The sequence below is a fragment of the Falco punctatus genome, assembly GCF_963210335.1.
Source record: "Falco punctatus genome assembly, chromosome: 1".
NCBI lineage: Eukaryota > Metazoa > Chordata > Aves > Falconiformes > Falconidae > Falco > Falco punctatus.
The window spans coordinates 54,718,327-54,921,563 of NC_137580.1; the positions used below are offsets into that span (position 1 = coordinate 54,718,327).

A 203,237-nucleotide genomic window follows, 5' to 3' on the forward strand; every position below is an offset into this window, starting at 1 on the left:
AAGTTAGGCGCGCAAGTCTCTGCAGGATGAGTTTGTTTTCTTCCTCCGCAAGAGGAGGATAAAGGGACGCGCGTCCCCGCGCGGTACCTGTTAAGCACACCTTGATGCTGTGCTTCTGAGGGAAGAAACGCGCTGCCAGGCGCCGTGCTGGCACCCACACGTTTTTGCAAGGCCGCTCTCAGCCCTCGGCAGGACGAGGAGATGTGCTGAGCCGCCAGAGGCACCTGCCGGCGCTCCGCTCCCGCGGCAGCAGCCCCCGGCCCCTGGGTGGGTGGGTGAGGGTCTGGGCGAGGGGGCACAGCCTCGTCCCGCCGCGGGGGGCCGGAGGCTCTCAGGTGCTTCATGCAGCAGCAACATTAATTAATCAGGTGTTTAATACAACAGCAGCGACCGGTAGCTCGCCACGTGTAAGGGCGGCTCGGAGCCCTCCAGCAGCTGCGAGGTGGGGGGGATCGGCTGCCCGCCCCCCAAGCCGGGGGTGCCTTGCTATCGCGTCGCCTCCCGTTCCCCACCCCCACCCCCCCCCGCACCCCAGTGGCGGCGCCGCCTGCGATGCGGTGCTCGCGGCGGGGGGGCGGCGGCGCGGGCATTTGCATGGGCTGAAGGCAAAGCGGCTTCGCCCGTCTGTTTTATTTTTAGCTGGCAGCTCAGGGCAGCGCAGCTCGGCTCCGCTCCGCCGGCGGGGCGGGCGGGGCGGCAGGCGAGGGAGGACCGAGCCGGCAGGGCGGGCGGACGGGCACCGGCAGAGAGGTTACCGCAGGCGAGCCGCAGCCAGCCGGGCTGCAGAGCGCCGCCGCCCCCGGCCCCCGCCCCGGCGGCTGCGAGGCAGGGAGAGGCCGGCAGCGGCCTCCGCCGTCCCCCCGCCGCGGCCGCGGCTCACCTCGGGCTGGCGGCTCGGTGCCTGGCTGCTCCCCCGCCGCATCCGCGGCGCGCCGGGGCCCTGCAGATGGCCAGTCCCGGGCTGGAGCTGGGGGAGGTCCAGCCTCCTCCCGACGCCCCCCAGCCGGAGCTGGCCTTCACCGAGGCTCAGAAGTGGATCGAGGTAAGACCGCTTACTGCGGTAGCCGGCGGGGTGGCAGGGGTGCGGGCGCCTGGCGCTGGCCCCCATCGGGGACATGCCGCAGGACGACCCGGTGTCCTTGCCCCCCGCCTCCCGGGGATCGCAGGCATTTTATTCCACGCCGAGCTCCGTCCCGGCACCCCCCGCCCCTTCGCTTTGCTCGCTGCGGGGAAGCAGCCGGGGCCGCCCGAACTGGGGCTCAGCCCCTGCGCAGCCTGCGCGCCTTTTGGTGGGCCTTGCCCCCCCCCCCCCGCGCATCTCTGCCAAACTTAATCTCTTAATCGCATTTCCCCTCCCCGCCCGCGGGGTCGGGATGAACAGGGCGGCGGTAAACAAGACCCGCGCAGGTGCGCGGAGCCGCGGAGAGGGAGCGTCCCCCCGCGGGGTTCCCCACCGCAGCGCCGGGCGCGCCTCCCCCGCCCCGGCCCGCGGGTGGCGGCCGCGCAGGTAGCGCTCCGCAGTGCGCGGAGGGGCGGGCCGGGGGCGCCAGCACCGGCGGGGGCAGCGCGTCCGGCGGGGGACCCCCCGCAGCCCCCTCCGCCGCCTCCTCGCCCGGCCCAAGAGGGGCTCCGGGCTCGCTCCTCCGGCAGGGCCGGGGCGCAGCTCTGCCCGTGGTGCGCGCTGGCCCCGAAGCACGAAGACGGGCAGGTGGCGCGTGAAATTTAATAGTTAAATATTTTGGCACGTAACAATAGAGGCACTTTAAATAGCTCTTCGTCTGATTGCCGGTACGGAACACGCTTGAAGGTGGTGGTATAAACCCAGATGCCAGGGTAGCAGCTCCCTTCAGCTGTGAGCTTTGAATTTAATCTGTAGCTTTTAGTAAGCCTCAGTGGATTCTGTTTTCCGACAGTGGTTAGGCAAATTGTTGTTAAAATCGTTGTGACTTTAAGATTCCCTGAAGCCCTGGAATTTCAGGCTGTAATGGTTCACTCCAGCATCAGCCAGAAAGGTAGTGCTGTGTCAGACTTCAGGGAATTGGCACTGACACAGTAAGCTGGCTGGTGTGGGACCAGAGGAACAATGAGGAACGTGAAAAGAAGGGCTTTTGTGTCAAGGAAAGGTGAGTATGCAGCCTAGAAGAGGAAAGGTGAAGAGTGTTTAAACACTGGTTGTCTTGGGAAGATGAATACGGTGGTTTCTATACAGCCCTCTTTTTAATAGAGGAGCAAGAGAGAAGAGGCACGTGATTCCATCGTACGTATGGCACATAAAACGCCTTGTGACCGTGAGTTCTGCTGACTGCTAATGAAGCCAAGACCTCAACAGAAAAAATTAATCTCCATAGGTAGCAATCACTCCAGGCATGATAATAATTAAGGGTCTGTAAGTCTTCCTGTATAAGAGCAGGAACTTGTGGGTCAGGCAGAAGCTTCCTTCTTGGGCAGTTTATTCCACAGTTCACTGTGACAGGAGGTTTCATGCCTGTTCTCATGCGGCCCAGGGCCTGGTGAGCAGAGCAGAAGGGCTCCTAATTCCTTGTGTCCTCCATGCAGGCCCAGGGGGTCCGTGTGTACAGAGAAAGCTGTCTATAACTTCTTGTGCTTCCCTCACTTTTTTTAATCTGCTTGATGCATGAATGACAAAGCTGTAATGGGCTGTTACTGTTGCCACCATCCTCTTGCCTGAGGGAGTGTGTCAGGAGCCTGGAGCATTGCCATGGCTGTGGTGCAAGGCAAGCATCTGCCTTTCCAGCAATGCCGAGTTGATGCTCCCAATAAGAGAAAGGAGGAAGAAGCTTCCAGTGAAGTAAAGGTGGCTTAATTTGCCTAACACATTATATTTCCTTGCTCTGGAGCATGAGGATTATTATCTCTTCCAAAAATCTGCTCACTGTTCAGAATTTGGGTGATTTGGATGACTGAATTAGGCAGAACTTGACACATTAGTCCAAAGTTATTGAAAAGCAATGTCAATCTGAAAAATACATAAAAACTAAAAAATGAGGAATATTACAGGTATCAATGTTCTGTGTGCCAAGCCCTATTGATCTGGGTGAAAACTAGAAAATGGGGGTCACACTGTGTCTGACTACTAAGCCCATCTGCTTCACCTGGCTCTGTAATTGTCTCTCACCAGTTTATTCTTTGGCTTAGAGGTGTTAGCAAATGTCCAGTGTGCTCTGTCTTCCAGCTCGCTTCTGACCATTTAAAATGACACCTCTCAAACGAAAATAAAAAATTCCATTGTGGTTGCAATCAGGGCTGGCGGACCTCCCTAATATGGAGAAGACAGGCTAGTGAGGATGTTAGCAGTGTGAGACAGCTTAAAACCTGTCTTAGGCTGTAAAATAGTGCCATGGAAGGAAATTAAAGCAGAAATGGACAGATTGAAAACTCTGGGCTTGCTGTGCATTTTTATTCTTAACGATTAAGTTGTGTGACTTGCTATTTGGATTCTCATCTGGTTTAAATCCTCATGTGAATGCTGTCACTATTGTATAGCGCTGACAGGAATCCACCCTGTGGTCTGCAGTGCATTTCTCCCCTGGTGGGGCTGGAAATGGAGGCTGTCCTATTTGTACAGATGGGGAAGCTAAGACATGAAGTGGTGAATGTCTAGATCTGCAAGGATTGAGGTGCTTCCCTTCCTCTGCTCCAGAGGTCTTAGGGGTCTTGTCTTTAATCCTTGGGTCTGTGACCTTTCACCAGAGCAGGTCTTCTGAGTGCCAGAAGTCTTCCTTTTCAGCTGACAGCATTTCTTTAATCTGGACCCCGAAGGACAGGGGAGTCTTAAATTGCACTGAAATTTGGGTGGATCCTCATAATCTCGTCTCTCCTTTTATCCGTAATCCTCCTCTTGTCTCTCCTGGGAGCTCTGAACCAGTAGTGTTAAGGTGTTCACCTGAGCAGGGAAAAGGGCCAGAGCTCTGATTCTTACTGCTGAGGCTGCTTATATATTTAACAATTTGTGTTTTCTAAGAGAGTATTTCAAGTGGTGATGGAATTGGTGTCATCTGTGTGTTACAGAAGGTGGGGGTTTTGAATTGGGTGAACTTTCCACTTTGATTGCCAGTCACTTTGGGTAGGAAACTGGAGTTCAGCCTTGCTTAATTTTGCGTAAATACCAACCATGCATCCCTCTGTGTAACAGCAAACCAGTCCTGTTTCTTTTTAGTTTAGCTTGGCATGTGCTGCTTAAGTGAAGAATGCCCTCTGAATGATAAAATGAACCATATTAGTAGCACTCAGAGGAATTAAAATAAAGGCACCAAATGAAAAAACCCGTGAGTGAGCTACGTCAATCTGCATTATTAAAGGTGTGGTATCTCATTTCAATTAATGCATCTCAGTTTCACTGAAAGAATACATCAGCCTTGTAAAGTCTGGTAGGTTACTACAGCAAAATAACAGATCTAATTTAATCTAATGGCCTGTAATCTTAAAATGTCAAGGTTTCCTGTATGTGTGTTTAAACTAGAATAACTGGTGGTTGAAAGAACATCTGTATAAACAGAGTTATTCTTGCTGTAAAGATTCATAAGAGAGTAATACAGTAATAAAGTTGCATTTAATACCAGTGTAACTCCTATGGGTATTGTTATCTCCTCATCACACTGCCTAGCCTTGCCTCATTAATATGCTCTCCATTGTTGAGACTTGGTTCAATTAGGGATGGCTTTTCCATAGACTTATATTCCTTACACACTTTGCCAGCTGATAAGAATGCTTCCTTTACAGTGGTATGGTAATAATAAACAAGTCATATTTTTCAGTCCCCTATGGTCAGTGCTTGACTATGCTGTTCCCTCTAGATGTGTGTAGGCTAAACCTTGTCAACTTCTAATAAGTCTGGTACTTTTCTCCTGTATATGTTCCCCTTGAGAATTCTCTTAAGGAGAAATTTGCCAGTCGGAGGGTTTTTTTGAGTGTTGATGAGTAATATTCTTTTTTTCCTTCTAGCAGAACACTTACCTGTGCTCAACTTCCATATTGAAGGTGGCAGTTTTAAGTTTGTATCAGTGGTGCTGCTTCTAGGAGAAGCCATGGTGTATTCCTTAGTGCTTCTGGATGTGTTGCATCCTACAGCAGAATAGGCATACCACAGCTGCACCACCATCTCTGTGAAAGAGCGTGAGAGGCATAAAACCAGGGAAATGAGTCAGGCAGGTAAACATCGGGACCGTCTTGTGCCAGGAGCCTGGAAACAAGGTTTCTTCAGGGTGTCTCTAATTCCTGTGGATGAAGTGCAAGAGCTGAGGCTTACGGCTCCTGTTGCAAAAATGTAATTTAAAAGGAGGTGAAGGTAGTTCATTGACAAAATCTTTTTTTACTTAGTGAAGGGACTTGTTCAGAGTATCTGTGTAGGGACCTGGAACTCGGGTAATATACAGGTTTGTTTATGTGACCTTCAAAATGTGGTGTGGCATTTGAGGAACATCAGGGATGAAATTCTTTTGATGAAAAGTATTGGGTAAGCTAACTGATTCACTGAGTATACCAGTAACCTGCGTCCCACAGGAGTGTTTCTGTTTCCAAATATGTGTAGACCTCTACTCTTCCTTTGCTGTGAAGCTGATTTTAAGATCCTTGAATAGAGATTCTAGTTCCTTTGAACGTTGATACGGTTCCTAGAATGGTGGTGCCCCTGGCCAGACTGGGACCTTCGGCTGCAGTCTTGCCATTATTTGGATAGGAATGGATCAAATCCAACAAACACTTTCTCCAGCAAGCAGTTCCAGAGCAGCCAGTCCCACTGCCTTGTGAGAGTATTTGAATATAACCATTTAAGTATAGAACGATGCACCAAGCTTTAGGACTGTGGTTTTATTAATTAAGTATTGTAGGAAATTGTTGAATGAGTCTCCAAGCCGTGCCTACAATTTTTTCAGTGTTTAGCCTTTCTTTCATTTTTTTCCCCTCTTTTTCTTCCACTGGAAGAGTCTTACCTTTATACATTACAGATGTATTGGAGGGAATGAATTTATTAAAGTGAGCAAATATATTCTCAGACCAGAATAAACCTACGCAAATGGATTAGACAAGTTGCCTGATTTGTAGACAACCTAAAGTTAGGCCAGATGTGTCTATAAGGCAACCGTGAAGAGTCTAAAGGTGTGTGGTCCTAGATCTACGTGAATGCAGAATAACTTTACTGTTGTTATAGTGTCTGGACTTGGAGAGGAATTCTTCACTGCTATCTGCATCTTGTCCTGGGCAGCATTCAGGGATTGCATAGAGGGCAGTTGGGATGCTCATCATTCTGGCTAAGTTAGTCATTCAGTGGAATGAAAACTAAATTGATTTAAAGGGCGTAGAAGAATCTGCCCAAAGTTTCTGACCCTGTCAGGCTACTACCTTCTAGAAATTTTTTCCTTTTCCAGTGGCCTGGCAGCTGACCTCCTGTCCTGTATACATGGACCCAGTTCCCTTATGAGATGCATTTAAGCCATGTTACAAGTAGCACTTGGCACAGGGGTGAGGATAATCAGAAGAATAATACTATTGATAAAAGGCTAATGTCAGGAAATGCAGGACCGAGCTGTTAAATGTCTGAAAACTGAATTAATTTCTCCTTCGAGTACTAAAATCTTAAAATAGGTAAAAGATCTGCCCGTAACACCAGAGTCTGGAATGCTGTTATGCAATAGGTGGTGAAGGTCAGTTAACGCAGCTATGTAACCTCATTGCACTTGTTCCACTAGTGTTAATGACGTGGGGTTTTGGTTACCTTTTTATTTTTTTTAAAGGCAAATATTGGTCCTCTAGAAAGAAAGGTGGAATCTTTCCCAAGTATGGAGGATAAACAGCAGGTTGATCAGCAGAATTGTTTTCTAGCTTGTAAAATGTGTTTGCTGATCTGCAAAGTGTTGTTTCATGACAGGTTATAAAAACTGCGTTATGTTTTGTTTGGAAAATCTACCAGTCTAGAAGCTTTTTGTCCATGGGTGAATACTTCGTTACACTGGTTCTCTGCAAACATCCCCACAAGAACAGTTTTGGAACGATGTTACTGAAGAAGCAGGATTTGTAGGGGTGAAAGTGCTGTTTAAAAGGGCAGCTGCACAGGGGGAAAGTATGAGTGTTTTGGCATGTGGGCCCTGAAGATGTAAGCTTTCTCTCCTCCTTCCAATATATCATTTGAAGAAGAAAGTGCTCTGTTTCCTTGCCCCTTCAGTCCCTTAGATAGCAAATGACTACAACAGCTACTGTGTGGGGCTTAGTTGCTGTCTGGGGTTAAACCATGACAGGCACTAATAACATAAGGTCAAAATTGATAGCTGAAACTTCTCCCAGCTGTGCTGATTGCTGCCTCAGGTGAAAGGGTGGCAGAACGCCTCCTCAAGACAGCCTTGTAAGAATGTGAAGAACTATAATGTGCCTCAGCTTAAAATGAACGAAACCTCTGCCTGTCACTGCCTTTTATAAGTGGCATAACTGTGCTCCCTGTCCCTGGGACAGGGTGGGGAGTGGCCGCTGGGGCAGCGGCTCTACTGGGAAGGGCCTGGGAAGCCTGGTGGGACCCCAGGCTCGGAGGAGCCTGCAGTGTCCTCCTGGCAGCAGGGGCGGTTAGCCCTTCGTGGTTGTTCTGGAGCTGGCAGATTGGTGGAAGCAGTAGTTCACTTTTGCTGGGCGCTTGCTAGGCCACACCTGAAATACTGCACCCAGCTTTGGGGCCCAGAGTGCGGGAGGGACGTCGGCAAGCTGGGGGAGCTGAGCAGGGTCCCCAGGCTGGCTGGGGCTGGAGGACTTGCCCTGAGAGGGAAGGTGTTGGAGCTGGGCTGCTTCAGGAGAGGTGGCTTTGTGCAGGGACATGGCAGCAGCCCCCTAGTACCTGCGGGCAGGTTCTTGAGGAAGCAGGCAGGCACTTCGCAGAGGTACATGACAGGAGGGTGAGATACTTGTCGTAAACTAAAATAGGGAGGGTTGTGACTTGGCAGAGGGAAAAGTTGCCTCACCAGGAGGCCAGTCCAGCATTGGTGCAGGTTGCCCAGAGAGGCTGGGAGCTCGCCATCCCTGGAATGTTTCACTCCTGGCTGGACAAAGTTGGAAGCGGCCTGGTCGAACCTGGGAGCTGCCCTTGCAGGGAGCCGGAGGTGGGACTCGAGGCCCTCCGAGGCCCCTGCCGACTCCATCACCCTGTGCATCTATCGCTTGTTGGCAAGGGGTGAGTGAACATCACTTGATTTTATTTTCAGTGCTACTTTGGTTGCTTGTATTATTGTAGTGCTTAGGAGCCTGTTTACGTGAACAAGGTCCTTCTTGATACAAAAGCAAAACCCCTATGACTTACGGCAGGCATTTTCAGGGTATGCTACTGAGTTTCCTTTGTAGAAACTCCTCGGGGCAGTGCAAAATGTGTTTGGTATCCAATATAACTATTTTCACTAAGCCTGTTTTATTTTAGAAAACTAAACACAACTGATTTCCTTGGCTTGGTGGGATTTTTTTGTTATTTAATTCATTGTGCACTGCTATAGTAGACCAATAAGGAACTGAAATTATTTTCCCTTCCTTTTCAGATCTTGAAAAGATGATGTGCAGGCTAAATTCTTGAGAATTTAGATGCTAAATCCTTAAGAAGTTTTTTATTTGTGACATTAGTTGGTTGTAAGAGTCCTCTACCTTGATAGTCACTCTGCAAGTTCTAGTATAACTTGCTACTGTTAGCTAGGGGTTTTTTTTTGTGTATATGTATAATGATTATTGCTAGTAATTTTTATCTGAGCAGAATGGCTTGCTTAACAACAGAGTTAATAGCAGAACTTGCATCTGATGTTAATGACTTAAAATATTCTAGTGACCTCTTGGTGAGGAGAGGAGAGCATATGGTTCATTTGCCCTTTTGAAGAGGAGACACATTTTGCTGGTTTCTGCTGTTCTGAGGTCTTATGCCTAGTATCAAAAACGGCTTGATTTTCAAATCAACTTTGACAAGCTTAGATTTTGAAAAATAATACTGCTGTGGCTTTTTGGCTCTGGTGTTATTGTCAGTGATTCACAGAGCACTTCACAGGCTAGGGAGCAGCATGGTGGAGGCAGGGCAAGCAATTCTTTAATTCTGCTTTGTGCGGCTGAATGAGTAAGGTAAGGGGGAAATGATCTTCATTAATCTCTCCTTTGCAGGGTTTTCTCCGTGATCCTGGTTGATGCTGGAAATAAGACAGGGATTTTTGTACTATGTGATCCCACAGTGAGTTTCAGGAACAGCATGAAAGGAAAAACTCTCCATGATGTCTTTTCCCTATACTGTTCCAACCTCCAAAATCTCCCTATCTTCATCTGAAGAATCCCAGCCCTCTCGTTATCTACAAGCTGTAGAGAAAGTGGCTGCACATACTCTATGTAATGCAAAAAACCCAAAGTCCTCATCCTGAGACTGTAAATACATTTCCTATTTTTTCCTTTCCCGTAGGCAGTGGTAGACCTCAGTACAGTATTGCAATTGTGAGCGATCAATTCTCTGGCTGGATTACAGTGTCATTGAAAAGATCAATTAGGCTGTTACCTGCCTTGTATTTCTCAGTTCATACATTTCTGTGATTCAGGTTTTTCTTGCCAACAGTGGGGAGCTGAAATCTGTAAAACGCAAGTTCCCAAAATTTTTTTTAGATCTGATACATTCAGCAAAACTTCAGGAAAAGGGCTTTAATATACGGTATTAATAATGCGTGACACCACTGCGTCATGTCAAGTACCTGACACAGGATGGGACTCTTGGAAGGAGAGGTGAACTGAAGATGGAGAAAAGTGGATCTTCTAGTATTGGAACTTTCCCGTTCCAGAGCAGGAGAAAAAAAAACACCTGCAAGTGACCTTTCCACTAAAACCAGAAGGCCAAGAAGCTCAGGTGAATTTGTACTTCAGGAGCAGGCCACAGACTGGCACAAAGAGTTGTAACCTTTGCTCTGGCTTAAGAAGCGCAGTCTTGCTTTTACATAAGCAGAGGCTGATGCCCATAAATAGCTGATTTCAAGTGGGAGCAGAATAGTTACATGGCTACAGAGGACAGGGGGTTGAGGTTAAAAAATCTCTTTGTGGTTCTTTGCAAGTGCTGTTTTCCATGCAATGCACAGGTTACATTGTGCTGGTGTATCACAGCAGAAGACACTGGCCCTGGTGGAATTTAGAGGTCTTGCTATGATCTCTTAAAACAAATGTAACCCCCAAATCCATACCTATCACTTTAGTCCTCAATTGCCTATAAATATTCTAGGAAATTATGGAACTCATAATGATTTAATTTCTTGAATATCAGTGGTGCATGTTTTATACCTGATACAGGTGTATTGGACAGTCCCTTCCTGTTCCCCCCAAATGGACTCTGAAAATCCTTCATCCAAATGTCTACTAATCTAGAAAATTCTTAAAAATTTTTCTCCAGTCTGCTGTCAGAGAAAGGAAGTTTGAATGTCTGAGGAAAAGCACTAATATTCCCCCTCTCCTATTTTGTTTTGCGTCATTCCTTGTTTTAAGTATTATTAACTGCTTGCCTTTGTTAACAGCTTGTCTTGTATCCCTCCCCCCTGTTTAAAAAAGGAGCCATGGTGTGTTAGCTAGAGTGCTATTTGGTGGTGGGCATTTTCCAGCTGGTTTGGGGAAGGGGAGGGTGGAACGAAGAGACAGAAGTGACCACCTCACCTCTGTCAGACTGGTGTGGGTAGGGGTTGCCCACTGTGCCAAGGCGTTTGGTGTTGAATCCCTTGGCTTTGTTTCTGTGACTGTTGTGATTCATTTCAGTGGGCTAACTCACATATATTGTTGCAACAAAAACAACTCTGGAAATTTTCTTTTAGTCCAGAAGCATAGCTGTAGGTATGCAATCTAAATGGGGGGGGGGGGGGGGGGGGAACAGCAACTACAGAAGTGTGTTTTCTGTTTGTAATTTTCTTGATTCTGATAAGTTGTTTTTTAAAGTTGTGGTTTGGAAAAAGAAAGTCCTGATTTGGGATCATGCATGTGTGGTGTCTGTCTTCTGCCAGTGTTTGGATCAATTAAAGGCAGACAAGAAAATAAACTGTTTTCACAGAAGAAATTATGCTGGCAAGAAAAAGGAGGTGTCAGAATCACCGAGTCATAAAGGTGACTCTCGCCTGAGTTGAAAGAAATTGTATCAAAGTTTAGCCTAACATCCTACCCCTCCCAAAACCAATTTTTATTTCGACAAGGGAGCCTTCAGTTTTGGAATAACATGAAAAAACATCATAAATCAACAAAGTTCAAGCGACTCAAATAATCCTTTATTAGAAACAGCTTGCCTCCTCTGAAGAGAAGCAAAAGCACCCTCTAAACATTTTAATTATGAACATGCAGTTTTCAGTCTTGCGGCGGCCTTATTTTCTCCTTCCCTGAGGTCACTGCTGCTCTGCCAGTGTTGCTCCTCTGCTAGGAGTGATGATTCGGTCAAGGTAGGTACCTGTGCCCACTGGAGGTATGGGCTGCAGGCAGTGTTATGCTGTTCTCTCAGGATGGCCCAGGCATGTGGCCACTTCTGAGGGTAGAGGTGGTGGCTGTTGCATGGTGGTTCTAGCACAGGCGGCCGTTGCGTTGCAGTTCCTGGCATCCAGAGCCTCTTAGATTGGCACAGCACAGCTGAGGGGTTAGATACTCCCTGTGAGGAGAATGAGCATAAAGGGAACAGGGTGTTAAAAATAAAGCTGGTGAAGCAGCAAAGTAATTTTACCTCCCTCGCTTATCTTTCGATGATTATTTCCTCAGGGGAAGCAGTCCTCAGTTAGATTTGCAGACGTTTACTTGGTATGGGTAGTCTTCAAAGACACACATCAAACTGGATTTATTCCAGTCTCATGTATGAAGGATGCACTGCAGTTGGTGGAAGAGGCTTCTTGGAGTATCCTAAACAAAAAGATCTGTGTTTTCATTTAAAAATGTATCTCAAATGCTTTGCTACTTCATTCCTTTCCCTCATTTTGCTTCTTGTTAGTAGCTTCAGGGGAGAAAGTAAGCAAAGCTGTTGTAGATAGCTGTGGGATAAATTAATGATAATTCACAGGGCTAGCTCTGAGGTGACATTCCAGTAAGATTTAATAGAAAACTTTTCTACCAGTGCTTGTGGGATTTTATCCATTAATTTCCATTTGTTGTAGTTTGCTAGTAGTGTCTCTGATGTAGCACTGCTGAATAATAGCTTTAATTCTTTCCTTTTTTTTTTTTTTAATTTTTTTTTTTGGATTTCAACCAGTACTTTTAAGTGAATATTCTGGTTATAGGCAGATCTGATTATTTGTGGTTTTTCCACCCCTGTCAATATTTGTTAGTTTTTCAGTGCAGTGCTTAATTCTGCAGTGCCATACTGGCTTTTCTTTTTCATTTTAGAATTGTGTGGAGAAAACTTGCATTTCAGCTTCCCACATTAAGGGCCTTGAAATCAATAGATCAAAGCCAGAGCAGGCTTCTTGGAAGTGGTGCAATCTCAAACTGTGTTGAAAGCTTTTGTTTTCTGCCTCTTTCCTGTCTTTTGGTATCTCCCAAGAGAAGGAAGTAAGGGGGAATCTCTGTATAGGGAAAGGGGAGTATCCCGTTGCTGTATGCTTGGGGTACAGGGCTATGTGACTAGGAGGAGTTGACTTCCAGAAGTAGCAACGGGTGGCAGCCTTTGTACAGGATGGGGAGCTCCAGTATGAAGCATCAAAGTGTCAGTTTCCCATGGCTTGAACTGGGCTCCAGTACACCCAGGAAATTGGTGCTGTTGGAAAACGTGCTGGTGTAGAAAGAGCTGTCAGTGTTAGTTATAGGCAGTGAATATTTTTCCAGTGCATGCAACCTCAGCCAAGCTGAAGTTTTCTTTTAGGATTGAGAAGGAAGAGATGGGCATCTTATATGCAAAAAAAAGTACGGAGAGAGCAAAACATAAGTTCCTGTTTCTGTGTTTGGTGGGGAGGGAGAGTGCTTTAGACTTAGAACTGCAAGGGCATGCAGGGTGTGAGTAGTTGCTGGAGGAGATCTGATAGAGTCAACACAGCTGAGATGCCTGTGCATGTCAAAATCTCTTGTTGGTACTCTCTGTTGAGGAAAAGCTTTAATTTTTTCAACAAAAATCAGTTTAGAAAAATGTCTCTTCTACAATGTAGAAAGGGGAAAAGGTTGCTCCAAATGTGTACAGTCATTTTTCATGTTGTCTGGAGGGGTATCATAGCAGATTTCCTTAGGACAACAGCATGAGACAAAAGGAGCTGCTGTCTGGTAGTTCCCTCACACCCAGTTGCATTTATGGATTGCTATGAAAGTGTCTTTTAAACGAGTGAGGTCAAAGCTGTGTGTGTTGGCCTGCTCCTTGGAGCTCTGATTTTTCCCTGCCAGAAGTCTAATGAGGCTGTTGGAGGGAAAGAGCACCTTTGGGAATTTCTAGAGTGTGGTAATGATACAGCTCTTTCACTCCCAGTGCAGTGACAGATTATTTGGACTAATACAAGTAGGATAATTACAACTTTGTTCTTGCTAATAAAGCAGGATGCGTCTTTCTTGTTTATCAACAGCCCATGTGACTTCACATCTGACTTTTGACTGGAGGACTCTGGACTATTTACTTGCTGTTTGTGTGGGCAAGGTTGGGGGATTTTGTTGTCTGTAAATGACTGCTCAGTAATCTGTCTGTTGATGCAGAGCAGTATATAGGTGGCAAAAGCCACTGGCTTGATTGATCTGTCACACAGATGCTGCCAGCTGTCTGCATCCTATAGGTCCTAAGTGCTTTAAATATCTTTATGTAGGATAATGGTTATCACAAGCTCCTTTTAATAATTTTGTGTAATTGGTCATCCATCCTCCTTGTATCTTTGTATTCTGGTGCCTATAGCTTCAAAGTGTTTTTTTTTTCCCTGAACTTGTAGAGAAAAAAAAAAAGGTTTAGGAAGTTTAGTTGTGAGAAGGGAAGACATGGGGAGGAACAAAGTCTGGATAAAGAGCTTCAAGAGAATGCATTCTGTAACAGGTGCTTCAGAGAATATAAACTGGATCAGGCATATCTAATCCACTGTAAAATCTTTTTTTCCTCTGGAGAGTCCTGGTTGGAGTGAGGACTTCAGACCTGATCATGTTGCAGGGAAGATGCATCTCTTTCTACCGGAAATATATGGTAGCAATCCTGACTAGAGTAAGCCGCTTAGCGGAGCTCAATAGACCTTCTCTGGTACATCGCTTCTGTGAAGTTGTTTCTTCAACAGTTCTTCTGTGCAAGGATTTAGTATTCCTTTCCAGCTCAGTGGAAAGTGAGAAGCACCGAGTACAGGCAGGTACTGATTTCCCAGATCTTCTCTCTGGAAGAGTCTTGGACTCAACTCTTAAATTAATTCCAGAGTTATGCTGCTCTGTTTCTGAAGAGAACAGTTTCTGCTTTCCTTTGCTGCTTCTGTCCTCCTCCTTCATAAGCCTAACTTTTAAGGTAGAAGATGGTGGTGGCAGATTTTAAACTGTGGTGTCAGCTCCTGCTCTTTGCTTTGAGGTTGTGCTGAACATACTGCTTTCCAGCTTTAGGCAGTTGTTCCTCCAGTCAACTTGAACAGCATTTCATCCTGATAGCTGTTTTGCTGACATTATTCCCAGTTAGTTATTCATTGGGATTAAGGGCTTTCTGCAGCCAGAACTCTTTGCAGGGAGTGTGCTGTCATTTGGCAGGCCCATCAAACCAGTAATTCTACAGTGCTTAAAATTTTTAATTTGCCCTGCATCCTTCATATTTGGAGTTCCAGCTTATTTGCCCTGTGGGCAAATAAGACTTATAATAAATATTAATAAGACTTATCATAAATACTCTTCTTTTTCTATCTTTTCCCCTTTCCTGCAATATTTTCAAACCAAAACCTTAACAGCCAGACTTTGCTCAGCTTTGTTTGTTCTTGAGGTGTCACGGATACCATGTGTGTGCTTAAGGCTCTGTATACAACTGTTCTTGAACACTTAGTGAAGTCCATAAGCAACAAGAAGGTCAGTCTTAGCATGTGTTTGTGTTCTTCACTCCTGGGAGATGATTACTTTAGTTTCCACATTTGGTCACATAGGTAGAATGGTCCTGGGAAGAGTTCTTGTAATGGTGGTGATGATGGCACTCGTGCTTGTGCCTTCTGCCAGTGCTGATGGCACAGGTAGCGTCCCTCCAATCTGATGTCCTGCTTTCTTGTGGAGGTGGCAACAGGCAGTTCTTGCCAGCACCGTTGGGCTGGGTGTAGCTAGACGAGAGTACTTTGTGGTTTTGGGACACTTGGTGCTTGAATGGCCCGTTCCTCTCAATTCTCTGTTGTTTGGTAGTCACCTGAAAGTAACTTGTGTCATGTTTGGGAGCTCCTGTTTTAAGCTAATGTGCAAGCATTCCTCCTGTAATTAAAATAATCAGTTCTATTTTGAATCTGCAGCTTAGTTTGTCCTGGCACTGGTCCCAGCTTGATGGAGAAACTTTGTTTCCTTGTGCAGGTTGTTTTGCTTGGGATAAGCAGGTAAAAGGAAGGACTGTGGGGTGTGTGCTCTTGTAGCATCTGTTTCTCACTGGCCTTGGATCTCTTGCCTGATGAAGAGAATGTTAAGCATATGTATTGGTCTCTCATGGTCTGCGTCTGCCTTTAGCTCTAGTGACACCTATTCACATGTGTCTATAATGTTTGGTGCAGTTCTAGAAAGAATTGTGATAACCTCTTCATTTTTTTCATAACCAATACCTTTGCCTAGGCTCATCAATTTGTTCTGATTTATTCTGCTGCCAGAGTGCAGTGAATGAATTTGATATACTTCCGGTGAGCAGTTCTCGTGTGAGCTAAGTATGGGTGCAAAAGGAGAAAAACAAAGGTGGTTTTCATTATTAGAAAGAACAAAGCCATGAATAAAAGGGCAAAAGAACTGATGTCCCTTTCAACAGGAGATAAATTTCCAACACTCTGTTCAGCTGATGTGTGTTGTATTTTTAGACATAACTGACTTTGGTTTAAGACACTATTAATTTCAAATACCAGCCCATTTTATATTTGGAAAAGCAGGTGTGTGTTCATGAGTATGATCTGACACAACAGAATTCTGTCTCTGGAAGAACAGAATAATGTATCCTATTTAAATTATTTTTAAAAAGTTTTTTAAATTTATTTTTAAACATGTCACATGTCTGTAATCAAATGGTTAATCTTGAAACTGCAGACTATAAAACCTGACTTGCTTACTTAAATGTCATCAGCAGAAAGACATACTTGGTAACTACTGAGAAATAGATACTTTTTTTTTTTAAATGGGAGACTCAATTTATATGTCCAGTTTTCTCTCAAAGATGAAGATTTTTAAATCCCATGCCTTCTGTTTGTACTGTCTTGTACTTGCCTATCCCAAGGATAGATGTAGAACTACATTGCAGACCAAGCAGATGATCCAGCTAAGCTTGGTGGAAGTGGGAGTGGAATGTGGCTTTCTGGGCCTTTGTTTTTTGCCATTAAAATAAAAACTGCCAGCCCTGCCCTACAAACCCAAAGCCCGTCAGTGCCCAAAAGCTCACCAGCTTGCTTCTATTTTCATTTTTATAAAGTAGCCTATACAGATTCCTATGTAGTACTTCTATTACCAGTATTGCTTGGAGTTTGACAGCCTTTGAAAGTGGTCCAGGCTGGAGTCAAATTTGTAGCTCAAGGTGACCTCTTTATTTAGTCCCTGATTGGGAGAATTCGTACGTGTGTGTCTTAAAAGACCATATTTTGTGTATTTCTGTCATTGGTGATGGCATCTAATTTCCTTATTCAGTCTAGATGTCTACTAGTTTTGTTCTCTAGCACTCTGATTTTAGGGTACGTTTTGTAACTTTAGATGAAATGACTCCTCCTGATTTCTGTGTGGTTGTTGTTACCATAAGATTATATACTTAAATTTTTACAGGAGACTTGTAATTTTGCCTTAAAATGTTAGCATGCTAAGAGTAACTTGGCCTTAGTCAGTTTGCTGTCTTTTGTTGTGGCTTTAAGTTAGGGTAGCAGAAGTAAATTCCATAAGCCAAATGGGAAAAGAAATTATTTGCATTTCAGTACGTTGATGATTATTTTTAAAAATCTATTATGATTGCTTCTAATACCATAGAGATTGGTTGGTATAATATCGCAGAAAGCTGAGGAAGGCTCAGTGTATTCCTTTAAGAATACCTGATTCACTACACCAATAGAGCTTTCATGTATACAGTACAAGAAAATCTAGCTTCACACCCTCATAAGCAGCAGAGCTTATAAGAAGACAGGTGAGTGCTAATACAAATGATGGTTCCCTGTATATATATGTAGGATATCTCTGGGCTAATGCTGGAGTTCTAGCATCCACTAAAGCTCGGCCAAGCTGTCTGACTTCAGGACAGCACAAGAAAGCTTCTTCCATTGGACTTAATGTTTTTCCCCTTATTATTTTTCATTTGAGTATATCCTTTGACTGTTCACTCTTTTGGCACTTTATCTCCTGGCCTGTGCTTGCAGCATTTGTTAGACTGAATTGAATGTACAAAACTTAAAAATGTTAAATTACCAAAAGGTGTGCTGTATTCTCTCTTTACTTACACAGTATCCAGCTTCCTAGAACCTAATCTCACTAAAGACTGCTAGATGCAAGTGAAGTAATTATTCAGAAAATTCTTATATGTGTTTCTGTCTTCTGTCTTGGAGAACGTGATGAAATTTGCAAGGTCAGGCCTGCTAACATAATACAATAGTGTTGTATTTGCAAGCTCAATTCTCCTTCATGGGCATGCATATTAAATACATGGTCACTGCTGTGTTTCTTCTGAGTATCTCTTTAGTGTGCAGATTGAATAGCGCAGCTCTTAATGAACAGCTATTCAGTGTTTCACTTTCTCCTTACTGTTCAACATGCAGTCCTGTGCCATGTTTATTATGTGCTATTCAAACCAAATCCCAAGGACAGAATTACTTTCTCAGACTTTTGTGGTGCTCATCACTAAAGTGTCTTTGCAAAAAAGTTCTTTGCAAACATGATTCTTATTTCATGCCATCAGAGTAAGTACCAGGACTGTGGTACGGAGAAAATAGATTCAAGGCTATATGCTAATTTGAGACTTTCAAGGCCTTGTATTCTTTGCCATGTACTTAGCATTCTGTAGCATTATAGAGGCGCAGCTATGGCGCGCTTCCATGCACTGGGATGCCAGGCACTCATAGCAAATGAGCAACGTGTGACTAGTAATCAGCTATCAAAAGCCTGATATAAATGACTTGACTAGTAACACAACTGAGTACAGTGGCACAAGCCAAGAGAGTATTCAAATCTTAGAGCAAGCCATATAGTTGGCTGAAATATAAGGTCATCTTTTCAACTCCCTGCAATTCTTTCCTACTTCTGCTGCCTACGTGCAAATTATACAGGCAAGGAAACATAATTGTCCTTGCCTGAACTGTTTCTCTCTAAGGCTTTCAATCTTAGTCTCTTGTGATGTGAGTGACCTAATGAATTTTTCTTGTTTTAATACCAGTTCTTTGTTCTTTATCATTCTCAGGCAGTTTCCTTTTCTCCTGTCTTCTCGCTGCCGTTGCTCTCATACCTCCCTGGGCTGTCTGCTTTGAAGTTGGCACCAACCTAAGTGAGAGAGCAGCGTGGGTGCTGTTGAATCGCAAGGTTTGGCATTGTGTGCCACCTTTCACTTGTTCTAGGAGGCAAGAAAGAGGGCTGAAATGCCCTTAGCCAGACAGCTTTTTTTATCTTACCAGGATACAGTCCTAGTGACATTTCCTTGCTAATAGATAATAAACTGCTGTAATTATTAGTACTCTTCTGACTAGCAGTGAAGACCTTCTGTGTTCACCTGCCTAGATGAAGCTGATTGGAAACCTTTTCCAGCTGGAATATAACAGTTTTTTTCATGCTTATAATCACTTTTTGGAAATAATATCTCATGATGAATTAGGAGTCCATACATTAGGAGTTTTGAAATGACCTGTGGTAGGAGAGAGGGCTGGGCAGGCTAGTTGGTAACATCTGTCCTGTTGTGTGGAGTCATCTGTTCCTTGGTATTCAGGTTGTCTGAATTCTTTGGCTGAAATTCAGCATGTGAAGGTTAATAGATCAAAATTTGTCTGTTGTGAAGACTGTGGAAGCTTACTCTGTCAGTTTGTCTTGGTAGTAGATCTGCTTGCTATCACGATGCTATTCTAAATATGCTTTATGTTAATAACATCTTCACTAACTCCTGTAATTAGAATGAAAAGTCAAACTGAAATTATTCATTTAATACCCATAACACTCATTATTATCATACAACGGTATTTGTTTGGAATTCTCTAAAAATCTAGAATGTCTTGTGGTAGTTTTGAAGTAGGGATCTATTTTTTAGATTAAAAAAAATCTACAAATTTCACTTTCCTCTTTTGAACAAACTACAAGGTATAAAAACTGCCTAAGGCTGTTAGGTAAATTTAAGAAGAATAGATGCCTGTCATTTTTTTGTAATGGTTAAAGAATTTCTCTGTAATAAAGGAAATTTCTCTGTGATGAAGGATCCATAATTTTACTTCATGATCTTTAAGGTCCCTTCTAACCCAAATCATTCTATGATCCTTGGTAACTGGTAAATCAATTCAGTGTTTTGGAAATAGGACGACTTAGAGTCTAACCAGAATATCTGGTGACACCCATGGTACACCAGTGTTTTGAACTTAGTGTGGTAAATGTTCACAGGTAGTGGGCATTTGATGCAATAAAGGATCTGTACAGGAATGTTATGCAAGACGTAGGATATTCTAAACAAGTATAGTTTGCTTTTTTACTTTGCTGTCCCCGTAGGCCTTTGGGCCTGTATGAGTCCTGTCACAACCTAGAACATCCATTGCAGTTGTAGGGACAGCACTGTCTCAACATATAACCCTTCAGTTGTAAAATACACCAACTATTTTTGAGGCAAATTGTTGATAAGATCAGGTTCTGCTAGCTGGTGATTCTTTGTGATGCTGGGAGGCTTAAAGAGAAGGTGCACACAGGCATATCAACCATGCATTTAAAGTGATGTTACGTTTCCCTGTAGCTAATTCTTGGAAGGCTCTGGGGACAGTAGAATGATAATATCACATCCAGGTAGAAGGGAAATTTCTGGTTCATCTCAGAGAATCTTTTGTGCCTTGGAGATCCTTCGGTTTCGAAAAATTTCAAGTTATTTCCAAAGTACATGGTGACCCTTTAAATGTTACTACAGAAGCTTGGGTTTTGTGTCTGGTTTTGTGCTGCAACTGTAATGTGAACTGGCTTATCTCAAATAAAAGCTTCAGGGAATTGGAAAACTATATATTTAAGTTGAGTTAAGTTTTAGGATGCCATTGTAAGCCTTCTATTACCGCTTTCATAAGATAAGCGTTGCTCAGAAAGGAAACATTATCTGTCTGGCTTTGAAGCATGAGGTCTACAGCATATGAGTCTCTTTTGGTGTGTTGGCCTGAGATCGTCTCTCGGAACAATAGCTGCACTATGACAGTGGGTAGAAGTAGGAGATAGGCTCCCAAATGGGGACACAGGTAAGCAGAATAAAAGTTTTGGCTGGAACCCTGGGAAAATGCTTGCAGCTAGTGTCTCTTGTGGAAGAGAGGAGAAATTTGAGATTTTAGCACAAGGTAGCTTTGTGCAGGTTTCTGTTGATGGCAAAGAGAATGTGGAAAGTTGCATGGCAGACACTTGATAACCAGGCACCAAGAAAAATACCTTTTTATGTTAAATCCTGTAGGTCCAGGTGGTTTCTGAAAAACTTAGAATACACCCTTTTTCCCAAAGTAGCTGACCTTGACGTAAGGGGAGGAGCTGGCAGAATGAAGCTGCCCGAAAGGATTTTTGAATGCTGGCATGTGCCTGTTGCACTTACTTGATCTAGACGTTACGTCGTGCAGGCTCTAGAAAAAGTCCCAAATACTGCAAGGAAGGTAGTTGTATCCTGCTGGCAAGAGTGTGGTCAGCATATCTGGGGCTTGTTTATTTTTCTCATTCTTTCATATGTGTGAGCTCCATCAGTTTCCTGATTTCCTCTGAAAATCATTCGCTTCTGTAAATGGTGGAAGAAGGGGGCCAGCTAACTACTCTGGGCTTTCTTGGGTGCTCTTGCAGAAAGCCTTACAGAAGACAGGCACAATGTACCAGTCTTCATCTAGTTACCCTAAAATTTGAGAGTTGAGGTTATGGGCAGTAGGATATGTTGTTGTAGGCTCATCAATAGCTTTTTTCCTGTGATTTCTCTGACTGGGGTTTCACAGCATTTGCCTGAAAGTGTTATGACTCTAAGTCCTTTGTGGTTTTGTTTAATGTGGTATTAAAACAACATCAAGTACGTTGAGTAAAAGGCTGAGCTTTATTGATATCTCCTACTGTATGGCCATTCAGTTCACCCATTAGATATTACAGAGGACTCAATTTCTGAAGACAAATATAGAATAGGGAGGAAATAAACAAGCAGGCAAATGAAGAAAAGACTTGCAAAGTAACTCTTGGTGACACATTTGAATAAATTTGATTCAGGACATAGTCGGATCTTGCTACCTCTTCGAGAGCTTGATGTTTTTTCTTCTAGTACCTAAGTAAATATAGTGAAGTAAATTCTAAAGCTAGAATTCTTCTTAATTGGTTTTGTCAAAAAGTAGATTATTGGCTCACATTAATTAAATAGCCGAGCTTTATGTAAACTGTTTGCTTGGCATATTAATTTTTGACTGGGGAAAGGTTGTAAAAGCTTCAACTAACTTTTATTCCATCTAGCTATATATGCAATGTTGAATGTGTGTAGGTACAGGACACCTGACCTTTTCATCCCTCCCTCTTAGATTCAGGTAAGAGACCAAGGTTACAGGAGGAGGTGGAGGCAGCTCATGCCACCTGCTCTAGGCTGGCCCTCGGCTCTAGCCAAAAGACCACCCATCTCTCTGAGGGCTGACCTCAGAGCTGGACTTTGCTACGAGGTGGGGCTAAGCACAGCATTCTTTTCCATTGTGCTTGGCTAGTATGCTGGGAAATAGCTTGTTTGTGGATTTTCTTTTTTAATTGTGAGGATTTAACTCTCTGTAGCCCAGGTCTGCTCATCATTAATGAACCTGGGAACAGGCTGCCAGATTTCTAATCTAACTCTTGGCTTTCAAATGATCCTCAGGTGCTGTTGTTGCATGGCATGTTTAAAAGCCTTGGTGCCTCAGTAAGGTTAAGGGTCTGCTGTTCACAGCTCTTCCACCCAAGCTACTGAGCAGTATTTTCCCCTTACTTTTCTCTTGCTGTTATTTTCATTCTGTTGGTTTCTTGGCCTTGCAGCTGTGACCCCTGAGAGTGTTATTAGGCAGGTTCCCCTGGGAGGTAATTCTCCCTAGTGTGACAGTCACCCCTCTTTCCCTTCTTTTCTCTGTCTCTTGCTGTGTAGGTGTTTTATCTCATATTAGAGAAAAATGACCTAGTGCACAGCAAAGTAGATTAGTCATTTGATTACTTAACAACTATTATCCTATGGTACATACATACGCAGAATCTTAACAGCTGATCAGTGTGAAACACTTCTACCTAATTGACACTCTCCAGTCAGCTCTAATAGCATTGTATATGGGAACAACTGTAGTCCTCCAACATTTGGGTGCAAAATCTGCCGCTGTCTGGGCAGCTGTGCAGGTAAATGGGCGCTGTCTTCAGCTGGACTTAGGAATGGGCCTTTTGAACTTGGAGGTCTGAAAAGAGAGATTATTGTTAGTCAGCTCTGCTGCCTGGAAAATGTTCTGTAATAAATGGTGATATGAGTGCCTTCACTGAAGCACCTTGCCTGTCAGTTTGGTGACAGGACTCATCCAGCTTGTATCACTGATGCAACTTGATAGGGAATACTCCAGAAGGGGAAGGCTGTATCAAGAGCACAGCTTGACTGATGCCTGTGGCCATCTTTATGCGTGCCATTCCTTTTCTAAAACACCAGTGAAACCAAATATCGCTGACATGTTCAACTGCTCTGGGAATTCCCTCCTTCTCCCTCCCCTTGTGTCTCACCCAAATGGTTTGCTGGCCTCAAAGACTACTCCTAACCTAGTGTCAGCCACTCTTCCTGGCCATGAGGCTTGCAGTGTTTCCCCTCTGTTTTTAAGTGCTTTCTCTACTCTGCCAGCAAAAGAGATGCCATGGAGATGGCTTGCTGTGTTAGGTACCTATCTAGCCCAGTCAAGACCCATTCTAGCGGTGGGCTGACCAACTCAAATGCTGAGCAGGCCCTGTGACAGCCTTTAGGCAGGGCTTTATTAGGGAAAAAGTGTCAACTGGAAATGTAATAGATCAAAATACACCAGAATGTGGATTTAATGTCTGATTTCAATGCAGCTAGTACATGGGTAGACTGTTACATCTGCCATAGCTCCATCCATCAAGGAGGAAATATGGTGGACATGAGCATTGTCCAAGCCTCTAACTTTCTCAGGGGCAGTGGGCTCAAAGAAAGGATGTATAAATTTGGTATTTTAAAAGTAGTGTTGTGTTCAAGTTATGTCAGAAAAATGGCATGTCGTTGCTGTTCTAAGCTATGAGGGGAATGTTGTGCCGCAGTGGCTGGCTGGTTAAAAGCAGGGTGGCTGCTCTTAAACGTGCCATCAAGCAATGCTTCACCCCAGCCTCCCAGTGCCTCAGGTCAACTTCAGACCACAGCTGCAGTGCTCAGCTCTGGTGCAGGACTTCCCAGCTGCTCCCAGGGCCAGAAGTGGGCTCTCATGGTTTTTCTGTTTAGTTCAAAGATGAGAAAAAAAATTAGCTAGCTGAGGAAAAACAAACAAAACCAGAACTGAAGGGACTGCAGGATGATATTGATATACACAGATTTTAAGGAAAACCTGGTTTGTAGGCTACAGCTTTGTCTTCACAAACATTTCTTTTAGAGAAGCTAAAGACAGCTCTGTTCTTTTCTTCTGTACATGAGTACAGGTGATACATGTTCAGGGAATAAAATTTTGCAATGAAGTGAGCCCCTGTAATGGGTTTGGCAGATGCTCTGCAGGGTCAGAGCATTTTGAAATTCTCAGGTTTGGTTGTGGGTGGTTTTTTTCCCCTCATTTTCTTAATTCTTCTCCCCACCCCCCTTCTAGAAACTGTGTGTGTGTGTGGCTTTTTCTTTTCCTTTTTTCATTTTTCCTCCTTTAAGGGGCAGTTATGAAACCCTCAGTGTTTCTGGGTGTTCTTATTGCAGTTGATGTGTGGCTTATTTTCATCACCAAAAGGGAAAGAAAAGGATTAAGGCTCCCATAGCAGTCTGCGTAAACTTACTGCAGGGAAAAAAACAAACAGCTTTGCTTGTCTTTGAATTTATATGGGTAAAATAAAAGTATCTTAGATTTCTTTTGATTGCCTGTTGCTTGCTGGAATATATGTTCATTAAACTATCTTGGCAGTCCTGGGGAGGGCAGCTGAGGTAGTCCTGCCTTGTGCGACTCCAGTGGTGTGTTCTTGTTGTGACATTGCTTACAGCTGCTGGGCTGAGCTGTCTCAATTAGTTGTGGAATTAATCTGGTAGCAAAGAGCATTGTCTGCCTTTTGCTAGGGAGGTCTTTGAAATAGTTCAGGGTTTTTTCTGTCCTCTATCCTTAAGCTTTTGCATCAAGTCCAAATGGCTTCTTCCTTTTGGACAAATTTAGGAACTGCTATCATGTTGCTTGTAGCTTGTGGCATGCAGTAGGACTGGAAACAAATGTCTGTACAATGATATATTTGATGCCATTTGATCTATGGAATGCCACACTCCACCCCCATCCCACAATTTTTTTTCTCTTCTTTCTAAACGCCCTCACTCCTGTGGAGCTGCCTGGTGGTTTAAAATTCTGCCAGTTCTTAAGAACAACAAAATCATACACATGTTGTACCAAAAGATTGAGATAATGAAAATTTTCTATTTGCAGAGCATGAGACTGAAACCTTTATTTAAAAAAAAAAAACAAAAAAAAACAACTCCTTCAAAAATTCAAAAAGCCTGGTTATAAATCGGGCTTTTGGAGCAAAGTGGCATTCTTGGTGGGCATCTGTGTTGAGTCTGTGATGTGAAAAACCACTATAGAACTGTAGTTACTTAAACCTTTCTGCACTATACTGGCTTGCTGCTTGTAGGATATTGAAAGCTTTCCTTGCTATGCGGTTTCTCCCTCTGTGGCTGATGCTATGATCCTTCTGCTTTCTAACTCTTGTTACTTAAGCAAGGGGGAAATGAAAGCTCTTGTTCACAGATTTACTGTACCAAGATCTCATTTTAGCGAGGGGTGTCTCTGGGTGGTGTTTGGTTGGTTTTTTTGTTTGGTTTGTTTTTTCCTCTTGTTCCCGTTTTCCCTGGCTGTTCAGTATTAGCAATATTTTGGAAGAGTGTTTCTAACTTACAGTTGCAGGCAACACAGGTGTCAGCAGTCTCACACAAGAGCTGTCACTGATTAATGTAGGAATTAGTAGTAACCTGATTTCAAAAGTGTGGTTTTCCCACTAAGCTTTACATGACTTATCAATAAAGGGATATTCCTAGTGACAAAATCATACTATAGATTTTTTTCAAACCATAGTGTTAGTGCATTTGCATTGTTAATGAAGTTTGGGTGGGCTTTGGGACAGCCTCGTTGCTGCTGAAGTTTCTCCTTTTTTAAAGCTGAAGGTTATTTGATTTATTAAACAGATGCTACCTGGCAACCTTGCTCTTGGCGTTGACCTGCATTTGCAGCAGTGAGAAGGTGATCCAGCTCATGCATGGCACCTGTAGGCAGTGCTGTGTCCCTCTCATTGTCCGTTACCTCATGGTGACTTCTGTTCTGCATTACAGTGATCAAAGATGCAGCAGTAAACCAGCAGCAGGTAGAGGGTGGTTGCATTTGAAAAGTGAGTGTGTGTGCTAACTCAGGGGAAGGTTTGACTCAGAACAAAGACTGCTCACAGGTCTCCAAGGGAAGCAGACCTTGGGAACTGCATGGAAAGTAACAGTTCTTCTTCAGAGACATGTCCTCTGTGAAATGCGGAGAGAAGACATGGTTTGGGAATGGATGTTCTGCAAATAGTTCCTGAGAACCCTTCTGGATTATTTGGTTGGTTTTTTATTTTTTAATGCTCAGCTGCTCTTCATGTTTCAGTCTGGTCCTACCATGAATGGTCTCTTGCAGTGCACTGTGCAATCTCTCACTGGGGAAATGGCAGCCAAACAATAAACAGTGGATTTATGTTTGGTCTCTGACTGTAAATTAAAACAAATCTTTTAAGTTGGAGTAGTGCTGAGGTTTGACTTTCCATAAGTCATATCTTTTGCCAGTATTTCTGGCCAGATACAATACAATGGTTTAAAACCTCTGGAACAGAATTTGGAGGCCTTATGTACTTGGACACTTCAGTTGTTAGTGGCTGCTATGAAATGCCATCATCAGATTTATGCTGGTGTATTAGTTTTTGCTCAGCCCTACAGGTCAGAGCACACATGGGCAGGAAGGGTCCCAGGTTTAGAGGACAGGAAATTACACGGGACAGGAAAAATGGCACTGCTGATAAAGGTGCGATTTCAGCCTTTATCTCGGTGATCAGGAGGTCATGGTTGTCAAGCATCAGGATTGGGAAGGTAGCTTTTGGTTTGCATTGAATGATATTATGATAAAGGACCTGGACAAGAATATTCCATTTAGACTAGTCAAGCGAAATGGCTTCTGTGCGGAGTTGAATTGAGCACTTTGTGTGAGAACTTTTCAAGTGGAGGGTGAAAATTGCCACTTCTTTATCCTTATTATAAAAACAACCTTATTTACACACTTCTAAAATATCTGTAGTACCGTAAGTACATACAAATACATAGATTTTTTGTTCCTGTTCCCTGTTTGTAATATTGATTAGCATCTTCAAACAATAAACGGTAATAAAGGTCAAAGGCATTATTTCTATTGTGCTAAAGAGAATACTGTTACATGGATAAAACCTCCCTGTAACAGCAAGTAACATTTCTGTGTTAGATGATCTCTGTCTGAAGATAAATTACTAACGGTGTGTAAAGAGGTCAGTATTAGGAATTATTATTCAGTTTCCAGCAGCTTTACAAAGTTTCTCCTTCTGTACAGTATTTTAAGTATTCTGTATGAAATTATATCTGTACGTGATATTGTGAAATGTTTGGGAAAATACAAAAGAAAACACCGTGGCAAATGACTAGAATAATCACCTGGTGCTCAGAATTTCACATACACTGATGATTTGTGGTAGTTTTAGTTATTGTCCTAAAAGACTTACAAGGCATGAAAAGATCTAGAAGAGGAGTGTTGTTCTGCCAGGAAAATTATTTTAATAATTAAAGCTGTTTCACAAGAGCAAATGACTGAGGAAATGTTTGTATGAAGATTGTTTTGTGCCTGTAGAATTCTAGTAGCTTTGAAAATGTCTGCCATTCCTTATTTTGTTTCATTTATAAATTCCCTCCCAAGTAGTTTATGGTGTTCATTAAAATCAGTCTTGGGTTTGACCTGGCATAGAAGCTCTTTATGAAGAACTGCAGATGTGGAATACACAGTTAATGTAAGAAACAACTAGCAAAGATGCGCATAGACATCCAGAAATACAGGGTACTGGTTTTGTAGAATAGTATTATTTGTCTTTTAAATCATCCCCCACCCCACCCAACTCCCAACAAAATTATGTTAAATACCACTTGTATACATCGTTTAAACCCTCCTTCAGACCTGTGAGTGCTGCTTCAAAACCAGAACTGAGTCAGAAATGCAAAAGTCTGTTAAGTGTATGTAGAGCTAGGTGAGCTCTCTGACCTTCTACTCACTATTAAATTACATCATGTAGAGGCTGACTGTTAAGGAGGAGTCCTCCCTTTTATATGACCTGTGAAGAAATGATACTGGCTGTATTTTTTAGTTAATCTACCAAAACTCTTTTGTAAGGTTGTAGATAGGATGCTTTCACCACCAAGGTTGGGATGGAAGTTAAAGATGGTCTCCAATTTGCAGGTTGCCTGTGATGAAAATAGTTATTTCTTTTGAAGTCTGATGTTAAAGACAATGTTTATAGGCAATGTTTTGATTTAACAGCTCCTTGAGTTAGCATGACTTAATGTCTCTGGTGGAGCTTTGCGTAGAGCAGAGTCCTGCAAGGTGGATTGGAGCTGGGAACTACTGTCTTCATCAGGTCCTTGAGGTACCTACCACTTGAATTGGCCCATTACATGACAGAGAATTCAGGGAATGGAGAATGCAGAGAGTACTTTGGAGCTTTTTCTGGACCTTAACATTCAAAAGTATATAGCTGGCTTCCTTCACTCCCCACACCTGTTTGCTTATTATAGTCACAGCTCTATGTAGAGAACCAAATCTCCTTGCTTATTGCATCTAATTAATTAAACTGAACATAGTGTCACACTTGTCTTCACTGAAGGCTTGGATAATAGACCTGAGCTTCCTTTAAGTTGTTTCTCAACGAGCTGGTATGATATCAGTTGGTAATTCCTACTACAAACACCTGTCTTCTGTATACTTCATACCTAACTGGTTTCAGTCTCTAAACCAGACCTCTACCAACACATCAGTTGAAGTGTGACAGTCTTTGTATGTAGTAACTCATTTTTGCAGCTTGGGTCCTCCTTTTGGGAGGAAAAATTCTCTCTCAGATTCTTTCTGTCTCTTTCACACTTTGGTACAGGTTGTAAAGACATTTGATGTGTCTACTGTGTAGGATTTCCTCAGTGTAGCTATTGAAAACAGATGTCTGAATATGCACACGGACACTCTCCCATACTTGCATGCAGGCATGTGGAGCCAATGAATTTTGACTGAGCCACAGATGATGCAGTAAATCTATATGGCAGGTTTGGGAGTATTGCCACTTGTAGATACATGCATATGGTATGTCCACTTTCCTTTCTGCTTTCTCCTTCTCCAATATTGCTTGTATTGAAACAAAAGGCATATCAGAATGACCCTTGGGAATGCTAGTATGAACGTCATTTTTTTAGTTTTGTGACTTTTTAAAAAAAGATTAGAATTATGCTAGCTGTATTTATTTTTTTTATTACTATTTTTTCCCTCCAAAATTATGAAAGGTGCTGGCTGATATTCTTCCCATTAACACTGCCTTTCCATTGCATTTCATTATGGTATAGAATGAGACCAATGTATCAGTTCTGGTGTGTGTCACTTTTGTTTCTGATGCGGAGGACTTCAGGAGAGAAATGCTTGGAATTGATGTTCTGAAAAAGTGGAATGATCAGAGTTCTGTACAGAAACAAAATCAGCCTTCCTAGAAGTAAAGCTTAAAAATTATATATTCTGTATCGTTAATTCCCGTCAGGTTCATTCTTTATGCAATACTTTCACTACAGACAAAATAATTAGTGTCTGTGTTTGAATAGCAAATTATGCTCTCCAGTTGAGCAAGGAGAGGAAAACCAAGCTTCTTTGTTTACTTTCAAGGCATTTGATTTATAACTTGCTTAGACAGTTCTTCCTAAGCTCGAGTCCATGTCAGTTGGAAAGAAGGCGGCTTCATTACAAACACACACCCACACCTCCAGAGGAACCTTCATCCTTTAGAAAGCAAGCTGTGTTTATATCCCAGGCCCCTTGCCATGTTTAAGTGCATGGTATCTGTGCTACTCCCACGCTGTGCGAGTTGTACTCTTCTTTGCCATTAGCACTGCCTCTGGGAGCAGAGGAAGGAAACTGCATCCAAGAAAATACTGATTGAAAATTGACTTGGAACTTAGTTGTGGGTGATGACCGTGATGAATGGTTTTGCTATTTGGATATCTTTTAAATTAATTACTCATACCATATAGGGTCTCTTCTCTAACTCCTGCCCACTGCATTTATGTATGAAAAATCCAGCAATACTCATCCCATTAACAAAGTTGTGTTGTTTGAGGTTGCTGAAGTCCTCTAACAGGCAAAGAACAAGTGGGGAATTTAAAGTGGGTGTTTGAGCATGAGAGACCACTCTAAGTTCTGCACCTCCACCTTATAAGCTGCAAAATGAACTGGGGTTGTTTAGTCTGGAGGAAAGAAGACTCAGGGGAGACCTTACTGCTCTCTACAACTACCTGAAAGGAGGCTGTAGGCAGATGGGAATAGGTCTCTTCTCCCAGGTAACAAGCAATGGGACCAGAGGAAACAGCCTCATGTTACACCAGGGGAGGTTTAGATTGGATATTAGGAAGAATTTCTTCAAAGGGTGATGAAGCATTGGAATAGGGTGCCCAGGGAGGTGGTAGAATCACCATCCCTGGAAATGTTCAAAAAACACATAGATGTGGTGCTTAGGGACATGGTGGGCTTGGCAGTCCTTGGTTAGTGGTTGGGCTTGATGATCTTAAAGCTCTTTTCCAACCTAAATGATTCTATGATTCTAGAAATTGCTCTCTTACTGTGAAGATAGCCTTGATGTAATACTGGAGTTTGGTGCTAACTGGAAGTTTTAAATGGTTTGTATGTAGGAGTGAATGATCTGTAGCTGTTGGAATATTAGTTAGAGAGTATTTTTAACATGGTTTTCTGATCAATTGGAGTTTTTTTTCCTCCTGTACCCCGAATCTGATAGTCTATGTCAAGTTTTGAATAAACAGTTTTTCAGAGTTGATTTTTTTTAAATGGTTATTTCAAACTAAGACTTTGTGTTATTTATAGTTTGTTGGACTTGAGTCATATTGCATAAAACTGGCTGTCTTTTTAGCCTCTAATAAAACACAGTTGGTGATGTTTGGAGTAATGAACATGGTTGAGAAGCTTTAGCATTATAATAAGCCTATATAGAACACCCCGCGGTGCAAATTTGGTCTTTAGCTGACTGAGCAAAACCCTGTTAAATGAATGATTTAGCCACAAAGCCAAAAATATCATAATGTGAACTTTACTCTCTAAAATTGTTTCACCTTTCCCGCTTCCTAGATCATGACTGTTGACATACATTCATGATGACTTCTGGAGAAGGTGTTTGTGGCAACAGGTTTAAATAAGTAGGTGAATAAGTGGTTTCAAGTCACCCGATACATCAGGAGGGTAATATGAACAAATTAATATGCTTTTTGTGAAATTAATATGAGCAAATTAAGAAAGATTTAAATAACTCTATCCAGATTTGCTGTCATGGTTGATGGCAGGAAAAAAAATCTGGCTTGTTGAAAGGCTGACTAACAGCAAACTTTCTGTTGGGGAATATAGAAGACAGGTATACTGGAAAATGGTGCAGGAATCGCTTTGACTGTAGGTGAGAACTTTTTTAAGCTAAGTTTTTTAACTGAGAAAACTGGGTAGGTCTTATGAATTCTTTTAATGTCAGTGCGGTGTCTGCTTAGGGTCTAGTGCTAACTGGTAAAGTTTACAAAGGACAAAAACTTCAGTAGGAATTACTCTCGGGGCTGTTACAGCCAGTGTTTGCTGATTATAGCATGTGTAATACTGTAATCATGCTTTGAAAAATGCCTTTTCTAGTGATACAGTAAGGTAGCCCCCTGCTCCCCAAGAACCCTGCCCGCACACTGCGTGCTCTAGTTTTTCTTGTGTTGCTACTGACCTGCAATACTAAAACAAAGACACCCTAAGCTTAATAAGAACAGGGCTAGTCAGTAGTGAGAACAGTGCAAAAAGTCTTGCTAAACTGTTTCAACCTTAAATCTCATTAATAGCGTTGGCTGCAACATGACCAACAAATACCTGTCCATTGCTGAAGCTTCATTATTGATTGCTGTGCCTTCTGTGGTGGTTTTGTAGTTAGAGAAAGGAGAAAACCTGAATCCCATTGAATTTCAAGAAGACTTACATATGTATCTATGGCTTGGAGCCTGCACCTGTGGTTTTGGAGCCTGTTTGGACATTCAGATATGGCCAAGTTTTCTCCAGAACAGCTGTTCTTATAAGATTTAGAACAAGAAGAGGAAATCTCCCAAGAACTGCTGATTGTTGTGAAACTCCTTGCCATTTTGGCAGAAAACTTGGTTTAAAAATTAAGGACAGATCCTAAAGTGCTTAAGCACGTAAGTAACTTTACACACTTGCGTAGCCCTACTGCACTCGGAGGACTTCCATCTCTATGCAGAAAACTGCTGCTGCACTTGAGTGCTTGCAGGTTCAGGCTTGAGTAGTATTCTGTTGATGAGCCTCATGTTCTTGAAACTTGAGTCCACAGATGGGAGACTTGCAGGCAGGAGTTTTGAAGTCATGGGAAAGGCAGAGGCTGAAATACAACATAAAACTTTTGATTTATAATAAATTAAAAGATTTTATTATAAATAAAAATAGTAATAATAAAATTTTATAATTATAAATATTTATAATAAAAGATTTTGAGTGTATTTATGCATATAGAAATGTGGGCATCAGTAGTGTTAATGTCTTAAAATTGGGGATGGAAAAATGAAAGCTGAGTAATGTTAGATGCCTTAAGTTATACAGAGCATCAAGAAAGGCAGGGAATTAGTTTTCTTAGGTGCCTGTAAGTCAATGGAATTGAGCCCCTTAAGGTGAGTTCCTGGTGGAAAAACCTTTAAACTTGGGTGACAAAGTTGGTTGGTAGGAATCGCCTTCCTTGCCAAGTGTCAAAACACAGCCAAGGTAGTCAATACTAAGAAGATGCAACTCCCAGGGATGGCAAAACCCAAGTTCATTATTTTAAATGGCCAGATGACAAAGTAACCAGTAATTGTCCATAAAAATGAGAAAAAGTGGGGAAGTGACTTATTATGCCAGATGATCATACTCAAATAAGTGTAAAAAGTAGAAGTTTTTAATGGGAGCTGAAATGCAATGGGAAGGGCAGTTAGGATGAGGAATCTATGGTGGTGCTGAGAAATTCTTTTGAAATTGAAAGAGCTAGCCTTTTTCTATGTAATGTATGCATAACTGCATGCAGGGAGAGCTGTCCATACTTGTGTCGGGCTAAATACAGATCCCAAGGAAAAGCAAATCAAGTCAATGATATGCTGAAGGCATATAATACATACTCTTTGTTCAGGAGATAGGCTGCACATGAATCGAGTTGTAATTGCACTACTAGTTACTCTGGTGCTTAAGATCATGTAAAAGCTCATAAGGGGACGTTCTGTGATAATTTTTACTGGTGCTGAAATGCTAGGATAGACCAGCTTGGGGTAATTTCTCTCTTTCTCTCTTTTAATGAAAGATCCTTCCTCTTCCCCACATAATGCATAGGCATATTTCCAAAACACTGTACTAATGAATGCACTAATTTAACAGCATGCAGTCTGTAGTGCTGGATTTGGGAACTTTCTATGCACAGATGGAGTTTTCTCCCCTACAATGAACAGATGAAGTGAGAGACAAGACAGGCTTCTTTGATTTCCCAAGAGTTTTCACTGGTAAGATGCTGAAGCTTTTCTTTTGTAGGGGTAGCCTGTGCTTTTCTGTCAAGCTTCCATGTTTCAGTTCAGAGAAGTCTGTGGTCAAGTCAAGTCTATGACATGCTTTCAGAGTTCACTTTCTGAATATGTGTGTCTTCCTATTGTTGGCGTTAAAAGAAATCCAACACTTCTTAAAATGTGGAATACTTGCAGCTAAAGCCAGCTTGGAGAATTGCTTTGAAATGAGACAGCTTAAGTGCTTAGAGCTGGGAGATGGAGTCAATACTTCAGTGCAACTCCTTGAAGTTATTGCAGGGTTGCTTTAGTCCAAGATATTTAACTTTCCAAGCCAGTGAAATTTACTGCAAGAGTTACAGGTTATTGCTTTGTTTGGCTGCCCCAGTCACATCTGAGTGAGTTAATTTTGTAGAGGTGTCAGCAGAGAATCTCATAGGATGAGGACACTAAATTGATGGATGGAGTAGGAATGCTTAACTGGTTTTAATAAGGTGGGGGCTAACCTAATTAGATGGTAGCCAAGGCAGGAAGAGCCTTTTTCAGGGACAGTGCTATGTTAAAACAAAGGGATAAACTTTTACATTAGTACACAGGAACTAGGAACTAGTGGGAATTGCTGTATATCATTGCTGCAGTTACTCTGCAGATGTGGTTCGTTGGGATTTTGCAAGCTTCTTTCCAACATGAATCTGGCTGCTTTGGCTTTTAAAGAATTTTTTCTTTTGTCTGTGAAAACATGTGGTATCAACTCATTTAAAAAAAAAAAAGGGTGGGGGGGAAGAAAAACCCAACAAAACCCCCTTTACTGCATATTGCCTTTAATAAATGGTTACCAACTGTATAAACAATGAAAAATTATATGAAAGTCTCAGTTTGCATATATCTTGGTGTCTTCAAGTCACTGAGCTTTGAGTTGCCCACGTAATGGTCTCAGTTCATGCTATCAGGAAGTCTTGGTCAAACTGAAATTTCATTTTGTTACCTGAGTTAATTTTGTAAAGGTTACAACATAACTGATTCAAACAGATTTTCTCTGAAACTTGTTCAGTGCTTTTGCATTGTGATAGGGGCAAAACTTTGTCCACACTTGAATCCTGTGTTTTGACCTCAGATGTTTTTTTGGAAGGCATGGCTTGTTATTTGTAAATAAAGTCTTAAGGTTGACATAGCAGATGTGCTGTGTGCCAATTTTGAATTCGGTAGGACATTGCATTTTTGGGGCACTGTGTGATCTTGGAAGTTATTAGAACCGTCTTGGGCTTTTTTAATCTGTAATGCACACTTGGTGATTCTTGGTTATATTTTACCTGCAATGAAGTGGAAGAAAAACAGGAACCAGACATCTTCTCATCTGGGTGCAGGCTGGGTTGCTGGGCCAGTGAGACTTATTGTAGTGTTGGATCTGCTGGATGGAGCAAAAAGAGCAGGTGTTCTCTGGACTTGTGGGCCAAACGAGTTTTTGTTAGGTAGGGAGAGCTGATCAAGACAAGGTAAATATCGCTAGCATGCCAAAACCCTTTCCTGGAAAAATTTTACAAAGAGATTACTTTTTTGGGATCCATCAGGTTGCATGCATGTTGTTGGGAAAGATTTGTGCTTTGGCCGTAGGGGGAGCAGAAAGGACACAGAGGCAAAGACCTCATTGATAGCACTCTTGGGTTTGGGATTTTTTTTTTTTTTGAGTCACCTTACATTTTCACAGGCGGCAAACCCGAGGAACTGTGTTTTACAGTAAAAGTGGATATTTTAGTCTTGTCCTATTAAATCCAAATTAATATGTTCTATTTTGACTTTCCATTGATTTGACCTTAGGCTGTTTGAAGTTGGACAGATGTTGGCATAGTTTTTTTCTGCCATTTTATAGAAGCCATTGTGTCTATGAGACAGTTATGTTGTTTGCATTGGTAGCTAGCCATGAAAATATTTAACAAAAAAGTTGTTAAAATATCATACATAATTTAATAAACAGAGCTCAGATAGTTCTAAAGTGCTATATTCAGTGACTTAGAGTATTTGAGCTTCAGTGTTTTATTTTTGTCCCTTAAACTGGTGACTTAGTGACTAGGAGATTATTAGCCTTGTTTTCTTCTGAGACCAATTTAGATTTGTCATTTCTGAATGGTATTATACAAATTCCTTAACTATTAATTATTTTAATTTTTCTTGCAGTCTTAATGCACGCGCATGAAGCCTTCTCTTGTGCCATGTGTGCATTTTGGTAATGTAACAAACTCAGGACTTTTTCTTTTTGGTTGAAGTAAATGAAAATAAACAGGCAGCTGGCTATGTAATGACATCAGACAGCCCACATAAGCCAGGAAAATGTTACGGTCATAGCTAAATTGAAAAGATGGTCTCAAAGTTCTATTCTGATGGAAAACGCAATCTTTCCACCTAGAAAACTGCAGCACCGCTGTTTCTTTTTTCTATCTCAAGCCCTAATAGGCTTAAACTGTAGTGGAGAGAGTTTTCAATATCATGTAGCTTAAATAGAGGTTCTCTTTCTCTGTCTGGGTGTGGACGCTTACTTTGGTCCAAAGGTACAACTGGTTTAATACAACAGAGTGAATGTAGATGATTTTGAGTGGATAAAACATAATTTGTGAGATGGAGTATCATTAAATCTGTTATTTATCTGTCAGTAATTAGTGATAACAGCTGTTGATTACCTCTTCCAAAAATCCTCCATGTGTTTGCACAAGCAGAAACTTTATTCTTGAGTTTATTTCTTTTTGGTAGCCTTTACACTAATTTTGATGCCTTTGCATCAATCCCTTCGTACCATATTTTCTGGAAGTTTTATGACTGCACATTTATAACTATTTATTATGACTATTTATGCTTGTAAATGGGTCTGGAAAGTTTCATAAACTGTTTGCTAATACTGCATGCTAGAGGTAGTTGTGTGAGACAAGGGATGAGGAACCTCCTTGTGCAGAGATGCTATTGAGGAAGAAATGTGTGTGAGGGGTGTTACATGTGTTTTTAATAGAATCATGTCCGCATTAAGTGTAGGTGGACCTCCATAGATGTACAGAGCTTTATCCCTTGTAACCTATGACCTTAATGACCAACTACTCCTGCACGTGCAGGACTGGAAGGGGAAGGGTAGTATAAATCACAAACTTACTCTGTCCTTAGTGAAAGTATTATTTGTTTCACAAAACAGAGCAAGAACATGTACAACTTCTATCATGTGCTGAGGGGTGTGTAAGGTGTCTGTATTAAAAATATTGCCAGCTCTGCACAATAATTATGTCAGTGCTGGGCTCTGTTGGAATCTAGCCGAATTATCTGGCATCTTACTGATGAGGAGCTTTCCAGAATTTCCTTCTGTTCTTTCAGTGTTGTTTTTTCCCCTGTTACATTTCTTTTCCTGAGCTGCACCCAAACTGTAGCATTTCTGTGGGCCTGATAGGACTCTTAACAATGTATGCGTCGTGGGGATAGAAAACAGGGACAATCATGTTATTCCCACAACAATTTTACAAATGCACATCAGATGACTAAAGTTCCTTATTTATTTATTTTTAAGCCTCTTTGGCAAGGATTTATAGGTCTTAGCACTAACAACTATTTTGCCAGGTGTCAGTACAGATTATGTGTTCTTGACATTCTCAGAATTTTTCACAGCTGTCTGTGCAGTCTGCTTTGAACTTTCAGTTGGACCTTAGGTGTGGAGTGACTTTTAGTGGCAGGAAGGTAGCTTGGAAAATAGTGAAACGTTACTTTACTACTAAAGATCGTTCCTGTGTGTAGCTGCTCTAGAAGCCCTCTTGGAGGGGTGCATGTGTGTGTTGGGTCCACTTCTTCAAGCTGGAGGACTCAGTGTTTTCATACTGTGTTTCATACGGAGTATTGTATGCAGTTTCATTTCTCCACTTTGACTCTTACAGCTCTCTTGCTTGGAGAGTAAGCTCTAAGTATGGCTAGGATTGCCAGCATTTAGTTGGGAAGGGTATTGATTGAAAAACAATATGGGCAAACATCTCTTCAGCTGAATGGTCTATACTGTAGACTAGCAGAAGAGCAAACATGAAGCTAATATGGAAAAGGATGTAGTGTACATGTCTTCTGACAGTCTGCTCCTAGTTAGGAATAAGATGGCTTTGCAGGAAGCAGAAGCCTAGGAAACTGACGTGTTGTCTACAAAGGCCAAAACTGAAGCAAATCTACAGCCAACTATCTAAAATGCTGCAGCCTTCTGCAGGCTCTTTGAACCATGACTGTGTAACCCATGGCAGTATGAGTGTCCAAGCAGAGGAGACTGCCTACTAGGTGATTTCAGAACTCTGCCACTTGAAAAGCCTGAGGAAAGGATTCCTGATAAAAGTCTTCTCACAGAAAATGGCCTACATATTTTACCCTTCAGGAAAAAAAAAGAAAGTACTTGAACATTAGTCTAGACTTAGTGTGGTTTATTAATGATCTCCAGTTTTTCAGAGACCTTCTTTCTGTTGTGAAAATCCAAACATTCATTCAGTTTCTCATCAGACAATCATATATTAATGCTCAAACAGAACACAAATATACCAGACTTCTTTCACTCTGGCTCCCCAAGAGCTATACACTGGCTCTGTTATTTGAGTATTGGACATCTGGACTCTGTTTCCCTTCGTGACAGTCAAATCCTTCTGAAAATTCCATGTATGCCGGAGATTGAGATCCTCAAAATGATAAACAAAGACTGTGTTGTCAAATTCCATGACTGCCTCTTTCATTTCTTCCTTTTCCATTTTCTTAGAATACTGAAAAGCTAGACTGACATCAGTGCATGTTCCTGATGCACTTATTCTAAGCTTTTCAGCCTCCAAAGAACTCAGATGGTTGCTAAAGGTACGTTGGATCTCTGTGGACATAACCCCTGAAGTTGTGCCTGAGAAATACCCAGTGTGGGATCCTCTGTATTTCAAACAACTGGTTCTTCTCTGCATCATGAAAGAAGAGCAAAGGCAGAGTACTGCTTTTTGGCTGCAGTTTTTGACTGTTAGCTCACCAAATCTTATGTAAAATAAACGTAATGATACAGTTTCCTATATGATGAAACTGTGCATTGCCTGGAATCTGCAGCCTGTACCCCAGGTAGTTGTTCCCGAGTCTTTTGGCACAGGTGCTGGACAAGCTGACTAGCAGAGCAGTTCTGTCAAACCTACTACTTTTGAACAAGGAAGAATGCATTTGAGGTTGATTATAGCTTTGGCAGCAGCAACTGTGAAATTATTACATTAAAAATTGTCATTGAAGAGAAAGCTGATGATAGAACTACCACCTTGGTCTTCAAGAGAGCAGACTTGGGGTTGTTCAGGGAACTGGTAGGAGAGATCTTGTAGGAGGCTGATCTGAAGGAGAAGGATGCAGGGGAACTAACTGGTCTTCAAGGACAATCTCAACTCCATTCCTCAGTTTCTTCCGCTCTGATGCACAGGAAGTTGGGCAGATGACAGTGAGGAGGGAATGCAAACAGGCTGTATGGAAGGTGAAAACAAGAATGAGCAGGCTGTCTAGGAGGAGTATAGAAACTTTACCTGGACGTGCAGGAAGTGATTTGGGGAGGCCAAAATTCAGCTGGAGCTGAGATGTATGGGGATGTGAATAGCAACAAAAGGGTCTTCCATGGTATGTTGGCAGTGAAAGGAAGACTAAGGAAAATTGGACCTTCTACTGAATGGAGCAGAGGATGCAGTGATCAAGGACACAGGAAGCACTGAGGTGTTCACTGCTTTCTTTGCTTCAGGTAAGGTCTTCTCTCGGGTCTGGACTCAGTTCCCTGTGCCTAGTGACAGTGTTTGAGGGAGTGAAATACTGTCTGTGACAGGATCGAGTAATTGTTATGTAAAGCTGTATATGCACAAGCCTAGGGAATGTGATGGGGTGCATCCAAGGTCCTAAGAAAAATGGCTGATGTCACTGCAGTGCTGTTGTCTGTCACTGAAAGGTCATGGTGATTGGGAGAGTTCCACCATGGCTGGAACTGAGCAAACATCAGGCTTGTCTTCACAAAGGGCCAACAGGAGCCTTGGGGAGTCAGCCTTGCCTGAGTCCACAGGCAAATTATGGCAGAAGTAGATTCTCCTGGAAGCTTTTGCAGGTATATGAAGAACAAGGAGGTGACTTGGAATAGTCAGCTTGAATTTTCTAAGGGCAAATTGTGGCTGACGAACTCGATTGCCTTTTGTGGTGAGACAAGTGGTTCAGAGGCTGAGTGCAGCAGATGTCCTTTGCCTTGATTTTTGACATTGTCTCCCATAGTGTTCTTCAAGACAAATTGGAAGGCAGTCACTTGAGGTCTGCCAGATAGGTGGAAACAGGCTGGACACAAGGACCAGTGATTAGTAATTATTCAGTCCAGCTGGTGGCCGTTTACTACTGGTGTTCTTCTGGAGATCCATAGTGTGACCAAGGCTGGCCCTTCGATTCTTTGTATCTTTCTGTAGGCATCTGCCTAATGAAATTCTGGCTGTGTAGATTTCTGTAAGGAAGCTTGTAGACTTTAAGGCTGATTCATCATTATCCACCTAGCTACATACAAGTACACTTAACACTTTCTTCTGAGATCCCATGCTTGTTCTTTCATTACTACTGTTGGCAGTTATCTAGCTTCTTCTACATGAGCCATGCTAGTGCTTTGGATTTTGCTTTCTATTCCACTACAACCTGCAGGTGTCCACAGCCCTTTGCTTGGCAGTGTCCTTACGTCGCATGTTAGTTCTTATGCACAGTGACAGAACCAAGTGTGTTTTGCTGAGCTCAGTTTGGTTGTGTGGTGTGATCTAGGGTATTTGGGGGGGGGGGGGGTGTGTTTGGGTTTTTTTGAGGGATGTGTGGTGTTTGGGGTTTTTGCAGGGGTTTGGTTTTGGTTTTTTGGGGAGCTTGGTGGTGTGTTTTTATTTTTTGGGGTGGTTTTTTGTTTGGTTTTGGGTTTTGGTTGCTATGTTTTTTGGGTTTTTTTTTTTGGGGGGGGTGTTAATGCAGGGCTAGATGAGCATAATGGATCTAATAGATTGTGCCATGCTATACAGAAAGCTGAGAATTGAATCTTGACTCATTTAGGTCATTGCCTTTATGCTCTGAGCATTATTATCATTAGCTGGGCTTGTATAGCTTCACAGCTACTTTGCACATCTTTGTTCTGTTAGGGGCACTTGGTTCGCGATGCAGAAGGGGACAATAAGAAAGACCATAGAGACCAGAAAACCATGGTTCGTCTGGCTTCTGTCCACAAGCAGCCTTTAGGAGGAGGAGGAACTGAGAGTGAGCTAGCTGAAGATGTCAAGTACCCGTAATTGTCAAGTATTTAATAGGACCCCAGAAAAAAGGAAATGGGAAGAGAACGCTTTCCTTTTAAGGAGGGTTATTGCTTCCTCATGGGGAAAAAAAAAACACCTCTCTGTTTAGGGCTAATATTATTTTTGGATCATGTTTTAGTCAGGTCTGCAACACAGGTATGAGAAGTCTTACATGTGGAAAAGTGGGAAGTATTTCTGTGTTCAATATGTGTCTTAAAAGAGGCATAAATGAACCATCCAGAGCTCAGGCTGGATTCCATGCTTAGACCCCTTTGATGCCTAACGTTTAAAAGTATTATTGGTTTCATGACAGGTGAGCTGTGATGGCCAGTAATGGTTTTCATTACAAATCAAAAGAAATCTTTATGTTCGGTGCAAACCTCTGTTTATCCAGCTGCTGCACGTGTTAGATGACTTGTGCATGAGTGTGAACTAGTGAGAGATGGAAGATTTTCTTAGCAGTATTCAAACAGAGCAGGGCATTTGGTCTGTCAGCTGCAGTGTCTGAGAGATGAGGCAGAGTCCTTGTGTGAGCTGGATTGTGGAGCTTTGCAACAGAGACTATGGATCACCCAACTACACTGGCCTTTTTTGCCAGGAGCTATTGGTCTGTCTAACAATCTTTATGTAAAAATTCCTGGAGGCTAAGAATACTCCACCCTCTTCATCTCTCTCCTGTTGATAAGGACCAAAGCATTTCAAAGTAGAGGGAATGTGGTGCCTACTGTAATCTGATTCTATAATGCATAAAAGTGATTTCATATACTAAGTGATCTGCGAAGTGGTTTATTTGTTACAGAAAGGGACATAAAGTGCATTGAAGGTATGTACTTCCTCAGCTGTTCTTTCTACTGCTGCTTGCTGGAAGCACAACTTTGTTTTTTCCAACTAGTAAAGCTGTGTTGAGGTTCATCGTGGACATAATTTCTGATCCTTTTACCTAAAGCTTAAAATTAACTCCTTAGGGTTGCCTGGAGCAGGATTCTTCTGAACAACCTGTTCTATAAAACTTCAGATATCCAAGATCTGGCAATTTAGACTGTGTTTACATGTACTCTTCCAAATAACACTTTTGTCCTTCATGAAGCAAAACAAATGTAGAATTGATGACATCTCTGGTAGCTCATATATACTTGTCTAAATATCTAAACTATCTGTTCTAGTTGAGGGCTGTCCACTTGGTATTTCAGAGCAAACCTTGGGAATGTGTGCTTACCTCTGAAGGTTTTTCTTAGAATTAGAAGTACTTCATACTGAAATAGCTTAAGTGGCTATGTGTTTAGGAGCTGCTCTCAAAGGCAGTACAAAGAATTAATCATTTGCCTAATTTAGCTTGGAGTTTTTAGGGCTTACCAAATTTCTTGTAGTTATTAGGACTTATTGAATACTTTAGATTTCTTTGTGCAAATTCTACCATGGTTCAAACAAGATCTAGCAATATTCACTTGTGGGCATTCTAATAAGATGTTACAGCTATTAAATTCCTCAGAGTTTTAATTTTTATTCAATATTTGTATATGAATTGCATTACAGTAATAAAAAGAGTAGAGTAAATTTGAAAGTAGGCACTCAAAAGTTGGTGTTAGTATTTAGGCTGCCTGTCTAGTCTTAATTCTAAGGTGCAGCATAGGTTGTGACCTTTTCTTGCATGATCATAGGCTCCCTCTGTCCAGCAGTCTTTTTTTCCTTCTTTCCGTGTATAAAATGCAGAGAGCTAGGGCAGCTGTTTAGTATTGATCATCTTTATTTGGTGTGTGGCTTTATTCCAGGCTTAGTGCACAATATCGAAACATGGTACCAAAACCAGCTTTATTAATTCATTGTTTAGAGTTTTCATCCTTGCCTTTTACCAATAGTTCAGTGCCCCTGACTAGTTATGTAAGCTCACAGGTAGGAGAAGAAAAATAACTATTTGCTTGTCCTCTTGGTCCTATTCCTAGCTTAACTAACCTGTTAGGCCTTATTTCTTCTACAGCGGGGTTGACTGTGCTTCATGACCTGATTCTAGCAGAAGTGTGTCTTCATTCACTTATGGAGAACCTAATCCTAGCACAAGTGTGTTTCAGCCTTGAAATACCACCAACAGAAAACAGCATATTGCAATTCAGAGTTTGCATGTTTGTAGCAGAAAGATGAGGAAGATATTAAAAAAAGCTGCGTTCAGCTGACATGATTTTGCACAGTGCTCTTCTGTGTACCTATGGGTCTGCAGTAGTTGTGAGAGGAAACTTGGTACTTATGGATGTGGCCAAAATCTCGGCTGCTGTCAGGACTAGGATTGCTCTGGAAAAGAGACCCCAGAATGCAAGACTAGAGCAGATGACGTCACACAGAAAGCCTTGCTATTACAGGCAACTGGAGCATGTAATTCCATAAAACTGTAAGATGGCCAAGCTTCATCTTAAAAGTACGAAGGAAAGCAAAGCGATACACCTATGATATTCTGAATAACCCTTGGGTCTTTCCATGGCTGGGAAGTGTCTAATTTTCAACATACATCGGTCACAACTGCATCAAGCTCTGCTTATTCCTGTGCCAGTGTTGTCTTTTGACTTAAAATAACTCTCCTGGTTTCAAATGCACCTCGTTCTTTAACATTATCATATAGCTCAACAGCCTGAACAACAGGAGGTTGAATGAGTTAAGAGTGGAAATAACTTCTCTGAGTGAGGTGGTAGTTTGAAAGCTAGCTCTGCCTTGGGAATCTTTTGATAAAGAATGAAGAAAAAAAATTGAGTACAAAACAGAAGTCATGAGTACATGTGCAGGTTATTACCATGCAATGTATTCCACGTAAGAAGAGGTGATGTCTCAGCCCCAGGCTCACTGGAGCATTATCAATACAAGTTGTAATGGGAAACCAGAAATAGGCCATCTCTGAAATATAATTGAAAATAGGCTGCTGTGAAAGACTTTACATTAAAAGTTGATTACATACTATTCCAATTCAGAATATAATTTTATTTTCTTATTAAATTATATTTCAAGGAGGGTTGCTTTTCAGTTTATCTTGCTTGTGGATAACAGCATTGCAACCCCTTCCCTTCCTTACTCTTCATACAGCAAGACTTTTCAACAGCTAGTGAACTGGCTTTTGAATTGTTGAGGGGTGAAGTTATCTTTCCCTTTGTTTACTCATAATCAACGTTAATTTTAAAAAACTGTATTTATTGCCTTCCAGCTGTGCTTTTGTCTACTAAGAGCATGATGGTCTTGTGTGTGGTAGGCAACAGGGACCATTCTTCCCTTTTGTTTCCCTGGTAGGCAGGCTGCTTTGTTAGGTGATGAGCCAATTTGCTCTTAGTGTGGATAAGAAAGACCTGTCTGAAGCTAGGTCCAGGGGGGCTGTGTGGAAGACTTGCTTCTTAAGGGGTTAATGATCTGGAATTTCACACATAATGCAAAATGATTATGCTGTATGCATTCTCTGCGAATTTTCTCACTGATCACAAAAGACTTTTGTTTGGTGTGCTAGAATAGTCTGTAGATGAAACATACCCTGTTCTTTTAATTGGATGGAAAATAACTCTGCTAATTGGAGAAAACTGAATAAAGCAGTTGGTGCTACTTGCCAAATGACAAATCTTTTACAAGAAGTATACCTTGTCCTTTGTATGCATCAACAGAGTTCGAGTACAAATGTGTAACACAAAATGAAGCTGACTTACTCAGAATCAGTTCTATCATTTTAGAAACTTACAAGTTTTAGATGGCATCCTTACCCAAGACGTACTAGTATTTATTTTGCAAGCTAAGGCAGGTGGAGAAAATTGACCTTGCCTGAGAGAAAGATGTGACTGAGTGCTTCATGAGAATGGTAGTTTATTTAGCATTCCTCCAGTAGAACAGTCTCTAATGCAGAAGAAAAGAGCAACACATTCCTCTCCGCCCCTGGTCTGTGTGGCGAAGGGAAGAGTCGGATGCCCTTTTAATAATGACTAAATACTTGGTGTGGAGGAGTACAGATTTTTAAGATCAAGATCCTAGCTTTTCCCGTGTCAACAAGAGCAGCTTGCATTCACTAGTAACTTACTATTAGAAATGATTAATTTTGTTAATAAAGGAGGCTTAGAAGGATGAAAACACTCCCCCCAGCATAGCTTTAAACCTTTTATACTGCTGGTGATGATTCCTAGGTAAACATCTCTGCATCCTGGTAAAATCCCCTAATCCTTTTAGTGTTCCTCTGTAGTATAAAAAGCAGGTTGATGGTGCCACCGTACACTTTGCAATGCTGCCTTCTAAATAAAATGCTTTGGAGAAGACAAGGTGTGCCTAGCCAGGCTGAGACTATGCTGGATGATTTGAAATTCTGAAACCTTTTGTACTGTTGCTCAAGTAACAGAACAAAAGAATGGTGGTGACAAATCATGTAAAGTTGTTTGCGAAATGTACCATCTACTAACCTGATAATCTGATAAAAGGTTGCAAAGGTACTTCTTTTTGGCTTGGCGTTGTAAATTACCCTATGCCTTCTGTGGTCTACAGCTGAATGCTTGGTGTGTCTCTGTAAGGAGCACTGTTTGTTTTATCAAACAGCCACGTTCATGAGTTTGAGAACTAGTGTTAAATGGGTGTGAGTGGAATAAATGCTGGTTTAACTTCAGGCGATATTTATGGTATCGTAACAAAGTGAAATGATATTTGTAAGAAAAAGTAGAATAAAAATTGGAAACCACATTTTTAAGATAGAGAGGATAGGATAGGGATGAACAAAATGAGACTTCGCAAATGTAGGCAATAAAACTGTAGATATTAGTCTTTACATGGTTGGGTTTTGTCTGATACAGAATAAACAGAATGCACTGGTGGACATTTTCTAAAGGGTAAGTAAAAGGGAAAAGTGCATAGGCTTGTTTGTTTTTTTTATAAACTACTTTGGATCAAGGTTGTAGTGAAAAACACTGCGCTCTGATGCATTTGAATGTTAAACAGATAGGCTTTCATTCTCATTTGTACTGCATGGAACAACTCCTGGTATATTACCATCCTTTCCTTGGGACAAACAAGCGAGTCATTCAAATATACGTGGTAAACAGGCTTCACAACCCCCAAAATTAATTATAATTGCTTTGGTAAATTGCAAGTTAATAGTCTTGAATAGAGTGGTAGAGTAGCCACCAGAACTTTTTGTAGAGTTTGCTGGTCATTGGAGGAATTGAGGGAGAAATAAGAATTATATAAGAAAAGAAGAGTGACTTCACAGGTTTTTTTACCTTTTATTGTATGTCTTTTACAAATAAGCTGGCAAAGTCCATTCAGCTGTAAGGACTGTTCTCCTTTACTATGGAGTTTGCAGCTGCAAGGTTTTTATGACTCCACTTGGAAGCACAGACTAGCTGAATTCAACTCCTGAAGGCATATCAAAGGCTAGGCAGAAAGGGACAGCAGCTTATATATACCTCAGTTTTTAAAATCTACTTTCAGACCTTTTTCAATGAGACTTACTTTTTTAGAAGTAGCAAAGTTAAACAGCTCCAGTCCAGACTCCAAGGACAACACCCATGCACACTCCTGTCTGTGGTCCTGGATGGTTGGTGAACTGGCCATGGGTCCTTGGTGAGTCAGGGCTGGCTGGAGGAGAAGCTGACCTTCTCTGAGTGCGCAGGTGCAGAGGCAGGTCCTTGGAGCCAGTGGGTAGAGCAGGGGCTGGTGTATAGCTCCAGCAGTCCCATGGTGACTTTTTCATGACAGAGTCAATAATAAACCATATCTAACGTTATTTCAGAAAGAGGCTGTTTATTGACTTCCATGTCAATCGACACGCAGGGAATCGTGGTCTTCAATGATCTGTGCTTCTGTCCTCCCCATGATCTCCTTCAAAGACAGTGTAAAAAGCAATTTCAGGCTATTCTGCATCAGTATATTTGCTTATGTGGGTTTTTTAGATTGCTAAAACAAAGCATCAATATATGTCAGAATTGGTTCCCTGAGAGTACTGGAGCAGAATTATAAAACAATGTGTATAACTAAACCAAATAAGTTTAAAAACAAAGAAATCAGAGTGCTTTCCTCTGGATTTACTAAGAAAAGAATAACTGCTGGTGTGGAGGGGTTTTCTTGGTAATGTTTAATGTCAAAATATTTTTTTATTGAATTTGATTATAACAACTTCAAATATTTTGAGTTTGAAATACTTGATTCAGCTTTGAGACAGAGATGACTTGGCCTTTAAGGGCCTTTCTGAACATCAGGTTGTTTTTATTTCCAGCAGAACCTCTAAATGAAGCAAGTGGCCACCTGGGGATGGTGCAAGATAAAGCAATATTGCTGTCATAGTGGAGGAGGAAACGCTTATATTTATGTTCCTACTCCTTGGGAGGGCATTTACTTCAAAGGGCAATGTGCAGACTGCCATTACATCTCTTAGTTTCAGCTTACTGCATTTTGTGTGGCAGGTTAACCAGAATATTCTCTGTATTCAGGCATATTAGGATAAGTAAGATGCTGTAGTCAACTCTGACTTGGCCCAAGTATCTGCTGAACTGAATTCTGTATAGCTTCATGAGGGCTGAAAGGTGCTTTTGCAGAAGGTGAGAATTAATCTGAGAAGGGAGAGGAAGAAAAATGTGAGAACATGTAGCTGGTCGTTGTTGTCTCTTTGATCTGAGAAGCGGAGAAAAGCTCATCTCCACAGAGAGTCATTGAGATAGCAAATGCAAATTGGTACATCAAATGTATTTCATGCTCTTTATATGCCTTTTTCTTTTTTTTTTTTTTCCTTCCCCCCCCCCCGCATGACTAGCAGGAGCCTCAGGAATGAGAGTAGTTTGTTTTGAATCGTATATGATTTTCTTGTAACAAAATGACCATTGTATTCTATAAAGGGCAAGAAATTTTAGCTCTTAACTGTGGAGAAAGCTATTTGTTTCTGTAGTTGTAGGGAACTTATCTCCAAGTACTCTGCATTTTCAGAAGGAAGTTACTCATGATGAAGAGCACATTTGAGGAGGTTTAGCATCTGTTTTTACAGAACTGTTAGTCCAAGATCCTTGCATTCCTTTCTCTGTATGTCCTTAATCTGATGGTTGTGAAGAGGTTTTGAGTTTTTCTTATTTATTGTAGAGTGCGCCTCCATAAGTGCTTGTACCTGCAAATCAAATGGCCTGATTTGTGCAGAGTAACTGTATTATGTGAGAGACTGGTCCAGAAAAATAATTAGAAGTTAAAAGCTGGGGTATGCATTGTTTTGTAGAACACTAAACTAATTAAATAGCTAACCTCAAAGATAACATTAAAAAAATACTCAAATGTCCCCATGCAAAGAGAGGTTGAAAACCCTGGCCATGTGGCTGGGTTTGTATAAGGCAATTGGTATGTTCAGATTTTTGTTTATGCCAAGTAGCTCATAGCTGAGCTGCAAACTGGGCCCAGATGCCTGTGTCTTAGGTGTCGTAACTCCAGGAGGACTTGTTTTGGCAGTAATGTTTGTCCTTCTGCTGACTTCCAGATTTCTTTAGGATTTGCTGATGACCCTCACAGTCAGCCTGGGAGTGGCAGTGAAGTTTTTCCCACCATCTGGTTGTGGCCTTGGGAAAGGGGAACATCAGTGGGAAGCTGGTGGTGGGAGGTGGCATGACAGGAGCCTCGGGAGGTCTTCAGCAGGGCTCAGGGAGGTGCTGGGCTGGTCCAGTGGTGGCTGAGGGAGCTGCTGGGATGCAGGTGCGGGCATCTGGTTTGGGCTTAGAGTGTAAGAGGGAATTCAGTTTTCTGACTTCTGGATCAGATAGCTGCTTTTTTCTCATGCCTTAGTCCTATGAGTGAGTAGGGTATTGGAAGGGGGATAATCTCTCCAAAGCATACGTATACTTGGTATTTGAGAAGTTGCACAGCTGGATGTTTCTAAACTCTTAGTTTTAGAAAAGAGCTCATTTTTGCCCTCTGTCCCAGTAGCAAAAAGACTGAATTTTGAGCCCAGTGGGAGATGTGGACGTTTTCATTGCAGGAAGCACTGTTTTAATCTGTATTTCATAGATATGTGTGTTTAACAGGCCTGGCCTTTGGCTGGGTTTTTTTTCTGGGCTTTTTCTTGAAGAAGAGTTAGATATTTAAAACGTATTGGCTCCTTTCAAAAATAAATTCAGCTCTTAAACAGAGTTTTGACATGAAGCTTTCGCATCTGTTCATTGAATTAAATGAATATTAAAAAATTCCTAGCTAAACCACAGATAGTTACATGTGAAATACTAAAAAGAAAAGCAGCTGAAATGTTTCCAAACACATCTTTAAAATTTAAATTCTACTTTGCAGCTTCCTTCAGAAGCCTTCAGTATAGGTTATGCCTAATGTTCAAAACCAATTAAGTTCTTCATATTTCTTCTATTTGCTACTTGATTTTTTTTTAAGGATTTAATGAAGATAAAAATAGTATTGAACTATTTGAATAGTTTGTCATACTATTATTTAACACAGCTTAGATGTGGCAACTACTGATCCCGACAAGACTGAAGTTTCTGATTTGAGTCAGCTGCCTGCTTTCGTGCATCAGGACCTGTTTAGTCACACAAACGTCGCAGACATGGACGCAAGCTGCAAACAGTTTGTCAGCAGTTGTAACCTCATGGTTTCACTAATGTGTATAGATACTTTGCAGACGAAAGTCTTGGAAGGGGCTAGGGAACTGTTGCCCTTTTGCTTTCCACTTCCTCCCCTTTCTCGCACCCTTCAGCCTTTATGCTGGGAGGCTCTGCCAGTATTTCTCAGCTCCCTCCTACTCTCTGCGGTTGCAGTCAGCATAAGAGCTGGCAGGTTTAGTGCTGATGTTTGGGTTTTGGTCTTTTTTTCTTTTTTTTTTTTTTTTTTTTTTCCTTGAGCTAATTACGAACAGCCTCATTACTATCTTGTTCTGCATCTATATCAAATGTGTTTGTGGGTTTTTTTATTCAGAAAGGTAGTTTCAGAGTCCCTTTCTAAGTGCCGCTCTCCCAGCATTAAGGTGACTGAGCAGAGATTCAGTTGTGCTGTATTCCTGAGAATTTGGAAATAGTCCTGACTTCTAAAGTATGGGAAAATTATTTTAGTGGTATTTGTTTATGCTAATACTGTAGTCAGCACACGCCTTGTTTTGTTTACTAAGTATCTTCTGAGGACTGCAGACTCTGTTTGTTTTGATTGTGAGACATGTAAGTGTTGGTCCCTGGGAGACTGCTCTGTGAATTTGCAAACTGATAAAACCTGTAAAATGTATTAGCTGGAGAGATCATCTCATCTGTTAAATTGTTGGTTGTATTTAGCTGTTGAATGAATGCAAATCAACAATATGAAGATGTTAAAGCCTTTTATGCAGATGGATATAAAAATTCTAGATTGTAGATAGATTTAAAAGTGATTTTTATGCATAAGGCCATGAAGTTGTGCAAGATCTAGGAATGACTTGGAGAAAACCAGCTGTTTATAATAGAATTGATATAATCAGGAAAACCTTTGATTTTTTTTCCCATCTGGTCACTCCTGTTACTACAAGGGGAAGGAACAAAGTGGTTTGTTTATTTTAGGGCACTTGAAAGAAGCAGCAAATCTCAACCTTCTTGCCCTGCGTGGGAATTACTAGCTGCAGATGGTCGCACCTTCTTTAATTCTCTTACAGAAATGGTCTGCAAATAGCTGAAACGGTTAAGACACAGTTAGTTCCCTGTTGGGAACTGAATGCCTTAGTTTTCACTAATCTTAATAGAAATTGGGATGATTGTTACTACACTGGGATCAAATACCACATGCCTAACTGAAAATGAATGAGAAACAAAACTGGAAGGTCAAGGGATATTGAAGTAGACATTAGTTTCCTCTTCTGAGTGGAAATATGTATTTTCTATTCTTAGCTTAGAAAACTGGATAAACTAGAGGAAATGTGCTACTGTGACTATAACAGCAAGAGTGAGATGATCAAAAATTGTAAGATGGGTAGTACTTGGGTGGCAGTAGCAAACCAGAGAGGTTTGAAGAGGGTCACAGCAATGTCAGTGAAGATAAAAGGATCATGAGCTAGTATTAGGAATAGACTGACATAAACTTAGCATGTTCACTTTTAGTTTTATCTCCTCCACACAGTATTGTGACAGCTCACCTAAATGCATCAGCTTGGATTTCTGTTGTTTCTGTTAGTTGCGTTTTTCCTTATTATCCACATGTGGTTTGTTTCATTAAAATAAAGAGTTATGAATGTTGTGTGATCATGTGGGTCACCAACTTCCCCTGGACAAGTCTTTAAAAAGACCTTGCCTTTCATCTTAGCAAGCACTTGCTCAGCTTCGCAAGGGTTATCTTGCAAATTGTTATAGAAGACACAAATGGCAGATTTGGGCATCTAGATGTAGTGGCCTGCTTCTGCTTATGAGGTCTGCAGAAGACATCACCATCTGTTGGTGGTGTAGCAAGAGACAGCGTATTAGTATCAAACATGCAAATTAAATAACTACTTTTTAATTTTGGCTTTAGACAGGGCCATTCCATCTTCCCCTGCTATTCAAAGCCAAGAAGAATGCCACTAAAATGCAAAACTGTGTGGTAATTTAATCTGAGCTTGTATCTACAGAATCCTGCTTCAATTCCTCTAATAAGTGGCCAAAAGTGGTCCTATTGTACAGAGTTAAGCTGGAGAGAAGCGGGGAGAAAATGGCATGCCTGAATCATGGAGAGGATGTGGTTTTGTGGAGCAGCTCAAGAGGCAGTTCAGACCTAGGCGGAAGGGTACTAAACTGTATTCAAAACCCAGCTTCAATTGTCTAAGTGTTCATTTGCATTTGCTGTCTGGTTTAAATTGTAAACCCTGCTATGTAAAAACTTTGTTTTTAAGCAACGTATCTGGTTTTAACCCAGTAACCAAAGACCACAAAGTAACTTAACTTTTATTAGTCTTGGAGAAAATTCTAGTGCTTGCTGGCTTGTGGTTTGGATGCAAACCATAAAAAATAGTATTATTTTTTCTGATGTTGGATGTTTTTTCAATAGGCATCCAATTTTGTTCCATTATATAATGATTCTTCAGACAGGCAGTAAGAAGGTACAATTAACTCTTGAGACATGGTTTATTTAACTTGATAATTTTGTACTAATGCAAAGGCATTTGCATTAGTACGGTGTCAGCTCATCAAGATAAAAATGAAGTAACTAGAACGAGTGTTTGTGAGGCCTCCTCCTGTGATCCTAGAGTTTGGATGAACTTGGGGTTTCTAATTTTTGGAGACTGCAGCTGTGCTTTTCCATAGGAGTTAACCTGCATCAAAAGGACTTTCGTGTAGCTGCTAACGGATGAAGTACTTTCAGTCTGCAACTTCATTTTTATCCTCATTTGTCTTCTCTTATTTTTACCCAAGTCAAACTTTGAGGAAGCAGAGAAAATTCATGTACAGACTTAATCTGAAAGTGATATGCACAAAATGTATGGGATGCAACACTATGCAATTAAGGCACCTAGCACTGCTTGCCTTTCACTTCCTTCTGCCCCCTTGCCTCCACCATCCACCAGGTGTTGAGGCAATATCTCTTTTAACATCCCTTTATTAAATTCCTTTGTTCCCACAGAAGTGTTTGTCGTACTAAACATTTGTATGTCTAGTCATGTGTGACTTAATAAAAATAAAATTTTGTTGCTGAGGGGTAAGAATCACTGGTTTTGAAAGGTAGAGTGTGATGAGTATCACTTCAAGCTAATTGGGAGAAAATTTCTAGCATTTTTTTAAAATCTGGAGTCAGAGTGCAGAGTATGCAAAACTACAGAAGTGCTGGACTTAAAATTATTTAGCCAATCTTTGCAGTTGTATGGTAAAAACAGATGGTTAGAGGGTGTGCTTTTATTCCTGGTTTGGCTAAAACCAGGCAGCTCATACTCAGATACCTGCTGCCTCTCGTCATGTACAAAACCAGCAGCGGTAGGATTGATACTAGAAGAAAAATAAGCTTTAACACAGATTAACTGGCATAGCTAAATCAGGTGGTGGTTGCAAATGTATCGGCAGATCAGTCTTGCCAAAATAGTATTGGTTTTCCAGCAGCCTCTCCAACTCCCTATAAACCTCTTCATACTCTGCTGAGCAGCCTGCCCTTAGTCACAGAGTGAAATATTAGGAAGCATATTCAGCAACTGGACTGACTGTTAAGATGCAACTGTCCAAATTTCTGTGAGGTGTCAGCTGATGCTTTTGTAGCCAATAAACCTGTGTTGGTTGCTCTCTTGTGTTTTTCCTTTTGCCCTCTCATGGGAAGTCTTAAAAAATTGCCCTTAATTCCAGACAACAGATTGTTATCACACAGCTGCTCCTCGTAGCTTGCCATAGGTAACTGCTTCTTCCAGCCTAAGCTGGGCAATATTTAGCATGAGAGGTTTAGAATTTGCACCTATTAGAGTCAGCTGATTGCAAGAGACACTTCTAATTTTAGCCAGGGAGAAAGCAGCTTTGGGTTCTTCCTGAGCTTTCCCTTTTAAAAGATCAAAGAGGTTATCATCTTAAGTTTTAATATGGCTTTGATGCACTTGCAGTCAGTCAGGATTGAAAAACACTATGAGAATGTGAACCTGGCACAAAGCTCCTGCTGTTATGCAGACACCTTTTCACATTAAAAAACAAGAGGGGAGAAATACAGTTTCCTATCAGTGAATGCCTTCTCAAAAGATTGTTGTGTGGTGTTGTCTAAAAAATTTTGGTTGATACACAGAATATCTGTGTATTTAAATAGGTTGTAGTGGGGTTTTGTGGGGGATGGGGGGGTTGTTGTGTTTGGGTTTTTTGAGTTTTTCCCGCTCCATGTTGTCTATACTTCTGCTTGTAGCTTTGACAGGTATTCCTTTTCTGATAGTTCTGGTTAATTTTCCTATTTGTAAGACAGTAGTGCTCTTCCACGGTTGCAAGTATAATATTGATGAGCACCACGTAACATTGTCAATACTATGTGCTATTTAATAGGAAGGGAGAAAGTTGTTGATGATATTTGCCTTTAATTTCTCATCTACCATTTGAATAATGTGTAAAATTTGAAAACTTTTAAAAGTAATTTAAAGAAACTTTCCCTTTTTATGTAGTTGTATATTTAACTAATGACTAGTTTCAAGATCTCTGGAATTTTTTATTGATTTCAGATTTGAAGAAGGTTGCTTAATGTACACGAGTGTCAGGAAGTACATGGAAAACCAATGTGCTGACAGAGAACTTCAATCAATTATGCTTTTTCCTCTCACTTTGACAACTGAAAGTTGTGAATTGAACAGCTAATTCTGAAAAGCGCTTTGCAATCTAATGCTGGTAACCTTGAAAATAATATTTAAATATATTGAGTCCTGCCAGTGCTTCATGTTTAATGTAGCATTTCAGTTGTCCTGTTGGCATGAGTGAGGTACTCTGGATTGGTCATTGTGAGGGAAGCATGAAACTGTTCGTGGGACAGGTCTGATTCTGCTGGGGAAGCGGCCAGCTCAAAAGATTTCTTGGAATTGTAGAAATGTAGCAAATGTTTTGAAGCTTGCAGTTCTTATTGTTTAGATTGGAAATGATAAGCGTGTTTTTAATAGGCTCCTTTTCCACTATTAAAGCATTACAGTGAAATAATTACATTCCTTTCAGTCCATTTTAGACCTTACATGGTTTCCACTAACACTAAAAATAAAAGCAACAGCAATTAAAATAGTTGTTGGGTTTTCGTCTCTCTTCAGGTATTTATTTACTTCAAGGCTAAATTGACAAATTTTGTTGAAGGCAGATTTCTTATATTCATCTGTCTGGATTTGAAACAGATAGTTAATCTAATTGTCACCAGTATTATTCACACAGAAATAGACACGGAGGAGAATGAGTGCTAGTGCAGCTTATCGATTCGATAATGAGTGGTGATTCATTCTGTGCCTTGGTCCTTGGTCAGGTCTGTCATGGCTTCAGAGCTGGTGCTTTTGGAGCTGTTGCTGCTGGTGTGCTGCATAATGGATGAGCCTGAGCTGATGGAGGCAGCAGGTGCTCTAGCAACAGAAAAGAGCAGTGTTTGTTATTGTTGTAAGCACCATCAATCCTCCTCCCTTTCTCCCTGTTCTCTGTCCTCCAAACAAAGGCTCCCTGTATCTGCAGCAGCAGGGGAGAAGATAGCAACAACTTACACTGTGAAACATTGCTGTTTTCTGTCTCAAGGGCGACCTTGTAAATAAGTTTTGATTTGATGTTCTGGATCTGTAAGTGGTGTGTTTATCATTGCAGGGGACAAAATACTGATTAATGAATTCCTTTTAGCAGAAGACTCTATTGGTACCTATGTGTAACTGCCCTATTCCAGCTAAATTGGGTGAATGAAAAATGGCTTTCAGTACTAGTACCGATGATGCACTCCACGATCCCTAGTTCCTATGGGAGCAATCTGCTGAAAGATAGATCTAAACATTCTTTAGTTAGGAGAAAATGTGATTTTGGGAGATTGGGAGGAAGAGGGGAGAGAAGTAAATAGTGAAGAAGGTGGAAAAAAGAATAGGAGGTTCTTTTTCTTAGTTTTGTTTAAGCTGGTGGCTGTTCTTGGAAGTGCCTTTTCAAGAGCAGCCTGTGATTTGAAACCTTAAGAGAAGTACTTTCTGTTTAAAGGCAGTCAAATCTAGCGACATATCACATTCATTGCTCCAAAAAGTCAGTTGATTTTTAGCTATTCTGAAATGTTTCTATTGTCTGGAGCATTAATGGCAGCCACTGTTTCCTTCTGTGGAGTTACTTCCTATCCTTCAGGCTTTGGGACACTGGAGGCATGGAGCAGAGTGGGAGAGAACAGAAAACCAGTTCGTTCCAGTAAAGGCTGCAGTAGGCTTTCTATCTGCTTGTAAAGTTGTCATGATTTGGAGAGAAATAGCTGTTCTGTTTCATCATACCTTCCTATTTCTCTTCTATTTTTGTTTCTTCCCTTATGGCAGCTTTGTCTTTGTGGATGTGTCATGGTTTAACCCCAGCCAGCAGCCAAGCACCACGCAGCCGCTGGCTCACTCCACCCTCCCACCCCAGCAGGATGGGCAGAAGAGAATTGGAAGGGAAAAAATGAGAAGATTCATGGGTTGAGATAAGAACAGGTTGCTAATTGAAATAAATTTAATAATAATTTCCTTTTCATTACAATCTATTAACGGAGAGAGGAATAAAAGCCATGAAAGAAACTAAACCAGTTGCTCGCTGCTAACAGACCAATAGCCAACCAGTCCCTGAGCAGTGGCCCCCTGGCCAGCCTTCTCCCAGCTGAGCATGACATCATATGGCATGGAATATCCTTTTGGTCAGCTGTGCCCCCTCGCAGCTTTTTGTGCACCCCTAGCCTGCTCCGTGGTGGGGTGGGGTGAGAAACAGAAAAGGCCTTGACTCTGTGTAAGCACCGCTCAGCAATAATGAAAACATCCCTGTGTTATCAACACTGTTCCCAGCACAAGTCCAAAACAGCCCCATACCAGCTACTGTGAAGAGAATTAACTCTACCCCAGCCAAAACCAGCACATTCTCCATCCCTTATTCCATATAATTTACGCAATGCTCGGGTCCCACACTATCCAATACAACCTCGTTAACCGCCACTCCCCCTTCCCATTCTTTGATACAGTACACAGGTATCATTCCCTTAGTCTATGGACCACCCCTGTAAAATGTCCACAAACTGTCCATTGAGTTCACTGGGCTCTATCTGTTGTGGTGGTCACTCAGGACAGGAGAGGTGGCGTGTCATGTGGAGTTACTGGGCACCAAAGCCAGCTCAGGTCTGGTTACTGCTGCACTTCTTATAATTATACTGCTTCTTACAAGGCCTGTCCTCCATTGATTCAGGTGGTTCCTGCTATAGTAACTCCTGTAACATGCAGCTCAAATCATGGGTTACAACAATTTAATGGTATATGCATTGCAATCTCCACCTCTGGTCCCTTTGGGCCAGGTTATAGGGTTTAACATTCCAATGGACTCCTCCCCTTGCTTCTAGCTCTGCTAGCAACAAGAGGTTCCTGCCATAGTAATTTCCATAACATGCAACTCAAATAATGGATTATTTACCCCCAGGATTAAATTCCCTTGAGGTACTCATTGGACTCCCCCATCCATCTGCATTACCCACCAAATGCACCCAGGTCCTTGAGCAAAAACAATCCCACAAATAGGTTTACCCTTTCCTGAGGAAGGAGTGACCCAGGCTGGTTTTCCCAACAAATTCCTTATACATACTATGGGGATATTACCTCCTTCCACAGTGTGCAGGGGTTTTGGTTGAACAGGGCCAGGTCAGCTGCTAGATATAACATATCCCCACACCAGCTTCTCCTGAAAAGAATTAACTCTACCCCAGCCAAAACCAGCACAGTCTGTTAATCCTCTCTAGTTCTCATGCAAGATGTGAGAAGAAATGGGCTTTTCCATTGCCTTGAGATGGGTAAAGTGAATCAGTGCTGTTGAGAACCAGTAACTGTTGTGGATTGCAGGGGTGTTACCATTTCTACTGGTATCTGGAGGTCTGGAGTACCTGGTGGCAGAGATGGTGTTTGCAGAGCAAGCTTTCTGTTTGCTTGTTCTGTTTCTTGCTCCTTGGTCAGGTTTGTCATGACTTCAGAACTTCTGGAGCTACTGCTGTGAGTGTGCAGCATAATGCTGTAGGTACCTTGTCTCCTGGAGGGACCCCTTGCACATACGTCGTAGGTTACGTCCGCTCATTGCCTTTCATCATGGATGAATTTTGGACCCACGTTGTGGCCTGTTGTTTCCAGTCCTGTCTCCGGCTGTGTCTCCTCTTGCTCCTGAGTGGACTCCCTAGACAGGCCCCAGCCATACCTGATGCCCTGGATGGCCTTGTTACCAGTATCAGACTTCACCTGTCAGTTCGTGCCCTGTGCAAGTGTGTCCCATTGCTGAGGACACAGCCTGTGCTGGGGCTACCCCCATCTCCTGGCTCGCCTGCCCTTAGGGAGCAGATTGTCCTTGCTGCTCCCTGACAGTGCTTACAGATACTGCTCCACCCTTGTTTGGTGGCCAAATGGTGTTTAAAAACGAGTTTAGCTGAAAAGCATTCAGAGTGAATGCTTTTCCTTAACTGTCTCCTTAGAGGCAGGAACAAAATAGATCCCCTTCCAAAGAGTTATTAATGAAGACTTCAAAAATATGACTGAATTAAGGTTAGCCACCTTTCTGCAGGAAAGTGGATCATTTTTCTTCATTCTGTGATTTTTGAAATGCACTTTTTTTCCTGTTTAGGAGCTGGTAGTTGTGCAAAGCTGTGGCACGCGACTCTGTTCCAGCTGGAGGAAGTGCCAAATGATGGTCCAAAGTTAAAGGGAACATCCAAGGAGCTCAGATTGCTCTCAGAAGTGTTGGGTTTTTACCTCTTTCCTTTTTATTTGAATAGAACAAAGTTTTGCAGGGCTATATTGACAGTAGATAGAATTATGCTTTTCAGTGGTGTCTGTATGAAGTGACTTACTCCCCACAGTCAGTCTCCTGCTTTGCTTGCTCTGGGCTTCCAGGCTTATTGCCTGGAGAGCCAAGTCTTAAAATGCCTTGCTGAGATATACTTTTATATATATATATTATATATTTAAATTCTACAAACTGTAAATGGGATACCTTACATATGGACTTGTCTCGATATGACTTGATGACATTACATTTAAAAGCTTCAAGGTAGACTGGTGCCTAGTGATGCTCATCATTGGCATTTCAGAGGCTCCACTGAGACCTAAAGACAGTGTCATCTTTAAATGGCTGGTTAAATTCAGTAATGGTTAGCTCAGGTGAACACCTAATTTCTTCAAAAAGGGAAGCTGATGTCTCCTAGCAGACATGTTTCATTACAAAAGCTCAGTAACAGTACTGAGCTTTGGTAGTCTCTCTGTTGACAAGCTGAAGTGCTTCTAGTGTTGGGCCTCTCTGACTTGGAGCTGCTTCTGTGTTTGTATTCCTCTCTTTGTCCAGCTTTAAATGTGTGCAGTTTTAAAGTTGTCTGCCAAGATGCACGTTCCTGGTAAAAAACAATGCGCTGGTGTCAAAAATTTGCTTGTCCAAGAAGTAGCGCAGTGGTCTTGTAAAACACAAATGCAGCAATAATGTAAAAGCGGTTAGAGCAGTGTAAAGTGGGGATTAACAAATCTAGATACTACAGTGATCCCATCATCTCCTGCAGAGCTGTTGATCTCTTCATTGCTTTGAGGGTGAGACAAGATGTGAGGCTCAATGAGGAAGGAGTCAGCTGCCGGTGTTCTGCTCTGCCTTTGCAGCTGTAATTAGTTGACAGAGGTTTAAACACTTTTGATTAAGGACTGTCTAAACTTTCTAAATCTGGAAGAGAGAAAATAGAGGGGTTTATTAGCAGATGCTTCAGTTTCAACATGTAGATGATGCAATGCAGCATATATTTTGGAGGAGCAGTTTTTCAAGACCGTGGAATACTGCAACTAGAAAAAGGAGTTAAAGGGTAAAACAATGTCTATTCTAATTCTTGGCTCTTTTAGAGATGGCCAGAAACCCAACGTCCTGTTTTACTCAGTAGTTGCTAGTGTAATCAACCTCAGGCAAAGGAAAAAATTTCTCCTGGCCTTTGCTAAAAAATCTTTGGCTTGGTGATAAAATCTGTTGGTCTGACAGCTCCTCCGAGTTCAGTACCCAGAACTTGAGTTAATGCCCTCCATCAGCACTGATTCCAGCTTCAAGAAGGATCACATTAGAGAAATAATAAGGGCTAAATCAATAGTTACTACTTTTGAGGGTAGTTCCCTGTATATGCTTTTTATTCTGCATACAACTGAAAAGGAAGAATAGAAGTCAGTGCAGGTGCTTGTCTGTCCATGGCAAGCCCTGGGGAATCACACTAAAGAGGTTGGAAAATCCATAATAACTTTAATCAGCCTTTCATTTTTCAATGAGCAGGCTGCTTGTGTAGCTTGGTTGGGTAAGAAAATAAGACCTTGGGAAAAGGTGTTCATGATAGCTAGTAGTATTAATCATCCGCTCCTCTTCCCTTCAAAAGTGCAGGAACTGCCATTAAGTACTGGTTAACCCTGAACTGGGATAGGTTGTGCAGTAGTAAAAAGGGTATCTGAACAGGATGCTTTCTCCAGATGGCATAGAGGAGTGAGACCAGGCTCTCCAGATGGCCAGGACTGGACTGAATGAGGGCCTCAGACAGAAGAGTTGCATTGTGCACTCTTGTCTTCTGGTGTGTTATACTTGTTGGCTCCACATCGTACATGCTGATCGTGATCTTTGCTCCTCTGACCATCTGCATGGGGTCTTGTTTTTACAGAAAAGAGTACAGAGCTAAAGAATGTATCATTATGATAAGGTGTAGCTTCCATCAAATAAAAGTTATTTTCCTGAAATAATGCTTCATTCCTTCTCTTTAGTCAAGAAGGAGGATGAACACTTGACTGATAAATCTATGGCAGGAGCCTACAAACCCCCCACCCCCTTAAATTCACATTAAAATTAACAAAGAGATGATGGATCCCACAGTACAGGAAAGTTTTTCTTATAGAGACCTTATTTTTTCTTTCCTTTTTTTTCTTGTTTTAAAAATAAAAAGACCCCCAAACTGAACCACTGATTAAAACCAGATATCCTAGGGTGTTCTGTCATGTCTGTCATCTGGTATCTAATTTTGATAATACTGCTTGAAGTGCAGATAAGAATCTAGTTACCCATAGAACAATGATGCAGTACCAATTTACTGACTGTCAAATACAAATCTGATGTAACAGATGACCTGCTGCTAGGTGAAGCTTTCAGGGCTTGTGCTGCAGCCAAGAGAAGTCTAATGACGGAAGTTGCTTTCAAGTTCTCTCTTGCTGCTCTTTGCTCCTTCTCCACAAAACGTTTTCTGCCCCACCCCACCCCAAAGGGAAGGCTGTAACGTTTGGCAATGCAACTGGGAATGTATACAAACAGCATTAGGGAGGGGAGATGAAAAAGGAGACTGATTTTACTCTATCATGAAATTTTAACACTCCTTAGCAGCTTGCCAGCCAAGTGGGATTATACTACCAGATGTCCTGGCAGAAATTTGCACAGCTCTGCAAGATCATAAATCCAAACAACGTATGGCAGCCCTGCATGTATGATACTACTGTTAGCAATGCAGAATTTCAGCCTGGAAAGCTCTGGTGATGGGCAGGATTAGTAAGGACAAACTCTTCCCAGATTTAGCTTTAAAGCCTTAGGTAGGTAATAGCTGCTGATGGCAGTGGTATGTTGACGGGGAAAGGAGGAATATAGTGATGTCTGTGCTTTATCAGCAGCAATAAGCCTCATTTGCTTGCAGTTGTCTTCTCTCATCATAACTTGGCCTTTCAGCAGGCAGAATTGTAGTGCAGCTGCTCAGAGGCTGATCTCTTCTCTCTGTTGGTATATACAAAAACATGGAGGAGGTGTTGTCAAAGACCTGCTAAACTCAAGGCCTGAATCTAGTGTTGCTCTGTAGCAGTTCAGAGTTGGCTTGTGGTCTTGGGTCTAAGTGCAGCTCTGTTGTCTTCATCTTGGTAAATTCTTGTTTTATAGGAAGAACAAGGATGGTCAAGAGAGCTGAAGTGGAAATTTCTGTCAGGTGGTGCATTTGTTTTACTCTTCTTTCTGCATTTCTTCTGTCATGTTTCCGAAACGGAGTACTTACTGAACCTGTTATTTTAGTTTACACATAAATCATAAATGCATGGGTCCATTCATAGGTTTGTGTCCTCATTAGACTATGCAAAGGACCTGAAAAAAACACCAGGTGCTGTGGTTTTTTAGTTGTTGCTCCCTTCATGGAAAAGAAAAGGCACTGACTAGCATCCTGTAGTAAAGAAATCATTGCTTTAGTGAGGATTTAGAATTGGATCTACCCAAAGGGGTTGGGAGTATGCTTTTATTAGTGGGTATGATTCTTCCATGCTGTATTTTGACACCAAACTGTCAGCTAACCCAGTGTGAAAGAAGAGAATTCAAAGCAAATGGAAGAGAATATGCTATCCCCTATTTTATTCAGTTGTTGCTAGAAAAAATTCCTATGATGTTATACTTGTTGGCTATGAAGTGTGAAAAAATGTTTAGCCTGGTTGGGTAAGAAAATAAGACCTTGGGAAAAGGTGTTAATGATAGCTAGTAGTATTAGTCATCTGCTCCTCTTCCCTTCAAAGGTTGGCTATGAAGTGTAAAAAAAGAGGAAGTCAACTCTCTGGCTCTTTAAAGAATAATATAAGGGTGAATAGCCAAAGGAAGAGAACAGAGAGGACTTCAGCACAGCTAGTTATCTTTGCAAATTGCAGTTAAGTGACCAGAAAGTGAAAGATCTAAAAATAAATAATGTTAAGTTCTTTCTTTGCAGATTAATCTTGCTACCCAAGTGTGAAATCTCCTCCTTCCTCCCATGCATTCTTTAAATTTTCAAATTCCATACCACAGAATTTCAGATGGTTCATTGCTGGCCACTTTAGTCATTGTGAGCTCACGCTCCTTTTGTCCTTGAAAGCAGAAATACACACTAAAGATAGTTGTTTGCCCTTTTACTGATTTCAGTAGTAAATTGCCTCAATACGATAATGCCTTGGAAAGCTTTGTTGCCATCATTCAGCTTTCCTGGGAGGCAGGTATGATTCATCCAGTTTTCGGATTTGTCTACTAAATGAACAAGCTTCCTAATATTAGTAATAAAGCTGTTCAGGACTGGCATATGTTGCTGTGATTTTAGCAATTTAAATCCCTCTGCTGTGGAGGAAGAGAGATGATACATTGTGTCTACTTTGCAGACAGAGCAAAGCATTGCATGTACAATACATGGCAGAACCAGGAACCGGTGAAGGGTCCCCAAGTCCTGTTGGGCTGCCTTGGCAGTGTGGTGCAATGCTGGTCTGCAAATGTAAAGCTGGCTTTAAATGTGTCAGCGTTGTTTAGTTCAGAAGTCTTGGTTGCCTTTGCTACATGAAAAAGAAGTTGAACTTGCATATTCATATTATTAGCTCAAATATGTCAGAAATGGGGAATTAGGAATTAATTACTCTAGAGGTGCCCAGTCCTGATGCCCTGAAAACTGTCCTGCTGCTTTTGGTGGTTTGTGTTCCTAGCTGCTTATATGATCCAATGCTTTCTATTTACATTCCTGTGATTATGACAGTTTAAGCCTTACTTTTACACCTCCCTGAAGTAAAAGCAGTATGCTTTCTACTTAACTAGCATGATGGGCTTTTTCTCATTTAAGTAAAAAATTACATAGGGGAAAATAGTGGTTGCACAAAATGGAAATGCAGCATACACATGTACAAAGAAATGAACAGCCTACTAAACTTTTTGAAAATCTTTCTTTCCTTGCTGTCATGCTTCAAAAGCTCTCCAAAATGCGTAATGAGTAACAAAGACCTCTCCCTGCTGTGTTTATATTTTTTTTTCACTACTTTACATGCTATTTTCAGATGTGCACATAGAAAATTAAGCTAACCATTTGCAAAGTGTTATCCCTGATGACCTAGTGTTTATTCAACTACTTATATCTTGTTGGCTGAGATAAATTTCACCTGAGGCCAGCATCTGCTCCCTAATTTGTCACCTTTTCTTTTTCAAGCCCTTAAGCTGTTTTGACACCAGAGGCTTTGCAAGCTCCATCTCAGGAAGCACCAGCAGCAATACAAAATGCAAGGAAAACAATGTGAACTGAAGCTTAGTGAAAATAGAGTTGTGTAATATGGCACTGGTTAGTAGCTGGATGACAGCCATCCTTGATGACATAAATTTAGTGGCATGCATAACTGCACAGAACAAAGGAGTTAATCAGCAACAATACTGTATACAAGAAGTGTTACTGTGTGCAAATACATATTAAAGTTTTTGCCATAAGTTTGTGATAGAGAGGCAGTGTGCTGTGGTTTAGTCTCCTAATATTCCTTTTGGAAAAACTTTTATTATTCATTTTAGGTTCATTTTCTGGGTTGTTAAGTGGCAATGAAACCGAGAAACACGTCAGGCAGTCAAATGATTGCCGTGGTTGAAGATGCTTGCAGCTTTTTACAGAGAAGAAAACATCATCCAGATGATGAATAAAACCAACTCCTCCTCACATAAATGAAGCACGAGAATAAATTATATTGTTTCACTTAGCTATTTTTAATTTACAGTATGATATGGAAAGGCAACTCAGCTTTATAGAACTTACTAAAGAAGCAGGAGGCTTTTTTAGTAATCATTAGCAGGATACAGCTTGTGTTTTGGCTTTAAGGTGCTTCATTCTAACTTCGGTATGCCTGCACTGCAGAGTTGCAGAAGTGAATAGGGAGCTCTTCCATGTATTCTACTTCCTCCCGTACTGCCTACGCGTGCTGCTGGTCTGTACCAGTGGCGTGGGGGTGACACTGGGTATTGAAAGCATGTAAGACGTGGTGGTCTAGAGAGGGCCTTGCAAAGAAAGGCCAGGCCTCAATGTTCCCTCAGTTAGCATCTTCATTGGGTTTTGGTGTTGCTTCTTTTTTTTTCCTTCCTGTAGGCAGTAGTCCAAGATTCAGACTACCTTGCATTTGTCCATGACTGTTTTTGTGCAAGTTGAGTTCTGAACACCAGTTCTCTGTAGTGTGAAACCTGATGGGCTAAAACATCTGTTCCCCCATTTCCCAGTTTTCTGTACCTGGATGCAGATGTATAGTTTTTTGTTGTCCAGTAAAGTCCAGTAGAAGCACTGTAAATGCTGCCCTCTAGTTCTTGTACGTCAGTGTTTTCAGAGTTTCATCCAGCAGTCAAACTGGAAGATTTTTCCAGAGATGGAAGAGGATAAGCTAGGAGGAAGAGACCAGTGCTTAGGTTAATAATGTGAACACAGCCCTGTAATGCATGCAACCATTTGGTGACACTATGGCTAATGCACGTGTTTTCCTTTTTAAGTGGGTTTGGGCAAACTTTAGTCTGCACTTGACTATGTGAGACTGTCTGCAAATATGAGAGTGCCGATCCTTTTGCTTCAAGTCACTTTAAATCTTTGCTCCTCCTGCTCTCCCACGTGCTGAGCAAAGGTTATCTCAGCAGTGTGTAGGAGGCTGGCCTGTGGGCCTGCAGTAGTTGTTCCTGAGGGTACAGCCCAAAGTGGCCTCCTCAGAGCAGGGGTGTATGTTGGTGTGTGCACGCATATGAGTATGTGTGTGCATATGCCAAGAAACTGAGCTCTTAATATCCTCTGGAAAAGGTGGACCCATCTTCTTGCTCCTCTCACTCCCCTTTTGGTTTTATCTTTGTCATTTATAATGTCATCTTCATGCTTATTTTTAGTTTCTAGCCTTTCTCTGTTGAACTCTTCTTAGATTTTAATTGGCTAAATCAGGAGACTTGTAGCTGATTAACGTTTCCCCTCTGCAGCTGGATCATCTAGAATACGCATAAACCTTTCCATGCCTCATTTACTTCCAGTTCCTTTTCAAACAGACATGCACTGTTCCTGCACCTTCCTGCCTTTCCTCATCTGCTGTCAGTTTCTGTTGTACCTCTCGCTGGATGAATTGTTGTTCCAGCTGTGCTTTGGCATTTCATGATTTTATTCGTGCAACCAGAAATTACGTGTAAAGCTTCCTTACATCAGCAGTAATGACAGCGATACTCAGGTGACAGCTGTTGCCAGGTAGATTCTTACCTGAATTGTGTTAACAGTTTCTACTGTTGAATTGGTGAATTGAAGGTGTTCAACAATCACATAAAAAGATTGACTTCCATACCTGGAACATTTGATGTTGAGGAGTGAAATAAGATAACTATCTTTTATTTTCTTTTTTTTTCCTCCCCTGCATAGATGAAAAAGCCACTACCAGTCAGGCTGTTACAAAGTAGCTCCTCTTACTTTCTGTACTATACTTTACTCTATGGATGAAATAAAGCTCAGTTTTGATGTGCTTCGTCTGTTGTTCATCCCAAATGCTAATGATTTTATTGTTATGATTTCCCTCTCTCCCTGCAGATCAAGATTAGAGATGATTTACTATGGTGAGAGATAGTTTAAATGATTAGAGGTCATCTACTACTGGCAAATTGCACCTGCTTTCTTCTCAAGTGTGAGAGCAACACAGTGCCTTGTTCTTCTTTATGCATATGCATAAAATCTGATTGTCAACTGATGTCTTTATGATACACTTTTCAGAGTATGGGGGTGTTAAAGTTTGCACACTGTCATACCAGTTCTCTGGGAGAAGTTCCTTCACACTGAAAAAAAAGGTTATAGTTAAGTGGAGGATTAGGTTTTAGGCTTTGCATTTGCACTTCAATTCAAAAAAAGTGTTCTGTAAGACTGTGCATAGCTATAACCGGCATTTGTGAAGCTGGTGCATTCGCTAATCCCGTGGGAAAGTGCCAAACTTGTCAGTTTTTATAAATTGCTGTCTTTATGACAGGAAACTGGGAGGGGAAGGCTCTTGTATCTGAATGGAACAGCAAGGAGAAAATGGGGACATAAGGACAGATGTGTCCCCAAGTCACTGTTCTCTATGGTGGAAGCAACGCCCAGAGCAAGGGGTCTTGCTGAAAGATTGGATTCAAGCCATGAGAACTCTATAAGCATCCGGTAAATGTTTTGGCTGGGTGAGGAGAAGACCTCCTGGAGGACAATTAAAAACTAGGCAGGCTTTTTTTGCATTGTTTTGTTTCTGTTCAGTGCTGTCTAAACATAGCAACTATTTTTATGTATTCGTTGATGGTAATAAAAAGTATTCTTTTCTTTTAACTGAACACGTCATCAGTTAAGAATGATTTGAGGATGAATGGCAAGCTATTGTCAACATGGTAGTGAGTCATAAACAGGGGTTCAGTCATGCTTCTAGCGTCCGGCACCCTCAGGCGAAATTGGGATTCCTAGACAGTTCCTAGATAACCCATCCCTAAGCAGCACAGACTGGCTTAAGAGCTTGTGATGCAGAATGTACCTCCTGGTTCAAGCATCCCTGACAGGACTGTGAGTAGGTCTCTAAACCTTAGCTTCCACTGAGTTTGTATTCACGCTCACAGTTGACTTCATGATCTGAAATATCATTTAATATGACCAGTATTGTGGCATGTGTCTGAAGGGCTATAACTCATGGGAGGGTTTCCAATTGCCTTTGCTTGTTCTAGAAAGGTGATAAAGGCCAAAAGTTCAACCCCAAAAGTACAATATTTTTAACATGGTGGAGAAAAAACAGTAAAAATATATAGTTTGTCTAAATACAGTTGTTTTAAAAATCAAAACACTGAATGATAAAATTTAAAAAAATACTCTGAAGATTACATTATAGTTTTTGGTTTGTCATTTTTGTTCTTTACTTCTAGACGACAGCTGTGTTATAACCTGTAATGGCACTGGCCAGAGCAAATACTTTATTCTGTGTGTTAAATAGTTCAATGAAATGAGCTATGAGGGAGGAGGAGACTGGTTGATGAACATGACTTAGTCCTTTGGCAAGGCCTGTAAAGCTCAGATGTTTCCTATGCAGCAGATGCTTTAACTGAATGTTATGAATTGCTCTTGTAAAGCACATTTTCTAATAGATGTCACTCTTTCCCCCCCCCCCTACTGTTTTGCAGCAAGTGACAGGCAGAAGTTTTGGTGAGAAAGATTTTCGTTCTGGATTAGAAAATGGCATTCTTCTGTGTGAGTAAGTAACGCAGTTTTGAGCATTGAATACAATCTTGACTAAAGCTGAAATGCACTTTAGCTAGTATGTCAAATTGTTGGTTTCCTTTTGCGAGTTTTGACATTGTGCACACTGGTGTTTCACTACAGCATCGTTTCAGTGCCAAAGCTATTGTTATGGTGAGGATTGAAATGTGGCTTAAAGAAAACAGGTTTTGCAAAGTGTTTCCCTCACTCCACCCCAGCTCCTTAGTTGAGCTATGTAAAGTAAAAATGATGTTTGCTTTTTGGTTTCCTTTTATTTAAAGATGTTAACCGCAGATTGGCAAATGGTGTTCCACACCTGCCTACAGGCGTCTCTGCTACAGTGAGGTGTTTTGGACCAACTCCAGGTCTGAGCACTGTCAAGAGTTAGCCATCTGAATACCATCAATACTCAGCTGCTTTTATAGTTTCTGGAAAGGTTAGGCATCTTCTAAATTTTGCCTAAAGGTGCATTTGAATGATGTGTTTTGTAATTTTTGGAGAAGAGATGCAAGTTAGCTTTTGCATGTTTCTCTCTGTGGTTTTAATAGCTAGTTTTCAGGCAAGTCTTCCAAAAGCATATTGTGGGTTTAGATGCCAAAGCTGGTGACTTTTAAGAGCAATTTGGAAGTGTGCCCATTTGCCCATAGTTCTTTGAAAATCCCATGCAGGTTGTCAGGAGTTTGGGAGAATCCACTGATCTGAATCATCTGTATAGACTGAATTCTTTCCCTGGGTGTGGAGGGTTGTTGCTGAAGTTGATAAAAGTTGTCTTTGCACACCAGAAGGACAAAGCTTGTGCAGAACTGAATGCATATTGAAATTTATACATGAGGTCTTCTGAGATGTTGAGCTTGACCATTGCAGCTATTGGTTAAGTTTTATGCTGTGGAAGGTACTGGAAGTTGGAAGCTTTTTCAGCAGCAGAGTTGAGCTAATATCCTGTAACTCAGCTCTAGGTAGCTTACGACAGCTTTGAAACCTGCTTGTGTAAATACTGTTGTATATCTCACTGGTGTCATTAATCAGGCAGCTTGAACTTTAGCTGTTAAAGGGGGAAAAATATAAAGGAAATGATATGATCTAGTTTGATTGTAGTTTCATGTCTTTGCTGAGGAGTGGCTTTGGGAGGAGGGAAGTAGTTGTTATTGTTGATCAGAAGTTGTGTAACTCGGAAGGAGTGTGTAGTTTACCTCTTTGTATTTAAGGGTTGCCTCTTGCACAGGATCTCTCTCCTCTGTGTGTTCAAGGGAAGTGCTGTATGCTGAATTGCTTCAGAGTGCTCTTTAAATGTTATTTAAAACAATTAATTAAAAAAACGTTTAATTGTGTTGCATGAAAAGTAAGGGATGTGTATCTCAAGATTAGATTGTAATCTTATCTGCAAGTAAGCAGAGGTAGTCTTATTTAAATGCTGTAAATTGTTAAGATGGAAAGCTTAACTAACTGATGTTTTATTAATGAAACAAATAAGTATGTATTTCTTAGGAGGCTGTGAGCTCCAATAATAAGCAGGTCAAGGAACAACACTTGGTTATGCTACTAAATTTTTCTGTGATGTTGGGAAAATTGCTTGTCCTCGTTTACCACCTGGGGATCAGTGCAAAAACTGAAGGGATCAGTCTCCTTAACCTTAAATCTGAGAGGCTTTGATGTTTGCATTGCATCCCGCTCCTGCCAGCTCCGGTTAGTAGGTAGAACTCTATTAGGGTACAGAGCATTAACCGGAGAGCCACCAATTTTGCCTTCAAGTTTGGCTTTCTGATGATGAACAAATTATGATGCCAACAATAAAAGTGTGCTCCTCACTGTTTCCTAGTCCACTGTAAAATAAAGAACCCAACAGAAATTTGGGATGTAACACTGAGAACTCTTAAGGTATCTTCAAGAAGTACAGGCTTTGGCAATGTAGCACCAGTAGTTAATTTTTTACCTGTTGCTCAGTGAAGAAATGCTAGTAAAGCTGCCACAGGCAATATTGTCTTTCTAGACTGGACTTCTCTGGTTCATTAGAGACCTACTTGGGTACTTCATGAACAAAATCTAGCGCTATTCAAGCTTTCTCTTAACCTCCTTCCAATGTGCTGTGCTTTCATTGCAGCTGACATCAACAAGTAGATGAAAACCTGATCTCAAAGTCTCTAAGCTTCAGAGGACAAGAAAGAAATTATAGCTATCTTACGTTTCCAAAGATGGAAGAATTAATTGCTTTTGGTCTGGTTTATCCAATTTGTTGAAATTTTAGGGAAAAGCCTTACCTGTTGTATTTTGTGATAAGGACTGAAAGTGTGCTTGCGTTCTGAGGGATCGGAGCAGCAAGAGGACTGGAAACTGATGTCAGGAGAGAGGACACAGCCAGTGTACTTCGAATGTCTCAAACATGTCTTAAGCTACCTTCTGACTTTGCAGGTGTTTTGCAGAAGCGAGGCGGGATAGCCACCACCCCAGAGTCCATTCCCTAAACAGTCAGACTAGCCATGTGCAAAATAGCACAGGGGGAGTCTGTCTATGTCTAGAGCAGGACTGTCGGAGCCTTATGCACAGTAATTCCAGGCCTCCCTCCAGTTGATCCCGATGTCTATGGCCTACATAGCCCACAAACTCAGACAGGCCTCTCTACACTGCTTATAAATGATTCATTCACATCTAGCAATTACCTGCATATTTTAATATATGAAAACTAATACAACTGTGTGATGCCAAAATCTTGGACTCTTGGGATGTACGTGTTACGGACCACAGCCTAACTAGCGGAGCAGCCCTACATGTGTGTGTGAGCCACAGGCACCCACAAGCCTTGTGTACCTGCCTCTCTGGTAGTGTTTACGCTGTGGCTGGTATCTTGATCTGGCCTCATTATGACACTTACATAGCTTGATGCACTCAGGAGCTTAGGAGCATATTTAAACAACGCAGAATGCCATAAAGCGGCAAGCTGACAGATGAGAGTAACACAAGCCCTTCCTTCTTTCTGGATATTTGAAAACTCACTTCTGCAGTTGCCCTGATAATGCCAGCTCTAATTGTTCACCCAGCTGTGCTGAGAAGCCAGTGACTATGACTTCGTTTGAAATGAGTTCATGGCTTCTTAACATAGCTGTTTGAGAGCAATGCAGATGGTGATTTCAGCAAGGGACATCTTAGCTAGGCAGAGGCAATGCTTGCTCTGTTCTTGCTTTGTGTATTAAATTCTCATATGCAAAGACTGAGGAGTTCCCTGGCTACACTTCTGCATGGGTGGGCAAATATGCCCTCCTGGGGGCATGGTGGAAAGCTATATGAGGCAGGAATACAACACCAGTAGCAGGAAATACCGCTAGAGATCCCCAGTTTCCACTCCAGCACGTTTGGTGTTTTTTCTTGTTACATAGCTTTAACATTCACGTTTGACCCAGATATCGTAAGAAGCTAGAGGATTAGTCAGGAATGAATTAGATCTGGTTGTTGCAATGCGTAGGTGTTCCTATTCTACAGATTCAGGCATCTGAATGAAGGTTGATTGCAAAAGAAAAAGTAAATGCTGTCTCCATCCACCTCCCCCACTGATTTGGGTAGTTCTGTTGCTTTTCTGAAACAGCAGATAAGGAAGTTGAAGTTGATTTTATTTCTAACCATGCAACAACTGCTATTAATAAGTTGAAAAATTACTACATGAAGACAAAAATGCATGCATCTTCCTGCAACCCTGCCCAGTTGTTGCTGCTCTGGTATTTTTGCAAGTGTGTTTTTAAGGTGAGCAGTTCCTTTCTGGTCTCCTTGCTGTCCACCTCCCCTTGCCCAGCTCTTACTGTGGGATTCCTTCTTTCACATTGGGCATTCAGCAATTAGAGACGTCTTTGTGGGGATGTGACACCTGGAAAATGCAAGTTAGTTAGTTGCTTTGATATGACTATCTAAGGGCGTTACATGTCCAATATATCTGTAAGCATTTCTGACATGCAATGGGGATCATATTTTCTCTCAAGTTTTCTCTGGAACCAACCAGTACTAGGAGTCCAGCCACCCTGAAAGTTTGTATTAGTTGTAATGAGATTCTAATGTCAGGAATAGGACCAAACCATAAAGAAGAGTAACAACAACCATTGGGACATAGAACCTGGGCAAAGGACCTTAAACAACAAACTCGAACTAAATCCAAATGTAGATATCCGCAGAAATTATTTGGCTTTGTGGTGGAGTTCAACAGCATCATTATTTTGTGTAATAGTTTGGGTTCTGTATGTAGAACAGTTTGGCTCCATGTCTGTTTTACATATGTAAATGCAGGCATAATCAATCTTTGATTTTTCTCAACCATTGAAGTTCTAACAACTATACCTTGAGTCATGGCATAAACATATACAAGAGGAATAACCATATGTGGTGGAAGATAGATGTCACTCGTGTGTGAATTCTGGATACCAACTTATGAGCATTTTCCCAAACTCTTCTTTGTTTCTTAGAGACACTTACTTTGTATATTAGCATATGGTGTTATGTAGCTTAGTAAGATGTACAGAAACTATACTTATTATATGAGACCAGGATTCTTTGATTGTAACTTTTTTGTTATTGTTTTGAAAGAGCAGATGTGAAGGTATTTTATTGCTTTTAAGTAATTTTGTTAAAATTGGGTATGTACAGTCAATTAAGGAAAAGTTTTATACTTTTTACCATGTAGGACAATATCTAGGAAAGGCGGTTCCCTTCAGCTGTGCATATTAGGAATGTATGATCTCAAAAAGTACAAGAAAGTTTTCAGGTTTTACTTTTAAATAAAAAAAAAGTGAGAAGGTAGTCATGCACATAGATTACTGAAATCGTATTTAAAGAAAAAGTGAAGTGTGGCTATAAATCTCAGTGAGCTGAAAGTGATTGTGATCAAGAATTACTTAATGAAATTTGTCATTTACTCTGTTAGGAGAATAATTTTCTTCTGTAAATAAGAAATCTTCTTAGCTTGTGTCCTTCATGCCACTGGTGATGAAAGAGCTGCTTTTTCTGAGAGAGCTGAGTTTCTTTGCGCTTGCATTATGGTTCTAGTGCATCTGACCAAGCTTTGGGCAGACATGAATGCTGTTTTCAGCTAGAGCTGGCTATGTGCCAGATCAGTGCAAGTGTAATGCTATGGAATAGTAGAACTTTGTCTTCTGAGTGAGTGGTACCATTAGGTATAGAAAACGACCTTCACTGTATATATGGTGTTTCAGTTTTGGCTGTTTAAAAGTCAAGTTCTTCTTGCAAGTTAATGCCACTTATGGAGACCTGGTAGGGGAAAACAAATACTGCGTCATCTGTGTAGATTGTAGGATTTTGCAGATACATTACGCTACTTGTCTGTCAGTGGCATAGGCTTGGCATCTGCTCAGCACCTGGCTGTGTAGTGTACAGTGCAGAGACTTTTTGTCTTGCCAGATACCTCACTGGAGAAGTTAGTGGGTGCCCAGCTCCTACACTTTATTAAGCTTTTGTTCAAATTTTCTGTTCCTGGAAACTAACAAGGTATTTGAGTTTCATAGGCATACTTGAAGTTTTGAATGTGACCCGTGCCTTGAGGTAAGAAGGGATTGGTATTCTGCAGTTTTCAGGCTCTGTGTTGTAAAGCCAAAACATTATCAGCATCATGGATTTGGCATGTCTCCAATTTAGAGAGACGGGCCCTGAGGCTCATTAAGCATTAAGATTTAGGTTCATGTGAGGACACTTGAAATAGTTTTATATGAATCCAGAGTTTTTAATCTTGTAAGTTTTATTGCCATGTAATAATGAAGAGCTATTTATTAGTACAGTTTAGGTGAGGGGTCAAAGGTAACGTAAACCATAATGCTCAGCTTTGTGCATGAAAAGAGGAGAATAGCCATTGAGGGGCATGCTTGAGTACAGCCAGAATGGCCTGTCTTTGTATTGTTGTTAAAAAAAATATGCATCTCAGCAGACTAAGTAGTTTTTTTCAGTGGAGCTTTGTAATTGACAGGGCAGGAGACTGTGGAACACTGACCTATTCAAATGGAGCGTTCCTCACATGCAAAGCAAGGTAATCCTGTGAGAGGCTTCAGCGTTCCAAGAGGGTATGTTTAAGAAATTATATTGGACATGTACTTCAGGCAATTATCCATGGCCGTTGCTACTCAGTGTAAAACTTAAGTGTGAATTGTAAATCTATAGGTGCATGGGACCCTCTTCATGTCAGTTGTTGTGGTGGTAGGTTTTGTATAAATAGCCTGTGAAGCTATTTATACAGAACCTTCCCTGTTGCCTTTCTTGAGCTGTTCTGCAAGGCCTCTATCTTGTTAATATTTTTAGTCTTTGGCATAGCTAGGCCCATGCTGTCCTGTGTTTGGCATACTTGTTTTCCCAGTGCTACATATTTACTTGGTTCCTGATTAACCTTTTACTTATCAGACTGGACTGTGAGCCCTTTATAGGCCACAGTCAGTTCTTTCCTGCTTGTTAAAACAGCACCTTGTTCATCTGATCCTACATAAATAATATCGGGCATCGTTAGCAATCACTCAAGAATGTTTTCCCAAAAGTATTTTTGTGACCTCAAGAACATCTCTGTATTTTGAAACTTCTTTGCCACTTCCTTTGCAACAAAATATTTTGACTTTTCAATGTGATTTGTTCATCTTTAAGACTGTTAGTGGATTTTTTTCTCTCTTTTCCAACTATTTGGGGCCATTTTGGACCTGCTGCTAGAGCATGAGTTTGAAATATGTGGATACTGAAGCTGTCTGGCCTAATAATTATCAAGTGCTGAAAGGCTGCTTGTTAGGATGTAAATCTGTAAAACTTAAGAACAGAAATGTCTCCGTGAAGGTTTAGTGTGGATAGAATTTCCTGAACTCTAAAATATGAAATTCCTTTTTATTTTAAAATCAGGTCCTTAGTCAGCTCTTCTTTTTAGGAATATGATCTGTTATTTGAGCAAAGAACTCTGTTGGATACCTGTCCCTCCAGACTGGATTGATCTGTGAACATATATCGCTTCAACCTTTCTTTTTTTCAGTTTCTGAAGCTTATTCTCTGAAAGTGCTTCTCTTCCTGTTTCTCTTAGAAACAACTTCTTGTTTCTTTTTGGAGGCTGGGTTTTGGCAGCCATCCTCTGAATATTTTCTTAACTGACGCTTTCTTGCAAGAATTTCATGGGCAGTTGTCTTGGTGCTTTTCATTAGATCTTTTATCAGCTGTTGCCTGAAACGCCTTCTCTTCCTGGCAGAAGTTTTTCAAATTCTTAACTGGTGATAAACAACCCCAGGAGGGTCTAGTAGGTTAGTGGCTAGTACTGATTTCAGCCTGTCTGTCCTGCTGTGGAGATACCTTATCTCCCGGAATGCCAAGCCTTGGGGACAGCACCAAATAGAGCAATTGATTCTTCCCATACCTATCAGAGCTGGTTTTTATCGGGGGAAGGAAATGACCTAGCTTCTCCCTGAGTGAGGCTGGAGTAGCTTTCCACTTCCATCATGCCCTGTTTCCATAAGGTAAGGCAGCTCTAAGGTTTTTGCTTCTGTGTAGTGTCTTCATTTAAGAGCTAACTATAGAAGAGTCCAAGCCAGCACCTGGCACAGGGGAAAGGGAGGATGGGTGTGTGGATGTTGTACTGAAAAGGGAAGGAGGACTCTGAGAAGTGAAGAACAGAGAATTGTCATGACTCAGGTGGGCAGAAATCCCAGCTGAGAGCCTGAAGGGTCTGGAGAACAGGTCAGGTGTGTGCATAGACTCAAGTTTTGTGGTTGCCGCCTAAGGAGGCTTGGGTTTACCCTGTTTTGGGTTATTGTCTTTTGGGTGTTTGGTGGGATTGTTGGGGGTTGTTGCCTTCATCATACTTTGTTTGAATTCTTTCAAGAACTATTCTATCTGTAAGTCTCGTTGCCATGTCTTTGCTCCTTTTACAGTTAAAAAGTTCCTTGAGATTTCATTATCATCTTCCCTCTGGTCATGTCTCAGAAACACTGGTCATATCAGGTACCAGAAAGCCTCAACAGAAGGATTATTAGTCTTTATTTTTCTGTTCTTTATTTTTTTCTCCCCATATCATTTAACTTCCTGCATAAAGAGCTGTTAATAGTCCAGAATGATTTCTGTGAGAAACAAGTTGGCTGAAAGTTAGTTTTAAAAAATCCTCCCTCAACTTGCTTTGCCAGTAATCTCCAAAATGTCTGCTGGTCACCAAAATCCAGTTAGCAAAAAGGTCATGCTTGGGAAATGTACCTACATTCTCCTTTTGAAAACAGTACAGAAGGACATTGTTTTGTGGTTTGTTTCAACCACTATTCCCTCACTGCATAGTATCAGACCTTAAATTATCAGTATCTTACTGGGAGGGGAAGGAAAAAGGAGAAAATAATGCAAGATTTAAAATCATCCTGTTTTGTTATCTCTCATGACTGCTTAGTTGGACTCATCCCATTGACATCTGTTTTCCTAGATGCAGGAGTATGATAAATAGTAGCAATATCTTAAAAACAAAAACGAAAAACCCCACCAAAAAATCCAAACAACCAAACCCAACAAAATCAACCTTCTATTCCAACAGATAGTTCCACTCTCTGACCATTTTACAGTCGCTTACCAACCTTGGCATAGCAGAATGTGATACACATTGATAGCAAGGTTTTGCTTTTTTCTTTAGAAGATGCACATTTGTTTGAGGATTTTCTATGTTTGAAGAACACAGCTGTACAAAAACCTGAACTAAATTTGTGCTTGGGAAAATCTGGGCTTGCAACTCGTGGTAGTCTGGGGCAAGACTGGAGACTGACATTTACATTAGGAGTGAGCTGTGTGTCTGCCCTTGATGCCATCGCAAGGATGAATGTATTTGAGCCCTGATGATTTTTAGTGCACAAGAAAAAGGACTGCTTCCTAGGAGGAAGGAGTTAGTATCAGACAGGGTCAGTAGGAGCTGGGAGGTACTCGGAGGCGAGTCATGAATCAAGGTCTCAGTACAACTCAGGACCTGTAGGGCTTCAACCCTCTGTCTGAACCTGCCACTAGTGACCTTAGTGTCTTCCTTAGGCTGTTCAGTATTGCTAAGCTGGCCAGACAGATCAGATGTCTGAGGCAGAGGATCTTCATGTGCCATCAGCTAGGTGTGTTTTTTCAGCAAGTGCCTTCAAGTGTCTTCCTGATGCAAGAATGGCTGATGGAAGTAACTTGTCTAACATGATCTGGGGATAGGGCCTTAAATGTACATTGTAGCAAGGGTTATGTTCATTGCCTGCCCTCTGCGACTTGGTATGAAGGTGATAGGCTTAACTTCTGTAATGGAAATAAATGTTGTAAAAATAAAGCACTGTGTATGTTTCAGCTGATGTAGAAGCTGATGGGTTCTACATTGTTCCCATAACACTTGTCCTGCCGCTGTGTTTTCCATACCTTTCTCAGGGATTGCTACAATACAAATATACTTCTAAAGATTTAATTTAATGTCCTAGAAAGATCCATTCAGCAGGTTTTCAGATGCTTTTTTAGTTTACCAAATTTATGATTCCAAAAGAATATGAAGTTGTCTTTTTTTGGGGGGGTGGGAGGGGATGGGGTGGAGGGGAGGACTAATGTGATGCCATACAAAATTTTCAGAGATAACCGTGAGGTTGGACAACAAATGCTGGAAATGCTCACCTGTCCATAGATGCCTACAATGCAGGTGCCTAGCCTTGCTGTGCAGCTATGTGCAGAAAAATAGCTGTTTCTGGTTTTGGCCATGTTGAGGACTCCCTGATGTCTGACTTCTCTGCTGTCTGCAGTGCAGTAGGCAGGACAGTGCTGTGCCATGTGCTAGTTGCCAGTGTTTCTGAATGGTAACTGGTGGGGGTTTTATACAAATTTTTTTTTGGAGTGGCACAGAAAAATAACAACAAATATTTATTAACAGGTCAACACACACTATTATGGTCAGCTTTAGGGCTGGGAGAATGACAAAGCCCAGAGCTATAGCTGCAGTGGGGCTGCAAATGGGGCCACCGTAATGGGGCTGGAGGAAGGTTTAGACTGCAGATGTTTTCTCCTCTGTGAAACTGGTCACTGGGGTCTTACCTGAGTGTCTTTGCCTCAGAAACAGACAAGGGTTAGGATTAGGGTTAGTGTTAGGATTAGTTTTGGAGGAGGGACAAAGGCTAGAGAGCTGCCGATCCTGTGGGTTTGCCAGAGGAACGTGTGTGCTGCAAGAGGCTCAGGGCAGCCAAGTCCTTTGGTTAGGGTCAGCAGGTCAAGAAAGCGTAGGACTGCATTTGTAGGGGGCTGCTGGTGGAAGGTGTGAGTTAGCGTTTTCTCCCCTGCAGACTCTTCTCCCTGTGCCAGGTCCCCAGTGCAAAATGGCCAGGGTTTTTATTTGCCCCAAATAACAACAGTAACCTAGTGGAGCTGATAAAAACTTTGTATGTCACGGCAGATGCTCCATATGAGTCTCAGCCAGCACAGAAAGTGTGGTTTGAGAGTACTGACCTATGTAGGCAGAGGTGTATTCAGTGTCTTCTGTGTATTCAGCAGGGACAGATAGTAACTGTGTGAGTGAAGGCGACCATTGAGAGACTGCATAAACAGTACAGCTTTTCAGCCAGGTTGGTGGCAGAGCAAGCTTAAGCCACTCAATATTTTGGCATCTGGACTGTTGCTCTAGATGAGGCAATAATTCAGAAGCAGCCAGTCTGCTTTGGAAGAAATCTCCCTTTGGCACATTCTGCAGTGAGCAATTCCTGGGGGTTTTGGTGCCAGACTGTTTAGAGATGTTTCCAACAGGAGGTAAACATTTTAATAATAGAGACCTTTCTTCCTCAGGCTTTTCCATCTTGTTCCATCCCGTTTCCTCCCTCTTCAGACTCCAAACGGTGATCTAAAATGTTGTTTATTCCCTGCTCCTTTCCTTCCTTGCATTTTATCCTTCTCCCATATTTCACAGGAAAGCCTGTACAAGCCATTTGGAAGATTTATATAGAATGGGCTTTGGCATTTGAGGTTTCCATTAAGACCTCTTTATTTTACTTTCTATTGCTGTTTATGGCTCTTGATCTGCACCTGCAATATTGGTTATGGTGCCTGATGTGTTCACATTTGAGTAGTAAAGAAAGTGGGATGCTTCAGCTAATCTGTCTTTTTTTTTTCCTTCCTGAGACAGAATAGGCAGATTGATGATTGAAATCACAGTGGAGCTACGGTATTTGGGAAGAAGCGCTCTGACAAAAAAAAAATTAAATCTTAAATTGCCTGTTGCAGAGCTAAATAGAAAGTAATAGTTTTATAATGTTGCTGCTGTGCAAGGCTAAAAGATTGGTTAGTGCCTTTTTGGGAAAAATAAAGTAATGTTTGATTTCCATCTGTGAAATAAAATTATGGTTATAGGAAGGGAGATGCGTGGTTTGTTTCTTGCTATTCTGTGCATCTAGAGGGAAAGAGTCAAGTACTTATGTATAAAAGTATATTCTTTCATCATTTGCTTTTAGGACATAATGGTGTTAGATTCTACCTTAAGTAGGCAGCAGGAATAGTACAGCAGTTTGTATGAGCTTGGGTTACAGAGTTTTTAACTGTAAGAAGATCAAGAAAATACCCCCAACTCCCAAAAATGTCACTCACATTGGGTTTGTTGCCACTCCTGATTATGGTGGTGTGGAGATGTGGGGACTCCCAGGTGTGTAATAACACAAGTACAATTTAGGACACGTCAGGCAGAAGCTTTATTAACCATGATCATAGAGAACATTCAGAACGGCATCTCCCCCTATGTTCCTCTGTTCTCTTCAAATGATTGCAGAGACCCAGCCTATGTACTATTTCAGGGGGAAAAAGTGAGGAAAAAACCAATCATTTCAATGTTAACGAAGCCAGGTGTCCGCCGCTGGGAGGGATGGGCTCCTTAATGAGCTTGCTGTGACTGCCACAGTCCTAAGAAGGAATCAAACAGTAAATAACACGTGACACTATGGAGAGGTGGCTCTTGGTGGAACCTGTAGGAGTGGCACACCCCATGTTATCTTAGCTCAGAAGTAGGGAGTTGGAAACAATCACAGACTGTTAGCTTTTGGCTGGAAGGAATATTCTTTCAGTTAGGATAAATGTCTTAGCTAGACCTCTTAAATATTAATAATTAATAATTTTACCACCATAATAAGCTGCCAGAAGTGACAGTTCTTGAATGGAGACAGTGTCAGCACAAAGCGAGATTCCTCTTTTCCATAGTGGCTGTTCTCGTTTTTTTGAGAGTTTTAAACAATCACAGACATATTTGTTTGTCTTCAAAGATCTTGAATTTGAAGCGAGTGTCTTGACCTGATGATTTTTGTCTCAATGGATGGGATTGGTTGAATTTGCCTTTGAATAATAGGCATAAGTATTTTCTCTTGGGGGAAGGGTGCTAAAGAAACAGGGTTTTGTTGCAACAGGATTTTATAATTAAAATTCCCCACTTTTAGAGGCTTGGTCATTTTTTTTGGAACATTCTAACAATAAGCAATGTCAGCACTTCTCATAGCTTGTTCATGGGTGGTGGGGAACTTTGTCTGGGGGGGTTGCTAGTCTTTGGACACCGAACAGTGTTCAACTGTGGTACCACTGGCCTAATGATGTTTTCATGACAAGGTGGGTTTTTTTGGACTCCCTTTTTATTTGTTTTCTCACATGTATGTTTTATGGGGACCTCAGTTCTCCACAACATATGCAAGGATGGAATTTAATTTGGAGTACGTATGCAAAAGTATAAACAGGCCACCTGTCAAGTGTATGTCCTTTCTTATTTTCCTGCAGTGCAGAAACTGCCGGACTGTTCTTCCCAAGCTATTATGATACCCTGATACCTTCAGGGTTTCTGTTCTCAGGCCCTTCCAGGCATGACCTGGAGGCAATGGAGGCAGACTGATGTGACAAAATTCACCCAGAGCCTGTCGAGACTGATGTGATCTAGATCAATTTAGGATATAAAATAAATATTGTTGAAGTACGGTGATGTGGGTATTTTTCCTCCTGTCTTTCTTCATTTCAGTGGTGGAACTTTGGGTACACGCATGTGTTTTCAGGAGGGGAGAAAGAGAGGACTCTACCTTTCCGGCCATACTGAAATCCTTGTGTGCTGGGGACAAGTGTTTAGTGATTTGGATTTTGTGACTTACCACTCATAACCACTCCTTTCTCCTAACAGGTTGCTGAATGCAATAAAGCCGGGCTTGGTAAAAAAGATCAATAGACTACCGACCCCCATTGCAGGTTTGGTGAGTACATCAAATGGAGAAAAATCTTTCACTGCTGCTTTTTGCTCCTTGATTTTATGACTCTGTGATTCAGATAGCAATTATTTTTGTAATTTGAACTCTTCTAACCTACTAAACTCAGACAGTCCCTCTGAAATCTGAGCTGTCTGTATAGTCACCTTAAGACTTTCCAGCCTTTTTTTCAGAAGTGGGCAGTATTCAAGAGGCAGAGTATATTTTTGGAGGAAGAATATCTTCTTGGTTATACATCATCTTCCAGTTGTAGCGCTATCTTTAGAAAGACTGGAACGTATGCGTTAAAGTCATCACCACAAAAATTATTTTATAAAGAAAGAAAACTGTACTTGTATATTTTGTCTCATATTCTCTTTCCCCAAAATACCACAGTCTGCAGATAACATTCATTGTGGGATTATCCAGGGAACTGTTTCATGTTGTCTTTAAGGGCAGAGTAAAAGTATACCATAATCTGTTATAAGCAAGGAAGACCACAGAGGATGTGCTGACAGCCCATGGGCTCTCAGGAGCACCAGGTGCTCAGGAGGTCACCTCAAGGGGTGGCACAGTCCTGTGCCTGCTGTTGGGGAAGAAGGTGGGAGTATGAATGTGTTGTTGGGTCTAACAGGATTAGCAACGTAGGAATATGGCTGTATTGATTTTACCTTGAGATGCGGCTGGGCATAAAAGGCCCCTGAGCCTGTGGAAGGTGGCCCTCCAATATACTTATATATGCGGTTCCTTTCTGTTCTGGTACTACTCACGTTGCAGTTTAGTTATGCAAATTTCAGAACATATTAGTTGTTGATAGCTGAGGTTAATGTTACTTTATATAAACTGCATTTGAAAGTTCCAGTGTATTAGAAACCATCTTACATTCATTTTTCAGTTGGTTCTATAATGTTATTACGTAGCCTTTGAGGCTGGGTCCTTCAGTCTGTAGATTGACAGGCATATTTCTGCATAAGTACTGCATAGTTTTAGGATTTGATTTGTGATCCCCATCACCCTTTCTCTAAAGTTTCCTTGTATGCCTTTTGCTTCTAAAACCAATCTAGTTTTATTCCTACCCAGTTCTATTTGAACAAAATATTTGAAATAAACAGCTGCAAAAGATACCGGTAGTGCAGTTTTCTTTTCCTTGGCTCCCTTTCAGGAAAGACTCAATTTTTGTTATGACTGTTTTAAGAGGATAATATTGAATTACATTGGGTTTTTTCTTATTCATATGTAAAATCCCAAAGGTAAGGTGGTTGTAGTAGGAGCAACATAGAAAAAGTCATTATGTGTGTGCATTTTTCTCATTCCTTGAGATAAATCTCTCTAGATGTATATCTTCAAAGCATTACCAAAAGAGCCATTTTCAGGCTATTAATGATACAGCAGACCTTTTTTTTTGTGTTGGAAAGTGACTTTTTTTACCTCTGTACCTGTGTCTTCTACTTACCTTTAGTAATAACTTCTCTAAATATTTTTCCTAATAAGTAATTAGGTTATTAAAAAAGTTCACTGGTGCTTCTAGCTTCTTGAACTTTACCAGTGGGTTTTCTTATCTACTGTTCCGTGAGTAAATTGCTCCAAACAAGGCAAGCCATCTAGATGTCCCCTTGGGTTTCAAAGGTGTCTAGTTCCATACCTGCTGAATTTTGTTGACATTTTTACTTACAGTGGTAAGTGGCTTTTTTAAGGATTCTATGTGGATTTAAATGATCAGATGTTCTAGTCTGTTATGTGTATTTATGATGTATTAAAGTACAGACATCAGGAGTATGTTTGAGCACAGGGTGTATCTTTTTCTCTTTTCTTACCTGTACCATGTCTGTGTGTCTGGAAAAAAATAAAACTGACAGTATAGTCCAGAAGCAGTTATACCTCATAGCTAGTTGACCACGTATATTCCTTTATATTTTGCATTTTTTTCTTTATTATCTTAGCTTTGGTTCATGTGACATAGTATATAGTTACTTTCTTTTTAGTTATTTCACCTCAGTGAGTGTGATTTCTTCCAGTACACATAGAAATACTGTGAAAACTTCAGTACCTTTTCTGCATGAGATAGCAGATACATGAGATACATGCTTTTGAACTCCTAGATACTGCTTCTGCCTAAAAAGTGTAACTTAATCATTCTAACAGAATTAATTAATTAATTTCTTCCCAATAGTTGACAGAATAAGTATTTAGTTCACTAGTAGAGACAACAGGTAGGTTTTCTTTCTTACAGAGTTGGAGCTAAAACTTACGATTAATTGTGAAGTACTCAAAGTGCCTTTTGTTTCATCTTTAACCTCCAGAGACACAAACAGGCATATATTATGTAGCTCTACAAAATGTCTACTGGAGTCTGATTCTCCAGATTATAGTCTGTTTTTCTCCTTTGTTATTGTAAGGACAAATGAAGAAATATGCTTTACTGAAAGAGAGTAACAGTAAACTTGAAGCCTGTATCAAAGATATGCTGAGATGTTCATCTGGGACATCTGTTTATCAGGTGTAAAATTTTGCCTATATTTCATGTTTGAGTGACTTCTCATAACACTGCTGTGAAGTATTATGTATAACTGGTCTACTGTTACCAGACTGAATGCTTGAAACTTCTCCTGGCATTTAAAGCTAGATGAATCTGCAGTTACTCTGAAATTCTTACCAGTGACTTCCTCATGTGGTTTAAGAGGGAATGGTTTATTTGCAGACCTTTTGTATACCAATGATGTAAGCAAAATTTATGGGTTATAGTGTTGTAGTGTTAAAGTAAGGACATGAGGATCTGCATGCCACCATACTAAGCACAGGCCATATAAATACACAAAGATGATCTTTGTCTAGTTGCAGGTCTAAGTCAGGATGTGGATTGTATGCAGCATTGCCTATAGAATTACATATGTTCAGCTTGGCAGGCTTGTTTGTAATTTGCTTTGATCTCCAGAAGTGCTGACTGTTTCTGTTATCACAGCAGAAATGATACATTGCTTTAACGAAGTAAAACGTAGGACCAATGGTTTGGTATTCAGACTTAGATTTGATGAAATGCTTTCTTATTACTGTTCAGTATTCATTAATCCAGAAAGCTAATGCTCCCACCAAAAAGCAAATTCACAAAAGGTCCAAAGAACAAATTAAACCTAGCTAGGAATAACAGGCTTTGCTGAAAGAGCCTTGTTACCAGAAGAAATTTCCTCATGTGAGAAATTGATACTGAATATCTTGGTTTTAAGATTGTCAGCTTTCCAGAGGCATCATTTCGTGTATTTAATTGTGCAAGACTGGAAAACTGTTTTGGCTGAGGTATTAATTAAAAGACCATCTGAAGCTGCAGAAGTCTTGCAAAGATGGATTATTAGAGTACAGTGAATATAATTAATGTATAAGTGATTTTTACAAAACCAGCATTTTTTTCACAGAGTTGCTGTTGGCTTGTTTCATTTTGTATGACATTCACAGTGAGCAGAACTCATTTCTAAGGTTTCTACTAATTGCAGTTTTGTACAACTATGCTTTATTATGTATTTTATTCTACAGAAATAAAATTTTTCCAGCATCATTGTAGATAAGCTTTGCTCTATAATGTTAACCACTGTGTGTTGACTATCTTTTTGCCTTAAACAATTTCTAGTTTTTACTTCCTCTCCATGAATAATGTCACCCGGTGAGAAAAGAAAAGGTTTCTGCCTTATCTTTTGTTTGACGGGGTTTAGGAGAGTTTATAGCATTACTTCAGTTCCTTGAACAATCCCCACAGGAGCTCAGACACTTACTTCAGAGGCTGTGTGAAAGAATCTCACATATAATAGTAGGAAGTAGTCAAGACAAAGTTGGAGGTCTGAACTTTAGCTTGGATCTTGGCTCATGTTTCAGCACTACTGAATAAAAATCTGTTTACTGTGGCATCCAGTTTTCAGTTTGCGTACGGTCCTCAAATTTGTGACATTTGAATGATTTAGCAATGGAAAAAAAATAGCTCTGCAAAAGTCACCTGGTTGCATGGATGTTGCACCAAAATGGATAGAACTGTAACTTGCTGTTTTAAAAAAGCTTGTTCCTTTGAAAATAAGTTGGAGTTTTTTCTGTGATTATTTTCCTAGGAGGTTTCTCTTGGCAACATGTTCTCTGGGAACTTGCTGTGAACCTTCTTAAGAATAGCTACCTGTCTGCTGGTGCTGGTAATTCGCTCTTATGCTGTACTGTTGCATAAATTCCAGTATTTTTTTAATGTCATATGATGTCCCAAAGAAATTTCAGCATTGTATTAGCTTTCAGGAGTTTATGCTTCTAATTAAGTTCAGCAAATGAGATCTTTTTTTCTTCATGCAGTTGTGAACCGGAAAATAAAATTACAAGACCCAATATAGTGCAGTGTTTTTCACAGAACTGAAAATAATTAGAGAAGGTAAATAGATGGAACTTTAATGTGCATTATTTTTATCAGTCTTTCCACTCATACTTCAGTGTTACTTTTTCTTTCCCCTTAAAAAATCACCTTCTCATTCTTTTAATTTCTCATTTTCCTTTTAATTCTTTGTAGTACTTTCTGGAAAGAGCCTGTTCCTATTGCAATATATAGTTTCATAATACATGATAATTTCTGTTTCCTTATTTTGTACTACTTCTTGCTGCTTGCTGTGCAAGTTGTGATACATGTGCAGTAAACGGAAGCAAAATTTCCTGTCTAAAAACAGTAAGTTCTTGGCACTCCCGTCACAAAAGCATTTTTGTGGATGTTGATGGAAGGCAAGGTGTCAACATCATAGCAAAATGCTGTGCAAACTATTCTGCCGTGGTTTCTGTGGATCTTCTTTGCTAAATGGTAATTGGCTTCTCTATACCTCCTGTGCCTCCCTTCAGTTCTGATATCTGAATATTTGACTAAAACAATACTTAGGGTCTGGCCTGTGGTTCACAGCAGCACTGTGTGCTTTGGCTCATTACATACTGCAATACATATTGAATCCCTTCACTAAAACGATAGCATCCTTAAAAAAACAAAAATCCGTACAAAAAATGTGTGCTTGCGCTGTTTAGCTTTTTTATCCCTCAAGTTTTCTGGACTCTGTCTTTGAGTTCATTACTCTGCTTTCAAATTAATTTTTAATTTAGGTTTTCCTGCCTGTTTGTTTTGGTGTCATCTGAGCTGGACATAGCTACCTTACAAGACTTCTGTTTAATGAATTTAGCTGTATGCTGTACTCACAAACACATCTTAAGTTTCATGAAGAATACAAAAGTAAACCAACAGGTGTTTCTTAACCAGGCTGTTTGTAAACAGAGTCTGTGTGGAAGAATCTACAGTGATGCTGTAGTTAATTCATTGCAGAAGAGGAAAGCAGCCGTCAGTTTGAATTTGGCAGGAAGCCGAGAGGAAGCAGCATTGGTGGGGAAAAAATTAGATGCAAACGAGTACAAACTAAAACTTTACACTGAAATTCAGCTGGTTTTTTTTAGACTGGATTGAAGGTTTTATTTGCTTCCAATTAACCATGCAAATGCTGTCCAGAAAGCATTGCTCTCCTCCCATTTAGCGAAAAAACAGTGACTCAAATGCAAAACACAATGCTAGCATCTTGGTTAGTATTTTATTAGTTGAAATGGATGTGCTCGCTCTGATGTTGCGTTTGGCTCCAAAACTCTTGTACTTTTGAAACTGAAAACTAATCATTGATCTGACAGTAGCATAGGTACCGGAAACATATTTCACTGCTGCACTTGGGTTCAGCCTGTGTTGCCCAGGCTTCCAAGTTTGAACTTTAACCTGATGTATGGATGTAAGAGAGGCTGAAATATTGGGAAATTAATAAAAGATGTGAACTGTCAACCAAAAGGGGGTGAAGGACCTCACATTGTTTATTTGCTTTTGATGGTCTGAGCTGCATTTAGCTATAAAGCACACCCTCAGAGAACTGAGTTCAGCCAGCTCCTAGTAGTTTTCATGTTCATCACCCCACTCTGGCTCATGAGCGGTCCCTTCTGTCCTCAACTACCAGCTGGAGTGTTGCGTTTGTGATTGCTGGAGGTGAAACTTGAAGTGACACCTTGTTTGCTTCTGAATGGGCCATTATTGATCCCTCCCAGGTTTCTGTGTGCTTCCTGTACCACTGGCCCCAGCCAGCATTCAGCCAGGGCTTCTGCAGACCAACCTCACTGCTGGCCTTAAAGTCCCTTCTTCTTCTGGATTCTTCCTTGGCTGCAGTGCTTACAGTGCACTCAATAAGCTAAGCTGCTTGTTGGCTGGGACCACTACTTGTCATGCTAAGGATACTGTCCCGTTCTGCCAGTGTCCAGGGATTTGTCCCTTGCTATAAGCTGAAGTCTCTTGTTTAGCGCCCAGAGCACCCCGAACAGTTTTCTTGTTGGGTCAGGATGGCACCAGCCAAGATGGGTAAAGGTTTGTAGGACACACCTGAAGGATGGCTGTGAACCCTAGCTGCTGTGAACAGATGCAAACTTTGTCATGTTGTTGAGACCTGTTGCCAAACTAGACTGGTTAGGATTCAAAGATGCATCAGTTTCACAGGCAGCTTAAGCCATGCCCTGTGCCTACCGAGCTCTGCCGCCGAGAATATTGTGACTTGGTTTGGCCAAATGCTAATAATACGTGTAAGCTCTTTGTGGCAAGGATCATCTGCTAGTCTGTTTTTGTCTAACACCTCACCCCATGAGTCCTGTTCCATGGCCAGGACGCCTAGACAGTATGTTAATACAAATAATAAATAACACTTACAAAAATATCACAGGCATTCCTGTATCATTCACAGTCTGTTTTTAGACTGCTGTCCCATCTTCAGTCACCAACCATGGCTTTAATCAATAGGTTTATAATTAGCTTTATTCACATTGAATAATTTAAAATGTTAATTGCAGATTCAGAGGTAAGGGGAACCTTTTATGTGTTAAAGCCAAGAGAGTATGGTCACTGCAGAGGATCTCCTTTTTGTTTGTTTTACACAGACACCGTTTTACTGCCCAGCCTTGAGAAGGGAAAGCCATGGTAGTACCATGCTTTAGAACAAAGTGCTTGATTGAAAGCAGAGAGTCTACCTGTTTGGGGGCTGTCAAGCCACCTCACAAAGATGTTATTTGTAAAACTATATACATAAAGGCTTAGTATAATGATTGTTTACTTTTTTTTTTGGACATAGAAGGTTTGATGAAGTGAAGGGTTCCAGAGATAACATTTGAAAATGGCAAGAAGAAAAACATTGCTGCTGCGGAAGCCCTAATGCTAGGCGGCTGAAATGTGAACTTGCCCTTATCATGGCATTAACCTTTACTGTAAATGACAGTCTTTCCTCACATTGGGGAGGGCAGCTGGCTTCCAGGAGGAGCTCATTTTGTACCATGGAAAATGCAGGTTGCCCACTGGATTAATTTTTAGATTTGCTTTCAGCTCCTAAAGCATCCTTCTGCAAGTTCAGCCATGACTCGCATTACATTTGTTTATGACTCTGGTTGAGCAAGTATTGCAGAAATGGCAAGCTTTTGAAGAATAATCTCTAAGTATCTGTAAGTATCAGAAAAAACGATAGTTTAACAAACAAAATGCCATTCACTATTTAGCTTAGGGCTGCACTAAATGAAGAATCCAGTGCCTTCCTTGAGCTGTTGTCTTAGAAACAAAAGGCTCCAGAGCAGAATGACTTAAACTCTTCAGGACAAACCCCGCTGTTGAAGCTTATGACTTCTGCTAATAGTTGGGCAAATATCATGTGCTCTGGAGACGTGGACTGTCCTCAGGTGTTTTCAGAGGAAAAGTTGGATGCCCTGAATCTGTGAATGTGTCGCCCATGCCCTGTGGTGAATGCGGCAGCGCTGGAGTTGTATCCAAGCACCTGCAATCTTTGGGTAACTTCTGTTGCAAAATCAATTAGTTTGCCAATGAAGATATCAAAAGCAGCACTGAGCTGGTGTGCTACACATGTTTAGGCCAGCACACATAAAATAAGTAGAGCTATGAATATCCATGCCTTAAGACTAAACAAATTATCAGCATTTGTCCTTAACAAGAAAAACTAGACCTCAGGCTATGGTTGGTTTCAGCTGCTCAGAATTTGACTTTCCTACACCTTCTACTGTGACAGCACTAGCACTCGTATAGTTATTACATGGAGTGGGCAACTGATCTGGCTGAAAAATACCCTTCTTCATCTTACAGAATGTTAGCTGCATGAGCAGGAGTGTGGGCAGGAGGGAAGGAAGGGGCTCACAAAGTCAGGGTAGGAGATGTCATTTGATCAGTTTAAAGTAGTTCTGAAACTGCAGCTAGGGAGTTTAGACTTAGATGGCATCCTTAAGTTATTGGCCAAAATCAAAGGACATGAGAACCTGGGAAAGTCTCATCCTAAATCCCCAGTTTAAAGGTTGTCTGTGTTTAAAACTATACTTAGTAGTACTCTCACTCCCTAATTCTGGAAAGGCTCTCACAGGTTGGAGTCTGTAGGTCTGCACTATAAATACCATCTCTGATCCTCAACTGTCTTTTTCAGTGACATGTAGCCTCTGCTGCAGGGAACAGCTAGATGCCAGTATTTATTTGAAGAGAGTGAGAGCTAAATTCAGTGTAAGTGGGGCTGACCAAAGTAAAAATATTTGCTGTGTTTGCTGCTACCCTACATTCTCACAGCATCCAAGACACGGGTGCTGCTGCCCATAAAATCCACATGGTACGATCTGGAGAATGTTGATAACCAGATGGCAGTAACACTGGAGATGTGAGAGGGGAAGATGCCTTCCCAGTAGCTCTTAACCTGACCAGTCCCCAGGAGGCAAGCGGGTATAAAAGGTTCCACAGTGTGGTCAGACCAACAGATCTGCCACCTCAAAATGGGCCAGGGAGGCTCAGGCTTCCTTTTGCCTTCTGCTTTTGTGAAAAGGGAGCAAGCACGAGTTAGTAACGGTCTGTTGTGACCCCAGCCCTTAGGCTGAAGATAGTGGCCGAAGAATGCTGTCTCTAATCCCCTTCCTGGCTGTGAATCAGCTCAGTGAAGTCTGTTGCAGTTTACGTCTGCTAGCAACTGTTCGTACTGTTTCTATGCTGAAAACCTTTCCGGGCACTGTAAGTGGATTTCTGTCAGATGATGTGCATGTTGCTAGCAGGAGCCTACGTGCTGAATGCAGATGATGGAACGTGTCTTGCTCCAAAGATCATGTTGCAGTTGTTGCCCTGGCTTAAGGCAAGCAAGCAAAAAGGCAAACTAGTGGAAAACTAATGCCTTAAAGATCCATTTGTAGTGATTTCTTTGGTGTAAGAGCCCAGTAAAATTCTGCAGTCTGGTGCTGTGGTCAGGTGTTCCTAGAAGCTGAAATATCCGACACTGAAGTCTCCTTTCCTTCTGCATTCCTCAGTGCTCCTGGATTAAAGCTGCTTGCTTCCTGCTTGGCACGGTACTTTCCAATTGTAATGCACTTCCCCTTAAATGTCCAGAGGTCTAATGATACTATTGTAAAGCTGTTAAAATTAATGCTGCAGAGGAAGCAGCTTAGTTAATTGCTTGTGCAAAAATACGGTGGTAGGCTGAACTAGCTGACTGAGGGACATCAAAGCCATTAACTGTTAACCTTTTGAAAGCTGAATAGCCTTGTGATACTATGTGTAAATCTGTTCCACAGCTTAGTAGGAGAATTACACGTTCGTTTCTGGACAAGCAATGTAACTAAATCTACAAAATTAATATGGCAGTACAGAGGCAATCCTCAGCTGTTTGGAGTGGTGTCCTTCTGTTAAAGTCCTAGCTGTTACCACATCTTTGTGTACTTCTGCCTCCTCATCTTCATGTGGGAAGCACTGTTACTTAGATGGCAAATGTCTGCTTCTGTTTGGGGCAATAGTGTGCACTGATTTATCACTGTGCGATGTGTGAAAAGGAGTTTTCTTTTCAGGCTTTTCAATAAGGGGGAGAGTATTGAACTTGCTAAAGGCGTGCATGAATCCAAGTGTGTACTGAGTTCAGCTCAGCTTTTTTCAGGCCATTCTGTATGCTCCTTCATCACCTCAGCTTTTCTCTTTGAATTGTACTAGTTCTCACACACAATTTAGAATCAAGCTTGTGTTTCCCCGTAAGGCCAATGGTAAAAATGCTGCTTTTCTCCCCTTCCTCCTCCTTTTCCTTTTTGGTCATAATGTTGGTGTTGACTTGGTCTCCTTTTACTGCAACAGCTAGAGAAATGTTACGTGACTTAGCATGTTGCAGTCCCGTTGGGAGGCACGTTGGACTGAGTGCCAGATGTGAATCTCACCCTTGCACCTGTTGTGGGCAGAAAACTTCAGGCATTAAACTGATAGCCTGGGCTGCAGGTGCTCTTGCTTCTTGCCTTTTATAACTGTTGGGTTGGTTGGGTGCTGCGTGGCTTGGCTGCACAGCCAACAAATCCCACGGGTGTTACCAAGCGTTCCTGGATATTTCTAATGCCTTGTTGCTGTTACCCTTTGAATACCATTTCTAGTTTGGTTGGAAGGAGGCTTGCTGTTTTTCCAAAACCAATCCTAACTTTACCACTCCTGCCTAGCAACAAACAACATTGGGGATCTTGGAGCCAATGCCTGCTGTTAGCTGAACGTGTGAGTTGCCAGTAGGTCTTTGCATCCTCACTTTGCTTCCAAGCCCTGATCGTGCAGTTGTAGAGGTTCCTGCGAAGCTGCTTGGTGAGTGCCCTCAGGGGGAAGCTGCAGGCCCGACTGCTTGGTGATGGGCACGAGGAGATGGAGCCCCGTAGCCACAACTGTAAAAGCTCAAGTGTCAGTGGGACATACGCGTACCATGCAGGCAGCAGCTAGTCTTTGGCTGACTACGGGGGAGATCCAAGGTCATTTGGCAACTAGGGAGGGCTGGGCTGTGGAGCGGCTCTGTTTCCTTGGCCAGCAGTGCGTGGATCAGGAATGCTGGTCAGTGGTTTTTGATTCTAACCTTCCTGCCCTTCCTCGTGCCCCACAGCCCACAGCAGGGAGTAGGACCATGCTATAAATGCTCTCTGCTTCTTGAGACTGTTTTTCAGACCAAAGCCGACAGACCTGCTAGATAAGAAGTGTGAAATTTATACATTAATTTCTGGAGTTACAGAGATCAGCCACAAAGTATTAGCACCACTATACAGTATGTCCTCTGTTATTTAAAAGGGAGGACGGTGAATAGGTTCAGTTATTTGAGGTTTCAAGTAATCCAGGGCAATTTTCAGTGTAATTAATACATGTCAGGAATTTGACCCTTGTGGGGATAACAAGAAGTTCTGGATAACTGAGGTGATACTGTAAACAAGTCATGAAAAACGTGCCAGAAAACTGTCTGCACAGGTCAGTAGTACAAGCTAATAAAATCTCTCAGCTTCTGATCTAGAAAAATAATTTATACAGCTTTTACTTGACATATGCAGAAGCAGAAGAAACCCTTTCTTTTTGTACAATTCTCGGATGTTTTCTTTTATTAAGTTTCTTGTGTTACCCCTAAAGAGTTCAGACAGCGGTTGCCTCTTCCACCATAATAACTGCATGAAAAGCACAACTTGGAAAGTCCTGAGTGCTGTGTGCATCAGACACAGACACAATGTTTTGCTGTGCTGTTTAGTTTCAAAGAAAATACAAGCAAGTTAAAAAAGCGCCTAAAATTACTACTACAGGCTTGATACTGTGTATTGAAACAAATTATGAACAAATGCAGGAAATGCATCAATCATTGGCAAAACTAGTTGCAAAGTGGTAAATAAAATGGAATGGTCCCCAGAGAGTTCTGTTAGAGCTTTTATAAAAGCCTATTAAGAGGCAAAGAGAAGTAAGTAAATAAATAAAGAAATGTTGTGCACCAAAAGAACACATAAAATTCATTACTAAAGTCATTGTTTAGTAACAGACTTATGTAAAAAAGAAACAACATAAAGTTTGTCATAGGGGGACGGATTTGGTTTTCTTTTGGGTGCCTTGAGAAGCAGTCAAGCTAGTTTGATCTTCCTTCTTCGTGTGCATACCTGCATTTTTATGGTGCTGAATAGTGACTGGGTGGAATCTGGTATGTCAGTGGACTTGAATTTTAGATAAGAAAGAAGCAAGATAATTACATCCTCTTGGAGATGTGTTGCAGTCAAACAAAAATTTGAGTAAGCAAGGTATTAGCCAAATTATATTAGAATGGGTGATACTTCAGCAATATCACACCAGTAGTTGTTTTTTCATTCTGTCTAAAACAACCAAAAGAGCAAAATTCAATCCAATATGGATTAGTTTGAAGGGAGTTCAGGAGCTGTATCTTCAGATATGCCTGGCTCACTTTCTGAGTGTCTCAGATCTTTGAATGATGCAGGCAGCAGTGATGAAAACCTGCTTTCCTGCAAAGTACCAATTTACTGGTATCGGTCTCCTTATCCCTTTTATGCTAGATGCTGTATGGCGTCTGAGGTCTCCACCTTCAGAAGTTTGTAATTAAGAAACAATACATAGATGGAGCTGGAAAGAAAACAGAGAAACAAGGTATTTGGTACTTGTCAGCACAGTGTTGTTGGCAATCCTAGGGACCTAACTTCCATTAGCTCTTCATAGACACAACTGTAATGCAGAATTTTGGGGATAATGGAGTAGTTCTAGTGAAACTCAGAAGAGGCTACTTATAAGCATGAGGACTGTGCGTGAGAAAATACAAAATCCAAAATCTGCCTAGGGTCAGCACCCACACTATTAAGACTCAGTTGGCTAGTTCCCAGGAGCGTTTGAGACCTTAAATGCTCTTTAGTCCTTACCCTGTGGTTGATCAGAGATTAATCACTTGCTTTTTTAAATACTATTACCCAATCTCTTGAGCCACCCAATCCTGATTAAAATTTACTTTCTAAAACATGATCTTAGAGAACTGAAACTCCTTGGATTTCAGATGTCTACATATTTTTGAAGACCTGTGAGTTTTTGGTGTTCACATACTTGCATCAAAAATTCTTGCAGATGGTTTATCTTCCCAAGACTAGTTCACCTTGCTATTCTGTTTTGTTTGGCTGAAATTTGGTGAGCAATATTAGAAATCCAGCACTTAAGCCTGCGTACAAACTATTATGTAAGCAAACTGCAGACCAAGAACTTCAAAGATTGTGGTTAGTATTCTCCATCACAGCTTCCAGTATAACTTACTGTCATTGTGTAACAGTGCGCAAATATGCTTGTCCTTTATGCTTACCATACAAGTTGGAGGAATAAAAGTGCCAGACTGAGGTTAAGAAGCAGATGGGAAGTAAACAAGAGGAAAAACGGTCAACTGCTTTATTCAGGATAACGGAAGGTGGAGTTTGGGATATTCCAGAGAATGGAAAACCCTGGATAACGTCTGTGGTGTGGGTGTGAGCAACCTCAACAGCCTGCTTGGGTTTGGCAGCAGCATCTATCACCCTGGACCCAGGATGGCTCTTGTGGGGGAGCTGCTTGACACCAGCGCCTTTCCCGTTCGAGGGCAGGTGGCCCAAAGGCATGAGATCAGCTTAGCAGTGCAGCATAGCACATTTAAGGATTTCCGGGTAACCAAAAGCCCCAGAAAGTGGGCGCTGCTCATGTGCTAGCTGCAGGCTCTCTACGCCATGTACTGACACTCGGTCACATGCTGAAGCCCTGGTACAACTCTGGGCTGGCTGGCATGTAGCTGCAACAGGTACGAAGGGCATGTGTGCATGCCCAGGGTCTCGTACCTCCTGGGTGCTTGGGCTTCCTGTGCTGCAGTTTGGGCAGTGTCTCCACATCACCCAAGGTGGTTGCATAGCTCTCTAGCCCCTGTATTTCGCTGGGGCTACATCTGTTGGCCTTGTAAACCCCAGGTAGCTCATAGTAAGGTCTCTAGATTAAGGGCTGATAGCTTCAGCGCAGTGCTGAGCCTCAGCTGGGTGCATGCATTCAAGCAAGGCAGTACTGTCTCTGATGAATGTTCCCCACTTGCTAGGAAGGGCAGTGTAGAGGTGCTTGCCAAAGCCAGTAAGTCCCGCTGGCCGTGAGATCATGTTGGGTAGCCATGTGTAACGTTTGCGCTCTCCAGAAATCTGTGCCCGCGGGAGTCGTTTGGAGACATGTGAGCTGGCCGGAGACTGGGGCTCTGCAGTGCTTTAAATCAGCTAAATTGCTGGCAGCTTCTTGTTGGCTCTGGAGCTAGTACAGCTGCTTTCATAGCCCATGAAGTGTGGCCTAATAATCTTACTGGACTCTACTGGTTCTGCTGTCTGGATATACCTCTCTGATCAACAAACTGAACTCCGAGTCCCATCCCTCTGTTGAGGAAAGGAAAAAATCATATTTACTTTTAAATTTACCCTTTTCCTTTATACACTCTCATCAGCCAAGCTTTACCTCGATCTGTGTAACATGGCTTTAAATTGCAAAAGTTTTCAGAAGTGGCAGGTGTGTAGTTGGAAGCTTGTTTGAGGGTGTATGAACATCTCTGCTAGCCTTATTTGTGACTGTTCTGAGCAGGAGCCACTGGTTATATGCAAGTAAGCTGAATTATAAGCATGGTTGGCTGTTTTCCTCCACAAACAGAAGGTGATCTCAAGTCTGGTTAGGACAGAGGGTAGGGTAGAGGCTGAAGTTTTAGGAATAATCAGTGATAGATGATAGGTTTCCCCTTTCTTTTTCCTCCACCAACAAATGTGACAAGCTATTTCTGCCATCTCCACTTCTTAGTTCTTGTTCCTGAAGACTTGGCGTGATGCTTGTATTCATCTTCCTAACCTTGGGGTTTTGTGCATTCCTAGGGGAGGGAGGATGTTGCAGTAGTATGTCTCATGTACATCTTTGGTGTGTAGACAGAAAACTGAGCAACAGGAATATCTGTCCTGTAGGAGGAGAGATCCTTTTCTGTCCTCTGTTGTGCTGTCCGGAGGAACCAGAACCAAGACACTGGAAGAGCTGGGCAAAAGCCTTGCAATAGGAATACGCTGTATTACAGAAGAGTTCCTTCCTTTTTTTCCCTTTTGTTTCAATAATTTATTTTAAGCCCATTAATTCAAGGAAATTCTGCTTCTTAAATACAGTATGTTATTGTACTACTTTTTATTCCTCCTGAAAGCTTAGTCTTCACAACTGCAAATGACTCTGGCATCCAGATGTAACCCATGAATCCTGCTTTCTGAATAGCCTTTCAAAGGCCTGTTTGCATGACCTCTGTAGACTTAATGAACAGTAGTAATTTAAGTTGGCTATTCTGGATAGTCTCTCTAGGTTTGCAGGTACCATAGCTTCATGAATAATTGTGCCAGTTCTTGAAGTACACCTAGGGAATGCTTTACAGATGGTTGAAAAGGGATGGAAAAGAAATCACTGCCAGACTGTTGGGTAGCTCATCTTGCCTTGAATATCTACCACAAAAAGACTCCAAAACTGGAGATATTCAAGATGACTGACAGTTATGACCATGATACCTAGACACCAAACGTACGTTTTAAAATCTGAAAAAGAAACAACAGATAATGGATTGAGTACTGTGGTATTCAGCAGTTTAGGCATTTACACTGTATATGGTCAAAGTTAAGAATGGGCACTGATTTACTTAGCATAATTTTGCATGGATATTTTGGGTTTCTGTAAAATGCACTTCTAGCAAACTGAAAATTATTGATTTCCTTCCGCTTCCTTTTTCTCACTGAAGTAATTCTAGACATCTAAAAGACATTAAAGCTTTCTAATTATTTTTTTACTGGAAGTAAAAATAATAACATAGGTTTTCCAAGCGGAACATACTGGAAATTCATTCATTACAAAAAAGCAAATAATACAAAAAAGCCCAACAAAACAGTGGTTTTTGGACTTGAACAGCTTTCAGAAGTATTTGCAAGGAGACCCCAACCTGTACATTAAAGAAGTCCAGTATGTTTTATGTAATGTTGGCATGAAACTGCAAAGCTATGAGTGAGGGGAAGATGAATATCAGGTATCATGTAACAGCAGCAAAGAGATTTCTGATGTTTATCAAACCTTGAACACCAGAGATTATTAAAACATATTCGTTGGCAATAAAGAGTAGATGTTTAGTTTGAAAGGAGAAATGGAATTTGTTGCTTTTCTTGCAGAGGTCACAAATCTATCAGGAATGAGTCCTCCTTGGCAGTTTCACTATTTTGCTGTTTGCCTTGGGGAACAGAGATTTGGTCTGATTTTAACAGCTACTGCCAGGCCCCTGGCCCCCACAGGCAGCTTTCTTGCATCTTTTTGAGGCCCACCTACAGCAGTTGTACTTGGACATTGGAATGGAGAGACCCTCCAGCCACCACAGCCGCAGGGTGTCCTGATCCTTGCATGGTAGATTGCTGTCTTTGATGGGTGAAGTCCGAGTGTTGGCCAACTGTTGCTATTTTTTGCCTTTAAATGGAAGATAGCTTTGCTTAATATACCAAGCAAACAAGAACATACCACGTAAGAGAAAGGGGCAAGAAAGTAAAGTCATGTTAGTAGCTGGTAGTTGCTGCAATTAGAAAAAGCATTATGAGGCTGCCAGGCAGTGGTTATACATTCATATTTAGAGGTTTCACGTCAATTTGATTTTAATTTTAGGTACCAATTTCTTTTGTACCTTTACAGTTGCAAACCTTGAAAATAAACTACAAAATTGCAGCTGTTCTCTGGCCCTGGATGTTCAAAGTGTTGTGGTCAGCTAGTTCAACACAGCTGGATGAAGCAAAACTTCAGATGAGATTCATCATGCATATATTTTCATAAAAATCCTGTATTTTAGTATCATAGAATCACAGAATCATTTATGTTGGAAAAGACCTTTAAGATCATAGAGTCCAACCGTTAATCTAGCACTGCCAAGTCCACCACTAAACCATGTTCCTAAGCGCCACATCTGCATGTCTTTTAAACACCTCCAGGGACGGTGACTCAACCACTTCCCTGGGCAGCCTGTTCCAAAGCTTGACAACCCTTTCAGTGAGGAAATTTTTCCTAATACCCAACCTAAACCTCCCCTGGCACAACTTGAGGCCATTTCCTCAGGTTCAATGAAATCTGCTTCTGTGTCTGAGTAGGAAGACAGCTGATAAATGACATGGGGAAGGTAAGAATTGAGGCTGTAACTCCAGTACAACTTTGTGTCTCTAGATTCTTGTGTATCAGAAAAGCATTGGATCCAAGTCTCACTATTGCTCATTTCCAGTTACTTCTTTTTGTCCTTGCCATCTGCTTTAGATGCAGTGAGAGAAGAAAACTAGAAACAGTCAGCAGTTATCACAGTTTGAGAAGTATTTTTTCAGATAGTCATCTCTGAACGTGCGTGCAGGTACACTGATTATGCTTTAAGTTACCTATACTGGTTTATACTAGATTATGCTGGCCAGGTAATTGACCCTCAGACATGCCTTTTTAGGTGGACTGGCACATGATGCACACAGGTTTCCCTCATTTTCTTCTCTGCTACCCTCACTCCATCCCAAAGGTCCTGTGGCACGTTGCATCAGACAGTTCCCTGGAGCTGGGTCCCTTGAATAGCCAACACTGCTATTCCTGAAAAACAAGGTTATTTTCTCTACAGTCAAGTCAAAATATAGAAAGCTGGCACTGGGTAACAGTGCCCTGAGATATCAAATGTGATCAAAGGGATCCCATGAAGCTTAGAATCTGCAGGCAGAGAAAGGAAGGCAGGATATGTGAAAAAAGGTAGTGTCTTTTAGTAGACCATAGTACAATATCTTAGCAGGAACACATAAATAGCTGTTTAAAAGCATTTGTTGTGCCATGGCTTAACACACAATTGCCCTGACAGCACTCAGGAAGGGCAAAGGTTTATTCAGCAGTGTTCGGTTGTAGCTGATGGCTGTACATAACACATTAAGGGCTTATTTCTCTTGGAGCTTAAGCTATTTGCAGTGTTCCTTTAAATTACCCCAGGGTACTTTTTGGGTATACTGCTCAGGAGATAATTCACCTTTATTCATCTACAAATTTCCTGGGTGGTTGTTTGTTTTTGTTTTTTGTATGCAGGGTGATAAGCTTTAACAGTATGTCTAGTGAATAAATATACTCTCCCATATTAAATGCTCAGGTTAGTTTCTTTGGTGGTCCCATTGCTTGGGCCCCTCTGACCACAATATCTGGTGTAGTAGTCCTTATGACTTATGAATTAAAGTTTATGTATTTCTTGGTTTACTTTAAGCAGTTTATTTGGGATGGCTGCCTTTGAGATCTTCAAAATCTGTAGTCAGACCGTGTACTTTCCTTAATGCTTTATCATGTCCTGATAATCACACACAAATAAACCAAACTTAGAAAACAGCATGTTCTCTTTAGTTGTGAATTCTTGACCGTTTTTGTATTTTGCTGTAGAGCTCAGTTGTGGGGCAGCAGCCGCTGGGGTGTGCTGAGAATGGAGTGTCCAGTTTCCCCATGAGGATGTCCTGAGGGAAGTGCTGTGGCAGTAGCTGTGGTTTCAGGGTTCCTTAAAATCTGTGTTTATTTTAAGTCATGCTCTCAGAATTCATCATGTGAGTGCAAATAAAGGTCAAACTTGCCTTTGTGATCTTCATGACCCGCCCTCAGTTAGACAGCACAACTATTGCCAGGAGGCTCTGTAAGAAGGGGTAGATGCCATGGATGCAGAGCTCGGGTTGCAGTGAGAACACTGCTGCTGTGATGTTTCTTTCCTTCTTGTCTTTTTTGTATCTCTTTCCCCAACCCACTCTGTGGCAACTTTTATATTGACCAACTTCATAGCCCAACCAACAAGGCAGAACAAGGTAAATAACAGTCCTTTCCATCACAGCAGAAGGAACCATGCTTGGCTTCTTTTCATGGTGTCTTTCCCGTCCTTGTGTTTTTACCCATCTGACTTCAGATTTCAAGGTGAATTCCCAGCAGTTTCTAGGTGTGCTTGGCTGCACTTCACTGTACGTGAGCCTTGCTTTTAACCCTGCTCTGGGTGAGCTTTATTAATCAAAAACGTAAAAAGTGGGTAGCAGAAGAAATCATGAAACTGAGGCCCAAACCCTCACAAGCCAAGTGCTGTCATCTGGTAATAAAAAGCTGTGGAGACAGGAGGGAAAGGAAATGTCCTCTTCCTTGGCCATAGCATGGCTGTTACCATAGAATATGGCATCGGATAGGCACTCTCTCTCCAAGATGGGGTGAAATATGACATCTGGCTGACATCTGGCTGTGATTTCATCAGCATTGGAGCCACTGAATAGCCTGCAAATGCTTTGGGCTTTTTTCCCTCCCTATGTTCTGTCTTCATTGCTGTAAACAAAGCCATCTTACTCGGGGTGTATCTTGAATCTGAGAGAAAGCACATAGTCTGATTGCTCTCTCCCCCAAAGACAAGGATGTTGACTGAGCCCCCATTCATTTAAATGTTTTATTTGTGCCTTCAGGGATAATGACCTGATGCAGCAAGGAGAAATATCAGAACCTACTTAACTAGTGAAGTCATAGGGTTAGCCTTGTGCTCATGCTGCCTGCACCCCTCCCACCCCCCCGTGGTTTGCTTTTGCCTGTTGGTTTGAAGGCTGCTCTAGCTCATGTTCTTTTGTGTGGTCCCCTCCCGTTATTTTCTTCTCTTTCCCTGTTATCATTCTTCTTTCCTGTTTACAGTGTCTCTTCCCTCCTTTTACATCATACCATGTTGCAGGAATTTTAAGCTCATTTTAAAAATTTGCAGAAATAAGATACATCGTCCATTCTGTACCCAGCATGAAATTTCACTACCTGCCGAGGACCTGCAGTGCCATTTTATATTCTGAGCTCCTTGCATTTGTCTTTCATTATAGACAATATGGCCATTCCTGTTCGGGGGTTTTAGTTATATCCATCATACAAATGGTAGTAATACACTGCATTGCATAAGAAGCTTATAAATGTGGTTGGAATTTGTTACAGGGCAAAGATCTTAAAAAGCAAATAATCTGATGGTGAAAGACAGGTTTAAGAAAATGTCAAAGACAATTTCTTGAGTAGGGCTCCTGTACTTTGGTTTTCTCAAAGAACTGCAAGCTTTTAATTTTAAACATTGTGGGGTTTTGTATCTGGAGGATAAATGTACTCACAATTTGATTTGCTTAACACATTTCATTTATTTTGGGCTTGTTTTTTACAGTCCCAACCCCACCCCCAAATTTCATGGTGTGATTTTGAGGTTTCTTTTATTGTTGCTTGTTTTCAGTGTATTAATGTAGATTGAATGTGCTCGTGTTTTGTATGAGACTAATGATTGTAACTATTAAACTAGTAGCAAAAGATTTTGCTGGATGCCAAAAATGCTGAGAGCAGCTCTCTGAAAAGATAAATGGAGTATGTTCTTTCCTGTGCCCAGCTTTCCCTCCACACTGTCAAAGGAAGGTCAGTTTTATCGTACCAAAGTGGTGTAAGGTAGCGGTATCAAAGTTGTGCCCTATCCTCTTGCTCTAGGCACCTGCAGTTTTCCAGCCTAGTAAGCCTGGCTGGAAGCAGCGGGATCTAAGCACCTTGGCAGGGACTGGGCACTTCCAGCTAGATCTTCGGGGTCGGGTACCGAACATCTTCTGGCAGGCTTAGGTATTACCTGAAGATGGCTCAGAGCCACGTTTGGGGTTCCTGGTCTGTTTTGTGTAGTCACAGTGTGCTCCCAACAGACCCCTTTCCTTCACAACGGTTTTAGGGTGGGTTTTGCCTCTTTGTTGAGGGAGCAGAGCTGTTGTTGGGGGAGATGCATCTCTTGCTTGTTGATTGCCCAGAAAAGAAGCAGGTAGAGGCTTGGCTTTCTTTGCAGAGACAGTCTTTGCCCTCTCTGCTGAGCTTTTCAAGGTACTGCCTGTCAGGCGTTCCGGGCTGCTGCTGCTGCTCCCGGCAGGCCTGGCCCTTCTCCCGGCGCATCCCTGCAGCCCTGCCTTCGCAGCGGCACGGCTTCACCTCCTGCCCGCCTGCGGGGTTCCCGCCGGTTCCATCTCATCTTCTCCGCGGCCCCGTGTTGTGCCTCGGGGCTCGCACCGCGCCACCGGCCGTGCCCACCGCCCACCCCGCCGCTGCCGGCCGCCCGGGGGGGGCGGGGGTCGCGGCTCCCGGCCGGCGGGCGGGGCTGCCGCTCCGCAGCCTCCCTGCGCGGGGGCGGCCAGGAGCCGTCGGGCCGTCGGGCGGGTAAGTCCTGCTTTCCCCCCCCTCCTCCCAGGGTCGCTCGCTGCCCTCGTTTCCCCGTCTGGCGTTACATTTTCCTTGGGTGAGGCTGTTGCGTGCCAGAATCCTGCTGGGGGCTGTATGCAGCCTTGTCTCCCCGGACTGGGGCGGGGGGCTTGCGTGCAGTGCTGGTGTGTGGGCATCCTTCACCTTCCAGAGATTAAGCATCCTCAGTTTCGGAGTGAATATGTCCTTCCAAATCTACTGATTTGGAATCTGCCATGGAAAACAATGTTCTCTGTCGTTCTGCTGGATATACAGTACAGTATATTGTGTAAACAGTTAAACATAAATATACAGCAAACCTATACATATATAGTAAAATATACACAGTAAGGCACATCGGATAAAGAGTAAAACATAATATACATGTCTGTGTGTGTATATGCATGTATGTATATATAGATACATACACATATATGGAAAGTTCGCAGCCTTTCTCGTGTAAGTTCTTTCCTGGTGGACTTGAGCTGAATATTTTAATGTTTCCAGCTGCTTGTGAATCAGTCAAGATCCATTGCTTATATATGAATAAATTATCGCCACTAATGATTTATATAAAATGGAAAAATGAGGGAGTTAGGAAGAAATGTTGAGATTAAACAAAAGGCTTCTAGGAGTCTGTATTGGAAAGTGCTCAGAAAAGCTGTTGGGAAATATATATGTATTTTTTTAGAAATCTTGCAATTGATTCTGGAGCAGAGAAAATTTAAACATTCCAGAAAGGAAAAAGGCCACCTGTTTGTCTGCAGCTGTTCTGCAAAACAGTGCCGTCCTGCTGGCAACTAATAATATCTCCAGCTCGCAGAAGTGGCGTGCACTTGGCATTTGATTCAGCGTTCTGTGCAGACATACAGCTTGGCTTGCTTTTGTTTTCCCCAAGTTTATCTGTGTATCTCATCTAGGCCACGCAGCAGCACATCTGACAAACGATGGTTCCACAGTGATAAGCTGTGGGTCCGATCTGCAGCATGAATACAGTGAGAGTATTTTGTATACTATTGTGGCAGATGAAAGGAATGGAAGTGGGCCAAATTCAAGCTGTTTGCCATTGCATCTGATCAGCAGATCCTATGGAGAGAATTTGCCTGCTGTGGATATTTGATTCTCACTAGCTTGAACTGTCTTGTGTGTTGGCAGTGCTACCGTGTGAATTTGCAGTGGCTTTCCTGGGTGTCTGTCCTGCACAACTGCCAGCGTCTGTGGGTATTTTTTACAGGGTTCAGGATTTTGTGCTCCACTTTGTGTGTGAGGAAGATGACTTAATGCTGTACAGTGAACATTCTTTCATAACACACAAGTTATCAGCTTCTAAAAAAAGCAAAACGCCATGATTGCAAGTGAGCAGTATCTTATTTCTTCCTCGCTTCCTCCACCCTCATGGATGTGTAACCCTTCTGCCTTCCATTCTCTCAGCATCACCTGCAGGTGGTCGTGGCAAAGTGATTTTGTAGAGGTGTCTTGTCAGGTTACACACCAGAAAGGGTGAAAAGCTGACGGTGTTGAAATGCAGTTGTGAGAGCAGGAGCAGGTTTCCCTTCCTTCCCGTGCATCCTTCTGACTCAGTTTTCAGGGGGTCAGTGCCCTGCACCCCTGTTGGTCTGTCCCTGCTCCTCCCTGGCCCTTCTTGCTGGTTTGTGGCTGGCTTTGCCCGAGCGTATGTAATGTTTTGTGCGATGGTTAATTTTTCGGTTCTGAAATACAGTATAGCAAAAAAGTTACATTAATAACTTCTGCATCTAATAATTACAGGTAAATGACATTGCCTATAGCGCTGATCTAACAGTAACTGTCAGGACTCTGCTTAGGCAAGCAGAAAAGGGTTGGGGTTTAACCTAGCAGTGTAGCTGTCCTGTGCTTGTGTCCTCTGTCACCACGCTGAAGCATTTGTCTTCTCTAAGCAGACTGTTTAGAGTTTGTAATTTTATAGATAAATCATAGATAAAATTTTATAGATATCTATAGATTATATAGATATAAAATTTTATAGAAAAAAATAGATAAAATTTGCAAAAGAAGTTTAGACTGTAACCTGTGAGCTTGCTGTGCTTCTGGGCATATGAAGGACAAAAGCCAGAAGAGGATTTTTGATTAGTGATGTGGACTAAAACCAAGAGGAGCCAGCATGAGACAGCAGCAGGTCCTCTGGGGCTGTAGGAGGTGATGTGCTGACCAAGTGACCAGTCCTCCATCTGCTCCAGCTGTGCACCTGCAGCAAGTAACGGCTGAAAGACAGTATCGTCTCCATTTAATGTATTGAGGGAGTTGTGCATTAGTGCCTTGTAGGGGCTGACAGAGGGACTGAATTCTGGTCCTGTGTCTGCTGAGACCACTGTAAAAGATACCGCCCTGTTAGCTGAGGCACAGCAGCTGGCCACGCTGCGATCCTTGCTATTGCAGTGTGACCTATTTGCATGACCTATTTAACTCTGCCAAGTTGTAAGGAGCTGGGCATGCACGTTAGGTGCATGTTTTCAGTCACTTATTTAAAGTAAGGATGTTTTATATGTGTTCCTGCTTGTAAACTTTTTTTTTCTTTTTTAGTTTCCTCAACAGCAACAAAGAGTGACACTTTAGGATAGGTGACTACAAAAATTGTGTAGTTACAGCTAACAGATGTGGAACTGTAATTTCTCTCAAAAAACATAAGCAAAATTTTCTGAGAACTGAAGAAAGCAGGACTTGGCCAATGCAAGGTGTAGTAATCCTCAAAGAAAGCTTTGTTGGGAGCTCGGTCTTAGTGGTAAGACTCCTTTCCCTTTTTAATGGCTTAGCAGTGTTTTCTGCAGTGTCTCACTAGAACTAACAAATAGGAATTTCAGCTATACTGGAGCTAACTAGGAAAAGTTCAGTTTTGCAGTAGTGTGAGATACATTTTTGGCTTGGAGATAGCCAGCCTAGGCAGGTTTACCTGAGTATCTGTCGCTTGAAAACAGTTTTTTTGTTGTTTGTTTTTTTTTAATCCTTTTAAACAAGCTACATTTTTAGGACCATTGGGAAATAAAAACTATGAGATTGTTAACAAAAGCAAAAACCTCTTTCATTGCTCACTGGTTGCATTTTCTTGTCATGCATGGGTTTTTGTGCCCATACAAGATACCAGCTTTCTGAGGATGATGGTGTTAATGGTTGTTGGCAAATGTTGTTCTTATGATGACCATCAAAATAAAATCATGTATGAAAACAGGCATGGGGTGATGACACTGTTGTTGTTTTTTTTTGAGAAGTGGGCATTTGTCCATCAACAGAAGAACTGAGTTTCCAAACTACATGGCTGCCAAATGGCTGATATTTTTGTTACTGTTTATCATAACTTGGACATGAACTTTTGGCATAAAGATGGGTGCAATTAGTTCCCCCGCCTTTGATTGTTTTCTAAACCTATTAGGTTACTGTGTCCTGTATGTCCTGTGTATTTTTGTTAGGAAATTTTGTTAGGAACCTTTTTTTTGGAATGCTTTTACATTTTTATTAGATTTATACATCGCTCCACCCACCGTTTGGAAGTGACCAGAACTGTCCTTCATGAAAGACTAAACACGAGAGTTATTCACGATGCAGTTGGAAAAATTATAATGCAAACAGTGGACCAGATGGAGAATTTTACAAGCATCTTTTCATGTCATGAACGATGCTGTCTCTCTTGGTTATGGGCTCTCTGCTCTCTTGACTGCTGTTCCTTTCCCCCTGGCTCCCCTCCAGAGCTGTTAAGTTTCAGCCAGGGAAGAAAGGGAGATTTGGAGTCCTCTAAATTTCCATGTCCGTGTTTTTTTGCCTTGTGGCTGGTGACGGCGAGCTTTGTGTGTGAGAGCGTTGGCATGCAGAGGGCTGCAGCGATTAGCATGCCGATTGCCGCGTCCCGACAGAATAAACAGGGCTGCTCTTGCCGAGCTGCGGCTGTGCCACCCAAACAAAGGCCTGAGAGCAGATGTGGGGAGAGCCCTGCTCGTGAATCCTGCTGTCACACAGGGTGGGCAAGAGCTGAACACTGCCCAGGCTCCTCTGCTTCCCAGTTATTACAAAAATGGAGGTCTTTGCCACACACTGTGGCTTGCTTCACATGGCAGCTTACCTCCACTTGGAGTTTTGAGAGACCCTGGAGGATATCAAACTGTATATTATATCTTTATTTGTCCACATATGTACCATTGCAGTTGCTGATCTAGCAACATACGTTTCCATAAACTTGTTGTCTGCTGGCCTTCAAGATTTAACTGCATAAGAGTCACTGGTTCTAAAAAAGGGGGGCAGTGCACATGCATATGTGTAAGCAGGTTTAAAACATATATTAAATGTATATGCCTACAAACAGATTTAATCCCTATGGTGCAAACCCGTGTGTCATTACTCGTATTTGGTTTGAAAGAGGCTTATATCAGTTTGTGCTTAATCTCTTAGTTATTGATTTTTATTTTCTGTACTCTGAAAAATGTAAATCCTCCATAAAAATTGTTACAGAATTAGTGTTGTTTCTTCTCACGGCGGTCATGTAAAGTGTAGCTTCAAGCATTTTATCTGGGGAGAAGGCACCTACCTCTTTTCCCAGTGGCTTTTGGCTGGATAAGGTTGGAGAGGCAAGAGACCAGTTGTGTTAATTAGGAATAACTGGCTTGTTTATGTCAAAATACAAAATATTTTCTGAACAAACTGCTTGCTTAAATGGTGGTGGTGTGGGCTGTTTCATATTTAACCTTCCAGCTCCCTTCAGAAATCCAGCCATTGCTTTTCTGCCCCGTAACACACAGAAGTTGTGTTGGCAGGCTGCAGCAGTAGGTGGGGAAATTAGCAGGGCTTTTTCAGTTAAAGAAGTTGACAACATCTGGGTTTGGAAAGAGAAAAGTCAACAAGCTTGTTGCAGTTACAGATCTTAAAAAAAAAAAAAGTTTTATATTTATCTGGTTTTCAAACAAAACATATACTGACTTGTTCAATTATGTGATTGGAAATGCCTTTGGTTCTTCATGTAGCTAACGCTATGACTGTGAGCTGCTAGTGAGTCAGGGCAAGATTGGTTCGGTAGGGTTATTTTTTTCAATGAAGAAGAGTTAAAAGTTCTTTTGTTTTGGGGGGGTTTTTTGATCTCTTTTCAGGATAATATCATCTTATTCTTAAGAGGCTGCAAAGAGCTGGGACTTAAAGAATCTCAGCTTTTTGATCCTGGTGATCTGCAGGACACATCAAACAGAGTAACCATCAAGTAAGTACAATAGCAGTTTGCAATTACAACCTCAGATGCATGTGATGCAATAGCAAAAATGTTATAGAACTGCCATTTGTATAAAACAAATAGGAAGCTGAGGTTTGGGAAACCTTCAGCACTGAGAAGAATACATTGTTCCCTTCAGCAGGCTTTGTCTAAGGGCTGTTACTTTTCCCAGAGAGATGAACCACAGCTCTTTTAAAATACTGTTTTAGTTAAGCAGTGAGATTCTGTGGGACTTAGGGTTTTCGTGAATCTAAATTGATGGCATTCTTTTTTGTCTGTCCAACTAATGAACTATGTAGGCTGGGGAAAAAGGTCACAGCTCTGTTATTTCAGATTAAACTGTTTTGAAGGTGCATTATAGGGCATTTATAGGCCTTTCAGACTTTACAAGGTGCAGACATGAGCACAGTCTGTTTATTTTCTAACAAGAGCTATAGCTTGGGACATGATATTTGGGCTGAGGGTGTCTGCCTTAACTGTGTGGACTGGAAATGCCCCAGTTTAGATACAAAGCCACACACCTACTACCATAGAGATTACCACATGCATATTGAGAGGTTTTCCTTCCTAATAACTAATTTGTGGGGTTTTTGGGGGTGAGGTGATTTTTTTAAAATCTCCTTTTAATCATCAGCTTTTTAGCCATGGTATGTGCACATCCCTCACTGCAAAGAGTACTAGGTGCTCATATTCTAATGCTTGTATTTTCAGCATTTCAGCCACAAAGTGATTTAAAATACAGATGTGAAACTGGCATAGAAAGTATTACTGACTTGCCTAAGGTCACACAGAGCAGGCTTGAATCAAAGTCCATATAGTCATAGACCGAGGTCTTAAATAGGAACTGTTGTCCCTTTCAGGGAAGACTTTGTCATCATGGACTAGAAGAACAGAAGCAGTCAAACTGTGTTTTTCTCTCATTTATATTAATGTCAATCAAGCTCACCACCCCCCAAAAGCCAGAGCACTCCACACTTTCACAAAATTAGCAAAATTGGAATTGGTGTTGTTTAGAAGTTTTCCTGAAATTTTTGGGTCTGTTGTGTAATATTAAAAAAACCTGTTGCTCTCCAGACAAGCAAATACTGATGAGTTGATTGAATGGCCTTGTTTCATTTGGCCAAAAGGATGTGGCCAAAAAGATCTCTGATGAATTCCTGGTCAGACATACTCATTTTAGAAAAGTATGTGGAAACACTTTACTAAATTTCAGCAGCATTCTATTCTTTTTCCCTTCTGGCAGTGGGAGCTGGGCAAGTTTTCATGCTATTCAAGCACTGTCTGGGAAAATTCAAAGATTCTGAAAATCGAATTGGCCACTTTCCTTGTTTTAAGGAATGGTCTCCCACTTTTTGCTCTTTTACAAGTTTCTGGCTCTGATATGAGGTTCTTCTCACCTGTGAGAGGGGGCTATGTAAAGCCTTTTTTCTAAATCTGGTAATATTGCAACGAGAGAGGTTCTTCAAGACGTCCTGTAAAAATCATGACAATGAGTGGCTGGGGAGAGTCACAAAACAATCCCTAATCTCCATATGAAACAAGGAAGAAGGGGTCTTTCTGATAAGAAGCTTGATCTTTTGGGGTTGAGGATGATGGAGTACCTCAGAGGAGGCAGGCTGGGAGGCTGGGACTGGCATGGAGCTCCAGGGAGAGCTGTCCAGCACGTAAGCAAGTTAAACCAGGAGTAATAAATTCTGTGGATCTGGCTTGGCCCTCTGCTGAATATGATGCTAGATAGACGTGAAGTGTCTCACTGGCATGGATTATTTTTTTCCCCATCAACTCTTCAGAGAAAGCAGCTGTGGAGATGAGCCAAATGTTTTCCTAGCACTGTCCAAGTTCACGCTGAGTAACTGAGTTGAGGTGTACAAGCCAAGTCCATGACTGTTGTAGAGAAATATTTTCAAGACTGTCTTCTGCTAGCTAGTTCCCAAAGCATGAAGGTGATTTTTTTTTTTCCCTCTTTGAAGACTTTTGGGTTATTTTTTAAACTGGTAGAAATGGTATTTGTTCTGTGGTAAAGGATGAATATGCATTATTGCGCATGATTAAGATAATGACATTTTAAACAATTTTTTTCATATAGATGTTGATTGAGGTATGCATTAGATCTATTTTTTTTGGATCATTCAGCTTATAAAAGTTATGAGCTAATGCTGTAAAGAATTTCTTCCTGACTTGTTAAACAAGACTCTTTTCCACTGCTATTTTATTAAGGAAAAAAATAGGACTTTTGTTTTTCTAAGTATGTGGTATTGGTGGATAAAATTTTGGCTTAAAAAAGATGTTATCAAAAATGCTTTGTTTTAGCATTGCCTATATTCAGGCTTTTGTTGTTCTCACAGATGTAAGTACATTTATTTTGAGTTTTGCTAGGTAAACTTTAATGCTGGAGTGAATTTACTGTTATAGTAGAAGGCAATTCCATTATAAATAATCAAGAGATGATCATTACTGAATCTGAAGTAGTCTTGATTATTTTTCAGCACCTAAATGTGATCTGCATTTCCTCCATTCTTCAATGATTTCTATGCTGAATTTTGAAATGTTGTTTGCACAAACTTTGTGCTTTGTTGTTTGTAACATAAAATTTCCCCATTTTGATGAACGGTGAAAAAATAAATTGAGAAGGACACCAATGTGCAGTCTGAGTGCTTAAGTGTACATTAAAAAAAAAAATAAAACATTTCCCACAGCAGGTTCTGTTGTAAGTGGCAGGATCTTTGTTGCTTCCCTCATCTACTTTCTTCTTTGTGATGCTTGTTTCCACAGAAGTGTCTGCTCTATTTCATTAATGTTTGGTGATGAGTCCCTCAGTCTCCTATGCATGTTCAGTTGCTTCCAGAATCTGTACGGGTTGCACAATTTATCACAGAGAAGAATCTGACTGTTGGATTACTGCAGAACACATTCTAGCAGTGGAGAATTTTGTCTTCTTTTTTGAAGAAATCAGCAACTCTGTTTAAAGGAAATATTTTTGGCGCTGTCCTACTTTACTGTGGGACCATTATAAACACATTTTCTTTTTGTACTTCCAGAATTCTAATTTAATGATTGAAGTAATGGTGACAAAATACTCCCATGTTATGAATAAATTAATGTGTGAACTAGATCTTCTTAGCTTTCATGTGTTTCCAGCCAGCAGAAGCATTCTGCAGGCTTTTGTTAGGGAAAATGTGATCTGTTGCATACATGCTCTTGGAAAGCGTGTCTGATATCTGATTATTTTTTTTCTCTCTCTTTTTTTTTTTTTTTTTTGTGTGTGTGTGTATGTGTGTGCAACCAGGAACACTGACTGTAGTAGGAAGCTGAAAAACGTAAGTACATCACTTGGAGTATTTTTTTTCCCTCTGGTTAATCCTATATTTAGCCTGGGCAAGAATTGTGTCAGTAAAAACAGCACAGATGAGTATTGGTTAAAAGTTCTGAATACAAACCTAACCAAGTTCTACTGGAAATTAGGTAGAGCTGCTGTGGCAAAGCAGCCTTAGAATAGAAATAAAATGGAGGATATTTGTCTCTTCTTAGGTAAGGGATGAATAATGTGATCTCTGTGCTGTTGATCATGGTTTCACTGGGAATGGTCTGAGTCGCCCACGAAGCTATGCTTTTTAGCCTTTCATGAATATATAGGCATAAAATCTATTTGCACAGAGCATTTAAAATGAAGCAAAATGATCATTACATCTGGATGCAAGTCTTTACTTTTAGATTTGCTAGCTTTCTTGTTCTTCCAAATTGTGTTTCATCAGAAAGGCTAGTTCCATTTAACTTCAATTTATTGTTAATTTAAACTAATGGTAATGGATCCTATAATTGTTAAGCGGAAAAGAAAATCGCTAAACTTTGCTGGTCTCAGAGTTGATTATTCTTCCAAAGCCTAGCAAGCTGTCTGTCCTTAGCTGTATGCTGCTGTAAATTCAATTTTGTACTTGGCTCACATCCCTATAAACTGCTAGGAAATGCCAAGACCTTCTCCTAATAACTTTGCAAGCCAGTACTCATGACTGCAGGTAAAAAATATTAAAAAAAAAAACAAAACCACTGACACCCCCTCCCCCCCCAAAAAAAAAATAATAATTACTTCATCCTATCTTTCCCCTCATCATTAGAGTAGTATCTTCTGTATCCAGCACAGAAAGTTGGAGAGGAGGAGTTCAGCTTTAGCATTTTAGGACTCTTGTGGGCACTAGCCTAATATGTTTGTACAGATTTATTGTTTTAAAGGTAAAGGTTCAAAAGTATCCTCCACAAAGTGCTTGTAGGCAATACATGCTTTCCAGGTGCATGATCCTGCAACCTCAGCTGGCAGCCAGTCCAAATTGCTTGCAAACGTAACATTATTTGGAAAAAAGTTAAAAAAAAAAAAGGGATAAAGAAAGGAAGAAGCGAGAAAGTGGTCAAATGCTAGCAGAAATAAATAAAAATACCACAACCTTCATCAGAGCACTGAATGGCAAAATGAATTCGATAGTTTCCTGGTTGCTAGGAATACTGTATTTGCAAGTGTTTTCACTTAACTTGAGAACATGTATTGTAAGAATTTTTTACATAAATTTGTTGAGTGGTGCTGGTTGAAGGAAAACAGCTCAGATAAAGGTTGTTTCAAGGCAAAAAAAAAAACCAACTATTGGCAAAAATACCTCCTTTCCCTCAGCACAGTAGTATCAGTTTGGATGTAATTTTAAAAACAAGGGGGAAATTTCTGAACTTTATTAAAAATGTTATTCAGTTATTTCATGGCATGTATGTTATTTGTAAACTAAAGGGAAATATAAACTATTTATATATAAAATATATTTTACATGATGCACCACAGTTGTTTTTAAGCAGGGGATCTGTATGAGATGCCGTATCCTTTTCTGGCAGCTGGAGTGCTGTGTGTGGTTTTAGGCATCACACTTAAATGAAAAATGGGGATATTAGAGCAAGTTGATGAGAAAAGGCTAATCAAAAGTCTAGCCTATGTGACTGAGAAGAAAGCACTGAAGGAATGTGGCTGCGTATTTCAGGGAACAAAAGTCTGACAGATGTCTGTCCCCAATGTCCTCTTGGGACTTCTCCTTGTCCTATTTCTTTAGTTCATAATAGGGTATGAATTATATGGCCCTGTCCCATCAAAACGTAAAATACTATATTTCAGTTTATTTAACTTTTTTTGAGACAGTTAATGGCAACTATTATTTATTATTGCTTGCACATCTCTCCCACATCAAAATATTCCCTGTTTGTTCTGCAATTAAATACTTCGCAATGTCATGGAATATGCCTACATAATGAACATTAAATGAGAAAAAGCTGTAATTTCTAGATGATGGTTTGGCATTTTCAAGCAGTTCAAAACAGTGAACTGAATTGCCTTTGATGATCAGTTTCCAGTCCAAATTGCTGCTGCACAGGTACCATTAAAGACATTGCTTTAAGTGGAGACATATGTGGTGCAGAGAAGGACTGTTTGCTTCCATTGCATGTTATAAAGATCAGCGGTTTTGGAGGTGTTGGATTTGACCATCCTGAGCATGTTAATTTCTCCTTTCCTAAAACAAGTGCAACGCCAGAAGTGTCAGATCAGATTTCTTTGCTAACTAAAGGAGTGAGAGGGTATGTAAACATTTGCAAGAGCAATTCTTGGCTCTTTTTCCACACTAGTTTTGAAGTGATTTATGAGTTATTGGAGAGACATCAAGTCAGAACTTGAATGAAACCACTAAGTCTTTCTTCTTTAGTCTGATAGAAACAACCAGATGCTCATGGCTTTTGATTAATCTTGAGCTAAGCATTTCTTAAGCTAGCAGAAGCCTTGGAAGTAGATGTTCCCGTGTCATCTGGTTAATTACATTAAGATGATTAAAAATGGTACTACCTTTTCTGTCCTTGAAATAGGCAGGCACACATTTCAGATGTTTTATTTATTCCATTAGTCTTAATGGTTTTAATTAATGACCACTAGTATTCGTACTCTTCAGGGACTTGTTTCCTCTTGGATTTACAAACATTTATTTATAAATAAGTGTGTCTTCTAGGCAGTTTCAAATATTTTGCGTAGAGTTTTTCTTCAGATTTATTTTTGCTGTTTATTTTCAAGACAGACGTGACAGTTTCATTTTTTCCTAAAACTGTGAGGAAGATAATTTGTTAAGTTATATATTCTGTAGGACTGTTTAAATTTGCATAGTCACCTGATGTATTGGTATTTAACTACTGACAGACACTTCTCTTTCAATTCTGATTTATAACGAAATCTTGTGCTGCTGTGCAGTGTTGAATAAATGAAAGAAGTTGAAGGGAAGTAAATTTAGCTAAGTGACTGTATAGATGGCTTCACTTAATTCTTATTAACTTCTGCAGGTATTAGTCACCATATATTGGCTAGGGAAAGCTGCAAACAGCTGCACGTCATATAGTGGATCAACCCTGAACCTGAAGGAGTTTGAAGGTTTGCTGGCACAAATGAGAAAGGTATCTTTTTGTTGTGTTTTGGGAATGGAAATTTAATTCTAATTATTACTCCCATAAATCACCTGTTTGTTGCTAAATATGAGAGAAGTGGCGGGCTAGAGTACAAATTACTTAGTAGACCCCTACCTCCTTCAAAAATGTTTCTGACTCTACCAAACCATGAACACAGCTTTCTTTGGCAGCCAGCTTCGTGGTGGTATCAGTGATGCAGCATGTGATGTCAAACGGGGCTTTATAATTGTCATGTGGCTCTGTCATCTTCATTTCCATATGTTTTGGATTTAATTATTTTCATTTATGACACAGAGTCTCAGCTAGAAGAGCTGAGACTCAAAAGTAAGGTGACAGGACTCTCAGGAGCAGAGATTTTTCTTCTTTAAAACATTCAGTCTCCCGGGCAGCCTTTTTTTTTTTTTTTTTTTTTTGAAGTTGCAACATAAGCCATCAAACCAAAGTATCTAAATGAAGCTGAAGGGTAGAAGGAAGTTACGTTTCACCAAGGGCACAGTTACCACGATTCTGTGTTTTGCCAAGCTCTGAATTCTGGCTGAAATCATATTTGGTGTTTTACAATGAGCTTTCTGTTGGAAAGGAGAAGTTGTGATTGCTGTAGAGTGCTTTGGGGACTCTTAGTTGAGTGCTCCAGTGCCCCAAACCTTGACATGAGACACTTCACCTGAGCAATGGTTGGCGTGGGTATCCAAGTATGCGTTTACTGAGGATGGAAGGGGCAAGGGACAGGCATGTCAGAAGATGGCAGCACCCAGTGCTAGCATTGCACATGTTGGACATACTGCTCATGAAAGGCCATGCAGATATGTTCTCCAGCCTACAGAAAGCTTCATGCCTGCTGCTCCCTCCCCATCTCACGTAACAGCCAAGTCACCACAGGCAGTAGGGTTTGGGGACCATGGGAGACTCCTTGCTCATACTGTCCTTGAGCTCTGCTACTGCATGTGCACCAGCTGCAGCTCTTCATTGTGGGATCTCAGAAGGCCAGCACCAGATTGCCACTGGAGAGGAAGAAATACTTGGCTGTCTGACAGCAGTTCCTACACGCTAGTGTGACCAGTGTGCCTTAAACTAGGCAGGTAAGATCCCTGTTTGTGAGCCCAGATCCTGTGAACAAGCAGGTGGAAATGGAGAGGAGAAGAGAACACCCTGCTTCTCTGTAGAGCTTTATTTTGGTCTTCATTTGAAATGGTCTGCACTAATCATTTGGGACTTCATCACTCATGAGTGATAGGACTGAGCCTAGGCAATAAAGAAATGAAGTTAATACTTGAGTTGTTTCCAAATAGAAGATGTGGGGAAGGTCCCCCGCTCCAAAGAGTCTGTAAGGTGAAACAGAGATGGACAAGGGAGCTAGCCCAGAAAAATTGCCAAAGTGCAGGTTGTTCTGACATTAGTGCTGCATGGTATCATGGTTTGTTTTTTAATGTTTAATCTCACAGCATGAAGCTCCTCTTTTTCCAGGTGGTGCTTGCCTGCGAAACTAGTCATCAGAGCATTTTGGAGGTCCTATCTTGAGCGCTTTTGAGGGATGAAGTAGGCTGGGGTGGAAAGGCAGTGTTCTCCAGGAGCTGATGGTAATGGAGCACCTGGCTGGGCGTTGCAGAGCGCTGCATGCAGGTCAAGGACAAAAGCAAGAGTCTGAGACTTGATTTGTTGCAGATGTTGGAGCTGGGAGCAGAGTAGAGATCTCATAAAAGCTGAACGCTATATATTCCTTTAATGTAAAAACAGAGCACTTTGCAGTCCTGAAAAGTCTTGTTTAGGTGGTGCTGTTACAAGGGACGTTGGTGACGTACTTTAAGATCACGTCCCTACTCCTGTACCCCTGCAGTATTTCCCACTGGCAATTGTGGGCTTGTCTGTTACTGCATTTGAAGAGGATTTGGTTGTAAAATAGAACATGTTAATCATGCTGTGCAATGCTCTGATGTTCTTTATAGCTGAGCTCGAGTGATGAAAAGACACTTTATCATATTCTCTACTGGCAGTTTTTCCACAGAATTTAATAATTAAATTGACAATAAATTCAGTCTGGTTTAGTTTTTCTGTTACAAATCCTCTCTGTCTTCCTTTTTTAATAAGCAAATCAAAAGGCACCTTGGATGTAACTTTTCTCGGACTCATCTTTTTATGCTTCTCATACTGAAAGGGATATAATTTCTAATTTTTCATAATTCATGCTACTCTGTTTTTAATTTCATTAATTATTTAGTTACGCATTCTTCTTTACTTTTAAACTGGAAATTCCCAATGACAAAACTTCCATGGCTTTTTGATTATATGCAGTGGGTGGAACTTCCTGGAGAAATACATCTTACATTTGGCAATCACACTTTTACTACACTCGGTGACATACTGTGTTTTTAATTAGATGATATGAAAGACTAATGCGCTATTGTCTGTCATGTTATGGTGTTATCAGTCTCACAGATAACCACTTTCCCATTGATAACATTTGGGAGATGACGTTTGTTGAAGGCAGGACAAGTACCGCTCTGTGAGACAGCGCAGGGCTGGGAGAGTAGCTTTGCCAAGGGGAACGCTGTAAAGAACTTGTTTACAGAGGTCTAGGATCCCATCCTGGTGCGTGCCTCCTAACTCCTGGTGAGCGGCATGCAAAATTAACATCAACAGGCCTCTGAAAGTAGGGTCTGCAGAACTCATTAGTTCACAATTGGACTGTTTTCAAACTCTGGGAGATAGTGAACGCAGGATGGGGCGCTTTGCCTGAGTTTAAGTCCCTGTAGTTGCTGAGCAGTTCAGTGTCATTCAAACACAGTAATTTAGGAAAATGGAGGTGTGCCTGAGGATTGAGAATAGCTGATTGGTATGAAGGGATGAGAGGATTAGGGAATTTGGATTTTTAAAAAGATTTTTGGATCATGTCACAAACAGGATTTTGATAGGATTTTTAGATTTGTTCTTGGATGTGTGTAACTCATGCGGTTTTCAGGGAGACAGATCTCTGTTGTCTAATGTTTCTATCAGTGTTTTAGTTCACTAAGCAGGATTGGGGAAGGAAATTACATAGGATTCACTTACAACTTTGTTAGATGTGTTTTGTTTTTAGAAAATACTTCCACTTCAATTTGCAGTGAGGTTACTTAATGACATTACCACAGTTTAGCTTGGCCTTAGGCGACCTTTGCCGCTGCCCTTAATGTGGTATTTTGGCAGAGTAATAGTGAGTGGCACTAATTAAAACTTCTTCCTGAAAAGTCTACAGGACGATGGGTCTGATCTCTGTTGGCTTTGAGCCTCCCTCTTCTCCAGCACAGAGGCTTTGCTGCGTTACTGCAGGGCTCTCCTCCCTCTATCACTTCTCTAGCGAACCCGCTTTCTTGTGCATACGGTGTTGTTCTTGATTGATCTTCTCATTGGCAGTATTAGTAACGGGTAAAACCTTAGCAGTCAGGGACAGTGGGAGCTGTGTTCAACACAGCCGTTGAGCTGTTGTGCTCCAGCTAGTGGTAAGCAGGGGGTGCTTCTTAATTAGAAATTAATATTCAAATGCTTCTGGGGAAAAAAAGAAAGGAAAAAAAAATCACATTCCAGCCTCTTGGGTCGCAAAATGTCAGTCTGATAATGGCACTCACATTTCTGACTTTACTTACTGTTGGTGGAGAAAAAAACAGATTTATCTTTAAATAAACGTAGTTATTTGTGTTTTTTCTCAGCCTGTACAATTGTAATTAATGTTAAGACACTCTCTAAAACAAGGGATTTATTATAATGCAAGGGTGAGGATGGCTTCTATTGACCTTTTCCTCTGCTGGAGTTTCAGTGTTTTAGTATGTGCTGCTTGCACTGGAAAGAATTTATAATCACAGGGCTGTCAAAGACAACCATTGTTCTCCCTGCTCTGAACATGTGGGTCAGCTACAAGTGCTTTCATATCCCCCAGAGCCAGGAGCTGGCAAAGAGTAAAGAGCACAACTGAATTCTTCTGAGGCATCAGGAAAAGCATTTTGCATATTTTTCATTGCTGATTGCTTCAGAAAGACATCCCTCTTTCATAACAGGAATTTCTCTTCAAGGTAGAGGGAGGCTGGGGCACACTGCTTCATTATTTTGCCGAGCTGAAGCAGCAACAACAAATGCTGTCTGCTGGTATCCTGGCCAGATACAATAGATGGGCAAGAGGAGGGGGGGGGTGTCTTTTGGAAAGCAGCAGACTTAAACCTGATGCAGGCACGATGTTAAAATTCTAGTGCCTTTGCCTGTGCTATGGACTATGGACAACAAGTCAAGTTTCAGGTTACTTTCAGTTTTGATCGGTTTATTGCTTGCCTGTTGCAACTTTTTCTGTTTATTGTAGTAATGGATTGAGCGGGGTTTCCTCTTAATCATTATAAAATTGGGGTTTATTGCAAGCTTGCACTTTTCTTTTGAAGGAGAGAAGCAAGGAAACCCTTTTTTGGGGAGGAGATTTTTAGCATTTGGGAAGACGTGTTGTTGTTTGATGTGTAGCGGATCTCACGGGTATGCCAGTGGCTTCTTTACGAAGAGGTACCTGCTGTACTTCTGTGTAGGAAACGGAGGATATTGAGAGCCCAAAGCGCAGCATTCGTGACAGCGGCTATATAGACTGCTGGGACTCTGAACGCAGCGATTCCCTCTCCCCACCTCGCCACGGCAGAGATGATTCCTTTGACAGTCTGGACTCCTTTGGCTCCCGCTCGCAGCAGACACCATCTCCAGATGTAGTTCTCAGAGGGAGCAGTGATGGTAAGTACTGGTCACAGTGCAGCACATGTAGAATGTTGTGACGCATAAGTAACGTTGCTGGAGCAAATGTCCATTTGGAAACTGGACACAGCCTCTGAATCATGCTAATCCAGTGGGAGAACTTCTCTGTGAATGCTGATTTGTGCTCCCTGAGGTTTAGATGACTTTGCCAACAACTTACTTGAAGTCTGTTGCAGTTAGCTTAGCGCAGCATTGGAAAATGAGTTACATTGTTGCCATGTAATTTTATGATGGGAAGGGTGCTTTTCTGGGTTCTAGTGTATGAGGATGTTATGCAGACTCATTTTAACTTAGAAACTAGGATGGAGCAAGAAATAAAAGTGCAGGAACAAGGGAAATACTGAAGTGAATAAAATGTTTGCCTAAGTAAACCTTGGGCAGATAGATCACAGAAATATCTTGGAAATGTCTGATACCTGACAGTGTTTGAAGTCTTATGTACAATATTTTGCCAAATGTCATATCTGTTTTCATGGTATTTAGAAAATTGGGTAAATTAATAGCTCCGGGCATCAAAGCTGTGCCCGTCTTTGTACAGCTTTATGTGAGGACATGCAGTGCTAGGTTTACAGAAGGGGTGCTGCTTCTCTGCCTTTCTTACCCGATTCCCAGAGGCTTCCAGGGGCTTGTAGGCACAGCATGCTGTCTGAGGAGCTAGATGTGGAGGGTGGAGGTGTGGAGCATGCAGTTAGGTTACCTGTTGTGAGCAGGATTCTGGTTCAGAACAAAGGGATGCTTGATTGAGGCTCCCACTGTGTGGTTACATTCCTGATGAATGGATGAATCAGTCAGACTTCATCATCAGATGAAGTTATGTTCCACACATGAATCAGTTCTCCTTAGTAATGTTACTTATTTAATAAAAAAAGGAAGGGCAGAAAGACTTCTTGGTAGGAACCAGATGTTCATACTGCTTTTGGCAGTGTGAAAGAAACTGGTGATAATCACAACCGGACACATGAGAGATTTCCTGAGGTGATGGGGAACTCCTTAAAACTGAAAAGCTGGCAGGGAGAGCTGGTATTACAGCTGAATTGTGAAAAAGCTGTGGGGAAAGCAGGGCTAAAATCTGCTCTGCTGTTTTGAGTGGCCTGTGGTACTGGGGCTGTTGCTCTTTGACCATCCAGAACCAGTTACTGGGACTGATTCCCTCAAACAGGCTCATATCCCCTCAGACACTAAACAGAGCACAGTCTCCACATTATAAAACATTTTTCTGCCTTCCCAAGTGAGACAAAAGTGTGGTGCTGGCAAATAGGAACACCTCACATGTCTTAATCAAGCAGTATTGCTCCATCCTGAGTACTCAAGGAGAGTCCAAGTGTTCCTGCCTACTTGGAGCTGGTTACATATAACCTGTAGTGGCTTCCTATCAACTTCTGCTGTATCAGCAGGTTTTTGTAAGGTTTTGTGATTCGTTGTTTGCCACAGCTAAGACATACTGTCGTGTCACATTCTCGAGTCCATAACAAACACAAAATAAGATGCAAAAATACAAAGCCTGTTCTTAAAAAATTAGTCTTAGCCATATATCCAGACTCGGGGTGCATGCAGATGCTGTGTGCACACATATGACTTGTCCAGCCAGCCCTGTCTAATACATCCCATTTTCCCTGTTTGCTGCTGGCCATAATTTCACAGCTGCCTGCTCCAAGAGTTGCAGGTGAGGTGTAGCTTGGCTGACCTCTTTTCTGTCAAACCTATTCCTGTGGCCCCAGCAGTGTTTTCTCTCAGCTGTGTGTAGTTTTTGATAGAAATAATGTATATGCAAAGCTGGATGGAGGAAAAGGTTCTGCTTACATTCTCTCTCTCCATTCAGATAGGAGCTTTATAAACCAAATAATACAATACCGAAATAAAACTATGATTGCTTCCACACCTAGAAAAAGAAAAAAATGAATATACATGATTTAAGTGATCCCAAGGTGATGGTTAGTTTAGGGGGAAGCAGTAAGTAATACTGTCTTCACAAATGCCATCTGTGATTAGCCCCACTGTTAGGAGCTGGTCTGGTGTCCTGTGAGGACCCTGTCCCTTGGCAAAAAACCAAACAGAACCAGTGGCAGAGCAGAACAGTTTGTTTAAAACACAGTAGAATTGCAGACTGACCTGCCTGTAGAGTTGCTAATGTGCTCAGGAATTAATAACATCCTCTGCTTGGCCAACAGTTGTGCATGTATCTTTGTTTGAAGGATCTGTGCATGTCTGTGGTGCATAACTGCTGTTACGGGTTGTGGAAACTAGCTGCTGCTTCTTCTACTTGGAAATGCAGAATAACTAAGTTAAACTTATAAACATAGAGCACAGCTGCATCTTCCGTTCAGTGCTTTGGCTTCAAGTGCTTTTTTTCGCATATCTGAGCTGAAAATAATTTCACAAGCAAAATATGAATAATTAAAGAAGCTGTTTGTCTTTGAAGTACTCATCTTGGGGATGCTGGTAGGCACATCAGTAATGAGGGAGAGGAATCTGTCCTAATTCCTTTGCTACTGCGGTTATCTATTCCACCATTTCTGTCTGCCAGTTCAAGACTGGTTTTCATGCAGTACAAAAATAAACACCAGAACAAAGTCAAGAGCAAACAGAATAGCAAATAACAGTAAGCGATCTTCTCATTTTCTTTTAGCTACTCTGTGGCCCTGCCTAGTCTAACGATGCTACAGCTCTTCAAACCTCAACTATCCTCAGACACCTGTGATTCTGTGGTCGTGTCTCCACTTTTTGTGTAGACATAGACTCAGATTACCAATCATGGTGCCAGTTATCATATGCTCTTAACCAAAATTGTTCAAGCAAAAGATTACTGGCAAAAAGTGCTTTGTGCTAGCTCATTTCCATTATGTCTTGTCTTTTCTTACTGTTCCCTTTCACTCTTCTTTGTCTCTCTCCAAGCAAACATTGAATAGCTCAGTCTGCTGCAAAAGCTCTTTGCAAATAACATTCCTAGCATATTTAGACCTCTTTTCCTTCCCCCACTTTGAATTATACACAAGCTACTTGTGATTTTTATGACTTCATTGTTTTTAGTTGTTCATTAGGTAGCTCAGTGAATTAGCAAATAACTTACTAGTATGGTGAATTAGCAAGAGGACACAACCTGGGTGGCTTCCCCTCACCCCAAAAAGGGGAATAGCTATTGCATGTGCAAGTGTTGCAAAGGGGCTGAGGGCCAGAGACATCCAACGCTCCAAAGCTGGGAGAAGGTTTGAGTCCTGTAGGGAGAAATGGCTGAATATGCTCCATTTCAAACCAGGGCCTGTGGTAATGTTGCACTGCTGGGAGAGAACTATTTACATAGCTTCAAAAGGCTCATGATGGTACAGGGAATCTAGTGAATGTCTGTGAAGTGGCTTCAAAAATGGCTATGAGGGCAGTTCCACTGCAAATGGTCTTTAAGGTATTTGTCCTACCACTTGGGAGTTTTGTTTTCAAGCTGGAAAGGTCTTGCCTAAATTTCTGTGTTTTAAATGAGTTGTAAATATCAGAAAGCTTAGTTCATTTGAACAAAATAGCCACTCAGCTCTTTGATCTCCCGTCTTATTCTGTGTGACTCTTGATTTTTCTCTCTCACCTTATTTATTACCTTTGCCAGACTATTCTTCAGTCTTTGCTGTAATGATCTAACCTCTAAATCCTGAGATCCCTTCCTTCCCTCCTTGCACCGTTCCATCTGAGGATCAAGTCTGTCTGTTTTGCAGTGTGCTAGACTGATTGACCAGGCAGTGGGTGAGACTGGAGGGAGACCATCCAAGTCTTCTGGTTTATAGCAGCTAATGCTTATTCTCAGGTTTTGATCAAAGCTGATGCCGAGTGCATTAAAATTGCCGTTAATATGTGTTTGTAGAAACATCTAGAGATTCCTGCCATTTTGTAAACATACAGCATGTAGCCCTTTTTGCTTGAGACTGCAATGCTTATGAAAGTCTATGTTGAGGAGTCTGAATCAGGTCAAACAAATCCATGTGTTAAACTAAGAGTCATTTGAGCTTTAGTCAGGTAAGCCTCTGTAGCTGCTCAGTGTGATTGACAAGTCTGGCTTAATCTGACACAAAGTTTTTTGACGTGACCTTGGACTGAAGATGTGTTTTTTAGGGGTAGAAAATAAGGCTTGATAGAAAAAAATGTTTACTGTCTGTGTAGATACTACGGCTACTACCTTTGGTGATTAATTTTAAAAACCAAACACAGGTAAAAGTGACTTCATTTTTTGGTGCATTAGATGGTACATGCTGTGTGACCTCATTTTTTGGTGCATTTTTGGTACCATTAGATGATACATGCTAAATGTAATCTTTGGTGGTGTTTTCTCTGATTTATAATTAAAAAACAAAAAAAAAAAAAAAAAAAAAGAAAAAAAACAAACCAAAACCAGAACTGGATGAAAGTGAAAAGAAGAGGGATTTTTTTTCTTTTTCACTAGGGAGAGGAAGTGACTCAGAAACTGACCTGCCACACAGAAAGATGCCAGATGTGAAAAAAGATGATATGTTGGCAAGGCGGACCTCACACGGTGAACCTAAATCAGCTGTGCCTTTTAACCAGTACCTCCCGAACAAGAGTAATCAGACTTTCTATGTACCTGCTCCACTTCGGAAAAAGAAAGCTGAACAAGAAGAGTACCGAAAGAGCTGGAGCACAGCAACTTCACCACTGGGAGACAGACCTTTCAGGTAAGACTGGCATGTCCAACTTCTCCCTTCCTCACTGATGATGCTTTAACACTTGCCTAATTTTCATTCTTTACATAAGGCATATGAAGCTGTAATAAAACTCTTGCTGAGATGGTACTGATAAATTGTTTGTAGCAATTGGCAAAGGTGGTAGAAGAGCCATGGGTGGAAAGTCATTGTTTTGATGTCATTGTTTACTGTATAATGGAATGTATAGCTTGTGTTTGGCAAAGTGTTGGTTAGTATTATTACCATGGATGTTGACTCGAATACAAGGCTGGACAAAAATGTTCTTGATGATCTGTCTCAGTTCTCAAGACAGTTACTCACTGAGAAATTATACTTACAAGGTACGTTTTATGTATTCAATCAATATAGGTAATATTTTTGCTGTGTTTTTTTTCAAAATAAATTTATTTCTGTGTTGTATTCTATACACCAGTACAGTTTATATAGCTGTGACTATGTGTTTCTGCATGGGTTTGGCAACTGATATTTCACTTTTGATTTGGCCTAAGCAGCATCTTCCATTAAAGAGCATAATTATCTTCCTGGATCATTCATCAGAATATAATTTGGCGTCTTTATTATCGACAAAATGTGCTTATAATAAATAAGTGTATATGTTTCAGGCACAGCATACATTAAACTACCTTGTATAATTCAATAGCAAACCCCACCCTGAAACCATAGAAGAAGAACAGAATGAAACATCAGAACTGTGTGAACAGGAGAAAGTGGGCTCCACGGCTCCTGAGGCAAGCTCCCTTAAAAATCCAGTATGTTTGAATCAAAATGAAGGAAGCTCCATAGAGCAGTCTCCTTCATGTAGTGCAAAAGAGACGTCGGCACCCAAGGGGAAGGATGCAGAAGAGATCAGAAAGTTAAGAAGACTCAAACAAGCTGGCATTAAGGTCATGTCAGCAGCCCAGCGCTATGGCAGGTTAGCCCAACGGTGTGGGAGATTGTGCACGCTTCACATTTTTAGGATTGGCTGAAGTGTGGGTTTCCTCAGTCCACTGTGATTTCACTTCTCCTAACAAAAATCCAGACTGCTAAGCACTCACAATTGCTAGTGAAGGTCTTGGTCTAAAAAGGCTTGTGAGGTGGCAGCTGTGGATTGCAGAATTGTGATGCTAACTGCATTTGTGTTGAGAAATTGTATCGCCTTACAGTGTGATGTAAACAGACTCCAAGAAAACTACTACACAGGCTACTTGTCACCTTCCACCTAATGCTGTCTTGCAATTAATAAAAAATACATGTAAGTGCACACTAAAAATGCCTTGTTTAGGCAGAAGTTTTAGAAACTTACTTTCCTTGTTGCCAATGGGATGGTTTCATTTACTGAACCACACTTTTTAGTTGGCTAATATTTTTAGCTGTGTTAATACATGATGCATTTATTTTTAATGGCCGGAACTATAGAAGTACAGTGCTTGTTAACACATGTACCAGTTAAAGCATGGAGGCATAGTTCAGCAATCATAATTTGACTGACTTTGGCATGGAGTATCAGTAGTTATTCACTAACTACTTGTGTTACTTGGTTTTGGATGTTGTTCAATTTGGTTATTTCCTGTTCTTTAAATCAAGAGCTGAATGATGGCTAGGCTCACTGCCCACACCTTTCTATCGTCTGATACCAGATCCTCATGAAAAATCTCTTTTTCTCATGGGGTTAGCCTGCAAAGTAGATTTTTAACCAACATTTCAGAAGACTAAACTCTTATAAATTATCAAAATGGTTTGGCTAAAGGGTAAACGTACAAATGTCCTTCTGTCCAAAACATTTTATTTAGGATTGTGGGGTGAAATCCTGACAGTGAGTAGTTTAGCAGATGCTGATCTACAGTCTGGGATTTGAAATGTAGTAGTAAAAAGTACAGTTCTTACATGATGCAACTCGTTTATAGATACAGCAAAGCTTGTCTGTGGCCATAGACAGATGTGCCATATGCAGATAAAACAGTCACAGTACATATGCTGTCATATGTCCTCTTCTCAGGTTCACTTCAGTGTTGTCACACTGTAATGAACCAGTGTGTGAGTGTGATTGAGGAATACTACTTTAATAAAGCCAGATACTAGTGAAGAGGAACTATCTGTCATAAATTAATCCTTCAGGCTCAGTTAGTGTGCTAGTCAATCTGGAATCCATAAACTGGTAGGACGCTAGCGGAGTCCAGGGCTGTAGTATTAATGATGATGATGTAGTAGCATCTAGTAATAGCTTGTGTTTATCAGTGCAGTGCAGCGCACAACAAATAGCACTGTTTGCATTTGGAGGATGCTCACCACACTGTGAGTCCCTTTTCCAACCCTGTGCTTGATCTACTGGCTTGGTGTCTGTGGAAGAAGCACATGTGACCAAATGTGTGGTTCTTCGGCAGGAAATTGGGTCTCCTCTTTCCTTGGACAATCTGTTGTCCTGACAGGGCTGAAAGAGAAGGGAGGAGAAATAAAAAGCCATTTTCCTTCCTTGCTCTCAGTGGAAGTGACTCGTGGAATTCGGCAGCTGGAGGAAGGAGGAGCTGCTGGTTTTCTGCCCCAGCTGAGGGTCAAAGAACAGAGCTTTGTAGCCCAGGCTTCACCATAGCAAAATGGGAGCCTGGACTCGAGGACTGTAGGAAGAGACAGCAGAAAAGGCATTGGGGTCAGAGGTCTGTAAGGAAAATTATTTGTATGTGGAAGTGGAAGAATTTAGCAGTGGCACTTTAGGATACAGGGCAGCTTTTAATCATCTTTCTTAATGTCTCATGATCATTCCCTATTTGAACCTCTGATTTTTCTCTCACTTCTTGGCATCAAATTCCAATTTACAGTCACTAATGGCACTGAACAATTCTCAGTCCCTCTTGTTTCTGTATTCTGATTTTTTTTTCCTTCACCCCTCTTATTCCCTCATCTTTCTATAATGCCAGCCTCTCTTGTTTTTTCACCTGGGGGTGTAGTTTTCTTCCAGTTCCTCTGAGTTGTTTACAGACTGTTTCCTCTCAACGTATTGACTTCTGGAGGACGCCCACTGTGACTTTGAGTTCTACAAGGCATCTAATTGTTCCTAAAGCTGAAACTCAGTAGGGGACCTTTCTGGGTCCAGCACAGGAAGGATTTGAACTTGTATGCAAATCTATTTTTTGCTTTGGATCCAAGTACTTATCTCCATTGCTGTAGCATGTTGTAGGAAAAGGCTCCATTGAACTGGATGCTATACAAATGCATGCCAAAAAGCATTCCCCCTTCCAGAAGGAGTGTATTTATTGTCTCTTTATAGCATGTTGTTTTGTTGATGTGTGATCCTCTTTGCTTGTCTGCATCTGTTTCTTATTTACACTATTGTATCTGAAAGGTAAGGATCAGGTGCATGGAGACTCCCTAAAAAGAGGAGAATGAAGTGTGGATGTAAGGGGGAATTTTGAGCAAACATTTTTGGCATGTTCATTGCAAAAGGGACACAGATTCTTGACAGTGCATAAGCATGCAAAACCCTTTTGTTGCGGAAATGCAATATAAGGATCCACAAGCCTGTTTGAGACCCTGCTTCAGGGAGTGCAGAGGCCCACAGTCTGATACTTTGGAAGCACCTGCCATACCATCATAGACCCACGCGGTGTTTCGCAAGGGCTGGGGCTGGGCACGCAAGAGCAATTTGCAGATCTGCTGGGAAATTGGTCCATTGCAAGTTTCAAATCTGTAGTCTTCATTCTCTCTATGGTAAACTGTCCTTTAAAAGCACTTTTGAGGCCATCGCAAACTGATTCAGGAGACCCCAAAATGTCACAGCTGATCTCTGATTCCATTAAAAACAGAATGCAAATGAATGGAAAATATTCTTAACCTGTAAACTGGTTGCTGAAGTCTAGTTGCATACTAAAAGCTGTAAGTTCTTCAGTAATTCATTGCAGTGACTCATAGTTGCTCATAGTCATTTGAAAATTATAACTCTATATTTCCAAAGTTGCCAAAATCACCCTTCTCAGAAATGCCATGTTTGATGCTCTCAAGCTTCAATAGCATTGGTGGACATTAGACTGAAAAATCCAGCAGTTTTTACTGAATAATCACTTGTTTATACATAGCTTTTAAAAACTAAAACCATAAACCAATGTGCCCAACCTAACCAGCTGAATAAATACTCATCTTATTGATTTTAATTTAAGAAGTAAATATAAACAAGATTTAATGGAGTATTATGTGATTTTATTCATGCTCTTTATGTCCAATGTTCTGAAAATTGCTTCCAAATTAATTGATTTCAGAAAAGGATAATGGTACTGGTTAAAAAATCTGATTAAAAAATTGAATTTAATCATATGTACCCTGGCTTACTTGGCTGAACAAGTCCCAGCATATATGACTTCTAGATAACTATTTTCCTTTGTGCCTAAAACATTAAGCATCTACGTTAGATCAATGTATTTTCTTTAAAGCTTTCATATTCTTCTGCTGGAGGAAAAAAAGATGTCTTAAGTAACTATAAATGGAAAATGAGACTCTTTCCTTGGTGGTCATCTTGTACTTACTGTATTACATATGTAAAAAGCAAATTTGATTCGGGCAAGTTATGCTTGTGCATTGACAGCCTGTGATGTAGAATTGAGCATAGATGTAGAATGTACCTGTTCAGCAGTGAAATTTGAACCCAAAGGTGACCTTGTAAGGGTATACACAAGAGTCAACGTATTTAATGTAACTAATGACTGTATTCTTTTATGGAAGAAAGAGTAGTTGAAGACTCTTCTGGAGTATCATTCTAAGTGGAAGCTAAGGTATTGTACCACTCTTGGTGATGGAGGGGGTATGCAAAGCGTACAGCAGCTCGGAGCCATCTGTTCCAGCTGTTTCTGAAGCTGTTGTGAACAGAGATGCTCATGAGGGAGAGGGACAGCAGTTCACTTTGGAGCAAGCACAATTCCCCAGTGTTGTGTGCTGCCTTAAATGAAATCTTGATCCTTCAGAGAGATCTAAGAAAATTGTTGCCTTTGGCTAATTTGAGAGCATGCTCTCCACATCACTGATGGGAGGTCCTGTATGTTGCAGCATAACAAGACGAAGGCAGGCAGTTTTGTGTTGCTTCTCTGTGCTCCAAACCTGAGCCAGGCTGACCCATCAGGGATGCTTTATGGCTTCCTCATAACTTTCTCTGGCAACTTTGTTGAGCACTACTTTGAAAGGGCAGTTGGGGCTGTAAAATAAATGGTATATATATAGTGGGCTTGCAGGGCTTTCAATGTTTAAAAACCCAGCTAATTGTTACACTTTTTTTCAAAAAAATAGTAGAGAAACTTGAAGCAATGACTGAGCCGTTCAGATTTGCTTTCTTAATTTCAGTCTGTTTAATCCTTTGTGATACCCTCTTTTGCCCTTTGTGTAGCAAGGTGTGCTGTATGAAAAGGAAATGCAAGAACATTTGCAGCCTACAAAAGTACCTCACAGGACAGTCTTCTGCTTGATACCCAGCTTCCTAAAATATCAATAAATACAATTTGATTTTTAAATGGGAGAGTCACCTAGCTCTTGCCATCTGTCTTTTCAGTTTGCTTAAGAGTATTGACTGTTTACAAGTTAAAATGAGCTTAATCTTTCTGAGCAGCAGCTGTCAAGGATCTTTATTGTTGTAATCTTCAGCAACAATAAGGCTGTGTTGGTATCAGTCACGTTTCTGACCAAGGCAGATGGCAGTGTGTTCCAGCACGTCCATGTCATTGGCATACTGGTGCTACCATTGTAACTACTGTATGTCAGCACTGGCATGGAGGGCTTGTTCTGGGGGAAAGGAAGGTTAGTTAGGGAAAGAATCAAGTGTGGGTGTGTGTGCGAAGAAAAGCAGTTAAGAATATTGGGACAGGCAGCCTCAGTGATTACTCGGGCCTTTTAAAAAAGTAGAGCCATTCAGAAGAGAAAGTGCCAAATATTTGATATTTCAGGATTCAGCAATGTTGGCCAGGGATCATGTCGCTTTCTTTGTATGAAGTGTTCGAGAAGTTTGATACTGCCATTTACAGTACTACATTCACTGCATCTTGTATGTTAAACTAGTTCTTACTGGTTCTTCTAGCTATAGCTAGAATAAATAAAGATCCAACATGCTGATTTTCTGTGTGAAGTCCTTGAGGATTTGTTACGTGTATGTGGTAAGTTTTACTTGTTGCAAGGCTTTGAAGAATCTAACAGCAGCCTGGAGCATATTTCATTAATTGTGCTTGTTTTATAACCTGGAGATGAGTGCTGCCACTGCCCTCTCCTCCCCTGATGCCTCAAGAGCTTTACTTAATTTTGCTCTGTGTTAGTAAAAAGCCAACATGTGAAGACAACGGAAGCACCCCAGACATCATCCTTCGCAAGGACAACCCCTTCATGACATATTATCAAGGGAAAGATTCTGGTTCAGAAGATGAAGCAGCCAGCAGAGTTCCTGATTTAGAAAAGGATGACTTTGCCACCCGGAGAGCCAGAATGAATCAACCCAAACACACAGTTCCATTTAACTCCTTTTTAATTGGACCCTATACAAGTAAAGATAAAGGTAAACTGGAAGATGTTAAAAAGCCATTGCAGATGGAACAGCAGGAACATGCAAGGTGTGCATTCATGGTCTTTTTCTTTCTATGCTAATGCTTAATTTCACATGGCTTATTGCTCTGCAGGACTAAAGCTGTCTTGGCTACAAAAAAAATTTGCAGGGTAAAATAAATACAAATGCTTTATCATGAAACGAACAAAAAACAAAAACACCCCACCATAGATTACCAACTGTAATTTTTTGTTAGTGTATCAGGACCAGGAGCTTAATTCGGGTGAGTGTAAATAACATAAAGACTAGACACTTATGTTGTCTAAGCTCATGAGACAGTTCATGAATGTGAGTAGTGGAGAATAAACTTAGAAGGTATGTTTTGCATCTCAGCTCTTTTGTTGAGCATTTCCAATGCACATTTTGAATGCATTTGTTTCACCTAATGCCCTTTTAATACCCTGCATAAAACATTGACTCAGATAACTCTTTAGTTAAGGCACTGAACACACATGCCTACTGTAATGCACCAAATGGTGTTGCACATAGTCCTAGTGTTTCTTAATACAGCATTTGTTTTGGAAACTGAGTACAGATTACAAAGTTTCAGCCTAGAAAATCTCTTCTTTCTTCAGTTCAGTGATGCAGACCTCTTAAGAAGTTGCTGAATACAAATATCTGGTAGGCACAGACCTTCTTCAGGAAACAAGTATTTTTTTTTATTTGTGCAAAGAGAAGTGATCCTAGATAAAACCACTATATACACATTACGATAGACCTTGACTGTAATAACTGATACATTCAGAAAACTTCTCTTAATACTTAGTAGCTCTTTTCAGTAATGCAAAATGCCTTTCAGTTGCTGGTAATTTGATTATAGTAACATTTTATAATTACTAGTTTGGCAGGGCATCTGAAGAGCACATAACCAAATTTTAATATTCCAATGCTATTGACATGACTCTAAGATCAAAGAAATTCTGTAGTATGTTTGTGAGCAAAACTTGAGTTCACTTTGCTAATAATATGAAAATTACGTATTTGTAACTATTTAAGAGAAAGCTTATTGCAGAAATGCATAATACAGTAATAACTTAAAGATTTTTCTTGCTTGAGCTAGGAATAGAAGTCATGCAAAGAAGTAGTCTCAATAGTGCATGAGCAGGATAGCGTAGATGGAGAGACTTCAACTTCAAATGATTCATTCCATGTTTACTTCCTAAAATTAATGTAAAATGGATCTTATAAATTCACTTTTATCTTCTTGTGCTCTGAACCTCTTCTGTTGACACTGATTTATCATTGCACCCTCAAAATATCTTTTCTTGCTGAACTGGAATGTGTGTTAAATTAGAAGAAGACAGGTGCACATGGCATCAGCAAAGCAAATAGTGACACGCAAAGAGAGCCCACTTCTGCAAACTGGGAAGACTGAGTCAGAGGAGGAACAGCAAGTGAAAGGGCCTGATACTGAGAGAGATGATTTAGCTAAACGGAAATCTCAAAGCACCCTTCCTCAGCTACGAGAAGATGCGATTTTTGTGAATGCCTCTATAACAAAAGCAGATCTGGAGACCTGGAAGAGATTGAAACTGTCAGGGGAGCCCAGGTATGGTTTCTGCCTGTGGACAGGATTGGCACCCTGGGAAGCATGTTTAGTTTGTCACAATCCGCTGTGTGTGCTTGTGGTTTTAAACTCGAAGAATGCCTTGATGACAACCAGTCCTTACCTCTTTCAGTTTTCAGGAGTCCAGAATCTGTAAAGGGATGTATCTATCCTGAAGTGACAATGGGCCCATCATTTAGAGCACTATAGTAGTTTCATGGTTGCTTCCCTGGTGGACACTCTTAATATCATATCAGAAAGGTCCCTCTTGTCTTGTGGCTCAGTCTGCTTTGAAGCTGCTCAAAGCTGAACAGCACAAAGGTCCAGGTGGCACCACTCACTCGGTAGCACTACGCTGCTGCTAACCAACTATCTTCAGGACTTGAGGCATTATACCTTGGAGGTATTACCTGAGGAACAGCATCTTTTTGCATCAATGTGGCTACACTGCTTTTGAGACCTGAGCTAATACATGTGTGTGGCTGTACTCCAGTGCTGAGTAAATACACCAGCACTGTTTGTTACTGCAGCAGGGGTTTCAGGAGCTTCACTGTATGGTATAAATGTGCTCTTACTGTAAACTAAACCTCCACAAAGGGAGGTGGTATAAAGCAGTTATTCTAAGCTGTTTCCCTATGGAAATAGGCTATAATATGCGCAGGTGATTTGTGACTCCAGTAGGAAAGGCTAACAACTCCTAGCCTTCCTGTTTAGGCTCATGTCATTTTCCAATTAAAGGTTGCCATCTGTTCAGGCATTCTTCTAACAATGTGTTACTGTATGTAATTTTAGCTCTAATAGAAATCTTTTGAGGTGATTTCCTAAAATTAAAACGGTTTAGGATAAGCAAATTGCCCTTGCTAGTGCCGTTGTGCCACTGGAACTCCCCCATGTGTACTGGTGCTGTGCAGTCCCACATAGCACGTGGCCCAGGTCTACATAGTCAGGTAAGGGAACTGTGGCTTTGTTAAGGTGAAGAACTGTGTCTGGAATGGGCCATATGCTGCATTCCTTCCCCTAAGGAAGAGCTTCCATGGATGTGCTCCCAGAGTTTCCCCAACAGGTCTGCAGTATCTTCAGATTTTATCTGTCATTTGGGCCTCAGTATGCCATAGCTTTTTGTACCCATGTCTTCGAATTTTAAAATAAAAACCCTTCAAAAACCTTAGGAACATTTAATCTGCTTTATTCTGGGGTCTCATGTTGGGGGGATTCTTTTATTCCTCATTCTGACTAGTGAAGAAGATCTCAAATGTCGCAGTGACACTCTGCCACCAGCTGAAATCACAGTGAAAGCAGCATCCCATGATGATTTTGCTGTCCGCAAAGCCAGAGCAAACAGAAAAGCTGGTAGCCCCAAGCAGAAGTTTGTGCATTTTGGGCCAGTAACTGAGATTGATCAACAGAAATGGGACAAGCTCGTTATTGGCAGAGCTTCATCCAAGAGTGGAACAGAAGAGGAAAGCAAGAAAGATGGTGTGGAGAGTCACTCTGGTGTTGAAAGCTCTCCTTCAACCACTGTTGGCAGTCTTGGGTTTGCTGAACACAGTGATGAAGTACCTAAGCCACAGAACGACTCCAGGTATTTGGTGTGGCTTAGGAAGCGCTGCTGAGCTGGAAATGAGATCTGTTCTTGCCAGATGCTGATGTGCATGGGGGTGGACTGCGGCGTAGACCAAAGAGCTGTTTATGCACATGGCCTTGTTCAGGCATGTGATGCCTTCACAGTATCTTAACATGTTTAGGGTTACACAAAACAGCACTGTGTGAATGTCTTCCGAGAGCTTGCCTCGAATTTTCTAATGGGCACTGAAATCGCTGGTATCTCAGCCTAAGCTGTCGTTCAAGCTTTTTCTGCTTCTCAAATTCCAGTGGCGTTGCTCTGCCTGCTTTCAGCACATTAGGAATTTGTCGTTCAGCTTGCTGGCCTCACTGATGTTCAAAAAATGCTTTCTTCAAACTTGATGGATTGACTTTCTTTTTGAAGATGTAATGCTGAACCAGGGTGTATTGGTGCTCTGTGTTTCTGGCATTTATCAGGAGGAGAATTACAGCTCTGGGAAGTTAACATATTAACAGAGCTTACATTTCTTCAGCTTTGCTTTTATTGCGTGGTCTGTGGCTGTAGCAAGAATTTTTAATGAATGCTTTTAGCAAGCAATTCATTCATTGAAGTCTGTGTGTTCATAAAAACATTTGAAAACTGAGTTGGAGGACTCTTCTTCATACCTTTCATTTGACCTGAGAACGTTTTGTCTATCTCACCTCTCCTCTCAGTCTCATTGATAGTGAGGTAGCCAAGTCAGGTACAGATGACTCGTGCAGCAGAATGCCAGCACCTGCCCCAGCTTTTGGCATCGTCTCTGAGAAACAAACCCCATGCAGTTTGAACAAACATCAAGAAAGCACCAAGGAAGACTGTGATGGGCTTTTACCAGACATTGAGAGAGATGATATGTTGGTTAGAAGGATGGGAACTTTTCAGAGGCGCACCACTAGCCCTGTTCCCAAACATGGTCCCCCCCTGTCAGTAGCTCCTCATCTGCTGCAGCAGCGGCAAGGGGAGGCCGCAGCTCGTGAGAAGGATTCGAAGGCTCCACAGGAAGCAGAAAGGTCAGAGAGCAGAAGCAGATCCCTCTGAGCTTCATGCCTGGGGTGTGTGTGATGTTAGCTTGGATCAGTCAGCAATGTTGTTCGCTCTTCACGTGGCTTTTAAAGATGTGTTTTACTCATTCGTCATGGCATGTGTTCTGTTTTATGAAATTACTTACAAGAATGTATCCTATGAACATAAACCAGTCTGTTTTCTTTCATAATATTTAAGTTCTTCAGTTCTTAATTGCTGTTCAGCATGAAAACAGTCTTTCATCTTTTGGGGGGATTTCTTTTACAATCCATGGTGCTTTGTCCAGACTTTTCTGCCAGCTTCTAAGTGAATAATTCCTCGCATACATTTTTATGCAATCCCCAACTTCTAACGAATCACCTACATAAGTGTGGCATTCAACATAGTTTCCTCATGCTCTCACTCCCCGTGCTGTAGCTAAAGTTGCCTACTTGTCCATTACTCTGCAACTGTGCTTTGAGTAACAGTGCCCCATGTTGCCTGAGCAGCCAGTTGCCTTTGCACAAGTGAGCATTATCACAGACCAGTGTCACTTGTCTCCCTGAGCAGTACTGTCACACGAGAAGAGAGCCAAGAACAGCTTGAAATCCCTCAGCTGCAGAGCGGTGGAACAGAAAACAAAGTGAAATTTCCAGACCCACTAAGAGATGACATGTTGGCCAGAAGAACTGGAGCTTTTCTAAAACAGCCTGTGCCCAGTGTTAAGCAGTTCCTTCCCATGCCATTTTCAAAGCAGCAGAGTAAGCAGGGCTCAGCTAGAGAACTTGAGAAGAAAAGTACGAGGTAAGAAAGTTGTGCTTCTCTCTTTCCTTTGTAGCTGGCCCTGTGGGCTGTTTGTAAAGATCTCTTAATCTGGAGGAGTTGCTTTTGGACCAGCAGCAGTTTCTTCCATGGTTGTCCTTGATTCTGTGCTGACTCTGCTCAGAAGGCAGCAGGGCCGGGTTTCTGGCCCTTTTGGTGGACCCTGTAAAGCAGAGCTCTACCAGATGCAAAATTCTCTTAATAGCACGTGGAAATGGATATACATAGCAGATCGAGTTACATTTGCAGAGGTTTCTGGTTAAATATAAGCTAATAATTACAATAATTTCCAGCTAGAAACAGACCTGCTAGATGTAGATGTAGTAGGTTAAATGCTTGTCTATGACTTAGATGGTGCCAGTGACTTCCAAACGGGAAGTCTAGAGATCCCGAGATCCCTCCTGATACTGCTCAGTGTCTTTCTAAGCACCTTTGTTCAGATGTGTGAAGCTATGTGGGGAAGTTGGTGGTTTAAGTCTTTGAACAGAGTTATCGTTGGCTGGTTGAGCCACATGCAGGTGGTAGAGTGGAAAGGTTCTTATTCATCAGCCTCTTCAAAGTACATGAGGAGAAGGTTATGCACATGCCTGTGCATACACAGATGAAACACTAGCGTACGGTTCAGCCAGGAGAAGAAAAACTCATCTGCCATAGAACTGAACAGCGGTTTGATGTTGAGAAGACCTTAAGTTGAATACTTTAGTTAAAATATGTACTTAATACTTAACCTGTCCCGGACAGTGCCAAAGATTAATGTTTCTGTCATAGAGGAATGGAAGTACAAGCATTTGACTGTTAAAATTATTCTTTGTGTACCTGCCTCACTTAGCTTGTCACCTATCACCTATGTGGGTTTGCGGGGGTTTTAATTGTTAACTTACAGCTATGCTTTTCATTATGTATATGTGATTTTTCAAATGTTGCTTAATACGTCTCTTTGCACTGCTGCCTTTGGCTCACTCAGGCCTGAAACATGTCCACAAGTCTGCATTAATAGCTCTGGAAAAGCTGTAATACAACCACCGCAAGAAGAGCAGCAAGGGCAGGAAAAATGCAATCTTCCTCCTGCAGGACAAGATGAGACTGTTTGTACTGCCCAAGTGGGTGAAGGCCTTAATGAAGTCCACCTTGGTCAAACATCTAAGCTTCAGGAGGTTCCTGAGGAAAACAAAACAGAAACATGGTCATCCAAGGATGAGCATCTGCAAACGTGAGCTCTCTATGGTGTGAATCACGCAGCTTGTACACCCCTGTGTGCACACTTCAGAATTCAGATTGTGCATTGCCTGATGTGTTTGCAGTCCAGACTAAAATACTGTATGTCAGTAATACACTTTTGAGAAATGAACGGAATAGTTGTGTCATGCATTTTCATTTGAAATATTGGTATCAAAGCTAATGGAAAGGAAATATTTGATTAGAGTATATATGTTGAATTGCAAAAAATGTTTAAGAATAGCAGAGGTTCAGCTGGCCTCTGCTCTTTTAGAGATGTGTACCTTACTTCTCCATGATTAGAAAATGTTGCAGTGTTGACTTTTGTACTTGTTCTATGATAAATCCCAGGTACAAATATGTGGTTTGCATGGCTCTGAACAAGACTGTCACTTTAGCGAATGACACTGACTTGTGTATTACCAGTACCTTTCCCAGCTACCCACCCCCACCCCCCAAAAACCCCAACACAACAAAAAGGAAATCCTGTGGCTCACTTTGTGCCTATAATATTTGTCTCTTCCTTGCTTCAGTAATGGTGATTCTGAACAGTCCTGTGGGATGTAACTGTTAAGTTTTGTCTCCATTCATCGCATGTGTGGCACTTAATCTAAATGTTAGTATATTGTCTGTTTTCAATAATTATTTTCTGCACCTATTTTAGGTATGCTTCAGCAGATTTTTATAATGGGGGCTTAGTATGGGGTCAGGGAGGGATGGGTGGTGTTCTTAAGTAGTTTGAGCTCCAGGTGATTTAGGTAAGTCTTTTTCGCTGAATACATAATCCTTGAATAGTATGAATCTTTTTCGGTCAGCTTTACTAGTACAGGTTGGATGTTCAAGTGACAGTTACCCAAATTGTATGGGTCCAGTTGCAATTACTACTTAATGTATTTATCAACGCTCTAATTTTATATTTGGTCTTGTAGATTCGGCCCCAGAACTGCTGTGTCTGATGACGCAGAGTAAGTTGTCTTGTGTTCACAAGATTCTATTTTAAACAACTTACACTGCATGCTTTTCTGTCTTTCTACTAATTTAAAATGCAGTTGATGCCTCATTATTATTTTGCAGTGTTCCAGCAAATAAATTTTTCAGAAAAGTGCTGAAAAATGGAATGCAATATGGCTTACATTGCAGCTAAAAATAATTTTTATATAAAAACCCATAAAAACTGAGCACAACACTAATGCCCAGCTGTTGCTTAAAGTATTGTTTCCTCTTTTTTTTTTCTTTTCTTTTGTTTTTCTTCTGAATTTCCATTGCCTCTAATCAGCTACAGGTAAAGAGAGTTGGGTTAAATCTGGGCTGGGTGTTGAGGAAAAAAATAAAGTATGACCTGTACAGGAAGAAAAAAGAAATCCCAAAGTAAAGTCCATTGTGATCTTCAGAATAATCCAGGAAAATGCATCTTCAGCAGTTTTGTTGTTGTCTTTTAAAAACTTTCTCCTGAATCCCTTCTAGGTTGGGTTTAATTTAATAATGTACTAAACTTCATTTTTATAAGCTCTTCACCTCAATGCTTTACTTCTGACAGAAAGAGTAGGACTGTGATACTTACTTCACTCAAACGTTTTAATTGTGTGTATATGCATGTAAACTGTAGTTCAGAATCATATGCATTGGCATTTAGAAAGCTCTGTGAAAGTATTAGCTATTCATACAAAGTGCTTGCTTTTAGAAACAAAGTAGTTGGGAACTACCCGCATAATAGTGTCCTTAATATCCTCCTCCTGTTCACAGAAATGCATATTACCTCCTCTGTCTCCCAGATTAAATAGCAAAATACAAACAACTGGAGGTTTTTTTTACAACAAGTATATACAGGGACTTATATGTCATTTTTTGCCTTTTCCTCTAACGGTAAAGGCTAGAATCATGAACTGAATATTCTTCACAAGATCTGTAATACCTTTATGCTGAGCAAAGCTTGTGTCCTCTGACCACAAAGTAAATGTGGCCATTTTCAAGCAGCAGAAATCTGTTCAATCAAATTAAGAAATGAGATAAAAAGAGCAGAACAACACAGACGTGTTGTACGTTACAATGGGGACGACTTTGCCATTTCAGCAAGCCTACCTGTCTGATTGATTTGTTCATATTTTCCGCCACGTTTTTGCATGCCCGTATTAAGTGCAAACATGAGAGAAGGTACATGAGGATGCCTTTCAAAGAGGCATTGCAGTGGGTTCGTTGTATAATGTGAAGGTAGCAAAAATGAATATATCATATTCTTTATTCCACATTGATTCTGATTTTGTTTTAAAAGGCAAAACAATAAATGTTCAAGCCTCATTGTCATCCTTTCCAGATGTGCCACAGTTTACAGAGCACTATTATTCTAAACTGTCTTTTAAGTTCTTATAATCAAAATACTGTTTTTCATGCTGAAGACGAAGTACTTGTGAAGAATCTAACAAAATATGGCTTTCAAGTAGGAAAAATGAATTGACATTTAAAATGCTTCCAAACTGTTTGTCAAATCTCTTTTGAAAACTCTTACTCGAATTCAGTCTTAGACTAGGTGCTGCTAATTCCAGCAGCAAAAGTGGAAACTCCTTTATTAGACTGACAAAGTTCCCTTTGCTGGTTAGAGAACGCTGGATACTGTCACCAACCCCAGCCTGCCTCAGGGCCCTGAGGAGGCAGTACTTTGCGTGCTGCTGCCGATCAGCCCCATTCCCATCTCCTGAAGAGATGGGGCTGCGTTCTGGTGATAGCCTGACAGTACCAGCGTGAGTTTAGACTTATACCTCATACTTTAAGCCTGACAAGCAAATAATAGTGAGATGAGATTTTTGAGTATTTGTTCACTGGAGTCTGATTCCTTAGCCAGCCTGTTGCTTTTTATGTTTTATTGGGGTTTCTTAAATCTTAGTATGCCTGCAAAATGGTAATGCAGCCACATAATAAATGCCTTTCATGAGGATTTTTAACATATCCTCATAAAAAAGAAGGTTTTTACCTTATTTCTCACTTTTAAATTAAAGTCTGAACACTCAGGTTCTTGCGGACTTTTTTTTTATCCATGACTTGTTTAGATCTGTTTAAAAAAAAAAAATGCTGCATGATACCACCGACAGGAACAACTGTAATTTGCAAGAATAAAGTAGCGTAACTTAAAAATTCACATCATCTCAAAGATCTAGCCCTCCAAAATACACTGCTGGTCTCCACAGTGTTTTTTACCAGATCTTTGTTAGAACAGCAGGTCTGGTACAGCGGAAAGGCTTCTTGCTTCCAGACAGGGTTTGGATACAGTCCGCAGGGCTTTGCTGATGGCAGAGGATTCACAAACATGAATCCGGTACAGCTACATCTTTTGCGTGCTGCGTGCCTGCTGGCCCAGTGCATGGCTGAAGGAAGGAGTATATCTAGTCTTGTTCGTGCAGGTGGTAGTGATGGGCTTGGAGCCATTTGTAGCTTCTGTAAGAAAGAAACAGGACAAAATCATGTGGAACTCATAGTGAAAGTGTCCTTTGGCAGTAGCTCGGAGTTTTCGCCTCTTTGATTCTTTTCTAAGGATGAACTTGTCAGGTGGAGAAGTTGACGTAGGCATTTTAGTTGGCCGTGTCCATGTATTCAGGGAAGCAGGTGGTCCTCCTTCATGGTTACTGCATGTTGGTCAGAGAAGAGCACAGCACAGTGCTTTGAGATGTTTCCTTCAGGTTGCTTTCTTGGGAAGACCTGTTTGTTCAAGAACATATTGCTGCAGAGCTGATGTTCAAACCTACCTGGTTACTTATCCAAGGCAACGAAGGCCCAACAGCAGGAGGTGGCAACCAGAGCGAGCAGAAGGTGCATGTGGGGTTGTAGTGTACAGTTTGATTCCTGGCCTAGGCTGAAGCCTTTTCCAGAGTACCTTTTCTATTGCATTGTTAGTAGCCATAAAACCTTTGGTTTTGCTGTCTCCATGCACACTGAGAGCCCCGAGTGAATACAGGGAATAAATATTAGCCTTACATTAGGACATTAGGGGACTCTGGTAGAAAGTACTTTTATTTTTCTATCCCAAATGGCAGAGGGTGATTACTTGTGTACTCTGCTAGAACCAGTTACCACCATTTCAGGTCTCCTGCTTGCTTCTACTGCATGTGAATGAAAAAATCTCTAACATGAGGGAGGGGAGCAAGAAAGGAGCTACACAACCAGTTTGACCTAATAGGCACAAGGTGGCAAATCTGTAGCACTAAAGGTTTTTCTTAGTGTGAGTTTCAAAAGCTCTTAAACTGGAATAAACCCTTTAAGGGTGACTATTCCAAGTTAGAAATCTTCCAAGCTGCCCCACCAGTCTGCAAAATATGACTAATATTTAAATGTTCCTTAGTGGGTGATATGCCTTTAGTTTTAAAAACAACAAAACTTGCCATCTCTTTAGGTTCTGTTATTTAGGAGTGCTCCAGTCCAATCCTGAGCAAGGCAACCCTTAAACTACCCACAGAGGAACCCAAACTTGTGTACCCTCAGCACTCGGTTTAAGGGGTGAAGCATGGTAATAAGCTAACCTTGCTGTTCATGCTTAAAGGCATAGGATGTGTATTCTGTCCTTCACTTTTGAGTAAATACAAACTAACGGGATGGGATCTGTGTATGTCCTTTGCCATCCACCTTCCAGACCGTTCAGTTTTCCCTTGAGAGTGGTTCATTCCCATCTTTGCTTGCCTGAGTACAAATGTTGGCTCAATGTATATATGCACAGCTTTCCGTGTCTATTCACTTTGATTACTGCGGACACAGTTCCCTACAATTTTATCTCCATTGGATGTTTTCTCCTGCTAGTTGGCCCACTGGCTCACTAAAGCTACATTTGAAGACTGCTGTGAAATCACTTCATGTGGAACTGCATGGCTTTCTCTTTTTTTTTTTTTTTTTTCTTTTTGCTTTTAATGGCACAACTGAGGTCATGTTTTACTAATAATAGGTGGGGGGGTGTAGTCAGTACATTATCTTCATGTGAAGATCTTTATGTATTGTGAATGGATGTATGGTATCAAACCACGACCTTTTTATCCTTTAACTCTCCAAAGGTCAGGGACAGAAATAGAATGTGTAAAAAGAAACTGTTTGTTCTGAGCGTCAGCTTTTCCTTGTTAGGATAGCTGTGTTAATGAGTTGGTGCTGATAGCATTGAGTTTCTTCGAGACAGGGAGGGGAGAGGAGGGAAGTACCATGCTCTTGGCACTGCATGTACTTCTCCGTGCAGGCTCTCCTTGGTTGTGTAGCAGTAGCATTTAGTATATCGTGCTGCACCTGATATACTTCTCAAGCCTCTCTTGTTTTACATTGAAATGGAAGCTTCTGTCTGCGGTGTTAATTGGAGGGGTCTTGAAAACTCACTGGGAAACAGATCTTCAGAAGGTAAAATGTTCTGAACTCTGCTCAGAATAGAATGATTTTAATAGGAGCTATTGATGACGTTGTAATGTTAGTAATGCTTCTTAGTGAGAGTCAAAGTTGCAGTCAACTAACAAAAACAAGAGAAAGTTGAGGAGTATAATGCCTGAAGTACTATGTGGGAGCCGTAGGGATGCTAATTGGTCCTTCTAGGGGGGACTGCTGCTTTTGGGAGCTTCATAACGGTTCAGGTGTCTGATTCTTCTGTAGCACCCTCATGTGGCTTTAGCTCTAACATGCTGAAAGAGTATGAACCTCTAAATAACACTGCACTACTACTTATTTCCCCCTGTTTAGGAGTATGAGCATGTTTGACATGAGATGTGAAGAAGAAGCTGTGACTCAGCCTCATAGCAAAGCTCGCCATGAGAAACTGCAGAATATACACAACCAGCTGAAAGAGGATGAGACCAGATGGCAAGATGTGAGTGTGTAACATTGTCTGCAATGGTGACATTGAAGCCAGCTAGCTAAGCAGAAAAGTACAACCTGCTAAATCTACAATTGCTCTCTAGCACTAAAATAATCAGGAGTGCTTCCTTCACTTCCCTTCCCCAACCCCAATGGATTGTTGCTAAAAGCATAGACATCCATAATTTGATGTAAATTAGAGCATACAAAGTCTTCTTGTGCCTCTGCCTGTGCACCGGGTGTTTTGCTTTTTTTAAAAAAAGCTAATTAAACTGGGATTAGGTAAAAATGAAAGCAGAACAGTTCTAACTGCTGATTTCTCTAACTTTTCTAATTAGTAAATGCCCAAAGTGACAAAACACAAGGCTAAGCAGGACAGTGAATAAATAGGTTGGACTTGGCTTTAATAATTTTGCATAGATACAGAAAGTTTTTGCAGAAGTCCAGAAACAGTGACAGAACATATTCCGTCTTGTCCAAGCAAATTACCCTTCAAGTTAGCTACACCCTGCTTGGGTTACAAGGCCTTTCCAAACCCACTTTCCTCTATGTGTTTTTTAAGCTGTCCTGGCATTTGGCATTATCTTCAGCAAATTAGCAAGGACAGAAAAGCATGGTTTGCAGGTAAGTTAGTATCAGGGGTTTTAGTATCAATCCTGTTTATTCCGAAAGACTGATTTTAAATGAGGAATTTGGGACATTTTTTTTTTAATTAAAAAAAACCAAACAAAACAAGTCTTTTCAAGAAGCTAGTACAGTAATTTCCCATTATAGGGACAGCTACTGTGAAACATCTCGGAGAGGTTTTTGGTAGAAAAGTCCAAAAAAGAACAGTATATATAACTAAGAAATAACTTTTCATAGTAGAAAAACGAAGGACTTCAGCGGAAGCGGTCTGTATGTGTGGGAAGCCATAATTTCCCAGCAGAGATAAGAACGAGTCCAAAGGCATTCAAGAGGTTTGAAAACTCTTTGCTGTTGAATGGAAAATCCTCTGAGCTAAAGTGCGTAAGTTTTCCAGGCCCTCAGCGCCTTCTGCACTGAACTAAAAGTTCTGAAGAGGTACTAAAAATGCCCTTAACTGGAATGTCCTTGGCATTCAGAGGGCTTTATGGAGACAACACCGCATTCATGGTCTGATATTTTTTATATGCCTGTGCTGTAAATTTGCCAACAATTAACAGTTTCATGGCTTTTTTTTTTGTTATTGTTATTCTAAAGCATCAGAGCTGGAAAAGATAAACATGTCTGGTTTTTAATCACAAAAAGAGGAGGAGGGCTTATGTTACAAAATTTGCTAATGAAAAACTAATTTCCAAACAATAGGAAATAGTGCGAGTAGCTGAATAAAGAAATGCTTTGGTACTTCAGTGAGAATAATTAGTAACTGAGGAAAATGAAAGGCCTATGTTTCAAGAAGGGGATTATAGGCTGATATATGTAGGTCATGTGAAGAAATACTTCAATGAGCATTCCCTTGAGTGTAATGTCAATAATTTGTGGGTTTAAGCTAAATTAAAAGTGACAAGGTTTGTTCCTGGTTTTAATAAAATAAGTTATGCTTGCAGTACCTTCTGCTGTTTACCAATAAAAATGCAATTAAAATATTTGGAAAACCATGTAATTAATGAAAAAGCTTTTGACTTGAGTATGTGTACAGAATGTCTGGTTTTTATTAAAAAAAGAATTTGTTAGAGTGCATGAAAAATAATCTGTATACCAATCTCCTGATGTTGTAAAGTTAATGATAAGTGTGCACTTACAGTTTCCTGGGAAGTTATTTTTCTTTGCAGAAGTTCTGCAGAGGTTACTTTTTACATGTAAATTTTTTTTTTCCATTACTAGTTAGCTGCTAAAAAATTTTACAGCTTAGGAAACTTACTATAATACTTTTACTGTAAAAAAGATCTTGTCTCTGTACCCTCCAGGACTTGTGAATTCATAACCCAAGCAGGATACAAGACATAGGTGCCCATAACAGGCATCTCCTGTGACTCTCTGGTTTAGTGTCAGGCTGGTTTTGCAAGAGAAGTAAAGAACTGGAATCAGTCTATCTTCTGGACAATTTTAGGCAGGCAGATTCCAAAAACAGTAAGATTATTACTTCAACAAGGACATATCTATATAGCTGGATACAAACCACAGGCTTTTTGCTCTGTCACATCTCTTACCAGCCAGGTGTGAGCCACTTTAGTCCCTAACCTATGTTGCTCGGATCTGGGTCCAAAATATTGGATGGTGCCCATGAGGAAGAATTTAAGTTTGGATGCTGCACTGGATTTTTCTGTGCATGGGTCAGCCATGCTTGCCTGCAGTTGACTGATAGCATGGACAAAGTATGGGACTATCAAGTCTCCAAGACATGCTGTCAGTGTGGCTGTAGTTCATGGTGAAACAGCGTCCCTTACTCCAATGAACTCCTGCCTCCCATACATCTGATTATTGAAATTCTTCACCAAACATCATTTTGCTACTTCATCTTCCTGGGGAATCAGGTTTTGTCCCTAATGTTGGCACAAGTAAAAGTGAGTGCCCTGACTTGTCCTTTTAGACCAAATTTCCTGGTATTATTACCTAGCATGTTTCTACACTTAGCATGACAAAGCTAAAAAGACAATACACCAGCGGAGCTATGAAATCCTTACTGGGTCCTGCTGTTAGGAGAAAAATCAGTCTTCATTTTATGGTATAATCTTCTTTTCTCTTTAAAATAAACATTGCTGCCAGCAGGTGATGGGACCCCAGTCCACAGCGAGGAACAGGCTTTGCAAAGCGGCTGGCTATGTTCATTGGTTTCTCTGGCCAGTTTTTAGCTATTTGCAGCTCTGCATTCAGGTGCCTTCCTTCTCTCACAGGACCTGGCTCGGTGGAAGAGTCGTCGAAGGAGCGCTTCACAGGATTTAATAAAAAAAGAAGCTGAGAGAAAGAAAATGGAAAGGTTATTGTCTGGAGACGGAACAAATGAGCGTAGAAAAAGCATCAAAACCTACCGAGAAATTGTGGAAGAGAAGTACGTTCTTTTACTGAAGTGCAGTGGCATGTCTGAAAATGCTGTGTGGTCCATAGGTGATAGGTAACTGTGGACAGCCATGCCTGCAGGCCTGGGGTGAGGGAGAGGGAAGGATATTGATGGAGCAGAGGAAGTAGAAGTGATTTCTGGCATTAATTTTAATGCGATGGTCTCTCTTGTGTTGTCTCCTGTGCAGAGAGAGAAGAGAGCGGGAGCTTCATGAGGCATACAAGAATGCAAAGTCACAGGAGGAGGCTGAGAGCATCCTCCAGCAGTACATCGAAAGATTCACGATCAGTGAAGCTGTCCTTGAGCGTTTGCAGATGCCAAAAATTCTGGAAAGAAGCCATTCAGTGGAGCCAAATTCCCCACTGAAGGACCCAAATCCTCTGAGATATTTAAGGCAACAGTCACTGCCTGCTCCAAAATTCACTGCCACCATTGAAGCAACCATTGTTCCTACTGCTGAATTAGAGCCCAGTGGTTCAACGGGCCGCACATCTCCCAGCAAAAGTGTTGTCTCCAAGGCTGTGCCTATGCTGACACCCAAGCCTTACTCACAACCCAAAAATACACAGGAAGTTTTAAAGAACTTTAAGGTAGGATACGTTGCACTCCCCAAAGTCAAACAGGAGGCAAAGAGATCTTGACTAAATCGTCTGAATGTAAATGTGTTTAATGCAATTAAGTAGAAAATGGTTGCTGCATTCTGATGTTATAAAACTCAGCTTCGTGCTCTGTGCTGCCCAGTCCAGTGGTCTCTTCTTGGTTACCAACCTTCTTAGAAACTTGACCTGTTTAGGATGGAATATTTTTGCTGGTCATTTTTTCTCAGGCTAAATTTGTTTGGGAAAAGACAGGGAAAGGGGGATCTCTAAGAAAGAAGCGAGGCTTTTTCTTAGAAGGAGGTTAGGAAAGAGTATGTTGTCATGGTTTTTTTTGTTTTTAAACAAAAGGGAAGGGGCAGGGAGTGTGGAGGCCCTGACTTCCAGAGCAAGACCTGAACTGGCTTTTGTGTCAGGGATCTGATTTTCCCCATGCCCAGACAAGCATGTCCCCTTCAGCCAAGTCATAAGCCTTTGTGACACTGCAGCGTGCATGTATTAGTGTGGAGAGCCCCTACTCCCTCAGAGTCAAGACCCAGCTTGGCCAATGCTACTCTCTGTCCTAAACATGCTTCTCACCAGGGATGAATGTGGAAAGCTGCTTCACCGGCTTAAAGAGGGGATGCAGGCTGTCCATGCAGGTTTAAGGGAACCAGTTGGTACTGGGGCAGCCATGTAACTGGGGACTCTTGGTGAGGGAGGGCGAGTGACTGCATTGGATTGCAAAAACTGTGCAAAGATCATGGGAGTAAAAGAAGTAAGAGAGCTCTGACAAAAGCAGAGCTGCCTGGAATAGGGAGCCGGCTATGAGTTTTGCGGAGGAAGGGGATAGAAGAAGAGATAGAAGCTGGGATATGAAACCTGAGGAGTGTATCTTTGGCCTGGGTGGATGTGGGGAAGGGGAATAAGATACTGAACCAATGATGAAGGCAATGAAGTTGGGTGTGTTAGAGAGAACAGGCCAAATAAGTCAGGTTTGAAGAAATCTGCTTCTCGCAGTGCCTGTAGTAAGACTGGAGCTTCCCCAAGTCTCATTGTAGCCTTCTAAGCAGTGCAAAGCCTACTGGTGTGGGTGTCCCCAGCCTGTAGAGTTTTGAGTCCTCTTGTGTCTGCCATTGCTATCTGATACTTCGCTAGTGGCATGCAGGGTCCCTGCAGCCTGCTGATGTCCCAGTAGCATTGCTACCATGTATATTCAGGTTGTTTACTTTTTTTAAAATAAGTCAGCTTTGTATAGATGGTGAAAAAGCTTGTTGTGATGTCTAGGTCCTTGAAGTCTGTCCCAGCTCCTGTGGACCCCCCCATGTTTCCTAGTTGAAATGTGAAACTGGTAATTTCTATTTCTCCTATACTTCAGCTGGTATTCACCTAGAGTTTACATTTTAGACATCAGTGAATCATCTTTTCTAATCCATGCCACTTTTTTCCTCAGAGAACCAAGATGTATGTGTGTATCACCCTCACGTTAATGCATATATAGTTCACATATGTGGGGAGAAACTAACCCACGGACACTTCTACCCTCCACCACCCACCACTAGAAGTCTGTCTAGATCTTGTTCACTTGATGTGGAAGAATGTGGTTTGTCTCAGTAGGAATCATTCCCTAGCACATGTAGCTGTAGCATTATTTTCCCTTGAAACACCAGTCTGTCAATGATTCTCAGCTCTGGTGACAATATGTTGACTTGCTCCAGACCAGAAGGAAAGGAGTAGGTTTGTTTAACTCTACAGCCAGGACATCTATCCTGATCGTTCAAACATTTGGTTTTCCTCCTTAATATAAATAGAGAAATGTCTTAGTCTAAACAGAGACACTAAAATGGATGGTGCAGCCTGCAAATGTTTTCCTGACTCTTTTATTTCTGAAATCTTTCAAGACCTGCCTCTCTAGTAGGTAATCCAGCACACAATCCCAGAAGACTTGGGGCTCGGTGTCTGCCCACACTTGCATTTGGAAATAAACCCTAGGAGTGCTACTGTGTTGAGTGGATAACATCAGTGAGGAAAGAGAAGGAACCTGTTGATCTGTAAGATCTGTAAGAAGGGGTGAAAACACTTGCAGACCCAGGGAGCCGATTGCACGAGGTGCTAACTGCCTTCACCTCCCCGCACGCACCTCTGTCAGAGCTGAGGATGCCCAGCAGCTTGGAGATGGCCCCTTAGTTAATCACCCTCAGATAGAGAACAGACCTCTGGGTGCATGTATACAAGAAGTCAATGGGAGGAGTTTGCCTTCAGCTTAGCACTGGTGGCATATACTAAGCTGGAATGCCGCTCTTGAGGTACCCAAGCTGTTTACCTAAAAGTAAAGTACTGAAGATAATTCAATGATGAAATAAAAAGTGGGGCAAGGAGGATGAGGTGGGAAGAACTTTGTCGTCTTAAACTGTGTTTCAGTTTGATAGAGTAGTTTTGACACTTGCTGCATCAGTTTTCAATAACAGTAAAATAAGCGAGAAGGTCCCATGGTGTGTCTTACCTCTGCACTTGTTTTCACATGTGTTTTTTGTGTATCCCGTACCTGTGGAGAAACCTGAAATGACTAACCACAATATATATCCCGGATAGCTTCTCTAAGAAATCACTGACCTATGCCAATTATACCCCCAAAGTCCAATGATTAGCAGAGAAGACTGTCCATATTTACTCCCTCACCTTTGCGTTGTCTCCATGATGACCATTTTGCAAGTAAGGATCTCTGCACAGAGTAACAAAGCTCTCCTTCAAATCTATTTAAAACTCACCTCTGCTGACAAGCCTATAAATATCTGTGCTGTAGCTAGGCAGGAGCAATATGGTGTTACTGATACCTAGTCCTCTCCTGGTCTCTCTCCAGCTGGGCCCTCTTACGGTGAATGGCTTCTGAGTTCTTTGTAGCCAGACTTTTTTCATGTATACCATGGCTTCTACAAACAGCCCTCCAAAGTGAAGTCTTTACATGCCACCTCCATTCAGAACATAATTACAAAGTATTAAAGTCCCAAGAGGAAGCTGTATCAGTGCAGAGGAAGAAGCTAGAGCTGATTTTGTGTTTTCATCCTTGCTTAAGGGTTTCTAAGTGGGAATATGTGCCCACCAAGGAGCTAGCTTGACCCTGAGAACAAAGTAGTTAAACTGTTTCTGCACTCTCCTTTTCATGGAGACCGCATAAAATCATTTTCTGGGAAAGCAGCTATCTGTTTTATCGCCTCATCAAGAAGGAGGAATGCCCAGTTTTATTTGTTGGTTCCTTGCTTCCCTGTTAAAAACAGTAAAGTAACAAGTGAATGAACTTGGCTGCTCCTGACCCTTCAAAGTTCACATGACAGTGCTTCAGGAAGCATGGTCTACTAATACTGTGGTGCGTTAGTCAGGGTGCGTAGCAGTTCATCAGCATAATTAGTCCTGGGGAACCTGCTTGCCTCCTGCATGAAGCAATGCAAAACCCAACAGTTTTAGTCTAAATTTGACATAAATCTTTTTTGTTCTTTTAAACTCCATTGATCTGTGATGCATGCAGAAGGTGCCTGTATGTTACTGGGAGAATGAAATCTGGGAACTCGGGGAATCCAGAAAAATTGCTATTACTGCCTGTCTGTATTTTGTTTATGACCCACCTGGAATAGGGTTTTCTTCTCTCTTGGCTTGTTGAATGAAATGTGTGCTTGGCTCTGACCTTCACTTACGGCACAGACTGTGTCAACAATTGTAGTATCATGTTGAAATCCTAATTTCCTAAATTCCCCTGAATGCTAATTGTCTCAGCATATTTATTTAACTGTATTCGCAGGTAGATGGAAAAGTCAGCATCAATGGAGAAAATGTCAACGGCGTGGAAGAGAAGGATAAAGAGTGTACAACAGTAATATTTACTCCTTCGCCAAGCAGATCTCTGAAATTTGATGAAGTAGCCAGAGGGGACAGGCCCCCGGTAGAGTTGAAGAAGGACCCCACAAGTGTTGAGCTCAGTTTACAGAGGCCTGCCACTCAGAGTGTGCACAAAGAGCCAACAGTAAGACCAACACGAACAAACCAGCCTTACTTTCTCTGCCAATTTTCTGTCTCATAACATATTTAATCACAAAATAATGAAATCCAAGTGCTTATGTTTGCTTTATTTCAAGAGGGTGTGCCCAGACCCAGAAAAAAAAAAATCCTTTGTAAATTAAAGGCTTCTTTTTTGGGATGTGGGTAGAGAAATGGGAGGGAAAGATTCAAAAAACTTTTTGCAGTCGGTGCCTTTTTCTTTTTTTTTTTTTTCAGATGTCATGCAGCTGATAAGCATGCGTTAAATGTGCTGGGCCAGGGAGAAAGGGAGAAATGGACTCTGTCCCCCAGCTATTGTGCAGATTTATTCAGTGCTTCTCCTGATGTTAGCTGATTAGATCACCAACATAATTGGACTCTGCGAGCCATTATAATTAGTCTCAGTTTTCAATTTTCAAAGAAGAGCATGTGGATGTGCTGGCAGTTTTGAGCATTCAGCTTTCATTCCTCTCTCAGAAGTATTAGAAAAGGGGATAAGCTATTGAAATGCTCAGGGGGACCAATGTGCTTCTTAACTGCCTTATCAAAGAAAAAAATTAATTTTACCTTTTCATCTTTCACTCCCCCTCTTACCCAGAGAAAAATGCAGGAATAAAACTAGAGCGTATCGCAGCAGGAATCTAGATGCTACAAAATTGTAATAAAAGTAGATAGTAAAAACAACACGAGAAACAAGGACCAGACTGCAAATAAAAGCATGTAAAAGGGTTGCAAACAAGTGGCAGGAGAGGGAATTCTTGCTGTTACTTTCTGTGTAACAACAAAGAGAATCAGAGATGTGGTGAGAGCTGGAGTATGATAATTTTTTGCTTTCTTCTCAGATTTCATCCAAGCATTGGCCAGATGGGTAACAGGGAGCAGGCAGGGATCTGCCCTGGGGAGTGGTGGTTCATTCATGCCAAAGGGCTTGCGACTTACCCCCCTGCTTCTGCCAGTCTCTGGCCATGGACAACCAAGCCTTGGAGCCTGCAGCAAGCATGGGAGCTGGGATGTGCTGTGAGCATGGACTTGATCCTGTCAGAGGGAGCTAGTACAGAGTCCAAAGTGAATGATTTGCAGGGAGGAAGGCAGGGATGGCAGAGCAGAGGCTGCTCTTGTCAGAATGAATTGGCTGTAGGGGAAAAGCTAGTTAAGCGTTGTGTCTGATATGGGAGAGCTAGTAATGGGAATGTTTGGAGGATAGAGAAAAGCCTCAGTTTGCTGTAAGATTAGGATTAGAAGCACAATGGCAATCAGAAAAGTAGCCAATTGAACACGTTACTGTCTCCTTTTTTAGAATTTCCAGACCAGTATAGCTGTAGAAGAGTTGAGAGGAAATTCAGAAATAGAAGCCACTGTTAGGGGTTGGGGGTGTTTGTACCTGCTTGATGCCCTCTCATCCTTTCCTTTCTACAGCTCTGAGGATGATGTGGCCAGCTGAACACAGATTTTTCTATGGCCGCTTTCTGCTTCCAGTGTCTTAGCCCTCATGGTGATATTGGCAAAGGAAGCAGAAGAGTTTGAATTCTCACGTTCCTGGTGACTGACATTTGCAGAATACCTCCTGGTTTGTAAGCTTGAGTGCGCTTAAGTGATGAAGCCATCTAGAGAGAATGAATGTGCACCCCAGTGGTGCTATTGACAGAGTTTCTTTGCTCTAACTAAGAGTTTTATATTGCTAGCTTCATGATTTCATCAATAATGTGACTGGGTAATGCAGATCATCATAATTACTCCTGGCGCTTCAGCTTCAAGCAAAGGTATGTGTCAAGCATGTCAAGGGCAGAGCAAGGAGAGCAGACTGCTTTGAGGGCGATCTTACATGGGGAAACAAGTGGAATGCACTGAGCGTGATGGAGGGGGGAAGAGAAGGAGAGCTGCCTGTGGCTAGAAGGGAATTTGCCAGCCTAAGATAAGTTTACAGGGTCTGTTCCTCCTAGATGTTTGCTTCTCTTTACCCAACTGCTTCGTTTTAATTTTCCGTGTCCCCAGGCCTTAGTCTAAGGCATTGGCAGTAATTTAGCTATTGAGCATGCAGAAATGCCCTGGTGCATTGATGGGAAGGGCTTAGATGCCAGGTTACAGAGATGGGGCATGGTGCTGGTGCTTGGCTTCACTGTGTGAGCTGGGGCACAGACCAGCACTGCTATGGGCAGTTCGGTATGGATGGGATCAGGGGGCCTGCAAGAACTGCACAGCTACGCTGGACTCGCTTCACTCAGGCTTCTCCCTGTACCTATTTTACTTCAGTTTCTGGACAGCTAACACAAGCCTGCATCTGCAGAGTCTGAAATGCTAAACTCTTCTCTGAAGGCATAACCCCTCCTAGGAAGGCTGGAAATTCAAATTAGGAAGGAAGAGAGCCTCCTGGGCTTGTCCCGCTCTCCATAAAACATAGCCTCTTGCTGGGTAGGATGATGAATATCTTAGTTGTCACTGTGAGCCCTCCAGAGGAGAAGAAGGGGGTTGCTTTTTGCCCCAGCAGGATGGGGCTTCCAAGCTACACGTTCTTGGAAGTAAGAAAACCTTCTGAAGCTGCCGCTGTAACACCTCCCACAAGGAGAAAACAGGGCTATAGTTTTTGTCTGATGCTTAACCCTACTGAATTTTTAGGAGAAGAGGAGAAGACAACAGAAACAGGCATAGCAAAGCAGCTGAGATGAAGAAGCAGAGCTGTCTGGAGTGGAAGAAACAACTACGTTTCTTTTGCCTTGAGAAAACTTACAAATGAGCATGTTTTCAAAGGCTTTTCTAAACTTGCTTTCACTGCCTTTATTTACTTTTCTTTATTGATGCAGCTTTTGTTAGCTATGTCCTTCCCAGGCTCTGAGTAAGATTCACAGGCACTAGTTCCTCTGTCTGTTAGGAGATGCTGTTTCTAGTTTTTTTTCCCCTGGAGTTGCTCAGAGATTTGTTTCGTTTTTGTATTTTGTTCGTTCATTTTCTGCCGAGTCTCATTTGTGAAATATATATTCCTTTTCATATATACATTACCTTTGGCCCTCCTGTCCTCCCCTTCTGATTCTCCCCCTGTTCTTTGCATGCCCCTTGCTCCTCCTCCGTCCCTCTTAGGGCTGCTCCCCTGCTGTTTCAGTTCAGTTGTCAAATGAACTAGCCCTGTCTTCTCTCTGCCTGGCAGGCTTCCCTTTGAAGCTCTGTAGCTCTGCTCTAAATCTGTCCAGTTGGCCTCAGACGTTGTCTGTAATACGGGAAGAGTCTGTGCAACTGTACTTCAACAGCTCTTTTGGCCTGAAGTTTGGAAAACGGTTTAGTCAAGTTGCACCACTTAAAACGCTAATACGATTGAGGGTTTTGGGGAGCTAGAGGAGTGCAGGGATCATTTTGTATGGGTGAGACCTCAGTGTCAGTTGTCTTTTTAACAGAGAAGAACCTCATCTATATGTGAATCAAATAATGATTGGCAGTCAGAGACTGATTGGAAAACATATGTAACTCCTGCCTAAATCTACTATGAAATGAGATGCAAAAAGCTGCAGCAGGTAGGGAGGCTGGTAAAGAAAAATATTATCAAGAAACTATACTTGTGTCTGTAGTGTATAGGTAAAGTACTTAGATTGGGGGGGGGGGATTTTACAAAAGAGTTAACTTTATTCAAAATAGCATGATAGCATGTGAAATTTTGCCTATGATTTCAGGCTAGAAAGGATAAATTTAACCTATGAGCAAGACGAAAATATCCTACCCGGTGTTTGTGGAGCTATGTGCTGCTAAGAGAGGCAGTAGGTAAAGCACACCTCTCTTACTGCAGCTGGAAAAACTGGGACAAAGGTCCAAAGACTGACTGATCAGTCAGCGGCAATGCCAGCAATAATGTGAGAATCGTCTGCTCACCCTGGTTCTGCCTGTCAGCCATTAGGTCGTGTTTTCTTTCCATTACACAGAACAGCAGTGCACATTAAAAATGCTGAGAAGTTGTATCCTCTAGCTCTTTGAATCAGAAGTTGGCAAAGTAAATGTTTTATTTTAAAAAAATATTTGTGCAGATTGTAGTGTAGGGGGATTAATTTGTCAGTGAGTGACATCACTGTATTTTAACCAATCTTAGTATGAGCATTTAAAAATTATTGGCTTGTTATAGCTCTAATTATAGCTTTGCTGTGATCAACCAAGAAAAAAATAAATATAGACAGCAACTTTAAAAAGATCGGGGCAAGGTGGTGATGGTGGAGAGAGATTTTGGCTTTCTTTTAATTTTTCACTAGCTAGCTTAAACTTGTCTGTTTCTACTCGCTGCATGCTTGGCACAAAATAAACTTGTTTTCTGTATCCAAGTAACACTCTCCTTCATCTTCAAAAATCCACTGATTGAACTGAGATTAAAGTACAAGCTTTCTTGTGGTTGAGGATTGTTGGCCAAACTACAGGAGAGCAGGGCTGAAATCCTGATTTGTACATATCTGGTAGGACAAGTCTTTGTTCTTTGATTCATTACAAGAAACACTTGTAGAGTAAGTCCGTCTGTTCCCGATTGACAGCTTTGCCTTGAACCACACATGGGAAGATGTGTGAAGGGCTGGACTACGTGAAGGGAAAAGGCTCTAGGATGAGAAGTAAGAGCAGCAAAGGTTCAAAGCAGCTAGAAGGGAACTGTGCTCAGGATTTGGTTACGAACTTGGCGTCCATGTCTCCTGTCCTCCAGAAACCTTTTCAGTGTCTGTAAGAGGCAGGAGCTTATTTTACATCCGAGTTGAGCAGTAACTGCAGAAAAATAGCAAGCAGGAATACTTAACATTGTTTCTTGCAACACTTTCAAGGCTTCTTTGTCAGTTACTGATCCACTCTGATCTTTGTTTCTAATAGCTGGCCTGAGCATAGCATTATACACTGCCAGGTGAGGCAGATAATGTGTCAGAGCAGTGTTCTGGCTTAGCAAGCAAGGCACTTAGCTGTGGCAGCCCAAGGTCATGCCACTGTTACTGCTCACAGCAACAGAAAATGCTAGATTTGATGAGGAGATCATTGTATAAAATTTTTGAAGTCAATGATATGTATAGAACTTCAGTCACAGAAGTTTGAAAGATGTGTCAGGCAATTTCTACATGTGGCTGTTGATACTGCAACCAATTTCAGTCCTGAGTGATTTTACAGCATTTAAAACTGTAGTTCTAAATGATTCTTCCTGGTATCTCTGCATTCTTTCTGGTTCCAGAGAGCTTGTTTTGTCGTGTTTTCATAGAAAATAACAGTATTTCATGTGATTTTGTGTACAAGTAGTGTTAACTGACCTATGTTTTGATTTAATTTACAATAAGGGTTAATAAAGTTCTACTGTAACCTCCTTTGGAGTTTGAATTCTTGTAGTAGTTGTGATGTTCGGTGTTTTAGGGGTTCCTAGTTATGTATTTTTAGGGTTTTATAAGGGTGTAAAGTTCTGCCACAGCGATAGTGTGGCTGTTTCTGACTTGCATGGTCTTCATTAAAGAAATACTTGGACTGATATCCTAGTTCATGGGATAAAAATCCTGTCTGACACAAACTGAACTAATTTTCCTGCCTAATAGGTGTTTGATAACACTGTCTAGTCAGCTGTGCCTGTGTCTTTGTTAAATGGATACCTGGTTAGCAGAACTGAGGTGTTGCTTTGTCCTCTGTTACTGATGTGCTCGTAACTGCAACTGCAATCAATATTTAACTTTCCATCGTGGACTAAGGCTTCTGAATCCTAAATGGAGAAGCTGACTTTAACTCCTGAGTAGCTAGATGCCTGGGGTAATAAAAACACCAGTCCAAACAGAAGCATTCTTCAGTTTTCAGGATTTAATGGGACCAGCCTTGTTCTGGGGGCAGAGATAACCACAGCCCCTATGCAGCAAGGTGTTTCCTACTTCCCTTGCAGGCTTCATTGCCTGTGGTGGTGGACAAGCAGGTGTTGTGTGACCTTCCCTTGCAGGCACCTGCAGCAAAGCCAGCATATGGAGTGGCTCTGTGATCCTGCAGAATGATGCCTCTGCCCACACAAATGCGTGTGGCTGCAGTGGAGTGGTGTCGAGAGGCTGTGTGGGTTCTTCATCCCAAAGCATGAGAGCTCCTCTGAAATGCCTCAGAAACATCACTGGCCACGTTGTTCGTTTTTAAAGTGTCCATGTCAAAATACGATCCTCTTAGGCACAATGAAATGTTTGTATGTCTTTTTGCATGTTCAGTAATAACATCATCATTCGATTACAAAATATTTATGAAATGTGAACGATGGTAGTCTGTGGTAGAGAAGGCATTTTATCAGCAGTATCAGTACAAGAATTTTCTTAAGTGTATATACCTGTGGATAAAATACCAGATAATATTACATTACTTGGTCTTATAAATAGAATTAGATATGGTGGGAATGACAGAGTTCCCTAGTGAAGCTGACTTAATTTTTTTATAAATTACTTACTAATCAGTTTTATATTTTTAGCTCTGTGTTGCTAGCATTTAATTGCTCAGCAGAGGGGGAAGAGTCAAGTCTTGTGAACAGGAACAGAACTTCTGCATGCCAATGCATGCCATTGCAAAATTCAATTTTCCTGCAGCAAGCAGTAGCTTTTTTTTTTTTCTTTTACTCCTCTTTAAAAGAATTTCTATAAATAACGTCTATGTCTATACCTGGTTCAACCTCCTGGATATAGGTTATAGGTAGATTGTGCAGGATAGCTACATGACGCAGCACTGTGTTTAGGTTCCTGAGGTAACTCTAGACCCAGAGGTGATACAAGTGCATCATGTCTGTGCACTCACCAAGCTTTTAAAACCCTCTGAGAGGCCAGTATGGCTGTGCTCTTTCCCCAACTCCAGCTGCCGTCAGCACTTGACTTCCCTGCGTGTACGTAATGCTGTTCAACACTTTTTATATCGGCCTCAGTTTATCACTGTTCATAGCTTTAAAGCCTCTGAGGTTGAAATTAAAGCTGATTTAAAAAAAAAACAAAACAGTTTTGACGGTTGCTTTTTGAGAGTGGAGGGTGAATTCCATTGCTTTACCAAAAATAATAGCAATATAAACATTAATAATGGAAATTTGCAGCAATTTCTTTGGAAGGGCTTATGCTCTGGAGCAGTAGGTTGGGTTGTCGTGTAGGTGCCTCTTGCTTTTCCAGTTAAAATCTACCTTGTTTAGGGCAGACCCTGAGCTCTCCATAATAGCCATTTGTTCAGGGAGGTTTGTAGGTTGTAGAATGACTGAATAATTCAGGTTTCTAGCTGTCTTCTGCTCCAAACAGGATCAGGCATGAGGTCAGACTGGGTTGCTGAGGGCTTGATCATTTGAGTCTTGGAAAAACTCCGAGGATGGAGATGGCACAACCTGTCTGGGCAGCCTGTTACACTATCCTGGCTGTCCTCATGGAGAAAAAAACACTTATTTCTGCATTGAGCAAGGCTGGAAAAGGTTTCCAGTAGCTTTTCCCCTGGCTGCTGTTGTGTCAGGAGCTAGAACTGAAGCTGAAGGAAAATTTCCTTTAGTTGCAGTGTTCTTCTGCTGGGTCTTCCAGTCAGAACAGGCTGGTGTCGAGATGGGCTGAGGAAGGGAAAGGTGGGTTATACAGGAGCAAAGAACAACAGCATGGCAAGGGGCAAATCTCTGACACAGGACTTGCAGTCCTTGGAGCATTTCTCTGGGGCCTTTTTTCAGCCTGTGCCTCATCTCCAGTGACCGTTCCTGGGAGCACGTGACACGTGGATGGGGAGCTCTGTGCTTCGTCTTCTCTTGGTATAGGCCTGCTCACAGGTGGACCTGGGGGAGAGGAGGTCCTCAGACTATCCGTGCTGCCTTTGTGGAGCACGTATTTCACCTTCTGCCTCGTCTAGTTTGAGAACCGCTTTCAGGCAGGTGGGGGACGTGTCCCCGTACCTTGCCTGGGGCAGGGGGTGAGGGTGGGTGAAGGTGAGGGTGCAGCAGAAAGCGCCGGGCAGTGGGGAGGGTGGCAGGCAGCCAGCCCCAGCAGGCGCCGGAGGAGACATGCTGCCACTTCTAGAAACTCATGGCTGCGATCTGGCACCTGCCCTGCTGTGAGGTGGCGGCACAGCTGTTGGCAGCCACGGGCTCCTTGTGTTGTTCCCAGCACTGCTTGCTGCCCGCTGGGCTTGCCCAGGTCAGTGCCCCTGGCCACAGTCCCACGCTGGTCCACACCATTTCCTCACAGGGCATCTTCCCAGACACATTCCCTGCCCGTCTCCAGAGCATGCCTGCCCTCCAGAGAGGAGGAGAGGCAGGGATTCCCGAGCTCTGCCAAAAGCTCTCTGGAGCCAAAGGGTGTCCACAGGCGTTAGTAGGCTGTTAGCACTGCCAGCAGACGTGCCCAGTGACCGAGCTGTGAGAGCCCAGGCCCGCTCTTCACGGGGCACAGACATGATGGGCTGTAGGGGTGGGAAACAGGATCAGTTTAGAAGGTGGTGGTCTGAATTCTGCCCCCAAAAAGGGAAAATTTAATCGGATTTCCTCCCTTGCAGCTGTTGATGAGATGGAAGGGTGGGGGTAAGACAGGAAAGCAAGTCTGCAACAGACTATTTCTGAAATACATCACCTTTTATTTCTAAAAGTAGTCTGCTTTTTTTATTTTCCTCTGTCAGATTTGCCATTTTCTAGATCTTTCATGCATTAGAATCGCTGTGCAGTAGCTGATCAGTTTGCCGCAGGTTTTTCTTGATTTGTCTACTAGGAAAGTGGATGTATGGTGGAAGCTGCTAAACACATCAGCTGCAGTGCTACCCCTGTTTTGACAGCGTGGTTGTAGCTCAGCAGCAGCCCTGTCCCGGGCCAGAAAGATGGCCTTTCAAAGGCATGTGAATTACTGGCTCGATACGGTCTTGCCATATTTTTCCAGTCATCTCTTAATAGTGTTTCAAGTATTTCATTACTTTTAATACTGACTCTGGCTTTTCCCTTCAGATAACAGATTGTTTAGACAACCGTGAAATAAAGGAAGTATTTAATTGCTTTGCCACTTTTCAAGCCCTAGTATGTGCTATGTATTCACTAATGCATACGTTTTTGTGTTATTCTGGAAAAGGAAACTAGGGGTGAAACATATGCTTATCTCCGGCTAACACAGTCCAAGATATCCTACAGTTTTAAAAGCTTGTAGGAGCTATTCCAAACCAACCACATAAATGTCTGCTACTGAATGGGTTGGAAAGGAGATTAAAGCCCAGGGATGCAACACCCGAGCAGCACGTACTGCTCCGAAACGCGCTCCCTGCCGCGCTGTGGTTCAAACGCGTTGCGAAGAAGCAGCGAGCGCTGCCTTGAGGAATTGCCCCACGCTTGTATTTCCACTGTACTCACTGCGTTTCTACTGTTATTCCCCGCAGGCCCCCCCGGTGGACGCGGAGAGCGCCGCCCGCCAGCAGGCTGGAGCTGGCCCGGGAGGCGCGGGCGGGGCCAGCCCGGCGCGACCCCCCCCAGGTGGGTTCCTGCCCCTGCCCCCGCCGCTGCCCCCGACCGGGCCGGGCGTTACCCCGCCGCGGCAGGAGGCCCTGAGTGCGCCTGCAGCGGCACCAAGAGGCCTCATTAGGAAACGCAGGTGTCAGAAATCCCGACGGCGGAACGACGTTTCGTGCTAGGAGCGATCGTTCGCTGCAGCAGCCTCCGGAGGGATGTGGTAGGGTCCCCACGGCTGGAGGTTTTCACGGCGTGACTGGACAGGGTGCTAGGAAGGCTCTGCTCGGCTCCCTTTCCCTTGGAAGGTGGGACCAGGTGATCTTCCCAGGTCCCTTCCAGCCCGGGCTGTTCTGTCCCGGCGTGGTTCAACTGACCCACCCGAGAGCCTGCGTGTGCGTGGGAGGCTGGTGCCGCGGGGCTGTAACCAGAAGGCAACCAGGGCAGGAGCTACCAGCAGTGAGAGCGCCTTCTCAATGCTTCCTCCTCCCCACCACCCCCACCCCACCCCAAGACATTTAAGAAGTGGGGAAGGAGAATAAGGAAGGACACCTCAGTCCTCGTAGGGGCTTTAAATAGTATTGTGCACACTCCTGATGCTTTGCTTTAAAGCTTTCATGCATGATTCTCGATCTAGGGAAAGGAATTTTCTGGTAAAATATGAAGCTGTTTTCCTCAAAAGGATATTTTTGGAATGTTACCTTTGAGTAGGTGTTTTACGTACTGCCCGCTATCATACTAAGCTCATGCTCTTTTTTTTTGTTGTTCGTTTTTTAAAAGGGGTCTGTCAAAGTTCAGCTTGGTATGGGTCAAGTAAAAAGTACTGTGTGAAGCAAGTATTTAAATGAGGTCTCTGACTGTAGCTGGTATGCAAACATAATGCCCCTATTTGTTGAAGATAATTGTGACAGTCAATTGAGTTTTGGCCTCAAACATCAATGGAGTACCATTCCCCCAAGATTAGAAGCATATCCAGCCTTTTCTGGATGTGCTACAAGATTCTGAAGCACATGGGCTGTTCGCAAAGGCTCATTAGCTGACTTAATTGCTTTGGCTGGTAGATGCCAAAGCACAGAGGTTAACAATCTTGAATTGCACCTGGCAGGTAATGTAGACACTGCAATCTTGTGGTGAACCAAGCGAATTCTCCTCTCAAGAGTCAGCAGTGATGAGCTGGTGGTGTTTGCCTACAAATCACAAAGCCACCTTGTGTCAGGCTCCACACCTGTGAGAAATGCTAAACATTAACTATTGGTAGCAAAGTGTAATACTGGCTGGCAAGCAAAACTGAGATAGCGTTGTAAAACTTGAAATGGTAAAGGAACGTGGGTTTTCATTATACCTGCTTTGGAGGGATAGATGTGGTCCAAACTTTGTGACCTTCTTGTAGAATGAGCAACCTCCTCTGCTGTTCAGTGCAAGCCAGATCCTTCCATGCTGTGACCCCTGCGCCACTAATGGTGTGAGAACTGCTACAAAGTGGTGTGCATCTGCCTAGCGGCAGCAGCATCTCCTGTCTCTGCATGTGTGCGTGTTCTTAGCGGAGCCTGGGGGTGCATCTCTTTCTTAGCTCACTCTCCTAGCCTGTCAAAGAGGTACTTTCAGAAGTTGCCACTGCTGACGTGGTTGGAGAGGGGACAGGGCTGAGATTCTGCTTTAAGAGGTTACAGAAATGTCTGGGTGCTTATGCACTACCTGGGATGCTGGCAACTGCTTTGCTTCTAATGGTGCTACGAGCTGACAGTAGCTTAGCTGTCACAGTCCTCAGCTGTAGGCCCGTGCACTCCTGGTCCCTTCTCCCATAAACCAGCATCAATTTGTTAGGTTTTTTTAAGAACTGAATGACAACTAGGTTATTCCAGTCCAAGGCTTCCTGTTAGCACAGTTTGTTGGCTGTCTGATGCTTGACTGACATGGTTTAGTGGAAACAGGCAAGCTGAAATATCCTCCAGCGCTGACGAGACCTTGTTAACTGTGGTATAGCTCCTTGTCTGGATAGCATCTTAGGACAGGATTCATCACACAACTTCAGCAGAGATCTGTACCTCAGTAGGCACGTCGTATGTGACAGCTCATCTCGGCCAAAGAGGAGCATCTGAAATAGTTTGGGTGACTCTTCCCCAAGAACTGCCTCTCTGGCTTTGTTGACTGCTAAGGGTGTCCCGTGATGCCCAAGTCAAGTGTAAGCACCTACATTTTGTCAGATGAATTTCACTCTTGAAGCCTTGTCTTCTCTGAGAGATTAATTTTTCCTGTAAGATTATTTTTTCCAGACATGCAGTAAATAGGCTCAAAGTATATCCAGTAAGAAATTGGATTGTAAGAAATAGGTCAACAGTTTATTTGAAAAAAATACCTTAACCTTGTAATATTATCTCTTACATGTGTGGATTAGGTTCAGATCAAAAGCAATTCAAGGCAACTGCAGCTTGTGCCAGCCCTGTTGTGAAGAGATTAGAATTTTTTCCCAGTCCTGTCCCTTCAGATGAAGCTGCTTCAAGTGAAAAAGATGCGAAGAAACCTGAAATGGAGCAGCAGAAGGAAGCAGAGCTCCCTGTTGTGCCAGAGGTATGTACGGGCAAGAAAGAGAGGGAGTGGAAAACAAAACAAAACAAAAATCTCACAGATAAATGTTTATTGTGCAAATTGGAGTTTTAGCTATATACTGTCACCTCAGGAGTTCATTCAAAACAATCTGCCAGGGAATGACCCTGGAGGATGGTTTCTGTGGCAAATCCTATGGTCACCAGAGGGTTCCCCCTCCAAAGGAGCTCCCCAGTGTCTGCTGGTAGCATTTGAACCTGTAAACTGGCTGGAGCAGAAACGAGAATTTAACCTGCAAACCCCAGTCCCACCGTGTGTTGGCAGGGCAGAGTACCCAGAAGGTGTAGGCAGTGGAGCTTACCCTCTAGTCCTGTTGAAGTGCTGAGCAAGTGCAGGTGGTGGCAGAGGTGACAAATGGCTGTGGCCATACTGCTCTGTCAGGTAAGTTAGATGTTGGTCCTGGGTTAGGATCGGCTTTGGTATACAGGATAGTGTGAATGTCAAAAAAAACCCAGCTACCAGTTATTTCCAGGATTTCAGTACTGCAACTCCATGTAATTCTGGAGATGGAGGCTTCATCTTTTAGTTGATTCAGAAAATAAGTAGAAAGAGTTTAAGCTAACCTTTGATCGAACCTGCTGATCTTTTAATTCTGTTTTCTGCTCCCAAATGAATGAACAGGTGATGAACCCCAAAGCCCTGGAACAAGAGGGGACTGTAGTATTGCCACTTTTAAAGAAACTACCCGAGACCAGCCAAGTTACTCTGCAGAATTCTGGTCTACAAGGTGAGCAAAAAGCATCTGGAGAACTCAGCCAGACAGTAACTGAATATGTGTGTGTGGTGCTCAGGGAGAAGTGCCTGATCAATGACCTGGAGGGTTTTGGAGCCAAAATGCACTTATCTGGCCTAGCAATAAAAGCTGTATCATGTCGATGAGTGTTATATTTTATTAGTACTGCTGCTCACAGATGAAAAGGGTTTAGCAATTGGTTTTATTTTTTATCTCACAATAAAAATTTCTGGAGATAGATTCTGCACTCGGCTGCTCATGTGGAGCATCATGTTCATCATGTGGATGAACAATACACAGACCTGGTCACATCCCTGAATTTGACCTGTGCCTATCACGAGTTCTTGCAAATCAGAACTTTTTTTTCTTTGCCTTCATGACAAAGTTTTCCTTGAGATTGATAATGTTTGGTCGTTCAGTTTTCGATACGCATATATGTAGGTATCATGAAAGAAAGAGAGAAAGATCATCTGAAGTTTTCTTCCCGCTAAGAACTTACTGGGTTGATAGTTTGGGTATAGGTAATATACCGATTATCCTAGTGTTTTCAAGATCGAAATTACTGAAGGTGATCCACTGTGGAAAACAGGCTTGTCAGGAAGGGAATAGAAGTCTCGCTTGCTTTAAGTGGAGAGGCGCGTTCCAAACAGGCTTTGAGAGCAGTATGGTTTTGTGTTAGGCATGAATGAATCCAAACATCAAGTAACAGGCTGTAGGTCTGTCGCCCGTTTTCTGAGTGATGCTGAAACACTTGGCTGCTCCCTGGTGTTCACGGCACGTACAGCGCCGAAAGGATCACAAAATCCTTTAAAACCTCTGTCTGCAATAGGAATGAATGTGAGCACCACGCAGACTTGAAGGGGTGGCTGCCCTGGACTGACATTAGTGTGCTAGAGCTCCCGTGTAAGGCCAGGTGCCATGTCACAAAAATAGCATTTCAATACAGGCAGGCTGTGTCATCTGAAGGGGCGTTGTAGACTAGCTGCCATGGGCCGAAGTGACTCTAGTCAAAACCCCTCTCGTGGCTGAGGTGGCTCGGGTCTGAGAGTCCGTCATCACCTTTTGACCACACTGTTTCTTGTTTTGTCTCCGTGCCGTCGCCTGCAGAGCCGCCCCGCGGGGCCACGGTTCCGCTTAGGGTTCGCAACAACTGGCGGCGCTCACAGTTTTTCTCGCAGTCAGGTAAATGCGGCGCTAAGACCAGCTTCAGCCCTTCTGCTGCCTCCAGTCGTAGGTGTCTTCAGACATGGGGCTGGGGTGAAAGCTGATGATTACGGGGACTTGTTCTACCTCTCGCTTTTGTAGAAAGTGTCTATTCCTGCTGCACAGTTGACAAAGAGCTGTTGGGTGGCACATTGTTGTGATGCTCTGGTTTCAGGCACCCAAATGAAATCACTTGCCTATAAATACTTTTTCATTAATTTCTTTAAATCAGCCTAATTTCCAAAGACATTTGGATGGAAAATGGCAAATGTTCTCTTCGTAACTGTGGCTCTTGAATAGTGTAGTCCCATCCTTTTAGCTTTGCTGTGCTTTTTCCTTCCTTGCACTGAATCACAAAGGGAAAAGTAGATCAAGGTAGGTAACTCTCGGTGTCCAAAAACTGCTAAAGTCTGTGGCCAGAAGTAGATGGCATTAGCTAGTGGTAGAGTAGCTAATACTGGTAGAGTTAGTTAATACTGTGCTCCTCTATACCCAAATAAAAAGTAGTTTTGTTGGTGATGGGTGTAATCGGTTTTTCTGGTATATTTGCTTGCGATTCATCCTTGCATTTGGTTGTGGGAGCAAATAGGAAACTAACATGAACCTTTTTTATACAGATACAATGTAGCTTTAATTGCAGGTTAAGCACATTTTGCTGTGCTAAATTTAATCTTCACTTTTTCTGTTTTTTTAATAGCTGATTCTGATAGTGGTGACAAATCAAATGTGAGTACCTTTTTTGCATCATTGTTTGGTTTAGAGAAATGTGTTTAGCAAAAGTGAATTTTTTATGCAAAATGTCTTGTAACATCCCCAAATCAGAATGAGATTATTTTTTTTCTCATGGAAATGAGAGAGGAAAAATACAAGACATGGTCTGAATCTGGGATTTATGCATTCTCTTCCTATCCAGAGGAAGTGGTACTTGGTTGCTGGAGCCACTAAAGCTTCGCAGTCTCAAAACAATATGTAATTCTAAATTATCCATTCTATTTTAAATGCATAGAAATTAGAGGAGACCACAATTCTACTATCTCCTCAATGGAAAAAGAAACCCAAAACCAGCACCACAAATGCTACTCTGAAGTACACAGTATTTCATATTCTATTTGTTTCATAAAAAACAGACATCATCTCTCTATTGGATTCATATAAAACTTTTAGTGGAAAGGGATATGACATCAAGTGTCTAAAATTGCTCTCATTGTAAGGATTTTAAACATTTATCATGTAATGGGATCCGTAGTGAAGTCTGAGTTTTTATTTCATTGTAGACAACAATTTTAAAAACCGCTATAGGCTGTTGTGCTGGCAGCCGTAGGAAATGAGAGAATATTTTCTACAATCACAAATTGCTTTGCATGTTGCACAGAAGATTATAAAGAAGCAAAATAGATGTTTTCTTTAAATTTGAGTACCTGCAGGTATCTCTGTTCTTCCTTTTTTCCCCTCCAGTTGAAGTTTCCCAGGCCTTTCTTTGCAAACCAAATTATTATTTTATCATTTGGATACCTGTGGGCAATCCCAAGTGTCAATGAAGCTAAGAATATTGTCTGCTCACTGAAAGAACTATTATCTAGTTCTCAATTTCCCGTTTTAACATCATCACCAGGAACAGGCCGGTTGAAGTACAGCTTTCTCTGGTAGCCTTGTGAAGTGTAGTGTCAAAGTCTAATAGCTTGGTTTTCTTCCATGCAAGCGTTTCAATTTTTGGTCCTGGGATCCAGAAGAAGAGCGAAAGCGACAGGAAAGGTGGCAGCATGAGCAAGAACGCTTGCTACAGGTAGGGAAGAAACGACATGTCTTCCACCATGTGGTTCAGCTGTTGAATTGTCCCTTTGGACAAAAGTTGGGCATTTTGTGTCTTGTTTTCCACATCCTCTGTGGATGCTTGAGTGAATTCTGTGGCAGATGAGCAGTAAAATGAGCATATATGCACGTTCCCTGTGGTTTGGGCACTCTTACATCTCCCTTCCCCCCTCCATGGAAAGACCAAAAGGACTTGGTTCTGCATTCCAGTGCAGAGTTAAACCAAATGTTGATCCTCAACTATATTTAAAGTATGTTGAGCATAGACTGTGAGACTCTCAATTACTTGGAGCCACTTTCTCAAGACTGATGATTTGCCGACCCTGACACCTATGCGACTCTTCTTTAAAATGATGGTTTTAATAGATTTTCATAGACTTCTGCTGTGCTCACAGTTTTTTCTTGGAAAACTTCAAGCTAAATTTGGACAGGAAGGGTTTGGGTTTTTTTTTTTATGAGATGGGGAAACCCCTTCAAAACAATCACTGCTTGCAACCACTAGTGCTTACAACCACTAGTGGTACAGTAAGCTGTAAAAGGTCTGGGTTTGTGTCCTAGTTGGAAAAAGTGCAATGGCCCTGGGAACTTGAATTTCCCAGTCAGTCAGTAGTGTCTTTTGAAGCTGATTAGGTTTAGTCCCAAAGAAATCAGATCTTTCCTCCATGTAACAGAAGAGCAAACAACTGTCAAACAATGGAGAATAATAAAACAGAGTCTTTTCATCTTTTAAGAATGGCTTGTGTGTGTCTCTGCTGCTTTCTTGAGATTATTTCTTTTTAGCCAATATGGTTTTTTCCTCTTAAAATGGTGTAAAAATCTCATCATAATTTTTCTAGCATATGTGAGTGTTCTATCAATAGTAAATGCATCTTTTCTGTATTAGGCAGATGTGGTTTCTAATTCGAAAAGAAGCTGGAACTGATGTAAAAGGGATATGGAAGTCACTCTTCTTCCCCATGTTCAAACCAGTTCTGTCAAACAGTTTTAAAGATCTCTTTAAGATAATTTTTCATGCAAAACCGTGTGAAAACAATTCTCAAGAAATAATTCCATCAACAAGGAAAATAAGCTACCTAGCTAATTATAAGCTTACCTTCTTCAAACCTGTACACACTATTCATTTATCTTTTAAACTTGCACAGGTATTCATCAGTCATGATTCATACAATCGTACGTTAAATTGTACTGGCATCTGTCTTAGGTTAGTACCAGTATCTGCAAAACCTGCTTGTTTATATGCTACTTTGCAGAATTTTTTTAATGTAAAATCCATGCATAAGTGTTTTGGGGTGTGTGATAGTTTTTTGAAACTCTTAACACTATAATAAACAAGGAATTACTGAAAATTTTGAGCATAAATTTCATTTCTGTACAAAATTTTAAAAAATTCCAACAAATTAAACTTCTTCTAGCATGTTAAAAGCTCTTTGTGGTTTGAAGGTGTTAAATGTAAGTGCTAGAAACAACTGGGGAGAGGAGGAAAGGAAGCACTTGTTTGACACCTATGGATGTTTCAAGTTTCATTTTCACTGTGGAAATACTACAGAATTTACTCCTAATACAGAATGCTCTGAATTTACCTGTGTCTGTGTCCTCTTACAGGAGAAGTATCAGAAGGAGCAGGACAAGCTGAAAGAGGAGTGGGAAAAGGCCCAGAGAGAAGTTGAAGAGGAGGAGCGCAGATACTACGAGGAGGTATAAGGCTCAAAGGAGGAGGTTGTTTATTGACATTTTTGTATTTAAATGCACCCACAACATAACTAAGAAATCCCATACCTAGATGAATTAATGAAAAGCCTTCTCAGGGCTGAATTTTCAGGATTGTTTCTCTTAAACATTACCATAAGTGCTGAGGAAAAATACTTAAATATTTAGACAGGTTATCCTCACAACCTCCGCATAGGTGGAGGTGTCTAATTACTATGCAAGTCTGGATGAGTCAGTGCGGTTGTGTGTGGGCACACTCAGACTTCCCTCTGGAGGCAGAGCCTTTTGCATTTTGGCGTATACTTTGGTGCCTGGACTTGGTGGGACTCCAGATGATATTGCTGTCTGCCCTGGGCTTGATCATGTAGATATTTTGTAAACTGGCCTTGTTTAAAAAAAAAAAAAAATAGACAGGAAACGTTCAAAGCTTGCAGTTGTAGAATATTAATATAGAAGATAGTGATTTTCTTCTGTCATATGTGGAAATTGGAAATGTCATATTGCAGGAAATTGGAAAATGTTGATATTTCCAGTTTAACTAATTGTGCATTATGCAAACTGATGTCACCTGTGCTTGAGGGCCATACTTGTGATCTGAACAAGAAATGTATTTTCAACTTTCAAAATAAATTTCTTGTGTACCAAGTGTAATTTCATGTTTTTATATGAAATTTAACGGACTGATGTTGTGAGAAACAATGGTGCCATCCCAAGTGGAATATTCTTCCCAGTTTTGGACATCCCATCTCAAAGATGGTAATGGTGAAAGGAAAGGTAGTGCAAAACATTGAAGCAAATTAAAATTTGAGGTGTTACCATTATTCTTAATACAACAGGTCCTTACCTAGCCATCTAAATATGACACTTAGCCAAACTTTATGCTTCTGCTTCTTAAGCTCATTGTTGACATTCTGTATTTTTAACCTCCACCCTCTCCCAATCCTTTTTTAGGAACGTAAGATAATTGAGGATACTGTAGTTCCATTCATTGTTTCTTCAAATTCTGCTGAACTCCTCTCATCTTCTTCCTCTACAACTGAAGGAAACAAAACAGTGGTGAGTTTCTCGTGGACTAGTAAGGCATAAAAACTGAGCCATCTTCAGTGCAAAGTTTCATTCTTCACTAAAGGCTAACAAAGTCTGGGAACAGTAAGAGTAAGAGTATTCCCTGGATCCTTCCATAACTAGTGATACCTCAGTGTGCTGTAGCTTGTACACTTCTACAACTGAAGAGCCATACTCCCAACCAAACCACTACCATCCCATTTTTAACTAGAGCAGAAGGTGCAGCTGCTTCTCTTCTTTAACTGGTGCTGTGAAAAAAGTCACCTGTTTCTGTTTAACTACCTTCTCAAAACCAACAAAATCTGAAATTATTTCCCTGCATGGAAAATCTTGGGTGTAAGACAGCGCTTTAAGCATGTCCGAGATGAGACTGAATCCTGCCTCCCCACTTTTCCTCCTTTTCTCTCCCACTATTCCTCCCAGAAAGCAGCAAAACAAAGAGAGGAACTTTTATTCTCTGATTTTATTTTTTTTTACTTATGCAGGACAAAATGTTTTACTCAATGCATCTAGCATCTAATTAAATAAGGATTCATCAGAGATCAGAGAATGATAGCCCAGGTGAGATCAGTAGAGTAAATGTGGGATTCCCAAACATAATTTTCTCCTGCCTAAGTCACCCACACCCAAGAAATCTGCCTTTTTCCATTGAACTCCAGGATTAGGAGTACTGTATCATCTGGTTCTCCTCTTACCCTTCCTTGTCTCTGTTATCACTCACCCCTGTGCAGGGGCATCAGCCACGGCCCATTTTCCACATGGCTGTGTAGCAGTAACTTCCTGGTGGAGTTGCTTATGCCACGTTCAGGGCACTGCCTGCACCCAGAAGTGAAAGATCTCATGCTCTGGCTTACTCAAGTTCCACTAGTCATGCATGATCCACTCCAGTACCATTTTGGAAGTAGTACTGGTGTTGCCATTTGAGAATGCCCAATGTGTCTGAGTAACACATTGCCCAGGAGAGACAACAATCCGAGGTCCCTCACAAAGTCCTCCCAAGTCCAATGGGAGACTGTCTAGACTCTCAATGTCATTCAAGGATTTCTGCCAAAAATATGTAGCGGGAAGTTTTATTTTGTCATCCTGAACACTATCTCATAATTGGTCAGTCCCTAACTTTTTTTTTTTACAGTCAATTTTGTCCAATTAGTTGATTGTTTCATCTGAAGCCTTCGTTAAATCTAAAGTTAGCCTTACCAAGGTCAAATGATTCCACTGTATAATGTGAGATGTTCTTTATGATAATAAGGTGTGTCAACACAGTGTATCTGGGGAGAGCTGGTACTTTTCCTATGCATTTGCTGATGCCAAATTCAAGGGAAGCTCCTTGTTCCTTCCATACTGTCTTCTAGAACTCAACTGATTCAAACAGCTCTCCAGAGGAAGGCAAACAAAAAGAAGTTACAAGGCAGAAAAAGCTGCTCTGGGAGCAGGACGGTATGCCATCTCTGAAAAGCAAGGAACATGAACTCTGGCAAGAAAAGAGAAGGTATGGATCAAACCTAAGCATTTCTTAGCCCTGTGGAGGTTTGCATTCTGTAGACTTCTGGGATGTCACATCTGCCCATGACTGATGCTGGACCATCAGCATCTGGTTGTCTGGTGAGAGGTGTAATATATCCTGATCAATAATCACTTGCCACAAGCTTATGCATATATGGTGATGTGCACTGCTAGTTTTGTGTATCAGGTGGCTTGCCTTCTCAGGATGTGCCTCTGCCAAGAGGCTGTCACATCAGCCAGGTCGGAGCTTAGATAGCTCAGACATCTCTGTATGTCACTGCACTGTGTCTTGTGTACAAGTTTCACAAGCCATTTAGAGGAATAAAGGAGAGGTAGCTGTTTTCATTCAGGATCTGCGTGAGATTGCCTGGATATCTCAGAAGTGCCATACCCAAACTTTCTAGATGGTGTTCAAAGTCCTGGTCTTTGCCCAACTGTTAATAACAGCTTTCACAAAGTTGAGAAGCATCTAATAATGCTGACTGCATAGAGAACACTGTGAAAAGCTGTTTCTCTGGCAAAGAAGCCGTTTTCCACAAATCCAGAATGATCTCCAGCGTGTCTCAGTGGCAGTGCATGAAGTAAGCAGAAAGACTTAGCTTATTTGGAGACAAACTTGTTAACTCATGACAGTTATCCTCATTGCTTTGTCATTGCTGACACAAAACCAAAAATCTTTTTGCAAAAAAATCAAACCTCTGATTTTGCCATTATATTCTAGGGGGAATTTTTCCCGGCTTTATTTATACAATGTGACTTATTTTTATTGGCAGTGGAAATAAAGTGCTCTCAGGACATCCAGAGACAGGTATCTTGAAAGGAGGTGAACAGGAGCACCATGTGCCAGCGATGGAGCGCAGCTCGCCTGCCAGGCTGAACCTGCCATTAACTCAGGGTGAGCGTTGAGACTCTTCATATGCATGTATGCTTTTCCAGATAGAAATCTTGCAGAAATCTAACTCAGAGAATTCTGGAAATTGAAAATACACATATGCCTTCAAAATGTGAATGTGTCAGACTCAAAAGTTATTTTCTGTTAGCAAAGATAAATATGTTAAGGTGAATTTTAAAATCATCTTGTTTCCATCAGAGGTGAGCATTTCAGCAGCAGAGAGGAATCTCTTTTATAGGCCTGCATGTTTACAGTAGTAGTGAACACAGTTATCTTCCATCTTTTACATAATCTTACATACATATAGGATTTATCTTGATACAGAGAACGTATTTCCAACACTTAATTTGTGTTTTGATAGCTAATTAGATTCTTCATGTCCATTTCAGTCAAGTAAAAATCGCTACCTGTGGTGTATAATGTATTCAAGCCAAGCCTAAAGTGACACCTGTCTCAATTGTGTCATTAGAAATGTCTGATGACATTTAAAATTAATAGATTTCTTAACCTTCCGTAAGTATTGGTGTTTTTTGAATCAAGGAATTTCCCCAAAGCATTGCTGTCAACCGGGTCACCCTAAAAAAAGGCAAATTCATTAATTTAGCGTCATTATCTAATGCATGTGAACAGCGGAAAGTAAATAAGTAGGACTAAAGACAGAAGGCAAATGTAGATTTTGAAATAGAGTTTTAGATTTTTGTTTTCAGTCTAGCATAAACATTGATGATTCTAAAAAATGAAACATCCATGGATAGACATTTCAGTGTTATTGTTCTAAATGCAAATTCAGTTTATAAAACTCAGCAGGTTTGCTTTCCCTGTCTTGATTTTATTGTATTTTTAGTGCTTTAATTAAGGTTGCTCAAATAAAGCAAGCAGAAGATATTGCCCAGCAATCTGTCCTTGTGGATTTGTAGTAGTGAATAAGCAAACTTCAAAGGCTTGGCGGTTTTTAACTACTTCTGCTAGTCAGGGTTTTTCTAGGTTCTCTTTAACAACTTGGTCCCCTACAAGTATTCTGACAGCTCCTTTCTTGCCCCTTAAAACATCACATCCTTGCTCTGTCCTTAAGTCCTTAAATAGTCTGGACTACGGTTTTATTGCCTTGATATCAAAAATAGGTAACAAGCCTTTCACAGGCCCCAGGGAAGTTTCTCTTCTCTAAATCAGCTGTTTGGTGCATGGCAGGGTGAGGCTGTGCGCCACAAAATTCATCTGGAAGGATCCAGGTAGTGCGGTCTGTCTCAAAGATGGGACGGTTGGCTGCCTGGGCATCACGCAGATCATTGCGTATTGCTGGGAGGTTGTTACTGTCACTGAGCCTTGTGCAACCGTCTGAAACGCAGACGGAAATTACAAGGGAATTACTGTTTATCAGCAGTCTCATGGAGAGCAGTGACTGCACCACCTTCCTCTTAACTCTTGCTTGCTGTTGAGGAGTTCGGATCCCCAGGCACCACAGAAGTTTCAGTCTCTCTGGTGCTTCCTTCCTTGTGACAGCAATACTTTATTTTCCCAAGTGCTGTTTGTGGATGACTGGCTTGACCTCTCCCTTTCCCCCTTCAGAAACTGAGAGGCAGCATCAGGGTGGGTCATGTGTACATGAAAGTAATACACGGAGACATTATTCCATAGAGTAGCAGAGTGGTGTAGCAGAGCCTGTCTCTGACTTTGTGTGGGGTTTCTGAGAACTTAATTTTAAGTAACAGTACATCTCATCTCCTTTACGGTACGCCCACAAGCTATGCTGGTCTGTAAGCACTGACAGAAGTGTTTTGTCTCAAGTACTGAGACTTCCCCACCTCCTGTTGTAGACGCCTCCTGGAATCAGCAGCTGCTGACAAAGCAGTCCCCGCATCGCGCAGAGGACATTCGGCAGAGACCATTCCTGGGCCAGAATGCGGGACAACAGCCAAACTCTGCAGGGGAAACAAGGAGGTGAGAGCGTAAAATAAAGGTTATTGCAGAGATTGGGAAGTCCTGCTCACTCTGTTCTCCCCTATATTCCTACTCAGCGTTCTTTATTGGTTAAGTTTCATGGGTATTCCTGCAGTGTGAAGGCACCTTTGATGCCTGGCTTTCCCACCAAGGCTGCTAACATTTATCCACTTCGTTTCTCATTATGGGTACCCTAGGAACTGGTTCCATGAGGGAGCCTACCCCCTGCTTGCCACTCTCTGTCTTCTTTCTCCTTAGCTCTTTAAACACTCATCTGCATAACTGTTTGTGTGCTTCATTTGTTTTAAGTGCCTGAGACAAACACTGATAGCTAGTAAGTGGCTAAATACTGTGGTGGGAATGTCATGTGAAGTCTGCCTCTTTGAAGTTGGAATCATTCCCCAGCTTCCAAGCACACATCAATTGCTACTTGCTAGTTCTTCAAGGACTATAGCTTTTAAAAGAAGATACACAGACATGAGTATTTTCTTTCTGCTGTAAATTTTGGTGAGGTTTTTTCTTCTCTGATGCTTTGCCGTGTGTTTTTGAGTAAGCATTACTGAAAGGTAACACCAGTTCTTTCAGTAAACAAAATAACTGCTTGCCTAATATTTGCAAAAAGTGTATCTGTGTAATGAGAAAGGAACATCTGTTTTGATTAGCATATATATGAACACAGTCTCCTGCAAAACATGTTACCTCTATGAAGCTTGTACCCAGTCAAAACTAATGTAGATTGAGGTTTGATTACCTGTTCCTCATAACAAACTGCTTGTGTGTGTGTTTGAGAAAATTGTTATTTAATCTGTAAACAGCTTTAAGCAGTGAGAGGTTGAATCAATCCTATGATTTCTGATAACAAAAAACATGCATGTTTTTTTCTCACCAAATTCTTGCAGGGCAGAATGAATACAAATAATAAGTCACTTTTCAGTGTAGGTTTCTTTTTACTCAGTAAAGGGCACAGACTCTCCATCAACAACCCTACCTCTGCTCTACCAGTGTGCTTCTGAGCACATCTCCTGGCCAACAGCGAGTACAAGACGGTGTGCCTTGGCTTAACCGTCCTTCATCATGGTGGGAGCTATATTGGGTTGATAGGTGGGTAGGAGTCTGCACATAGCTGGTGACCTGACTAAGCAGCCAGCAAACCAAGACTCAGAACCAAAAAAAAGTGTGCTATTTTTCATTGTATCAAAACAGCAATGGACAGCAAGTTTATACCTTTTTACCTTAGATAAAATCTTTACACTGGGAATCCTGAAATTCACCAGCTGGAATTTCTCTGTACAAAACCTGTTTTTAATTGTTCTTCAGCTGTAGTAATGCATTTTCTTTCCTGTATTTTAGGGCAGGCTATCATGAGAACTTCCGATCTGGTCCATCGTCTCCCTGCTCTCCTGGTGGTCTGAGTCAGTCACCCAACAGGTACAAAAGGCCAATAAGGAATTTTGCAGACCAAATACATCTTGTACTCACTGGTGAACTGCCGCAGTGTAAATCACATTAGTATTAGGAGGATGCACCATTAATTCTTCTAAATGTTGCAATTCATAACTGTCCATGGAACAAACATGGAGCTCCCTTCCTGTATCTCTTGCCTGCTTCAGCAGTATTGCAGTTTTCAAATAACACAGTTCAGAAAGCAGCTGTAGGACTCTGCTTGATCATTGAAATTTCAATGAAATTGGAATAGGATAATGTAAGCCCCAGTCAAAGTAAGCAGTTAAGCATGAGTTCAGGGCACTTAAGCCAAAGGATCTTGTCTTCATTGTGAGGAGTCACATGCTCAGAAGTAAGGCACGTTCTAGACATTGTCACATTTCAGTACTTGCTGATTTAAAAGGAAATCCTTACCTTAATTTCCAAACTTGAAATGCATTTTGCTTTTTTTGTTGTTTGTTGTTTTTTTTAAAAAAATGCCTACGTTCATGCTAATCTCCTAGAGATTTGATTCTGTCAAACAGCGAGCTGTGCAGCTTTCAGTGGCATATGCGTAACAACTCTAAATAAATGTTAATTATAGCCTGATTGAATCACTGATAAATTAGGGTGTATTAAAATGAGTTGGCTTATTAAACAGGGTAAAGTAATACAACACAGAAAAGATAGCAAGTTTTTGTTCTATTTAAGTAACATTTTTCTTCATCTTTCATAGCAAAGCTCTCCTGATACCACTTGCATTGACATGCAACTATTGGGAATTTTTTTTATGCGAACACTTTCTTCTGTTTTTTTCTAGTTGAGGCTGCAGTTTTGGTGGGATTGCAGATAATATCTTGCTACATGTAGCTAGTTGTGATAGCTACTTCATATTATTTAGCGGCTATATTCTGATCTGAGACTCTTTTCCAAGATCTTTTCCTGAAATAAATCTCAGCTTTGGAAACAATGGATAGGATGTAATTCATTGTTCCAATAAAACATTAGAAAACTTCTCTTTAAAAAATTCCCCAAACACTTTATTCTTTGATCCAACTTTAACTTATAATAACTCTTGACAGTGGAGAAGTGAAAACAACAGTGGACTTAAGAATAACACAGAGGGATGTGAGCAAGAAGGCTTAAGGTTGCAGGAGAGGAGAAACAACCAGAAAAGTTATTTTAAAAGGAATAATGAGAATGAAGCAACAAGACAGTGATGTGCTTGTGCTGTCAGCGTACATGGTACGATAAAGAGTGATGGGCTCAGGAGTGACAGAGATTAGATGGAACCGAAGACAGTTTTCTGGTTGTGATGAGTCTTTCTGCTGCTTCTGTCTGTCCCTCTTTTCCACCCCCCAAAATGGCTTTTTTGTCATGATGCAGTCCAGATCTCTCTCTGGCTTATTATGTTCTTGCACCAAAACCATAAAGCAAGATACCGTAAACTTGCCTGTCTGTGTATAATTTCATCAAACAATCTTTTCAAAACTCAGTAAGTATCCCAAAGTTTCTTTCCTGGTTTCATTCCTGGCTAAAAAAAACATGGATGACACATCATGACAAGGGGTCCGTTTTGGTCTCAGGTTCATCTCACTAGAAGTGTGTACCTGCAGTGCTATTTAAAACCGTTATGGAAAAGGGTATCAGTTATTCCTGGGGCCCTGATCTCTCACCCAGCTGTCATCAAACAACTAATTTACTGGAAAGATCTGGACAGGAGTGAAGCTTAAGGAGAGAGTTGAAGTATTGCAGCGTTGCAGTGGGAGATCTGATTGCAGTTTTGCTCCAACTAGTTGTAATAGTAGCAGGCATGTAACTGCAGCAGCACAGCTCAAAATTAGTTAGGAAGCACCTGGTGCCTGGTCTGTGCTACTGCGCTTAGGCTGCCACTGTTGACTTCACCGGCTTGTCTGGACAGAAGAGCAGCATCCCTGCCTTCTGACTTGCAGTAAGCAAAACCATTTGCAAACAAATTGAAAATTTTCCAGGCTGAGGAGTCTGACTCGGGTGATTTGTGTGAGTATCTGCTTTGATTGCTGTGGCATTGACTAGGTCTAGGTAACCCACAGGCGTGGTTCTCTCCTCCATTAAGAAGTTTGCATCTCCCTTGATGTAGCACAGCAGACTGGCAGGGAAATGGGTCTGAGCTGCTGTGCATTCAAGCATTTTAAGTCCTCTGCTTGTCTGTGAGGCAAACATGCGGGCTGATTCAGCGTCATGGCTTGAAGGGTCAATGTGTTTATGTGAAACCCCCGGATGCTCCTTCCTCCCATCCTGTCCCTCTCTGTAAACCTGTGTAAACATTTGGCTATGTTTTAGCATCAGTTGCTGTTCTGTTTTCTTAAAATAATGTTTGCCTCCTAGGTCTGTCAGTGGAAAGAAGCTTTGTTCTACCTGTGGGCTTCCTCTTGGAAAAGGAGCTGCCATGATTATTGAAACGCTCGGTCTTTATTTCCATATTCAGTGCTTCAGGGTATGTGTCTTGCTTTATTAAGAAAAATCTGAAGTCATGCAAAGTGCAAGGAGAGAGTATGTTGAGAGCTGTAGATGTGAAACTGAAAATGAGAGGACCAAGGGATTTGCATGTTTCTTATGTATGTGTGACTGTTTGTAGAGCAGTGGAAGTAATGCAGCTAATGTGTTGTTTTGCTTTCAGATGTTAATTGGACTAAAAGCTGTGATTTAGGAAGCAAACTTAGCTTCCTCAGTTACAGAGGGAATCATATAATTTCCCTGTTGCACTCATTGCTTTTTAAATACAACATTAGTTACCTTGTGATTTGGTTGGTTGGTTGGTTTGGTTTGGGGGGGGGGGGGAGTGTTGGGTTGGAGTGGTTTGGGGTGGGGAGGGTTTGGGAGGCTCTTTCTGGTTTATATGTATATTTTTTTTTTTTTTTAATCCTGGTCAGTCCTGAAGCCATCATTGATCTGGCCTGAAAGCTTTGACTATGGAATGAATGATGTATTCTGGCTTTCACCAGAGCTCTCAACAGCAATACTTCTTGGCTGTTCTTGAGTATTTCAGTCTGGAAATGGCTTAAGATAGTGTTTTCTAGAGAACTTAGGAAATGCCCGTTTCCATTATCTCTGGCCCAATTGGTATTAAGACATTTGTGAAGCCTTTTTTGCTTTTAGACCTTTACCCAAACTAAACCTGTGGCCTATCTAAGCTTTGTCCATCACAAGTGGTCTGGCTCCAGAATGTAACGTTAACACCAGATTTCCCTTCAGATCACTAGGCTTCAGTTCTGTGTAAGTGGAGACTGCTGAAATCCAGTCCTAAACACTGTTAGCTCCAAAAAACCACTTCACTGATGTGCAGTGCTTTGTGGTGCTGTCCACAGGAGTACAGGCTGAGTTCTGCAGTGGGGGTGGGTATTTTTTCTCACTGTTCCAAGAACTATTGAAACAAAAGCCAAAATTTGGGAAGAGTTGTGCCAGATTGTAGGGCATGATCTCTTACTTTCTCTGTTCTTCAATTGGCAGTGTGGCATTTGCAAGGGACAGCTGGGAGATGCAGCAAGTGGGACAGATGTCAGGATTAGAAATGGTCTCCTGAACTGCAACGATTGTTATATCCGATCCAGAAGTAAGTACCAAATCCTGTCCAAAGGACAGTGAACTCTTAACGATACTGATGCCATGATTTTAACTGATGGGTTTGTCTCCTGGCTTTGCCACTCACAAATAACTTTGTCACATGAAGGCAAACCTTCATATGTACGCTCTTGTATCAAAAAAAGATTTCCAAGCTCATTAAATCTCCTCCAGAGGATCTCTGCTCAGCAGTATTAGACTAAAAGGCTGTTTCTGTGTGTAAAGGTGAACTCCTACACTGTGCATACATATTGGATGTCCTGAAGGTTTGAATCTGTCACACCATCTGAAACAAGGTAGATACTTCTAGGTCTAGGACCCTGGGCCTTATTTCCCATATTTTACATCTCCAGGCCCCCCTTTGTGGACAAAATGGTCATGTAAAATATTAGGACCATTCTGTAACTCGTAATGAATCCCTGTGGTGGTACCCCCAGACATGCTAAAGTGTTACTCGCTGGAAGTTTTGAAGAAGGAGCCAGACAATTGCATGTCAGAAAAAAAAAAATCTTGATACATTTTTTTGCCTTGGAGCAGGTCACCTCAATGTCCTTCTGAGTCCTGGATTTCTGTGACTGATACCAAATTTCTAGAGCATTTCAGCTTCACCCCAGTGTCACCAGTGGTATGAAATGGGCAGTGCTCATGCTGGCTTCTACTTTATGGGAAAGAGTAAGATGCAGGAAAGAACCACGGGAGTAATCGTTGCCTTCCCGTTACATGTTACTGTTGAGCACCTTCACTGCCTACAGTCCTAACTGATCAGTAGAGACACAGAGCTCTTTTCACTTACTATTTCCCTTCTTCTCTCGCAAAAGCAGTGCCTGTAGAAATGCAGGAGTAGGAAAGGTACCTACCTACCTTTGCAAGCAGACCAGTTTTCTCTGGTGTTTCAGGAGAGGTATTTCCCCATCAGCAGGGCTAGAGGGTGCTATTGTATAACCGTTTGCTTGGTGATTTTTTAAAAAAAAATTCTGCCAAGAAATGTTAGCAACTTTTTATTATTATTTATTTAACCTGCCATATTTAGAAATAGCTTTTCCCCCTCAGGCTTGATACTATAAACCTTCCTCATGTGGATAAGGTCCTGACCCTTAACATGCACATTTGCACATCCATCTTCACACAAAAAAGAGAGGAAGGTGATAAAAGTCATATTTTCCTTTTCTTCTTAATACTTTTTGCTTAAATAAAAACTGAGGTCCCTTAAGGATAGGTGAAGGCTCAAATAAATTATTTATCAGCTTATTTGCTATAGAAATCAGCCCCTCCATCATCATTTCTACAGAAGTGGTGCTAGAAAATGCGGTACAGAGCTGTGTACAGTGTTTTGTGCAGTAAGGTTTTGCATTTGTACATACCTAGCACAACGGTAACCAGGACCATGACGGAGAGAATAGGTTTTGAGGAAGCATATGGTTCCTGAAGAATAATAATGGGAAAGGTTTGCCTTTTTTCCTACGAATTGCCTCTTCCTGCTGTGTTCAGTCCTCATGCAAAACCTCAAAAGATGAATTAGTTGAATTGAAGTTACACTGACTCTTACTGACAGTTTCAAAGGGACTGATTTTGGTAAAACTGCAAATACAGTTAGTTGCTCATTTTAAACTAGAATTTGATGGAATCCACATCTGAAATGAAGAACAAACTGGTGCAATGTTAGTGATTTGCCTTTCAGTTCTAGGATGTCTGATGCTAAATATAAAGTCGGTTGCCTGACTGCACAAGCCTGTGCCTTCATGCCCCCACAGCTACATCCGAATACCTGTGCAGCTATGCGCACAACTGATGGTCTCTGACCAACCCAGAATTAATTACTAAATATTAATAATAAGTAATTCACTAATAAGAATTGTTTTGAGATGCTTATGGACATCTCAATGAAGTATTTGGCTGCCAGAAGCTTATTTGAAACTGTGAATGATTCTGTTTCAAAATAAATTATCAAAAACCTTAAGAGAGAAAAGCATTAAATATTACGTAGTGGTCCAAGTTCCAAAATATTTGTGTTTTTCAAATAAAAGTGGATGGGCTTTTATTGGTAGGTTATTTCTCTACAACAAACATCCCAAGGAAGGGAACTTGGTATTCAGTGTCAAACATGGGGAATAGTTACAGGTTTGTGAGTGTTGAAGTCAAAGTCAAGATGTAAATTCGTAAGATTTCCTGTATGACCAAGTAACAGAAGGGCTCTGTGTTACCACATAACGCAAACCAGACACAGCTAAAGATGACTCATCAGTCTTTTGCTTTACTGTTTTGCCACTGCAGAGCTTGCAAGTAAATATACCCACAAATATTTCAGGAGTAAAATGAAATAAAAGCTCATGCAGAATGCATTCGTCCATGTGGCATGGAAAATGTATTTCCACTGGATTTAAGCTGAATCCTTCTTTGCAGTTAGTGCCCCAGCTTTGCAGGAAGAAGACGAAGCAGGGCACAAATTATATATATATTTCCAGATGTGTTTTTCTGAACTGTAGAGATCATCTGAGGAAAAGCCTACATATGCTTGTTAAAATTTGTCAACTAATGATTTCTTTTGGTTTTGTTTAACCCAGCTGCTGGACAGCCAACTACATTGTGACGTGACTTTCAGTGCTAATAATTTTCAAGAAGGAGCTCTCTTCTCATATGTATCGGCTGCCTCCAGACAATCACTTGTAAGAGCTTGAATCCATGGACATCATGGCTCTCATCTCATTTTGAAAAACTCGTACAAACACTGCGCCTGCTCCTTTAAAATGCGACATGTTATTTTTTTTTCCTTTGTTAAGAAATTTGCAGGATATATATGACTATGTTTGGGAAGGCAGAGCCTAAGTACTATTAAAGAAAATCCCACCTTTCAGGTATGCTTCTGATTTCCAGTCTGTTACCTTGTTCTTTTGAAAGTAATAAGAAAATAAACATGCAATAAATCTGTTTTGTTTTAATATTTCTAGGAATTAAAAAGTTTAAGTTTACAGAACCTTTATAGAATATGCCAAGTTGAGCTGAGAAGTAATTTTAAGGTAGTATCTAATCAGTGCATTTGAAAAACTAAACATCACAGCACGACTTCTCTGTTATAACTGAAGCTATAACTTTTTTATACAGAGACTAGTTTGATAATACATCCTGTAATTCCGAAGCATTTTGTGTTTATATTACCTTCAGTGGAGGGTAGGAGTTATACAAATAAATTATTGCACCTTTAGTGATAGGATTTTTTTGTTTGTGTACCTCAAGTAATGTTCATGACTATAGCTTAATATTCTCTCAAATAAAGATTTCTTCATTAAACCTAAAGACTGTATACCCTTAACGATGGCAAGATTCCCTTTAGGCGCAATCCTTCTTACTAAGTTCAGCAGCCTGTGTTCTTCTTAAATTCAGTGAAAGGTGGTGTGGGGGAGGGGCAGCCAAGTGGGCACGCACAGCTGAATTTCGAGTGTCCGAGCTGCAGTTTGATGCTATGTTGAAGCTTTTATTTTTGGCGTGTAACCTGCCCATTGATGGTCTGAGTTGGTTTGAGATCTGCTCGTTCACTTGCAAACATTGCCATTGGTTGAAATCTCATGTGGAAAAACACATGTGGTTTGGGTGCCCTCCAGAGCAAGGAACTGAACAGCCTTGAGCCTGTGTTCCCCCAATAAAGCCAGCAAAACCCAGGAGTGTGGAAAGCAGGCAAGGAAGAGGCCGGCAGCAGTAGGCAAAGAAACGTTGACTTGCCTGGGTTTGGGTCAGTTTTCCTTTGTGCTTTTTGATTAAGCATGTGCTCCTTACTAAAGTGATCCAGCAGCTCATTGAAACAGCGGTGAGAGCTGTGTCACTTTACCCGCAATAACACAGACAAGGTTAGGGGATGCGTTGCAATTGCATAATACCCTAGCACTTTTTGGTAAACAGTTAGCGGAAGTATCCCATTTTAGCAGTTCAGGATGCAACTTCAAATGGAGGAAGAACCCCCTTCATATTCTGCCTTAAAACCGTGATAAAAATTAATTTATAGAGATTTATTTTATCTATGTGCGCATCTCTTGTCTTTTGATGTGTTGGTAAATGAAGTGGTTATTAGGGAAGCAATAATTTTGAGTTGTTCTACTAGCTAGCAACTATTTATTTAAACACTAGATGCTTGCATGTGAGTTGCATACCCATGCAAAACTGCGTGTCATTGAGAACCCATGTAGGATGTTATCACTGGAGGACATTGTGACTATCTGCGGGAAAGTTACATGTCACTTCCTTAATACTGTGCCTTAGAAAATGCAAAGCTGTTGCACACAGTCAGTGATGACTTATGGATGCAATAAATCCAAAAAGCTGAAGTCCTTTGTGAACTTCACCTGGGGAATATTTTTAAAAGAAAAAATTAAAAAATCAGACAAATGTTTTGGAAATAAAAGTGATGTCCAATATTTTGGTCAGCCACCTGCATGGTTTACTGTTAAAGGGTTTTGATAACCAGGATGCTTACTCTTTGCATGTGGTCATCGTAACATTTTCCCACAAATAATGCGGTAACATGGAAATTCAAGAAACAGATTTTATAGCCGACTTTGTACATCTGTACAATTCCATGCACTGCATTAAGAATATGTGAATGTATGATGTCTGGGCTTAATTTTTAAACGAGACCATGCATGCTTGTGCGTCTCTTTGCTATGAGTCTCTACCACTGCTTCACCTGTGTGATAGAGTTCAGATGTGCAATTCAGTCCCCAAGTGTATAAAAGGATTGGTTGTCACAGAGGGTAGATCCGCTTCTCATTCACGTAGGGGTAAGTGCCCAACGGGCTTAGGAGCATGGGTGGGACTAAAATGCATGGGCGAGGGGTGGGTGGGGGTATGCATCGCACCGCAGACACACCACTGGGGCTCTGAAGCTGCTTAGAAATTGATCCCAGTGTCTGTCAATTAGTTTAAGATATGCATGTTTTAGCGAAGTTGTTTGTATGTAAAGCAAAATGAAGCAACATTCTCTGACGATGACTTTTCCCCCTAACGAACATCTATTCACCAGCACAGAATAATTTTAAACAGTTTTCTAAATTTTACTTGCCAACTGCTTATGTTTGATTTTCTATTTCCTTTGGGGTCTTACACGGCAAATTCATTCAGACTATGATCTCCACACACGCACACGCACCTTTTTTTTTTTTTTTTTTTCAGTGTAAACACATAAATATGATACATTTCTTACCAGGAACTTTGAGCACAGAAAAAATTTATGCTTTACTACATTTGAACTACAATGTAAATGTATTTGTTGCAAAAAAATACTATTGCTAAGCAAATACAATGTATGTAACGGGTTTTAGATGTTTCAGAATTTATTTAGCCTCTTCCTACTTCAGAGAACCTGAGCAGGTGTGGTAACCCATCTGTATTTCACAAACCCATTTTCTGTGGTGTATTTTTTCCCTACTCTTGCTATGTAGTGTTATTGATGCAGTACATCTGTAATTCTCAGTGAATGTCCTAAAGGTTGGTGAACCAGAAGGGGACCATCCTTATCTGCATGTCCATTCAAGGACAAGGATTGCTGTCCTGGCTGGGGCTAATGTTGAATACCGATTACGCTAATCTTTCCTTTAGTTTATTTATTCTAAAATGCCTCTGGAAATTAGGAAAACTTGTCTAAAATGCAACAGCTTTTATAGTAAATGTATGTTTATAAATAAAATGTTGATTACCTTCGGTGGTGTTGATTTTACTTATTATAACTAACTTCTATTGCATGCGATGAGTCTATGAAACTGGATTGCCGAGTGTGTACATCCCACTGGTAAAAGCTTCTGCTTGACAGGGGTAGGCTGAACCAAGCTATATTCCACAAAACTTAGTATATGAGATGAGACAATAAAAGAAGAGATACCTTCTGGTTTGCTACTGTATGCTGTAGCTGAATATTTATGAAAAGATGTGTGCGAGTTGTGGTAAAAGATGAGCAGAGATGACTTTCTGTGAGTCGAACCCAAAGTCCTCAGAAGATCTTTCGCTGGTGTTGGTGGACTGTGGTTCAGCCTTTGACTCAATAAAACACTTTATGTATTGCAAAGCTAAATATGTGCTTGGTTAATTCCATTTCTACGTAGCAAAGATCCTTGAGTTTGTGCTTAGTTATACATGCGATGAGGTATCTCACTAATTCTTGAATCTCAACAAGCATGTGGCTTCATCAGTAACTAACAGAAAGTTCACACAAAATTTTAAACTAACTAATATCCTTGTTCTTCCTTTTAATTGGGCCTTCAATGAATGACGGGTTTGATCCTCTGCCAGAAGCGCATCTTGGCTGTTAAATGAGTCATAGGGAAGTACTGACAATTTAATTTTTTGAAAGCAGATTTTTATCCTGGTGCCTAAATGGAAATGGTAGTGGTCTTACGTTATTCCTGCACGTCCATCTCTGGACAGAGGGCCAGTGTTGTTGCTCTGCGGCCAAAGAGGCTGGCTGGGGTTCCCAGCGGCGTGCGTTAGGGCTGCGTTGTGGGACCAGCTCACTGCCATGGGAGGCAAGCACGGATTTGGTGTTTGTGACCTTTAGGAGCCAAGTAAAATGGCGGAAATCCTGATACAATTTTTTTAGTAGTATTATTATTTTCTGGTGAAAGTGATCTGGGAGCTCTGACCTGCCCAGAGTCATTTATGATGCTAAAAGGGCACCAATGGGGTGGACTGCACATGCACCAAAATAATTCCACCAATCTTATCAAAGGGGAGTTGCATCACCTGCTCACCTCACCAGCACCTTCATCTGCAGGTAGAAGAGGCTGCCAGGAGGGCCTCAAGGGATACCGCCCTGCTAACAGGGCCTCAGCGTGCCCCGGGAGAGGACGATGGCTTGCCAAGCAGCAGGATGGAGCTGGGGAGATACAGAAGGAATAGGAGGTGGGACTGGGAGAGGAGTGGGCTGCTACAGCTGAGGCTCAGACATCGAGAGAGAGGACACCCCATGCAAAAGGGGATGTATGCCAAGTCTGTCAGGAAAGCTTTGTGCCTCCTCTGCACCCCGTCACGGCGCGATGCCTCCATCCCTCCCCTTGCCCCCATCACAGCCAGGCAGGATAAGGGCTCTGCTTCCTCCTCTGCACCCTTGCTCCAGGGTCCAAGCAGTCGCCTTTGGTTTGCTCTCTGTTTTCTCTCTTAGCGAGTGTTTCGGTGCAGAGATCATCAGCAAGCACAGCCAGGCGCTGGTCGCTGCCGAAGGCTCTAGGCACAGGTAATAAACAGCAGTAGCTTGCTCATCTCATGAGTATTGATCTTGATCCAGACAACTCTTCTGGGGGATAGTTAAAAGCAGGCAGCTACCACTTTGTTTAGAAAATTAGCTTTAGGTACAGTTCTTGCTGCCCAATTTAGCAAAGATTTGGTCTCAGATGGATCCCCTTCCTGATAATGGGAAGCTGGTTAAGTACTTAATAAACTTTGCAGAAAGGGGGCCTGCCCTGCTTTGCTTCCCCCTTGTCTCTGCTTTCCTGAGAAAAGGTGGGGCAGCTGGGCAACAAGATGACAAACTGCTCATTTTCAGAGACACATCTGCAGTGTCAAATCAGAAGGGCTTGTGGGCACTGGAAGTGAGCAGATGACCACCGCCTGGCTGGAAAAAAAAAGATGCCAGAAAATACATCTCCTGTAAAGGCAAACAGGACTCCTGTATACCTCTAAAAGCCTCCGGTAGGAATGTAATTTTATCTGAATTTCCTGATAAGGGGAAATGGCTAAACTGGAAGCCACTCAAGTTTTGCAAGACTTAAGAGCCCAAAAGAGGGATAGAAAGTACAGGGTGAGCTGTGACTCTTTTCATGGTAGGGTGTGGGGTTGGTATTTTGCGGGGAGCGTCTGTTTTCTTCTTCATCTTTGTTACAAAATGTAGCATGAGTTCAACATGCAAGAGGGATGCTTACCCCTCTGCCAGGCTGTAGCTGCTGCTCTGTAGACCTTACTGAATGCTCCATGCTCTACAAGAGTAGCTGTTGGAGCTCTCCTCCCCAAAGTGTGCAGGGTTTTAAGACATTTAGGAAAAAGAAAATGAATCTATTGTTTAAGGCACTCTCACAAGTCACTGTTAACTCATCTGTAGAGTCCATCAGCTTCGCTGCACATGGTGCACTGCAAATTCTGTTTGCTAGTGCCACACCTACAGTTCACAGATGCATTTTTTCTAAGCAGGTAACCTGCTGCTTAAAACATGCTGAAGCCAGTCACATGGGTCTAGAAACTAAACCAAAATGAATAGAAATACAAATATTTCCTTGTAATAACAAAATTTATCAAACCAAGAAGAAAACAAGAATGTAAAATTTCCTTTTATCTGTTACCTCTGATTATAGACAAGAAACTACTCTGATGACAAGCACAGGAACAGAGACATGCCATCCACATCTCTGGAAACTACCTGGTGGCTTCCCATGTTGAGTGTTAGAGCAGAGCATTAGGACCTGTGGAACAGAAAGTGTTTCAGGTGGCTAGGTCAAACCTTGTTTTCCGAAAAGGTAGGCACAAATATCAGATAGCAAATGATGCTTATTCTGTAGCTCTTCAAAGTAATCTTTTGCCTAGTCTCTGGTTTGCAGGAGCTCACTAAAACATACTCTCCATACAATACACTTGATATCTGACACATTTCTTGTGGAAAGGTGAAGCGGATCTCTGGCAATATCGCACCTCAAGCGTGTGATGTCCTGTAGGAAACCCTGTTCCTTGCCACAGTATACTCAGACTCTGAGACTCCCCTAGAGATTTTTGCATCACCCTAACTATTGTTACCTGCAAGGTCTGGTTGCATTAGTCTTTCAGCAGTTCAAAGAGCTTGCAAAAATATCATAAAACCAACCAAATTATGTTTTCAGGTCATTCACAAACACACATTACTGGATAACAGGATGATCATTAAGTCTGTTCTCAGAAACCAAATTACCAGTGCAACAGATATTAGCCAGTCATGCTGATCTTTTATAAGCTCAACAGCATAAACTATGAAGACCAACATTCTCACAAATGAGAAAATTTCCTGTAGTCAGTTCTAGCTGAGAGAGTACTAAAGTATGTCTTGGCACAAGACTTTCACAACAGGGCACTGGAGGATGGGATGTCACCCTGCAGCATGACATGACACTTAAAATTGCTGTGTCTTGCAGCATCCTCAATCACTTAAAAGACCTATATTGATAGGAATATGAACCTTCATTTAACCTTCATTTAAGGACCCCTCTCGGGTACTAATGGAGGTTAAAAGGTTATAAACGTATCAGGAAGGTCTTGGAGACAGAATCATCAAATCTTTTCCAGCTCAGAAAATGAACAGGATGTACTAGACAAACGATCAGCTTGTAAAACAACTTCTGTGCCAACAGTAGTGCTGGAACTGCTGTTCCAGGGGCCTGGACTTGAGTGCTGGCGATGGCTATCCCCTCTTCTCTGTGGCCAAGTGCTCTTGGGTTGCCCTTGGGGTGGTTCATAAAACACTGTGCAAGTGCGTGAGTCCAGGGGAGAGGCATTGCACTAATCTTCCTGTGCCTCTGTACATCCCTGTCACTCAGATTGGAGGTGTCACCTCCAGCTGCACTTCCCTGGGACCACGTCTAAACATTTGCCATGTGAGAACGAAGTGGTCCTTTTTCCAAAGGATATTAAATGTGAGGGGGTGGGAGGTACCGCTTAGTGAGTCTGGCTGGGGGAGAGCCTTGCGCTGAAGCCACACATGACTCCTGCAAACCCTCCTTGCCCAGCCATGTCCCAGTTAGGCTTTAGGTAAGTGTGAAAAGAGCAGTGTTAGAGCTATGAAATGCATTCTGCCTTCTTGTTCTAAGTATTCACAGGTCTTTGGCTGAGTTTAAAAACGTAAGAATAAAAGGACAAGGCTCTATATAAAGAAGCCAGTTAACACATATCTTACCAGTAGTCCTAAATGTATTTTGCATCTTATCATTAGTTTAGAAAACTTAGGACGACACTGAAAAGGGAACCATGACAAACTGTGCTGCTAACTGATATAATTACAAGTCTGTTCCAATGGACTGAAGCTGAATTTCAAAATTAATTCGCAGCCTCACAAAACCACTTTCACACACTTATCTTGTGATGCGACCTATGTGTATAGCATGCATATGCATGCTGACAGCAAAGCTGGGCAGTAATGGCAGAGGCCAATCGGCTGGTCCCAACTCTCATTCTGTCTTGCCTCTGCCAAAGTTGTTATCGCACAGAGCATTTGTTACAGGCACACACGGGCATGCAACAGTTGAAAAGCCATTATCTCCTTCAAACGTAGTGACTAATGTGCTTTTGCCCACAGCAATGTGAAAGGATATGGGAAGGTTTTGCTGCAGAATCGGCTCTGTTCACCTTGCAGAACACCTGCATTTTCCAAGTCTTCCTAGAAGAACAGAAATGTTTATTTCTTTCAAACCTTTGCTGGTAACTTTCTTCTGATATTTCTGCTGGAACTGTTGATTAGTATTTTTATATCCTTCTGCACTTAGCAAACAGGAAATTTTAAGGTTTTTTTCTCTGAGTAGCATAAAAGAATACTTCACTTGACCAGATGATACAGTCTAGCGTAAGCACATGTGGTTCGATAATAAAAACTAGAAGTAGCTTCCTGTCACAGCATTCTCCAAACTATCAAGGTACCACAGGGTCTATTACCATCTCATACCAACATACTCTTCATACAGTCCCTCTGCTGCCTTCTTCTCATCTCTCCTCACACAGGGCCTGTGTTCTCTTCCCTCTTGCTTCTTCCTCTCTCCACTTCTTCCTCAGCTGCTCTCTCTTCATCGGCTCTCAACCACTTAACAGAACCAGCCACAGCTGCACCTTATCTACATCGGCCAACACGCCGCCCCTGAAGCCAGCCCACAGCTGTATATTATCAATGCTAATTAACCCAGCTTCATTCCTCTACAACTTCCAACAAAAATCGTGACAGGTGACTTTTTTGCCCACAGTGGCAAAGCCCATCTGCCACAATGTTCTGCAATATTGGGGCCAGGCATGTCCTCCACTAGTAACAACACACAGAGGCTTTCCCTAAGTCAATCAAAGTTGTCACAGCTAACTGATGCCCTTGCTGCACTGTGTTTTGTGTGGAAGAGGACAGTAGCTGTAGTTTCATTTGCAAGGCTTGCCTCATTGAATCACCTTTGCAGGTGATAGATTTCTAGGAAACCTTTGGATAAACTGAAGACTGAGGAGCTCAGGCAGCTGTGCTGCCTTGGCAGTAATTCAGTGGGGGGGGTGAAGGGGAAAGAGAAACCTTTTCACTTGCACAAGCTGCAAGTTGGGTTTACATCTGGAAAAAGGCCTGGGTGATTATGTACAGTGACGTTTACAGCTATTTGCATTTCTTTCTATAATGTTCAAATTTGTGTAGGTGGTACCTTAACTTCAAAGCTGTATTTTTTCACAGGGGGCTGTGTGTTAAGTAGACAAAATAATTGAGCAAGGTATAGATGCAGATAAACAGTTTGTGATGGAATATTATCACTCAGTACTTGGCTTTCTCAGTATCTCTTTTCATCTTGCATGCTTCAAATCTGCTTACAGCATGAATACAATTAAACACGTGAATACACTTCTCTTTGCTGTGTCAAGGCTTTTCGAGCACCCTCTATACCTGAAGCTGCATGTGGCTGTTTTCACACACTTCCAGTTGACGATAATAACCCTCATGTGCTGTTAACCCAGGAGCTGCGGGTTTACACTGTACTCAGTAAGCTTCGACACAAAAAGTAACCAACTCCTACCAGCTCTAGGCAAGGTAAGCTGAAGGAGACAAATAAATTATCAGATGTAAAAGTTGTGAAAACTGACTGCCAGGAACGGTGTGCCTGTGATGGAAAAATTGCTTCAGCGAGGAGCAAGCTCTCGAAGGGTAAATGGTGGAGCTGCAGGGCTTCTCCCCTCTTGTTCTCAATGTAGGATGTAGTCAGTGTCTCAGCCCTGTCCGGCACACAGGTAAAATCCAGCTGTGCTCCCACGGCACATGCCAGCCCTCCAGGAGCCGCCTTTGGCCAGAGCACACAGCCCAGCCCAGCCCAGGGCCCCCTGCTCCTCTCCCTGCTGTGGTCTGCTGTCACCATCCATCGCAGGCAGTTTCATTTTTTCCCTCAGATGCCAGGGATTCTGCTTTTTAGCCAGAAATTCTTCTCAATTGATCAATATAGCATTTCTCAGCTGCTTGCTGTCCATTTGTGGTCAGAAAGAAGGTCTGTAAATAAACATCATCGCTGCTCAGTAGGTTTTGGAAAGGTGCATGCTAACAGGACACACACTGCCTGCCGTGGGGATTCTTGCAGAAATAGGTAAATAATAAGATGGTTGAAGCAGCCCAGGCATGGCAAAGCTGTGTGCATGCTGCACTGAGAATTTTTATTAAATCCTCGTGGCTAGTGAGGCAAATGCAAGAAGACACTGTTCTCCACAGGCTGCCATAGTACTTTTCATCATGGAAAGGAAATAAATTCTACGATATTGGTTTATTTGTTTACAGTTTTCAGGCAAGATATGTGTCTTTTGACAGTACTGAGCTGCAGCTTAATACAAATATCAATTACTTCCTGTGTATTGAGGTAATAGAAAAAAATTTGCACAAGATTTGAATCATTTTGAATACCACGAAACCTGAGCACCCAGCACCAGGGAACTGGAAACAGATGGATTTTTCAAGGATACCTGATTGCACATCCCCAGATAATCAGACATCTTTAGCAGGCCTCAACTCGTATCCAGAGCCACTGGCCTTGTGTGAAAGCATCAGTACCTAGACTTGGTTTTTCAGGTTTTTGACTATTTTCAGGTTTTCAATGATATTTCAGGTAGCCAAAAAAGAAAAAAGGGACTGGAGTCAGTGGGGTGCTTCCTGACCCACACACTGAATGACTGGTGCTTACAGAGCCCCTCGTCACCAGAAAACAACAAAGCCCTTTGCCACCGTTGGTTGAATAAGATTTAAAAACACCCCTGTGAGGCAGAAAAATATTATTATATCTGTATTTCCAAATGGATAAATGAGTCGCATAAATTAATTTGTCCAGAGCTTCGCTAGTGAATTTAATTTAGGCTACAACCTGGCAATAAAGATGCTAGAAAATCAGAATAAATAAATAAATAACCGCAAAAAAACAAACAAACAAACAAACCAACAAACATGCATTTAACAGTTACTGTGACTATCACATGGTGACTGGGGAGTTCAGAAGGGCCGGGCTATCCGGGCACTGCAGTAAGAGCTACCAGAGCAAGCAGCCCATCAGCACGGAGCCAGCCTGTCTAGAAGCACAGCCCACGAAGGACACACGCCTTGCACTGCCCCAGCCAGGCTACCGAAGGGCTGGCTGGGCTGAAGCCAGCTCCAGGGTCGCTGTGCAGACCACGGTTATTTAGCGTACAGACCTATTGCCTTAGCAGATCATTTCCTATGCTTGGAGCTGAGCCAGCCAAGCTCAATCGTTCTGGTTAAACTTGTCCTTTTTGAGAGGAAGACATGGCAAAAGGTGTTCCCTTTCTGGAAAAAAGGAGATTTCAAACGTGTAAACAGAATATTTTCAAGAGTGATGCCTGCCACAGTGAGACAGGCACATGATTTATTTCTCTGGTCTTCTCCATGGGCTGGGCTTCTTAGCTAGGTGATGTTAGCTTGGCTTCCCATGTCTCACCTATGGAGAAGGAGAGCTGGAAGCATCCACACTGCTGTTCCTACAGCAGCAGTCGTCTCTTCTGCCTGGAGGATAACAGACATTTTACCTTAGTAAAATAAATGTAAAAAATCTGAAAATCTATTTACTGGAGGAAGAGGTGAGGAGAAGATTTTTCACTAAGTTCTGGTGCTGGATCATCTTCCCCAGTTAATTATACTATTACTCAAATGAATGGTCTGCATGGTGCTTAGCCTTTGGAGGTGGGTATGCAAGGTAACATGCCTGTCAGGATGCTGGGACATGCCAGGATATGCTCATTCAGGAGAAGCCACGTGCATGTACACAAAGACGACACCTACCCCTGCCAAGAGCAGGCAGCATCCTAAAGGGTTACCTCTGAGAGCAGAGTGGTCATCCATTATTTTTCATGCCCATTCTGCAGGACTTCATGATATGAAATGCCACCTCATGTACTCCTCACATGACAAAAACCTGATTTCCCAGGAAAATGACAGCCCACACAAGTCTGGGGCTGGCCTATAGCTAAACAAACGGTTCTGCTGGCTCAGCAGTGACCTGCAGCTGTGTGTAGGGTGAGCACTCAGGAGGAGCCTGACCTTACTGCAGGGGAGGAGAAACCCAAAGCTAGGCTGGGCTGGAAGGAAAGCATGGAGTCCAAAAGGTTTCTACATTAACTGTTAGACCAACTAACCCAAAACAAATTGTAAAAATAAACTGCATAGATGCCACAAGCATTCTGCACCTAGAGTTTAATGTATGCTGCAAAACAAAAAATGCACTGTTTCCTTTGGAGTGTGGCAGACATTGCATGACAGTATTTTCTGGACTGAGCTTATTGACAGGTAAGGACATTAAATGGTTAAAAGGATTCTTTCATCTTAGTGGATCCTCCACTAGAAGAAAATAAACAAACAAGGAAAAACTGCCCAGATTGTGCTCCTACTTCGGTAATGACAAGTGTTGTGACGGTGACTGCTGCCACCCAGCTAAAGGACTGAGGCCCTTTGTAAATCAAATTTCAAGTAAAGAGATTGGTTTGCGAAACCTCCTCGGCATGGAGTCACAAGCTGTCAGAGTGTATTAGCATTATGTTACTGGAGTAAAAAGCAAAACAAATTAAGATGTTTAACAGCTGAAATCTGAAACAAAATTGTGTTTAATGCTGAAAATCTTGTTAACATATTTTCAGGCTTCCCTTTCCCCAGATATTAAATCTCTGGGTGTGTTTGCAAGCATCTTTTTGTCACACATAGAAACCTGCTGCGGGAGAATAAGAACTATACACGGCATACGGTGAGGAAGGGTATTTCACCCTGTGTGCAAAGCCTGCTCAGCGTTGCCACAGCGTACAGTGGCACACAGGAAGATTTTAAGGATGAGGGAGAAACACAGCTGGAATTCCCCGTGTGTCCGTGGTGACAGAAAGCATTGCATCAACATCAGCGGGCCCAAACTGAAGATTACACGTTGTAGCATTAAATGGGAGGGGTAATTTGAACTCCCAAACTGGTTTTCCTTTCGTATTGGCTCCCACAATGAAAGAACCATTAAGGGTTTTAGCGATCTTCCAAGACTCTGCTTCTAGCAGAAAATTGGCTCCTTCTCCTTGGACACAAGACCAATTTTTAATTGAATTTCAGGAGATGATGGATGTTGTACTTTATTCCAAGTCTATATGCTAAATTAACAAGGCTGTCTGCTTAGTTTCCTCTTTTGAAACCACATTGAGATGAGTTTCTGCTAATTCTCTTACACAGGGCATTAGACATGTGAACCAAGTCCTTATTCAAGAGTTGAAATAATTGACTTTTTTGCCAAGGTTATTGCTTTGGATAATAAATTGGAGCTGTGAGACAGCAACAATAATTTGCTTTCTGAAAAAAACTTGCCAGCTAAATTAGTTCAAATGGTATAGAACTAAAAGTATGTATTTTCACCAAAGTATTTAAAAATTATTAGTTAACACTTAAAGTCTCTCTTACAGCAGGGATCATTCTATTAATTCTGTATATTTAGCATTTGCTTCTTCTGTGTGCTCCCTCTGGTCACTTCAAAGATAACAGAAGTCCCCTGGGAGTACACTGCACTACAGAATATGTTTAGCCTGAGTTAGGTTTGTTCATCCAGCTTTTTACATATTGACAGATGCCATTGATAACTTAAATATTTGGTTTTGTGAAACGCAGAAAAATGGCATAGAACTCAATATTTCTCTTCACTCTGGCTGCCACAGTAATATTTACATAGTACTGTATGGGAAGAAGATACCTCACAGAGGTAAGTCAATGGGAAGGCAACTTAGAGTGAAATTTGGGGCTGAACGCAGGAAATCTGAAAGCAAAATTCTGACCAACTTGGGCAGAACCAGCTCTATTAAGTGTCTGTATAGTTGTCTGCCAGCAGAAGCTGGGTTGTTTCTTGAAAATATTGGGCTAGGCGAAAAGGACGCCACCCTTTTCCAGACGATGGATGGTACTACTTGAAGAGCAATGACCCTGCAGCCAGAAATGCCTCCGCATGTACACTTACTCTTTCCAAACAGGAACATTTAAAAGCAATTGTGTGTTTAATTTTAAAGTGGCCCAGGATAGTAATAAACCGTCTTAATGGTTTCCTTTTGGCAGCACAGGCGTAGCTGACTTTCTTACCACGCAAGGAGCTTTTCAGATGGATTGAACAAACTGGCCATGTGGATTGGGGTTTGTACTTAATTTATCACAAAATTGTGGGTTTCCACTGGAAAGCAAAAACTGATGTGAAAACGTGTCTGTCTTCTCTCAAGAGGTGAAAAACAGAGACGGTGTTTATCAACTAGTAAAAGCAACAGGCTGAAAGAGTGTGGTTTAAATTGCTGAGTAATTTAAACATGGGATTAATAGAATAGTATAACACATTCAGCACAATGGAATAATGTCCTTCCCACAGGTCACACACTGGAAAAGCATGTTCAAGTCTTTATCTAGATGCGATTATGCTCCCAAACGGTAGCCTATTAGATAAAACAGTAATAAAACGCCAAATCTTTCTCATAGCCCTATATTTCAAATATATTTCAGTCCTAACCTGTGTCAGACACCAGTCTCATCCTAGTCCTCCCTTGGCCAGAGGCTGCCAAAGATTTCCTTTTGCTAATGTTTTGTGCTACAGCAGAATGACTCAGGACCAGCTTTAACTATGACTGCAGCCCGAATGATCCTGCAGAGCATATCATTAGATCTAAGGAGAAGCTAATGGCTTATCTGTTTTGTATAATTGTTCAAATCTTCTTTTCCATCAGTTTTCCATCAGTGATATCTCGTTTGAGTTGTATGCTGATGAGAGAACTATCCGGGCCAGGACTCCTATTAGCAAAAAAATAATTTAAAATTATGCTTTGGCAGCCAAATAAGGAATCTTTTGAAGCTATTTCTTTAGAACATGAAATTGATGTGGGTTTTGAAATACGTTATCCTCATGGAGCTGCACTGATTAGCAGTATCTGATATGTTTTTATAGCTATTGTTTGTCTCGCTCAGTGACACAAGCGACTAAGCGATTCGTGCCTCCTGATGTAGTAACATAGAAAACTTATTTCTCAACTCTCTTGCAGGCAACCACTGAAAGTAAGCAATAATTTTAGCATCTTTGTTCAACAGTCAGCAGTATGATGAATACCGGGTTTGTTAACACTCAGAAATCCCAGTTGAATGATGCTAAACAGACAAATAGAACCCCCCCCACTAAAAGTAAATTTTTCTCTCACAACTCCTTAAGGCACAGGGTTCTGACTCTGTCAGCAGCGCAGGCCTCTCAGCATTGATGGGGACACCTGGGCATTTTGAGACCTATCATTGCAACTCTTTAAACTGTGTGGTGGTTTGGTGCCAGGGTGGAAAGGGAGGGTCCAGGTGCTCACAGCAAAGAGAACTGAATGGCTTTTGGAAGGAAAAATTGTTTGGGGACAATTCAGAGCCTCAGCAAGCAAACAAGTGGCATATAAAAGCAGGTTCAGTGCACTGTGTGGCACTGGGGTAGGCATCCCCTGGAGCCTCCTGACCATTTCTGGGTGGATGGAAACTGTGGTTGCTGTGAGAGAAGTAGTAGTTATTATGGAGAAGAACAAATTGCACTTCTAGTTTCAGACCGTTCCAGAGAAAGATTGCACCTGTTCCAGAGAAAGATTCAATACAGCTCAAAGGACACATGTCTCAGCTTCTACCTCCGCACAGAAAAATCTGGGAGGCATGACTCCCCCTTGGATAACGGGCTACTCTCAGCTGAAATCCATGCTCTTTTCTGCCTGAAACCGCCATGCTGAGGGAGCCTAAGGTCTACGTGACCCTCTGATATCCTCTTCAGAAAACACATCCCTTGTGGTTGATTTGTCATTGAGAGGAAAAGGAGACCACAGAATCTGAAGTGCTCCAGCAAACGCAGAAGAAATACATGGATGAGGTTTTTAAGCCCATACTCACAGGCTATGGAGAGGTTTCAGCACACCCCAGTTTCAGTGGGATGACAGCCTCCTGGACACACGTGGCAGCATGTCCCCCCCCTTCCCTTCTCCCCTACCTAAGGACTGAGAAAGGGGATTCTTTAAGGGTCTGTTACCTGTTCTGCCCACAACAGGTGTAATTTTGCTGGGTACTTTTGGAGAATTAATCTATCTGACCCGTCTCTCTTCCCTCCTACCCCAGCTAGACACCTTCACCCTCCCACTGCATTTCAGCTTCAATATAAAACCAAGTGTCTCTCAGCCTACGGTTTTATTCTTAACACCAGTATGCTGAATACATCCCATTGAAACCAGTATTGGCTGAAACTTCTCAGTAGCTGTCGGGTCCAGAAAAGCCTCATGTGTTTGTGTATGTCACAAGGCTTTTCATGCTGTGCTAAGACCAATTTAATTTCAGAGCACTGTTGTGGCTTTGGTTCAGTTGGTCCTTCATCCTCATATACTGGCAATAGCAGGGTGCATTGCCATTTTAGGGTATTTAGCCCCAGACCTTAGTAGATTTGTATTCTTCTTTAAAACTATATATTCAGGTGACTTACCCACTGCAGCTATTTTCATTCCTTTACGGGAGTGGCAAGGTCAGCACAGAGCTTCTCTTATCTTGTAGCTCTGTCTGCTCAAAGAGGCTCTTCCACTGTACCCACAGTTTTCATGTAGACAAGCCTGAGAGTGAAAGAGTAGTGACCTCAGCACAGGCAGGGAATTAACTCTATAATCTAATAGGGTTTCTTTTTCCATTTCTAAATAATGGGATTCTATTAGACCAAACTGTAGTCTCGCCTAAATGATAATTTATTGTATAGCATATCTGAATTTTGCCTTTTATAAATCATTGAGAATTACAATACACAGTTACATAATTGAATCTTCCCTTGTGTCATCAATATTTTTCATTGGTTAGAGAAACCCCCTTTATTTTCAGAACTCGCATGTGACTGGGTTCAGAAAATACAGGGGGTTTAATATGCCTATTTTTTAAGTGATTAAATATTTTCATTTCTATTACTTCTATTTTTTTTTAATTCTTCAAAAGTATAATACTTTTAAAGTATTTTAATTTTGTGAGGTTTTGTACAACAGATTCTGAACAATTTTAAAGACAAATCTGGCCATAAATTTATGCATATATCCTAAAAGCTCAACAACAACAACAAAAATTTGAAAGGAAATAATTAAAGTTAATCAATTCCCACATTGACATTTCAATGTATTAGTGGTATGCACCAATGAAAGTATTGATCAGTGAAAGTAATCAGTAATAATAGGAAAAATTAATCATTTTTGAAGATGTATTTTACTTCAGCTGTGGAATGTGCTTTGGCCAGGATTGAAGCTGACCCTATGCGTATAACAGGGACTATTACCCACCAAAAAAGACAAGGAAGAAATGTAAATGAGGGAAATCTGGGAGGCCATGCTTTCATTTGCTATTAGAACATAGAAATAGACAGTGACATACAGCCTAGAACTTGTGATCTACAGTTTGTAAATTCATTTCTGGAACTGATCAGCAGCAGGCGATTTAGAAGAGCAGAGAAGAAATCTTTCAGGAGGGAAATATTTGTTGAAGATCTCATCTTCAATAAATAGATATTGGGTTACAACCTTAAATGGATGGGTTTATATATAAGTGTCTCAGAATCTTTTATTAACCCTGACTCTACTGGCTGGATATTCTTACTTAATTTTTTTTTTTTCAGAATTTATTTGAAATCTTGACCTAAACAAAATCTTGTGGCAATGAGTCTCAGTTAGACTGCGTAGTGATTGGAAGTATCTTCCTTTACCAGTTCTAAACTTGCTGAGGCAGGAATCAAATGATCACACTGTTATGTTATCGCACTTTTTTTTTCCTCCTTACCATCAGGAGAGAGCTTGAGTGATGTGGTGACCAAAAGGTGAGATTAAATGGATAAAACCCAAAAGTGCCTAATTTAACTATATATACATAATGTTATAGAGTACACCACATCCTCTTGTTTATATGAATATACAAATATCTTTTCCACCTCTCTTGAATATGTCTCCTTGATCATTCTTGCCATCTTTCTGAAAATACCACCAGATTTGATAGTCCATGAATCAGCCCAGAAATATTTTAAGAGTGTTACGTTCCCAGTGGGAATTGAATATGATGGGAATGAAGGGCTTAGATGTCCATCTAGCACATCCTCTTTTTCTGCAGCAGGACAAAACCACCCACACCACGTGTATGCAACTTTTGTCTCCATAGAGATATTTCTAGTGATGATTAGATCTGTGTGTTTAAAGCATCACTGTTCTAAAATAGGCTGTCACATAATGCATTACAAGTGCATGCAGCAGCATTATGCACTGTTTTAACCATCGCTCTTTCCTGCAGATATAAGACATTCTTATTAAAAATGAAGAGAAATTCAGTTTGTAAAGAAAGCACAAAACTTTGGAACGAAAGTGAGAGGAGGTTCCCTCAGATGTTTGCATTTTGTTTGTCATTATTTTGTCATCAGATGTGATGGCATTTTGTTTGGCATTATTACCTATGGAGATTTCAGAACTGCTTATTTTCAGAACCCATCCCTTCTCATAATCTTTTTAAAGATAATATAGTGAGAGTATACGGGTAGCTGTTTCTAGAAACACTTTGATATTGTAAAATCAGAACAGGGCCAGGAGCTTTTGAGTTCCTGTTACAGTACTGCTTTGAGATTATTTTGAACTACCACATCAGGCTCTTCAGGTTAAAAAAAAAAATATTAAAATGGGAATAACCTGCAGCTTGTGACAGCCTATGGAATGTATCTGTGTAACTGTACACTGTGCTGAACTCCACTAACAGCACAGTGATAAACCTCAATAACAAAGCTTCCACTTTGCAGCAACTCTGCTGTCTCTCCCCCTGCTCCCCCATACTGTCTGCAAAGCAATCAAGGACACATTGAAGCTGGATTGACTTCTACTTGGTTCTCTGGAAGAGTCCTACTGTTGCAGCACTAGCTAAACTAGCCGGCTGCAACAAGACTTTGACTATCACATACAAGGTTAACTTCAATAAGTAGCTCCTGCACCTTGCCCCAGCACCCAATCCCCCACAAGGTTTCAACAGTTCATCTACTGCCCATGCTGCCAGTCCACCCTGCTTCTTGCCTCTGCTTACACCCCTTCTCCAGGCTCCTCTCCCAGCCAGCCTCTCCTCACCCAGGCCCCCTTCTTCTCCCAGGCCCCCTCCTACATCCAGGGCACACTCTCTGCTCCCTCTTCTTCCAAGCCTCTCTTCACATGCCCCTCTTCCATCCCCCTTAGAGCCATTTAACTACTTAGCAGGAACCAGCCACAGCTGCACCTTATCCACGTCAGCCAACCCACCCCCCTGAAGCCAGCCCACAGCTCTGTATTATCGATGTTAATTAACCTGCCTTCATTCCTCTATATCCTACAAGCCCCAGGGAGGCCACAGCAGTAGAAAGGGGCACTGAGCATCACAGAAGGAAGATAGAGCAGTGCTGAGCCCAATCCAGCATGTTCATGGTTACCCACAGAGAGACAAGTGGAGGGAAGAGGTCATTTCTGGCTCTGCTTGGAAATGAGCACCAGGAGGTACCTGTTAGGTGCTGCCAGCAGCTCTCTGTGGCTTGGCTCCCTTGTCACCAGGGGCAGGGAGCCGGCTGGGAAAGCACTGGCAGCTGCTACCAGCTGCATGGACCCTCTGGTTCCTGATATGGCTTAGGATGAGTGAGCTGCCTCCCTTTGCTCCTCAAAGCACAGTGGGGTTTTAACAGCCCTGAAAGCACAGGGGTTTGTGGCTGTATCTTTGGGCAGGGACTGCTGCAGGCACTCTCTTAGGAGAAGGTTTCAAGAAGTGGATTGACTTTTCAAGGTGATGAGTACCCACAGCTCCTGCTGGGAGCCCTGGGTGAGCCATGCCTCTGAACAGAGCAGCCCAGGCTTTCCCAAATACCATGTCCACACCAGACAACCAGTTCTCTTAGCCACTGGTTTCACAGTCTCCAGCCATCTCTTTTCCTTAACCGGCCAACCATAGCAACTCACAAAATGTGTGCTTTGCTCCCTGCATAGATTTTTCTCCTTAGGGGAAATTAATATATTGATACTTTTTTATGAACACCTCTGTGAAATGATACTGAAGTTGATGCTCTTGAAGATCCCACCTGTACTTTAAGCCTGTTGGTAGGGGCCTTAATGCTTCCATTAGATTTCAGACTGCTGGAAAGCCATAGTTTCTCCCACTTACACTTCTCAAGACTGCTTTGAACTTTTACTTAATACTGTTGATAGACTTTATACATTATTTGAACTCCCTTTAAAGCAGCAAGAGATGTTATTGGCATTCCCTTACTACCTCTCTTTCAGAAGGAAACAGGAAGAAGTATGGCCTCAGCCTGCAGTAACAGTATGAAATAACATTCCTTTTCAAGTGCAAACATTTTAATATCTTGTTGATGTGATAGTCCTAACAAGGATCAGCCCAAAATGTGATTTCCTCTCTCCAAAGGAAATTTCCAACCTAGAATATGGCAGCATGAGCTTCATTTTCACAGCTGAAGTTTCTTGATTCTGTTTCTGGATAAACTCCCCACAAATCGAGATGATGGGGTACCTCTCAAATCATTCCTTGGCCTTCCTGATGACCTCCTGAGAAAAGTACAAGGCACAAAGTTGTTTTTCTAAGATGGTGCCATATTTTAGTAGCGCCCTGGATGAAGCCACCAATTTTTTCATAACTGTTGTCAGATGACAGCTTGTAAAGACCACATGAAACTAGTGACAGCAGCAGAAAGCTTCATCTCCCATTGTAATATGGCCTTCATAGCACTGTTCTGCTTTATGGATGATGAAGATATTCTATAGATTAATGTTCGGCTCTTAATGATTCACACTAAATGTGCAGCAAGAGTTACAGACAGGTACCAGTTTAGTAGGTGTCTAAGAATCACCAGTAAGCTTCACGTCCCATTCCTCCTCTGTACAGTAGGGATCCTTTCTGTGTGAAGAGACCCCAGATTTTGCCTTCAGAAAGAGCTCATGCGTCAGAGTACAGCAGTAAGCTGCTGGCCTCAACTAGCTAGTCAGGCTAGCTCAGGTGACTCTGGCTAGGTGCATCTATCAGCATTGTCAACAGTGTCAAAAACAAGTGGGAGAAATAGAGGGTTTAAAAAAATATTCTAATGGACCACAGGCACTTTTCATGACACCTCCTTGTCCCACTGGTTGGTTAAATAATTATATTTAACCAATATAAATGGTTAAATATTTTTTTATAACTTTATTAAGTGCATATATGTAAAGATTGAACTATTTAGACACACTTGCTTCTCAGTGAACAGGACTGTTTTTATTAATTGTAGTTTTCCTGTATGCTGGCTACATAGTCTTTAGTAGCAAAATTAATGTTTGCATTGTCATGCATCCGAGAGATTCATACTGCAATCAGGAATTACTTTTTCTGTTCATGTGCTGGAGAGAAGAAAGTGCGTGGGTGTGCAAAAGCCAAATTCCACATTAGACCTGAATTCCAAGTCTTGGTTAGAAGAGCAGACAATGAAACACACAAGTTGCTTCAAACACACAATGTGAATATACCTCTGAACTCTTTAAGATACAACATGTGTTCATATTGAGTTTAAGTTGGATAATAAATTATTTTTTATTTGAAAGACATGAGGGGATAAACCCAACAAAAATAACAAACCTTACCCTCATTTCTTTACTGGAGCGTCTTTTGACCTGTTAGGCCCTTCTACACAGATCTTCTTGCCTTGTGAACCCCAGAGCATCTCCCTGTGTTACGGATCAGCTTGCCCATTCAGCTTTCACTGGTACCATTGGTAAGCAGCCTTCTGGCATCCTCTTCCTGCCTGGGCTCCTGCTGGGTACCCCATGGCCCTCCTCTAGCTTCTGCACTTCTAAAGGTCAGTAGCAAGCCTGTAGATTACTTATTTAATTAATACTCTTTTTCAAACTCCTGCCTTAGCAGAGAGGTGGGAGAAATAAACTTTACATATTTTCAAACCATCCGTTTCTACCTGGCTGAGCAATCACGAAGGGTGATGAAGTAACCGCCCCGACTGGTCTGCCACAAGCACGCTGGTCCTTACAAACCGTGGGTGCCATGTGCCTCAGGCCTCCCACAGCTTCACGTGCTGTGTGGGTGAGCAGAACACGGAAAGCAGTGGCTTGGGGAAGGATTTATAGGTCACAGGGAATAAGCAATGGAACAGAAGTTTCCCAAAAGGACTGATGAGAAGCTTAGATACCTAAGTGGAAAACTATGATCAGAAACCGAAAGGTGATCTTAGCTCTGTATAAACCATTAGTGAGAGAGACACCGAAGTGTTTGGTACTGTCCTGGTATCCCTTTTACAAGGCATCTTCAGAAACAGGAGAGAATGGTTCCAGCTCTGCAAAACATTTTAAAATTTTGAGCCTTGGGAAGTATGGGAGATGGAAAGGACACAGCCTATTTAGTTTATCATGAAGAAGATAGATCAAGATGTATATCAGTTTATGGTGTAGTGAAATTGAAGATAGAAAAGGTCTAGCAGGCATGCAACTAGGTCCACTGTTGGAAGCTGAAGCCTTCTTATTAGAAATAAACCACAAGTTTTAGCAAAGTAGTGAACTTGGGCGGGGGGGGGGGCGGGGGGGAGGAACCTACAAAAAAAACCAAACAACAAAGAAGTATCATGTTGTCATCTCCTGTTTTCAAATTGTCACTGCATGCCATAAAATGGAAGCTGATCACCTTCCCACAGCAAGGCCTGACCAGGAGAGTCTTTAAATCACCCTTAGCTGGTTGGTTTGCTGGTAATACAGGTCTCACCTTCTCTAAGAGCTCAGGGGCCAGTTCCGCCGTGGTAAAGCAGGTGGACTGAGCGCTGCAGCTTCTCCAGCAGGAAACTTTCCATGTAGATCACTATTAGCAGAACTGCACTGCAGTCCACAGCCGGGTAATTCCTAAGGCCAGTCCATTTGCCTTTAACAAAGATAATCTTAGATCATTAAATTACTGTTGGAAGAAAAAGTAAAATGCTTGAAAAAGTAAAAGCTGCCCACATTACCACAAAATGTATATTCAAGAAACGCATACAGTTTTTTTCCTCCAGAAAACAAACTGCATATTTTATTGCAGCATTTTAAAACTGATTATCAAAGTATTCTTATTAGTGAAACAGCACTTGTCCCGCTTTTCCACATTTTTAATTGTGCTTGGGAGGGTGGCACCCTCTCCCCAACACCCCAGCCACGCAGAGGAATGCTCTTGCCACATTTGCTTCTTGCCCAAATCCCCAGATAGCTTCTTTTTTGTTCCTCCACTGAGCCTGCCAGAGTCAGGGAGAGTTCACCACCCCGGCGTCCCCGCAGCTAACCCGCAAGTGCCCTGGCTGCGGAGACACCCACGGAGGCGGCACCGGGGTGCGCTGCAGTCCACGCGCGTCCTGGCTCTTCTGGAGGGCGGTGAGGGGGGCGGTGCGCCCCTGCCCGAGGGGCTTCGGTGGAGCTGGATGCCGGCTTGTCTTGGCAAGGGCAGGTATCTGCTGTACCCGTGCCCTGCGGGGGGCTGGCACGCCGGCCCCGCTGCCCGCGCCCCCCGGGGCAGGCCGGGGAAGCCGTCGGGGCCGCTCCGCCGGGCTCGGGCTGCGGCTGGGCCGGGCTCTACCTCGGCCCCCCGCTGCCGGGCGGCAAGAGCAAAGCGGGTCCCCAGGTGTGAGGCCGCTGCACGGCCCCCGGCCCGGTGGGAGCCGAGCCCCTGGCCGCGTTAGTCCCCGCGGAAGGACCCTCACCCTGCGCCCGGCGCCCCCTCGGGCGGGAGCGTAGGGACCCTTTGCGAGAGGCTGCGGGGCCGTACGGCCTGTTTTACCTTCCCCGTGTCGGTCTAACGGGTGGCGAAGGCTGTGAGCTGGCCTGCGGGGTGCCTCAGCGCCGGCAAACCAGACCGATGGGTTATGCTTCCCCCACTCCCCTTTTTTTTTTCCTTTTAACGGGTATCGCTTAATATTGGCCATCTCCAATTTTCGAGGGAGCGACAAAAGGTCAGATCTGACGCATCTGCCGCCCCCCCCCCCCCCCCAACAGCCAGTTTACAAATAATTAATAACGGCACAATTAGGCGGTAACGATGGGAGCCGCAGTTAATGGTCTTCCTGATGGTAACGGAGATTAAAAATAATGGTGCTGAGGCCATCTCCTTTCGATGACTCAGTGCAGATCCTGCGGCGTCCGCCTTCGATCTTTGTCGGAAACCCCCTGAGCCCTCCCCTCAAATACAGCCCTAACAAGAAGCCAGAAGAGCTGCGGTGCTATATTTGCTTTTGGGTTTTATTATCAACAATCAATTAATGGTACACTCTTGGAAAACTATATGCACATGTAGAAATATTTCCCCTTTTAAATAGAAGCATTCATTTTAACCACATATAAATAAATCTGAAAACCCTGAACATAATTTATGACGATTATGCTCACAAACATATTCCAACAGGTAGGGAAAAGAAAAAATAATAATGAGACAACATGCAACCGATAAAAGAAAAAAAAATAGATACCATTGCCTGAACCTGGTTTCTCTAAACGCAAAGGGAACCGACCCCGTGAGAACCTTATTT

General features: G+C 41.7%; 2 protein-coding genes across 3 annotated transcripts in view; one reads left to right on the plus strand and one right to left on the minus strand.

Annotated features, from left to right (window-relative positions):
* The first annotated feature begins 811 nt into the window (after positions 1-811).
* Positions 812-182,172, plus strand: LIMCH1 (LIM and calponin homology domains 1). Of its 2 annotated transcripts, XM_080373762.1 has the most exons (35): positions 812-1,042; positions 67,017-67,087; positions 80,204-80,273; positions 106,437-106,543; positions 109,839-109,869; positions 112,901-113,011; positions 117,559-117,754; positions 122,196-122,445; positions 123,116-123,388; positions 128,736-129,026; positions 130,314-130,568; positions 131,803-132,147; positions 132,843-133,178; positions 133,741-133,974; positions 134,957-135,202; positions 136,137-136,172; positions 140,899-141,025; positions 143,868-144,022; positions 144,219-144,621; positions 148,400-148,621; positions 157,945-158,038; positions 160,407-160,579; positions 161,237-161,342; positions 162,456-162,530; positions 163,249-163,277; positions 164,251-164,334; positions 165,963-166,055; positions 167,019-167,123; positions 168,485-168,621; positions 169,409-169,530; positions 171,342-171,465; positions 172,816-172,893; positions 175,255-175,363; positions 176,377-176,479; positions 179,049-182,172. In XM_080373762.1, the coding sequence occupies exons 1-35, from the start codon at positions 947-949 to the stop codon at positions 179,072-179,074; spliced, it is 5,313 nt and encodes a 1,770-aa protein (XP_080229888.1). In that variant the 5' UTR covers positions 812-946; the 3' UTR covers positions 179,075-182,172. The 2 variants fall into 2 exon arrangements, with proteins under 2 accessions (XP_080229888.1, XP_080229889.1); XM_080373763.1 differs by lacking the exon at positions 162,456-162,530.
* Positions 182,173-202,932: 20,760 nt separating this feature from the next.
* PHOX2B (paired like homeobox 2B) overlaps positions 202,933-203,237 on the minus strand; it is a 3,882-nt gene continuing 3,577 nt past the window's right edge. Inside the window, exon 3 of the mRNA XM_080380964.1 lies at positions 202,933-203,237. This exon is cut by the window's right edge and continues 1,306 nt beyond it. The gene's annotated coding sequence lies outside the window, so the exon portion shown is untranslated.

What these genes read in the sequence shown, in the direction of transcription:
- LIMCH1 (XM_080373762.1), top strand. Translation starts at nt 947, where the DNA reads ATGGCCAGTCCCGGGCTGGAGCTGGGGGAGGTCCAGCCTCCTCCCGAC. An exon ending in AAGCCACAGAACGACTCCAG is followed by an intron (nt 132,148 to 132,842) that starts GTATTTGGTGTG and finishes CTCTCCTCTCAG; the next exon opens with TCTCATTGATAGTGAGGTAG. An exon ending in CCCGGCGCGACCCCCCCCAG is followed by an intron (nt 158,039 to 160,406) that starts GTGGGTTCCTGC and finishes TGTGTGGATTAG; the next exon opens with GTTCAGATCAAAAGCAATTC.